At 42.3% G+C, this 285,827-nt stretch overlaps 19 protein-coding genes across 35 annotated transcripts; 12 read left to right on the top strand and 7 right to left on the bottom strand.

The window, feature by feature from the left end:
* Positions 1-18,454: 18,454 nt before the first annotated feature.
* On the top strand, positions 18,455-21,135 carry gchfr (GTP cyclohydrolase I feedback regulator). Its single transcript, XM_058615348.1, has 3 exons — positions 18,455-18,593; positions 19,142-19,236; positions 20,554-21,135. The coding sequence occupies exons 1-3, from the start codon at positions 18,558-18,560 to the stop codon at positions 20,681-20,683; spliced, it is 261 nt and encodes an 86-aa protein (XP_058471331.1). The 5' UTR covers positions 18,455-18,557; the 3' UTR covers positions 20,684-21,135.
* A 2,000-nt stretch (positions 21,136-23,135) lies between these two features.
* On the bottom strand, positions 23,136-51,163 carry dnajc17 (DnaJ (Hsp40) homolog, subfamily C, member 17). Its single transcript, XM_058615346.1, has 11 exons — positions 50,968-51,163; positions 45,619-45,688; positions 44,018-44,076; positions 43,238-43,325; positions 42,857-42,930; positions 42,123-42,234; positions 41,314-41,363; positions 39,359-39,436; positions 37,615-37,695; positions 36,850-36,963; positions 23,136-23,433 (listed from the first exon to the last, which is right to left on the bottom strand). Exons 1-11 carry the CDS (start codon positions 51,046-51,048, stop codon positions 23,305-23,307), a joined length of 936 nt encoding a protein of 311 aa, XP_058471329.1. The 5' UTR covers positions 51,049-51,163; the 3' UTR covers positions 23,136-23,304.
* Positions 29,328-32,164, top strand: LOC131444733 (cdc42 effector protein 3). Its single transcript, XM_058615347.1, has 3 exons — positions 29,328-29,792; positions 29,906-30,061; positions 31,399-32,164. The coding sequence occupies exon 3, from the start codon at positions 31,520-31,522 to the stop codon at positions 32,144-32,146; it is 627 nt and encodes a 208-aa protein (XP_058471330.1). The 5' UTR covers positions 29,328-29,792; positions 29,906-30,061; positions 31,399-31,519; the 3' UTR covers positions 32,147-32,164.
* A 3,165-nt stretch (positions 51,164-54,328) lies between the features above and the next one.
* Positions 54,329-69,274, top strand: inf2 (inverted formin 2). Of its 6 annotated transcripts, XM_058615736.1 has the most exons (23): positions 54,331-54,518; positions 59,131-59,539; positions 60,368-60,483; positions 60,890-61,049; positions 62,178-62,211; positions 62,390-62,531; positions 62,820-62,952; positions 63,094-63,663; positions 64,259-64,404; positions 64,505-64,566; positions 64,642-64,744; positions 64,833-64,918; positions 65,008-65,108; positions 65,177-65,247; positions 65,332-65,439; positions 65,520-65,590; positions 65,682-65,802; positions 65,895-66,059; positions 66,220-66,322; positions 66,422-66,574; positions 66,857-67,669; positions 67,985-68,038; positions 68,816-69,274. In XM_058615736.1, exons 2-22 carry the CDS (start codon positions 59,146-59,148, stop codon positions 68,035-68,037), a joined length of 3,705 nt encoding a protein of 1,234 aa, XP_058471719.1. In that variant the 5' UTR covers positions 54,331-54,518; positions 59,131-59,145; the 3' UTR covers position 68,038; positions 68,816-69,274. The 6 variants fall into 6 exon arrangements, 5 of the variants coding, with proteins under 5 accessions (XP_058471722.1, XP_058471719.1, XP_058471720.1 ...); XR_009233783.1 differs by having other exon boundaries at positions 66,857-68,038; positions 68,816-68,857; XM_058615737.1 differs by lacking the exon at positions 67,985-68,038.
* Positions 69,275-72,198: 2,924 nt separating this feature from the next.
* Positions 72,199-76,301, top strand: adss1 (adenylosuccinate synthase 1). Its single transcript, XM_058615413.1, has 13 exons — positions 72,199-72,500; positions 73,307-73,409; positions 73,499-73,561; positions 74,077-74,127; positions 74,236-74,302; positions 74,378-74,485; positions 74,579-74,660; positions 74,734-74,860; positions 74,938-75,092; positions 75,483-75,607; positions 75,702-75,799; positions 75,888-76,037; positions 76,135-76,301. Exons 1-13 carry the CDS (start codon positions 72,306-72,308, stop codon positions 76,185-76,187), a joined length of 1,377 nt encoding a protein of 458 aa, XP_058471396.1. The 5' UTR covers positions 72,199-72,305; the 3' UTR covers positions 76,188-76,301.
* A 670-nt stretch (positions 76,302-76,971) lies between these two features.
* Positions 76,972-81,561, top strand: siva1 (SIVA1, apoptosis-inducing factor). The gene is made up of 4 exons (XM_058614610.1): positions 76,972-77,165; positions 77,446-77,637; positions 79,062-79,215; positions 81,353-81,561. Exons 1-4 carry the CDS (start codon positions 77,045-77,047, stop codon positions 81,399-81,401), a joined length of 516 nt encoding a protein of 171 aa, XP_058470593.1. The 5' UTR covers positions 76,972-77,044; the 3' UTR covers positions 81,402-81,561.
* A 6,685-nt stretch (positions 81,562-88,246) lies between these two features.
* On the bottom strand, positions 88,247-100,785 carry zbtb42 (zinc finger and BTB domain containing 42). 3 transcript variants are annotated; one of them, XM_058614480.1, is made up of 3 exons: positions 99,238-100,785; positions 91,986-92,317; positions 88,247-90,768 (listed from the first exon to the last, which is right to left on the bottom strand). In XM_058614480.1, exon 3 carries the CDS (start codon positions 90,752-90,754, stop codon positions 89,159-89,161), a length of 1,596 nt encoding a protein of 531 aa, XP_058470463.1. In that variant the 5' UTR covers positions 90,755-90,768; positions 91,986-92,317; positions 99,238-100,785; the 3' UTR covers positions 88,247-89,158. The 3 variants fall into 3 exon arrangements, with proteins under 3 accessions (XP_058470463.1, XP_058470461.1, XP_058470462.1); XM_058614478.1 differs by lacking the exon at positions 91,986-92,317; XM_058614479.1 differs by lacking the exons at positions 91,986-92,317; positions 99,238-100,785 and adding an exon at positions 91,044-91,503.
* akt1 (v-akt murine thymoma viral oncogene homolog 1) lies at positions 98,407-131,657 on the top strand. Of its 2 annotated transcripts, none has more exons than XM_058614483.1 (14): positions 98,407-98,579; positions 103,176-103,361; positions 117,432-117,560; positions 119,927-120,038; positions 120,336-120,462; positions 121,207-121,338; positions 121,469-121,534; positions 121,877-121,945; positions 122,121-122,246; positions 124,036-124,164; positions 127,223-127,437; positions 127,802-127,889; positions 128,104-128,206; positions 129,485-131,657. In XM_058614483.1, exons 2-14 carry the CDS (start codon positions 103,316-103,318, stop codon positions 129,562-129,564), a joined length of 1,422 nt encoding a protein of 473 aa, XP_058470466.1. In that variant the 5' UTR covers positions 98,407-98,579; positions 103,176-103,315; the 3' UTR covers positions 129,565-131,657. The 2 variants fall into 2 exon arrangements, with proteins under 2 accessions (XP_058470466.1, XP_058470465.1); XM_058614482.1 differs by having other exon boundaries at positions 98,407-98,637.
* A 2,208-nt stretch (positions 131,658-133,865) lies between these two features.
* On the top strand, positions 133,866-153,140 carry cep170ba (centrosomal protein 170Ba). 4 transcript variants are annotated; one of them, XM_058614935.1, is made up of 19 exons: positions 133,866-134,074; positions 136,197-136,334; positions 137,709-137,798; positions 138,577-138,657; positions 139,730-139,786; positions 140,504-140,660; positions 142,936-143,064; positions 143,930-144,421; positions 144,514-145,442; positions 145,608-145,766; positions 146,572-146,710; positions 146,831-148,423; positions 149,244-149,385; positions 149,847-149,979; positions 150,494-150,628; positions 150,717-150,805; positions 150,933-151,026; positions 151,125-151,176; positions 151,257-153,140. In XM_058614935.1, the coding sequence occupies exons 2-19, from the start codon at positions 136,230-136,232 to the stop codon at positions 151,478-151,480; spliced, it is 4,800 nt and encodes a 1,599-aa protein (XP_058470918.1). In that variant the 5' UTR covers positions 133,866-134,074; positions 136,197-136,229; the 3' UTR covers positions 151,481-153,140. The 4 variants fall into 4 exon arrangements, with proteins under 4 accessions (XP_058470918.1, XP_058470915.1, XP_058470917.1 ...); XM_058614932.1 differs by having other exon boundaries at positions 149,139-149,385; XM_058614934.1 differs by having other exon boundaries at positions 133,867-134,074; positions 145,608-145,727; positions 149,139-149,385.
* A 102-nt stretch (positions 153,141-153,242) lies between these two features.
* On the top strand, positions 153,243-157,713 carry LOC131444531 (5'-3' exonuclease PLD4). Its single transcript, XM_058614937.1, has 11 exons — positions 153,243-153,356; positions 153,537-153,600; positions 153,691-153,851; positions 154,297-154,480; positions 154,563-154,683; positions 154,787-154,914; positions 155,000-155,200; positions 155,813-155,952; positions 156,039-156,204; positions 156,301-156,397; positions 157,159-157,713. Exons 2-11 carry the CDS (start codon positions 153,550-153,552, stop codon positions 157,359-157,361), a joined length of 1,452 nt encoding a protein of 483 aa, XP_058470920.1. The 5' UTR covers positions 153,243-153,356; positions 153,537-153,549; the 3' UTR covers positions 157,362-157,713.
* A 554-nt stretch (positions 157,714-158,267) lies between these two features.
* srp14 (signal recognition particle 14) lies at positions 158,268-161,049 on the top strand. The gene is made up of 5 exons (XM_058614517.1): positions 158,268-158,404; positions 159,488-159,560; positions 159,648-159,760; positions 159,850-159,882; positions 160,013-161,049. Exons 1-5 carry the CDS (start codon positions 158,381-158,383, stop codon positions 160,100-160,102), a joined length of 333 nt encoding a protein of 110 aa, XP_058470500.1. The 5' UTR covers positions 158,268-158,380; the 3' UTR covers positions 160,103-161,049.
* A 42-nt stretch (positions 161,050-161,091) lies between these two features.
* On the bottom strand, positions 161,092-178,727 carry xgb (x globin). The gene is made up of 5 exons (XM_058614516.1): positions 178,429-178,727; positions 176,023-176,130; positions 162,236-162,356; positions 161,870-161,950; positions 161,092-161,328 (listed from the first exon to the last, which is right to left on the bottom strand). The coding sequence occupies exons 1-5, from the start codon at positions 178,617-178,619 to the stop codon at positions 161,209-161,211; spliced, it is 621 nt and encodes a 206-aa protein (XP_058470499.1). The 5' UTR covers positions 178,620-178,727; the 3' UTR covers positions 161,092-161,208.
* A 925-nt stretch (positions 178,728-179,652) lies between these two features.
* On the bottom strand, positions 179,653-228,850 carry LOC131444460 (pleckstrin homology domain-containing family G member 3). Of its 5 annotated transcripts, none has more exons than XM_058614790.1 (19): positions 228,646-228,850; positions 223,338-223,405; positions 193,259-193,800; positions 190,205-190,305; positions 188,402-188,471; positions 188,273-188,319; positions 188,036-188,186; positions 187,509-187,640; positions 187,019-187,201; positions 186,794-186,886; positions 186,225-186,312; positions 186,099-186,128; positions 185,786-185,887; positions 185,623-185,655; positions 184,908-184,918; positions 184,228-184,599; positions 183,295-183,405; positions 181,140-182,586; positions 179,653-181,032 (listed from the first exon to the last, which is right to left on the bottom strand). In XM_058614790.1, the coding sequence occupies exons 2-19, from the start codon at positions 223,384-223,386 to the stop codon at positions 180,434-180,436; spliced, it is 4,161 nt and encodes a 1,386-aa protein (XP_058470773.1). In that variant the 5' UTR covers positions 223,387-223,405; positions 228,646-228,850; the 3' UTR covers positions 179,653-180,433. The 5 variants fall into 5 exon arrangements, with proteins under 5 accessions (XP_058470773.1, XP_058470769.1, XP_058470771.1 ...); XM_058614786.1 differs by lacking the exon at positions 228,646-228,850 and adding an exon at positions 226,629-226,761; XM_058614788.1 differs by lacking the exon at positions 228,646-228,850 and adding an exon at positions 226,629-226,761 and having other exon boundaries at positions 184,315-184,599.
* Positions 228,851-231,504: 2,654 nt separating this feature from the next.
* On the bottom strand, positions 231,505-239,333 carry spint1a (serine peptidase inhibitor, Kunitz type 1 a). The gene is made up of 10 exons (XM_058616143.1): positions 238,556-239,333; positions 237,142-237,299; positions 236,894-237,035; positions 234,951-235,118; positions 234,453-234,500; positions 233,675-233,806; positions 233,543-233,593; positions 233,251-233,421; positions 232,836-232,895; positions 231,505-232,570 (listed from the first exon to the last, which is right to left on the bottom strand). The coding sequence occupies exons 1-10, from the start codon at positions 238,956-238,958 to the stop codon at positions 232,383-232,385; spliced, it is 1,521 nt and encodes a 506-aa protein (XP_058472126.1). The 5' UTR covers positions 238,959-239,333; the 3' UTR covers positions 231,505-232,382.
* A 3,281-nt stretch (positions 239,334-242,614) lies between these two features.
* ppp1r14d (protein phosphatase 1 regulatory inhibitor subunit 14D) lies at positions 242,615-249,224 on the top strand. The gene is made up of 4 exons (XM_058615509.1): positions 242,615-242,989; positions 248,372-248,452; positions 248,914-248,946; positions 249,038-249,224. The coding sequence occupies exons 1-4, from the start codon at positions 242,696-242,698 to the stop codon at positions 249,104-249,106; spliced, it is 477 nt and encodes a 158-aa protein (XP_058471492.1). The 5' UTR covers positions 242,615-242,695; the 3' UTR covers positions 249,107-249,224.
* Positions 249,225-249,233: 9 nt separating this feature from the next.
* On the bottom strand, positions 249,234-254,431 carry zfyve19 (zinc finger, FYVE domain containing 19). 2 transcript variants are annotated; one of them, XM_058615505.1, is made up of 11 exons: positions 254,239-254,431; positions 253,610-253,731; positions 253,482-253,535; positions 253,228-253,397; positions 252,606-252,748; positions 252,388-252,496; positions 252,054-252,287; positions 251,826-251,902; positions 251,547-251,648; positions 251,287-251,450; positions 249,234-251,056 (listed from the first exon to the last, which is right to left on the bottom strand). In XM_058615505.1, exons 1-11 carry the CDS (start codon positions 254,290-254,292, stop codon positions 250,978-250,980), a joined length of 1,308 nt encoding a protein of 435 aa, XP_058471488.1. In that variant the 5' UTR covers positions 254,293-254,431; the 3' UTR covers positions 249,234-250,977. The 2 variants fall into 2 exon arrangements, with proteins under 2 accessions (XP_058471488.1, XP_058471489.1); XM_058615506.1 differs by having other exon boundaries at positions 252,054-252,272.
* A 55-nt stretch (positions 254,432-254,486) lies between these two features.
* Positions 254,487-258,537, top strand: bub1bb (BUB1 mitotic checkpoint serine/threonine kinase Bb). Its single transcript, XM_058615507.1, has 9 exons — positions 254,487-254,633; positions 255,331-255,501; positions 255,616-255,675; positions 256,272-256,416; positions 256,509-256,705; positions 256,794-256,948; positions 257,092-257,285; positions 257,404-257,504; positions 257,798-258,537. The coding sequence occupies exons 2-9, from the start codon at positions 255,353-255,355 to the stop codon at positions 258,069-258,071; spliced, it is 1,275 nt and encodes a 424-aa protein (XP_058471490.1). The 5' UTR covers positions 254,487-254,633; positions 255,331-255,352; the 3' UTR covers positions 258,072-258,537.
* A 3,945-nt stretch (positions 258,538-262,482) lies between these two features.
* On the top strand, positions 262,483-281,498 carry LOC131444651 (serine/threonine-protein kinase PAK 6). The gene is made up of 9 exons (XM_058615195.1): positions 262,483-263,641; positions 272,757-273,004; positions 274,228-274,884; positions 275,505-276,038; positions 276,556-276,689; positions 277,460-277,586; positions 278,392-278,517; positions 278,601-278,735; positions 280,056-281,498. Exons 2-9 carry the CDS (start codon positions 272,801-272,803, stop codon positions 280,221-280,223), a joined length of 2,085 nt encoding a protein of 694 aa, XP_058471178.1. The 5' UTR covers positions 262,483-263,641; positions 272,757-272,800; the 3' UTR covers positions 280,224-281,498.
* An 83-nt stretch (positions 281,499-281,581) lies between these two features.
* LOC131444653 (inversin-A) lies at positions 281,582-283,510 on the bottom strand. The gene has a single exon (XM_058615196.1). It carries the CDS (start codon positions 283,504-283,506, stop codon positions 281,917-281,919), a length of 1,590 nt encoding a protein of 529 aa, XP_058471179.1. The 5' UTR covers positions 283,507-283,510; the 3' UTR covers positions 281,582-281,916.
* Positions 283,511-285,827: the final 2,317 nt, after the last annotated feature.

The following is a 285,827-nucleotide window of genomic DNA, read 5'->3' as shown; positions in this document are numbered from 1 at the left end:
GATTGTTGTGCACGTTCACACACAGGTGGCTTTGGTTTTGTCCCCCCCCCGCCCCGTTCCTCTCCAAAGACAAGAAGACTCAAAAAGTGAGAGAAACAACCACAGTCTCCTGATCTCACCCCCATCCTCATGCCAGTAAGCAGTAGGCAGATCGGGAGAGTCAGGAGTCGGGGTGTCTGCTCCAATTCTCCAAACTGGGATCACGTAGCAGAGGAGAACCCATAAAGCAAGTCCTGGACTTTGGCTGACTCCCCAGCAGCACTGGCTTCTCATCATACCTCCCCCCCTCCACTCCAATCACCCTTCTCTCTTCCTCATACTCCTCCCACGTGCACTCCCACCCCCCAAAGGCTCGCCTGCCAGGAACTAAGATGTATGGGCCTCTGAAGAGAACCGCCTCCGAGGTAGCACTTCTCTCCTCTGCCAGCAAAAATAAGACATTCTGCTTTCTCTTGCCTTCTTTCTCTCTCTCCCCCCCCATCTCTCGCTTTCTCTCCCACCTTCTCACTCATCTCAGCAGTGCAGGTCCCTCTGCATCACAGTGGTCAGAGAGCTGCCAGGGGCAGCGGCCAACAGCTACACTCTGCTTCCCCCCCCAGTTCTGAGAACATTTGACTTTGCCCGTGAAAACCAACGCGCATTGGCCTGCCAGTTTGAGAGGCAATGTGTATTCTTTGAGAAGGGTTACTATGTACACACCGGAGCAGACCACTCGTGTTTATTGTTGTTGTTAGGTTGGGGAGCGTAAACTGCACGGGCTATAAAGGATCCCGAGGCGGTCATGTTTGCATGAAATAGAATCTCGTCCGTGCTGTAAACCCAGTGAAATGTTCTCAAACTGTTTGTACCAAGCACCACCTGAGGAAACACTGAGCTCTGGAAGAAGCAGCATTATCACAAACGGTAAACTTGGGACTTTTTGTTATTTGCTTCATTTTCAAAACACATTTCTACACATTTTCTATTGCATAGCATGATATATATACAGTACCAATAATGCAGGGGACTCAAACTCATGGCCTGCGGGCCACATGCGGCCCACCAGTCGATGTCCATGCACTTATTTTGAAATGATTAAATTAATTTAATTATATATAAGTTTGTCTAGTGTTTTGATTACAATTGTCTACATGTATATGTTGATTTTATGTTTTAATTCTGTTTTATTTCTGTTAAATGTTTTTGTTGTTGAAATGGTGTGCAATGTCATCCTAAATATTTGTAATTGTCAAGATATCATTTTAATTTATTTTAATTTAATCACTAAACCGTTCATTTTTCCACAATTGTTGGACTTTTGTCACTTGACCCGGCCCCTCCTGACCAGACTAGAAGTTCACTGGCTCCCAGGTCATTTTGAGTTTGAGGCCCCTACACTAGAGGAATCTCACGTACCACTGGTGGTACACACACCACCGTTTGAGAACCATGGCCCTAAGCTATAGCCCAGGGGTGTCAAACATGCCGCCCGCAGGCCAGAACCGGCCCACCAGAGGGTCCAATCCATCCCGCGCGATGAATTTGTGAAAATACAAGTTTTTTCCAGGTCCACATAGTAGTTTCTCAGGAAATATCACTTTATTCATAATATGTTTTGTAGATCAAAGGGTTGTTTAAAGGTTAATATGCTATTATTTTACTGCTCCAGCCCACTTGAGATCAAATTGTGCTATACGTAGCCTATGGCCTAACGTTATTCCAGACTACTTACACCTATAATTCAAACACCAAATGTCCTAGTTTTCCCTGGAATTACTTTCTTTTTGTACGAAATGGATATTAACATATTCGATTGAAAACAAAAGACATTAATGTCATTTTTAGTCTTGAGCAAGTGAACTTGTAAAAAAGAGCCACAGCACTGATGCCTCTAAAATGATCGTAACAACCAGCTCTAGCCTATAATTAGCTCTGCTTCGTGTTGTTTAATATCCGCAGATTTTATAGGTTTCACCGAAACACTGAAGTAAGTCTCTCATAAAAGAGACACTTATATATTTGACAGCTTCCTTGCAGCCAGGACAAACTATAAAGCAAACACGTGTATTTGTGGGGATTCGACATCTGTCTTTGGAGCAGACCAATTTGAACACAGCGAAGTGTGAACGTTCACTGACGTAATGGTTACATCTGTAATTCGGGACCGGTGTGAACATGTGGCCATCTGAATGCAAATGGACACCGGCCGGCCTGCGTCCTTGTGAGTGAACCAGCTAAGAAAACACTCCTGCGTTCACAACAATAAAAAAAAAACACATCCCAGGGCACTCATTTGGTTTGGCCCGGAGCTGACATCACACCTCACCCTTTACTTCACTGCAGACTGCACAGGAAGACTTTAGCACGTAGTACATCACAGGCTGATTTATGACGAGTCATAAAAGGTAGTGCTGATCCCCATGTAGAATATACAGGTTTTTAGGTGAGACCTGGAAGGCCATTGGGACGGCAGGAGTATTTTATGCTGTAGTTTAGTTACAATAGATCCAATCCCATCTTTTGAAGGAAACGACAACGGGTAAATGCAACACATGACACAGAAAACACAACCTATTTGCCCCCAAATAAAGGTTTCACCATTTCACAACTGGATGGCGATTACTGACATATGGAAGAGTATTAGTGCCACATAATACTAAAATAATGGCATGAATTCTGAGATTAAAGTCGGAATTCTGAGGAAAAAAAATTCTGACTTTTTCTTTAATCTCAGAATTATGACTTTTCTCTCAGAATTAGGACTTTTTCTGTTAGACTTCTGAGATTAATGTCAGAAAAAGAAAAAGTCCTAATTCTGAGAAATTCTGACTTTGCCACATGTTTTTTGACATGTGGCCCTAATACTCTTCCGTACTGACTGAAAATTGGCAGATCAGAGTTTTGCTACTCAATACTTTCATATAAATAGAGAAGCAAATGACTATGTAATATGTAAGAGTTCATTCCCTCAGAAAACCATCATCTGTCTCTAATGTTCCCATCAGCTCTATGAAGCATTTTTGAATCTTACAAAGTATTGTTTTGGTTTTACTGCCTGTAATTTGGCTTGTTCGTCCCCTTGCTTCCAACAGCAGCAGCCGTTTTTTGTGAAGAGCTTCAGATAACCTCACTGTTCAGTTTAGAAACCAGCTATTGAACATAGTGGAGCATTTAGGAGCTAACAACCCAGATATTTCCCTCAGGAATAAACGAAGCTTTAAAGGGACAGTGAACGTTTAGCTGTGTTTCCTGTTGTCTGCTTAAGTGGCAGGTAATTTGTGAGGTCACGTTTAAGTAAGAAAACAACCTTTTTTTAAACGATTACTTCATTTGCATGATCACTAAACTTTGCAAAGCTGCCAAGTTATTTAGTTATGTAAAGCAGGACTTCAAAATAAAAGCATTGGTAAAGTTCTGCCCTCCAATCAAAGTATAGCGGCGACTTTACATTGTGACATTTGCATGTCATCAATACCACTTTGTCTTGATGCTGGTATGATTGGGTACGTCTGACATGGACAGAGACGGCGTCTAATCATTAATAAGCAACTTTCAAACAGAATCACTGGCAATCAAGCACTTCCCTTGCTTGCCATCTTTGGGCCCTCGTGTCCCCCACGCAAGTCGGGGAGTGCAGCAGTTCCCTGACCTCACTTTTGAATCCCCAAAATCTTTTGACAGCTTTTCGCCATTTGACTTTTTTGTTTGTCTTGGTCTAGAACATCTTGCCAGTTTCGGGAAATTCGGTGAAACTCAAGTTATAGGGCACTTCCTGTTTTGTGGCGAATAATCAAATAATCGCAGAGGGTTGCCGTGGCCACGCCCTTTTGAATCCGCAAAAACTTTCAACAACTTTTCACCTTTAATGTGTCTAGTACAAATTGGTCCATTTTTTAACGACGGTACGACAAACGCGCTCGGACAAGCTCGCTCATTTACGTAGGGTGCAAATTGCCAAAAAATCCAAATGGCTGACTTCCTGTTGAGTTGTGGCCATGGTTGTGGTCTACTTTTTTGTTCGTCTTGGTATATAACATCTTCCCACCAAGTTTCAGGAAATTCGGTGGAACTCAATTTTGCCTCTGTTTTCTCCTTAGGGAGAACTCAATGCAGAGTTTCAAGAGTTTTTATGCACGTTAAACTGCTCAAAAATTACTGCAAAGCCACAGATATAATAATAATCTGAAGGGTAAGGATAAGGAAGGATTTGGGCCCCTGCCATTCGTGGCTTGGGCCCTAATTAAGGTTCTTTAGATTAGATATGCTCTGTGTCGGCAGTTGTATCACAGAGCTGTCAAAGTCAAAGTTGTGTGATAAAATTATGCGTTATAATCTTCCCACTCGTCTACTTGGAGAGAGGTCAAGTGTGCGGGTACACAGGAGAAACGACAGCTATAAAGATGTAATGTCAGTTCACTCTGAGAGCCATCACTGTTCTTACAGGGCAAAATGACATCTGAGTCAGTATATTACAAGTGAAGCGTATAATGTTAACGTCCCTACGTCTGTTGTCTAATGGCTGTGTTGACTTGTGGATGACCACGTCCCTGCTCATAAAGGCCGTGCGGTCATACCGTGGTTTTAATGGCATGACAGTCATGTTAACCTTGATCTTGTGGATTTATAACAAAATAAATTAACTTTCTTTTTTATTGATTTTATAAAAGAAAACTATGAAACATTCAGTAAATCATAGGAACAAAAGTACTGCAAACACCATAGACCACAGACTCAACAACAAATTAGTTGTTTAAGAAGTATGGCCTCAGTTGCAGGGTGGGGGATTTTCATCACAGTCCCTGTTTATTTTTCTCACTGCTGTGTAATATTTAGACTTGTGTCAACTCCGTTTATTCAGTCTTTGGACTGGTGGATAAATGGGAGTGACGGTGAGCATAAGCCTCCATAGATGGTAATTGGGGCATGAAGAGGACAGTGCTCGATCTTTCGGGGAAACAGTGAATCGATACGATTGGCCGATATCACGACAGGAAAAAAAACATTTTTAGGGACCGGGATTCTTTTTTTAGACCAGCCATCAGAGGTGGAAAGTAATGAATTACATTTACACGCATTACTATTGAGTAGGGGCCACACGGTGGTGTAGTGGTTAGCACTCTCGCCTTGCAGCGAGAAGACCCGGGTTCGAGCCCCGGTTAGAACAAGGGCCTTTCTGCATGGAGTTTGCATGTTCTCCCCGTGTGTGCGTGGGTTCTCTCCGGGTACTCCGGCTTCCTCCCACAGTCCAAGAACATGCAATGTGGGGATAGGTAAATTGGACACTCCAAATTGACCATAGGAGTGAGTGTGAGAGTGAATGGTTGTTTGTCTCTATCTGTGTGTGGCCCTGAGAAGGACTGGCGAACTGTCCAGGGTGTACCCCGCCTATCGCCCGATGTAGCTGAGATTGGCACAGCACCCCCCGCGACCCTGTGGTTGAGGATAAAGCGGTAGATGATGACTGACTGACTGACTATTGAGTAGGTTTTATTTGGAAGTACTGTAAGTCATTTTTATCATTTGTAATTTTACTTTTACTTAAGTGTGGGTTTTTTGTAAGAACTATACTTCACTATGTTTTAAATCACATCTGTTACTGAGTAAAAAAACATGTTATAATTTTTTTTAAGGACAGACAGGTAAACATGTTTGACTTATAATTTTGACTTTTTATCTCATGAGTTTGACTTTTTATCTCATAATTTCGATGACTTTTTACTATCAAGGCTAAGTTTTACCTCTTTTTTAACTCTTCCATACAGAAATCTACATTTTAAGTCCACAATTTAGCAAAGAGAAAGTTTGCTAAAGAAAGACAAAGAGAAAATAAGAGTAAAAACATGACAAATAAAGAGGAGGGAAAAAAATGGCGGAGATAGCCAATGCTATACTTAGTTCAGCACATTTCCAGGAACCCGAACTCTGACTTTATTAGAAAAACAGGAGATACTCATTTAGCAGGAGGAGTGCTGATTTGTCAGAGTGATAATTACATGTAAGCAGATCTGGTCGCGCAGCACGCCAGCTATTACACACACACACACACACACACACGGGAAACGATACACACTGAGGGAACAATTGAACGGCACTGATGGAATTCTTCAGGCCAAGGACATTTATCACTGCGTGTAGTAACAGCTAAACACGAGCGCAGTTTGAAGCCAGAGCAAGAACTCGTGCAGCCAAAACTGATCCATTAAGAGGAGAAGGTCTGTGCAGGAGAACAAGGAAGTAACACTTTTTAAACAGTAAATGGAAGAAGAAGAAAACTTTGGCAGGTCTTCACCCACAGGAGAAACATGCAAAGTTTTGAAGAATCTGGCGACAAGGCCAACAAAGCTTTTGCTGACATTTTATTTGAATTTAGACTGCAATGCAAAAGCCCTTGGATCGCACTCTTAGCCGCTGCATGCCATCTGATGTGGTCCAGAGGCTTGTGGTGCAAATATTGCATGTGGTTACTTGACATTCAGTTGTGTTTCCCGGGGTATTTTTTTGCGACACGACAACACAGAGCCCTATCTTTCATAAACATGACTTATGTTATCTCACTGATGTGGGGGCGAGCGGCGGCTCTTACTCAGTCTTCTGGATAAGCTTTTGACAACTTTCCCTCTGATAAGTGTTGGGAGAAAACAGATAAAGCTTCCTTTGTGGCATGTTCTCTTTTTTTTTTTTTTGACCCATTCCTTTATCAGTCTGCCAGAGACCTCTGTGTAATGAAGTGGTATGGAGCAGACAAGGGGAGGGGGGGGGAGTAAATGGGACGCTGAACATGCATGAAGGAAAACAGCTCTCCCAAACGTCTGCGATGACTGGGGGACAGAATGCGTACTAATCTGGGCGAGTGGCCAAACCAAACAGCCCAAGGGGGCAAAGGGGAAGCAATAACCAGGAAAGGAGGGGGTTCAAATAACATATATGGAGGATGACAAATGCCATTAGAGTGCACGGGGTGGGAGAAAAAAAGGGAACCTGGGAGTTGTAGTGAGTGTTTCCTCTGCGGAGGGGGACCGGGGTCTATTTGCACAGCAACATGGAGCCACCTGTTTAATGGTGCTTAACTAACGTGCACAAATACAAACACGGCGCACACGCACATGCCCTCATGTGAAGTGTGGTACCTCTACCTTTGCCCTTCCCCTCGTTCTCTCTCTCTCTCTCTCTCTCTCACACACACACACACACACATACTCAGTGACCTCCTGGGTGCTGTGTTTTTTGTACATCGGTATGTACTGTACTGCCAAGTCACACAGCTTGAGCAGCAGGGAGGTCCAGAAACCCACCGGGAGATGGTACGTGACAGAGCGCAGGCTGTGTACGAGAGTGTGTGTGTGTGTGCTTGTATTTGCTACCTCTTTAGGACATTTTCTGGCATAAACACTGACCTGGTCCTAATGAGACGGAACCCCATGTTGTGAGGAACTGGTTAAGTTAAGGACTAAGTTAAGCATTAACTGGCTGTGGTTAAGGTTAGAGATAATGTTTGTTTATCAAAATGAAAGGAAGCACAAACTCTGTGTGTGTGTGTGTGTGTGTGTGTGTCAGGTCAGAGGAGCCCGAGTATATATCTCACGAACACTCACAAAGTGTCTGCGCGCCTGCATGACGGTCTAAATACTAATGGCAGTGGCAGCGTGACAATCATGTCCGTGCCCCCATTCTGTTGCAGAGGAAAGGGAGCGGATATAAAACAATGAGACGGAGGACACAACATCTGATAACCATATGGCTGAAACCATTTTAATCAGCTTGTGGCTTTTTTCTGGAGTCTCTGCCAGTAAAATAAAGAATACAACGAGATCAGATCAACATCGGCGCTCTGTCTCTCTGTGTTGGTTTGGTGTGCGTGTGACCGGTTGCATTCACACGTACACCGACTGTGCCCCGGCTCCACCGCAGACCTCGAGGAGAGGAGCGGCGAGGGCATCGGAGCGTCACGCGGCACCCATTCACTTGCTCCAAACTCTGAGAGTGATTTTCTCACCATATCTTTGGAGGAAATGATTCATTAGGCTGTGGCCAAGTTGGGATCGCTGTGACATGGAATAAGAAGCAGCCACTCACCCCGGGCTGGTGCATTTGGAGTGTGCACCGAGACAAAGGGGAAGATGGGAAGCAGCCCATGAAGGCCATGATGGGAGGGGTGGATGGATGCAGGCGGAGGGATGGCAGGCAGAGCAGGAGGAGAGGAAGGATGGAAGGAAGGAAGGAAGAAAAGAGGGGGGAGATGGGGGGAGAGGGGAGTCTCTGTGGCTTTGTTTCAACAGTACAACAGCTCCCAGACAAATCTGTCTTTCCTGGAACACTACGGGGCCACTCAGCACGGAACAGAATAATGCAATGTACTAATCTTCCTAAGGTCATCTTGAACACATCTTTGTCGATTTCTGCAGCATCCTGTCTCGGCACGGGGAAACTTACACCAGCACAGAGCGGCTCAGGCGGGTATATCGTGATTTGGTTTATATTAAAATCAGAAAACACAAAACAGACACCGCAGCCACTGACTGCAGACAGATGACAGTTTTACGGCGCTTCATAACTTTTCTTTGGAGTTTCCTGCCTTGTTTAATCACAACTTATTGTCGGTAATTAATCAGGTTAATCAGCTGCTGGGATGAATCATGTGGTACATGAGGACACTCTGAGGACACTCTGAGGACGTTGATCGGGGGATCTCCCCGAATCTTGTTGTGCACTGGCTATTCTATTCTGCTCTATTTACACTGTGTACGTTGTAAATCGATATTTGATTGTATTCCACACGTTGCAGCCATGGATTGACCCGTTCGATCGCTTTAAGTCCCTTCGCAAAGTCAAACATCCGACGTTTCCTCTCAAAGATTTCTGACCCTTTACCTCCGCAGTCTCGACTCAACTCGTGTCGTTGCACAGCTGCACTTCTTCATAAATGTGTGCTTAAATTTGATAAATAACCGGTTTATGAGCACACATACTTTTGATTATTAAACCACACATTCAACTAAACAATGGATTTAAATAATTTAAAACCACAGTCCTAACAAAGTTAAGATTTTGTGCTCATATGGTTAAAATGTGTTACAGTTTTTTTAAACTAAAGCAGACTATAATACTGTCTTGCTGTTTTTCATGTGAAATTCGATTCTATTTTGAAATGTTATGTATCAGGGTCTGTGTGACATTAGACGACTTCCTATCAGTGACACTGTGGTTGTTGATGATACACAGGAACGGCGCTTCATTTCCCTTTCCTCTGAGAGGCCGGCGTATCTGTCCAAGTTGCTCGAAGCACCGGGTCTTTTTCCAGGAAAATCAAGGAACCTGCAAAAAACAGCTGCTCCAATATTTAACTTATTTACTGCTCTTAATTCAGAAGCTTAATCCAACATCCTGTAGCGTTTTTGGAAAAACTCCAAGCTTGCAACTCTTAATCCTCACCAGGAAAAGTATTTGTGAGTGACACGGTCAACGCAAAAGTGACCAAACCGACATCAGGAGCGTGTGACGTAATGTGTTTTTAACTGAAGACGACGCAGACATCGGTTAGAGCTGTGAGAAAAGGATGAGAGCGAAAACTGAGTCGAGAACATGCAAAGATAAGGAAGGGAGGTCTGGATTTTATGCTAAGCCTCATTACTCAACACAGACAGAGAAACACAACACAAAGAGCACATACACCCATGTAATTGTGTGCGTGTGTGTAACAGAGTGGGTGTCCACGTCTCCCACACGATTCCGTGCATCGGATGGAGCTTGTAATAAAGCAGCAAATTACGAATGCGATAAGTGTCAGTGAGCCGTTGGTCATGGGAAACACGGAAACCATTTCCAACCACACGACATTTAAGAATGTGACTCTCTGCACCCATCTTCATCTATCATCTTGTAAAATCATTACAGTCTGTGAGTTTTCCACTGGGTTCTTCAGCGTTCAGTCGGATCCGTCTCCTCGTAAACCCTCAAAACGCCCCAGAAAACGTGTTCAATGGTCAGATTCCGGATGTGTTCGTGGATTCAGAGCGGAGGCGATAATTGGTAATTTACTTGTTATCTGTCAAAACAAGACAATAAAATCACAGATGGGAATTTATTATCATCCCCGCTCTGAAGTGATGATAACGCTGGCGGTTGTTTGTGACTAATATAAGTTGTTTACAGTTGTGACTGAGGTTTGCCGCATCATGCGTGTCGTGTGTGTGTGTGGGTCACCTAAACATCCAGTCACTCATTCATATCCTTTCAAAATAAAAGTTTTTGTGTTGATACGGAATAGGTAGGTAGGTAGGTAGGTAGGAGGTAGGTAGGTAGGTAGGTAGATAGGTAGGTAGATAGATAGATAGATAGATAGATGGTTAAAAAGGTAATAAAAGATAGATGAAAAATAAAAAATAACATCACACACACACACTAAACACACGTACACCTGTTCAATATACCCCATTTAACGTAGAAATCTACTGTGAAGGATACAGGGCATGAAGCCGAGCGAGGGATGTCTGTGAGACACATGGCCTCGATCACAGCTGCTGGTACGATGACATCACTGTCACGTAATTGACTCTCACTATTCTCTGCTCTCTTTCCTCCTTTGTTGTAAGGTCAAGTGAAGGCCACAAATACTCTTTCGTGTGATCGTAGTGTTGACTGTGGGCTGCAGGATTAAAAGTCACGACACGTCCGGATAATCTAGTTCTTTCCAAACCGGAGGCGTCGCAGACAGTCTGGCTCTTTAATGTTGATAGTCTGTGTATCACTTTGCTTCCTATTGTTATTTTCTATGCTGCTGTACTACTGGAACCTGGATTTCCTGGAGGGAACTTCCCAAAGGTTGTATCTAATCTAATCTATTAATAGCAAATCATTTCAGGCATTGAATAGGACAAATTCAATGCACTTAAATTAGATTCAGCATTCAGCAAAAGCTTAAATCAGGTTCTACTCAGGAGCTGCTGTTTCTTTTTTTTTTAGGTTCACGGCAACAGACGTCACTCTATGCTACAGCAACTGGGATGCGTTTCACTGCAAACCTCAGTGAAACTTCCCTGAGCTCGCTGCAGGATAAAGGGCCATTGCCAACAGGGCATCCATTGCGTTTGTTGTTGTTATGCATTAAATAAAGTCAAGCTGTCCCCGCTTCTGCGCCAAGCCTCATTGTCGTATTTGTTTTTGCGAGAGAGCAGCCATTCGTCTTGCAGTGAAGCTGCAGTGAAACACTGAGCTGATTACCTCTAACAGACTGCTTCATAAACAGCAAACACATGCTGCAACATATAATAACAACATAATAACCACAGGCCTGATGGGAACTGTGATGTGACTCAGTCCTGATGGTACACATTCCTCTCGTTCAGTCACCTTTCCGTCCACCCTCTACGTATGTGCTACTTTCTGGAGATACGATCGTTTTGTATTGGTTAATTAGCAGTTAATCACTATGTTGTATCGTATTGCAGTTGTAAGGCCTATTTACTTGACATGCTTCTTTGTATTTCTACTACACGTAATAGATATCGTATTTATCAATATCACAGCTGCAATAACTTGTCACCTTTCAGACATATTTGAACTTAGAACACAGCGCATTTCGGCTGCTTTCTTCCATTAATATGTTTAAACGTACAGTATATACAGAGGCTATAAGAATGCATGCAAAATAGAGTCTTATATCCTTTTTTCAGCACAACCTACACAATCGGGTGAAAACACACCTGAGCAAAAAGTGCTCAAAATGTTTAAAATTGGATTGTATTTGTGAAATTACAAATACGTCACAGTTCCAGGTTCACTTGGCTCATCTTTCTCCAAAAAAAACAACAATCTCTGAGCAAAAAATGGCCAGTTCTGGGTTGTGCAATGACACAGTTGACATCATGTCTTTTATTCGTATTCTATGGTTGAATAAACCAATTCACTGACAGTCTGCTGCATTATCAAATAAATAACAATATAGATATTTCAGTCTGGAGCCACTCACTCTGATCAGTGTGTATGAAGTGAATAGATTTAGTTTAGTTTACCTGTTTCGCCGTTTTCTTCTTTAATGTTGTCTATAATTACACCGGAAGACTTTCAGATAAATAGCTGGCCATCTGAAAGCAAAGAGAAAGTAAACAAAGCACTTGTTAGTAAACTGAGGACGTATAACTTCATGGATGTTGGTCATACTGGAGTCTAAAATGTAATAGTTAAAAAAAAGCATGTCAGAACTTTAACCCTTAATGTTCACGCGGCACAAAATGCATTTTTTTGTCTTCTTATGTGTTGGTGAGTCAAAGTTATGATTCATTTTATATCGCATTTTTAGTCGTGATATAAAGTGGCAATAATTGTGCAGAAGTCACAAAATAGAGTGTTTTTTCTTTTCTTTTTGATCTTAAAAACTGTGAAATTTCACAAATTCAATCCCACTTTTTGCTGAGGTACGTTTATATAGTTGGTGAAAATGACATTCTTTTTTCATTAGATTGCCTAGGTCGTGCTGAAATAATGAATATAAGACACTCTATATTGCACATTCTTATAGCCTCTGTATATACTGTACGTTTAAACATAGTAATGGGGAAAAAAAGCAGCCGAAATGCTCTGTGTTCTAAGACATTCAGATAAATATGTGAAGGCAAAGAGAAAGTAAACACACACCGTGATTTAGTAAGCAGAGGATGTAGAACTTCATGAACAATGGTCATACTGCAGTCTAAAATGTAATCATTCAAAATACTTGACGTCTGAGCAAGTTCCCAACCAAGATTTCCTAATTCATTATGAGAAAGAGTGAGTTTTGTGTGGGACGTTGACCTTTTTTAAACTGTAATCTTACAGCTGCAAATGTTCTGATAAAGGATTTCGCTGGGATGGAGTGAGATAACCCACGCTGAACACACTGTGTCCATTTCGGATACCTAAGTAGTGACAGTTGAACATAACTCACATCACTGTGGTCACTGATGCACTCGGGCCATAATAAATCTCCTCACTGTTCCTTTATGTTCACTGCGTGCATCATTCTGCCTCCTGTCACTTATAATTCATACCATTCGCTGCACCCATGGGGACACACGACTCGCACAAAAATCAAGCTCTGAATCAAGGTGATGAGAGAGAGGACGCAGCGAAACAGGAACACATTGTTCCAAGTTTCTTCTGATGACATTATTCTTAATCACCCGAAAGAAAGTCTCCCTAAACAAATCCTTCCAGGACGCACGGCCGCAGAAACCGCATCCTGGTGGTTTCTCAGCGACTGGTGAACCTGTTGACAGCGCTTCAAGTGTTTCACAGCGGGCGTATACGTGCAGCTGTGATGAGTTGTGTAATTCCCCAAGTCAGCAGCGACATCCATCAGTGGGTGCAGCGTGACCGAGTAGGAGGCGAGGTGATGTAAGGTGAAAAGAAGAAGCACACAGAGGAGGAGGAGGAGGAGGAGGAGGAGGAAAGGGAAAATGGAACCTTGCTAAAGCCACTGTTTAGTATCAGTGCAGATCTGAGACACTTTACATAAGCCTCTGGGTGTAATCTGGAAACCAGCAAAGGAAAAGAGGTCAGTGATGTATCTTCTTTTAAAAGGAAAGACTGTGAAGCTTCTCAGAGGGGATCAGACACACACACACACACACTCATGGAGAAATACATCACTGATCTCTCACAAGCACAGATGTTCTACTTAGCAACAAAGTAGAACTACTTCACTACTGTACTTAAGTACTAAAATGCTGTATCTGTACTTTACTGGAGTATTTTCAATGAGTTTGATACTTTTACTTCTACAACTACAACTTCAACACCTTCAACTTCTTCCAGTGACCGCGGTGTCGAGGAAGGACACCGCCCCTGGCCCTACTTAGAGTCTATGTTTTCATGTGTGGGCATAAAAGACCGTTCATATCAAATGAAATGCCAAAAGAGTGTGAAATAATGGCCTTCAAAAACTCACCTTTGAATTTGTAGAAACATATCGAGATAAGTTACAAATATAATACACAAATGGCACACTAGCTTGAGCTATCAGTGAGCGCTAGCTAAGTAAGCTAGCTGCCCGCGGTTCCTGACGTGCTGCGGATAACACAATACTTCTACTTTTACTTTCAGTACTTGAGTAGTACATTTTAAAATAAACTAATTGCAATACTGAAGTACAACAAATGTTGAATACTTTATACTGAATGCTTAAAGAACACTTCAACTTCTACTGAAGTCACTTTTTGATAAGAGTACTTGTACTTTTACTCAAGTCTTGGTCTCTAGTACTTTACTTTAGTACACAGCGTGTAAGAATTAGTGACGTAACGGTGAGACTCAGCCCTCTCACTCTAGCATTAGCATGTGAGTGGACCACAGAGGCCTTCTTCACGTACTAAAACAAACGTTCTTCTGTTTACATAGTAAGTCAAATGTGAAACGTACGCTCAGGCTGGTTCTGTCCATCAGGGTTGTTGTAGAAACATGGCAGAATAAGATGGAAGCCTCCTTTGTTATGACTCCATGGTTGAGCTTTCCTTCCTTTCCTTTCCTTTCCTTTCCTTTCCTTTCTGTTTCTCTCTGCTTGTGTGTGTGTGTGTGTGAGAGAGAGAGTGTGTGATGGGCTGCAGGTGTGTATGATTGACTGATTTGAATTGGCTTCCTGTGAGATTCAGGAACTATTTAAAGGTCCTTTTATTGGTTTTAACCCTTTAACACCTAAGCCTCAACATGTCTACCTATGTCTGGCCTTTATTTTGCTTATTGTAGCCAAACATGTCATAAAATGTCCTGTGACACGTGTTTTCCTACTCCGAAAAACATAAAAAACAAAATTTCATTTAGAAACCCCCCCCCCCCCCCCCCACTGCAGTTGTTTGCACATGAATTTTAATTTTGAAATTTGAACAGTATAAAACATTCTTTCCGATCAAAAAACATCACCAAACCTGAGACGAAAGGACCGTCTTCAAGTCATTTTTGGATAAGATTCGCTGCTGCATTTGGAGGGCTAGGGCATCAGTGAAATTACCATAAAAGCCACATTTGAAGTGCAACTTCTTAGCTTTTAGAAACCGTTGGAATTCTTCCGATAGCACAAACTCTTCGCATAATTACGGTAATGTAAAGAGCGCTTGCCCAAACGTGTCGCGGACGATACGCTTGGTGTTAAAGGGTTAACAGTCTTAGGCCTTTTCTGTGTATGACTTGCTCTTACCCTATGGGTCTGGTTCTGGCTTTTTAAATCATCCCCAGAGAACAAATTCAAAATGTTTTTTGTCACCACAGTCCATGTTTGTCAAACAGCCTTCCTAAAGAACTGAGGACAGCACAGAACGGTCATATTTCTAAAACTCAAACTCAAGAGCTACCTTTTAAGTCTGTTGTCTGCGTTTCATCTTATCTTAAGTATTTAATCTCTTTGTTTTTTTTAAGGAGCTTTACTATTCTTTCTTTGCTCTTGTAATCTCTTTTTTTTCCCACCACGGCACAGTTATTTTGCATTTCCACTAGCATAGTACCTGGTACCAGGTAATTTTTTAGTACCTGCTCTGGCAAGATTCGAAGCGAGCAGAGGCGATATTATGCGATATTATGCGTGACGTGGTAAACAAAGCTCAGACTCATAAACGGCCAGGCCAGGGATACATATCTCACATTTGGGTCTAAAAAAAAAAAAAAAAAAAAGCTACAGCATCAACTTTTGTATCCCCATCCATCAATTGCGATATATTATATATATTATATTATACACACTGATGCTGTGACACAATTGAAGCTCCTGATGGATAAACAGTTACTAAAATTGACCTGAATTCAGTTGAATGTTGGTGGAAATGAACGACTCCAGCCTTCCACTGCAGGGCTTCGCCCACACAGACCGTGTTCATGGCAAGTAAATGAGCCAGATATACATTTATCATAGGGAGCCTGATGTTTTGCATGGGATGTCGTGAAATTTGATACCACTTATTATTTTTTGAGTGATCTTCCAAATACCACATGTAAAATAGGTTGGCCTATTTTGAATTCAATCGTACCTTTTAGTTGTTTTTCTTACTACAAAGTATTCGTTTTTAGCTCACGCTGCAGGGTCGTCACATGCATGTATGAGCTGAGAAGGTTAAGGCAAAGGCCGCATCAAAAGAGCCAACGGCTTCCTGCAGACCCACTAGGGACAAGTCTCACTGTCGCCACAGGTCACAGAGGAGGTGACCTTGCACTCTAATAACCAGCAGCAGATGAGTCGGCACAGGAAGACACTGCAGGAGCACAAGGGGTGACTCCGGTGATGTTTGAAGACAGTGTTCTTTTTGGCAAATACTTTGAAGTCTCCGATTTGTTTTCTTTTTTGGGGGGGGGGGGGCCCTCAGCAACCGTCCCGCTGTTTTCCTGTTTTCTTTCCTGAAGCGGGCCTCGGGTTAATGGGGACAGATAAAACATGAGTAAAGAGATGCTCTTCAGTTTGTCAGACTGCAAAGGACTCAGATGGAAGCTCATTCACCTTTGAGGCCAGGGAAAATTAAAACACTTGTTGGTCAGTCATTTTTTATCCACTTAACCCTTAGTGCGCACACAGCACGGATCTGTGCCGGAGGTGCACCCATGAAAACCCATGACCCATGTAAATTGCTGTGGGAATAATACACAACTCCTGATATCAGGGGTGTCAAACTCAATAACAGAGGGGGCCGAAATCATAACCAAAACCTATGAACAAATTATTTTCCATTGTCCATTTGCATCTGTCTTGCCTGATTGCCTCAGCACATAGATATAGAAAGCTAAAAGAAAGGGAGCCAAATATAAAGAAATAACCCCCCCTGGTTCCAGCGCTGTGTTTTCAAAGTCCACATTTAATGGCACTAATCAGTGGGAAAAAATGCTGGAAAGACATATTATCTCGCGGGCCGAATACAATTGCATGGCGGACTGGATGTGGCCCGCGGGCCTTGAGTTTGACACCTGTGACTTATCATCCTTAACATCCTGGGGGTGTGTGTTTTTGTTGCGTGCTCTTATGTGTTGTTGAGTCAAAGTTATGACTCGTTTTATAGCACATTTTTAGTCGCGATATAAAGTAGCAAAAACTTTTTGTTCATAAAAACGAGCCAAGTGAACTTTGTACTGTGACGTATTTCACAGTCGGATTTTAAAACATTTTGAGTACACTCAGGTGTGATTATATACTGTAGTTGGTGAAGATTGCCTTGGTTGTGCTGAAAAAAAGGATATAAGACACTGTATATTGCACATTCTTATAGCCTCTGTATATACTGTGTATGTTTAAACATAGTAATGTAAATAAAGCAGCCAAAATGCTGTGTGTTCTTAGCGTTGAATTTGTGAGGTTTCTCCTGGCTGATGAAAGTGACCTTTGAAGCCAGTAGGTGGCAATCTTCTCAGCAGTCCCCTGCAAGCACCTGTGTCCCCGTCTGTGAATGAAGTGGGTACAGACATCTGCAGGCAATGTAACCGTGTAACCATAACCATAACAGTAACCATGTGATCTCTGCATCTACAGGCAGCCATACGGGCATCTAATGGGAAGGGGGGGGGGAAAAAACGTGTTTGTGGAAAACCACCGCAGCAAGCATTATGTGTCGAGAGCCGACCATTTAATGAGATTACTCAGATCCATGGCTGCTTACTATCACAGCAGGAAGCTGAGACCGGGCTTTTAAATTACCCTTCCAGCTGAGCCTGACATGCAAAAGACTAACCGAACGGGCCATCGGGCTCTTCTGGCATCAGTGAAACATTATTTTCATATTACTGATTTTATCCGACTCCCTGTCATTGTTGTTTGCCTTTGGTCTATTTCTTTCATTTCCCTCCGTGATAAAAGTGGTCCCAAATAAGTGTTATTACTGCACCGGGGAGGAAATTAATAAATGTCTGGGAAGGAAATAGGAGTTCCAGACGTGGGTATATGCAGTGTAATACATGTAACGCATTTATTTTTAAGCTGAAGGCTGAATCCTTGACATCAAATTGAACTCGGTAATAGTTATAATTTTTAAAAAACAAGGAGGATCAGAAGCACAAGACATGATTTTTCGGATGGACATTCTAAAGCAAGTTTTACGGTCGTGGCCTAATGACCCTAACCTGAAATAGCCTTGGCCACCCCAAAGATAAAAGTCTAGCTCCGCCACTGCTTACGGTCAATCTAGAGTGTCCAATTTACCTAATCTCCATATGGACTGTGGGAGGACATGCAAACTGCATGCTGAAAGAAAGACCCTTGTTCCAACAGGGGCTCGCACCTGGGTTTGAGAGTGTACTTTTATGAGATTGTATTGAGTTTGAGTCATTATTGTGAGTGTAAATCTTCTTCTTTTTCGTAATTACACTGGCACAAATGTGATCTATGTGTCTGTTTAATTTAACAAACAGAAATCCAACAATGTCTCATGTCAACAAACGTCTGACGACACTGGTGCAGAGAGAGATGACACGCGCAGATGCTGAGGAGCCCTGTGATTGGTCCATCGCGGTGGGTGTTTCCGCATTCCGTAAAGAGCTGTCAGCAGAGTTCCAGAGAGAGAGAGGGAGAGAGAGGGGACCGTCGCGCCTGATCCTCAGTCACTCCCAGGGGAATAACACCGCTGCACCGCCGGGGACCCGGGATGCCCTTCATACTCATCAGCACGCAGATCCGCCTGGTGTGTATCCCGCGTAATATTATGTGCGTGACTCCTGCCGCGCTTTCAAGACGAGGACGCACACGCACGTGCTCCAATTTAGGACACTGAGGGATTTATTTGTTTGGCTGCGCAACGCTACTCAAAATAATCAATCACTGGTCAGATTACAGTCATGCAGTGACCTGTGATATTCTGCACAGAGGAAGCGAACAGGCTACACGCGGTGAAGAAAACAGAGAGAGCGCGCGAGCATGTGCTCGTGTGTTTTCTTGTCCTTTTTTTTTTTCTTGGCCCGAAATTAAAAACACATGTTGCCCACTTGCCTCCCTCCTTTTGTGCATGTTCACTGTGTTGACTGCAGCGAGCTGCGACTGCTTCTTACAGCCTCCCTGAGTGTTGTGTTGGATAATCTATTTTTAGTCCGTGCCAGAGATTATGGTCTGCAGACACGTGCAGGTGCAGGTAGAATGATGTGCAGCCAAGTGTGTGCTCAAGTGTAACAAGTTGTTGTTGGGACAAATTGGCTGCTCAGTGGCATAATGTGTGTGATTGTGATGTCCTTTCAGGAGAACGGTCCAACAACTGTGGGCGATGAGCTCTCTGACCCGGCTGTCATGACTTACCTGGGAGCCAGGAAAACAACCATGCTGGGAAACAATTTGTGAGTATTTCAAATGGATAAAGGTGGCAGGTAGCAAGTCATCTTCAAAACAAGGGCCTTTCTGTATGGGGTTTGCATGTTCGGGTTCTCCAGCTTCTTCCCACAGTCCAAAAACATGCAATAATGGGGATTAGGTACATTGGTTACTCTTAATTGACCATAGGTGTAAATGTGGGAGTGGATGGTTGTTTGTGTCTGTCCTGTCCAGGGTGTGACCCCACCTATCGCCTATTACCTAATCCCCAAATCTGCGTCTGGAGAAAACACACGTGCACACACACACGGGGAGAACATGCAAACCATGGTCGCGAACCCCGGGTCTTCTCGCTGCAAAGTTCACAAGTGCGAACAACTACACCGAACAGAACAAACGCGGTGGTGCCCTTAGCAAATGAACTAAAGACAAAATACACGGGATGGAAGTCGTGTACCTCACCCAAAACAAGGTGGACGAAGGGAAACCAAACAACACAAGTATATATAAACACATAATCATCTCTGACAGATCAAATCAGATTTGAAAAATTGACGATGCGCGTCAATTTTTCTTGCAACCACGTTTGAAATGTGGATTTGTCCGTGAAAAGACTAAAATAACCCACGCAGATACTGTAGGTTTGTTTCATCTACATTTGATGACGTGCAAGGAACCGCGTCCAGAGTCTGAGTCAGTCTGTCCGAGTCTGGTTCTAGACTGCTTTGATGAAGGGGCATAATGAGACGAGGACTTGTCACCAACTGCCAGACTTGCAATTATTTCGATCGATTTACTATTTTCGACTGTAGGCCCATAATATGCCTTGAGCCAGGCCTGTTTTCATATGATGATTAATTTCTGTCAAGATTTAATTGATTTTGGGAAAGCATCCCTATAACTTTCCTCCTACCAGTAAATTGCGATGGCACATTTCCCAAAATGGACCTCCACGCACACTGACTCTATTCCCAGGTGGACTGAAAATGTGCTCATATCAAGCCCCACTTCCATATTTAGGCACTTAAAACTGGTGTTTCTCTTATTCTGGCAGTTAACACGTACATATTGACAGCAGCTGAGATCAGGTCACGGGGAGGGGGGGGGAAACCTGCTGCTTCGCAGGTTTAGCCTAAACCGCTCGAAGCTGATAGAACGCAGATCTGGGGAGTGTGTTGTCATTGGCAATCTGATTCAAATGTTGCTGGGAAATGAAGCAAGGTGCGAGAGAACAAGCAACGGAACAATTAACAGCGCTCAACCGAGTTTACTTGAGAGACGGAGAAATCCCTTCCACATCTGTGGTCGAAGCAGCCTGACGTTTGTGTTTATGCTTGTTTCAGTTCAGAGTACCACGTGGACGACCCGCCGCGCCTGGTGTTGGACAAGCTGGAGAAGGTGGGCTTCCGCTTGGTGTCGATGACTGGGGTCGGACAGACGCTGGTGTGGTGCCTTCACAAGGAGACGGAGTGAACTGTCGTGGATGTCGAGTCGACTGTGAACACATCAGAGCATTTGAGGTTACACTTGACAGTGTGGTAATAGTTTTGCATTAGGGAGGCAACAGTGCGGTAACGCCGTCTTATATTACAGTGTTGCATCGTCCTTTATGTCCATTATAATCACTACAAAAGTACTTTGTTACAATAAAACACGACGTTACCATATTGTTACTGTACTGTAAGCTTATTTTGTTGTACATGACAGCGATAAATCCGGCCTTAAGCAAGTGAGAATAAGATAATCAAGCTTGAATATGTAAGAAAAATTAAAGATTTTATAATATTTTGTCCATGTTTACGTTCAGGGAGTGAGGACTTTCTTTCAGTGAATAAAAAAAATTACTAGTTCGGTTTATACGGATGAAACTGTGCAAGGATGTTTTTATTTGTGTCATGTGCTTGCAATTAAATGATGTAATGATATGTATTGCTTTGTGTACTTGCTAATACAACAATGTGCAATCCTCCTCAGATTAACCACAGACTAAATGGAACACATGTACACGGCCACGTGACAATCCATTGAAAAAAAATGACGCATGTAAACAATATTTACAACAACAGGAAAAAAAAAAACGCTTTACACACCAGCACTGCAGGCGTCTGCCTTCAAGAGCCAAAAATCACTGGGTGGTTTCACTACAGCCGCAGGTCGGCCAGCATGACTGGGGCCAGCCCTGGATCACTAACCCGCAAACCAGAGACTCTGCCAGCGAGCTCACAGCCAAACTCTTACCAGATCTGCTGCCTCACACACATGACTGCGCTTCCACCTACACACCAAAAGATCAAAAGGTAGCGGCGCTTCCCAGTTCTGCGGCCATGGGGAGTCCGGATACTATTTTCACACACTGATATCAGTTCTGTGCAGTCCATCGACAGAAAAGGACAGGACAAATGGGATACTTTGACTTCCTCTGAAGTTGTTGATATGACGGAGCATCGTCCTCCCATCCTGGCTCGCATGCCACGCAAGCCACTGTGGGCTCAAGGCAGGGTTAGTGGTGAATGTGTTTCCTGTAATTGTATTTCCTCTGTTGTCATTCGAACAGAGTTTGTGTGTTTCGGGTCTTTTTTTCCACATTGTTGAGATATAAAAAAGGCCACGCATAAACTAATCCATGTGATGAGGGGATTTTGCAAGAGGAGAGGAGCAGATGTCTCCCACCGCACCATCGCACAGCTGAACATTGTGTAACAGAGTCACGGCGAGGCAGCGCAGGAGTGGCAGAGAGACGGACGGCTCGGTTGGATGTTGCAAAGCTGCCATGTGTCTCCTAAACAACACAATAACAAGAAATGTGGCGCGGCGCGGCACCCATGCAAGTCAGAAAACACAGACACATCACTAGGCCACAGTCCCACAGGGGACAGGAAAACAAGAGTTTGAATGAATCAATGTTCCACAGGCAAAAGACCTACAAAACCCATGGTGACCACACCAGTCTGGCACTGCAAAGTCTGACTTCATGTGGGTCACATAGCGGTACTTTGTCACTTTGAAGAGCATAAACAAGCAATAAAGTGTATCTTCTGGGAATCGGTTACATTAGTTTATGGTGAAACAGCTCAGTGAAGTAATTAAAGCTACTGTAAGTAACTTTTGATGTTGTTAATGCTATTATTTTGCCTCCGTCTGGTCTCTGTGAACAGGAGCTATGGGACATTATTTGTATGCTGTGTCCTTTGTCTATAGTACCATCAATGCTGAAAAAAAATAACAATTTCCTACGTGTGGCACATGAATGTCACCGGGAAATACAAAGATCTAAACACTGAGGAAAAACTGAAAATCATGTGGTGCTGCTATGCTTAATCAGCACTGTGTGAACTCATGTGACAACAGTTTGAACAGACATTTGTTTATATATAAAATGTACAATTTACACTTTAAACTTCAAGAATGTTTTTAATGTCAGTAACCACAAACATTAACGTTTTCTGAGTTGAGCTTTTCTAAATTTCACCCAGGACAGGGAGGGGAGAAAAAATGTCTCAGAAAGTTTCTTAGTGTGACAAGATAGTTATAATGAGACTGTTTCTTGTTATAATGAAAAAGAACTGACCTCTTTCTAACCCCTGTGGCAATTCTACAGGTTTACAGTAGCTCACATTTTCTGACCGGTCGCTGGACGCCCTCCACGTCTCCTGGTATCTCCTCCATGCCACAGTGTGCATTGATGTGCCATCCTGGATGAGCTTCTGTGGGTTGCAGACACCGTCTCATGCTACCTCTAGTGGTGAGGGGCACTAGCAAAAATTCAGAAGTGACCAAAAAAAAAATCAGCCAGAAAGGATGTGAAACAGTCTGTGGCCACCACCTGTAGACCCATTCCTTAATAGTCCTGCTAAGTGGCTCTCATTTCCACCTGTTGTCACAACCGCAGGTGAAACTGAAGCCAAGAAGTGTGATTGACTTGGAGTGACATTGCAACGATCATGTGTTCTCTTTATTTTTTGGAGCAGTGTATTAAAAACTTAATAATAATAAAATAATAAAACACGCGGAGCTGCAAGATCGATCCCAGAGACGTACAGTATCTTACAACCCGACGACAAGAAACTAAATCAGAGTGGTACCAAGATGGCCCCCTAAGACCCGGCAGCTTCCTCGTTGTCGTCCTCTCTTTGCATCTGCTCGATGATTTTCTGTCGCTCGGCAGCCTGCCGCAACTTCATCAACACCACACTCTCGAAGTCTCGCTCGCTTACCAGGGAGCCCTGCGGAAGAGACACACAAGTCAAAGCAGAGAGGTTGTTAAGACACAAAACCAAAGAGCGCATCTTCATTTTAATCCATCTACTTTGGTAAAATGCTGCCACACGGCCGATATCTTTGCCATGGATGTTAGGGGAGGACTGACTGTAGCCTCAAATGAAAAGCACAAAATTAAGTAAAACCACAGTTCCTTAATCTATCTGTCTCTAGTGGGTTGGGCTAATCCAAAATAGTGAATAGGGGTGTTCTCTGAAGACTCACTGTTACCTGCGAAACAGGGGTGCTCTGAAAACACCCCCATTAGCACTTGGTACTTTCCTCCTGATGAAATTAAAGGAATACTTCACTGATTTGCATGTGGCTTTGTATTGCTAGAATAGCAGTAGTATTTTTAATTTCTAAAATTGTGCTTCCCTCCCTCAGTTTTCCACTGAGTTGTAAAAAATCTGTTTTCCCCCAATTCCCCCAAAGAGTCAAATGACCAATCAGAATTTTAGTCGCAAACAGAACATAGCGACTCCTAGTCTTACAGCCCTATTTGTTTCACTTATTTAATTCTCCTCCAACTTTACCCACAATTTTGGGAATTGACTAATCATTCAGGTCATTTTCACACGAAGATTTAAAAAAAGAAGGATTAACATCCACGCGGTAGAGGCAGAGATCCAGGTAATACTCAAGCTAAACCACAAGCACCTTTCAATAAGTCACTCTGTTCCCTCTAAGTAAACTAAGCATGTTTTACTTTTATTATAAATCTGTAGCCTAAACCCAAAGTCATATTTAACAGTAAAATTAAAGTTCCAGTGTGACTTTCATGAGCACACCTGTGGATACAGAGTGGCAGACACTGTCATCTTATTTACCATCAGCATGGCTGCAGGGTGAACATGCATGAGAAAGCAGACAGCAGTGTGATGGAGTAATTCCACTGCCTGAGACCATTAAATACCAAAATGGGGGGGGCAATCGCCTGGTTTCGCACTGTGTGTGTGTCTGCATGTGTATATGTTTGTGCGATTTCTTTTGAGGGGCTTGGGCTTGGATGCAAAAGGAGAGATTCTCTTACAGTGAAGAGGAAACGTAGAGAAAAGCCACTGGCTAATGGCTAATCAAGCAGGGTGGAACTCAGACCAGACGTCTTACACACACATAAGCCCTAGTCTGTGCGGTCACAAATGCCACACACAAGCCAGATACACTTCTTTTTTTTTTTCTTTTTTTTAAATCTAAACCAAAATAATGCCCAAGTATGAACACAAAATCAAAAAAATAAAAATAAAAATACTCCCAGAGACCACTGAACTATTTTGCAGGGAGGCCCGTGTGTCCACAGCGTAAGCCACTGTTTTATAGGAATATATCCAGGAAGTCTACCGAGCCAAGGAAGTGTCTCTTTAATAAGACAGTGAGCTGCAGGAGAGACCGAGCAAGTGTGCATGAAGGACTGAGAGACAGAGAGAGAGAGAGAGAGACAGAGGTTTGAAGAAGAGGAGAGGTACGGTTTTGTCAGTGCACTGGCCGAGCTGCAGCATCTGGAAAACATCAAGGGGACTCCAGCATCCATGTGCTGAGAGAAAAGGATAAGCATAAAGGAAGAGGAGAGGAGAGGAGAGGGTCTGTGAGGGTAAGTTAGCACACTACCACCCCCCCTCTCCCACCCCTGGATTGAGGAAAGCTGCTATTATCATTCCTGTAATGTGAGCTCAAGCCCCCGACTAACACATAACTATGAAATATCACGCGAACATCATTAGGTAAATAAATGATTATTGCATCTTCACATTAAACAAATCACAGGCTGGTATACAACCAAGCTGGTAGAAGTACTCCCCAGTTCCATTCTGCCCTGCCCTCTACTGGTCAATACAGTGAAGTACACCTGTACACACTAAACTCTGACCTGTTCTCCACCCTGCATGGTTGCAGGTGGACTGGCCGGTGATGTGGGAGAATTCTGAGCATGAACAGGGCAATGTGAAGCTTTTTCTTTTTTTTGTTTCAGGATGAGGGATGTTTCCTTGCCCGGGGTGTTAACTTACAATGTAGATGTTTGACCAATGCATCACTCAGTAACCAAACACTTGGTCTGTAAATATTGTGCATGTGTGTGTTGGAGTAACACCGGGGCTCTAGACTGCGCAGGAAACCGCAAAAAAACAAACAATGGGAGAAAACGAGGCCACCGCAGAGATAGGATAGTAGTAAAACACTCAGGCACGCATACATGCAAACGGGTTCAGGATTAGTTGTGTGACATCAGCACATGGCAAGGCCTCTAAACAGCACATCGCAGCATGACCTCAGGCCAGACATGACATCATGAATACCAACAGTGGTTTGAGTCAGACAAACTAATACGAGCACATACAGAGAGAGAGACTCCTTCCAACAAACAGTGCAGGTGGCCACTGCTGTTTTCAGGTGCATATATTACACCATTTAATGAGTGTGTGTTTGTGTGAGGGTTGGGTGACCATGTGAGCACGAGTGATGAGATACTGATAAGCCTCGGTGCTTCCAGACATACAAACTTAGAGCGGCGTTAAAACCTTTTGTCTCTCGATTATCGATCTTTGTCATTATTATTATTAAATCAACCATTCCACAGGTTACTCCTGCTCTGTAACAGAATATCTGTGTTTATACATACGGTTTGTAGATGATATCGCTGCAACAAGCAAGAAATGGAGCTTGCGACGACATTGTCACTCATTTCTCTATTAAATGGGATCACACAAAGATCATTAATACGTACATAACAACATCCCCAAATATAATTCCTGTATTTAAAGCTTAACATGAGAACATCTGGTTTCTTAATTGAACTGTAGCTTCCCTTAGGGAGCTATCCCTTAGGGATAAGTAGAGGTAACTTCTCTGGGTTCTATAAATAAAGTGTTATCTCTGCCAATACATTTCTCTTTACTTTACTTTACTTTACTTTACTTTACTTTAGACTGTGGGTAGTTTTGACCTGTAGTGCAGCCAGACTAAAGTAACCTATAGTTACTTACAGTATCTCTCCATTAACACACTGCAGAGCCAGGTTCATCAAGACACCAACATGTAGACTCCTCTTCAGAAGAAAACGTTCCCTCCGTTGAACATGTAGAGTTCACGTCTGTGTACTTACGTTATTACATTACTCAAAATATTAGAAATAATATTTCCACTGATAACTTTTACCAATAACTGCAAAACGACTACTTTTTTTCCCTGAACTTTGATTATCTAACTTTCCATAGGGCTACAAGAAGTCTTATTAAACTGACAAAAACCCTGAAAAATAAAACGTCATAAGTTAGTTATCATTAGTGATATAAAAAAAAATGAATGACTTTAACCAAAACTGTGTTTCCAAACTATGTCAACAAAATAAACCTAAAAAAGACAGATAATAGTAGCTGGTATGTGGAATGCACATTCAGCCAGTAACATTCAGAATCAGAATCAGCTTTATTCGGCCAAATTTGTGCACACAAACAAGGAATTTGACTTGGTTTCACTTTGCTCTCTTTGTACACACAATAAATATACAAAAATAGAAAAAGACGTGTAAAAAAAAAAAAGTTTCAAAGTTCAAAGGTTAAGTGAAGGAAACGATGAGGTAGAATATACGAGTGCTATGTCTATGTATGGAAGTGTATGTATGCGCTTATAGGTCAGTCACAGACCAAACAGAAAAGCTGTTGGACAGAGATGGAGTGCTTTTGGAAAGTTTTTAAGTAAAAGGAAATAAACAGTGAGAAAAGAAAAATGGCAGCAAAGGCTTGAACTCCTCGTGCCCTGGCATTTCTCTTTTTGACGGATGAACTCTGGGAGTCGAAAATAAGGAGATGTGGGGGTTTGGCTCCTTCAATATTAAATACTACATTGTTGTTAAAGCTAAATTATGCCTTTCACATCCTAGGCTTCCAGGAAAAGCCCTCTGACTGAATGAGACACGACTGGTAAGAATGTAGTCTGAGCCTTGGCGAGGTCAAAAAGGACCGGGACCATAGTGGAAAAGGGCCATAAACGACCTGATATTCTCTACGTCTGCTTAAGTGTGTATCTTAAGAATAGGTTTGCCACATTAACTTGCTGTTAGACGTGCTTTTCCATTTGAGAGCTGAAGTTTGTAAACCACTCACTTTCCCCACACCAAAGTCCACAGAGAAAAAAATGTTTTACATGCAGGAAACACGGAATCTACTGCTGCCTCCTTTGGTAAGTTTGTGTCAGTTATACAATCCGTATAAAGAATTTCAAACATCAAACACAACAAATGAACACATTTAAATTGTGTTAATTAGGGACTTCTGTAACCTTTTTTTCCCCAGGTGCAGGGTGTGTGCACATGTGGTACTGAATGGCATCACATCTGAATTTCGTGTCAGATCTCAGTCATGTGGCCGTCACACAGACAGAGTTTCAGTTGGATCGTGTTCAAAACACTCATCAGTGAGTCACAACTCTGGAGACAGAGTGATGACAACGGTTAGGAGGATGACAAATCCTAAACTGGATGAGTTCACCAGGATTAAAGAAAGGAAATAACAAATACAGAAAGAGAAGTTGACTGCCAAATCTCAATTGACTAGACTTGTACTATTTAAAGGTGAATTTGTCGAGTACACTATGTCCTAGTTTTGTCGTCACTGAACAATGTTTTTCACATCAAAGAATGAGAGTGTAAATCTTGTCTAATGCTGGCTGTCCAAGGGCCCCAGCAGAGCGGAAGCTGGAGAACACACAACAAAGGGCCAGAAGAATATCCACCAAAGCCTCAGTTTGGGCTTCTAGCGCCAGTCAAAGCAATATCTGGAAACACTTTTTTATCCTGCAATAACAAAAACATGCAACATCCCAGATTTCAGAACCAGCATAGCTGCATCAAACCACACTGCCCACTATGGTCAGGCCTGAGAAATGAGTGTTACACAGAAATCCAGCAACAGCTAAATGTATCATGGCAAACAGCTCAGAGAAAGCCCAGCCTTGGTCAGACAGCAGGGTCTTGTGAGGTCCTTCACATTTGCAGCAGATAACACCAGCTCTTTACCCTAATTGTCCTCTAGCATGAGAGCAGCTTTGCGGTTGTAGGTGGAATTTTTTCTCGGAAGGGTGATGTTCAAAACTCTTCTGATTAAGTCTTGAGTAAATGTTATGTTAATTTCATTTGCGTGAGTAATTGTGTCTGGTCTTGCAGACTATTCTGGCACCGGAGTGTAGAGCGAGAGAACAGGAGGGGATCAGGCGGCATGCCTATTATTTATTGGATCGATTTAAAAGGACTGGAAGGAATAGTGAAAGATATGATTTGTCCATTCCCATCATACTCTGCCTTCTTACTTCTCGAGAACAAGTGGACGCTTTGAGACTCTGGGACAATGGGTTTCCCAGCCATGTCCTCCTGTCTCCAAGAACGACGATTTTTAAGAGGTTGTAGTTTTAAAAGGGATTTTTCTAAAGCATACGCGAATTATTGAAATAAGTGGCAATTGCCATCTGGGAAAGCACAACAAAAATGCTTTAACCCTGCCATTTTTGACACAAACAAATTCCATATAGCAGAAAAAAAAAATGTTTCCATGGCCGTTTTACTACAGCATTCCAAAAGGCAAAGACGACATGCTGGAGGCATGAGAAATGGGAATGTAACAAGTTAGGTTTCTTGTGCAACCCCGGGTTCGTGCCAATACATGTCAGTGTGGGATTGTGTGCGTTGATAGCATTGGCAAACTATAGGCCTCCAGTCAAGCAGAAGGGCCCGTGGAGTGGTGTGAACTGGAAAGGCTTTAGACAAGCCAACAGCAGGCAGGAAAACGGGAAAGCAGCAGAGCAGAGGGACAATGACACAGAGATTAGAGTTTCAGAGACATCCCTCTGGGTGACCGGCATGTTTGCTCACTGTCCATGACTTCCTTTTTTTTTGGTATGTAAGCATATGCCTACACACATGTTGTCTGTGCACTGACACTCTATTCAGTGCTTGAGAAAACACAGGAACTGATTCAGCACCTACTGAACTTCCCCAGGTAATGGGTGCGGCCAACCAAAAAGTAGGAACTAAGTTACCACTTGCGATTAAAGTACAACTCACACCACAGCCAGGATGATGTCATAAAGTAGGACGACTGTGGATTTCAACTAAGAAAAACTTGAAGAAAAGCTTCCGCCTGGAAATGTAAATCCTCTTGTACTCTGACCTCTCACGCCTTATCTCTCAGGCAAAGAAGCTGAGACTTTCATCGGGAACACACCTGAAGGGCTCTGCAATGCAAATGGGAGTTTACAAAGGGAAGGATCAGTGACAGAAAGGGATCAAATGTCCAGCAACTGAAAACACTCATCAGGGAAAGAGGCATCAACAAAGGTAAGAAACAGACCCTTTCAGTTACAATTGAGTGAATTAAGTGTAACAAATTAACTGAGGAATTAAATTAAGATGAAAAGTTTTTTTTGTTTTTTTTCTGTCTCTGTCTAAAGGCTCTAGAACGAGGGCTTTTTCGTAACAGCTCAACAAGTCCCATCATGTCGAGGTAGAGTTTGTCAGGGTGTGCAGGCAGACGCAGCCTAGTTTCCTGACAGAAACGCGTGTGCATACGTGGGATTCAAATATCCAGTATTTGCTCAACAAGACAGGTAAGAATCATCAGTCTTGATCTACTCTGATATTATTTAACTAGAACAATCTTTGAAATCACCCGCTTTTAACTCGTACTAGACAAATTCCTCATGACTCAAAGGTGGATCATTTATGGCACGTCATTTAAAACTCTTTCTTGGCCAATCTATTTTAATAGCTTTCTTTTAATTTTGACTTGGCCATGAAGTGGTTCTTGAGCACGAGAGCCATGGCTCAACTCCTAAGACTCCTCCTTGGCCAAACTGACATGATTCAAAAGGAATGCTGTTGTGTCCGATCTCTCCAATCTCCCGCTGCTACTGAAGTGCCGATAAAACCTTTACAAGCCAACAAAACCTGTTTGCTATAGTGACTTACAAATTTACAGAGTGCATGTTTCAAGTCACGAACACAGTCCTAATGTGGGCAAAGCTTTTTGAGAGACCATAAAATCACAGGCACAGAACAGATTATCTAATCTACTTGCCAACCCTGGTGAACCAAGTTCTGTTTCACTCAATACAATAATTACACGTCACAATGCAATTTTGTTTTCTTTTTGTAATGGAGTTTGACTCGCATTTCAAGAGTTATTGTATAATTTCATGCTAACCAAGACTAATAATTGGTCAAAGTAAAACTGTATAGGAATATAAACCACAAGCTACATAACAAAATTGCATTTTTTTTTTTCAAAATATAATGGCTATGGAATTTAAATATTTTGTTTTATTAACTTCCACATCCAGTGTTACTGCATAATTCTCACACCACAGCAAAGTAAACCGACTGCATCCCAGCTATGTGTTCTACTTGTACCACTCAGATAATCATAAACATGTGTTCATAAGCAAAGTAACCATCGTGATTTCTGACAGAAATAACAGTAAAACCTCCAAACCCCAGAGGATAGCACATCAATTACCATTTGTCAATCTGCATTTTTGTTGCTGGAAGTCTTCAGCGGACTAATCAACTTCCGCTGGAGGATGTGCAGGAGGAGACCACACCAGCATTTACAGGAAAAATTGTGTAAATATTCAGAAATTAAATCTTCAAAGCATTGTCAGAACTCACCTCAACTTGGAAATCATGCTGAACTCCATTAAACTAAAATCAAGAGGAGCAAGTGCAATCTCTTAATAATGGCTGTCGATTCACATCATTATGATACAATGCAATGCTCACATCTGGTGCTGAATTATGTGACGAGCACTGACCTGCTCCATGAGAGGGAAACCTGGATTATCATAAACATCAATATAATCTACTGCTTCATTGATTGCCTTCACTTTGCTATGAGACTTCCATTTGTTCCAAAATAATCTCTCCTTTTTTTGTATTTTTTCCATAGATGGCATCATGATTTTGAGCTTCAAAATAACCTAAGGATTCATTAAAGGAGGACGTACAAAAGGATACAAAGACTTTTCAGGACCAAGCAAGATACGGACTTCTCAACCAGAGCTGCCAAAATGCCACTCAGAACTTCGTTGTACAGAAAGCAAGCCTCTGGTCGTTGGACCAGCAGGAATTCCAAGCGCAGAGAGGTGCTGTCCGTTAACATGATTAGCCTGCCACTGGCTGATTTTCGCCACATCACACATATTGGCAATGATGCCCACACAGACAGCTTTGGAGACCTGTCCTTTTTAAAGATGGGCCAGAGCCTGCTTTTACAAAGTTCCCAGAGTGAACAGAACATCTTCATGGCCTGCGCTCCTCCACCAAAGCCCCCGCGACTAAACCTGGATGGGACGGCAGGATCCGAGAGCCCCGACTGGTCTGTTGGCCACCAGTACAACACCTCCCAAAAGAGAAAGAAATGCAGCTCTATGCCTCTGCTGGACACTGAGGAAGTTGAAGAAGAGATAGAAAAGGTGGATGGCTACCAAAGAGGAAATAATGTTGCTTGCAGTCAGACTCTTGGTGCTGGTCGGGGTAGTGTGAGTTCAACCAAGGATGGAGATTCTACAGAAATGCATGACAAAACTACTGAAAAGCAGAGGGAGGAGGACAGTGGATTTTCCTTTAGCCTTGACCTGGGCCCTTCAATCCTGGATGATGTTCTGCAGGTGATGGACAAACAGCAGAATCTGTAGCCAAGCATTTCTGGAAGGCTTGACTGAGTAAACTGAATGAGGAAAGAAGATCCTACTCAACTTGCTATTGGGGGTAACGGCTCTGATTCTATGGACAAACCAATATCCAAAGATGTTATTTAATTAAACCTTGTGCATTCCTGGGATTCCAATATATTACTCTGTGACTGTGGAGAGAAGTGATCACACCTTAGTTTTAATGGATGTAAGCTAAGACAATGGAGATACTGATAAGGAATTCTGCTTTATTTTTCAAATTTCTCTCAAGAGAACCAGACACTTATTGAAAAGAATTATAAAAGTAACCACACAAAGTTAATGTTCTTCTTCACCTCTTGCAGAGTTAAGTTAATAATTGACCGTCTGATAAAAATGTCAAACTCCAAGTTGGACCTTTTAACCTTCTTTTACTTTCCTCCTTTGCGAGTGTAATTCCCCTAACCACACAGCAAAGCACTACACCGAAAACGGCTGTTAAGACTTAAGACTGTTGTGTTTAAGAAAAGAAAAGCTGTGGCTAGAATCCAAGGTCCTCGAGCTGTGATGTCTTGGCTCTTGGCATGCTTGCCCATCTATTGTGTGCAGAGTGCAATTTTTCCTCCGCACGCATCCCAGAGGCCCCACTCAAAGGTAGACCAAGGTACCCCCCATCTCTCATTCCCAACAATACAGTGAAAACAAACATAAAGCTCTGCTTCCAATAAAAGGCAGCCAGTGGTGGCAGTTTGGGCTGCAGACCAAGCCCGGCCACAGGTCCAAGACCTCAGACGGGGGGGGGGGGGCTGGAGCTAGCTGTTTTCTTAGCTGCAAATCAGAGTCTGGTGCTCTGGTGAGTGGCGCACGAGAAGGAAAGTGGTAAAGGGTAATGTGATACTTCCACATATGCGGGGGGTGTCGAGGGAGGAGGACCAGAGACATCCATTACTGCAGCCTAAGTCCTGATGAAGGTTTAAACACTACCTTCTGACCAAACAGAACCCTGACATGAGAAAAAGGCCTGCTTAAATCCCACATACACTCACACACAATTTAAAAGAAGCACATCACATGTATTTGTGAAAGGATGCGCAGTCAAAATGTGATTTGTGCAAACAATCTAGGTCCATTTTCCTCAGAAATGGACAATAGAGGATCAGGAGAGTCTCTAAGACGAATGGGGGATTGCCAGGAAAGACTATGTGGTAAATGTAGACCCAGACAAATTCCTATGTGCCCAACATGTCATGCTGCAACATAAACAAACCTCAATTGTCCTGTTTATGGCAATAGATTTACAATTCTATCCGTGTCCTCACAGAAACAGCGATGTTTGTGGGTGAATCTGCATTGTATATCTGTCTATTTTAAACTGGATATCATTGTCCCAGTTTCCTGTATATGTATATTTAACAACACATTGTGGAATCTTCTTTTGCATAGAATAATGTCCTCTTTTGTACTTTGAGAAAGTAAAAAAAAAATCTCTTTCACATTGCATGAGTGGTTTTGTGGATAACGGTGCTCATGCTTTTTAACTGTCACAAGTCACTGCTGTGGATATACGTCTCGTCTCCAGCTAATACCTCACAGTTACCTAACACTGATAAATGATAGACCTAAACTATCCAGCGCTGCAGGTAACATAATATTATTTCAAAGTGAAGGGACACATAAGCCTTAATTAGACAGGCATGTCAAGCAAGACTCCATGTAGTGTCAGGGTATCGCAGCAAAGCAGACTTTGACACAACTGCTGGATTGTTCGGCAGCCGGTGCTCTGAAGAATATTTATCATAAAGATAGTCTGACATCCAATGGCTAACTAGTGTGTGTCGGCAATTTGTCAGAACACCTTTAAGAGATAAGACAGAGAACGAGCTGTTGAGTCACACAGAGGCCCTCAATAATCAAAAGGCTCAGACGAACTAACAATTATGAAATGAGAGAAACTATGCATCCATACAGGGTAAAAATGACTGTAACCATTAAAAGATATAGGTTTGAAAATTCTTACAGTATTTCAGTTTGAAGAATCTGATAAAGTTATGTTCAATGAGAGTTCAGTGGCAAGAACAAAGAGCCTGTCATTGAAGACAAATTATCTTGTCTGCACTGCACAAACTGACCAAGCTGTGAAATAGCCCAATCAACATCTGGTCCCACTTCACACCTTCAAAAAAATCTAGATTTGTTGTCATACAAAACACCAATAAAACCCTGTCGTCCCACTGAAGAGTAGCACTTATGACATATACGATTAACACACAAAAGGAGATTCTGTGGCCATGTTTATGCTCTCTGTATCATGTCACAACATCAAGCTCGAGACAGTTAATCCTCCCTCATGAGAGAGAGAGTGAGTGGAATTCTGACCACGCCATTGCCACATATGCTTCATCTATATATCCTTCAATTGTGATAATACCTATCCGGATATACAGAGACAATAAATCAACGATAACAATAATAATAACAATAATAATAATGCCTTTCATTCTGAACATAGTCAAAAAAACAGAGGCCTATAGGGTTTGATATGGTAATAGTATGGCAGTGTATCTCTTCCAGACTTGGGGGGGCTATTTTAGGTGAGAGTGTACTTTTTAAGCACTTGCAAAACGACAGGCTGGAAAAACAATCCCAGAATAGAGGATCTGCTGCATCTGGTCTGTGTCGTGACAGGCTTGAGACGACTCTTTGGCTCTAGATGGAAGGAGCAGGCGCAGAAAGCTCAAATTTAAATCCTGTATGATAGATTCACTTTAAATAATACGGTATGATAAACTACGTAATAAACAGTGAATCAAGACACAGTGATTAATGATGGCATCATATCTCCTGAGACGCAAACATCACGTCTGGCAGGGAGAAAGCAGATGGTTACATAGCTCCTTGTCCGAGACGGTCTGGGAAGTGAGATGTGAAATATTAGTCAGACACTGTGGAATCCATATAGTTGACCAGATGTGAAATGCTACTCCGATACAGCATATGTTTACAAAATCTCAAGAAAAACACAGCACTTGCACAGCTTCTGTACTGTTATGGGACATGCCACAATATAAGCAACATAAATGAACAATGAATAGTGTCTAGTGTGGAGATTAAACTAGATCCTTTCTCTAAAGAGGGAAGGGGGTCTAAATCAAGTCAGGAGTCACGCTGTGGAAGATGTGCCAATCCCCGTTTTTGAAAGGTTTTCATAACCATGGTAAGAAGACGAACATCTAGACAAGCAGAACAAAATTAGAGCCAGCAGTGCAACAGTTCTTGTCAGTGTCTCAGTGAGAGCGGCTCAAATCCCTACACAGTATAGTTAGTCAGTAATGTTGAAGGTCTCTGGAACCTGACATCTGGCCCCCTCTCCATTAGGCCCCTTACACTGGCCCCAGATTTATTTATGAAGCCCACCAATGCTGGAACTGAAGCTGAGGCTAAAGTAATTTGTGTGCGTGTCCCTGAGCTCCCTGCAGTGAGACTCTGACTCTCCAAGCACCATTTAGATTGACAAGGTTAAAGAAGCAAGTCCTCGGCCAAGCTGTTCCTATGTGATTGCAGCTGGATAACATGAGGGAATGATCAAGAGGTAGACAGGAGAAGAAGGATATGATTTTTACATTCTAGTCCAAAGAGATGGACCTCCAAGGCTCGAGCTTCTAATTAGCCCTATCTCTTTTTCTAAAATGCTAATATCTACACTGGCTCACCCATTATGTCATCAGAGCTAAGTTTAGGTAGAAGTATTCTAGCTGAGGGCTAATGTGAAAATTACACAGTCGTAGTAATGTTTTCATTCTTAGGTGCTAGATGAATATCTGAATATCTGCAATGCAACCCGGGTAACCATAATAACATTTGAAGAGATTAGTGAGACAAGTCCCAGTGAGCAGGCTGAGCCTCACATGCTAACACTGACAAAGGGATCTGAGACATCACACCAAACTGAAGGGTGAAATCCAGTTCAGCGGCTTTGGAGGCGCAGACAAACTGAAGGAGTGATTTTACTGATCGGCAAGCTGCCACATGTGCAGATCACAACATTAGAGAGAGAGAGAGAGAGAGAGAGAGAAGAGAGAAGAGAGAGAGGTAAAATGGTTATGACGGAAACAAAACATTCCTTTAAGCTAAAATAATGATGGCAACAAAAAACTGTTGCATTCTGGGACACATCTTTGTAGAAATCATATTTTGCAGTATAGTTTGTTCTGCAAAACATAAATCCATTCCACCAAAAACTCCCACTAAAAGAACAACGATCAAAATGAATGAATGACGTCTAATTTATTAGTCACTAACATCAATTTTACTGAATACACACGGAATTCCTTTCCCTATTGCAACCGTTTAGGTGGTCTCACGTGCCAGTCTACCATTATTCCTTGCTGTTTCTTCTGGGTTGCTATGTAAAGCACAGCATTCCTGGGCTCTCCCAGGTCTGGCCTGTTAATGAGCGGCCAACCAGAGACTGTGGGCTAGCACCAGGCCAGCGCCTCACCACTCCAAAGCAAATAAACCAAAAAACATTGTTCTAGGCAAGATTAGGATGAGTGCAAGCACTGGGGCAAAATGTATGCCACTGATATGAAAGTAAAGCCTTAAAAGGTTTACATAGCTTTCTTTGTGGGGCAGTGTTTAGTCAACTTGATTTATGTTAGAAATGGAGTAATGTGGTAAGATCTTTCTAAAATAGGGGCAATATGCTTAACATCGGTTTATACCAGTACCTGTGAAGACATGTACTGGACAGTTTGAGATACTGGAGCTGTGGGCTGTCCTTCAATCCATGAAATCTTCAGGGGGGTTCCGCTTAGGCCTTTTTCATGCTTCAGCGCCAGCTCCTATAGACATAAAATAATGTGTCAATGGATACAGAGATCATTTTTTTTTCATGATATTTGGGCAAAGGAGAAAAAAAAAAAAAATCTCATTCTGTGTGTCTGTTTCACATTTAATTTGAACTCATCTTACACCTAGGGATTTGTACAAGGACGGTTGGTATAGTATACAGTACATATGAAAAACACATGCAGACATGCACAAATTAACTCTGCCAACTGCCAGAGAAAAAAAACAACTCCGAAATTGGTTAGGAAGAGACCACAGACCCTGTACCCAGGTTCTGGTAGACTGGCAGACATAATCCCTGAAGGGAAACCACACACTGTGGTGAGGAAACCACAACAGAAAAGTACACCATCAAGACAAAGGGCCCGAGGATCCAGACAGTGGGGGAACAATGAGGGAGCTCATGTTCTTCTGTCTGATGGTTTCAATTCTCAACAGTGCAGCGCGACTAAAACATCAGTTTAGGTCTCAGAGATTGTCCCTGGGCGGGTGAAGTCTATGGCAGGTGTCATTCCCAGTAAGAATCAAACTCACCAGGTGTCCTGAACATTAAAACAAGTGACGAGTAACGCAGAAAAGGACAAGATTTCCGTGATTGAGGAAAAAAAACAAAATGAGTACACAGACACGAGTTAGGTACTTACAGCTGCTGCTGCCGATGCAAACTCAACCAGAGCACTTCCCTTCTTCTTACTTGAAATAACCACAGTCAAGACATCCCCATACTGGATGTAAGAAAAGACAAAAAACAGTCAATTAGTATCAGTATTTCCTTCCAAAGCACAACCTATAACCATGAAAATACAAAACATATGCAGACTAAAGAATGAAACAAACTTCTAAGGGAAAGGCTATAGGAATTAATATATGTTTTGTTACTAAAGCTAATTTCTAATGACAGGGTTAATTTCTTTGAGATTGAGACAGTAATACTGCAAAGGGCATTCACTAAACACCATGCACAAATCTGAGACATCTGGGATTTTTTTTTAAAGAAACTAGAGGCAATAATTTATGTAAACGCTTTAGCTACTCCTTGTACACTGACATTTGACAACCATTTTGGAGGCTGGAAGTAGACATGGCTCTCACTGCCATAAATCAGAACAGGGAGGAAAGTTTGGCCAAAAAGGATTTGTGCTAGGAGCATCTCAAGTCATTCCCTGACCTCTGACAAACTTCTTATGAGCTCTGTCTCTGTCCAAAGGAAATGGAAGAGGAGGAGAAGGAAGGTTAGAAACATGTTTTAGCAGGGGAGATAAAAACCTGATCTCTGCTGAGTAGAGTCTTTATATATGTGTGTATATATATATATATATATATATATATATATATATATATATAAAAACTGTTCAATGTTCAATTCCCTCTTTTTGCTTTGGTTATTAACCTCTCTTCTCCCAAGCTTGGCAGTAAGAGGCAGGATGGACATGGCCTTTGACAGTTTTGTTCTGTGAAAATGTAGCTTTCTGGGAAGGGGAAAGTCCAGGAAAGCTGATTCTTGCTTAGGACACTCAGGACCAAGCCAACAGTGACAAAGGAGACTCTCAAAAGGCCTCCGTCTCTTAAAATATAAATATCTTAACATGTTTTTTCCCCACTCAAACGAAGATGTATTATTTTAGGCGGCCAAAGTATACAAGTCCACACACGTACGCATGGAGAAGTATACACATACTTGCTTTCCCACACAGCAGTGGCTATTTCTACTTGCCCAAACCATTAACTGTCACACAGTGGAGCTTGCCATCTCAAACAACTTTTTTTCCTAAAAATTTGCTCCCTTTTGCTCAAAGGAACAACACTTTTTTCCAGCTTTTACTCGGACACAGCCCTCCTGCATGGGACTATATTGATTGAGTGCGTGCGGAGAAGAAATTCAAAAGCCTATTTCTGCATAGCTTGACGTCAGTGACACTTGCCCTATGCACATCTTAGGCAAAACCATGCCCCTCCTCCTTGTGATGGATCATAACATGAAGTGGTCCTAGGTTGCATGAGAAGAGCAAATTTCCTAATGCCTCCCTTGGCACTGCTTAATCACCTGGTAAGAGGGGCACAAACGCTAGCGTGCATGGCTTTAAGAGGGCACTACAACATGGCCCTCAGCACTTTCTCTGCAACAAAACTTAATGGGCCTTGTTTAAAGACGAGAATAAAACTATCTACAGCGCTGATGTCATGCAGACCCAAAATATGGCCGAACTCAGGGAGCGGGTTTGTAGCTGGGAAGTGATGATGCAAGGATAAAATCGTACCATTACATTATATATTATTACCTATAACTGATGTAAGAGTTTATTTTGAAAAAAAAGTGAAGGGTACTACCAAAAAGAAAGTATTTTGCTGTACTAAAATATACTGCAATTCTTTTTATTTGATTGTTACCCTTTGTAGAAGTTTCAAGAGAGAGTCTTGAGAGTAGCCGCCATTTGTTGCATCGTCTTTTGCACACTTCCACTTCAGCTGCAAAGAGAAAGGAGACAGAAAAGAAAACAGCTTGTTATTGCACATTAAGCCTTGTGAAAACTAGAGGTGCATGTCCATTAGCTTGACAGTAAGTGAAACAAGTGGACTCCTGAGCAGCGGTTACTCTCCTGCATAACTGCACCTCCATAGAATACAGCACAACTACAGACACAATAATGACCAAGTAATCCAAAGCAAGTCAGTGCCCAAGGTGCTCACTCAGAAAGGGGCAGTTCTTCCCTTGTGTCTCGTGTCTCACTCTGAACTGTGGTTACCCTATTTGCTTGTGTAACAGCATTTCTGTGATTGTTGCAATGTTGTGCTGTGTAAATGCTGTTTTAGAAATTACTGTGCACATTTTTTCTGCTGAGGAGAAACTTCCAGAAATGCATCCAAGGTAATTTATGTGTTTTTACTTGGTTGGAGTCCTGTCACTAAATGCTGATGCGAGTTCCCGTACTCCTAAAAAAGAGAGATATTGTGCAACGTCTTAGCTCTGTGTACAAAGCACAGTAGAGTCCAGCCAAAATCACACTAACTGCTTAAAGTAAAATGATAAATGACAAGCACTAAATGTTGTTTCAGGGCCAGCATTCTGCTCACGGACAGAAAAAAAACAGGATTTCTGGGAACTTCCATGTCTGCATAATCTCTTACCAACAACTACTTTTGAAAATGTACATTCTTCTGTCAAGAGCAGTCTACTGTCTTAGCTATTCTTTGGAAAATATGATAGTTGAATGAGGAGATGTCTACTGGCACACTGCTGTGTTGTCTTTGTAGAATAAATAAATACACACACAAAAAAAGGGCATTAACAGAAACAAGCCAAGAGGCTTTCTGCTTTTGATATTTACCAATACACATCATATCACATCACAAAACCATACAATTGAACTGTAGACAGGACTAAAAATAAAAAAAAAGCATATGAAGTAATGTGTCTTGTCCAGGAACATGACCTTTGACACCGTCAGTCTCAAGACTCTTGTTTGTTTTTCTAAGTTAACACACAAATGTCAGCTAATACACAGCTGCACTAGATGGCTATCAAGTTTAAAACGAGCTTTGTCTACAAAGTCTAAACACATTAGCTAACATCCCCAGTGTCTGTTAATATCCATAGGCTTGGCCGTTTCCAGGAGTTAATATAATAAGCCCTCTTCTGACATTGTTACAGGTCTCCTGACGACGTCAGGCCTACTCTGTAAGAATATGCTTAAGACCTCTGTTGAGACAGTGTATGTGGTCTCTAAACAGTGAATTTACGAATGTCTCTGTATGAATCAACATCCCAGGTGCCTGGCCAAAAGGGTCATTGCATTAACATGGAAGGAGGTGGACAGGCCGAGGACAGGTAAATGGATTTCTGAGTTATCTACAACTTTGCCCTTGGAAAAGATTACATGTGTTATTAAAGGCAAACAATCAGTTTTTCATGACATCTGGGATGTTCTAGGAAGAATTGATCTATCCCATGTGGAGGCACCTGGACATGACTTATAATGTGACCCTCGCTAGTTCATCTGGACAAGCTGTTTGGTAGTAGACCTAACACAGCCCTTAACCAATAACTCTATGTATATATACACACACATATATACACATATACATATAGACACATACATATATATATATATGCTTTTTTTTTTTAAATGTATGTACAGATATGATTGTTCTACTCAGTGCGTGGAGTGTTAAAATGCTAAAATAAATAAAGAAAATCCCAGCTGAGGCTCTGCCTGCACTTTCACTCAGATGGGGAACTTCCTGCTGAATAACCGCCCCCATCTTCCTACGTTATGCTCCAAGAGAAGCAAACCTCACCCCAAACTCAGCCACTGACTGACATCCCCATAGCCCGAAAGCCTTACCTTCAGTTTAGGGGTCACAATGCTACTGGAACATCCCGCCAAACCCGAGTCTGAAAAAAAGTGAGATGAGACAGTGTGAGGTAAAAAAGACAAAGAAACAATTGTTTTGCTCAAGAAAAAAAAGATGGCACTCAAGACAGCAGTGAAGTGACTCTAACAGATGGACAGCGATGCAAAAGCTGCTGTCACATGGTAAATGTATAGCTATTGCAATGGTCTGAGGATGCACTGAGTTTCTCTGGAGACGGGAGAGCTGGGGAGGTGCTGACGGCGTGCAAATGGAAGATACTCTAAAGACGTGCTGACTACACATGAGTCATGTCCAGCCACAAAAACTCTGTACTTCCCTTAAACAGCTACACATCCAGAGCTAATATTTTCATGTCTCCACAATGGAGATTTCAAGGATTTTATGCAAAAAAAAAAAAAAAACATTAGGAAGAGGTTAAAAGTTTGATGGTTGGGGGCGGTTTGACATTCCTATGTTAACCTGCCAATTTTCATCACAGCCAAAACACTAAAAAAAACAAAAAACTTCAAATTCAAATATACATTCGGCTATTGTTATTGTTTTTTATGTGAAAAAGATCTGCTCGACCACAGGGTGCCTGGTGACGCCGTGGTCAGACTGACACACTGTGATGGTTTGGGAAACATGGGGGTTAATTCAACAGACGTTGAAGGGCATTAAAGAGGTTTCACAAAATCAAACTGGATTTATCCGGTCTTTACGGGGTCTGTGGTGAACTGGTGCGTTAAACCTGGACTGTAGCAGAATGAACTCGGCTAAATCTCGAAAGTGGGCATACCTCTCTGTGTGCGGAATCGTTGCCACTGTTCTTCTCTTTCCCGCTGCTTTTGCTCCCAGCGATGCTGTTCGTCAGCAAGCATCTGCTCTCCTTCCCGTCTTAAACGGGCAATCTGTTGGAAGTAGAAAAATGTAAAAAAATAAAATAAAATAAGTAATACACCATAACAGACATACAGGTTTTAAGTGATCCCAACTTTTCATCAAGTATTGATGTCATTCATCACGAGCACAGCTCCCCTATTCAAAAACTCCCTCTCTGGTATTTGAGGGGAGAATGTGCAGGCTGTGTTGTTTTATCAGTTAAGACACCTTGAGATGAGACAGAGAGTGGAGCAGTGCCATCTACTGGTTACATTCTATGTCCAAGGCAGATGGCCACATATTTATGCATTAAGCACATGAAGCACATGTTATGATTTAACAGGGAAGCATGTGCACCCTTTTTATATATCATAAGCTCAAGTCATGCAATATCATCTAATGAGTTTTTACAGAGCCTTTGGTCCCTGGTCCAAGTATTTGCTTGATTTCAACTCAATCCGACAAAACTATTTGACAAAAACAGGATAAAAGCACCTTGGTGTGCTTCAGAATTTCCTGGATGCACCGAATACCTTGCTCCCAGTGCACAGCTGAGGCCGGCCGCACAATAAAAATTTTATTCTTCATTTTCTCTCTGGGCAAGGTGTGATGCAACCTCAACACTCATATGGTTTCTATAAATTCTCTTACCTCTGCTTCACGTTTTCTATTGTTTTCCTCCTCCTCTTCCTGAGCCTTTGCATCGCGCTCTCTGGTCTCCAACTCTGTTGTAGTAACATGAACACACACACACTGTGAATCTCTGATGCACTAGTAAAACAGATAAACCAAGCTAAATGGCTCCTTTTTTTAAATCAGCTGCAAATATTTAATTTCTTTATTACTAGCCAATCTATGTGTCTCCCCCATCACATTAAAAACCTCAGCCCTTTTTTTTGCTAATCCAGGAATGTGTCTGACAAAAGAATTTAATTCAAAACAACCCTTGACATTACCAATACAAAAGCCACTCACAATAAAATACATCAATGGAAAGCCTGAAGGCACGCTAAGAGTTGGAAAATCACTCACCAAGCTTCAGTTTCTTTCTCTTATCATCTAGTTTTCTGTTTCTTTCTTCTGCTTTTCTCTTGGCAGTGCAAATCTTGTCATACGCGGCCTGAAAACAGAACAGACATCAGGAGGAATTGTATCTTTGTGTGTATCATATTAGAAGAATTCTGTGAAATTGAATTCTCTGTGAATCACTCAATTTGGACCTGAATTGAACAATGTGAATGATTGCTTTTAAAATTGATGAGGACACATCGCTGATGTAAAACAGAGTTCTTTCCATCGGTGTTTGACTAGCTTTGCCTCACCGACATGACAAAAATCGAAGTGGAAGAATTTACATTTATTGAGAAAAGTGAAACTGAACAGTGATGTCAGTTAAACGCGTTATTAAACGGCATTAACGCAAACCCATTTTAACATCAGCAACCCAGCAATTTTTTTATTGCGAGATTAACGTTCTTTTTGGCCTTGGTCTTTTTGGATTAATTGAGAGTTAAGTATGACATTGATGTGATTAATCATGATTAAAAATCTTAATCGTTTGACAGCACTAGTGAAAACAAATTAGGGAGCTGAATCTTACAACCAAATGATATACAATTTCAAATTCATTGCAATTCACTTACAAATCAATTTTAAAAGTCGTTATTCAGATTCTTTTTAAATTTATTCAGAACCTTTTCAAATTTTAAAAGGTTCAAAGTGAATGATTCACGTTCAGAATTAAAGAACTACATTTTTGTACCAAGTGGCACAGAATTCTTCCCAAGAGTTGAGAATCATCTGTGATCTTACCTTGGCAGCGGCATCAGTTAGCACCTCGAGAGCCTCAGCCAACTGGTGGAAGAGATCGGCTAGGACAAAGTGGGACGAGAAAAGTCATGAGAAAGAAAAGTCTCTCACATAAACCCACACAATTTTACAATTACAATTTTACAGTCTTCTACAGGTAATATGTAACATAAGCAATAAAAATAAGCAAGGAAGTTAAGAATTTAGAAATAAATTGGTTTATTTTCATTGAAGGTTTCATTTATACAGGCTCGGGTCAAGTACATAATATAAACCAACGGCATATACCACACCATTTAAAGCTGTGATGTTAACTCAGTATGATGCCCTTATGATACGCACGTCTGAGACAGACTTGGATATAATACGCAAGTCTCACACAACCTGTTTCCTTTAAGACACAGCCATGTATTCACACACAAACTCTTGGCCTCTGCCATCTATCTTCCATTAGAGTTCCCCAAAGGGGCCACCGCTGCAATCACCAATGCCACGCTATATTCTAACCCCCAGTTGTCATCTAAAACACACACAAATGTACACAGGGAGACCACAATCCCTCTCCCCACCATACAACCGCCACACTGCTACATTATACTAGCCAGGCATAATCACTCACTTATGGGAGGCCTGACAAACCGATACTGTTACTCCCTGGAGGGACTGGCAATGCACACTAACAGGAGACTCTAGAGATCATGCTACCAGCAGAGATACTCAGGTTACCTACATGTATGTAATGGGCTGAGATCAAATCCAATTGGTGGGGAACAGCCATGCCAAATAGGCAGCTCAGAGTGTCACAACATGGGGGGTTGAGGAAAATGAAGAACAGCAGGGGTGTCTTCAGTAACTGAGGAATCATGACCCTCAAGTCACCTCTCACATGCGTGCAACCTTCCCTGTAGGGGAAACAAGTCCCCAATCTTGCTCAGCTCTCGTGCGATAGAGATTGGGTCTGTACATGCACGGGTTCAAGTGTTGAGGCCCTCCAAACCACTTCTTTTACATTTCTGGGAAAACGACCCCCTGCTTTTGCATTATCCCCCTCAACCACTCCAATTTCCAAGTTTTTTTCCCCTGATATAATCAAGAATCGTCTTAACCATCCAGTAACCACACAAACCTCACTTAAAAACATGCTTCACGACCAGCCTTTTGTCCAAGGTGCCTTTTTTCCCTCCCAACAAAAAGCTTTATCGAGAATTCCAGGTCCAACTGCTGACATGTCAGCTGGCAGCAGGCCACAGGAGGACTCATAAAGCCAAGCAGAGGGATGGAGTGTGGTAACACTGGTGGCGGTGGTGGTGGAGTTTAGCTGGTCCTGTCTGGCATGAGAGCAGCAGGAGACATCCTACACAGTCCTGTGGCTAGGCTGTCTCGCAGGGTTTAAATTGCTGTGAACGCTTGTCTAATGTCTACAGGATTTCTTTTCCCTGAATCTTCATGGCCATCTGCTCAGTTAGACGATTATCCATAATTCTACAGAAAACAATCCAGATTGCACGAACAAATTACACATTTTGTTGCAGTTCCACAAACATTTAAGAGACTAATGGTGAATGGACGCAAGCACAGAAAAAGACACCGACTAGCTCACTTACCTGCTTTTGGGTTGTCTGGATTCTTGTCTGGATGGCATTGCAAAGCTTTCTTTCGATACGCTTTCTTGATCTAAAAAAGAAACAGAAGAAGCCCTTTTGTTATCTGGAGCGGACGATGTAGATTAGGACAAATCGTTCACTTAAGCAAGTATTTCGGCAGAACAAAAGTTAATTTCTTATTCTCTGTAGCAATCATTTTAATCATGTCACAGTGAAAGCCTAAAATGAAAGCACTGGGAATGAAATGTGGCCTGCATTTAAAAAGAATTGGGACATTATATTGTTTGAATCGAATCAACACCTGAGCTGCTCCTCTGCTTTATGTCCTGATGTATAAATAAATCAAATATCGAGTGAATTACCCACAAGTAGTTCCAAACTATCCTCAGGCCCGTTTGAAAGACAAATGTGGCCTGAGCTGCAGCCTGGTATTGGTCCATCTTTATTCAACCTTTTTCTATTATTATTATTATTATTATTTTTAAAAGCACTACAATAACACAAACAGAGCGGCATTGTCTAGGACACATTTAAGAAGGATGCAATTAATATCTTAGGCCGTTGGCTAAAACCTTTTGGGGGTTAAGAGAAACAAAGTGGAAAAACTAAACAATACTTTGGAGTATTGTAATGTCATATGAGGCTTTAAGTTGTGGCTGTTTTTTAACTCCAGGTCACTGCTTGGAATGTTATATATTCATTTGTCCTTCTAGGGACCAGTTAATGACAAGATGGTTTTCATTAGATCTCTGCTCCTCTGGAGAAAGAGGAGAAGCAGGAAAACTTTCTGTGGAGACCAGAGGGGGCTGCAGAGTGCAGCAATGAAGCTTTTTGCACACAACCTCAAGAACACACACTCAAATATATGCATTGCATGCTAAGGATTTGGCACACGCTTCCCCCACATGTCAAAGCTGAGCCAAAAACACACATGCGTGCGCACACAGGCACACACACACACACACACTGACAGACACACTTTCTCACTAGTCTTAATCAGACATGCCAACAATCTGCGTGTTTTCACATACAACCCCCTTAGTGCAAATCAAACTCCTGCCAGTATGCTACGGGCTATAGAATTAAGGAGTGCCCGTTTGCGAGCCTGGAAAACGTTTTGCATTGGAAGCCTTGTCCGTGTGTGTTGTTTTGTACAATTTTAGCGCTAGACTGCACGTCAAAACATACAGAGCTGACTGTACCGAGGAAAGGGAGGAAGACAAAACTCAACTCCGGGGGAACCAAGCACAATGGAGTAATCCATCAGTGTGACAATCAACATGGACACATTAAGCTAGAAGAGCAAGGAATAGGAAGTCTTCAAAAATGTTTGTAAAAAGCTTTAAGCTTCCATCCAACTCTTGAGAGATTATCACGGCTCAGACAGCTCCTTTCTCACATTATTTTCCCTCTGTAAATGGGAAAGAGGTTTACTGCAGAGAGTAGACATTATTATGGAATATTTAGTCTTGTTGCTTGGCACACACAGCCTAGTCTAGCTTTGCTTTCTCTCTTTTAAAGATGACTCGATACAACTTGTTTGCATCCAGCACTGATAATGAGATCACCATGATAAATTCCTGCCGATACCTATATTAGTCCAATCGAGTCTTAATGTTTTAGCTGTAAATTAGAAATTATGCTGATAACTCTCTTTCCAGCAGGTCACCTGTGTTTAGTGAAGCATTTATATCATACTTAGGGTTTATGGATCGTATTGAATTTTTCTTTGTTTCAATATCAAATTCAGTGTTTTTGACCAGTATCAGACAATATCGATGTTGATAGAAATATATATTTATTAATATATATTTACCATATAGAAATTCAGAAAATAAATCCCATTTAGGTTTGTAAAACCCAAAAAACCCAAGAGTCGCACAGAACACACAAAATCCCTTGCCATCCCTTGATCCCTTGTCTTCGGACTTACTTGAGGACACTGTCCTGAACTCACACTTGCTCTATGCCTCATGGTCTTCATCACCCGCAGCAAGCTGACAAGATAAACATGTCACCACATCTGCTGTGAACACTGCAAATGTTTAACTTTGCCAGGTGTAAAGTCTGGCCCACTGAACTGCTTGACAAGTAAAACCTGTCATCGCTATCTTGGTGGAGAGTAGCCATGTTTAACATCATCATATTTGTCTCGCTGGGTTCAGTCAAGGATTAATTTAACACACATGCTCCTATGTATTTCACTTAACTACCTCACCTCCTGGTCTCATACTTCTCTGTGTATCTTTTCCCCTTTCACTCCCACTAGCATTCTCCACAATATCTTGTCTCCACTGCTCTTACAGTGATGTTCTGTTAAATAATACATGATTACTCCCATCAATGTCGTGACACGCAAGCCTTCCTTGATGCTGGAAGACCCTGAAGTCCTTTGGTCCTAAACTAGAAGTCATAGCAAGCCAACTTTTAAAGAGGTTAGCACATGTGTGGATAAGAGCTCTCAGATCAAGTAGCATCTTCCTACAGGACTTATCCAGTGAATTACTGGAGCAATCATCTTTGTGCAGCTTACCGTGACCTTTTAGAATTGGCTCTTATATCAGTTATGAGTAAGACCAAATAAAGAGAAAACCATTTAAAACTTGGCAAAATTAACTGGCGCTTTTTTGCTAACAGGGGAGCAGAAATATCTTTAATTCTGCTTTATCTTCCTTCTCTTGCAATTCAAATCACACAGCATTGTGACAGGTCCTTTTTTCTTTTCCTCCCTTGAATGGGAGAAACCTTAGCTCTTTATTACACCAACGTTTGCGGAAGAAGGAACAAAAAAATTCAAGAAACGACTTTGATATTGATGCAACAAACCAACAGTAGATTAATGGTTAAACCAGACTTTCAATGCCACCCTGAGTCCTGCCTGCCTAACTGCACAACTACATCTTGTCTTCATTACACCAGCCTTTGGTGCCAATTACTGTTGACAAACTGGTCCTGGTACAGCCTCAGTGAGGCCCCAAGCCTGCGTAGCTGATTAGATGCCTGATCTGCTATAGTCCCATCCTCCTTAATTACAACACTCTGCTATTTGTGGACCATTATCAGCTAAAGGAAAATAATAACAGGCACTAGTGGGAGGCAGAAGAAGATTGGCAAAGACTAGGGCAAGGAGGACAGTAACTGAAAAGAATGAGCTAAAATCAAGACAAGAAACTGGATGTAGTCAGACACTGATAGATTTCCCATGTGTTTGTGAAACCATTCATTCAGTATTGCCCTACATTAACATATTTTACATTACATGAAAGTATTTATATGACGTAATTATTGATTACCATGTAGTATTACACATAAAATAAAAAATGTTCAGACCTATCAAAGCTGTCCGATATTGACATGTAACATCCAATGGCCTCAGAATGCATAATTGTGCAATAATGCAATGACAATCATAACCTACAGACCCTGTACAGGAATAAGTCATTATTAGGTGGGTTTCCATCAGCCTGCTTTTATGTGCAATTGCACATTTTTTAATTCTGCATAAAACCACCTACATGAATTAATGAGCATTACCGGTAAAAGAATATTTCAAAATGGTGTTACAGTTTGATTTATTTTGTTTGAAACCTAGCTATAGAGAGGGTTACAATATAATGCAAAGAAAAACATCCTCCACGTATTTAGTTGTGGCACACACTGCCACACATCATTAATACACACTACACTTAAATGAGCTTAACAAACCACAATAAATTGTGTGTGGTCTTGGCAGCTGACTGTTTCACCAAGTGATCTGTGGAAGGTAAAACACACACACAGGCAATTATTACCCAAGACCTGCTGATATTCATGGGCACAAGTCTTTAAATGGTGGCTAGCCTTCAGCAACATTCCTCCTTAGCACTACATGGATAAACCAAACCCCAGTCATCTATAGTCATTTAATGATAACTAATATGCCAATGTGTACAGTATTTGTAGGACCATTTAGACCAGGGTCAACAGCAGTGATAATAGAAAGAGATGCTAAACAGAACCAGAAGGAGATGTCAAATGCAAATCCTCTATGTCAAGGCAATGTTTTACAAGCTGTGGCTAGGATCACACACACAGGCTTAAGGATGAGCTTCCCCTTACTCTGGGACAAACAACATGTCTGAGAATGGTGGTGGAGCAGCGGCCAAACAACTGGGATAAGTAGCCCATCTGATGACATCTGTCTCCTCACACTTGATTGATTTTTGAGCCCCAACCTCAGCGCTCAGTGCATTACAAACACACACAAAAACCATCACTATCTCTGTCGACCATCAACAGACCTCACAGAACCAGCCTTCTGTATTTTGGAGTCTCATTTCTACTCAAGCCACAACCACTAACTTCCTCCAGCATACGCCTCTGGGGAGTACAGGACTTTGAGATCAAATTAGGAAATTAACTTCCTCCCTTATTTTTGCAGCAAATGTAATTTCCCTTTCGGTGCTGTGGATTTGGCATGCTGGAAACTGTGATGAATTCTGGTGGTAGGGGAAAACAAAGGACTGCAGGACAAGATGAAGATTTCCATGGTCTCCCCTTCATACATTTCAAATCCATACAGGCACGAAACGTAATTCAGGTATTCCGTTTGTAGTGTGCAGGTATAATCAACGCACGTAAACTGCAGTGGCAAACATACACATAATTTAAAAGCCACCGAAGGTCGTTAGCTGTAGGCAGGTTCCTATGGGCTTTTAATTCATCAATCATCAAGGCAAGAAAGTCATGTGAAGGAATTGCACATTTATTTCTACTTGCCGTACATCCAAGTTACATTTCCATCCACATATATCCAAGCTTGTTTCTGATTAACAACGCATAGAAATATTCCATTGATGAGGTTATGATTATGATTATTATTTATTATTATTAATCACGTCCCTGGGTTAAAGACATTTATTGTCAGTGTCGAGTGAGGGAAGACTAAACTGATGCAACATCGCCCCTCAGTGGCGTCTTCAGTGAATTACTTGGACTTCAGCAGATCAGTCTGATACCGTTAACTACCGAACCTGATGCTTTGGAGTCTCGTTCATTTTAAATATTAATTATTCAGTTATACCTTGGGCGATTCATGTAGCCGTATCTTGAGTCGAAATGCATTAATAGACGTTACGGAAGCTACAGAAGCTAAGGCTCCATAGTAGCACGCTATGCTAAGCTTCCAAAAGCCTCCTTCTGTGAGACTAATGTGTCCTCACACAGAACGACGTTATATTTATCAACACTCCGGTAAACGGGCAGACAGAACAACATCGTCAAGCATGTCATTCGCTAACTAACAGCTAATTGTGGCTGTAACTGCCTTGGTTTTATCTGACTAAATTGATAGCGAGCTACTTCACCCACCTGTTTGGTTGTAGCGGTGCTTTCGATGCCAAGTAGACCGTACAGGTCCATTTGTAGTATATCGCTGGCTTTTTTTGACATGTCTGTCTACAAACAGCGCCAATATAGAAGAATTCCAACGACTGTAAACGCAATGTTATCGTTGGATTCGTCTTCTTTTTTTTCTCCCACTAATAACAACTTCCGGCAGGCTTCTTCTTCTACTAATCATTCCCGACAGGCTGTACGCTGAGATGTGTAATGCTGCCCTCTACAAGTCGTAGTTGTGAATCACAGTTCAACTCAAAGCTCTTTATCGTGGATATATTATGAAAATTATTATTGTTATTAACAACTGCTTTTGATTCTTGGACATGGCGCAAAGGAACCTGGGTAACGTAGTGTTTTTCTGTTGTCTTTCTTCAGGTCTTTTATATTTAAAAAGACCATTAACCAGTTTTGGTGCGTCAACCAGTTAAAAATCCATAGCATTCTTTGAATTAACACACAGGATATTGTCATTATATCACTGTTATTACTATTATTCATCTTATTAGTAGTAATAGTATTAAAAGGCATCATTGTAGTAGTAGAAGTAGTAATATGAATAGTAGTAGTAGTATAATATCACACTCATATTTATTTATTATTTTTGGTGCATTAGACTATTAGAATGCATACAGTGTAATTATTATTGAGTGCTACCTGATGCTGAAACATGTTTTTGTCAAAATGTCATAAGAAAAGAATAATTATGTATTGTATGATGAAAATATGTATTCTGTGGATAATGGGGGCGGGACTATATAGAAGCTTTTATTTCTCCCGCTTTCCCTTTCGGTTATGTGTATTGTGTGAACTACACTACGATGATGTGTGATGAGTGATCTAACTGTCATGACCGAAATAAACATATAAATAAATAAATAAATTATAACATATATGACTAGGGTGCCACCTCTGTTTACATTTGAATCACAGTATACCCTGTTTGAGTAGTGTCGGCAACGCCTTTAACACCATTAACTGAAAACACAACAACATGTTCGTGTAATGGCTTGCATTTGTGTGAAGAAAGGATCAGGAATGAGTAGATTCCCCTAACACTGTTATCACACCAAAAAAAATCATTAAATCAAAACAATTAATTGTTGTGGCATGTCCTGTAGAAAGAGAAAGGGAGACACGTCCGGACATGTCCAGGACGTGCTCTCCTGGTGGAATCTAGTGGTTATTATTATTGTAAACTGTTTGGAAATGCAATGATCAGTCTGTTTCCTGTGTCACTGCCTCCTATAGAGGGTGTATTTTCAGCCTATTATAGGCTGCTGCGTGTAATGAATGATTTTTCATTTATTTTAAATTTACTGTAAACACTGGCATAAGACACACGTCCTGTACATGTATGCCACACTTGGTTTTGCAGTAGTACATGGATTAACAGTCTGTTTGGGCCTAGAATCGCGGCTGAAAATCACTTGAGTGTGAATCTATAAACAGAAGGGCAATAAATGGAAATGGGATAAGGGTGTTGACTCTAAAGACCAAATGTTTGCTTTCAGCTGATGGTCTTCGTGATCCTGTTCAACTAGCTCAGCTGGAGGATTGTGGCGTATTTACAGTGAGCTCATATTTGCTCAATTGCCTGTCACACAGTCTTGTGTGAAATCATTATCTGTCAATGTAAACGTCTGCATATTCTCTGTTAACCTAAATGTATATTATTTGGAGGTGTAACATAAGTAACCCCCTGCTACTGGTTCTCAGTGGTCCTCCTGTGAAAGGCCCCATGGTTCTTTTCACACGGAACAAAGCATCTTATGGTGGTGACACTTTGGCACAGGGGACCGAACGCAGCCCAACAATACAATCCCCATATTGTCTCAAGCGAAATAGCACCATGTCACATGGGGGAGATGATAACACAAATGCGAATATTCTGAGAGGAAATGTCACGTGATGGAGAAGCTGGATTAAAAAGTATGCTGATAAGAGACAACAACAAAAAAAGTTAAAACAATTTAAGAAGACACACAATAACTATACATTTCCTGTTTTTGCTTATCTTCAGGGTCCTTAAGGGGAAATGTAAACACAGTTAAGGCAGTAAAGACTTTTATGGTTCTTTCAGAGTTCACAGTATGTGGAACATTTGTTTCACAATTCTGGCACATTCTGACTCCAAAAACACAGCTGAATTGCTATGTCACTCTGTCTTATGTCTTATGACTTATGACCCTTTATTATTTTTTTTAAACTGTCAGCTCATGTGGTTTTTTTGGCATTTGGTCATTTGTTTTTTTTGCAAGATTTTGCAAGAAAAAGTGGAAGTTGAAAATAAAGGTGTGTCAGGAGAAAGATATAGGAGAGTTGAACAGTTAAACAGAACCTGGAGGCATTTGTGTTTAAAGCCAAATTAATTTAAGAGTATGCTGGGATTGTATTCTGTTCTAGTGACGGGCATTTTGTGGTCGATAGACGACAATAATCATAAAAGTTATTTTCCCTCCAGCAGGCTGACTATCTGCCTGAGTCCAGATGCAGTTGTTGTTTGGATGGGGAAGTGAGTGTGGAGGAGGAGGAGTAGGAAGAGGAGGAGGAGTGCCCATCCACTGGCTGCATGCATTCTACAGCATCACAAACCGTGGCAAAATGCACCCCAACAGGCACGTGAAACCGGAAGTTGGGCGGTCCTAACTACAAAATAAAGAAAAAAAACTTGTGATACGTTTAATCATATAAATATAATGTTTTTGATACTTACTGACGCCCCTTACTTATACTATGGTCAAGGTTTTGTCAGTTTTATTATATTTATATATTAGTTTACCAATTGATGTCACAATTTAACTGTCTGATGGAACCCCACAACTGTCAGAGAGAGGTGAGCAGCATATTCTTAATCTTTTGTTCCCACAAGATAAGGTAAGTGCGATTTTAATGCTAATTTAGCTAATTTATTGAGCTAATTTAGCAATTCGAAAGCTAACTTGTTTGGGGCAGTGTTAGCTGGCTTCTGTTGAGCAATTCATGAAGCTTTCACTCTGTGTTTGTGTTGTGTTTTTATGATTATAGTTGTGTTTTTATGATTATTGTTGTGTTTTTAATACTGCATTGACTGTCATTTATTTTCAGGAGTGTTAGCTTTATTACTGGGAGGGTTTTCTCTTAGCTAGTAAGCTGAGTTCCTCATATCTTGCAAATTCGATACGCCAGTTGAATGTAGTCTTATTTTTCTAAATGTAATTTGCGACGACAATTACTGAATACTATGTGTTTTGGCAGCGTTAAGTTTGAGAACCGAACTTGAGCCATAAAAGCTTATGTTTTATTCTGAAACGTGTCACCGGATGTTGCTAGCTCAGTAAAGCTACGTTGACGCTTGTCCGTCTCCTCACAAGTGAGTGGGGAAGCTGTGGGGCCATAGCAAATTAAAGAAAGCCTGCATCATTGACAGACCTGTGAACTGCCACATGTGTCGTCTGTCGGCAGGTTGAGTGTAGATGACTGCAGAGTGTCGGTCCACCTGAAAGACACCAGTGGACGCGTGCACATTTATGGACTAAAACCAGGTGAGGCATCACACTCAGTGTCTTGATAATCTATAACGGTGCGACAGTGCATTTATTCATAGTTGACATGTAGTAACGTGGTTATCAGTGTTGTCATTACGTGTCTTTTCGGTTATGTGAACGGTGGCGTTGGGGGACAACAACCGCAGCTCTAATAAGTCGCGGTATTGCTCCGCTAGTGTCTCGTCCTGTTTCATCACGGTGGGCATATGTCTTATTAAGCAGCCTGATAACAGTTCCCCACTGTCACGGTGTTGTCGATCCATCGTGGAGATATTGGACACAAGCTCTGGACAGAAAGAAGGGAGTAACTCGGCTGTGGTGAGGGGAGAAAAAAACGGTGCTGCAAAAACCACTTGAACTGCAGAGTTGCAGTTTTTATGAAGTCTGTGCTGCGTGGGACCATATGGAGCGTCACCTCTGCTCCAGAATCAGAAGAATCAGAAACCGAAACCTTTAATTGTCATTGCACATGTACAACGAAATTATAGCAGCAACCAAGTGTCAAGTACGTAAAATAGTACAGGTAATAAAAAAAAAGGAACAATGTTCAGTGCAAAGGAACAATGTATAGTGCTTCAACGTCAACGTGCAGCTGGAACAGAACTTATGTCTTATAAGTGAAGACATCCTTACAGATTGTGGGAGTAAACCAAAACTAATACATTCCAAAAATGTGTTTTAGACTTTCCAGGCACTGTACTGTGGTCACTCCCTTACACAGCAATGGAGGGGAGGGTTGGAGGGTGGTAAAATGAGTAGCAGATGTTCTTTATTATATTTATTCTACAAATGCTGTATTAGGTTATTACTCAGGCTAAGCAGTGTATGGTCAGGGTATTGTATGGAGAAGTCGGGAGTGGCAGATAAGTATGTGAAGGTGGTGCAGGATGTGCATGAGGGCAGTTGATGGTAGAATTACATCAGGGATCAGCGCTGAGCTCCTTCTTGTTTGCAATGGCGATAGACAGGTCGACAGATGAGGTCAGGCAAGCGTCACCGTGGATTATGTTGTTTGCAGATGATATTGTAATCTTCAATGAGAGTAGGAGGCACTTGAGCAAGAGAGCCTGGAGAGGTGGAGGTCTGCACAGGAGACAAGAGGAATGAAAGTCAGCAGGAGCAAGACAGAATACCTGTGTGTGAATGACAGGTGGTAGAGACAGTGGATGAGTTAAAATACCTGGGGTCAACCATTCAAAGCAGTGGACAGTGCACACGAGAGGTGAAGCCGAGAGGGAAGACAGGGTGGAGTGGGCGGACAAGATACGATGCAACTTTATTATCAGTTTTCACTGAAATTCATTTTGCCGTTCCGTTACAGAATACAAATACAAGATACAGGCTTGATGTTAATTAACCGTTCACTGATTCTGGTTCAACGACAGGATGGATTGTCAGTGGTCATGTGTGACAGAAGGACAGCAGCAAAAGTGAAAGGGAAGGTCTACAAGACGGCAGTGAGACCTGCTATGACTCCCACATGTGTATTATTGCTGAAAAACAAAAGAAAGTTTGGTTTCTGAGATTTAGAATATGTCATTTGCAGAGGCAGAATAGCCAGTGTGTTTAAGTTTTTTTCATAAGGGATAGCTTACCTACTCGCGTGCTTGGAACCTCGCCAGAGCAGGTACTAAAAAAGCACCTGGTACCAGGTACTATGCTAGTGGAAACACAACTTAACTGTGCCATGCCGAGGCGAGTCGAGCCAGTGGAAACCAGGCAACAGACTTCATGCACTTTGTTCACTATGTTGTGAATAAATAGAGAAATCCTGCACTTTTAACCTTTCACAGATGCTTTGTCTTCTTCAGTTTAGACAGATACCGCGATGTATCGCTATAGGATTGTCTTGCAATATGTTATATCACACATATGACGATCACAGAATCGTTGTATCGTGATATTATTGGTATCGTGGACCATGTATCGTATCGTGAGGTACCCTGTGATTAGCACCGCTAATTATTATCAATCAGAAGGTCCTGGAATAACTGGAAAGATGCAGACTCCCCCTTGTGGCACTTATTTTACCATCTCATCTCGGCTTTGCTGAAAGTGGATTTGTAGACGGAAAAAATCAAATCAATTTCCCTGTGCATATGCTTCGAGAGGAAGTAAATCAGTGGCGATGTTTCTGCTTGCTCATAAGTGTTGACGCTGTACACAATAGGAGTGGGCAGTTGTGTGGGAGGCTCAGCCAAAGGACAGATGAGTAGGCTTGTCCTGTGTGCGGTGAATCAGCCTGTTATTAGCAGTGCATGTGGGAGCTCTGGCAGACCTTGTGCGCCGGTGAAAGTTTGCTTTCATTAAAGGAGGGAACAAAAGAAATAGCAAATCTTTTCACTCTAATGTCGATCTTTGACGGATTTTTAACCGTGAACGCAGTTACCCCTCGACATGAAGACCATACCTTTATGACCATTTCAAAAGAGGAACATGAGCTGCCACAACTGCATGCTTCTCTTAGGCCAAGTTTCCTTTCCCAGGAAATCCTTTTCCTTCCCTCGGAAAATTGAACGCACACTCCCACAAGTGTCTTAGTCATTAGTCTATTTCTTCACAGGAAGTCGAATTCACAGTGCATTTTCATCCCGATAGTTCCATAACTGTTAATCATCGTGAGATTTCTCAAGATCACAAGCGCCGACTTGCAGCGTTTCACCCCTGCTTGCACTGACAATGGCAGCACAATGTGCTCCCACATCAGAAAGTGTTTGAATCATTGTCGAGCATAACTCTTACTCTAGACCGAAAGGGGGCAGGGAGCATCCCATCCTTTCTCTGAATATAGCCCTTTGAAAAGCCTATTGTAAAAAAAAACATCACCATTGTCTGCCTGCTTGCTGCCACGGTAACACACTCATACAGGGAGCAGGATTAGATGTGGCAGTAACAGCTGACAAACACCACCAGAATCTGGGGAAGCAGAAAAGTGTCATTTTACCCTTTAGTCTACTCAGACTGAATAGAAATCCAATTCGTCAGGTTTTTCCACAAATCATCACCTCTGTTCTCTTTGAATTACAGGTTGTAATGTTTTCTTTTCTTTTTTTGTTTACCAAGCTGTAGAACGACATGTAGAACCTATACGTGAAGCAGTGAAGATGCACTATACCCAAACGGGGCCCGTGCACCACGCAGAATGTGATAAATGTTTAGATTCCTTCCAGTCGGTGTCTTTCTGAATGACCTTTTTAATCAAAACATTGTGTTTGCTGTGTACTCATCACTCAATGCCTCGTGTATATCTTATCTTTGCCAAGTATGAAGTCATCACATTCAGCAAGAGACAGGCAAACCACTCACACTGTGTCACTCCCATTTAACGTGCGACCCACCCAACATACGGCATACAGGAAAAAGTAGTGTAGATATAGGAAACTGGACTTCCGGGAGTTGCCCATATCTACACTCAGAACCTTTTACTTGAGATCTGAGTAAAATAATAATAATAGTAAAATAATAACATAATAACCTAACAAGAACTTTCCCCTTGTTTTACATTCAATGAAATATCTTTTTGATATTTCTTGAGGAAAAGTAAGTTCAATTTCAACAATATTATGCCTAAATTTACCATTCACACATGTGCATCACAACCTGACAGATCACAGTGGATCTATGAAAGCACAAACATTTAGTCACAGGTATCTGGAAGTGAAAAATATGGTATTTCACACTATGATTAGATTCTGATCAGTGTGAAATTTTTAACAATTTCATCCTGCGGGCCGGATTGGACCCTCTGGTGGGCCGGTTCTGGCCCGCAGGCCATATGTTTGACACCCCTGGGTTAGAGGAATAGTAGTGCTTGGGAAAAGTGTGGCGCAGACACTTCAGAAAATAAATAGTATAGATAGTATATAATAGTAATAGAGGAAAAAGAGTTGTCGATAGACCATAGAGAACTGGACTTTCTGGAGTTGCCCATATCTACACTAGTGTGTGAATACCACAGTGCATGAATATGCTTGCACTTGTTGGTAACAAGGCAGTGGATGTTTTTTAAGAACATCTGGCATTAGACAGGTTGGTACAGGAGAGTGCTGCACTCTGGGGATTCACCAGCAAAGGGCACTTGTTGGGATCAGCGCGTGCGTCCATTGAGTGTAACATATGCTGTTGTGATCGGGAAAGCGTCCGTGCCTGCTGTGTGTCACACGTGTGTCTCGTGAATGTGCACTTTGTCCAGTGGTGACATCCTAGTAATGACCTTTAAAGTGGATTTAAATTGTGATGCACTCTGTCCATGCAACACTGAGTCTGGCTTTGTGCTGTCGATGACAGCCATTCACTTGTCTTTCAAGCAGGATTTAGTTGGAATGTTTTACAGCGCTGTTGATGACTGCTGACATCCCATTATCCACTAACTGCAGCGCCATCATTTCCCATTCTGTTTTCCTTTCTGATAAGGTCTTGTTTTGGCCTGCTTCCTGTGGTCTGGATAGCAATGTCGACGCTGTATACTGGGCAATAATCCTTAGATGTCGGTGAAAACAGACACCATCTGCTGTCCAATTTAGGCATAATTTTTTTTTGGATGACTGGTGCCTGGAAAATGTCTGTTTTCAGCTTCACCGCTAACATTCTTTCCCTCTTTTCCTCACAGTCCTAACCCACCATCATGTCGGGAAAGTCTGGGAAAAAGAAGTGGGCGGCAGTCAGGGATCGCCTGGGCTCCTCGCAGGACTCTGACACCCCGCAGGAGGCCAATCTGGAAAGTGCCGACCCAGAGTTGTGCATCAGACTGCTGCAAGTTCCCACTGTGGTCAACTACTCAGGGCTGAGGCGTCGCCTGGAAGGCAGTGACCAGACATGGATGGTCCAGTTCCTGGAGCTGAGTGGGCTGGATCTGCTCCTCGAGGCCCTGGATCGCCTCTCGGGGAGAGGATGCTCTCGCATTGCAGACGCCCTGCTGCAGCTCACGTGCGTCAGCTGCGTCCGGGCAGTTATGAACTCCTCTGCCGGGATTCACTTCATTATAGACAATGAGGGATACATTCGGAAGCTCTCACAAGGTCGGCTACCTTTGCGTCAGGAAAAACACTGTCACATTATTTCATCATGTAATTCTTTATCTGATTTAGAGGTTAGACTCATTTTAGTTCAGGGGCCACATACAACAAGAACTCTGAATTTGTTTTCCCTTGTTCTACATTCAATGAAGTATCTTTTTTGACATTTCTTGAGGGAAAAATAAGTGCAATTTCAACAATATTATGTCTAAATTTACCATTCACACATGTGCATCACAACCTGACAGATCACAGGGGCTCTATGAAGGCACAAACATTTAGTTACAGGCATCTGGAAGTGAAAAATATAGTATTTCACACTGTAATTAGATTCTAATCAGTGTGAAATTTTAACTAATTCATCCTGCGGGCTGGATTGGACCCTCTGGTGAGCCGGTTCTGTTTGACACCCCTGGGTTAGAGGAATAGTATTGCTTGGGAAAAGTGTGGCCCAGACACTTCAGAAAATAAATAGTAATTTGCAAATAATTAATTTACCAGAAAATGCATGATATTTAATTGGTCATTTTTGTGTCATTGTTCTCTGTGACTTCTCAATGTGCTCACCCTTTCATAGAGAGGGAGAGAGAGAGAGAGAGAGAGAGAGATGACTCATTTAGGGTTGTTTCGGCACGTCCTTAAAAATGTAGCGTGTTTTATCTAAAACACCACGTCCCAGAGAGCAAAGTTCAAGATGAGTTACTCAAAAACATCTCATCTGGGCCCAGAGAGCAGCAGAGAAGGAGCAAAATGCTTCCCGAGAGAGCAAGAGAGTTTACATGAGTATGAGCATGCGGGACTTTAATGATGCGTGTTCATGGTGCCCCACAGCCTTGGATACTTCCAACACCATGGTGAAGAAGCAGGTGTTTGAGCTCCTCGCAGCCCTGAGCATGTTCTCAGCAGACGGACATCGGCTGGCTCTGGATGCCCTGGACCATTATAAGGCGAGTGGGTGACTCTGCAAAAGTAGAGTCATTTTGTCATTTTTATCATTCAACCTTTGGCTTAAGTCCAGCTCAGTGCTGTCTTTGGCATTCCTCTCCTGCCCGTGTCATCTCATAAAAGCTTTTACTAAAGAAGGGCATTTATTAACTTACAAACCAGAGTTTTCACTCCTGTTGGGATCATAGTTCCTCCCAGTGTCAGAATATCAAATTATTTGACAATTACTTTAAAAACAGAAGTTGCTGTGTGGATTTACCTCATGTATTTTTGACGAATAGAGTGCCCTCTACTGGCGGTTTTGTGTGTAAAAACAAATGATTCACAGAATGACAGTCACACTCATTCTATTCCTAACACTGTCCCTGATTTTTTTGTGTTTTGATGTTTTTTGTGTTTTCCCCACAGGGCGTGAAGACGCAGCAGTATCGCTTCAGTGTGATCATGAACGAGCTGCATTCGACGGACAACGTCCCCTACATGGTCACGCTCCTCAGTGTCATCAACGCCCTCATTTTTGGATCGGACGACCTCAGGCAGAGAGATAAGATGAGAAAGGAGTTTGTCGGTGGGTCCCCCCTTTATTCAGCTGCTCGGCTTCACAGTCGTCGGTCCTTAGCCTGGAATCACACGATTATGAGCACAGGTCACACAGCGGTAAACAGCCCCCCCCCTGTAAGTGAATGCAGGAGGGAAAGCAGGCAATCATTAGGACCTCTACTTCTTACAAACTACTGGGTCTGTCTAAGAATAGGACTAATGACCTCATTCACTTAATTTAATAATTTGCCGGGGAACTAAACAAAGTGTAGAAGACATCATCAGCGGCTATACAACCCTTCAGTTTTAGAGAGAATGCTGTTAACACTGATTAAATCACACTGATTAGTGATATGCCATTGCAAACAACTCTCTAGGCGTCCATCTGCTTCCTCTAGCAGAATATTCCCTGATTCGTACTTCTGTCGAGCAGCGCTTTAAAATGTGTCGCGCGACAGCGACGGACAGAAGAACGTGTCACGCGACGTCGGATTTTCCTGTGTTTCTGACACTGTCGTATTTTCTTTCACACAATTGGCAGTTCCATTCTCTAATCTAATCTTCATCTTAACTGTCGGACCAAGAGATCACCTTTCTTGTCCTCCCTTTGTCCTCTCAGTAAACATTCATTCAAAATCTCCTCCTCTATAGCACCTTTTACACCTTTGGTCGCAGCTCGTTTCCACCACAGAAAAGTACCTACTCAACGTGGGCGGAGTCGTCACTGCACGGCTGCAAGAAACTGCTGTGACTTCTTTTTACACACAGTTTCTGACACAGTCACTGGACTGAAATACAGCGGCAGAGTTTGTTGTAGCAGTGCTGTCGCTAAATAATCCAGACTAGAAGAAAAAAAAAAACAGCCTGAACCTGGACTTGAACTCAGGATCTCTTCCCTGTGAGGTACAGGTGTTACCCACTGAACTACCAACCTGTGTGGAAGTGTGGGCACTCCTGATACATTCCTAAACAAACACAGACCACCTCACGTGCACTAAAATGCTGATTGGTCCACCTTGGACCAATCAGACATCTGATTGGCCACTCCTCCTCTGTGATTGCTCACCTGTGGAAAAAAAGTGATATTTGACACAGGAAAGAGACGTGTGATCCATTTTTGGAGATACTCAGAGCTGTGTTTGTCGTTGTCTTACAGGACTTCAGTTACTTGACATTCTGCCAAAGTTAAGGTGAGGCCTCCCTTCAGTTGTTCAAATGTTGATGCCCTTACACAGTGAATAATTCCAAGTCCATAATCACTGGTGCGTTTAAGAAGAAAATGTCTGCCTGTCAATAATTACAGTCATTTTAGCAAAGACCCTTTTAGATTTTTATTGATTTAAACGTGATGTGATGTGGGGTGCACAGGGAGCAGGAGGATGAAGACTTGATGATTCAATGTGAAGCTTTTGAAGAGGCAATGGCTGAAGATGAGGAGGAGCTGCTGCGGGTGTACGGCGGCATAGACATGAGCAATCACCTGGAGGTCTTTACGACACTCTTCAGCAAGGTGAGAGCCGGCTGTGCGGCTGACTTTATCACTTATCTACTTTGGAATTCAGGTCGCACATTTTTTTTTATGTTTTATTTGTTTAGTTTATCTCTGATGTACAGCTGTTGTTGTTTTTATAAAGTGGTTTATAAATAAAGTAGGATTGGATTGGATTGGAAATGAGATTGTCCCCATATAGAAACTAGAGAAAACATAATCTCCTTTGCAGGGATAAAAAAATGTTTTCTTCCTTTTTCTTGTAACTGTAACTTCTGGATTTGTCCATAAGCATCTGTGTGTATTCAGGTGAGCAGCTCGCCAGCCTCTCTGCAGCTGCTGTCCATCCTGCAGACACTGTTGGTGCTGGGTCCCAGTCGCTCCGATATCTGGCTGGCTCTGGAGGCCATTACCAACAGAGCCTTCCTGCTGGCCCAGGACTGTGAGTCACCACTGATGCAGCAATACTTTTACCATAGATCGATACTAGAGGAAGAGAAGCTAAGTTCTTAATGTGTAAAGTGGGGAGGATTTATCTCAGACAACCGACCACAGCGTTTTGTGTGTTTGATCTGTGCTGCAGCTCAAATGGAGTCGTGTGAGAGGATCATGCAGCGGCTGCTCTTCTCCAAAGACAAGAGCCGTGAGGTGTGTCATGAAGTGGACGGGCGACCCGTCAGACTGGATAAGGCGGTGCAAACTGATCTGGATAAAAGGCAGCCAGACACGTGCACCGCAGCGTCCCCTCAGAAGCCACTCTGTGTCCCACCACCTCCTCCTCCTCCACCCCCACCACCACCTCTACCATCTAACAGGTGTCCGCCCCCACCACCACCACCACCACCGCCGCCGCCGCCACCTCTACCTGGAGGGTTTGGTGGCCCTCCACCACCTCCTCCCTTACCTGGCATGCCACTGCCCTTTGGACCAGGCATACCTCCTCCTCCACCTCCTCCACCGGCGCTACCAGGGATGGGAGGACCACCACCGCCGCCTCCTTTACCCGGCATGCCACCTCCACCTCCTCCTCCCCCGGGCATGATAGTGGCTCAGAGTAGCCAGTTCCTGGGCTGCACTGCACCTGCGAAAACAAACCGATGTCCCACTCTCAGGATGAAAAAGCTCAACTGGCAGAAACTCCGAGCCGTCACTGGTGAGTGGATTAAAAAAACTGCTCTTTTGAATATAAGTTTGTAATTTAAAGTGACAAGATCACTTTGATATGTCTTTTTTTTTTTTACTTTTATTTAACTTTTATGTTGCTAGGAAATCACATTTGGATCTTAAATCTGTCCTCTTCAGGGATTAGAGGCAGAAACATATGGCTGTAGATGTTTGGTCTAAATGCACTTTATTGATTCTATTCAATAACTTGTGATTTTATATATACACTCGCACACAACGTTATTTTTATCCTAACCCTTATGTACTGCTGCCTCGGCCAGGACACTTGCAAAAGAGATTATTAATCTCAGTGAGTTTTTATTCCTGTTAAAAAGGAAGGTTGTTATTTTTATTATTATAATCAGGTGATTTTGTCTTATATTAAGTGTGATGATGATGATGATGATGATGATATTTTGACTAGAAGTTTTTGAGTTTTTGCAGTGTAACTCTCCATCTGAAAGCTAAACCAGTCCAATGTGTCATGAATTGTTGTTATTTATTGCAGCGTGTTTTTAAATGAGTTATGTCGATAGAAACGGACGCATAAGCTAGCGACAGGTAACCCGTCTTCCTCCACACAGATGGTCCCTCCATGTGGGCCTCGGTTCAGAAAGAGCCTCCTCCTCGCGAGCCGGACTACAGCAGCATCGAGCAGCTGTTCTGTCTCCCGGTGACCGAGCACAAAGACAAGGGGGCAGCTGCTCCTGTCAAGAAGGAGCCTAAAGAGGTGTGCTTGGTCAACACTCGACACCACGGCTCCTTCAGGAGCAAAAACACCTGATTTTTTTCAAAGCCGTTTCACCAAACGTTCCCTCTTTTGTCAATAGATCACATTCATTGATCCAAAGAAAAACTTGAACCTGAACATATTTCTAAAGCAGTTCAAATGGTGAGATTTTGCACTTTGATTATTTAGTACAGTGTCGCGATTCCACGTTTTAATGTTTCGTTTTTCACCGTCCAGTACAAATGAGGACTTTGCAGCCATGATTCAGAAAGGGGACAGGACTCGGTTTGATGTGGAGGTGTTGAAACAACTCCTGAAGCTACTGCCAGAGAAGCACGAGGTCGGTCTCCGTTTGTATGAAAAATGATCTACACTTTAAAAAAAAAAATGATCCTGTGTATTGAGTCTTGTTTTGTCTTTAAATGTAGATCGATAATTTGAAGTCCTTCCAAGGAGAAAGAAGCAAGCTTGCTAACGTCGACCGCTTCTACACCACGCTCCTCGACTTGCCGTGGTAACGCGCTGTTGTTTATGTTTGTCGTGATCATGCGGAGTTCATGATGCATACTTCTAGGCTCAGTAGATCCTTTTGCTCCCTTGCAGTTATCAGCTGAGGATTGAATGTATGCTGTTGTGCGAGGAGACGTCATCAGTGCTGGACACACTCATGCCAAAGGTCAAGCTGGTGGAGGAGGCCTGCCAGTGTGAGTACAGCAAAGATCCTCAGCTGTATCTTGTTTAAATAGCGAAAAACTAACCAGATGTTTCTCAGCTCTTAGGGTGAGCACGCTCGTACCCAGTTTCTGCAGGCTCATCCTTGACGTCGGGAATTTTCTCAATTATGTAATTATGCCTCTTTCTTTTTTTTCCCTCATTTGTGTTTTGTGACGTCTGGTAAGAAATGTTTAATCCTGGTTCTACTTGCAGGGAAGTCACACGGGGAATGCAGAGGGTTTCAAGATCAGCTCTCTGCTCAAACTCACAGAGACCAGGGCCAACAAGAGCCGCATTACACTGCTTCATCACATCCTGGAGGTACTGTTCCGCTTGGCAGCTGCCAATACTTTGAATCATTAACCTGATAGTTACCCTATTGTGTGGGTTGTTTTCCAAAGGAAGCAGAGGCGAACCACCCGGAGCTGTTGGCGCTGCCAGACGATATGGAGATCTGTGAAAAAGCAGCAGGGTACAGAAAAACCTCTTAAACCTTCTCCAGCTCGTGGCGTTTGTGATCTGTAGCCGACGCATTATAATAAATGTGCACACTTTGTCCCCAGAGTTAATCTGGAATCCCTGCAGTCTGAAACAAGTACCTTACTCAAACGACTGAGCGACACGGCCAAGAAGGTCTCCAACTCGGTTGAAGAGGTCAAGGAGCAGTATGCGGAAATCCTTGAAGTAGGATTATAGTTTCTGCTTTGTGCGTTGTTTTGTAATGTTTTGGGGCAGCTGAGTTGACGTCCTGACCGCTCTCCCTCCCTCTGTGCCAGGAAAATATGAAGGTGTATCGAGCATTCAGCGAAAGGTTCGCCGAGATTGACAAGAAGAGGAGTGAGCTGGCGGTCTACTTGTGCGAGGATGCGAGTCAGCTGTCGCTCGAGGATCTCTTTGGAACCTTAAGGACTTTCCGGGAGCTTTTCATCAAAGCACTGAAGGTCAGGGGAGGATGCTTTGTCGGATGTCTGTGACTTTGTGCGGCGGTGGCGTTCTCGTTGGATGGAAATGTTAATGTTTCTCTGTCCAAACGATGCACAACAAACTGTTTGTACAGTTTGTACTTGGCAGCGAGTGACGCTCTGTGTCTCATGATCACAGGACAACAAAACCAGGAGGGAGCTGGCAGCCAAGGCTGAGAAGAGAAAGAAGCAGCTGGCAGAGGAAGAGTCCAAGAGACAGAAGGGAGAGAATGGAAAAATAAGTAAGTGGGTGAACACCTTGTCTTTCTCTCGCTGCACAACAACTCTCTCATCATGATATCATTTGATTGGCGCGTGTTTCTTGTCCTTTCTTCCGCCAGTCAAGAAAGGCTTTGTTCCACAGGATGACGGCTGCATCATTGACCACCTGCTGGCAGATATCAGGAAAGGGTTCAGCCTAAGAAAGACCAGGCCAAGGTGCGATTCGGAAAGCCTCCCTTCTAGTGAAATGCGTAGGGATACCTGCCCACCTGGTAAGGACAAGAGACTGTGGTCCTCATCTGCAGCTCCCAGCTCCGCTCCTGAGACACATAACTGCGAGCCACAGCACAGCCCTGCTGCTTTATTGAGGCCGTTTTCTTTGCATGTTAAAGCCACCTCGCTAAATCTCGCTAAGCTTGCCCAATCGCTTTGCTGCTTTTTTTCTTCGCCTTTGTTTATAAGCTGTTTTTCATGTCAAGCATTGCTGCTCGCTCTAAAAATATCATCCCATTTGGAACAGTAATTGTCTTCATGTCTGCCTTCTCCCCGCACAGGAGCAAGTGTCAAGCCTGCAGAAGGAGAAGCCGCAGGATCAGCCACCAGCTCCACTCTCACCACGCCTCAGACAGAGGGTCACCAGGTCAGCGTGGGCGAAATGAACGGTTTCATCAGTCCAACAGGAGAGGTTCCGCCGGTGCCGCCGAGTGCCGTGTCCGACAGTCCAGCTGCTCCTCCCAACACACTCCCAGAAGAGCCAACCCTCACAAGCCAGGCACACCCAGAGAGACCTGCGTCGCTGCAGACAGGACAACCCCCGGAGGAGCCTGCGGCGTCACAACCTCTGCCTCAGGTTGAAGGGGATCCCGCCGCAAATGGTTTTTCCTCCGATTCCGTTGATACCAGCGTCCTCAGCCCATCCTCTCTCTCAGACTCCGACCTGCTGGACGCCACTGCCAGCCTGCTGCCCGAGAAGCCGGTGCACGAGCCGCCACCTCACATCACCGGCGAGGGCGGTCCTTTACCAAATACAGACGTTGCTCAGAGTAGTGAAAGCAATAAAAAAGGACGCGAGACGAGTAATAAACTAAGCCATTTGACCGAGACTGTAGAGAAAGGGGACAATGGAGAAGAGCGGGAGTCCATTATTACCAGAATGTACAGCCAAGAAGAGGCGACGAGTCTCAAGCACTCGCGCCCTAAGAGTAATGTGATCACACTGAGCGAGGGCAACGAAGTGTGCGACGTCCCAGATGGACCGGAAGAACACGACGGGCCGCCGGTGTCTGAAGTGGTGCCTCAGCCCTCGCAGGCCGACGTCAAAACATCGCACAGTTTCTTTAAAAGAAACAAAAAGAAGAATAAACAAGGTAATCGATCAGTTAACCTAAATAAACCGCATGCTTGGAATGCTAGTCTCTTGACTTCTCTTAAAGGGGAATCTATATTTGTTTTGTTTTTATTGCATTTTTTTGTGTTTTTTATTATTATTATCATTATTATAATTATTATTATGCATGGGCTATTTTAGACGTACGTGACTACATGCCTTTTTATTAAAGAGTGCGAGCGCAGTGTCTAGAGCCTGATTTTGCAGATGTTTCAAAAATACTGAATGGATTTTGAAGTCTCTGGTCCGTGTGTTTGAATGCTCTGTTCTCCGTTTTGACTCTCTGACACACAAGGTAACAGTGGGAAAGGACACACTAAACATAAAAAGGGCTGTGTTTTGCAGTGAGGTAGGTCAAATCGATGGGATGGCGAGCAGTAAGCAGGACCACCATCCTGCCGAAAAACCTCGAACCACCGCCGACTCTGTCACAAATAACACGCCATTTGTCGATCTAACTGGAATCTAGACTTCATTTGTCTGTGTTGTCCGGCTTTTAACTCTCACTCTCTCTTTAACGCTTTTCTAACGCAGTGGTTATCAAACCCCAAAAAAAAACAAACCCCGAACCGTATTTGAGCCGATGCACATGTCTTGAGGTGATTCAAATGTCCAACCTGGGGGGGCGGGGGAAACTATTTTTAATCTATACATATATATATGATTAATCTTCTTTTATCCGTGAGCTAACATCAGTGTTCTGACCTCAAGCAGCCTTGCAGTGTGTGGCGTCTCGTGAAGTCATCGTGGACTGAGTTGTTTCATGACAGCTTTCACTTTTGGTGTCTTTTTTTCCTTCCATATTTCCTTGTCCATTCCCTAAATAAGCAACTGGGACTGTTTTGTTTTTTTGTGTTGTTTATTTTATCCTCTAACAACACACACACACCCACACACACACACTCATGTGCTTCCTGTAAAGCGTGCTTTGTTTACATGACTGTAATGAAAGATGCTACATGTGCTGTTAATACATTAAAAAAAACATTTAAATAGTCATATCTGCATGCCAAACAATCATGAATAAATGTCTCTGCCATAAGAGCAGTTTTATGCAGTTTTTAATGATGGCATATTAAAAGTACTTTTTATTCCATGCATTCATTTTAGCCTTTGTTTCCTACAGGTGACTCCAGGAAACGGAGATCGAGAGGCAAAAGAAAATTATAAGTTATGAACTGGAAGAAGGACTACAGTGTGTGTGTATATATATATATATATATTAGTCTGTGAGACTACATATTATACTGTATATTGACTTGCCCTCAAGAGGATGCAGGAGAGAACTTCTGTGCCTGGGGTTCCTCCCAGCGTTGATGTCAACATTTGTCACTTTATGTAAATGTTCAAAAAGTATGAATATTCTTTGTATGTTTTGTATAGTTGTTGTAATAATGCATCAGATTTTCCGTTAGCCTTTTCCAACGCCTTTTGGCGCAAGATCATTTACTCTCTTTACACTTTGAAGCAAAATAGCATAGAAAAATATATTTATTGCTTTGCATATAGGATTCAAGTCTCTGACATCATGTAATGGATTGTACCTTTTAATGTTTAGTATATTTTAATAAAAATGATTGTTCAATTGTGTGTTTGTACCAAATTGTGAACGAAGATAGTGCGGCATCACAGAGCCACCAAAAACAATATTTCACTCCCACTCTGTGGCCTTTCACGAAACCCAAGGTCACTGTACAGTAAACAAAAACACTAACAAACAATCAGAGGGGTATTCCAGAAAGCAGGTTCAACACACTCTGAGTCTATCCCTGAACTCTGAGTTGACTTACTCTGAGTCGGGAAACTCTGAGTATCCGGTTCCAGAACAGCTGATCAGAGTTAGTTCAATCAACTCTGAGTATGTTAACCTCGAGGTACGCGCGTGCACAACCACTATAAAAAGCCATCATCAATGGAGCCCCGATACCACGAGTCACCATGACAACCGAGAAAAAAAAGATCAACATATTTCAGTGCGAAGGAGTTGGAGATCCTTTTGCTGGGCTACGGAGAATATGAGCACATATTTCGCCGCGAATGCAACACAGCTGCAGCAGCGAAGGAGAGAGAGACCGCATGGGAGAAAATTGCTGCCCGAGTCAACGCGTAAGTTTGAATGTACTATTCCATTGACGTAAGATTTAACCGTAAGATCATAGCATAGCCTATAGTTATGAATATAAGTAGGAATGAAATCTGAGTTTTTCATTTAGGTGCAATCCAACAGGAGAAAAGAGGACTTGGAAGCAGCTCAAAATTAAACATAAAAACATCATTCAAAAAGGTAAGGCATATTTTGCTAGGCTATGATTGCACCTCACTTTGATTTATTTTTTTATTTTTAATTGACTAAGGCTATTAAACGTAACGTAAATATTAATTCAGATTGCAAACATTGAGTTCTGCTCAGCCAACAGAAAGATGGCAGAGGCCCGAAAAACGGGTGGAGGGCCACCTCCACCACCTCTGTCAGAGGCTGAGGAGCTGGCTCTCAGCCAATACAGGGGTCGCCCTGTGGCTGAAGGCATCCCCGGGGGAAGCTCATCTGAGCCTGTCACCCCCCAGGACACAAGTGCCTACATCAGATGCAAGTATACACTTGTGTCTTTTTTTTAAATAAAACTTTTATATATATATATATATATATATATATATATATATATATATATATATATATATATATATATATTTATATATATATATATATATATATATATATATATATATATATATATATATATATATATATATATATGAGGAGGAGGAGACGACGCTGTCTGCTGCCACAGGGAGAGATCCGGAGGGGCCTACTGAAGTGTGTCTTAATATTATGTATAGCTACTGGCACTGCTCTATCCATTCATATTCATTTACATTCTTGAGTGTAATTTGGAGTTTGACATGTACACTGAAGTGATGAGCATAGATAATGGACAAACTAGCACATTCTTGTCCTTCAACAGAACATGGTTGGGCATCACCAAGAGGAGGGTCCATCAACTTCTAGAGCACAGCTTGACACAGTGAGATTTTCGGTCACTACCACGTTAAATCTGTATGTAGAACTGCAGGAATTAAATGTCGTCCATATGTTTCCGAGTTGCCGGTAAAAGAGTTGTACAGGGTGCACCTAATGAAAACCATTCAAAAAACCGAGAAAGAAATGGTGTACCTGGACCGGCAAATCAGAAAAACAGACTTGTAAATTCTATTACTTGAACGCCAGTTGAGGTGGGTGCATTGTCATGGTGAAACAGGTGAATATGTGAAATATGTTAATAGTTGGAACTATATTACAAATCCTGACTGTTGCTTTTGTACTTTTAGAGAATAAAGAACCAAATCACATGTGAATTTGTCTTTTATTTTTAATCAAAACGTCTAATCTGGGTCAGAAGATTCTCTCACGACGTAATGCATTTCTAATAAATACGGCTTCGATGTCGATTGGATTTCTAATGAATGGGCAATCCATGTCTAACTGCTTTCTTCGTGTGGGAGAAGACAGGTAGAAACTCTGGGTTTCTTATAGTAAACCTGCCAGCGAGCAGGTTATGTTCACAGAGTAAGTTACCGCAGTAACAGACCCAGAGTTTAAGTTACCTCTCTTTCTGGAACGGATAACTCAGAGTTTCCCTCATCTCAGGGTTAACAAACTCAGAGTTCTCACATAACCCGCTTTCTGGAATACCCCTCAGGTGTGTTGCTTCAGTGTTGGAAGCCAGTTGGGACACAAAATGCCAGAGAGAGAGAGCAAGAGAGAGTGAGAGTGTGTTTCCATTACAATATAGTACCTCCTCAACGTGGGCGGAGTCCTCACAGCACGGCTGCATGAAACTGCCATGACTTTGTTTTACATGCGATAGAAACGAGTGACTAGTGACTAATCAGTTATTCAGTGTTTGTCAAAACAAAACGATTCAGTTTTAATGATTTCTTTGTTACGTGGAGCAAAGAAATGTGAAGAAAATGTAGCACATTTAAGAAGCTGAAGCAATCGGACATCTTGTTTCAATCATGGAAAAAGCTTAAAAAAATAACATGACGATTAAATGTAGTAATTGATTAATAATCGATTCATCGAGTAATTGTTTCAGAGCCACATAATAATATCAACAAAAAGGTTACGTACTGCAGCTTTAAGTGAAGCAATTGTGTTTATCGTTTATTATTATCATTATTATTATTATTATCAAACTGTCACATTTTACAAGATGGAGAGAAAAACAAATATATATATTTATCACCTGATGTGGCCTCTTTGATATCGGCCATAGAAAAACTGGCATCGGTCGATAACTTATCAGTTAAGTACAATAGTGGACGTTTGCTTTTCACGTCGCGTGTACGCTGCAGCTACTCTACGTGTTGTGTGAGGATTATTGAATTATAGTCACAGCCACAACACGCTTTATTGTAAACCCCTCTATCGGTGTCCAATGTCCATCCCAGTGACTGGTCCGCGAGCGCAGCCACACTCCTGCGCGTCTGCCTCTGACATCACCGCCTATGAGCGTACAGATATGGCAATGCCACCACCACCACCAGCAGCAGCGGCAGCAGCAGCACCAGTCCACACGGCGTAGTCTTCCCGGGACGGACAGAGCGGAGACATCATGTCGCACACCTGGTCGGCGAAAGACCACAAAAACACGAGTCAGCCCGCCACGGGTGGACAGGCACAGAAGCGGCCGCGCAATGACGTGGGGAACAAAGCGACGGTGGTGCTCGGTGCGCAGTGGGGAGACGAGGGCAAAGGCAAGGTCGTTGACTTGTTGGCGACTGAGGCGGACGTTGTCTGCAGGTGTCAGGTAAACATCCGCGGGGAGCATGTCGTTGAATGCATAAATGGTGTTTTTTCTTTATTATTCTGGGATGGAAAGTCTGTGGGCACGTTTGCGCGCAACAGGTGCAACACGGTGGAAACTGTGCTGTGACTTCAGGAACACTTGAAAACAAGAGTGTGGGTGTGATTCCTGAGTGTGCACACGCGGGGTGAACTGTCACTGCCACATGACGTGATTCTTTTATTATTCTGTGCAACATGTAGACCTGCATGAGTTCATCACAGCCTCACACCACAACGCAGAGAGATAACAGAAGAGAAGGCTGAGTGTGTGATGCACTCAGTTCATAAACACACACAAAAAAACAACAACAAAACAGGTCAGGTTTTATCCACTGGTTCAGAAATCATAGATCACTCTCACTGAGCCCTGCCAACAAGTGTTGTACTCACTCCACTGACAGCACCAGCAGCACCCAGTGTTCTGGGGAGCCTGCAGAGCCCCACCCTGCCGGGGGCTGGAGAGAGGTCACATTCTCATGGTGGCTTGATATGTGAGAAGGCCAGGTCTTAGCCAGGGGGGAACAGACGGGAGAACCCAGAAACAGCGGCCAAGTCTGTTAAAAGCTCAGTGTGTTGAGAAGAGGCTGGCTTAGCACCGTCTCACAAAAATAAGACCCGGCATGTGCATGTGTCTCAGTTGTCATGCGGGCCTCCATTTGCCTTGGACAGAACTGTTGCAAAATAAGTTCATCAATGCCCGTCGGTGTCTCCCGTCATGTTCACGATGATTGTGTTTTCACTGTGTTCCCCTGCTCCTCTGACTTGCAGGGCGGCAACAACGCAGGACACACGGTGGTGGTGGACGGCAAGGAGTACGACTTCCACCTCCTCCCGAGTGGAATCATCAACACCAAAAGCATATCACTCATTGGTAATTGGTAAACCCCTCTTCCAATCTGCAGCATTTACAGAGAGAACATGTGTTTATCTTAACGGTTGACTCTTCCTTCGCTCCCGTAGGCAACGGAGTAGTCATACATCTACCCGGCCTGTTTGAGGAAGGTGATAAAAATGATAAGAAAGGTATGTCAAGCGACACTTTCACTGAAAGGTCCATTGTGTTTGAGATTATTTGACAGGGTTTATTGGCAGAAATTGAAAATACTATTGATTTATGGACGTTGCAATCAGCACATATTGGATGAGGTTTGGCAGCAGAAATTTACAGAGCAATTAAAGAGGAATGAAGTCTTTTCTTTTATGTGAAGGCTACCGTGGTTCCCTGGGAAAGGGGAAGGAGTGAGTCCTCTGTTGTAGTCTTACCATCATACCCCAATAAACCCATTTTGACCCAAGCATGAACAAGCTTAATTTCTCTCTGTTCAGCCAGAAATTCACCATTTCAGCCGCTTTTATCTCCCAGGCCATTAGGATCATTAGGTTAAAAAAAAAAACATTTTGGGTTATATGTGCCAATTTTAGTGTGAAAAATAGTTGAGATGTCACTCATTCATCCACACTGGACCTTTCACACATGCACTCACGTTAACTGACAGTCGCGTGGTCTCACACGGATGTGATTTCCATCGTCTGACCAGGTCTTAAAGGCTGGGATAAGAGGCTGATCGTCTCAGACAGAGCTCACATCGGTACGTGGAGTTTATGTACTTATTGAATGTGTCTTCTTTTTTTTTTAAGTGTGTGAAAGTTGTGTTATTTATTTACTGTCACCCCTCCCCTCCCCTCCCTTCCCACAGTCTTTGACTTCCACCAGGTTGTCGATGGCTTACAGGAAACTGAGAGACAGGCACAAGATGGAAAGAAGTAAGGGTTCTGTGCTTTTTACACGACTGTATTTTTACAAATATTAAAATTCTCCTTTTTGTTTTACTACGACAGCATTGGAACAACCAAGAAGGGCATTGGACCGGCTTATTCTAGCAAAGCTTCTCGCACTGGTCTACGTGTATGTGACCTCCTGGGTGACTTCAAGGACTTCTCCACCAGGTAGAGAAGAAGGAAGATGTAGGAAAACATTGTTACAACACTTTCCCGCACACGCGTGACGACAGTCGTGATTTTCTTTTCTTTTTTTTCCAGGTTCAAGAACCTTGTCCACCAGTATCAATCCATGTATCCAGCCCTGACAGTTGACGTTGAGGACCAACTGAAAAAACTCAAGGTAGACATTTCACTGCACTGTCTGTTGTCAGCGCGTGCAGGATATAATCTCTAATCTTTGACGTCTCGTGCAGGAATACGCTGAGAGATTGCGGCCGATGGTGAGAGACGGCGTCTACTACATGTACGAAGCTCTTCATGGAGCTCCGAAGAAAATTCTGGTTGAAGGGGCCAACGCTGCTCTGCTAGACATTGACTTTGGTAGATTTTTATTCCTTTTTCTTGGATTTCGCTAGATTTAATATCACGTTTATTTAATTCCTTTTTTAAATCTTTAGGCACCTATCCTTTTGTGACATCATCAAACTGCACCGTGGGCGGCGTGTGCACTGGTCTCGGCATCCCCCCGCTGAATATCGGCGATGTGTACGGCGTGGCAAAGGCCTACACCACCAGGGTGGGAATTGGTGCATTCCCCACAGAACAACTCAACGTAAGCGTCTCTAAAATGACTTGTGACCACGAGCGGAGACACGTGGCCTGTTCTGTAATTCACTGGTACGTGTTTGTGGTCGAGGGGCTGACACACCGAGTGCAGCTGTCAAATTTCGTGAGAGACAGGCTCAACCACATTTTACCTCTTACGCAGGTCACATGTTCACAGGGATAAATTTAGGGTCAGAGTCTGGGTTCGGGATATATTTACTGTGTGTGCAGGGGTAAGATTACTGGTCAAAGACATAGGTCAAGATGTTAAAACTTTCTCTCCCAGCCCATGCCATGTTTTATTGTACTCTTATATATTTTAGGCTCATGTGGGATTGGAAAACGATCTGATATTGAAGTCATGAATGATACTTTTTCTTTTTCTGGTTTACTGCAGGCAGTAGGAGAGCTGCTGCAGACAAGGGGTCATGAAGTGGGTGTGACCACGGGGAGGAAGCGGCGTTGCGGATGGTTGGACCTCGTCATTGTCAGATACGCGCACATGATTAACGGCTTCACAGCGTGAGTGGCTGGAGCGCTTCATCACAGGGTATTTTGTGTTTATTTGTGAAACTCCCTGAAGCACATTAACACATGTTGTGACGTTCACCCGCAGCATTGCTTTGACAAAACTCGACATTCTGGATGTGCTGGATGAAATTAAAGTGGGAGTGGCCTATAAACTCAATGGAAAGAGAATTCCCCATTTTCCAGGTAATCTAACAGACGTATGATAATAATAATAATATGAAGTGCCAGTGTTGATTTATGAATGGTAATGATTGGTTTCTTATCATCACAGCCAACATGGATGTTTTGCACAAAGTAGAGGTCGAGTATGAGACCTTCCCTGGCTGGAAGACTGACACATCTGCAGCCAGGAAGTGGAACGACCTCCCAGCCAAGGCACAAAACTACATACGCTTCATTGAGAACCACATCGGAGTTCCCAGTGAGTTTCACACACAAAAACATCTGACCTTTAGGTCCAAAAGCCTTGATAATAACTGTCAACTGATCTCTCCTCTCTGTTTTTTCTCCATCTTTAGTCAAGTGGGTTGGTGTTGGAAAGTCCAGAGAATGCATGATCCAGATGTTCTAAAGGAAAAACCGTCACCTTCCCTCGATGGAAGCACAGGCAAAGACATCGTTTCATCACCTAAAAGGATCGTCTTCATATGAGTTAATAAACAAAAACATGTTATTTAGCCTTTGAGCAGTGTTGGCTATGTTTGTTTTTTGTTGTTGCTGCCAAACATTCTTGTTCCCACTATTATTATTATTATTATTATGAGTTGATGTAATATACTACAACTGTCAGTCTGTAGCACCAGCACAAAAGTTTTCAAATAAACAACAATAGATTCATGATGCAGCCTTCTGTAGATTATTTTTTATAGTGTGGGCAGGAACAGAAATACTTAAAATTGGGTTAAAAGGCCTTTAATAAAACATGGCCACTTACAAAATGACAGACAGTCATCAAGCAAAACATTTTATAAACTCATTAATGTCAAATATCTGTCTTCATTGTGCGTTCTCATCCCATATTTGCTGTCTTCTATTTATCCGGCTATTATAAATTCTGAAACCCCTTTTGCAAACATGAGTTAAAACATGTGTTTATTGTATTCAAACTGCTTTAAACAACAGTTCATGAGAACATAATTCATGCACATCTACTGATTTAATGTGGAAAAAATAAAAAATTAATAAATACAATGAAATAACAGAAAATACCCACAGTCCATGAACGCAGCACAAGGTGGGCGAAGTTTAATGCGGGGCGCAATTATCACGTGACAGTAACAGCGGTTGTTTTGATTGGCTCTGAGCTTTCACGTGACCATAAAGAACGCGTCTGATTGGCCTCCTTTACATTTTTTCCCCGCGACATTAAGTGAGAAGTTTGTAGGTTGACTTGCCGCGTCAGGACTCTCGTGTTTTCAAGCAGCTAAAATGCCGAAAAGAACGTGTCCTTTTCCGGAAACCTTCTCCTCACAATACAAAATACACATCGGGCAACAGGAATTGAACAATTTCAGCGTGTTTGGGAACAAATACAGACAGGAAATCTACGGTGAGTGCTCGCTAGCTTGCGTGTGTTGGCTGCGTCACGCGCTCTAGTTGTTGAATAATCTCTTAAAACGTACTTGATATTGTTGTATTGGTTAACGTTTAGTATAAGTTTATTTCCCTCAAACAACGAGACGAGTATAATCACAGTTCTTTCGTTTGTTGCACCTGTTATTGATCAGTAAACAACATCTACCGTGTCCCTGAACTCCACTCAATGTTATTTATGTGCTCCTGAGTGACGTCACGTGTGTTTTCACACCACTTTTGTTTATTATCCACAGATAAGACGAAGAACCTGCTTTTTAACGGGGCCAAATCTGTGATGGATAAACTCTGGACCGCGGAGGAGAAATGTGCGGAGCCGCAGACAAGTGGACCCTCGGCAGGAACACCTGCGAGCAGACAGAACCTGCTGAGAGGACAGACACTGATTGGACATGATGGGAGACTGACGAAAACAAACGCTGCTCCAGGTGAGAGCGTGACTACAGTCCAAAATACAAAATGGCAACCATGAATGACCTCATGGAAATAGAAGTTAATACCACTGTCATCTTTGGGAACTTGAGAGACGACTACAACAACTACATTCTTCTCTTTCTCTGTACTTGTGGACAAGCTGTCCCCCTAATTGGATTGTTTTTAAGGACTTAAAACACGTTTTCAGAATAGTTTTTGTTAGTTTGGACAAAACGAAGAAATTTGAGAACATCAACCCTTTCTAGGTTTGAGAAACACTGATCAATGTTTTCTGACATTTTTATGGACCAAACGATTACTCGATTCAGGGACATAATCGTCATATTAATCAATTATGAAAATCAGTGTGAGCCACAGCCATAGACTCAAGTGTGTCCTTTTTCCTGCAGAAACACAACTAGATCTCATTGAGGCCTTGATGGGATGTTTATGGTCTATGAAAGGCCAAAATGTGGTCACTGAAACTGAAATAAATCAGAATAAAGCAGGATTTTCTCATGTGGGAGAGCACATAGAGAAAACACCCCAGTGAATTGATCGATATTGGTTCAATATTAAGTTGGTTGGAAATGATGTTGTTTGGTTTGTGGACAAACCAAAATTATGCAGTTTAACACTTTCTTTCTCATAACGAGCAAAGAAACCAGAAAATATTCACATTTAAGACTGAGAAATTGGGGAAAAAAACACTTAAACAGATTAGTAATCATTTAATCATTGCTGCCTTAACAAGAATAAAATGTTTGAATCTGATATTGAACTACAGCTTGCGTTGTCATACACTATAAAGAATAGTGGAGCAAAATAGTCGTCATTTGAGCTGGAGCTTGAGTACAATGTCAATTTCTTTTTTTTATCCCATGTTTTCTAGCTACTGGTGATCAAAGATCAATATACAGTGTCACTCTGACACATCACCAATAACAATCTCTTACAAAACTGTCAAATTGTCAATTAGCACAAATGGATAATTAATTCTGAGGACTGGCATGTGCACACAAGAGCTGCAACTCGCAATTGTTTTCACAATCGATAAATCTGTCGATTATTTCCCTGATTAACCGAGGAAACGTTTGGTCCATAAAATGTCAGAAAATGTCGATCAGTGTTTCTCAAACCTGGAAAGGATGATGTTCTCAAATGTCTTGTTTTGTCCAAAAACAAAAATTATTCAGTTTGAATTATTTCTTTGGTATATGGAGCAAAGAAACCAGACAATATTCACAATTAAGAAGCTGAAAACTTGCTGTAATTACTTAAAAAATCCACTGTTAATTTCTCCGAATACAAATAATGAAACTTTTTGATCTGAAAGCATAGGTTCAGTTCATATTTTTCACCAGCAGATGTCAGCGTAGTCACAGATCAGGATGGCCAGCGCTTTCAGCTGAGTGTGCGTGTGTTGTGTTGTGTTTAGGTGCACCAGCGGCTCCTGCAGGCTGCTGTGTGTGTCAGAAGAGCCCGGCTTCCAGGACAACGTGCTCCCAGTGCGACCGGCCCGCGTGTTCCTCCTGCACCCGACAGTGTTCCAGCTGCTCCAGCCTCTGCTGCTCTGTCTGCACCATCATAGAGTAAGTTTAAAATCAATTGCCTGTTCCTCTCCGTTCACTCTGTGTTTTAACAACACGGCTGTGAAAAGGAAGTCTTAAGGGTTTCATTAAAAATAAGAAAAACGAGGCTGTCCTCTACACGCCGGCTCTGATATTCTTGCGTTTGTGTTAGGACTCGTTAAAATTAGCAAATAACTATGTTTTTGAAGACACTAGATAGTGTCCAGCCTAATCAGGCAGGAGAATATTGTCATTTTTTGTTTTTGTTTTTAAACATTGGGTGAATTTTTCCTCCAGCTGCAGTGTTTGTTTGTTTTTTTTTTTCCTTCAACATCACAGTTGGGAACTATCATTAGATGCCTCTAAACTGACAGACAGTTCATGCTGAGGTTAATTGGATGTCAGCTGGAAAATAACTACATGTGTTAAAACAACACAAGCTGCTTTTCATCTGTTCTCTTTCCCGTGAACCACAGTCTTGCGCTTGAGCGACGTTGTATTTTGAGAACCCGTCATATCGCGCTTTGTGTCAAATTTGGAAAGTGACTTGTAATTAAAGTTGTTGTTCATATGCCTCAGTGACACTGTGATGCCGCTCAACCCTGAACTTTGTCAGTTCTTTATCAGCTTTGGCTTGAAGTGTGCTGTGAATTTTGAAAATGGAGTTCCAAAAGTGAATTTGTGTATGGTAAAATAATGAAAAAGGCGATGGCAGCTGAAAGAATATGTCTGTTAATGAGTCGCACATCTTTCATGCCTTCAGGTGCTGCGTAAATTATGCTTCTTTTTTTTAAATTATGGAATGAACAAAGGTTCAGTGTATATATCTATGTTTATGCACTGTTTCACTCTCGACAAGTGTCTGTTTTTTGCACATTAAGTTTTAAAACCACAATTAACTGGTTTTTTTTCTACTTTAAAGGTCCAGTATGTAGGTTCTATCTAAAGAAATTGAATATCAGAATTCTGTTTTTGTTTAATCCCCACAAACTTATTGACAGTGTTTCTACAGTAGCTCGTAATGGACAAAGCCAACAAAAACCCAGTCTCCACCCTCACACACTCGCTGACTTTAAGTGTGTGTTCACAGTAGGTCAATGAGGACTCAGGCCTGTCCCACTGTGACATGATAGTGTGAGAGGGGCCCTCTAGTGGCCATTTTGAGCACTTTATGGCAACTTTTCATAAGTTCGCATTTTGCAGACTTTGCTTGAGGGGGAATTACCCACAGTTCATAGCATGTGGGTAACACAACCAATCGGCAACCTGACAGAAAGTTTAAAAAAAATTGTCATTTAGGTGACACTTATTTAGATAAAACACAGAAGAGACTTTTTTTTTTTTGTCGACTCTCGATTTTTATTTCTCGTTAAAGGAGGGAAAAAAAGACAGAGTTTGAACTGAACTGGAAAAGAAAGCTATTAGGTTTTTGGCACTTGATACTTTGATAAGCTAAGTCTGAAAATGTCAGTCTGGACTTTTTTTTTTTTTTTGCTTATTTTAACCTTAAGGGTCAGAAAATGTCCTGTAACTAAGTGCATTTGCCCATTTTTCCAGAATAATTTTCAATATGTGGCAGTTATTTACAATTTACTGCATGTTTTAAAGTTTAAAATGAAGAAAAACAAAGTTTTATTTAGAAACAAAACACTGTAGTTGTACATGAATACCAGATTTTGTGTTAAATTTGAACCATATAAAACATATTTAAAGTAACCTTTGGAGTTTTTTTTTTTTTGTCTCCATGTCCAAAAAGAGGCCAGAGGTGTTTTTCCTACTCTCTCCTCTCTGGTAACAAAGATGCTTTTAAGTGCGAGTGAATAACCGTAATAACCACTTCTCAGCTTTCAGAAACTGTAACCGCAAATGTCCCAATAGCACAAACTGTCGCGTAATTACGATAATGCAGAAGGTTACATATTTTCCATTACCTGAAGGCTGTCATTGGTCCACCTACGTGCTTATTAGGAGATAGCAGGGTCGTTCAGATGGTTGCACCTGTGAAATCTAACCACTAGATGTCGCTAATTCCTGCACGTTTCCCTTAAGTAAGAAACTAATACAGTATTAAGTCTTTGTTTGATGGTAAAAGTGACCTGAAAGTACTCAAATATATCATCTATTCAGCTAATTGTGTTTTATTGTCTTTTTACAACAGTTACAGTGGACAATATGACGAAGTGCTGTGCTGCAGTTGCTCGACATAAAAGAAAAGGCACCAAAGGAGGGGGGCGGGGCCAGTTTACGCTTGAACATAATTGTATATGAATTATTACACATTTTATACTTTTTTTTTCTTCATGTTTTCTTGTGTATATATGTATTGTCTTTCAAAAGTAGCTGAAATAAACTTGAATTAATTTTTTTATGACCACTCTTGACCGTGTTGAAGTGCATATGTCGTACGAAAATGCTTTTATTTTGGAATGATTTTTTAAAAAGTTGATCATGGTGTGGACACATCAGCAGATGGCAGCACACTTCAACCATCACGTCCTTTTAAGAAGTCTCATTCACTCTAACACAAACTGTGATTTCTGTGAATGAATAACACTACTATGCTGCTTTTTCTTTTCATTTTTTTAAGCATTTAGTTGACTTTTACTTTTTTCTTTTTTTTTTTTATTTGTTTTCCGCTTGGCAATGATAATGAAATTCCAAACCAGTGCGTCTGCACTGACCTTGGGCGTCTGCTATCAAGTTTATTAATTAAAAGAAAGTGACCCAGAGGTTGAACAAAACCACGGATCCTCGTCGGTCACAGTCATCATCCCTGTTGGACGTGACCTTGGCGCGTAGTCCTCACTTTCCCTCTTGGCTGCAGCAGCTGATCACCGGTGAGCGCTCACCACGCAGGCTTTTTCTTCTACACTGAGTGCTTTTGTTCTTGGTGGCAGAAGTCTTCACGGAACGAGCAGTCGCATGACGCCGTGTGGTGTTTCTGGACATTAGCTCGGATGAGTGCACTTCCCGGAGCTCGCTGTGTGTGCAGCCTGTGAGCTGTTGAGTCACGTCGTCTCACGCTCAAGCGGGGGTGGGTGGCGGGGGGGAGTTTTGGAGGGCCAGTTGTGGCAGTCTGGTCTTTGGGGGGGAAGAGTTGTGCAGTTGGTGTCCGAAGGCACCGCTAGATTCCTGGCAGCTGCTGGCGAGCGAGGCGTCGAGTTGTCTGCGCGGCTCTTGATAAGACTTTTAAGAAACTCCCTGCGAGTAAACAACTTTGTTTTAAACTCATGTTACAGAATCATTTAATAATCCATCTCAGTTTGGAGTCCCCACGAGAACTAAAAACTAAAGTTCCATCTACAGAAGGGAAACAAATCGTTGTTCCTCTGCACCAATAACCGAAGGAGCGTCCTGTGAGCACTTGTCCAAAGGAGACAAATTTGTTATATCGCGAGTGACGTTGTGAGAAATTGTTAGTTTGCCATCGTTTGTGTCTTTGGGGCAGAATAACCTCGTGAAACAAAAAGCCCTTTCACCCCCCTCCCCCTCCCCCCGTCCTTCAGCTTGATCAATCAATCCAAGGACAAGTGTCCACTGTTCTAACTCCTCCTAAATCTGAAGGATTAGCAAAAGCATTTTCAATTAAGTTCCAGATACAGGACATTACACAGGTGATTGAGGCATGACATTCCTGCGAGTCATCTAAAATGTTTATCGATTGCATGCTTATTAGGGTCCAAGGATGCCGATGCCTCGTCTCACCCACCCCCGTCCTCTCCCTTTTGCTCTTTTGTTAACAACGATGTGACGTATTTATGCACCTTGGAAAAACAAGACAGCTGCAGCTGCCAAGGTTTTCAGTACATCCCCATCCGTGACACCCAGAGGAGAGAGGGAGAGGGAGGAAAAAAAAAGGGTCACGGTGTGTTTTCTTTCTCTCCTCCACCCCACCCCATGAATGGTCCTCCTCATCCCCCCCCCCCCCCCCCCCCCCCCCCTCGCCCTGTACATCTATGGCCACGGTGTCTGCGAGGAGAAGTGGGGCCCACACAATCACCCACGGCGCTCCAGACAGGACCAACTGTGGCCGACCAGCGGGAACACGTGGCTTTGTCTTTCACCCATTCTTTTGGGGGACCAGCTGTGGTCTGAGTGTGTCAGGCCCAGTGATGCTGCTGCTATAAATATGCGTCAACGACTGTGAGTAAGTGACAGCTGTACAGTGGACCAAGGACACGCTGTCTTGACACACACAGCGAGTGTGAGCCGCTCCAAAAAAGGCGAAACCCTTGACACGGGAGCACTGGTTGATATGCGTTTAAGTGGTTCTTATATGATTCACTTTAATTATTGTTCCTTCTTTTGCGACACTGGGCTTTGTCTGAAAGTCAAACGAGCGGCTCCTGAGAAATTAAGTGGATGGTAACGTATGCGTGTGTGTTCATGTGGAGAAAGGAGGGGGAAACAAAACTACCTGTTTGTGTGAGTGTGTGTGTGTGTGCCTTGTCTGTACACAAGCGCACATGTGACTGCGTTTGTGTGCCCTTTTCAAGTGTGACCACCTGTCTTTTGTTAAGAAATAAATAAATAAGCGCCCGGGCCACACCAGCTGTCCCTGGCAGTCCGTCTCTTCAGAGGTCAAGGGCTCCCACCGCTGGCCCTGTCGAGGTGGTGGACGTTTACAACTTTGCTCTCAACTTCTCTCAAGTACCTCGAGACACACACTGTTCACGACATACACACAAAATCACTCAAATGAGCCTCAGAGAGGAATGCTTTATTACACCACCCCAGTTACCCTGCACATATCCCAGCTCGTCACCCGTCGCCCTGCAGCTAAGCCCTGTCACATGGCCCCAACTTTCCATGTGAAGGTTTTGGTCCAGAGTTAACACACACACACACACACACAGATGTGAGATGTTGCTGTGGATGTTTAGCAGTGTGATGTGACCACACCATTGCAGTCGAGCCCTTATTTACCACGAGTGAGCTCGCTGTATTGGCCGCGCAGGTCTATTTGTGAGTGATCTTGGGGAGGGAGGACATTGTTGTCTTTATGTCGGAGCCGCCCGCCCCGGCTCTAGCGCCGCTGTGTCGTCTGTTTGTGCATAAAGTACGTGCAGGGGAGCCGGGCCAGACAATGGCCTGCCTGAACTACTACCCACGCACACAATAGAGCGCTGGGATGAGGCTGAGTTTTTGGGGCCATGGTTTTGGGGGAGCGTTGGGGTGGGGGGTGGTGGAGGTTGCAGTGATGGGGGCAGGGGCAGTTGGATGCGGCCCATGTCTATATCGGGGGGTGGGAACCCAAGCACATCCCCATTGGGATCACGTCGCAGAGCAGCTGGATTTCTTTCATGGTGCAGCGGGGAAATAATTAAAAGTTCTCCCCCCCCTCCCCCTCCCCCCGTTGAAAGTGTCCAGTGAGTTGGCATTAAGTGCCTAAATTAGACTCGCACACTTGGTAAAGGTTCCAGTTTGTGTCAAGTTTGGGTTTTGCCGAGGCTGACGCAAAGTTGACTTTAGGGTAATGATTACAGTAGGAAGTGGGCTTCTCTGTTTATCCCTCAGGTTTATCTCCTTCAGAGTGTATTGGCATCAGGTCAGGGGAACAATGGGAGCCCATCTTGAAATTGCTCCGTCCTTGAGCTCAGTTTATGGTTTCAGAGGGATAGGGCCTGCAAGACCAGCAGTATCATCACATTCTGTTGTCTCTGTACACAGTGCAGTGCTGCCCCCACATACACACACACAGAGAAAAGAGCTCTTAACAATCTTACACTGATGATCGTGTGTGTCTGAAAACGACTCGTGCAAATGAATGAAGTCCACACACGGAGAGAAAGTTGTTCCATTTTAATTTCTATGCATAATCTTAATAAGGACCTAAATCAAGATTGTCACATTTCCACAGCACACGCACACAAGCACACTCCGAAAGCGCAGAAAAACAAAGAAAATGCACGTACAGTTTTATAGATCAACGTAAATCGCCTCAATTTCTAAGCAATAATGTCAACTCTGCATAAAGATTGTCCTCTAATCTCTACACCTCTAACACTGAAGCAATCGATTACTATAAAATATACCTTTCTTATTAAAAAAAATTATATTAAAATCTAATGGCACTTCTACAAATTCTATTTTAAAAAATTTTCATTAGACATTTAGAAGCTTTTTTTTCCTTTCTTTTTTTGTTTTGTTTTTTTAAACCAAATTAAAATGAAGAGACAGTCAAATGTTGCACAAGAAGCCAATGCAGTAATAAATATTTCTCATGAATATACACAATTTCACAGTTGTATCCTGCAGAGGACAGAATTCCAGTAGCCATAAAGTCGTATTTTTCTTTTTCTTTTTTTTAGATCATACAGCATGAGTTAGGAAAACGCAGCCCTCGGTCAAGAGTTCCACTGTTTCCATCAAAAGTCAACAATCAAAATCTCAGTGTTTCACATTCAACAGTGACAATAACTAAAGGAACATCCAGTTAGTTCCCAGTAGCACTGGCTACTAAAACAGCCTAAACACAGAAATGCTTGTCTTCAGTTCCAAAAACAAAAAAACTGACAAAAAAATGGTCAAATAAATCTCAAAAAAACGTCAATGTAATCTCTTGCAGAGCAGCAAAATTAACAGAGTTGACTTCAAACTCTTGGTTCGTCTGTTTTTTTTTTGTTTGTTTTTTTAAATGTTTTCCATAATGGTAGAAAAAACAGGAACAACAGCCGCGGTGAACTTTGAACACCGCAGTCGAGAGCAAGAGAGTACACGATTGGAAAAAGGCCGTCTCCAGATGCAACACCCATCCGTGTGTCTACAAGGCACATGCGGTGATCATCCTGGAGCTATAAATAAAGACAGCGACGAATAAAAAGGGAGAGGAAATAATAATTACATCTCACGTTTCGTTGGTTTGTTTTTGTCTACCCTCTGGATTTTAACTTTAACACCTCGTCAGAAATGGTTCGGGTTTGAAATGGACACTGTGAAAGGCTCGGCGAGTGTTTGTGCAAGTAAACGAGAGAGCCGAGTCACGGTGCGCTTCGTCTGCGCTTTATTTCCAAGATGTTCCATGAGAAACGCTTTGATTTGACTTTTTTCCCCTATTTTAAATCTGCACAAGCCGTCGTAAACGCTGGAAAACCCCAACACGTATGTTTTAAACACCTCAGGGGGTGTCTTCGCTGAAATGGACAGGTCACCGACACCTACGTCCACAACCTCTTTATTATCATCACAGTTGACAGTTTCTAGAAATTTGTTCTAAATCTGGCACTTTTGGAAAAACAACCCCCCGCTCTGCTCATGCTTGCTGTTCTCTGAGGTGTCAAAGTCGAGGGCCTGATGAGGTCAAATCACCATTCCATTTTCCATCCGTCTTTCCCTGATTTTACTCCACTGTGTTCGATTTTTACTCAATGTATAAAGTTAAAAGAGAAAGACAAATACCCCCCCCCCCCCCCCCCCCCGGTTCCGGCTCTGTGTTTTTTGAAAGTCCACATTTAATTTGTTTCATTTATTTTACTGGTAACGAGGTAACTTGGTACGAATCAGTGAGTCAGAAAAAAAAGAGCAGGAAAGACGTAGCATTATTATCTCGCGGGCCAAATGCCTTGAGTTTGACACATGTGATATAGCGGGAACAATGGAGCATATATTAACTGGGCTCTTCTTTGATGCCTACAAACATTACACCTGTTTCAAAGTCTCCTCCCCTCTCTCCTCCCTTTGCTTCATACCTTTCTCACATTCCGGGGGCTCCATTCAATACAGAAAAGTGCAAAGAGAGACTTGTGCTGGCTTTTCTCCCCACAGCTAGAAGGGAGATACACAATGCTCCCTTGAGAACTACCTGGTTCTTGGTGGTGGAGGTGGAGGTGGAGGTGGAGCTGGGGGGGGACGAACGACAATGCCTGTATTGTCTCATTTCTATAGGTAGGCCGATGCTGTATCAGTGTGGCTGTGCTTGAGAACCACTGTTCCCCCCCCCCCCGTGGCAGAACTGCTCTGATTTGTAGTGAGGTGGAGTCCAATCAAGTCAAGAAAAGGAACCGTGAGAACTCGCGGCGGAGACTCTTACGTGCGATGTAACACGGGAAAATAACAAAAAAAAAAACTGTCTGATAAATAGAATATATATATACATTAAATATACACAGAGTAAGAAATAGCAGCCTAGACAATCGTGATGAAACTATAATGCATGCTAACCAAAAAAAACAAAAACAAGTGCTTCTCTATGTTCCATGTGACAAATCTTGAATACTCCATAGAGGTTTCTACACACACGGCATATTAAAATACAATTACAGTAACTTGATTTGCACAGGAGAGAAAATAAAAACAGACAGCAGGCCCCCCCCCCAAAAAAAACAAACAGTTAATGAGTACCAAGATCGCAAGGCAAGACACCGACGACGTCTCTTCAAGCTTAAAGTAGAAATAAGAGCGACACCTACCGACGACGGTAAAAACCCCTGAACCAAGTCAAACTAATAAATAAATTCTGATCAAGTCTTCTCAGGACAGATTAGACATAATATACCCCGAAGAGAATGTGACAACAGGGAGGAAGTCCCATTTCCTGTCCAGTCAGGGACAGCATCACTAAAAGGCTCCAGCTTCATCAGTAGTAACGTACACACGCGTACAATAAGAAGATATGACGTGAAGGAAAAAAAAAAAAAAGGTTTCAAATCACGCGACGAATGACACGGCTTGGACAGATAAACAAAGCACTGGAACATCCACCTGTTCTCCGCGCTTCCTGCTGAGGGTTTTGTCAGCGTGTGCCCTTTAAACGTCCACACCAGGAAATAACAAGGTCACCGTTTGCTTTAAAACCAAACGAGTCGTTAAATGAACGTTTAATTGACTAAACACATTTACGACATCCTTGTGAAGTATTTCAATTACCCTCGTTATGACCTGGCAGGTGGGAGTGTCATTTAAGGCCAGGAAAAAGTCACTCATTTGAGAAGAAGGCGTGGCAAAACGTCCCAGTTTTTTTTTTTTTAGTGAGTTCACTCAGTAAAAGTGTTGAGAACTTCATGAGGCACCAGTGTTACAGGCATCAGCTTAGAGCTACTTCCCCCCCCCCCCCCCATCCCAACTTTTCTTAAGTAGTTATTGCCAGGCTGTTTTCATCGATATGTGCGACTTAAGAGAGAGAGAGAGGGAGACTCTCCTCCTCCCCGAGACCCAGAATGAAAGAAAGAAACAGTGACGTCATGATGATCTGCCTGCCTCGTGTTATATAAACAACAATCAAAAATGTAATCAACTTCATTTCAACCAAACAAAACTTCTACTTCTTGTGAAAAGAATAATCATACTTCCAGTAGTCAGACTTCATTACTTTTGCTGCCTTACGATAAGTTTACTCAAGGACTAAACAAATCCCAAATAAATAATAATAATAATAATAATAATAATAATAATAATGATGTAGGAGTATTAAAAAGAAAATCACATATTGCTACTCACGGACGGTTCTGATCTTCCACGTGCACACATTTTCTAACGATTGTATTAACATATGTTAGCGTTAGTCGTCGCTCGGTCGCCCGGAGGCTACGAAACATTGGATGTTTGTTTTGCTTTGTTTTTTTTTACTCCTCTCCTTCCAGCGTATACTTCATCCTCAAATAAACTCAAAGAAACAGATTGACACAGAAAACAAACAAGTGCATGATCTGATTTGTTCTCCTCACAGCTCACACACACTCACACAGGGATCCAGCTTGAGTTTCACAGCACCCATGTTAATGTTGAACAGCCTGTGCACCTCCAGCACAGACACGACACAACAACAGCTCCAGTCTTACAGCTGCTACGTCTTTAACTTGAGAAAATGCCACATCGGGGTAGAATCCAGGAGATATGTTTCCTGCAAACAGACGTGTTTGTGTGTGTGTGTGTGTTTGTACTAACAGAAAATAATAAAAAAAGTGAATTAATAGTACTCGGTGTGTGGTGAAGACATTTATGCCATGGCACCGGGGCGAGAGCGCTTTTATCCAATGGAGAGAGTCTTGACGAGGCCACAGTGAAACTTCCTGATGTGGCGGTACAGGTCCCCGGACTGAGTGAAGCGCCGCTCGCACCACTTACACGCGTGAGGCTTCTCGCGCGTGTGGACGACGGCGTGCCGACTCAAGTTATGGGAGTACTGGAAGCTCTTGCCGCACTGGCCACAGGTGAACGGCTTCTCGCCCGAGTGTGTGCGCTCGTGCCGCTTCAGCGTGTACATGCAGGAGAAGGTCTTGTTGCACTGCACGCACGTGGGCACCGAGCCGTCGGGGGACAGCTTGGAGCGAGCGCCCTCCTTCTCGCGGAAGTGGGAGCTGAGGTGCAGCTGCAGCACGTGGGGGCTGGGGAAGACTTTGCTGCAGAGTGGGCACACGCACACCTGTTGCCCCGGCGGCAGGAGCACCCCGCTGGAGGTGGAGATGTCCGAGGAGGCCAGGTCGTCCTCCTCCTCCTCCTCGCTGTCCCCCAGCAGCCTGCTCCTCCTCTCCTCCAACTCCCTGCCAGCAGCGCCCTCCCTCCCTCGGCAGGCCTCCCCCTCCTCGTCCATCAGGTCCTCCTCCTGGGAGAGCAGGGCGGCTGTGGAGCCGTTGTTGCCTGGGAAGAGGGCAGCGAACCCTGTCACCACCGAGCCCCTGGCACTATTCCCAAAGCGCTGGCTCTCAGGGCTCGTCGGCTCACTGTCCTCCTGCTCTGACAGCAAGTCGTGTTCCTCTTTAACAAGTGGCTCAATGCCCTGCTGCTGGCTGTCGAGGGCCAGCTGTCCCGCCACGTAGGAGGGGTGTAAGGGATCTCTGCTAGACAGAGGCTTGAAAGACAAATCCAGTGCACAGTCCATGTCATCTGAAGCCCGGGACCTCTGGGACAGTGATACGGTGGAACTACTGACATCAGCTTTTGTTTTTCCAGCTGTTTGGACGCAGGGCTCGGCCTCTGCTGACACATAATTGACACTTACAAGGTCCGGGGACCTGCCAGAGTGACCGTTCGCCTTCTGCCTGCTCCTTGTAGACCTATCACAGTCTGTGACAGCCAGTCCGACTTCGCTGTTGTCCATGTCAAAGTCTTCTGCAGGGAGGGGCCTGTGCAGCCCCGGAGACTGAGTCTGGGGCAGTCGCCGGATGAGCTGCTTACTGTGCAGCTCCCCGTCTGAGGAATTCTCCCTGTCCAGGCAGCCGAGTCCAAAACTCTCGCTCAGCTTTTCATCCAGGGAGGAAAGTTCCTTATCCTTAAGCTTGCCTTTGCACACTTTCACTATATCATACATGTGGAGGTAACTGGCCGCTGCCAGGACATCCTCCACTGGCAGAGTGCTGAATTCCAGCTTCCCCTCATACATAAATTCAAGGAGCAGACTGAAAGCAGGGGCTGTCACAATGTCACTGTTGAGATGCACAACGTCCCTTTTGTCCAGCTGGTCCCTGTAGAAGAGATGGAAGTACATGCTGCAGGAGGCCAGCACGGCTCTGTGCGCTTTGAATCGAGCCTCTCCGACGAGAACAGTGCAGTCACAGAGGAAACCTTGGTGACGCTGCTGACTCAGACACTGCAGCAACTGGCGGCTATGGTCCGGGAACTCCATTCTTCCTTCATAACCTGACGAAAAACAGGAAAAACAGGATACTGGATGAGCAAAGTGGAGAGAGCGAGAGAGAGTGAGAGAGAGAGGGCAAAAGGCGAGTCGCGAAAAACACAACAGAAAATGGGAGAAATAACTTCAGCCAACATTCTTATTTTTAAAGTGTCATCAAGAAAAAAAATCACATGGTTTTTAAAGATCGATTCACACTAACAACTTTATCCAAGTTGAGAACAAACACCGTGCACCGACAGTGATGCAGGACACGCTGCTGCTGCTGCTGCTCACCCACCCATCGTGTGTCCCGGTGTAAACGGATCCGCTGATCCACGTATAGTGCTCGCTTTTGGAACAAGTCAAGTCCGCGTCTTGCGCTCTCTCTCTCTCCTTCCTCCCCCTCTCTCTCTCTCTCCAAAATGTAGCCAAACGCCGTCGACGCACCGGCGCGTTTCCGAGCGCAACACCAACACCAGCAGCGGTGTTTACAGAACAAGCAGGCGATACTAGATATAGCAGCAGCCTGTCCGCTGGAGAGGGGAGGGAGGCCGGCGTGAAAGAAGGAAAAAAAATAAAAAAATAAGAGCCGCGCAGACGGAGTGAGTAAACTGCTGCTCTGTTTGCTAATTACACTGCAAGCTGTGGAGTCAGCTGCTCTGACATCACCGCAATGGAAACGCTACCTCCAGCTGTGCTACCCTTAATGCCATATGTTAACTCGGGTCCAAAAAAGACACCAAAAACGCACACGACCTGTCACTGATAACACCACACGTCCACATGTACGAGAACTTTAAAAATAATAATAAATAAATAAATAAATAAATAATAAAATCAGTTTATCAGTACAGCGACTTTTTACGCACACACAACTGTGTTGGATTAGCTTAAAAGGTGTGAAAAATTAATGTTTAAGTTTGATGCTGTAAAAAAAAAAGATTTAAAAAAAGTGTGTGTCGCTTACTGCGCGAGAAGCATGTTCGATTATTGGACTAAAGAAGAAGAAGAAGAAGAAGAAGAAGAAAAGTGCTTGCTATCAGGAGACAAGGAGGGCCGAGGGCGCAGTAAACCGAGCTCCGTGTCCGTGTTGGGAAACGCATTGCTGGGATCCTTTTAAACAGCGGAGGAACTCGCACAGCAGGGGAAAAAAACTGCGCTGAAACGAAGCGGCGAGGCTTAGTACACTTTAACTTTCGCTTCCCCGGTTTTTTCACATCAAAGAAAACGCGACACTTACATTCACTTCCGCCCGTTATCGTCGTCCGTTTTCTCGGCCCCTTCTCTACAAGCTCGGCTTTCCTTTCATGATGTGCGTCCAGATGTTCGCTTCTCTCCTCGCCGTTTCTTGAGCTCCAGTCCGACCCTGGCAAAGCAGGCTGCACTCAGCGCTGCTGCTGCTGCTGTGTGTCAAGCAGGTTGATAATGGCCCAAGTCTCGCGATAGCGCGCCGCCACAACTTCGGCACTACTGCGTGAACTCACACAGCGGCAGCAAGTAGCAGCAGCAGCAGCAGCAGCAGAGTAGTCGTGCAGGGGACTCACATCAAGAGTGGCTGTAAAACACCTGTCCCTGTGACACGGGGAGCTGTTGTTATTCAAACTTTTAAAGTTTTATTTGTAAGCATTTAAAACAAACTTTGACTCCTATCTAGGCTCAAATCCAGCTTTTAAAATGTGATTAATTTTATTTAAAAAAAAATTGTATTTGCATACATGACGCATATACAACAATGATAAATTAAAGGGCATCTTGATAACATTTTAGAGCTGTTCTTCCTCTCATTCCACCATCCGAATCAACCAGAGCCCCTTTTTTTTGTCCTCATACTCATAAGATTTCTAGTTTGTTTTCATTTCAAAAGACACACATTTGATAACGCGCACATTAGTGGACCTAATGCATTCCCTGTAGCCTCTTACTTCTGCTCAGAAAATGAACGAAGCACTTAAACGGCCCAGCCTTCGATTTTCCTCTGCGATTATGAATCCATCCAGCCCCTCGACAGGTCGGTGACAGTTTGTATCAATCAATAAAGATTTTCAACTGAGACACTGAGGCATACCTTGAATTGTTTGAGTGGTACACGTGTAGTCTTAACCCTCAAAAATGCCCTTAAAGGTTCTGAGCACCTGCAAACATGTCGTCCCAGCAATTGTTTTCAACCTAAATTTGTCCTCAGAAACAAACAGACACACACACACACACACACACACAGAGTTCTGAGAGCTTGTTCTTTAATTGTTAAAGCTAGAGATGGTGGCACAGTGCAGAGAAACAGGGACGGGTTTGCAGCTGCTCATGTCCCCCCCCCCCCTCCACACACACACACACACACACACACACACACTTCCCTCCCCTTGTCCCTCCTTGTGCTTCCCCCAACTGCCTCGGTCACCTTTGCCCTGTGTTCCAGCTGTCGTGTGTTTTGAAAGGGCCATTTGCAGCTCTTCGCAGCCTTCTGACACAGAGGGGGAATGAGCAATGTGACGGGAGGCGGCAGCCACTGGTCAGAGGAGGCCACTGGCTAAATTCTTATCCACTTACTGCTTTATTCCATTTTTAGTCCGGCTGTTACCCTTAGAGAGGGTAGACAGATATTTGCACCCTTATGTCGTGTCCAGATGAGCATGAGTAAGACACAGTGGCATCCTGTTTAAATTTAAAAAAAATCGTCTTTATTTGGTCTAAAAATGTACTTAAAATTGTAGTGCGTAAATTTTAACCCTTAATCACGGCGGTTTGTGCCATCGGTTAAATTCCAGCGGTTTCTGAAAGCTAAGAAGTTGCACGTCAAACGCCAACATGTGGTTATTACGGTAATTTCACTCGCGCTGTTGCAGGAAGCCGGAGAGAAGAGAGTTGGAAAAAAAACGCCTGTACATAAAGAAGTTTCCATTTATGTTTTGCCCTGTTTTTGCACATTGAGACAAAGTAAACCAAATGTTATTTTAAATATGTTTTGGTTTTTGGTTTTTCTGCACTTTAAATTATTAATGCACTACTTTAACATGCAGTAAATTGTAAATAACTGCCAGATATTGAACGTTATTCTGGAAAAATGGGCAAAAGCACTTACGTTACAGGACGTTTTCTTGGTTAAGATAAACCAAAAAAAATTCCAGATGGACATTTTGAGGCTTTAAAGGGTTTAATATAAAATGTCCATTAAATTAATCCATTTCAAATGAGTCCGCACAATGTGTCTTACTAATCATCTTACTGCAGCATTGCGTGCACTTGTGAAGAGAAACAGCTGCACACAGGTTGTAGTACGAGTGAACGCACAGAGAAGTGGCCCTGAAAAGAGTCACAAGAAAATTCTACTTGATAAATAAAAAAATAAAATAAAAAGCATTTTATGGGCTGCCCATGGTCAAGTGGAAAGGGAACGTGGCTTGTAACTGGAGGGTTGCCGGTTTGAGTGCTCCATAGGTGCTGCTTTCTAGTTTAGAGGATGAGTTAAACGCAGAGAAGGAATTTCCCCTTTAGTTTATTTATAATCTAAAGGGCCACTTCACCCAAAAAGTATACTTTTTTTTTTTTACTAATTTCCAGAGATGAATGAGTTATTCGATCACCAGAGGAAGTTGGGATTGAAAAAAACAAATAAAATGGACAAAAAGTCGACGTCAAAGTCACCGTCCTTCAAAGAAAATAAGAGTTTTATGAGTAAAAGTTTGGAATAAAAAATCTAATCAATAAATAAAAAACTGGTCAAATTTAATCAGACACTGGAATAGAATGGGAATGAAACAAACACAGCAGCATCAAGTGGGGGGGGGAAATGGTGAAATCGCCCTTTGTCCGCACCTGTGCTGCAGTTACATACACACAAACACTACCTCAGTCACAGTCTACTCACACAGACCAAACAGAGTCAACTATTATCAAATGCATACATTTATTATAAAGTAAATCTCCATTCAGCAGTGACTCACACACATGCTACCCATGCAGGAGCAGCGGTGTGGATAAGAATAGGACCAGTGGCCCTGTGTCTCACTGGCCCTGGCAAACGTAGGCGCCCAGTAGAGGAGGGGTGTGTGTTCACAGGGCAAGACAAAGCAGTGGTTGTGCCTGGGGACTGAGGCCTCAGAGAGAGGCTCTACACGGTGAAGGTTCTCACACGCAGAAAAAGATAGAGAATGAGAGTGGGGGAGCGGGGAGAGAGAGAGAGAGAGAGAAACACTTCCTGGAGGTTCATTCTTCCTCTCTACAATCATCAATGGCATTCTCCCCCTGACCCACTCCTCTCTCAGACAAACAAAAGACCCCGCATTCCAGTGTAGCCTGACCGGCCAACCAGCCAGCCATCCAACCACAGTCCAACCACATCACTCTCCCTCCACCGGACCAAAAGTCTCACTGTGGGGATGGGCTTGCAAATGTAGACATTTTGTCTAACTTCTAACACATCCTGATGGAATAAAAATCATTATGTCCAAATGTAGATCCAAACAGATGTGGCCAGTGAACGAAATGCACGTGTAGCCCCATGTGTTTCTATCCTTTCCTTTAAAACGTCGAAATGTTGCACAATGTTTGCACAACCAAATTTAAAACCGTTGTAAAAATGTAGCTGGACCGAGTAGCTGATGCTCAGGAGCAGTGGTAACAATGGTATTTTTTTTTTGCGTAATATAAAAGGAAGACAGATGTAGAAATGTAACATATACAAACAAACATTCAGGATTATTTCTCTTTAGCTTCACATATTAAATATATCTTTATCTTTTAGACCCTTTTGTTCATCAGACAGTAACCAAGTAAACGTTAGTGCATATACAGTAGTTAGAACTGGGATTCTTTAGCCGTGCAACAGAACAGATAATTCATCAGGACGAGCCACATTGCGGTGCAGTTGCTGGGCGATGTAGTCCTGGTCAGACCCCCTCACTCACCCCCACCTCCTCCCTATTATGGCTCTTCCAGCCTTCTGTTGTTAATTTCTCCTTCAACTTTTCTCCTATCTGTTCTTTTTAAGTCATATTCTGGTCAGATACTGCACGAGATCGCACGAAAAGCCGTTAAAAACACTTTTGACAGGGCAGGCATTCCCATCACCGGGAGCAGAGGCAGACGAGGGCGAGGAGGAGGAGGAGGAGGAGGAGGGATACCCTCACTCCGCTCTGTTTGTATGAGAGGAACAGCTTGGCAAGACCGATGCATAGTAGACGAGGAAGACGAGGAACACATTACAGTATGTGAGTGACAAAGAGGGGAAATGACAACAGAGGAGGCTGAGAGACAGGGAGCAGAGGCCACAAAGTTTTTTTTCATCCCAGAGGAGAACACTGGCATCTGTCACTGCCGCACCGTGTTTTTCACTTGATGTGGAACTTTTCTCTCACCCTGTTTTTCATTTTTCAACCCACACACAGTAACTGTATATTTATTTGTCGTTCACTGGACAACGCTGAGTGAAATGGACAAAATGAGACCGCGCAGTGCTCACACATGATCATTTATGAACACAATTGATATCAAATATCAGGGTTCTTTACCCATTGATGACCCAGTGATGTGAGCTCTCTGATAAAGTGGATCACTAACTGAAGTGGCCTGTCTGTACTTGTCCTAAACTGGTTTAACTCCTACTTCCCTGGCAACGAGTCTTTGTGGTCGGAGACGACTGTTTATCTAAACACAGCCTGGTAAAACAAGCAGGTTCCCTAATCTGATAGAGTCTAATATAAAGTGTAATGCTTTTACATTTCTCTTGTGTTGCTTAAGCAACCCAGTGATGAATCAGTTGAGAGTAGTATTTCCTCTGATGCCAAAAAAAGGGACTCAGTTACAAAGGTATATTTAGAAAGATTTAGCTTGCATTACTAAGAAACTAATCTTAAGTTTATATGTGTCTTTTATTGGAAATGTAAATGGAAACACAGAGAGAAAGCCTAAATAAAGCACTTGACAAGCAGCATCGTGCCTGATGTTATGTCTTTTATTGACATTTTTTTTTTTAGGTGGATGTTGTGCTATATTAATTTTTAAAAGTGCTCAATCTATAAATAAAGTTTATATTGCCTGTAGATAAGGCTATGTATCAACTCAACTGCCACGTCCTGTGTGAGCATCACTATTTTGAGTTTTTCTCAACTTAAGAGCCAAGACTTTTGCACAGTCCTTAATACTTTGCCACTTTTTTCTTTTACATTAAATTGCACTTTTATCTATAAATGACAACAGTTTGCTGTCACTTTGTTGTCATACAGTCGATGAGTTGATATAAAGTTAATTTTGGCAACAATTCAAGTAAATAGTTCTGGTTTCCTTGGTGGCTATTTGTTATTTTGTTTCTATAATACATTTATTATGAAAATCACATCCAATCATCAACTGCACTTTTTAAATGACACTGTGTCCTTTTGGTATGTGGTCCTACAGTAGATGTACTGTATGTCCAATACATGGATATATTACGTGACATGAGTGAGTATGGTCATATCAGAATCCACACAAACGTTGTGCCTACACATGCTGTACTGTATGTGCTATGAGTGTTGCACCAGCAGTGGCAAAGTCTAACAACACGGGAGGAGAGCAGTGATAGCAGTCAGTGAGAGAGAGAGATGTCGAAATCCAAGATTATAAAATACAAATACAAATGTCACATGTATAAAGCTATGAGTGCGCACGTTCATGCCGTTTCAGAGGAGAAACGGTCACTTTATTATTTCACTCATTCACCTTTTTCGTTTATGAACGATTCTGGGCTCAATGTCTTTTCTTTTTCTTCCATCTGCTCAATTTTTGAAACAGATAATAATGAAATATTCACAAATTTGCTTACTTATGGCTCGTCCGCCAATCGACGTACATGGAACAGGTAATAGACCTGATACACTACAAATACTACAGTATATGCGGCATTTTCTATCCTCCACATTCACATTTAGAATTGAACTCTGACTTTCTGGTTTAAAGACAACTCACTCTATCACCCCCCCCCCCCCCCCACCCCACATCCAATTATTACTACTACTACTACTACTACTAATAATAATAATAGTTATTATTATTATTATTATTATTTTAGAAATAAAACCTCAGATGCTACAGTAATATAATTCAGGGGCCCTATTAAACATATTACATAATTTAATCTTCGTTAATTGACTGACTGGCCCCGTCAAAACATCAGGGGTGGAGTAAAAGTAAAAGTTTTCATATAATAACCACTGTTATTTGGCTGAGGGGCCCATTTCAGATATCAGGGGTAAATAAAACACAAACAAATTGATGGGCCCTATTACGACATATCACATCACATAGTCAGTTTTTTTAAATTTGGCTTCAAGGCACCATTCAAATATCAAGATAGTAGCCCTTGGGCCCCTGGGCCTGGGGCCCATTCAGTAATCCATCCCTGCTACCACTGAACCACAGCTGCTTTTTTAGCTTTAGTGCCATTGAATGAGTACATCTAATAAATTGGACAATTATTATTATGATTATTTTTATTTTGAAAGAAACTGAACATTGTGATTGCAACTTAATCCACTTGTGGTAGAATGAAGGTAATGTGTGAACACAGAGTTCAACGAGGCCACGTTTTTTTTTTTTAATGGGACTACGGCTCATATGAAAGAGTGAGACACACACACACATATACACACATTAACCGGCAAGGCACTAGGACCCGGGAGAGCAGGCTGCCACAGAGGCATTGCAGACTGCGCGTTTGGGAGGTGTAGTGGAAGAAAGGCAAGAGAAACGGAGTAAATGAGAGCACTTTTGTCCAGATTGTTGAAGGACTTATCAACTTAATATACGGCCGAAACTGCTCCTTGTAATGAGACGGACACAGTGTTGAATTCCTGCCCAGGTAAAATGTCCGCGTTTCCTTCGCATGGTTAACTACAAGAGGTCGACAGCTAGACTGGGTAGGTCCCCATTGTACTTACATGGGATGCGGTTATTCTCACCCAAGCTGCCCTGCTAGGCCCCATATCCTTTTTATCGCTAAATGCAAACGTGAAATGAGCTGCTCTGCGCACTCTTCCTCGCGGAGGAAGTTTTCTCTTTAGTCACTGGCGTATAAAAATGTCCTGTAATGAATTACAACGCGCTGCTGTGTGTTTTTCTTCCCCCTTCCTTCAAACAACAGCACGTCTCTCTCTCTCTCCCGCTCCCCCTCTCCCTCTCTCTCCCTCTCCCTCTCACTCTCTGTGTGTAGATGTTAACCATTCATTTTTTGACAATGACCACTTTTGAGACACAGCCCTGAGGCCAAAATATCCGCAGCCCCGTTCACTTTACACGACGAGAAAGTTGTTTTCGCTTGTACTTCGTGGCTCAGGAGGTGAAATGAAAACAAATGAGCTCAGCGAGGGAGTAGTTCATTCATTGTTGTGACCTACCACTGCGTTTGTTTACTTGTTTGAGTAGGAAATAAATTAGCAGACACTCGTTTTACGCTAGCTTTCCTAGCTTGTTGTTGCTGTGGTGCATTCACTGTCTCACACACACACACACATACATACTGTATTTGTTGTTGTTGCTCTCCAAATGGCCTCCTGTGATCATTTTCATGCACAGTTCAGAGATCATAAGATGGTAGTTTCTTCTTTTTCCTCTCCTGTAATGAATGTGGGTCACTGTTTGGCGTCAAGGCTTCACTGTCCTCACTGTTCCCATCCAGTTGTGCATGTGTGTTCACTAAATCATATTAACTACAGTGGTTCTTCAAAAAGTGGCTTCATTTTCCTAGAAATCCTCCGTCGGTGACGCAAAAGTGTGCTCATGTGGTGGGAGTCCAGATGAGCAAGTTTGTCAGCTGGTCATCTCATCCAGCACCGGGCTTCATCGTGGATGTGCAGGATTTAGTGTCTTCTCCACCAGTGTGAAGCCTTGTTATTGTTTGAAGAAGTTACATCCACGCGCGTGCACACACACGCAGACACGGTATGGAGAGAGAACTTTGTCCCCAGGCATGTTGTACCGGTTCCACCTTTAGTTTCAAAGTGATTGTATTGGTCATGAGACTACATCTGTCCTGTGTGTGTGTGTGTGTGTAGGGGGACTTGGCATGTAACCCAGAGAAGACGCAACAAACTGATGTAGTGATGCAGTCAGTGACTGCTTGGCTGTCCCCGCTCTATTTAAAAAAATACCAGCCACCTCCTACCCAATCCACTTGAAGCTCCATTGACGCAAATGTGCCACCAGTTGCATGCAGAATCTGAGGAATGTTTGAAATTTGTACGCAGGCTTATGGCGACTGCCCTCCCTCTGTCTGCCAGTCTGTGCCACAGTCGTTTACGTATATTGTCCACAAAAAAAAGGGGGGATATAACTTCTGACGACGATGTCAACGTCACGTCGCGGTCCTGCTGTCATGTGCCTCCCAAAAGAGAGAAGACGTTCATTCGTCTGAGCTGCTCAACATTTAATAGCCGCGTGATGTCATTATAGGCAGTGACTTTAATGTCTTTGTTGTTTTTTTGAAAAAGGACAAAACAGTCTTTGTGATGCATCTTCAGCCTTGTTCCCCGGCTTGTCTGCAGCATGAAAACAAACACATTTACACAAGGATTCATATTCTGGTTGTGCTTCATGCCACCACAGGATTAAAAGCCAAGCGCTTTCTTGTCTTTCAAGGTTGCAATAGCTGCGGTCTTGTGTATTCACGTACCCACTGATGTGATTTCATAGAACGTGAAAGAGGAACTTGGCACAGTGTGTGTGTAGTAGAGAGCACAGAAGCACTGGTTCTGTCGTTTCATTAAAAACACAAACTTAAAAGTCACTTTAGGGACTGGTTTCAAGTAACAGGTGAAAGCGTGTTGTTCTGTTTTCTCTTTCTTTTAATATTTGAGTGTCATGTTCCAGCTTTGTAGCCACAGCGCAGCTGCTGACTTAGTTGTTTACCCACATGACGGCACAAAATAGAGCAAAAACAGTCTTGTATCTATTGATCTGTGATGAAGGAAGTGCGGGGATGTTGACCTGATTTTCTACTTCCTGCCATAAACTCAATGGGACCGTCTTCTCTGGCCCGGTGACAGGCTCGGTGTGTGGCATCTTTGCTGCATGACACTGATTTGCATTGAATGGTGTGGCCCCTGGAGCAGGAGCCAGAAAGATGAATGATTGAAAGCTGCACTGACAGCAGGGCAGGCAGGCAGGCAGGCGGGCGGGCGGGCGGGCGGGCAGGCAGGCGGTGGCCCAGAGGCCTGAGGACCATGTGACCCGCTGTCAGGGTACTGGGTTCATTCAGTGGCTGCTGGCTGCAGAGCTGGCAGCAGCCCAGCTTTTCCACACAGGCCGCAGTTGCAACAGGTCGCTCCCATTAAAAACAGCAGCGCTCTGTTGTGGCTCCAGAGCTGGTCTTGTGCATGTGTTGCTTTTTTTCGCTGTGGTGTGCGCGCTTAGGTTTGTTTGTGTGATGTATCCTGATGTGTATATAAAGTGTGCATGCCTGTGTCGCAGAGTACACACCAAGATGCCAAACGGATCCAACGGTTTGTGTGATCCCGACTTTGAATTGCACTCTGTGTTTTTTTGTTTTTTTTTCAAACCCTTCTTTCCAAGATCCTTCCAGCAGAAACTGTGTGACACAGGCACCACAACCCCAGTGCAATAAACAAAAACACTGAGCAAAAATAAACTCCACTTTTGCTCATTGATGCCAGAGAGGCAGTAAAATACACGTTGATTCATATTCACAGGCCGTTGTGCTAAAGCCTGGAGCCGCGCTGATATGACTCGCAGTCTTGTCAATAATAGTCACATGCACTTCCTGTCCCCATCAGTAAGCTGGATGGGGTCACTCAAACAGAGCTCTCTTTTGATGACTTAACTCTGACGGCACAGCAGCAGGCAAATTGATTTCCCTCAATGGTCAGCGATTGCCTGCTGCAGTATGTGACATTTATGTGAACAAGCGTGGTAATTGATCACTCTTTTGCCTCTTGCCCCTGCATCCAGAGCTGTATTTATATCGTAAAGAAGAAGTACGGCATGAATGAAAAGGTTGTGTTTTGGTTAGGACAGCCTGCAGGTTTGTGCTGCTTCTGCTGCTGGTTTATCAGTTGCCTCAGTCCAGTTTTATCTTGTGTGTCAGACTGATTAAGATGAGTTTGAACAGGTAAGACAATCTCTGATTTGATCTTTTAGTTTTCGAGCAGCACTATCTCAGTGTATCTCTCCGAGGACACTTTCACACATTAACTCTCTGAATGTGTCGGCAGTTGTTTTCGAGCTTTTTGTTGTTGTGTGTTAGGAGAGGTTTCAGAGTTGTTCCTCTGGACAAACATCTCTGTACCACTTCCACTTTGGGTCAGGTGTGAACACAAACAGCCACACTTGCAACTGCAGTGCACAAAGAAGGGGAAGAGGAAGAGTAAACAAGAGCCTTCTCTTCACAACCGTTTTATTTTTGGACACACAAATCTCACATTAAGCCTAATTTAGTTTCTGCTATGCTTTTCATCCTATCATGTGCTTGTCATCAGCAGATGAAGTTTTCCCCCCACTGTCATTGAAATGCCAGTGTATATTTCCTCAGGTGATAAATAAACACTATTATTTGTGGTTGTACTGCACCATAGAAATCAGGTTTAGGGACCAAATAAGAAACTAATTATTACAGAAGTGAAGTCCATGTCTTTACTACACTTAGTCTCAGAAGCATGGGACCAAACATGGATGGATTTGTATGCTTAAGATTGAAAATGGTCTTCAAAGTAGATATAAGGATAGTAGTTATAAATGTTTGCTGGATAAATACTCAGGGTCATGTTGTTTTCAGGCCGTCTAAGTTTACATACTTGCCAAACCAAAAATCTGTGGGATACTGATCCCTTCAGCCTCCTCAGAAAGTAATTTACCTAGCACAGACATCACATTCATCAAACCTTTCCCAATCCCTCACATTTCAAACTTATCTTGCCACCTACTTACAGGATAAACAGGATAAAAACACAGCCATAAAGGATTCACTTACAGACTCCATGTCATTTAGTATTTTTTCAAATATCAATTTAAATAGGATCCAAAACAAATCTGTGGCCAAACCATAAGCAGTGCAACTGCAAATAAGTTAGAACCTATCATTTAGGTATTGTGTTTGAGAATTATTTTCTTTCTCACTGCTGTTCCCATCATGAAAAAAGGGTCTATGAGGAATGTTTGTGACGTGTGTGAACAGCATGGAATTTTTCAAATATGCAACACTTTATTATAAATGCTAAAAGACACATTGCTGTACACAGGTTATTTCAACATTGCGTTAGTGCGTGTTCTGCTGCACTGTGTTTTTTTTTTTGCATATTCTCTACTAACTGGGCCATAAAGCACAGGGATCCTCTCTATTCCACCACCTCCGCTCTACTGTGTTGACCTGAGGGTTAATATTCAGACAAGTGCAAAGGAAATCACCGCAATCCGAGGCTAATTTTTACTCCTCTTCAACTAATAGGTAACCACCATTGAGAAGGCAGCTGCAAAGCCCAGGACCTTGTCTCCAGGCTCCTGCACAGGGCTGCGTGAAGGACACTTGGGAAACAAAGCTGCGTCTCCTCCAGTGGGAAACCTGGATCCTCAACCCTGCCCACCAACATGACCAATGTGGTGATCGTCAAGGAGGGATGGCTGCTTAAAAGAGGTACGTAGACGCGTTAGCTGCACCGTTTTAGTTTTTGTCTGCAACTGTCTCAGTTGCACTTCTGCTTTGCTCTGCTGGCCACTGATAGGTCAGAGTGCCGTCACAGGAAACGACATCCGACACAAGAATCAAGCCGAACAATGCCGAACTGTAGATCAGTTAAAAAGACTTAACAATCCTAAAAAAACGTGGGTTAATCTCCAACAATTACCAGGGAAACAGAGGAGTCTGGTGTATTTAGCGACAGCTCTGCTGATCGCGAGCGGCATCACAAACCCTACCGCTGTATTTCAGTCTGAGGAAGTACTGAGGAAGTACTGAACAAATATCTTTAATTAACTGATTCTAGGATTCAGTTCCACTGAAAACAACTGCTTTACAAGTCACTAGTCACTTATTTGTGTGTGTGTGTGTTGCATGTAAAACTATGTCACGGCAGTTTATTGCAGCCGTGCAGTGATGACTCCGCCCACGTTGAGTAGGTACTATCTTCATAGTGGAAAACCAACCTAAACTGTAGTGGAAAAGTGCCATTAGAAACCTCAACTCATAAAATCTGCTATCTGCTATCACTCAACAAATGCAATATGAAAAGTTTGTTTTTTTAGTCAAGTTTGAACAAACGTTATGTAACATGTTATTGCTTCAAAGATATTCAGATTCGGTTGTTAATCGAAGCACAGTATAAAAAAATCTAATATTTAACCTTCATTGCTGAGGAATTTGGATTAGTGAGCATTTATTATACACATAATACACATTAGTGAACTAAATGCCACAGAAATGCCTGTGCTTAGTAACATACAGAATGTCGTAGTCAACAGATCACCAGTTAGTCTTATGCGAACACGCATAGATCTAATGTAAGGAGCCATCCAGCTTCAGAGTCCCCAGTGGGCCCCATTTAGCTGCTCTGTCAGTGCAGTGTGGTGTGGCGTGGCTCTGTGTCGGGCGTGAGTCCTGTTGTTTGGACGAAGAGGCATTCCTCACATACCTGCTGGCTTTGAGCAGCTTTATGTGTTCATACTAACTCTGCCTTCAAACTGCGGCTGTCTCACGGAGCCCACTCCACCACCACCACCACCATCGGCGGTAAAATAGGATAAGGAATTTCTCCGAAACCACCGAAGGAGCCCAGGCTCAATGCCAGAGAACGAGGCTTTTACTGGAAGAGTCTGGGGGATAAGGTGATGGGAGAAGGTCACCAGGAGAGTTCCTGGGACTTGAAGGGGGAACAGAGTACTGCTGTTGTGTGTTAGCCATCAACCCCCCCTCCCCTCCTCCTCAAGGTCTGGGCTAAGAGTATAACAGACGGCTGTGTTAGAGAATGATCAGCCTGGTTCGGCTCAAGTCGGTTCTATGCAGACACACCCTGGTCATTCCAGTGAGTGTATGATGGATAGAAATTTGGTTTCCATTTGTGACTTATCATCAAACGTTCTTTTATAGACTAGTATGTAAAAATCACAAGCTTCCAAAAATGATATTTTTGTAGTTAGCTTTTAAAGTTCAGCTGTGATTGGCGCCAGTGCCCCGCGCGACCTTTATGTGGAACTAGTAGATGAGTGAGTGATTGAGTGACTTTTTAAAGTTTGGGTTAGTACAAATAGTACGATGGAGTATTAGGGCCAAACTGAGAAGAAACATTTTTTTAATCTTTGGAGAATAGTCATAATATTATGAGAATAAAGTTGTGATATTTAAAAAGTCATAATATTACCAGAATAAAGTTGTAATATTATGGGAATAAAGTCATCATTAAGCAAGCAAAGGCGATCAGCTTCAACAAGATGAGAAATTAAATTTTAAAATTAAATTAAATAATGATACAAAATCTCGTAATGTCACGACTTTATTCTCATAATACTATGACTTTTATCTCGTTATATTACGACTTTATTCTCGAAAGATTCGATTTTTTTCCCCTTTGTTGTTTGGCCCTAATACCCCTGTCGTAAAATAGAAAGAAGCGTTGAAAATTGTTGCCATTAGAACATTTCTTCTTTGCAAATTAAAAAGTGTCACGCGTACGTGTCTCATACAGTTAGTATCTTTAGGTTCTCCTCCTCCTCCGTGCAGTAACTTAACGTTTTCTTGGTGACTTGTGGTGACATGTGGTAATGCTTCATCACAACTATACACAAAAGAAAGTTATATCATTATTTTGATGCTTGTTCTTAACATCTCTGCCACAAAGATGACATGTTTGCTCCCCCCCCCCCCCCCCCACACCTTCGGACAGGAACTGAAAGTTGCGATAGAAAGCCTGTGTAAAATGTAACTGTAACAGTAGTCAAAGAGTGACTGATTGAAAAACAATAGGGATGTGTGGTGGAACACACACACACAGTGATACCCTTCTAGTTGTGACACACACACACACACACACACACACTAAACAAACAACCCTTCAGGAATAGTGAGTTGGCATGCTGTTGCAGCTCAGCAGCTGTGCCCTGTGAAATGTCACCCAGAGCCTCTCTGTTATGATTGGAGGACGTCCGCCTGCCTCCTTGACAGGAAGACTTTTAGTGTCGCGTCACTGTCACGCAGTCTTTGCCCCAGAGTCGGTGCACAGAAGGTGAACCTGCAGTCCCCTTGTCTCTGTGTCCATCACCTCACCCCTGGCAGCAGCCCCCACTCAAGGGCTATCATCCCATGTTGCACCTTCTGAGTGGAGTTGTGTATAATGTGTGTGTGTGTGTGTGTGTGTGTGGTGGCAGCAGCGGCGCCACCCAAGTGACTCACAGCACCATGTGGGCGTAATAATAAACGGCTTATACCGCTTCCAAGTGTGTTCAGCGTGCTCATTACTCCCATGTGTGCACTCAAAACACTAATTTAGCGTTTTAAAAAAGAGCAGCCCTCCATGTTTCCGTGGACATCGACGTCTTGCGCTTTAAACCATGACTTGACAAAAGAGGGTGCAGTTGCCTCATCCTCTTGTGATGCCTACTTAATGGTTTCTTCGTGGCGAGCTGGAGTCGCGGCGCTTTTGCAGCTCTGCACTTTCAGCTCAACTTGCACTCATTTATGCGATTCCTTGTTGGATTAATAAAGTTCAGCGCGCGCGAGTAAAGACTTCGGAAAGAAACCAGAGCAAGCATTGTTGTGCCTGTTGCCCTGTAAGCCCCCGCCCTCCATCCCCCCAGTGGAGCTAATCTGTCATTAGAGCTGCAGATTCTTGGCCCCTGTGTGCGCTGTACGTTTGTTCCAGACAGACTACACTCAGTGGGATGATCTCATTGTGAAGGACACACCTTGATATTTTCCTCCTTAAGCCTTGTGCTGCAGTAATGTGTCTGGCGTGTGGACACTGTCTGGGATGTGTGATGTTGTTGTGACTGTTATCTTGGTTATCTGCTCTGGAAGGACAGTTTTGGAATGCAAGACAAAGCAGCTCGCTGGCATGGGAGTTCTGTGTTCTTGTATCTTTGTGAGGACCAAAAGTGAAGATATTTTGTCTGGTCCTCACAACTTTAAAGGGCTGTTTATGTGTTAGGGTTAGTTTAGTTGTGATGATGACTATGAATGCTGCATAAAAATGTGTGTGTGTGTGTGTGTGTGTGTGTGTGTGCATGTGCATGTATTGACGGCGTGAATAATATTTACATATATAAGTACAGCCCTGCACAGACACTGTAGCTTTGCTGCTACTGTCACAACCAGTCGTTATGTATCCCCAAATGATACTTCCCTTTTAGGTCCTTCTCCGTGCACCCACACACTTGAAATGTGCCTACGGCCTCTAGTGGCCGTCGAGACTGAGCAGCATGTCATTGCTTTTTGCAAGTGTGTTTTTCCCAAAGTTTTCCGTCAAAGCCAGAGAGCATCATCAGACATCAAAGAGGCAGATTGTGGGTTCCCTAGTTTCCAGAGAAGCGCTGCAGCCAAGAACCCAGTGAAGCTCAACAGAGCAGCGCTCTCTTGTCCTCCCCTTTTTCCCTGGCCCTTGTTTGTTTGACTCATTTGCGCCCTGACAAGTATAAAGAGCCAGCCCCCTCGTTAGGCTAACGAAGGCCACAACAACTGTTGGATTTGGGTAGCACGCTCAGCTGGCTCTGACTCATGTGAGGAGGGGTAGGGCGGGAGAGAGAGAGGGAGGTCGCGGAGAACACAGCAAAAGAGATAGCAGGGGGGAAGATAAAGGGGCAGCCGGAGAGACACAGAAGTTGAGCAGCGGCTTTGTGATGTTCCCAGAACATCGCAGCTCAGTGACCCACTTCGCTGCAGCCCCGAGTAGATGGATGCTGCGTGTGCGACGTGCGACATAAGACCCTCTCGTGGTTTGGTTTGGAGCGCATGAGCTGACTTGCTCCTTCGCTGGTCATGCAACCGAAGGACACCCATGTGCTGCTCCTCCAAGCGAGACCTTGTTGGTGGTCCAGGAAAAGTGCATGAGACACAGAGTGGGAATGAGAGAGAGAGGGGGGTGGGGGGGGGGAGGAGGAGGGACCTGTATGGTTTTTGTGGAACACCAGACACAGTAGTCAGGGTAGATGAAACATTTTTTTCATCGTTTGAATATCTGTGCCTTGTGCATCTGGTAAACAGGCCTTCAACATCTCAGCCAGCGCGTCTTCCATGTTTGTATTAGCTTTCTCTCATGGTGTTTTGTGCTCTTTAAAGAAGCAGACCCACCTGATTAGAAATGTCTCATGATGCGGACGGTCTCAGCACTTTGACTTGATGCCAGCTCTGCTGCCGGGCTTGCCGAGGCTCCTACACGTCCCCTCATTATGGCAGTCATGGGCCACACACTGCTGCAGCACACAAAGACACGCTCTCACATGCTGTAGAACTGGAGCAATAGCTCATCCCCAGTCACTGCAGTGTCGAGCGTTTCACAAACAAGTCTCGAGTGCACATAAAATAACTAAATCCACTTGCATGAATACCAAAAAAAGAAAACACCACCAAACAACCAAAAGTATGTTGCAGTAATTGGAAACAAACTTATCCAAAATTTGTTTTATATATTTCTTCATTTTTCAAAGTCTTCATAGACGATTCTCTGGACAGTAAAACTTGACAATGCCCCGAGGCAGTTATTCAGGGCTAACAAGAGCCGGCTCCCATCGAAGAAAGAGGAGAGAGCCACAACTGGCTCTGGACTGGACCGTGCCTCAAAATAAAGTGTCAGAAAAAACACACTAAACAAACAAAAAAACCTTACAAATCCGCAATGTGGATTGGCTTACATGAGGCAGTGTGTGTGTGTGGGACATTTACATCATAATTCATCATTTTCAGATTATAGTATTGGAAGATTTGGATTTATTTATTTTTAAAAACATGTTTAAGAACTGTGTTCTTTTATGTGGATATGCAATGAAACCTGATATTACTACAGTATTATATATAATATTCATGTAGTTTACAGTCCTGAAAAGACAAAAGCTATAGAAAACACGGGGTGAAAATGTACGAAAGATAAAAGAGGCTTTTGTATTATGCAGTTTGGTGATTACTCGTAATTTAGTAGTTGGGCTGAGATGAACAGATGCATGCACCGACTTTTTGCACATAAGTTTACACCAGATAATCCCAAATTGTCAAACAGCAGTGGAAGTTGCGGTGCCTGACTGACGTGGCAGCGGATTCCCTGTCGGCAGCGTCCAGTAGCAGAGGGTGTCACACCGGGAAGCCAGCGCTCTGGCTGGGCGTCTGGCCGTCAGCGCAGACCCCCTGCTCTGGGTAATGGGAAGCAGTCTTCCTGCTAAATGTGGTGGAGAGAAGTAAATTACTGGGGTGCAGCTGTCGATAGGCAGGCTGGCTTGCAGTGTGGTGGGGACCAGGAGGCTGAGGGAGGTGGCACCTTCACCGCTCGCCTCCTCTCGGAGCAAACCCGCTGTGTGCTTACTTTGCTGTGCAGAGTCCGCCTGTTCGCCACAACTGTGGTGCTCGGCAACACTCTCCGTCTCTGCTACTCTTTGCTTTTTTTCCTCTTTGTTGTTTCCTTGTCATCTGCACCTCTGCCTCTCCTCTCCATTTTTCCTCCTTGTCACTTTGACACCCCCTCTTTCCTTCACCAGCTCACCCTTGCTGGATCCTCCCTCACTTCCAGCGCACACTCCGCACACCCACCACCCTGTTGCTAGGATAATGACCCCGCTGACAACCCAGACCCATGGCGGAAGCGGCAATGGACCAGCGAAAAGCTCCCCGTCTCCGACATCAATCACATCACTGGCACCTCTTGCCAGTTTCGGGGGGGGGGAGACGGAGATGAAGGAGATGCTCAGCTGTCTGCAGACTGAGAGCTGACTGTATCCTCAGATATGCGAATCATCCTCCACGTCTCTCAACATTTTTATTCACAGTCCCCGTAGAAAGTCCGATCATGCTTCTAGAACGGAATTGCTCTTGAGAACAGCTGGAGGTCAACTCGCTCTAGTAATTAAGTAAATAAATAGGATCTCTGGAGGGTTTTATCCCCCCGTTGCCTCTTGTAGGGTGTTGGATCTGACACTGGTTGTTGAGAGTTTATTGGCACTAATGTGCTCTAAATAATGTGTGTTTATTTGTTTGCCATGCAGTAACCCAGTTTACTAATCCATGGACTGCTTGTTTGCCCAGGGAGAAGGGGCAAATCTCAGCCCTACTGTGGCAGGGGGGAACTTCCCACAGTGTCTCTATGGTAATCAGCAGGTGTCACTCACCACAGAGAAGAAGTGAGGGCTTTCTTATGAGCGTGAGAAAGAGGGGCAGCCTCCGTCGTGCCCCCCATCCCCCTTGCTTCTTTTTTTTCCTGTTGGGGCAGCGGCAAGAACTACGGTGACAGAGAGGAAAAGAGGGATAAGGGCAAGATACAGAGAGGGCTGCATTGGAGGCCAGGGTGGCCCTTCCACGCAACCTGTTGATGCTGCTGCCAAAGCCCTGGCGAAGTCTCCCCCATCCAGCTGCATGGTCGAGAGGGGCCAACAAAAAAGAAGGAGGGATTAGGAAGACATAAAGAGAAGAGGGGAAAAAAATAAAGGAGCCCGAAGTCCTGGGCATTTTTCAGATGGCATGTGAGTCTGATGCCGCCTTATATGGTCACAGCCAGATGGGGCAAATGGGTAGATGGTTGCCCCGGATGGCACAGAAAGCCTGGCTCTCAGAGCTCTGCGGCTCAGAGAAGGGGATGAGTGTGAGGCGGAGTTTGTGGTTGCCGGGGATCAGTGGTGACCCCTGCATCAGGGAGCCCCCTCTCCTCTGGAGCGGGTGGACTGCGGCTCATTGAGATGCAGGGCACAGGGTGGCAGGCCACAGCTGCAGCCTACAGGCAGAGCGCGGCAGAAAAGGGCTGATGAGACGGCGGGGGCGGCTGAGGAAAAATCAACAAAAGGCGCAACCCCCTTTCCCCCCCTCCTCCCTCGCTTTGGAGTTCAGATTCCCTAATCCTCAACCTCCGTCTGCCCCCCCTTCTCATCCGATTCTCACCACTCAAACACACACATGCACAGTTCATGCAGTTACCACTGGCTCCCTTCCTCTCATCCCCGAGCTGATGAATGGCCAGACGGGGACAAAACCCAACAGCAGCCTCCACAGGAAGTCCAGCCACTGGGTGTGAGCTCTGAGAGCCGCGTTTTGTCTGACCCTCTCACTGAGTGTGTGCGTGTATTCACTCGGTGTCTCTCTGTGTATGTGTGAGGTTCACATCCAGCCCGTTGACTGAGGTTGAGGTGTCTGTTTCAGATATTATTGTTGTGAAAATGCTATTAAAAAAGACAGGGGAGGGTGGGGGGGGGAGGCAGAGGTGGACGCAAGGCAACAGAGCTGTTATTTGTCGGGGATGCTGCGGCCGCCTCTCTTTTGGGGGCCGCTGTGTGATGAATGCCGGATGATATATGATATTAAAAGCCAACAAACCACAGCAGCTGGGACCTCAACATTCCTGTTGCCGTCACATGGAGACGGATGGAACAGGATGCTCCTCCGAAGCAGCCACTAACCTCTGTCATTCTCCATCTTCTCTCTCTCTCTCTCTCTCTCTCTAACATCCAAAGCATTCCACATTTTCCCTTTTACTTCATGACACCTTAATGAGTCTCCCTTGCCAGCTGTCAATATTAAAAACATCTTAAACCAAGTTGGCTTGCAAATGGCTTCATGCAACTCTTGAGCCATTCAAATGTTGAAGCAGGGACTTTTTTTAATGATTGAAGTGTGTCCACCTCCGTTATACTAGATGGTGACATGTCGCCCTTTCAGCTTGTTAGTATTGGGTGTTATGCCAGCTTGAGTTACATTGTGAATTTGATGAAGTAGAATTTCAGTCAGACTTACGTATATTTAAAAAGTCCAGTTTTAATAATTTTTTTAAACGGCATGAAAATGAAATGTAATCTTCCCTACATTTGTTTTTTCTGACGAAACCTGTGAAAACCTTTATATAAGGCTGGGCAATAACATTATATTGTATATTTTCTTCAATATCAATGTAAAAAAGTGTACATATATATAGATAGATAGATAGATAGATAGATAGATAGATAGATAGATAGATAGATAATGTTTTTGCACAACAAGTACATAATTGCTTTGAAACCTGATACCTTGTTATACCAACTTTCACCCAGGAGCAAAAATCATTTATCGTGATATATATGTAGAGTTGGAAATGTTGTAATGTGATAAAGTTTTGGACTCCAGCCCCAACCTTTACTTTACTTTATGTTTGTAAAGTTCCCCACCCTCGGCTTCACTTGAATTAACTTTCAAAGAAAGACGTGTGGTTTCCATTTCAAATCTCATCGCCGAAGGCTCACCTGAAATTTGCCCATTATTCGTCCCTCTCACTCTCTCTCAAACACATACATGCGTAAATGAGATGATTGCTCTGCTGGTGACAGCTGTGGTTGAACCTGTTTTCTCACCCCGTGCTTCTTTGTGTGTAAAGTGTTTAGGGTATAGAGGGCGTGTCTACACTCGAGCTGTCCACACGCGGGGGCCGTGCAGCAGTTGGCAAATAAAGATGAATTCTGTTGTGTTTGGCAGCGGTTCGACGTTCATTATTTTCCACTTTGCCCAGTGCGCATCCCAGACCTCAGCAGCTGCTTGTCATGTAAAGACACTCTATCAGGCCCTGACAGCTCCTCACACACACACACATAGCATGCATGGCTCATAGACACTTCACTTGCACTCGCACGCGCGCACAAGTCCTACATATGTGGGGAACATATGTAGTGATCTGTCTCACTAGCACTCCACTCAGTGCAACTCTTTGCACAGTGTGTCGCTTTCTTCTTCTTCTTCATCCTCTCATCTCTCATCTGGCGTCGAGTCGGCCTGTTGGTTTGAGTCACACGTGCGGTGTCACACTTTACATTTATTAAAAGGAGCTTGGATTCAGGTCATCGTGCCGTGGATCTCCGTCGTAGTCGGTCCTGACACTCGAAATGGGGTTTTTAATCTTATCTAGGCTGTGGTCAGTCTGTCTGTTGGCTGGTTTCCTGTTTTGGAGAACATGTTGACATCAAAAGGATTAGGTCTGCTGGAACACTGTGATGATGAAGTGACTTAAAAGCAGAAGGCTCTTCTGTGTTGTTATGTGGCCCATTGTCCTATGTCAGCAGTCTGTGCTTGTGTTCTCACTGTACACAGGATGCATTCTGGGTTTTATTCTCTCCCTATGTACAGTATAACCGCTGTAATATTATGTGCAGGTCTTCATTTAATGTTTGAAAAGTGCAGAATGTGACTACGCCTGTTTCACTTTCTCTTCCTTTCAATGTTCTTTCCACCATGTGGAAGATAGAACAGTAGAAAAGGGGGAATTGGTATAAATGGGAAGCTGACAAGGGTCATCTTTGTTGCTTACTCTCTGAAGCGTAGACGGTTAGTGGGAGGTTGCACTGCAGGACACACACACACACACACACACACACACAGAGACAAACACAGACAAGCGGATATAGCTGCTTCCACTCTTGTCATGTGACCCGTTTTGTGGTCACAGACGAGGAAGTCGCAGAGTCCTCCCGTCTAAAAGGAGCATGCCCTAATTAAGGATGTACATCACAGATGTTGGGTAACATCTGTGTGAGACTTTTAATTGCAAAGACGTGTCTCAGTTCAATAAAGCCACATAAACAATGTATCCTTTTCTTTCCAACACAAGTGTGGAAAGTAAGTTTGTGTTGCCGCTACAATATCACATGAGTGCTCACACACACACACACACACATCAGGAGAGTTTGAAACCCCTGTCACATTCCTTCCTGAGCCTGTCTAACTCTCTTTTTATGTGTCCCTATCTAACAACACGGCCTCCTCTACATAATGTATGAGAATGTTGAGCTGACCGCATCGTCTGCATGACTTCTATGCAACAGAGGCTGTCTAAGATTGATTACTTGCACGCCGCACGTCACACCACGTGCCGCTGCGTCACAATTGACCGCCCGTGCTAATTCTGACGAGAGCGGTGCGTCAGCGGAGCCGGCGGGAGAAGCTCGCAACCACATCCACACTGGATGTTGATTTAATCTGTTTTACACACAAATACCTTTTGTGTGCCTGACTCGGCACAGCACACACACACACACACACACACAACACAAGCACATGTATGTGTACACCTGTCTCTGGGAGTCGGGATCTGCTCTGTGATGGTCTTTGCTTCGTCTGGATGAGATTTTTTGCTCGCAAACTTTAACTTAAACTGAAATTCAGACTGTGCGGGGCGAGACAGGCATGGTGTCAGGTAGGGGGCTCATTATGCTGTTCCTGCATTGTGCACATACTGTCCTTAGTGTGGCTGGCATGGACTATAGCTGGGGGATATGGGTCAGCCAAAACCTGACCACAGAGCTAGGCACCAGCTGGGGCCCAGCTGAGGAAAACGAGGCTCAGTGTTGAGAGCTCAGGAGACTTTCTGGCTGCACAGTGAAGAATTTGGGCAACCTATGATTGTGTTGAACAAGCTCTCAGTTTAATACAGCTGTCACACAGTCTGCGCGTGCTCTCAAATGAAATAAAACCCCCTTTTTATGCTTTGATCACTTTGAACATGACGGCGAGCGCCGTTGTGCTGAGGTACGGGAGTCTGGTTTTATTGAAAGCCTGTGATAAATAACACTCGGACAGTTGACGAGCACGCGTGAGTGGCTGATGTGGACGTAGATTGGCGAGGCTTGTAGTTTTAAAGCGGGTAAACAACTCATCGCGATAATTATATTACATCGAAACGGGCATGGGGGAGATCCACCAACCGCATACCTGCCTGTGTGTGTGTGTGTGTGTGTGTGTTTCAATTAGGAAAGCGTATCCAGTGCTGCTGGTGTTGTGAGGTGACAAAATTTCACGACTGAGAAAGTTGAGCTACTTGCTAAATGGGCTCCGTTTGGTGTGAAAACACTTGCTCGGCAGAAAACAAGATGACAAATCCCCTTCACTGACATGATGAAAAATGTAATAATATATTGAACATCTGCTGTGCATTGAGGACTCAAGTATAATGTGCTCTGGGAGTGGTGTCGTAGATGTTTCGCAGCACCTCGCCAGCCGTGGCAAATCAGGTTTTTATACAGTATATAAATAAATATATATATATATATATATATATATATATATATACTTTGATTGAGCTCAGTGGACTAATGCCCTGTTGGAACGTGATATACAAACAAACAGCCTGATTTATCCTGCTCCATGTTGACAACTTTGCTAGTGCAACTGTGCTGCTCTAATGTGTCTTCTTCATTACTTAAATGAATATAAAGCATTTGATGTTAACGTTGGCTGCTTGTAACATTTATCTCTCAGAAAATGCAGATAAAACCATCAAATGTACATAACATTGAAGCCAATGGGGAAGTAAGAATATATTGAATAGCCACCAGTGGGCGACTTGGTTTGAATGATTCCCGGGCTCCGCTAGTCTACATGCCGATGTGTTCTTGTGGTAAGACACTAAAACCCCACGTTCCTCTCTCCTCTCCATACCACCTGCCCGATATTCAGCCGTTCTGCCCCCAAACTCTGGAATACTCATCCGAACAATATCACCACTGTCTGCCTTCAAATCCTAACTTAAAATGTAGCTTTTCAGATTAGTTTACCCATCATGACCATCCCCCCACGATCACCTCAGCGATCTTTTTCGGCATTTTGCATTTTAAAGTCTTGTATTTAATTTTAACCTCCTCCAACTACTGTGTCAATCTTTCATTGTTTTATTTGTCTGTTTTATTTTATCTTAACTTCTGTGTGTTTTTGATGTTTGATGTTTTTATCTTTTTTCCAGAGAAGTTAATTGTCTCAATCACTAGTTTCAGGTCTCGTTGAATAGAACATACACTCATATATCTCTGTGCTTTAGAAAACTTGGATGTCAGTTTGAGTGGACACCAGTGTGATTGACAGCCGGTATAAACCAATAAGATCCTGGTTGCAGGTGATATCTGTGAACGTCTGGTTGCAAAAACAAGACATTCAACAACATCATCATTTCCAGGTTTGACAAACACTGACAATTTCTGACATTTTATGGAGTTTAATCGAGAAAATAATCGATCGTTGGCTTGCAGCTCTAACCTCAACATGGTGCCGGTCAAGACTCAATGTTGCAGTTGAGATTCTCATGTCACAAACACTTGCCGGCACTTGGTTATAAAGCAGGAAGGGGAAGTTGATCATTTTGATGCTGTCGGAAATGACAGATCTTGAAAAGGCTCTGCCAGTGTTCTCGAAATGTGTCAAATATTTTATAAGAGCATCCACTAAACAGTGAAAAACATGTCCAGCTGTTGTTTTTGGTCTGCTCTGCCTCAAACTGATCTGCTATCACTTTCATCAGTCATAAGTGAGTTTATAAGGAGGGTAACAGAAGCTTGCAGTGACACCTCTCTCTCTCTCTCTCTCTCTCTCCCTCCCTCTCTCTCTCTCTCTCCTACACACACGCTCACACACTTCTGTGTTGGAGGAAATGGAGCAATTAAGGACAGCTTGCTACAGCGCTGCATGGGGTTAATCTGCAGCACCGTGATTAAAAATAAATTACACTTTTCCTGTATAAATATTCAAGTCCCTCTACGCTGTGTGCCACTGCCTTGTTATGGTATGTATGCTATTTTTTTTTTTTTTGTCCCCGTCTGCACAACATCTGGCACGATGTTTCCTGAAGCGTCACCGGAATAAATTGAGTTTTGTCTGCCTGTGAGACTTTCATTTGTGTGATGCTTGTGTGTCTGACTGAATGGGATGGACATGCATGGCTTCAGGTTACGGGGTGTTGTCTAGAAAATTGGAATTTTGGAAAGTTTTATTGGAGGGGGGAAAAAAAAAGTAGTGATTGGTTGGAAAACAAGAAAAGTAGTTGCATTTAATACAACAACACACTGCATTTACAGTTATAGCATCTCTATTATATATTGATATGACTGCTGTATACATGGGGGGGAAGGTTGTATAAAGCTTTATGCAACACCAGAGGGAGCTGTGTGAAATTTGGCACATTGCCTTAGGTTTTGTTGGATGTCAACAGAACACTACGATGACAAAGTTTGAGAAGAATAATCGTAATAATAGCAAGAAAATACAGTGGATGGGGATTCAGAAATTAGCAAGTTTTCCAGACTTCACTAGTCTGCAACTGCTCTGTGCTTGAGGCGAACAGCTGCAGGCTACAGTCGCTGCTTCAAGAATAACGCACCTAAGTAGCAGGTGGATCCGTCGATGAGGAGTTGCATTGTGGGTAATGGAGGCACACAAATAATAAGTTGAGTATTTTCTGTCCTTCCCAACTAATTTACCAATAAACTGCTCAAGAAAGGTGTCGGAGGCGGTTTTATGGACCCTTTTTGAATGTTCCCCGAGAGTCTAATCCCAAGACCGAGAGAGAGTGTAACTGCTGGTATGGGAACGGACTGGTCGAGAGTGTCCTGGCTGTCTCCCACTAAAACAACCATTTGTCCTGCAGCTGACCTATACTGAAAGAAAGACGGTGACAAGATGGGAGTGCAGTGAGCGGCACTGGACTAATGCATAATGCATAATGTAAACAAAAAAAAGTAGAAACACAAGAACATGCATGCTTGCTTCACAAGTTATTATATCTGTGTTCCGATGTCGTTTCAGGAGAATACATCAAGACCTGGAGGCCGAGGTATTTTCTCCTGAAGAGCGATGGTACATTCATTGGCTACAAAGAGCGACCACAAGATGTTGACCAGCTGGAAACTCCTCTAAATAACTTCTCCGTAGCACGTGAGTAGCTGCTTGAAGCAGAGTTTTTTTATACCCTTATTTGTTAGCAAATATGTTACGTACATTTTGTATGAATCTCACCTCTAAAAAAGGTCATTATCAAGAGGAAAACAAATCTCATCCCAAATGCCAAATGTTATAAACGTGTGTGTCTCTAATATGACCAATTGTTGTTTGATTTAATTTGATTTTAAATGATTGTGAATGGAAATAAAAGTAAATTGGCTGTAACATCATCTCAAAATGATCACTTTTTCTCTTTGTTTATTAGTAAACAACAAAAAAAGCAGTGCTTTAAAGCATCAGTGTGTAACTTCTGTCACCAAGACATTGCTTAGCAGCCTAAACAGAATATTTTTGTGACTGAAAGTTGCTGCTGTGATGAAAACATGCCTTCTTCTCTATGGAATTAGTTTTGTGTCAATATTCTCAACACTTTTTAAGATGCAAATAAAATAACGATTTAATCATTCAAAAATATTGTGTTTTATTGTTTGAAAATACACTGAATTTTGTCAGTGGACCGGAAGTCGTCACAGGCTTGGAGTCGCTGTCTGGAACTCGCTCCATGTCGGCATACGACAAAATAATTATTAATATCTAACGTTTATAATTTGACAAACGTTAGACACTTACAATTATTTTGTCGAATGTCGATGGGAAAAACTTGGTTTAGCTAACAAGTGCCAGATGGACAGCGACTCCAAGCCTGTGACGACTTCCGGTCCTTTGAGCTGTCGCCAATCAGCAGGTAGCTTCCTAAGGCCCGCCCATAAACAAAAAAACCACAGCGTAAAGAACAAGTGTATTTTAACAATGAAACACTATATTTTTTGAATGATTAAGTTGATATTTCATGAAAAGTGTTGACAGGAGTCACGGAATATCGCTCTACTGAGAAACACACATGGAGTCGTCGTGTGAATATTTCAAATGTAATATTACAATTACAGCGTCTAAGGAAATGCAAACAATGCCACCTAGTGCAAGAGCAAGTCTGCCTGAGTGTTCCCTTCCAAATCTCCGTGTCTTTATGTGATAAGCGATCATCAGCAGCGGCAGAACTGCCCAGAGCAGCCTGCTCCATGTTCACATCACAGAAAGTTGCTGTGATAAGCTGTGCGAGATGACTGAACACAGCAATTAGACAGCACACTGTTTGTTTAACAAAACGCTTCCTCTCCGACACTCTTGAGTTATCGCGGTTATTAGCCGCCTGAGTTCAAGTGTTTATCTGGGCTGCGCTCCGCGGCGCTGTCTCCATCAGCGGTGGCGTTGGGTCCTCATCACCACTGCGACCCCACTGCAGGGGGGGGACACACACATGGTGCGTCGCCACTGATGGAGCTGCTGCAGCTGGATTACATTTTCACCCTGATGGAGCCATGTTGCATCTCAGTGGTGGTCCACTTCCCGGTCCTCCATCGATCAGAACAGAGGCCATTTTGTGTCCCGTTCTGACACATTTGCTGACATGTTTCATTTGGGAACAGATGTTAACACGATGGAGGTGCAGATGGAAATCTCTGCTTTCAAAATTCAGTTATTAAACTGTGTGGTGAATAATTGTTTTAGGAGATGCTTATTTGCAAAGAAAAGTGCAAGGATTGAAGAGGAAATTGTTTTCTTTTCCGTCTTTTTTTTTGACTAATACGTCGATAATAAGAAGCAGTTTCATTTGGGGAAAAAAATGTTTGGATTCAAGGTGATATTTATGATGTTAGTGCGTCGTTTTTTTTAATGTAAATACAGTAAATGCAGTTTACATCCAAGCCATGTCAGATGAGTTCACACAATGCTGAATAGGACTCTCGGGTCCACGCGGTTGAGATCCTGTTTCACCTGGTGCACTGCACACAGGAAGTGATTTGTTTTCCGTGAGGAGAGACGGAGGTAGCGGCAACGGTGCACTTGTAAAGTGAGAGGCTGCAAACACAAAAGACGCGCTCACAAAACAACTTCTGAAGTCGGAAAAAATCTGTTCAAAATCTAAACACACAAATTCAGGTCTGACAGACGCTGTTTTCAGACGAAAGACACAGCAAACTTACTTAAAGTTACATTATTAGAAGTTCATGAAGATATCGGTAACAGCAGCAACTGTAGCTTTATCATTCAAATCTTATTGATACCATTTTAGCAGATGTAGTGTTTGAAAGGTGATGACTATGTGAGGACCCGAGTTGTTTTCCTCCCGCCAAAGTGCACCTGTTCTTTTCCAAATTAGCCGACAGTGTCTGTTACGGTGGCGATAAAGACAAATGGCTTTAACTGTGCTTCTGTCTCTCCCCTGTGCTCTCCTGCACACTGGCCCTTCTCTTCCTTCTCCTTTTTTTTTCCCACCCTCCCTCCATGGCCGTGGTCAGAGTGCCAGCTGATGAAGACAGAACGGCCCAAGTCCAACACATTTATCATCCGCTGCCTGCAGTGGACCACTGTCATCGAGCGCACCTTCCACGTGGACACCCCTGAGGAGAGGCAAGCAAGGAGCGCACACCTCTCAGCTTTCAGAGCAGCCGAAAAACACAAATCATTTACACGCGGGGAATTTGCCCCCCGCCTGTTTAGCAGTTTAAGAGATTCTCTGCTTTTTAAACACGTGCGCAACGTACACATTCAATCATTGTTACGCTCAAGGCCCACTGGCTGTTGGCAGGACTCAAACTTGTAATTACCTTCCTGTTGATAAGAAGACAATTATGCGATTGGGCTGCTGGGCTTACGCGTCGGTTAATGGCTTGATATAATCTTTGCTTGTGCTTGTGTCTCCCTCAGGGAAGAATGGACCAAAGCCATCGAGACGGTGGCAGAAGGTCTGCAGAAACAAGAGGAGGAGATGATGGATTCCTCTCCAGACCCGATGGATATGGAGGTCTACCTTACCAAACCTAGACACAAAGTGGTATGGACCCTTTCACACTGAACTGTGCATCCTCTCTGCCACCCTTTCCGTGACCGCATAGGTTTCCGTTCATTCTCGCGCTCTATTCCGGGTAGTGGTGATTTCTCGCCAGGATTATGTATGTCCGTTATACACGTGTGAATACCGGTGGTCCTGTTTCCATGGTTACCGTCTCCTTTGTCCAAAAAGGACCAACCGGACTTTACGCGAGCACACCTCAAGACACTGACGGACCTCTGCGCAGACATTAATACATCTACTAGGTTTAATTAAAATAAAAAAAAAAAAAAGCCACCTAGATTCCTCCTCCTCCTCCTCCTCCCTCCCCCGTGAGTTGTTTCCACGATGACCATTAATCTTCTCCTTGACCCTCCTCTACCTCATGTGAACTCTCAGCCCATGTGTGTTCTACTTTTCCCGCCGTGGGTGGCTTAGCACCAGATAGCATGTCCGCCCAAGTTTTACACCCCCACGTGTGTCCATGCCATGAAGCGCTGAGGCCGGTGGATTATATGTCCCCCACACAACCATTTTCAACATTCTCCTCCATGCAAGGGTCAGAGGTTAACTGACGCACAACCACATTTAGTCCAACGGATTAGAGGAGCGGGTGAAATAGTGCCCTCAAATGCTTCTTTTGTTGTTCTTCTCTTGTGTGTCCTGGCTGGTTTAGTGCGTGAGTTTGTTCATACTGCTGTTTGTAACCTTTTTTTTTTTATATACTCTCTCACTCTGGCCCTTTAGACTATGCACGACTTTGAATACCTCAAACTCCTGGGAAAGGGCACTTTCGGAAAAGTTATCCTGGTAAAAGAAAAGGCCACAGGACGCTACTACGCCATGAAGATCCTAAAGAAGGAAGTGATCGTAGCAAAAGTGAGTGGATGGCAGTGAGCCAGGAAAACACACTAGAGGGAAGGGCAGCGGGGCTGTGACTGATAGCTAAATGGTTATTCATTGTGAGAGTTGTACACTTACTCTGGCTTGTTTGTTTTTTTTTGTCCAGGATGAAGTGGCGCACACACTCACAGAAAACAGAGTCCTCCAGAATTCAAAGCATCCTTTCTTGACGGTAAGGAAGTCCGTCCGTATACCTAAACCAAGCCTTATTCTAACTCACAGAAATCCTCCAGGGCGTCCTCCATCCAGCCCAGCAGCATGCTTTCAGGAAAAAAAGGGGGCATTTTCACCAGGAATGTTGTGAAGAGCTGTTCTTACAAAAGTCTTTGTATAGCAACACTGGTCGCCCCTTTTCTTTACCTGTTAACCCTTTTCTCTACGAGTCTGTATAAACTGTCAAACTTTTTATAATTCTCTTTTCATCAGTTTGGTGTGATGAAATAGTAGCGATGTTTCACGTCGCAGTTTCCTCTTCAGAGTTCTGCTTTGAGCATTGTTGTTTTGCCGCCTGCAGGGACTGAAATACTCCTTCCAAACACACGACCGCCTGTGCTTTGTCATGGAGTACGCCAACGGCGGCGAGGTAAACCACTTTATCCGTTAACTGCCATCAATTCTGCCCTCGTCGGTCTCGGCTAAACAATTCCGAGTACCTTTGAGCCCGTTTGTCGCTGACTGCACTAACCTATCATGTCTTTATCGCTCCCCTGCTCCCGCGTTGCCAACATACAACCCCCCCCCCCCACGTTTCTCCTCAGCTTTTCTTCCATCTGTCGAGAGACCGCGTGTTCTCCGAGGAGCGGGCTCGGTTCTACGGTGCGGAGATAGTGTCGGCGCTGGACTACCTTCACGCTGAAAGAAATGTGGTCTATCGAGACCTAAAGGTAGGAGTTAAAAGCGCATCTTTGCTCTCTTATATCCTCGCCGTCAGCCACTTTCTCTGCCGCACCCTCCACCTCACCACACACACACTCACACCCTTCCCTTCATTTCTCCCCAGGCAGGATATAAATAGGGTTTGCCTTCATCCAGAGCAGCAGCAGTGGCCAGAGCTTATTGATCTGCCTCCCCCAGATCACTCTCTAGACCTCACTGCAGCTGGAAGAGAGGCTCGGTCCATTCAGCTATAGCTGCAGTCATACAGAAATAAACACCAGTCTCTCGCTTTAAAGTCATCACCGTGTGAGTGAATGACATCATATTATAAGCTGGCAGTACAACAGTTAAAGAGAAAATGACATCAACATCTGCCGACCATCTGAGAATAAAAGGAGGTGCAAGTTTTCAGCTGCTTCTTTTTTTTCTTTTCTTTTTTTCAATACAAATCTCTTTATAGTCTCATATAAAGATGAGATCAGAGATGGATGCTGCAGACTGATAGGACATGATTAGGTTTAGGAGGACTATAGGGGGCTATCAGTGTTGCAGTGGCATCTGTGGGCCCACTACTTCCAGCTGATAAAACTATAGCAGCCAGGTCAGCACAGCTTTCTCCCCCTCCCTCTGTCCCTTGGGTTTATGAGGCAGGCTCCCAGTCTGCTAGGGCTCTGCTGAAAATGCCAGGATAGCAGGAACGGAGGATGTGCTGACTCTGGCCGGGCACTTCTGGCCACGTGTGAGCTACAGCTGCCAGGTGACTTTAACTGAGGGTGGGGGGGGAGAGGGGTAATATTAAAAGACCAGCTTCAAGTCATGACACTGCATGATGAACATGCCCAGCTTATTATCTTGTACATTTGCTCATTAGGTGCAAATACATGTTTGAAAAAAAAAAAAAAAGTAGGGCAAGCAAGTTTTTATGATTTTATGATTCCATGAGACACTTTTTCTAATTAAAAATATTTGATCTGATTGTTGTAAAGAAAAGTGAAGAAGGAAGTGGTGTCTGTGTTTGGATTTTCTTCTCAATCGCTCATCTGTGTGACTTCAAACCTTGCAGGTGTATTGCTAAAGAACCAAAGAAACTGCAGCATGAGCGGTGGATGTGTGTTCATTTTTTCTGATTTACTAAAAGGTGGAAGTGCACCACGAGGGGAATTCAGCACCCAGACCATTAACAGTGCACACAAGCTATTCTTTTCAAGCAAGGTTCACCTACCACCCACAATCAACTCTACTAGCACTTTGAACATTTTCATACAGACTCCATTAGAGCACAAAGGGGGGACACAAGAATGTAGAGCTGCAACTAACGATTATTTTCATAATCGATTAATCTTTCGATTATTTTCTCGATTAATCGATTGATCCATAAAATATCAGAAAACCTTTAAAAATGTTGATCGGTGTTCGTCAAACACGGAAATGGTGATGTTCTCAAATGTCTTGTTTTGTCCACAAACCAAAATGATTAACTTTCAATGATTTCTTTGTTATCCAGAGTAAAGAAATTAAGAAAATACTCACATTTAAGAAGCTTAAACAATCGGAAATCTTGTTTTAATCGTGAAAAAAGCTTCAAAACGATTAATCGATTATCAAAATAGTTGTCGAATAATTTAATAATCAATTCATCGATTGTTTCAGCTCTACGAGAATGTCTGTCAACGACACGTCATCCAGTTAATTCTTGCTTCATTAATTCATTCATTACAAAAAGACCTTTATTTTCTAAGTTCACCTTCCAGAATGTCTTTCTCCTTTACTGACGATCTTTCATCTTCTACTCTTTAGCTGGAAAACCTTATGCTGGACAAAGACGGACACATAAAGATCACCGATTTTGGCTTGTGCAAGGAGGGGATCAAAGACGGCGCCACCATGAAAACGTTCTGCGGGACGCCGGAGTACCTCGCACCTGAGGTAGTTACAGAAGTGATTGTTCTCCTCACATCAAAGCCAGAGTTCTATAATTATGTGCAGAACAGATGAGTGACAAATTAAAAAGAAAAAAACAACCAAATGCCTCCAAAACAGGCTCGGATCGAGTCAAATACAGCAGATTTTAGGTAAAAAAAAATAACCTGGTCGGATGGTGGATCCAGATGAGACTCCCACAAAAGTCAGGGTTAAGTCCTAACAAGTGGTTTTAAGGCACAGTATCTAAATACAGGCTCTTTCTGCCTTATTTCTGTGGACTGAGCACTTTCACACTTTCATGTTATTCGAGGAGTAGATTCCAAACATAAATGCAGCGTATGTTGCTGCCCCCGGACCACAGTCGATGAGAAGCATGTGGAAGAAAAGGGCAGCTGCCCCAAAATGCCTTCCTAATCTCCATCTGAAGTGGAGTTAATGAGTGTGTGCCGTGTGCACAAGGCAAGGCAGCGCTGCTCTCTTGTTGTGTTTGCTGTACGGGGATGGGTGTGGCGACTCCCTGTTGCGTGCAGGTATGACAAGTGCTGCAGCGAGCTGTGTGTGTAACCCGATATTTCATTGTGAGCGTGGAAGGTGTGTGGGTGTGAGACGCTTACGCGAGTTTTTGCGCTATCCCCTCGCCTGTTGCCATAAAAATGTTTTCCGGAAGATGTTGACACAGTTGCCGTATCGTTGTTTTTAGACTCCATTTGGAATTTTCTGTTTCGTAAGGGGAGGAGGAGGAGATGGAGGGGGGTTATGGGTTGCCAGTACTTGAGGAAACGTGAGCTTCCACCCCTGGGGGAAATGAAAACACCACACAAACACCGCTTTGGTTACAGCTGTTGTGTTGTGCACCAGGAGAGCCACGGCTTCCACTGCTGACCAGGGAATGCCTCACCTGACCTGGGGGCAGCACCAGAGTCACATGTTTCATAGCTGACTTATAACACATATCTGTCCTGTTCATCAGTCAGCTTTCAGCACCAGGCCATTATGGCACTGGCCAAGTATCTGGCCAAAGATTAAAAAAAAAAAACAGCAGTTTATTTCTCCTTTTTTTTAAAAGAAAGAAGAAGAAATTCCTGAGAGCTCCACCTGTCCACCCTACGCTTTCACTCGCCCACTCTGCTCCTCCACAGAGAAGCACAGAAGTCTATGACACCTCCAGCCTCGGAAGCAGAGCACAGGGAGACATCAGGGGGTGTTACCATAGCAACAGGGTCGCTGGCGAGCCTCACTATGGAGTGCGGGCCAGGCAGTGTTACAGGTTGTTCTGCAGTAAACAATGACCTTGTTGTGTGTGCTGCACAGGAATGCTGTAACGTCTGGGAATATTCCACCCAGAGCAAGGGGAGAGAGAGAGAGAGAGAGAGAAAGGGAGGGAGAGGGAGGGAGAAGAGACCCAATCTGCAAAAAGCCAGAGCAGTTTGTCTCTGGAGGAAGGAGTGGGACAAATTCACTTTGTCACATTTATTAAGTAGTTACAAGAAGAAAACCATTATTGGCTGAGGGAATTTGCTTTGAGGCAATAAGTACAAAGAAAAATGTGGACAGGTTTAATCTAGCCACTGAAACTGATCTGGATTCACAAGCCTGAAAGATTAATGGCTGTCGGCATTGAGCAAAGAAAGTGCAGTATGTAGAGTCGGGGGGCTCCGGCGCAGCAGCAAGTGTTGGTGCTTTTATCCTCCCCTCGCCTCCCCCCTGTCTGTGCTCCGTTGGGGCAGTGTAATAGTATTTGGGGCTGAGGCCCAAACAGACAGGGAGGCAAGCAGTCCTGGTTACGTATATGAGGGATGAGCTTGGCTCCTGCGCTCCTGGCAGCTTCACAGCTGTGGTGCTCTTCTACATATATGGGGCAGCTGCGGGCCCAGCTGTCGCACGGTGTGAATCACACGACAGCAGCGCTGGAAATAGAGACGGCCCAGTAATCCTAGCCCCACACCGGCTTCACGTTACTCCCACTGCCCTCACAGTCCTCCTCCTTGATGCTCACCACTCACCACAGCGTCAGGCCAAGTACCCGCAGACACACGCACAGCTGCGTGCGCACGCACCAACATAGTAGTTTTGTACCTTTAACGGACACGTCCATCTGTTTTCCAGCACCCTCTCTCTCTCAGCCTGTTCACTGTTGTGTCCATATCTAATTCTATTAATCCGCCCATGTCTTTTTGCCTAAGCGTCTATTTTTAGATCCAAATTGCCTACTAGCATCACGCTGCTGGAGGTTTAAGAGAACAGGCTGTTCTCCTTGTCTTGATTTCACCTTCAACATCCGCCTCGCAAGGTAGAATCCAGTACATGTCCCCGGAGACCTTGGAACAACTCCGCTCAGCAGCACATTAGTCATGCAACAGGTTGCTCTGCTCAGTGAGCACATTAGAAAAAAAGTCATCCTATATGGAAATGATTAGACAAAATATTTTTCTGTCGGCGACCGGTTGTGTGCATTTAGCGGTTTTCTTTCCGAGACCCCGGGTTCTGTGTTTGTTGCCACACATTTTGCTTGTTTAAGTGACTCGCACCTCTGCTGCTTGTTGATCTGTATATGTTTGTGTATGTGTGGAGAGGCCTGTGGTGATTAAATATGCAGGGCTCCAGGGGAAACTCTATCCCCCCAGCTCCTAATGTGAGATGTGAGTCACTGCTGGCTGTGGCTGCCTCAGAAGCCCAGACCAGTGGTGGGGGTGGGGGGGGAGAGAGGCAGGTGATTCTTTGGGGGGGTGGGGGGTGGGGGGTGATGGGGGCAACCCAGTTGCTTTAGGGTTTGTGTATCCAGCCTAAAGGGCTGCTGTCTTCACGGCCTTCTGATGTCCAAACACCGCCTGGAAAACCCTCAGTTTGTTGTGTAAATATGCCGTCACAGCTGCTTTCAAAAGTTAGAATAAGGCTACTGTCTATCCAAAAACACTTAAAACACACTGTATTTCAAGTGACTGGTGTAAACAGGAAACTGATTCTCTTCTCTGCTGTCAGTTTCTTTAGCTGCGTCATATTGAAGTCCCCCTTATTTTTTGCCTTCCTGTGCTTCAGTAAAACCCCTTCCTTTGTCACCTAGGTGCTAGAGGACAACGACTACGGCCGCGCTGTGGATTGGTGGGGTCTGGGAGTCGTGATGTACGAGATGATGTGCGGCAGACTCCCGTTTTACAACAAGGACCACGAGAAGCTGTTTGAGCTCATTCTGATGGAGGAAATCCGCTTCCCTCGGACACTTGGGCCCGAAGCTCGCTCGCTGCTCTCTGGACTTCTCAAGAAGGAGCCAATGCAGAGGTGAGGACCCGCTGTCATGTCTATGTCTATGTGTGTGTGTACACATATATATATATATATATATATATATATATATATATATATATATACATATACACACATATACATAACATTTCATGCAGTCTTCCAGGTTGATAGGATAATTTGTCTATTTGGCACTTCATTCATAACGTCAGTAAACATTTTCCTTTGGTGTCAGTTGCTAATTTCTTTAATAGAGCATGATGTCAATTTTGTAAATGACCTCCCCCGTTTGGAGATGACACATATGAGTGGACCGCAAAGTTTATTTTGCAGCCGGAAGACTACGTCTCTGATAATCCCAACGATAAACCGAGTTATAACTTTTGTCCCGATCTTCCAGGTTAGGTGGAGGTCCTGACGACGCCAAGGAAATAATGCAGCACAAGTTCTTTGCGGGAATTGAATGGCAGGATGTTTATGAAAAGAAGGTCAGTCTCTAAAATGTTTATGTTGTTCCCCCCCCCGTTCACTTGCGGGACAATAAACCCCAGTCGCTGTCGCCCCCACGAGGCTTCAATAAAGTTCTGTCGCATGAAAAAATAACACAGAAATGATACTGATTGTCATCAGAGCGACAACTGTTGCCAAGCTGACGGGCGGCGCAGATGTGCTGATATGTTTGTCTTGTCTCCTTTCCAACAGCTGGTCCCGCCGTTTAAGCCCCAAGTTACCTCGGAGACAGACACGCGATATTTTGACGAGGAGTTCACAGCACAGACCATCACCATTACACCACCTGGACAAGGTAAAACCCAAACACTGGCACATGTGGTGTGACCCTTTCTGACACTGTGTGCTCTAATTGTCATCACATCTCAAAAATGAGAACAAGCACATGCGGTGATGACAGCAGACGCTGTAGTTTATTATTTATAAACTCCCTTAATGTCACCTTTTATATTAAAAACGTCAGGTGTCAGGAAGTTTGGTTATCGTCCTTTGTACAGAATATTTACAAATAAAGACACCATTCTACTGCTTACTCCCTTGAGAGCACTCTGCCCTCTTGTGGAGAACCAGATGAATGTCACCAGATAATGTGGAGAAAGCCTATTTGTGGGTGCAGAGTTTACACAGGCTCATCCTAAGGCAATGAAAACAAAAAGGATTTCTATTTAAAAGCATTTATGCTTAGGAGCGGTATGTTTAGTTTCTGCCAAGTAACTTAAATGTGACAAATTATAACTTCTAAAGGGAGCAACACCAAACTATGGGAATTCAGACACAACCAGAAGTGAAAGTACCACCATTTTGATAACATTTAATTTAAGTACAAGTGAAAGTACTGGTCTAAAAATAAAAATAAAAAGTAACTTGTTTGAGATTTACTCAAAGTAAAAGTTACTTAGTTACTTTTTTAACAAGGTTCTATCTTGTGTCGTGCAAAAAGGACAAGGGGACACAAATGTCACATGAATAGTTTTTAATTAAAGGCAACACTTTACAAATGAAAGTGCTGACAAAATCAAATATGTAAACACATAATGTGTGAGTCAAACTGGGTCAAAGGTCACAGGTGCTTTAACTTTCTCACTCAATCAAGGACCTTAATTAACACCTGTCCTCATTCAGACCTCATTTTGTGTACAAGTACACAAAAAACCCTATTTAATTACAGTAATGCAAGTAAATGTAATTCATTACTTTCCACCTGGACGCTACACTATTGTTTTATGTATACTGTACAGTGGCTTGTTTATCATATAGTTTGGTGTGTCATCTGCTCCTTTATTTAAGAAGATTCATTGGATCAAATATGAAGATGCAGCAGATTATCACTGTTTATGACATCAGTATTTTTTTTTTTAAATATGCACTTTATTCAAGTAAATTGATCTTCATCCTTCTCAGTGTTTCTCTTGCAAACGGAAATTCTTACTGAGTCATTTTTCTCCTTTCTAACCCTACTTTTTTTTATGACATATGTTATTATGGCATATTATTATCAAATAAATCCAATGGACCCATATGCCTTGTTGTAAACGTCGTCTGGAGCTAACTGGTTTCCTCTTCTGCCCTCTAGATGACAGTATGGAGTCCTTCGACAGTGAGCGGAGACCCCACTTCCCCCAGTTCTCCTACTCTGCCAGTGGGACGGCCTAAAGCGACTCTCAAACCTTCCTCTGGTCTCACTATTCCCCCCCCACCCCCCTCCCACCTGACTGCACTCTCAAAAAAAAAAAACACATTAAAAAAAAAAAAGAAAAGTGGCCGGGTCTCTCCCAGCGTTTGTCTGCAGACGCCCGTCGATGGATGCAACATTTACAATCTGAAATAATTGAGTCGTTTAACAGGAGGAGGGAGAGAGAGAGAGAGAGGATGAAACAAAGATATCTGTGGTTGTTCTGTGTGGCCTTTAAAGACTGACCACAGAGAGAGAGAGAGCGAGTTAACACTATACCCTGCATTTCCTGGTTGTTATGTTGTATACAGAGCAGGCATCCATACACCATAATGAGTGGGGAAATGTAGCTATGCTGTGCACAAATTAGGCCTCTGCTATTCATTTTTTTTTTTTTTTTCGAAAAGGGCCATTTTTGTATTGAACATATACAATTAAAAACAGTTTTAAATAGAAATGGGCATACTGTGGACCAAAAACATCATGTGAGCAGAGTATGTGTGTGTGTGTGTGTGTGTGTGCGTGCGTGCGTGCGTGCGTGCGTGTGAGCGAGAACCATATTTTCATTCAAACACCATCAAGACCAACGACATTTCTGACTTCAAACCTGAACGTGAATGTACCGTGTGTTAAATAAAGTCATTTTTTTCTTCTGCACACTTTGCGTGTGTGTGAAACATGGCTGACCCCCCCCCCCCCCCCCCCTCCCTCACCCAGACTGAAATGCCATCTTCCTTCAGAGGATGTTTATCACTCTTCTTCTTCTTCTTCTTCACTCTGCTGACTAACACTTCCACCGGTCGCTCTGTCGGCGTCGCAGCGCCGCACCTCGATGCGTTTTCATAAATCAATTGTGCAATACAGACGGAATTGAGGAATGACAGACATGCATAGAGCGCAGAGTGATTAATCATTAAGGTTAAAAAAAACAAAAAAACCTGGATTCCTTTTATTACAGTTTGCACATTGGAGTCTCTGCCCAGTTTCCTGTTCAGGAACATAACTCGACCCCCACAGCCCTCCTTGAAGAAAGTGCTTATAGTTCCCGATGCCTTTATTCCTCAACATTCTGCTGCAGCCACCACCTGGTTTTCCCTCTGATCGGGGTCATGCAGTGCTGACCCATCAGAAACTCTTCTCTCCTCTGGGTTTTTTTCCTCCTTGTACAGTACAGTATTGGGTGTTTTCCACCTAGTGCATTCACTGCAGCCTCAGTGAGGTCACTTAAACATACTACACTTCTTTCTTCTTTTTTTTTGTTTTAGGAATACTTTGCAAACTGGGCTTTTGGATAAAACACACACACACACATCAGTCATCTTTAAGTTACTTCTTTTGGGGGAGGATTGATGCCCCCCCCCCCCTTCAAGAGCTTCATGAGTTATTTATATGAGACCAGCAATGACTAAAATGAGTTTTACTGTGCCAATGATATGCACTTTGCTGCCCCAAACTGATTGTATTTGAACTCTTATTTGTGCTCTATGGTTGGTTAAAGACTAAATTAGCTTCTTTCTTTTTTTTTTTATAATGTAAATTTAAATGTGGATACAAATAAAACAAGAACTTTGTTTTGTTTGAATGAATTTTCTCCCCTTTTATAGATTACGGCCGAGGCTAAACTGAGACAACTGAGAAGGGTTTTTTTTGTTTTTTTTTGGTTTTTTCTCTTCAAAGTGTTCAGAAAAGTTTCCAAATGTGCTTCAGTATTTTTAAGAAGACGGATAATCATTTTTTTCTTTTTCAAAAGTGCATCGTGCGTTATTGAATGTATTGGTTTTTACGATTTATGTTTTCACTTCAATCATTTTGCAAACATCCTCTGTTTTTTTGTTTCTTTCTTCAATCTGATTGTTACTTATTCCTATGCACACTTACCTTTTTGCTGTCACATTTTGAAAATAGGGAAAAAAATGCATTTTATACTTTTTAATTTCAACTTTTTTTTTGTACCTGCCCTTCCATTTTCCTGAGACTGAGGACACCAGCTTTAGTAAACAAATAATATAAACTTTGTACACTGTTTTTACTTGTCTCGTTCAAAAAATGATGAAATAAAAGGTCTTAACATTAAGCCGTGTACCTGTACATTTCCATGTTTCTGGTCGAAACCAGGGCCTTTCTGTGTGGAGTCTGCATGTTCTCCACGCATGTGTGCGTGCGTAAGTATCAAAAGTTTTTTTTTTATATATAAAGTGTAGTTAAGTTTTAGAATTAAAAGTGTTGTGGGTTGTGGGTTCAATTCCTGGCTCTGCTAAATCTATATGTGTCCTTGAGCAAAGACACTTAACCCCATGTTGCAGCGTGTGAATGGGTGAAAACTGTCGTGTAAAGCAGCTCATCAAAACTAGAAAAGTGCTCTAGAAATACAGACCATAATACCAACTCTTCTTCTGATTTTATTTGGTAGTAATGAGTAACAAAGATAGTTTAGATATGTATACAGATATGTGACTTTTGTACTTACTTTGTACAGTAACAAAGTATTTGTACTTTGTTACATTTACAACACTGATCTAAACCTGACTGTGGTGACAACCTACACGTTGCATGTGTTCCAGGACTCGGTTCAGACTCTGGCTGTGTCAGGGCCATCTTGGCCCCGTTCTCCGCCTCTGCAGGACGACTCAGGTCCACGTCTGGGGCTCTGCAGCTGGTCTGAGACAGGGAGAGATGTCTCCCCCGGGCCCCTCAGGCAGATGGTACAGTCTCTGGAGCAGATGTTGACAGCCACAGCTTACAGTCTGTCTCTGGGCAGGGGCTGTAAATGTGCAGCGCCACACAGCGGGACAGAGGGTTTGGCTTCTGTGTGCTGCCCAACTGACAACCGTCCCTCACCTGAGTCCAGCTGCACTGCCCAACACACACACACACACACACACCACAGAGCTGGAGCTGCTGCAGCTCTGCCACTGGCTTCCCGAGGGTGATGTAGTGTTGTGCTGTGTGGAGGAACTGTCACTCACACATTTACAGCAGTATGCAAGGCAAGAGGTTTTTTTTTGCACTGGATGCACAAATGTGTCCTTATAACAGTTTTACAACAAAATAATAATAGTATACAGTTCTGGAGAAAACTTAGAGACATCAGTGGTTTCTTCTTTCTCTTCATCATTTTAATTTTATTCTGTAAACCACTGACAGCATTTAACCCCCAAAAATAAATTGAAATATCGTCATTTAGGAGAGGATTTCTTTAAAAGAAAATGAAAACTGGTCAAACCATTGAAAGACACAATGAGTTCAGACACCATGAATGCAAAGTAAACAGTTCTTTAACTATAATAACTATTATTATTACTATTATTATCATTATTTCTTATGTTTAATCACAGCTTTAATCTGTCTTGGTATATATATTCTTATGAAATATAAGAAGCACTATAACTGTGATTATTATTATTAGAAGTTATCATTCAGAAAAAAGTAAAAAAGACACTAAATCTGAAACCATCCATATAAAATAAATATATTAAATATCGAAATACAAAAAACATTATGTGTAATGAATGGGTTGATGTGTGTCCTTTTAGCTGTCCGGAATATGACTTTACCTTTTTTTAATGTAACTTGAAGCTGAAAATCATAACGTTCTGAATTTGAACTAGAGCGCCATCCAGTGTTCAGGATTGAGTTAAGAAAGTTTTCCAGTGGTATTTACTGATAATTATAAAAATGCCATATCCAGATATCCACATATATATGTATGTGCACATAAGGGGCAGAGCTTTGGTTTGACGACACATGAAAGCAAATGTGCATTTAATTCACATTATAATATTTCACTGGAGTGTATTTGTTGATGTTATGACGATATGGTCTCCATTAATTACACAGTGTTTGCAATTTCAGTCCACGGCCTCACAGAAGTACCGGTTTTAATTTAGAATATAGCAGATTATGTTGCTCACAGGTGGCGAACAAGGAGTGGAATTCAGGAAAAACAAAGTCCAGGTCGTCAATAATGCTATAGATCGTCGATGAACACGAGGACTCACCTAATAGCGATAAACAAGTTGTAGGTTTTTCCCCCTCTTTTAAATGATGCAATTTACTGACAATTTTGTTGTTTTTCAAAAAGAAATCCTTTTTAATTTCAACTCTTCATTATACTAATGGCGTTGTTTTGTACATTTGTCACATTAAAATATATGATACATTACTTTTTCACAGTAGAATTCCTCAGAGAGTGAGAGCTCTTCTCCCGCCTCTCCTCCACAGTCTCTCTCTGCGCATGCTCGTCATAGGGATTTGTCAGGCTACGTCACCGCCGTGTCGCGAGGAGGAGACAGACCGCTGGAGCAGAGTTTTTTTTCACCTCGCGCTCAGGTTGTCATTCCTACAGGAAGAAGAGGGTGTGACCGACATTTACCTGTCCACTGCTGCGGCTGTTTGCTGCTCTCCTTTCTGTTTGTCTCTCGTTGGATTTAACCTTTTGCTGGACGTTAAACACTGGCTTCACTCAAAAGCAAAGCGGAGAAAGCGCTGAAGGTAAACGTCGCTGTTTGTTTGGCAGCAAATCACAGGGAAAGGGGGGAAAAAAGAGGCTTGTTTCGGGCTAAAACAGAGGCTTGGTGACGTTAGCTAACAACGAGGCTGTCACTGTCAGACTGCCTTGACATTACAACAACTGTCTGACTTTACTGGCCTGTACACAGGTCATAGCTTAAGCTATGACAGCGCTTATGTGGGTAGACATTTAATGTGGTTATAGGGTTTAATAAACAAGGGTTACAGGAAGTAACAACGTGAGCGCTGGAAGTTTGATTACGACAGTGAAACACGTCACTGTGCAGCAGGTGAATCTAAACATGTGTTGTCTTCTCAGCTATCGTGTATTTCTATGTATTTTATTGTTTTATCCATATTATTTGAATAGCTGGGGGGCATCATCTAATTTTACATTTTATTTATGCGTTGTTGTAATATTTATATAAATATGTTGTGGTTTAATTCACGTTTTTTTTAATATGTTGTATAGTTTATCATATGTCTGACACTGTGCTGCTGTAACAAAAGAAATCCTATCTTTATTTTAATCTATCTATCTATGATAATGGTAGTCCGTGGTTTACTATCTGATACATTGATACCAGGAGGCTGTGCTACTCTATGTTGCTGAAACAAACATTGATTTTTAGTGTCAATTATTTACACTTGGAAAACACCATTTGGGAGGGCGTTGTGTTGAAATGTATTGAAATGTTAATTGCATGCACACTCTTTCAATTGAATTACAGCTAAATGTGTATGTTATTTATAAAATAATGTACAATTTAAAGTGCCAATGTCTAAATTCTTCAAGAATCAAAGACATTTGGTGAAAAAGGGCGAAGAATCAAATTTAACTAACAGTCTGATAACAGTGTGACTGACTAAGAAATCTGCATTTTCAAGTTCTCCCTCTTCTGACTTAGTATATAAACCTGTCTCTCCCTAACCTTTTCTGACTCAACATAACAAACAAAAAAAGTTCAGGGCGCCAGATTAATTACATTACCATGACTGAATTGTTTGGATAAACGGGTCTAACTGTGGTGACACGATGACTTCCCCTGTTTAACCTCTAATCTCGCCACTGTTGCAAGAACAAAACCCACAGTGAGGCCTCCTTTCATTCTCTTAGTCCTGGGAATAAAAACCCGAGGGCAGCAGAGAGTATTGATATTTTCAAAAGCAAACACAAGGCCTATCTTTTTAACCTTGCATTTAACTGTGCTCTGTTTACTTATCAATTTATTTGAACCTTTTACATTTTAACTGTTATTAGTCTGCTCATAATTGAATGTATTTATTTGTCATGATTTCCATCACTTACTTTTGAGTCTGTTAATTTTACTCTGTACTTTCTACGTTGACTAACAACTGTAATGTGTAACTTATAAATACAGCAAGTCGGTTAGACTCAAACCATTGTCAAATGAGTGCACACAATGCTGATTGAGTCTATCAGCTGCACATGACTCTCACTGTGTCTCTCAGTAAAGTGGTGTTTAGTCAAACGTAAACACTGGCAACATTGCCCCACTGATGTTAGACGGCTGCAAACCGGTCAAGAGTATGACTGAAAAAACACAAAGACATCCAGTTTCACAAGTGAATTCTTCAACACAAACGTTTCCTCAGTCATGTCTGATTTTCAGATGAAGGATGCTGCATACAAATTTATTAATGTATAAAACAGAGGCAGAGTAACAACAATAATTCACCAAAAATTACACACTGCAGCCTTAACTGGTCTTTTTACCCATATGTCTTGATATATCCTCTTACTGGTTTAATTTATTCACTGTTTGACAATTATTATTTAGTTTTCTTTTCTTGATATCCTGCAGATTTTTCTTTCTCGTTTCTGATTGTTTACTATGTTACGTGTGTTGTAGGGAGTGATGGATGTTTTGTTTTAATACTGCAAAGCTCTTTGTGTTGCATTAATTTATATGAACACTGCTGTATATATATATATATATATATATATATATATATATATATATATATATATATATATACACATATATATATATATATATATATATATATATATATATATAGTCTGATTGATTACAAATCGTTATCATAATCCTTAAATATTTTTGCTGTTATCCTTTTGCAGGATGCTAAGAAGATCCTGACTCGTGGCCCCAACATGAGTGTGACATCATGGTTCCTGGTCAGCAGCTCTGGCACACGCCACAGGTTGCCACGGGAGATGATCTTTGTTGGCCGGGATGATTGTGAGCTAATGCTGCAGGTGTGTGTTAAAGAGACGGCATGTGAAAGTTGTTTATACAGCAAACAGTGGCTGAGTGTCATGAGTCCTTTACTGATCTTCACTGTGATGTGTGAATGGCGGCTTGGGATACGTTGCATTGCTCTGCACTGATGTCAGACAGGAAAGCCAGTTTCATATGTGGAAACACCAGTGGGAGGCTTGTTGCATGCTTCATGCGTGCGTTTCGAAGTGTGTAACCTAGTGACAGTGTCTTCACACAGAGTTGCCCTGACAGCAGTGATTACACAGCTACATTTTTGTTGCACTGTGTTGTGTTTCCATCTGTTGTCTGTTTCTTTGTGGTCTTTTTATAACAGTCAGTCTCATTTTCTCCTCGCAGACCAGTCACAGAAAAATGTTGCCTCAGAAAAGTTGTTTATACTTTCCTGAGTCAGTGTGTTATGTTCAGAAAAGCTCTGCCAACCACAGCGGTCTGTTAGATTGAAAAGTTGCTCATGTCCGCATTTAGGCGTTGCCAGATTCAGGAGAAACCTCAGCTCCCAGTCTGAAAATGGTGCATACTTAATTTCTGTTGCTCAGGACTGCTTTCTGACTTGGCATGCAATCAGTTTCTGCTCCAGATTTCCTTTAGCCTTTTAATCTGTAGGTATTTATTTGCCTATAGCTCCGTGCATTTTTGTCTATTCAAACCACTGTTAAATTATCTGTAATAGGAGAAGCCAGTTTGGCTTAAAAAGCAGAGATTGAGAGTAAGTAAAGTCAGATGAAATATCATAGCTAAAGACCTCGAATTGAATGTTAGGACTTTCCATGACAACTGGAGTCTGATCATCAGTTTCTCTATCTCTACCACTAATATATATATCTTCTTTATTACTAGCGACTGCATTTAATCTGTAGCTCAGTGATGCATTTATTGTTTCCCACAGTGGCAGAGTTTACATTTGTGGGAAAAAGGAGCAATGTGTAATTTTTAAAACCTCTACACAGTCATTGAGATAACCTAATCATGTGGATAACTGATAAAATCACTGCTTTAGGCAGTGCAATAAAAGTCCCCTGTGTTGATGTACAGTGCACGAAAAATGGAAAGATGATGGAGATTTTGTAAAAGAGTTTGGAAATCTCCATAATCTCTAATCTCTAAATCTCTATTTATTTATTTTTTGATGAGGAGCCCGAGGGTGAGTCGTGAGCAAGGCAGTGCACACTCCCATGGCAAATTAAAAAAATTAATAATCTAACGATAAATCACTCGATTTACTGATTTAAGAAAAAAAGTCTCATGCAGTTCATAAAATCAAGCTGACTTTACCTCTTAAGATTGGATTAATTTGTGTCCATTGACTTACTACTCAAACTCTAACGGCTTGTGTTTTACTCCTGTGGCAGTCTCGCAGTGTCGACAAACAGCACGCTGTGATCAACTATGACCAAAACACGGATGAGCACATGGTGAAGGACCTTGGCAGTTTGAATGGGGTGAGTGAGTTCAACTTCCCTCAACCTAGAATGATAAAAAGCCACCGGGCTCCCTGAAGGCTCCAGTGTCCAGTCCCCAAAGACAGCAACGGTTGGTCAAACACTTCTACAGTATACGGGATTAACCTGTCGGCCTGGATTTTTTTTTTTTACCTTAACATTCCTATTTCACTTTGTAGCCCCCACTCTCTCCCTTCACTACTCTGTTACCACCTCATTGCATCATTTATCCCAGTAAAATTCAGAGTTGAGCAGTGGGATAAAACGATTCATTGTTCTCAGCGAGTGTTTCTTTTGGCCTTGGTTACTGCAGCCAAACTAATCAGAGCAGAACAGTGCACGGACCTGTAACTGAAATCCAACATGGCTGTGTTTTCCTCCCCAATTATCTTCATTTTGTCTGGATAAGAGACCTCTGTTCTTTTACTCTCCGCATCCTTTACATTTAATGACTTGAGCAGAGGCACAGGATCCTGTGTGTTAAAAAGTTATTTGTGTGGCCAGGAGTTCAGCGTTGCATGTCTATTTCCTCCTAAAGCTTTAGGCATTCTACAAAAGCAGAGAAAGACATTGCATAACAACATAAAGTCGTCAGAGTTTTAATGTGCTCCCGGATTAACTTTCAATGGGGAAAGGGCCGGTTACAAAGCACCTTACAGTATCTGGGTGTGTGCCACAAGGAATTAGAGATAGGCTGTCACCCGTAAGTAAACACGTCTACTTTTTTAGCAAACAGTGAAAATGATTTCAGCTTCATGTCATTTTGTTTATTTTGCAGACATTTGTGAACGACCTAAGAATCCCAGACCAGACATACATCACCCTGAAGCTCTCAGATGTCATCCGATTTGGATATGATATCCTTTTTTTTTAAATGTTTTAAATTAGATATGGCTCAGATTAGAATGGATTAGTGTGTTTCATGTAAAGCCTTGTTTCCATCGAGCGGAAGAGTGCCGTAAACAAAGAGGAACAACGGAGGACATCAAGTGTTTTGTGTTCTTTCTTCTTGGCACGTGGCTGTTTCTCACACGAAGGCGATTAGCTTTGCTTGAGAGTAAGCTGTAGGGTGCCGGAAAAATGCAACCGTTTTACCTTTTAATTACACGTAAGTGATATTTATCTTTTGACAAATCAGTGTCTTGTTCCGCCCTGTAGGAGCCGGACAACTGGGCTTGGTACTCGAGTGGAAGGTGCCAAAAGCTTGGATGACATGAACCTGTTACTCTTTATGACATATGGCAAATGCAAATAATTGCATACCTTGCTGTACTAAAGTGAACTGGGCCGCGTGGTGGAAATGGGGCTAAATACACTTTGAGCTTAGGTTGGGCCAGTTTAAGTAGGTGATTTGCAGCCCACACTGAAATGAGCCGGTGGTCGGTGACTATTACACTCAGATTTTTTGCATTTTCTTTCCCCCCTGTGGTCTTTCATTCCATCGGCATGTTAATCCCCTGTGGGTTTTCAGTCAGGGGTTTCAGATTATAGTCCATTGTGCACAGAAAGCCTTTGACCCCCACAGAGAAAAAAAATGAATGGTGGAATGTAGTTTTAGATAACTGGGGGGGGGGCTGTTCAAGTAGTTTGGTTGCGATTAGAACTGAACACACTCACACCCAGTGTGTTGTGACACGTGATGCTGCACATGTCAACCAGTGAGTGAGTCGCTGAAGATAATGAGCTTGTGTGAATTGTAGCAGGTCTGTTGCTGCTTATCTTTTTTTCTTTCTTCTCAGGAAAAGGAACCATTGACCTTTAGTAGAAAAAAACATAAACATTAACATTTGAAGTGAGTAAATACTGACTTATTGTGTTGTTCTTCAAGTCCCTGTGCCAAAAGCATTGTCTTTGAGCCATAAATTGGCATATTAACACTTCGTTTTACAGCTCATTATACATTATTATATTCTTTGACTCCTTGTGTACATGCTCATGTATATATTCTGGAGAGGAGTCAACACCAGGTCCCAGAGGAAGCTCTTAAAGTAAGTAACACTGATGATCTGTTCCCTGTTTTTTAGTCTGGGATTATGAGTTAATGCTATAAGGACATGGATCTCTGTTAAATGATAAATTGCAGTGTACTTTTGAATATCAGTTAATTAAAAACATTTTTATGTCATTATTGGCCATAATTGACTGTAGGTGTGAGTGGTTGTTTGTGGAGAATAAAGTTGCAGACAGTGAGTGAGACTGAGTGAAGGATTTTTAAAGTGACCATTTAAGTCATAATATACTTACAGCCAATATAGAGTTCTATACCAGGTTTCAAATGAACAGTAAACAGGAAAGCCAGTTTTGTTTAATGGTTTTAGGCTTTTACACTTATTTAAAACAGCACAAACATTTGTTTATTTCACCGGTGTTGCAATAATATTCATTGGACAGAAAAATGTCCTTCTCATTGTGTTAATCAAAGGTTAACGATGCCTATAGACTATGTTATCTGGATGAAAGCCTACAGGCTGAAACATCATCTAAATTAAAAAAACAAACAAACATGGAGCTGCAGTTGGCAACACTTTTTCCTGTTTCTTTTTTTATTTATTTATTTTATTTATTATATAATATTTGTAAATGTGATGTCTCTGGTAGACGCTCTTTATTATACTGTGTAATGTAAGTTTGAGGACAGTTGTATCTGTACTGATTGTCGTCAGAAGTTCTCTCACATCCTGCTTCCCTCCTGTCTCTGTTTGCAGCATGAGAAATACACCAGCCAGTTGCAGCTCGGTGTAAAATCCCTGGAGGCCAAGACAAAAGAAAAACAGCAGCTCCAGAGCTCAGAGAAGAGCAAAGAATCTCTTGCCAGCATCAAACTGCAGGACAGGGCTGAGCGAAGAGCCCGCTCACTCACAGGTAAACAACTCCTCCAGTTCACGCACATACTCAGTCGTAGCAGATATTATCAGAAAAGGCGTATGTCAGTTGTTGTTGTAGCCTGAGAGGAATTGATTTAACTAAAGTAGATTTGAATAGACTGTTCACACACAAGGAGGAGGAAGTCTTTGAGTTGACATGTCCTGCATGACTTTGACTGTAGATCCCTTGATAACCATGGGCTCTTTAATCAAGAGCTTCCCTGGTGTGACATTAATATGCCACGTGAGCTGAGAGGCTGAAGCCGAAAGCCTACAAAGTCGGTTTACGAAATAGATCTTGACATCTCACACTTGGCAGACTGAGTACACAAAAGTAAGGACTTGTCGGGCAAGCTGAGGGGCGAGAAGTTAGTCAAGTAGTAGTCTTATTTCCTCACGTGTGTAAGTAATAGCTTGTGGATTTGTTGCCGCTTATATTTCCAGTCGATCTCATACTTTCTCTGAACAGTCAGAGAATTGTTACTCTGAGAGAAGCACTTTGTGAATGAAGCTTATTACATCTTCCAGCTGTTGTTGATTTAGCACTTTACATGTTTTCTTCTCCATAATCGCCCCTGTGAGGTTAAAGGGAAAACTACAGCTGGTGCTAAAAATAGGACATTTTTCCTCAGTGTGCCTCACAAATGTTTCATTGACTTGCAGAAAAGAAATTGCCGGACCTTAATGTCGTGAAACATGTCCCATTAGGATACTAGTCTGGTCTCCTGCAGCTCGGAGCTAACCACAGTAAACCTTTGGCTGCAGACTCTTTGCTGAACATGCTGACTTTGTCCTGTGTTACTGTGACCCAGTGCACCACTGAGGTGAGGGCTGTTCACTGTACATAAGATGAACTACTTGCTACAAGTTTAATGTGCAGATAACTAAACACAACAACAGGCTTTGTTGTCCACGTATCGTATTGCAAAGGGATTCTCTTCAGCAGGATTAGTTTGACTTCCTGCTTTTGACTCCGTTTCTCTTGTATGTTTGCATTTTCATATCAAAGTTTTTTTCATTAGCTTAATCTCAACGTTTTCTATTTCACCTATACGCTGCCCTGTAAAATGTTCATGAAAGGAATGATTCTGAAATTGGCAGCGTATTTGCCCTATTTTCACAAACTCTTGTTTACTGAGAGAGAGCCGTGTTTATCTCATTCTGTGTGCTCTTACTTGCAGCTGTACAGGATGTGGATTGTGTCCACTCTTCCAGCTCTCAGCAGGGCAGGACACTTCACTTACAGTGACTCAGTCAGTCCGTTGTATTTCACTCCACCTGGACCTGAGGCTATTCAGTATTTATTTAAGGGACACTGAATTAACGTACAGTACCAAGTGGTTTTGAAATGTCCTAAATTATGAATCCATTTAACCGGTACAAAGCTAAAAGAGGTCCTTTTACCTAGCGCTCCCTTTGGTGACATGTTATCTTTTGATCATTAACAAAACAGTAAATTCAACATAACTGAGTGCTGTCCTCAGTCTTCTTTAGTTGTGTCACTCACCCACGTTTTCTTCTGCTAAAAGCAGATGATTGAGTAAGGGTGAAGGAATTGTTAACATGTCCCTTGGCTTGCTCCGTCTCTGTGTTGACGTCTTATTGTGTGTGTCCAAGGCAACAGTGGTGAAGAGCTGTTGATGCATAGGATTGTGAGGCCTCCCTATTAAACTCCACAGATCTTGTTTAAGATAGCTATCAGCCTGACAAGCAGCATCTAGATGATCTGATAAGAGTCGTAAAGGCTCTCTGGCATATGGCAAGTGACAAACCAGTGGCTAAATACCATTTTAGAAACAGTATCAGGGGAAATACGCTATCATTCCCCAGGATGAACCTGTACAGGAAGTACAATACACACCAAGACCAAGGTCAGTGTGCAACAGTTTTTTATATGCACTGGTTATCCTCTATCCTGTTTTGTATTTTTTTTCCTTCAAAGATTAGGATTAGCTTCATCCTGACTCGCACAAGGAGGATAAACGTTTTGGTGGTTTGCGTGATAAATTTGGTTTTCCCACTTAACCTTCACTTCTCCCTCAGTGTCGTGGGTATAAGTGGGAAATATTAAATGCCCAAATGTGGTTAGTTAGTGTAACACCGTCCTTCTGGGTTCCAATGTTGAGAGATGAGACAACATTGTTTTGTTATGTGATTTGCACACGAGATAGCTGTATAAATTCACCTCTCTAACTGACTCTTCATTTCTTTCACACCTCTGTCCATTTGCCTAATGCTGTATTTATTTGTGTTTGTGTGTTTTGGTCTGTTAGCTACCACAGATTCTCCAATATCCAAGCCCACTCCTTTGTACGGCCAACCCTCATGGTGGGGGGAGGATGAGGACCCAGCCAACAAAAAGCTCAACAGAGGTGGAAGATCACCAGGACAAGAGTCTCCAGGTCGGAAAATAGATCTGATCATCTTACAGCACTGCACACAAGCCCCTGCTTTAATAATGCCTATATATATATAAGTCTGGTAATGTCCTGAATATTTGTTTGAACTATAATTGCATTGGTTATTACCACATCCATGAATTGGATCCTAATTTGTTATGACATGTGTTTCTATGGCTCTGATATCTGATGCCCTTTGTGGCTCACTGTGAGTTGGATGGCGTTAAGCCCATGGCAGGTTTCTGGCTGCCAGTATTGAGTTGTTTGCCAGACCATACCATGCCAAGGCAGTGGACAGTGCCTGCCCGCCTCATGATGGATTACGATCCTCTAAGCTGCAGTGTGCATTTTTGTGTGCGTGTATGTGCCTCATGTTGCCTGATTGGAACAGATTATTCCCGCTCAACTACCCTCCATTGGACTCTGAGCTCCCTAAAGTGTTATTTGGCCGTATCCAAATGGCACCCAAACAGCAACTGGTTGATTTGTTTTCTCAGTCCAATAGCTGTACACTTTGTATTACTTGTGTTTCCCAGTTTCAAGGATTGTTAGATAGTGTTGTCCCTATTGAGCTCTAAACAAGCGACGATTAGAGCTGAATGATTTATTGTTTTTAAATCAGAATCATAATTTGAAACAACGTAATTAGCAAATCACAAACTCTGCCATTGGCAATCATTGTTCTGTGTTCTTTGCCAATTTAAACACGTATCTTGAAGCACATGTTTTCATGCTGAAAACAATCATGTCTTAAATTGTATAGGACGGCAATATTGAAATGCTGCTTGGATTTAAAAATTATATCATAAATCAAATTGTTGTATATCTGCAATTTTTGATGCTAATGTTTTCTCTTTCTTGTCAACAGAATATGGTAAAGATACGTCCAGCTATGAGGTCAATGGCTCTCTGTCCGACAGTCAAGCCCAGTCCATCTTCTCCTACCGCCGGGAACCCAGTTACTTTGAGATCCCAACAAAGGAGTTTCAGCAGCGCTCTCCTAAAAAGCCAGATTCACATGTCCACGAGGTTCCCACAAAAGATACCTCTGATCCCACTGACTGTATTCCCTCCACTCCCACACCTCCAGTGGTCCAGAGTCATGCCTCCTTCACCATAGAGTTTGATGAATGCACACCAGGTAAAATGAAGATCAAGGATCATGTGACCAAGTTTTCTTTTCGCCAGCAGCGAAAGCTGCCCTCCACGGACTTGGTCACCGCACCCACAGAGGTGATGTCAGCAGAAAGCAAAGTTGCTGATTGGCTGGTCCACAGCAATGCTAGCATGATGAGGAGGAAATCACAGACTGATGACATGTACAGCACAAACAGTGACCCATCATTTTTGAAATCCAAGGGTAAGTCACTTAGAATGTTACTCTTTATCCTCACCAAGTCATCCTTTCATTTTACAACTGGCAAACTGACCTATTCTTTTTTCCATTATCAGCAAACCACTGTGACGATGGCACCCACAGTGACTCAGGAAACCCAGAAATCAATGGAAAAGATTTTTTTCAGTCAGAACTTCCGATCCATTCCCGGGTTTCTCCACCATCACAGAGAAGCCCTACCTCACAACGGTTAACCTCCCCCAACTCTGTGGAGCCTTTGTCCAACTCTCCTGCAGAGTCACAGTCTCTCTCTAGTCTTGACAAGGCTGAGCCAAAGCAGGCCTTTGTCATCGAATTTTTTGATGACAACCCCAGGAAGAAGCAGCCTCAGTCCCTCACCAACAACACGGCCCCACCTGAGCCCTCAAGCCTCAGGGTTCAGCTAGAGAGGGCGAAGAAGAGCACAAGCCCAACTAACGAAAGGCGAGTCCATTCTGCAGCCTCCACTCCCCCCCCAACACAAAGATACACTGTCCCACTGAAGGATTCTGCTTCCACAAGTCTACAAAGAGCTGGCTCATTACGAAGAGAGAAGACGGAGGACCAAATCAGCACCAACTTTTCGTCCCGTTCTTCATCTTCTGTCTCTGTAAAGCCCTTTAGTAGTGTGGGCCGGAGATCCAAACTCGCTCAAGAATTTACTGCTGAATTGCTCAGACAGAAAGAGGAGGCATCTTCTTCCATCGGTCAGAAAAATGCATCTAGTTCTCCCAGAGCAGTGAAAACTGAGGAAGTGTTGAGAGCACGGTCAAGTCCTCCTCCATCTAGAGCTCCCTGCCACCCTCAGACTTCCTCTCCCATCCACAAGCCAGTCCCCCTCAAGACTCCCGTGATGCCCCCGGCGTCTTATGACATTGAAGTCAAGAGCCCCCTTTCCAGCCCAAGAAATGAAGAGGAGGACACTCTGAGTGATGCGGGCACCTACACGATAGAAGCAGACATCCAAGACAAAGAGCTGGAAGAGGCACGAACCAAAATTGACCAGGTAAGTAGTTCTATGTTCATTCTTAAACCACATCTTTCTGAGGTTAACAATCAGAGCATGTTCCTTTTTCTGGCACCACATCTCACCACTGTTCCACGGAGAAAGTCCCACTCAGTTTGACACTCACATTCATACACTCTGCTTGTGATGCTTTTTTCCTGACAGGTCTTTGGTGTTGTTGAGCACCCACAGCGAACCAGCCAGAGTGAAGCAGAAACTTCATCAGCATTTAAGCCTGTAATTGTTGAGGGCAGGGAGCAGCATAGGCAGAGTAACAGTGGGCAGGTGAGGCCAGCTCCAGAACAGGGACAGAGTTCGGTGAAGGTAAACCTTCCTGCTCTCAATGGGATCAATAATTGGATGTTATAATTCATAATATTAATGCTCTCAAGACAACAAGTTGTATTTTGGTCACTAAATTATTATTGTTTCAATACACAAATCAGCTAGCACTACTGTCTTGATTTGTCTTCTTTGATTTCTTGATTGTCTTTATCTATTCTTCACAGTTTCTGGGTGCTGTTTGTCTCTCTAACCAAATATTAGGGAAATAACAGTTACATAGTAAACTCACTAATTAAAGAGATTGATTTGTGGTGTCTTCTTCTGTTAGTCGTTGTATCATCCTTGACTACTCGGAAAATGATTTGTTAAAATTGTAGTGCGTAACTTTTAAATCCAAATTAAAACATTCCCAGATGGGTTCACATAATGCTGATAAAGCATTAGTTCTGTAAGACTTTTTCTATTTTTCATTGTATTGGTTGTTTAGATCTTGTGTTGCCCGGCAACATCCCCACAACATTGCATTGCTGATAAAACTGGTCAAACTGACTGGAGAGATACTTTTCGTTTCTGCCCATCCCTGTGGTGCCGGCATATACATACAAACGCTCCCTCAGTCAGGTCTGATAGTATTGCTTGCCAGAACCCGTTTTATTGTCTCAATTCACAAAGACCAAACAAAGGCAGCGTTATAACATCAACAAAAAATCACCAAAAGTTACGCACTGCAGCTTTAAGCTTTCCTCAAAATGTTTCATCTTCTTTTTTTCTTTTCTTTGTGTTTGTGTGAAAAATAAAAAAATAATAAAAAATGTTTGAATAAGTTGAATGTGTTCTCCTGCAGGTTCAGGCAGCAGCTGCTGTGTTACAGGGGGCCCCTAAGTGGATGTCTTGCTGGGCCAGCTTGGCAGACGGCTACACAGAATCTGGCCCTTCATCTGGACTTTCTGACAATTCTTCCAAGATGGAGCTGTCAGGAGTGGGTATGTCACCTGGAAAGATATGATTCTATTTGATATAATAATGAAGATCACTGATAAATATCAGCGATATACTGTTTCTGTGTGTGTAGTTAATATTCATTAAAAACTGTTTCATTTCAGCACGAGATTCAGTCATCAACAAGGTCATGCTCAGCCGAAGCAGTGACAGTACGGACTCGAGGGCACGGCGCATCCTGCCCCAGGTACCAGTGGTGGACAAGAGTGACATTTCAACCCCCAGCATTCATGTTCATTCCGACCCCCATACAACGTTTGAGGTACAGGAGAAAAGCATAGTGGCTTGCACGTCTGAGGATGGCATTCACAGGCTGTCAGTGCAGGATGACGTAGAGCCTGACAGCTTGAGTGATGCCAGCAAGTCAGATGATGGGTCCATCATAGAGCAGAGGAGGAAACCACCGTCTGATACTGAAGAGAAGAGAAAAGAGGAGAAGCACAGACTCGTAACCAAGCCGACATCTTTTTATATTGAGTCAGACGAGGCTCCGGCTAAAACAGAGGGTGGAGATTTTAAAACCGAGAGAAAACAGGCAAACAAAATTTTCTCAACAGCTACCCTGACCAAACAGAAAGGTAATCATGACTTTGGAAAAATCAATCCCAGTGCGTCTGCTCCTATCCTGGGCCAGAGGACAGAGAGTCCAGAATTCAAAGACGGTCCAGTATCTACATTAATCAGACAAGAGAGCTTCACCAAGGAGCGGCCTAGCAATGCCAGATTGCCCAACATCTCTAGCCAGCCTTCCAAGAAGGATCCAGACCTGGATTTATCCTCCACTCAGGACACTCACTCTTACCTGAAGGAGACTGAGGATGTTTTGGCTGTTCTAGAGGCCAAACTCCAAGCAGGACAATCAGCAACCACTCCATCTCCGATAATGGACTCTCTCTCAGCAGAGTCTGATGTGGATACCTCCAGCTCGGTCAGCCAACATAGTAGTAAGACCAAGCCTAACACACTAACAAAAAAGCCCTCTGTTAGTGGCCTCCATAGGGAAATGTCTTCAGCTAGTATAACTAGTCAGGACTCAAATCATCAGCCCATGCTGTCAGAAAAGCGTCGTACTCAGGGAGCGGACAGTGGCAATAAGACTGAGTCTGTCAGGAGGCCAGTTGGACTGAGACGTAGTGTTGGAAAATGTGGTTCCACAGACCTAAGTGATGACCCTCACAGTTTACCTTACTCTGATCAGGAGTCTAATACCTACCAAACCCGCAGGAAATACACAGTGCCCCTTCAGAAGGAGGACAACAAGGCTTCCAGTGCGTCGCAGGCCTTGAATCGTGCCAACAGTTTGTCAGCTCCGAGACCCACCAGGACGTCCATGCTACGCCGTGCTCGTCTGGGAGAGGCCTCAGACAATGAGGGAACAGAGACTGACCGGCTGTCACATGAGCCAACCAACATCCCAGCTAAACAACAGGAATCCAAGAAACTGTCCAGGCTGGACATGCTGGCGATGCCTCGTAAGAGGGCAAGCTCGTTTAACACACCCAGTGACACTGAGTCCTCGTCCACCCCTCAATGCAGGAGCACAGGATTCTCCAGCTTAGAGTCCAGCGGCAGCTCTGCTCGAAGGGGCAATGCCGTGGGAACGAAACCGGTAGAAAGGCCACAGAAAGCAGCGCTCAGCAAGACGCCAGTCACCCGTGGACGTTCAAGCAGTGCAAAATACACCAGCAGCACAGCAAGTGAGTATAATACACACCTACACATACACATGTTTCATTAAATCAATATTTTTATTTAATTTAAATATTGTGACTGCCATAAACATTGACTCGTGTCTAGTAAAACCAGCACCTTGGAAAAGGGACCACTGTTTGCCTGGACTGGGAGCAGAACAAGCTCTGTCACACAGTCACAGTGGTGAAATGGTTACACCCTTCTAAGTTTATGTACTCTTATTTCTCATGAAATCAACCATTTTTAAAAGAACTAATCCTGGGCTAACATCAATTATACTAACATTCATAAATCTCCTCCGTGTTCTCATACAGTTTATGTATGTTTGAACTTTATTGCTAAAGGCTTGCAATGGGGACACTGTGGATATTATGAAAACTAAATCACTGGTTCTGTAAAATAATGTTAAATCATTTGCTGCTACTACTTTAACTGCTTCAGGGCACTAAATTGTACTATGGTCTGTTTGGTACTCAGCTGCTATACTGTTGATGTCTCACATCAGTTTGTAAATTATTTTAAAACATAAAAGTACATCAAACGAGTTAGAATAATTGTTTCCTGGGCGGGCTATTGGTGATAACATCTTAAATACCTAGTGGTGTTTTCTTGCCTGTATTCTTTGATGGTATCTCTCCCTCTCTCTCTCTCTTTTTGCCTGTCCTCTTCTTTCTTATCTCTCCTCCATCCTCTAACTCAAACTAATTCACGGACGGCAAGGCTCGAGGAGGAGACAGAAAGGCTCGGACTATGCCTCTACCTCAGACGAAGAGTACGACCTAAACCAGAGCACACCTAAACACAAACGCTCCCAACCTTCCTCAGCTTCCCAAGGCGCACGCAATCCTCCCAGGCCCCAGCCGATAGTTGCACAGCATCCAAAGCCCCGCGGCAGAGATTCAGAAGAGGAGAACCACGAGGAAGGAACCTTCCAAAACTGGTCCACTCACAGTGCTGAGATTGCACGGTATGATTTAAAAAAAAAAAAAAATGTTACTGATATAAATGGTGATTTTTCCTTTAGGAATATTTCAGTTACTATACCAATTTTACTTGGTAAGAGAGATTTTTGCAGAACTGATGCTGCAAATTGAATACAATTTGAATAACCAACCTGGTGCATCATTGGAAATAATGATGTTCACATTAAAAAAAATTAACCATTACATCAATCAACAAGAATGCAATTTTTATTTAAAACTCCATAGATGGTAATAAAAAAATCTTCAGACTCGGATGTTAGCTCCTGGTCACATGAGACTATCACGGTCAAGTCTCATGTGATTACGACAGTTCAGCAAGGTTTGGGCATCAGAAACATGAAATGGTGTATCTTAAGGATTTTATGATGATAACAAAACAGCCCTAATGAGAACAACTTTTTTTCTCCGTCAGCCATCTTTCTAACACACTTTATTCTCCTGCTAGATTGAGTCAAGACCTGGCTAAAGACCTGGCAATCCTGGCCAGAGAGATTCATGACGTGGCAGGTGATGGCGATCCACAGAATCCTGGTGTGGAGAGCAGCACACCAGTCCCCACAGTGACCACTCATGAACAGGTGCTTCAAAGCAGATATCACATGACTGGTGCAGTTACTGCTTAGTTGAAAAGTATCTTGTATCCACTTATCAGTAAAACAAGTGACTGGTTTAATGTTTTTGACTTAGTCGTGTCAGGAACTCGTGGAGAAGTATTAAAGGCTCAAAATAAGTTTTAATGACATTACAGATTGTTAAGAATTCAATGGGGCGTTGGCATTGACACTGCTCCACCACAACATTTGAATCAAGTGGCAACTGGCAACTGGCCCCTGACCGGTGCCATGTTGAGGTTTTTGCAACCAGAAATTTGCAGAAGTCGTGCACTCGTGTGTGCCTTTCCTCTAAATAGGAACATGATTTTCAAAACAAAAAATGTTTACTGGCATTGTGAATCATTTCCATAAACTTCCATCCAGACTATTCAATACATTCTTACTACCAGAAAACTACTTTTCATATATACACAGTCTTTAATTTTAAGTTGTGTCTCTTTTGTCTTTTATCATACGCCCATTTCTTATCGTGCCCCAGCTTGTTCAGCGAATCCCAGAGGCTGGATTAAACTTCCAGAGAGTCCCACCAAGTTCTGCATCCAGGAGAGAACCCGAGCAGAGCTCAAATGACCAGGAACGGATCGGCAGGCAGCGAGCGCAAAGCAGAGATGAGGTCTGAGAAAATCCACTGCTCTGCCGTCAAGTGATCGTTTGGGAGCTCTGAAGGATCATTCTAAAGTATTTCATTTGATTGTGTGCAGGTCGTTGTGGATCATCTCATGCTGAATCCAGTGAGTCAGATCATCGGGGCCATCAGAGAAAACACGGAGCAACTTGCTGACAAAATTAAGTAAGATGTGAAGTTAATAGTATTTTTAAAATCTGTATCTGAAGCATATTGGACACTAAATTAAATCTAAATTAAAGTGCACTGTCAACCTTCTAACAACTATACTCTGTGTTACACACACACACAGGGTGCTGTTCCAGGGCAAGGTGGATATTTGGGAACAAATGGAGGCAATAATTAATTCTGATAATGACATCCCTGTGATCAAAACTGGCAACAAGGTCGGTGAATTTGTTTTGTGCATTTAATTTTCAAGCTAAATTCATGTTTTATTAAAAATAAAAAATAAAGTGTGCTAAGTCAGACGTTTTTATTTCAGGAAATCACGTCTATCTTAAAAGAACTCAGGAGAGTTCAACGACAGCTTGAAGGTATGTCGCATCATTTATAGTCAATTCATAGCAAAGTGCTTCTCTAAAGTGGCTTCATGTCGTTTATTTTCTCGGTCCAGTTATCAACACAGTCATAGAGCCGAGTGGTCAGTCGGAAACACCCAGGGCCTCTGCGTCTACCGTCCCCTCCTCGTCTGCAGTTCGCCCCTCCAGGGCTCCGTCCTCGCGAGACTGGAGAGCGGCCCACTCTGCTTCCAGGCGCGGCGGCGGACCAAGGCCCGCCGAGGGTGTCAGGAGAGCAGCGATGACACAAGGCGACCGCAGAGACGGATATTTAGTCTGAGGTCTGTTTCCAACTCACTGCGTGGATAAACTTCCGCCGCAATCATGCTCACACAGGTGTCGGACTCCTGTGTGCAAACTGAAACCGAGCGGGAGGAAGTGAGACTGGATTAAAAAGAACTGCACCTTCATACACACAATACTACTGCACTGTGAGCGCTACACACGTACAGCGATGCCTGTGCTATTGTTTTCATGTGCAGGTCTAAACATGAGTTGATGATTTGAGGAAGTGTCACACTACCCCCTTCTCCTCTGAAAGGCCTCAAACCAGTACTTGATTCTCTGTTAGAGATTGTCTACAAATGAAATGGGAGATATTATTACTGATTTTTAAAGCTCATTGTGATTCCTCTGTTTCATTACAAACTAGCCTGACGGGGGCATTTATTCAAAAATCAGATCTTTGTGTTCCGTGACATTCAAGGAATTATTAGTTTGTTGATTGTATTAAGCCCAAATGGACAGAAACACTTTACAGATAATATAGTTTGTTTGTCTTTGTTTCCCTCATTTTGTTTCTTTATGGACCAGATTTATGGTTGAATGTAAAAAGTATTTATTAGGACAATCTCTTGTGAGACACTTGTGTTTTGTTTTGTAACCAAGACAACATAACTTTGGGAGGGAGTTCAGCTCGAGAGCCAGTCCAGCTCGTCTCCCATTACACGTTTTGCTACCAGCCAGTCTATTGTACAGTATATGTATTCTCTTATATCACAGATCTTCGGCTCATTGACGGGTGTCTCGTTTGTTGAGCTGCAGGTGAAAATCTCTCAGGAATGTGTGTCCAAGTTGAAGTCGGTTTAGTAACCTGGCAACCGCAAATCCGAGAGGCTGTAAAACATCGGTAGCCACTGCAACGTGAGTTTTTGTGTTGTCTTTAATGCCTGAGGAGCACATTTAACAACTGAGGGTCTGACATTCATTTAGTAGCAGACGGAAACCAATCAATTTCACCCCTCAGATTGCACCTAAACCTCAGTGTGTTGGTGTTATACACCAAGAGCTTTCACATCACCGCGAGAAGATGAGATATTTCCTCAGTGTCGACTGGAGGAGTCATGCAACTTAAGCATAGAAGGTGGAACTTCAAATCTGTCTGTGGCATCCTGTAAATGTATATATCTAAAAGCTACCTATGTGTTCTTCAAATTACCTCTCAGTCTTGTGTTTTGCACTGCTGTAGTACGACATTATTCCTTCAGCCTGATATGCTGCCAAGCTGAAATCTTTGTGAGCATTCGACGCCGTTAAAAGGTTTGAGCGGGGGAGACGTGCGACTCCGCGACTCTTCTCAGTCCAGCCTGTACATGTGAATGTCATTGGGAAGTTTGTATAAAGTGCCACGGAGCTGTGTGCGCGGATAAATATAGTGGTTGTTTACAAACCAGCGAAACTGAATGTTTTGAGTAGTGCTGCTCTTTGCCCACTGTGGAATAGATTTCTTCTTTTGTTTCACAGGAAAAGTCAGACTGTAAATTTGTCTCCTGATTTTGATATTCACTTTCCGTTTCCCTCCTCCTCCTCCTCCTCCTCCTTTTCCTCCTCCCCTCCCTGAATGTGTAAACAGCTGGTATTTATGTTTGGTTATTTATGTCATTTCTTAGATGGTGATTCCAGGTTTGTGTTTGTTTTGTCAAATAAATTTGAATAGCAAAGCTGTTTTAGCTCAACTTTTTTTTATCACATATTCTCTGCTCTGTTATTTTTTTATGCCTGGGTAATATGAGTCACAGAGCCAGAAATGAAAGTAAAAATGGGAACTGAGCTGGAGTGCATTGTAAAGGAGAGCTATCACTTCTGCTCAGTTTAGAGTGAGCACTGAAGAGGGAGAGAGCGCTTTGTTTTGAGGAAAGCATCTCCATCATCTTTGTGTAAGTTGTGTTTTCTTCTTCTTCTTTTAATTTATATACTTGAAAAATCAAACTCTTTGTAAGAGTTAAACCAGCAGCAACAGCCTGATAATGAGGTCAGTGATTACTGTGATCTGAATTGTCAAATCTCGTGTTTATTATCTTAAACAAACCTTTTTTTCTGATTTTGATTTTTAACAGTGAGGGAAAGAAAATGTCTTCTACGTACAGAAGCCTTCATGATGACTATGATTCCAGCAGCAGGGTGAGGCTACGACAAATAGTGCTCAGCAAAATACTCACTCTTTCATATGACACTTTTCTCACTCTGAATATTCTTCCTGTGGCTTGTTAGAGGTCGACCAGCTGTGTGGTGTTAGTTGTGCTCGTGGTCTTTCTAACTGTCCTGGGGATTTTGCTCGCCATTGCTGTTCTGGAGAGACCCCCGACACCCGAAGAACACGACACGCTTCCTCGGGACGACAGAGGGTGCAATGTCTCTGCAGACCAGTGCAGGTAACAGACCATATTAATGCTGTTCAGTGGCTGTAAACATGGGTGTGCACTAAAAATAGCAATCAGGAACTGATGCACGCTGACTGATTTAAGTCAAGACAACGTTTGATCTCATTTTACTGACGCGCCAACTGATTGAAGGGAAACTATGTTGGTGTTTCATACTTGAAGATGAATAGATTAATAGCTGAAATTGTTTGTATTTCATGTGGCTTTATAAGTACATTTCCTAAATAATATAAAAGAGGAAATAAAACTGAAACGCAAGACTAAAATATGCAGTGAAATACTGGATTTCTATTAAACATCCAATGCAGCATACTGGATAGGACAGTTAAATAAAGGCTATTCAGCTATACAGGATTGTAGTAAAGGTATATTCCTTTGTTCAGGGCTACTATGAACACCTGAAGACTTCACACTTTTGTCCTCGTCTCATCCTCAGCATATCCCTGGTGGAGAGCATTCCCCTGTATATGAAATATAAACCCAACGCAACGCGTGGGATTCCTCTGGAGCAAGTCTGGAAAGATCTTCTCTCCGTGGCAACGGAGGAAGTGGACGTGGTCTCTTTCTACTGGACGTTGACCGGGGAAGACGTCAACGTTAACTCGTCCACGGACGCACCAGTGAGGAAATATAAATAAGAAAGTTACAAAGTTTGTGAGAAATCTGTTTTTTAATAAGGTGAGTCTGTCCTTTATTCGTCAGGGTAAAGACATCCTGAGGAGACTTGAGGAGTTGCCCTCCAGGAACGTGTCTGTCCGAGTGGTAATCAGTGAGCCCACATTCAAGACAAACTCCACAGATTTAAAGATTCTAAAGGAAAAAGGTTGGAACATACTCTCACACGTGAAATCCACCCATATTAGGTGTTCACATACAGTTTGTTGACTCACTTCCTCACTGAACGTTCTCTCTCTGTCTGTCTACAGGAGTTCAGGTGCGGAACGTGAACTTTGGCCGCCTGACGAAAGGCGTCCTCCACAGCAAGTTCTGGATTGTTGATAAGAAACACGTGTTCATTGGAAGTGCCAACATGGACTGGAGGGCTCTCACTCAGGTCGAGCTAAAATCCTCCAGTCGGTATCCGTGACGACGACGACAAGGTTGAAGCATTTCCCTGACTACTGCGTTTCATTGAACAGGTGAAGGAACTCGGTGTGGTCATCTACAACTGCTCCACTATAGCACAGGACCTCACTAAGATCTTTGAGTCCTACTGGGTGATGGGACAAGCCAACAGCTCCCTGCCAAGGCCCTGGCCCTCACAGTATGACACTGACATCAACAAACAGCACCCCCTGCTGGTGGAATCTGAAAATGTCTCCAGTAGTATTTACCTCTCAGTGAGTTTCACTTCCTTTTTACTATTTATTCCCCTCATGAGGTCATGTAGAAATAAGTGCTTATCTTAAACACCCTCATGACAAATTTAGGGAAATGTATCCCTAGCTATTAAAGGTCCAGTGTGTGATATTTAATATACTACACTTTCAAAATGTAAAATTGTACTTATCCTGTACTTGCTATCCTACATGCCGATGTGTCCTTGGGCAAGACAATTAACCCTAACCCTAAACACTTTGAATCTAACCCCGCGTTGCTCCTGACAGCATGTGAATGAGTGACAGAAAAATGCGTGACATAGTGTGAGTGAATGGGTGAATGGCAAAACTGTAGTGTAAAGCAGCTTTGAGGGGTCATCAAGACTAGAACTGCGCTATATGAATACAGAGCAGGATAAAAGCAAGTATAGTAAGATTAAACATCAAATCAATAGCTCAACAATATGTTTCATAAGTGGTGTTTACTCACATTCAAGGCAGCAGGTAACTTTCATGTGTGGTTAGTGACATAATACAGCATGAGAACATAGTGACAGATTCAGGCAAGGACTGTTGACTACATGAATAAAACATATTTTACTTATTTTTTATTCCATATTTTATTCACCCCAGGCATCTCCACCATCATTCTGTCCTTCATCGAGGACTCAGGACCTGCAGGCTATTCTGTCCATCATCTCAGAGGCTCAGCACTATGTTGACGTCGCTGTCATGGAGTACATCCCTGCCACATGCTTTCACAATCCTAAGAGGTAAACCTGGTACACAGAGGGGGGAAAAAAAACTATTTATTTCCATCAGTGATCTTTGTGACATTGGATGCTTTAACTGAACACAGATACTGGCCGTTCATTGACGATGCCATCCGGATGGCTGCGTTTGAGAGCAAGGTCAGGGTCCGGATGCTGATCAGCTGCGGGCGAGACTCTGACCCGACCATGCTGCCATTCCTTCAGTCTCTGGCCTCGATGGACAGCCCCCACCATGGCATCAACATCCAAGTAGTAAGAAACGGCATGAAATAAATGTCTGTTTTGAAGGAGAAGATCTTTTTTTTTCTTTTTTTTTTTTACTTTGAAATATTTCTTTTCTTTCTCCAGAAATTGTACATTGTGCCTGTAGGAAACCAGTCTGATATTCCACACGCCAGAGTCAACCACAATAAATACATGGTGACGGATAAAGTCGCTTACATTGGTGAGTAGAATGATTTCTGTTATTTTACACATTTAAAATGATTGATGTTTGGTCTTTGCGTACAGAACAATGCAACATTAATTGTATGCTGTATCTTTCACCTGTTCACACAAAATAAAGCATTCATTCAGTGATGCCTGAGCGACAGTAGCTCAGTGGTAGAGCGAGTCGTCTTACCATGACTGTGGGTTCAATTCCTGGTAGCTCAGTGGTAGATTCCCGGAGTGTGAATGGGTGAATGGAAAATATTTGAGTGGTCAACAAGACTAGAAAAGTGCCTTATATATCGATATATACAAACCATTTACCATTCAATCATTCAAAATGGACTCTGCCAAGCAATACCACCAGATCTAATTTAGTGAGCGTTTGTGTGTATGTACCAGCATTGCAGGGCCGGGTGGGGGCAAGAAGAATTGATCCTGTCAAACTGCTGAACAACAAAGTTTTTGAGCAGTGGAAATCACTTTGAAAACTTGTCATGGGCACTTCTCTGTGTTTTCTCTCTTAATTGGCAACATAATTTACAGTCAATTTACAATCAAGCCAGATTGAATACAAATTTGCTACCAATCGAGTTGCCCCCTGGTGGCTATTATTATCATAATATATTGTCACTTCTATGTCCACTATGTTTTTATATGGTCTGTGGTCATACTCCAGTGTAGACACTTGAATGAACTCATTTGACAATGGTTTGAATGTAATAGACATTTGTTTATATTAGTTAACTGACCTGAGAACACTGTGTTGTTACCCAGGTACCTCCAACTGGGCTGCGGACTACTTTTTGAACACAGCTGGAGTGGGCGTTGTGGTTTCCCAGCATGCTCCTCGGCCCGTGTGGAAGACCAAGGCCCTGCAGGGGCAGCTGCGTGACGTGTTTGACAGAGACTGGAACTCTGAGTTTGCTGTGAATCTCGCCGACCTGGGAGAACACCCAGACTGTGCACTGTCAACGTGACTTCAGTTCTGCAGGAAGAAAAAAAATACATATTGGTACTGATGTTGTATTAGTGCAAAAGTTGGGATTTTTTTGCTGTTGTCTATATTGTATTATCTGTGTGTAGTATTATATGTCCAAATCATCAGTTTACTTGAAGATTCATGTTTATTTTAAACATTTTTAAACATACTGTTAATAATAATCTTGTTACTGCAAATAATGTTTATTGGCTGAGCACTGTTTTTCTTTGTGATTTTTACATGTTGACTGATTTTCCTATGTATGATTTATACTGTATTATTATGCTTTTTTATTATTGAACATGTTAATATTTATGAACAAATGAAGCATAAATAAAGCTCAGTATAAGCAGTTTTGAGGCTCCTCCATGTTTGACTCAGGCTAATGAATGTGTGTGCGTTTGGAGCAGTATCGTTTTGCCAGAATGTTGCATCAAAAGAAAGAAGAGAATTTTAATTCAAATTCATGAGATATTTCATCTTTTTTTTTTGTTCGTTTTTTCCATCTGTCTGTATTGGTTGAGGAATAATAAAAGGGCATTAAAATTTCCCTCCAAACCACCTTAAGCCAAAAGCCATTTGTCAGGTTTATCTTTTGCTGGAACTTTCAAGAAACAAGGGTGATTTGATTTCAGTCAGCTTTAAGATTTGTTCACGCATTATAAAGTGACTCTTTATTTTTATAGTGCTAGCACAAGGTTGTGCAACATGATAGCTTACTGGTATATAATCACCAATAAACAGGACAAATAACATAAACATGTGAAATGTGAATCATTTGAATATATTTTAATTTAGAATGTTTTTGAGGTTCTTTGTTCTAAAATGACTGGTGGACTAATCAGGAGTTTGGTGCTGTCTTTCCTCTCCCAGGCTTTAGGTGGCGCTGTGATCTAAACTGCACACCTCCAGGGTGCTCGCGCAGGGCGGAGCTCTGCGTTGAGTAGTACGTGTGCTTCCCAGCAGTTAGCTTGCGGGCTAGTGAGCTTCTTCCACAGCTGAACACAAATCAGAAACATGGTACTTCTCGAGAACGACTCGGTAAGAATCAAAAAATACGAACCTGTTCTGTTGTCGTTTTCTGATTATAAAATAGAAATAAAGACGACCCTGTTGTCGCTTTAACTGTCCAACCATCGGCGAGTCAAATTCTGTCAGAGTCGTCAGACTGACTCATTAGCCAGCTTTAGGCTTAGCCTAAGCTAACACCGGGTTTAGATCCAGGCTGCTTTATTAAACCTTACACACGATAATACATTATCGTGTTCTTACACATGTGTATGTAATGTGACGCTTTGTCGAAATTGTGACGTGTTTATGACGTTTTTGTCCAGAGAGTCTCGTTAAGCCAGAGACAGATGTTTTCAATTTCATCTACACATTTACTACCATGCTAACCCTGTTTTATAATTCAAATTTCATATTCATTTACTTATCATTTGTCCTTTTCTTTATTTGGAAAAAATGACACACTTGATAAATAAAATAACTGAATTATTTCAGATTACCAAACATTAATGAAAATAAATTTACTTATTTACTAACTTTCTTTTTCTTGAAAATATTCGCTCGAACCTATCATTTAAACTACATTAATGGGGGCATACGTGGCATAATTCACTTACAAAATGAGCTTTCTAATGAAGTTCATTTATTTAATATGGGTTTCCCACATTTATAACCCGTCCCACAACTTTGAGTAAAACCCTCTACAAATAAATGACCAATACTTGCAGGTGATGAAAATCAACACACCTCAGAGGCAGATTAAATTGTGTTGCCCTGGTAACCTGTGTACAGATCAACTAGTGTGAGCCAGTCAGCAGACACATTCAAAATGTCTCCCGAGAAATGTACACTTAGTTTCTCACTTTCTTGCGTAACTGAGCGTAATGGTTGGTTTCAGCTAAAGCAAAACTCAAGTCACTACTTCCTGAATAGTGTTTGAACAGGATAGAATATTGTTATTTTAATGAGGGAAAAGGTATTTTATTGCAGCATGTCTTTGGAAAGATGAGTCCTCTCTTAGTTATGCGATTACACGGAACGTAAAATGATCAATTATCTATATTTTAAATGCTGTATGACTTGAGATGCTGACATCCTTTACTCTCTGGTCCTCAGTTCCTCACAGAACTCACGCGGCTCTTTCAGAAGTGCAGAACATCTGGCAGTGTTGTCATCACACTAAAGAAGTGTAAGTAGCTTCCTCCTGCTCCACGTCGACCATGATCATTTTTGTTGATCAGCTGCATATTGATTGTGTGATAATGTCAATATTCAGATGATGGAAGGACCAAGCCAGTTCCCAGAAAGGGCCACACAGAGTCATTTGAACCAGCAGACAACAAATGTCTGATCAGAGCGTCTGAAGGCAAGAAGAAAATTAGTACAGTGGTGAGCACTCAAGGGTTTCTAAAGTCTGATCTTTTGCCTTTTAATGCTTTCTAGAAGCTGATGTTTGTTTGTTTTCTTTGTGATTTCAGATCAGCTCCAAAGAAGTAATCAAGTTTCAAATGGTAGGTCAAGCTGGTTTCATGTTGTGATTGTTTAAATGTGATTACCTCTGATTGCTGTTCTCTTGATGTTATTGTAAAAGATCAATCATGTTTTGTCACTTGTGACTTAATCCTAATCTCCTCTGTGCAGGCGTACTCCAACCTCCTTAGAGCTCACATGGACGGACTTAAGAAGAAAGACAAGAAAAGTAAAAGCAAAAAAACTAAAGCCACCCAATGAGCAACAGACTCTCTAACGTAACCTTGGTTACCTACACTGGCCTGAACGATCAGTGGGAAAAACATGGGGAAGACCTCTGTCGCCACACCAGGCTTTAGTTTCTACCCATTCACCCGAGGCCTCAGACTCACCGCTCATCCACCTGGCGACTGCTTTGATATTATGCCATTGTTTGCATGGTAATGTCTCATCCCTGGCTGTTCAGTGCCATCGGTGATTTGGAGCCGGACACCCAGCGGTGTCTCCAAACTCATACGAGATGAAGCGGGTCAACTGCGCTGAATCTCCACTGCAGGTCATTCACAGCCATGTCACATCTGGAGCCAAATCCATCGAGGCGAATGATTAACTGCCTTTCATTTTATTTAATTGTCCTTGATTATTTATGTTATGTTATCAGTGGCTCCACCTTTTTAAGCCGAGTTGGCCTGTGTCCATTTTCTTTCTTTGAATTATAAAACTTTTCGCTCGGGTGCTCAGAAATACAAAAACCAAATGTCATCAGGTCTTCTTTTTTTATTTTGGTGTTTGACATAGCTTGGTGTTTGGAGATGAAACTGTATTTTAAGTTTTTACTTTTTAATTTGTTTCTTGTACAATTATGTGCCCTCTTCTCTTTGAATCACATCCCCATGCCAAGCTTTTAAACTGGACGTCTTAATTTGTATAACACCAATACAATGTACAGTATAGATTCAGTTAATGTTGTTATTTCAAAGATTGTTATGATTGAGTTAAATAGCACAAGAAATATTAGATTTAATGAAAGTCTTTTTTTTTTAGTTAAAGAGACATATTTGGCTGTAATTATATGATTAATTTCTGTTGATAACAAATACAAGGCAGGTTTATCCACAGCTGCTACATGTTATCAGTCAATTGTCCTGTCTCATCATCACATCTGCAGCAGAATTTAAGTTCACAAATAAAGTGCATCGTTTAAAGTCTGCGGTGTCTTTGTCCGTCCTTGATTTACATCACAAACGACTGTCATAAGCATGAGTAATGTAGAAAACAAGACGCTAAAATACATTATATACAGGGACACATTTCTGTGCTGTTCTGGTGGAAACAGTCTTGAGTGGTGAAGTTACAGAAGGAGCGTCTCATAGCGCCGTGTTGCTCTTCTCTGGTCTGTCCTTGGGGGACAGCGTGAGGTGCCGCTGCCGGCTGCTCTCCTCTTGGTATCCCTGCTTCATCAGACTGGTGACGTACTGGAACATGGTCTGGATCAGTGAACGACATCAGGGGAAAAGGGTGTAACTGAGTGTGGGTTCAAGACAATAGATTGAGAAGAAATCTGTCTGACTTAAAATTGAAGTCAAAGGACTGTATCTAATAAGTCTGCGTGTGTTTTTGAAGTCTGTATTAGTAACACAGGAAACCTTGGTGTGACGTGATGTGACAGTTTGCTCATTTATGGTTCAGTGAGATGTAAACGTTTACATCAGTCAAACTTGTGCTGCACTGCTTTTCCTCTTTGACATGTTTCACAGGGCATTTCAATAAATATATATATATATATATATATATGTATATATATATATATATATATATATATATATATATATACATATATGAAAAGGTACGCACATGTTCATGCATTGGTTACACACATCAAGCCTCATTCATGAAGTATTTTCCCAGAATAGTTTGCTGCTCAACGACCACATGAGGAGACACACACAGAGACTTTATATACAGACACACTACATACACACACACAGACTTTATATACAAACATACACTTTACATACACACACTTACCTTCCAAGCCTCCTCGAGCTCAGCTGTCCACCTCTCCTTCAGGATGGGCTGCACTGCACAGATGAATTCTGCTCCAACATACTGGAAAACAATTATGGGAGACACTTGATGACATGTTTGTGTCATGGTAACCAGGGCAGTTAGTGAGTCACCCCACTGCTGATACATTATTATTTATTTATTAGTATTATCATTATTATTTGAAAGAGTGGGTGTGTTTGCGTGTAGCTGCTGTGGCCGTAGGGTCTCGGTATAACGGTGGCTCTATCACAAAGAGCGACAGTGGTCAGTGAAATGATGTCTCCTCTTTAAATCAGTGAACAGACAGTGTTCTGCCACAGCTGTGTGGGATTATCAGGGTCTTACACTGAAGTATTTGGGTGGAGCATTGTAGTGATAATGGCTTTTTCCCAGCTCCCGAGCTAGAGCCTCCAGTCTCTCCAGCTGGTCCAGGCGAGCCACGCTTTTCTCGATAAAGGACATCACTCTGAAAGACAAGAAGGAAGACCAGAAAAGAGGAAGAAGTATTTTTTATGACTAAGTGCATGATGGTATAATAGTAATACTGAACATACAAGAACCGAAACTTTTCACTGGAATGTTTTTTGTTGTTGTATGCACTCTTTGTCACAAGATCTGACAAATGATTTGAATATCTGCCATTAAAAGATAGATAGATAGATACTTTATTCATCTCACAGAGAAATTCACAATGCAAACACAGAGGAAACATTGTCAGCATCGAATAAACCACGATTACCAACTGTATCATACACTGTTGTGAGCAGGTCTGTGTCTCGGAGCACAGTGCTGTTTGTGTGAGCTGCTGCCTGCTCCACCCCACACAAAGAGGGAAATTCTACAACTATGACAAAAGTGTGGTTTTTATATCAAGATATGCACTAGACCTATCCTTCCCAGCTAAGCTAACACCGTATACAAAGGAGTCAACGTAGACCAGCCTACATCGCTGCGCTGTCCGGCCAACAACTCCACACTCCTTAGGGTCCAGTCCCTTAAATGGGACACAGTTATATTTAGTATTGTTTAGTATGTTTAAGTATCCAAAATTTTCGATGACATACTATATACTTTTTTTTTGGGTGAATTTGGACGACATACTATACTATGACTTTTTTGACGGATTTTCGATGACATACTATACTATGACTTTTTTGACCGATTTTGGAAGACATACTATACTATGACGTTTTTAGGTAATTTTCGACGACATACTATACTATGACGTTTTTAACCGATTTTGGACGACATACTTTCCTATGATTTTTTTGACCGATTTTGGACGACATTATACTATGACTTTTTTGACCGATTTTGGACGACATACTATAATATGACTTTTTTAGGTCACTTTGCACGACATACTATACTATGATGTTTTTAACCGATTTTGGACGACATACTATGCTATGATGTTTTTAACAGATTTTGGACGACATACTATCCTATGATTTTTTTGACAGATTTTGGACGACATACTATACTATGACTTTTTTGACCGATTTTGGACGACATACTATAATATGACTTATTTAGGTCACTTTGCACAACATACTATACTATGATGTTTTTAACCGATTTTGGACGACATTCTATCCTATGACTTTTTTGACCAATTTTGGACGACATACTATCCTATGATTTTTTTGACAGATTTTGGACGACATACTATACTGTGACTTTTTTGACCAATTTTCGACGACATACTATACTATGACTTTTTTGGGTCATTCTGCACGACATACTATACTATGACTTTTTTAGGTCATTCTGCACGACATACTATACTATGACTTTTTTTCTGATTTTGGACGACATACTATACTATGACTTTTTTGATGGATTTTCGACGACATACTATACTATGACTTTCTTGACGGATTTTCGATGACATACTATACTATGACGTTTTTGACCGATTTTCGACGACATACTATACTATGACTTTTTGACCGATTTTCGACGACATACTATACCATGACTTTTTTGACCGATTTTGGACGACATACTATACAATGACTTTTTTGACCGATTTTGGACGACATACTATACTATGACTTTTTTAACCGATTTTGGACGACATACTATACTATGACTTTTTTAACCGATTTTGGAGGACATACTATATACAATGACTTTTTTAGGTAATTTTCGACGACATACTATATTATGACTTTTTTGACCGATTTTGGACGACATACTATAATATGACTTTTTTAGGTCACTTTGCACGACATACTATACTATGATGTTTTTAACCGATTTTGGACGACATACTATCCTATGACTTTTTTGACAGATTTTGGACGACATACTATCCTATGATTTTTTTGACCGATTTTGAACGACATACTATACTGTGACTTTTTTTACCGATTTTCGACGACATACTATACTATGACTTTTTTGACCGATTTTGGACGACATACTATCCTATGACTTTTTTGACTGATTTTGGATGAAATACTATACTATGACTTTTTTGACCGATTTTCGACGACACACTATACTATGACTTTTTTGGATGATTTTCGACGACACACTATACTATGACTTTTTTGGATGATTTTCGACGACATACTATACAATGACTTTTTTAGGTAATTTTCGACGACATACTATACTATGACTTTTTTGACCGATTTTGGACGACATACTATAATATGACTTTTTTAGGTCATTTTGCACGACATACTATAATATGACTTTTTTAGGTCACTTTGCACAACATACTATACTATGATGTTTTTAACCGATTTTGGACGACATACTATCCTATGACTTTTTTGACGGATTTTCGATGACATACTATACTATGACGTTTTTGACCGATTTTCGACGACATACTATACTATGACTTTTTTGACCGATTTTGGACGACATACTATCCTATGACTTTTTTGACTGATTTTGGACGACATACTATAATATGACTTTTTTGACCGATTTTGGACGACATACTATACTGTGACTTTTTTTACCGATTTTCGACGACATACTATACTATGACTTTTTTTACCGATTTTCGACGACATACTATACTATGACTTTTTTGACCGATTTTGGACGACATACTATCCTATGACTTTTTTGACTGATTTTGGATGAAATACTATACTATGACTTTTTTGACCGATTTTCGACGACACACTATACTATGACTTTTTTGGATGATTTTCGACGACACACTATACTATGACTTTTTTGGATGATTTTCGACGACATACTATACAATGACTTTTTTAGGTAATTTTCGACGACATACTATACTATGACTTTTTTGACCGATTTTGGACGACATACTATAATATGACTTTTTTAGGTCATTTTGCACGACATACTATAATATGACTTTTTTAGGTCACTTTGCACAACATACTATACTATGATGTTTTTAACCGATTTTGGACGACATACTATCCTATGACTTTTTTGACGGATTTTCGATGACATACTATACTATGACGTTTTTGACCGATTTTCGACGACATACTATACTATGACTTTTTTGACCGATTTTGGACGACATACTATCCTATGACTTTTTTGACTGATTTTGGACGACATACTATAATATGACTTTTTTGACCGATTTTGGACGACATACTATACTGTGACTTTTTTTACCGATTTTCGACGACATACTATACTATGACTTTTTTGACCGATTTTGGACGACATACTATACTATGACTTTTTTGACCGATTTTGGACGACATACTATCCTATGACTTTTTTGACTGATTTTGGATGAAATACTATACTATGACTTTTTTGACCGATTTTCGACGACACACTATACTATGACTTTTTTGGATGATTTTCGACGACACACTATACTATGACTTTTTTGGATGATTTTCGACGACATACTATACAATGACTTTTTTAGGTAATTTTCGACGACATACTATACTATGACTTTTTTGACCGATTTTGGACGACATACTATAATATGACTTTTTTAGGTCATTTTGCACGACATACTATAATATGACTTTTTTAGGTCACTTTGCACAACATACTATACTATGATGTTTTTAACCGATTTTGGACGACATACTATCCTATGACTTTTTTGACGGATTTTCGATGACATACTATACTATGACGTTTTTAGGTCACTTTGCACGACATACTATACTATGATGTTTTTAACCGATTTTGGACGACATACTATACTGTGACTTTTTTTACCGATTTTCGACGACATACTATACTATGACTTTTTTGACCGATTTTGGACGACATACTATCCTATGACTTTTTTGACAGATTTTGGACGACATACTATCCTATGATTTTTTTGACCGATTTTGAACGACATACTATACTGTGACTTTTTTTACCGATTTTCGACGACATACTATACTATGACTTTTTTGACCGATTTTGGACGACATACTATCCTATGACTTTTTTGACTGATTTTGGATGAAATACTATACTATGACTTTTTTGACCGATTTTCGACGACACACTATACTATGACTTTTTTGGATGATTTTCGACGACACACTATACTATGACTTTTTTAGGTCACTTTGCACAACATACTATACTATGATGTTTTTAACCGATTTTGGACGACATACTATCCTATGACTTTTTTGACGGATTTTCGATGACATACTATAATATGACTTTTTTAGGTCACTTTGCACGACATACTATACTATGATGTTTTTAACCGATTTTGGACGACATACTATACTGTGACTTTTTTTACCGATTTTCGACGACATACTATACTATGACTTTTTTGACCGATTTTGGACGACATACTATCCTATGACTTTTTTGACTGATTTTGGATGAAATACTATACTATGACTTTTTTGACCGATTTTCGACGACACACTATACTATGACTTTTTTGGATGATTTTCGACGACACACTATACTATGACTTTTTTGGATGATTTTCGACGACATACTATACAATGACTTTTTTAGGTAATTTTCGACGACATACTATACTATGACTTTTTTGACCGATTTTGGACGACATACTATAATATGACTTTTTTAGGTCATTTTGCACGACATACTATAATATGACTTTTTTAGGTCACTTTGCACAACATACTATACTATGATGTTTTTAACCGATTTTGGACGACATACTATCCTATGACTTTTTTGACGGATTTTCGATGACATACTATACTATGACGTTTTTGACCGATTTTCGACGACATACTATACTATGACTTTTTTGACCGATTTTGGACGACATACTATCCTATGACTTTTTTGACTGATTTTGGACGACATACTATAATATGACTTTTTTAGGTCATTTTGCACGACATACTATATATGACTTTTTTAACTGATTTTCGACGACATACTATACTATGACTTTTTTGACGGATTTTCGATGACATACTATACTATGACGTTTTTGACCGATTTTCGACGACATACTATACTATGACTTTTTTGACCGATTTTCGACGACACACTATACTATGACTTTTTTGGATGATTTTCGACGACACACTATACTATGACTTTTTTGGATGATTTTCGACGACATACTATACAATGACTTTTTTAGGTAATTTTCGACGACATACTATACTATGACTTTTTTGACCGATTTTGGACGACATACTATAATATGACTTTTTTAGGTCATTTTGCACGACATACTATAATATGACTTTTTTAGGTCACTTTGCACAACATACTATACTATGATGTTTTTAACCGATTTTGGACGACATACTTTCCTATGACTTTTTTGACGGATTTTCGATGACATACTATACTATGACGTTTTTGACCGATTTTCGACGACATACTATACTATGACTTTTTTGACGGATTTTCGATGACATACTATACTATGACGTTTTTGACCGATTTTCGACGACATACTATACTATGACTTTTTTGACGGATTTTCGACGACATACTATACTATGACTTTTTTGACCGATTTTGGAAGACATACTATACAATGACTTTTTTAGGTAATTTTCGACGACATACTATACTATGACGTTTTTGACCGATTTTGGACGACATACTATACTATGACTTTTTTAGGTCATTCTGCACGACATACTATGACTTTTTTAACCGATTTTGCACGACATACTATGACTTTTTTAACCGATTTTGCACGACATACTATGACTTTTTTAACCGATTTTGCACGACATACTATGACTTTTTTAACCGATTTTGCACGACATACTATACTATGACTTTTTTGACCGATTTTGGACGACATACTATACTATGACTTTTTTAACCCCTTTTGGACGACATACTATACAATGACTTTTTTAGGTAATTTTCGACGACATACTATACTATGACTTTTTTGACCGATTTTCGACGACATACTATACTATGACTTTTTTGACGGATTTTCGATGACATACTATACTATGACGTCCAAAATCACCCAAAAAAAGTCATAGTATAGTATGTCGTCCAAAATCAGTCAAAAATGTCACATTATAGTATGTCGTCCAAAATGACCTAAAAAAGTGATAGTATAGTATGTCGTCAAAAATCGGTCAAAAAAGTCATATTATAGTATGTCATTGAAAATCGGTCAAAAAAGTCATAGTATAGTATGCCGTCAAAAATCAGTGAAAAAAGTCATAGTATAGTATGCCGTCAAAAATCGGTGAAAAAAGTCATAGTATAGTTTGTCGTCCAAAATCGGCCAAAAAAGTCATAGTATAGTATGTCGTCCAAAATCGGTGAAAAAAGTCATAGTATAGTATGTCGTTCAAAATCGGTCAAAAAAGTCATAGTATAGTATGTCGTGCAAAATAACCTAAAAATGTCATATTATAGTATGTCTTTGAAAATCGGTCAAAATTGTCATAGTATAGTATGTCATCGAAAATCGGTCAAAAACGTCATAGTATAGTATGTCGTCCAAAATCGGTCAAAAAAGTCATAGTATAGTATGTCGTCCAAAATCGGTCAAAAACGTCATAGTATAGTATGTCGTTCAAAATCGGTCGAAAAAGTCATAGTATAGTATGTCGTGCAAAATGACCCAAAAAAGTCATAGTATAGTATGTCGTCCAAAATGGGTCAAAAAAGTCATAGCATAGTATGTCATCGAAAATCATTCCAAAAAGTCATAGTATAGTATGTCGTCCAAAATCGGTCAAAAACGTCATAGTATAGTATGCCGTTAAAAATCGGTCGAAAAAGTCATAGTATAGTATGTCGTGCAAAATGACCAAAAAAAGTCATAGTATAGTATGTCGTGCAAAATGACCCAAAAAAGTCATAGTATAGTATGCCGTCAAAAATCGGTCAAAAAACTTATAGTATAGTATGTCATCCAAAATCACCTAATAAAGTCATAGTATAGTATGTCATCGAAAATCGGCCAAAAAAGTCATAGTATAGTATTTCATCCGAAATCGGCCAAAAAAGTCATAGTATAGTATGTCGTCCAAAATCGGTCGAAAAAGTCATAGTATAGTATGTCGTCCAAAATCGGTCGAAAAAGTCATAGTATAGTATGTCGTCCAAAATCGGTCAAAAACGTCATAGTATAGTATTTCATCCAAAATCGGCCAAAAAAGTCATAGTATAGTATGTCGTCCAAAATCGGTCGAAAAAGTCATAGTATAGTATGTCGTTCTAAATCGGTCAAAAACGTCATAGTATAGTATGTCGTTCTAAATCGGTCAAAAAAGTCATAGTATAAAGTATGTCGTGCAAAATAACCTAAAAATGTCATAGTATAGTATGTCGTCCAAAATCGGTCAAAAAAGTCATAGTATAGCATGTCGTCCAAAATCGGTCAAAAAAGTCATAGTATAGTATGTCGTCCAAAATCGGTCAAAAAAGTCATGGCATAGTATGTCGTTGAAAATCGGTCAAAAAAGTCATAGTATAGTATGTCGTTCAAAATCGGTCAAAATCGTCATAGTATAGTATGTCGTCGAAAATCGGTGAAAAAAGTCATAGTATAGTATGTCGTTCAAAATCGGTCAAAAAAGTCATAGTATAGTATGTCGTCCAAAATCGGTCAAAAAAGTCGTAGTATAGTATGTCCTGCAAAATAACCTAAAAATGTCATATTATAGTATGTCTTTGAAAATCGGTCAAAATTGTCATAGTATAGTATGTCATCGAAAATCGGTCAAAAATGTCATAGTATAGTATGTCGTCCAAAATCGGTCAAAAACGTCATAGTATAGTATGTCGTGCAAAATGACCCAAAAAAATCATAGTATAGTATGTCGTCCAAAATCGGTCAAAAAAGTCATAGCATAGTATGTCATCGAAAATCATTCAAAAAAGTCATAGTATAGTATGTCGTCCAAAATCGGTCAAAAACGTCATAGTATAGTATGCCGTTAAAAATCGGTCGAAAAAGTCATAGTATAGTATGTCGTGCAAAATGACCCAAAAAAGTCATAGTATAGTATGTCGTGCAAAATGACCCAAAAAAGTCATAGTATAGTATGTTGTCCAAAATCGGTCAAAAAAGTCATAGCATAGTATGTCATCGAAAATCATTCAAAAAAGTCATAGTATAGTATGCCGTCAAAAATCGGTCAAAAAACTCATAGTATAGTATGTCATCCAAAATCACCTAATAAAGTCATAGTATAGTATGTCATCGAAAATCGGCCAGAAAAGTCATAGTATAGTATTTCATCCGAAATCGGCCAAAAAAGTCATAGTATAGTATGTCGTCCAAAAACGGTCGAAAAAGTCATAGTATAGTATGTCGTCCAAAATCGGTCAAAAACGTCATAGTATAGTATGTCGTCCAAAATCGGTCGAAAAAGTCATAGTATAGTATGTCGTCCAAAATCGGTCAAAAACGTCATAGTATAGTATGTCGTTCTAAATCGGTCAAAAAAGTCATAGTATAAAGTATGTCGTGCAAAATAACCTAAAAATGTCATAGTATAGTATGTCGTCCAAAATCGGTCAAAAAAGTCATAGTATAGCATGTCGTCCAAAATCGGTCAAAAAAGTCATAGTATAGTATGTCGTCCAAAATCGGTCAAAAAAGTCATGGCATAGTATGTCGTTGAAAATCGGTCAAAAAAGTCATAGTATAGTATGTCGTTCAAAATCGGTCAAAATCGTCATAGTATAGTATGTCGTTAAAAATGGGTCAAAAAAGTCATAGTATAGTATGTCGTCCAAAATCGGTCAAAAAAGTCATAGCATAGTATGTCGTTGACAATCGGTCAAAAAAGTCATAGTATAGTATGTCGTCCAAAATCATCCAAAAAAGTCATAGGTTAGTATGTCGTCGAAAATCGGTCAAAAAAGTCATAGGTTAGTATGTCGTCGAAAATCGGTCAAAAAAGTCATAGTATAGTATGTCGTCGAAAATCGGTCAAAAAAGTCATAGTATAGTATGTCGTCGAAAATCGGTCAAAAACGTCATAGTATAGTATGTCGTCCAAAATCTGTCAAAAAAGTCATAGTATAGTATGTCGTCGAAAATCGGTCAAAAACGTCATAGTATAGTATGTGGTCCAAAATCTGTCAAAAAAGTCATAGGTTAGTATGTCATTGAAAATCGGTCAAAAAAGTCATAGCATAGTATGTCGTCGAAAATCGGTCAAAAAAGTCATAGTATAGTATGTCGTCCAAAATTGGCCAAAAAAGTCATAGTATAGTATGTCGTCCAAAATCTGTGAAAAAAGTCATAGTATAGTATGTCGTGCAAAATAACCTAAAAATGTCATATTATAGTATGTCGTTGAAAATCGGTCAAAAAGTCATAGTTTAGTATGTTGTTGAAAATCGGTCAAAATTGTCATAGTATAGTATGTCGTCGAAAATCGGTCAAAAAAGTCATAGTATAGTATGTCGTCGAAAATCGGTCAAAAAAGTCATAGTATAGTATGTCATCCAAAATTAGTCAAAAAAGTCATAGTATAGTATGTCATCCAAAATCGGTCAAAAACGTCATAGTATAGTATGTCGTCGAAAATCGGTTAAAAAAGTCACAGTATAGTATGTCATCCAAAATCAGTCAAAAAAGTCATAGTATATTATGTCATCCAAAATCGGCCAAAAAAGTCATAGTATAGTATGTCGTGCAAAATAACCTAAAAATGTCATATTATAGTATGTCGTTGAAAATCGGTCAAAAAGTCATAGTATAGTATGTTGTTGAAAATCGGTCAAAATTGTCATAGTATAGTATGTCGTCGAAAATCGGTCAAAAAAGTCATACTATAGTATGTCATCCAAAATCAGTCAAAAAAGTCATAGTATAGTATGTCATCGAAAATCGGTCAAAAACGTCATAGTATAGTATGCCGTCGAAAATCGGTCAAAAAAGTCATAGTATAGTATGTCGTCCAAAATCGGTCAAAAAAGTCATAGGTTAGTACCTCGTCGAAAATCGGTTAAAAAAGTCATAGTATAGTATGTCGTCCAAAATTACATTACATGTCATTTAGCAGACGCTTTTATCCAAAGCGACTTACAATGGAATTGAGTACAATCAGCCAGGGGTGGAATCGAACTTGCGACCATGATGTCTTTCGCACACAGAGTAGGGTCTTAACCACTGAGCCACTCCACCCCCAAAACTGTCAAAAACGTCATAGTAAAGTATGTCGTCGAAAATCGGTCAAAAAAGTCATAGTATAGTATGTCGTCCAAAATCATCCTATAAAGTCATAGGTTAGTATGTCGTCGAAATCGGTAAAAAAAGGTCATAGTATATAGTATGTCATCCAAAATCGGTCAAAAAAGTCATAGTTTAGTATGTCGTCGAAAATCGGTCAAAAAAGTCATAGCATAGTATGTTGTTGAAAATGGGTCAAAAAAGTCATAGTATAGTATGTCGTTGAAAATGGGTCAAAAAAGTCATAGTATAGTATGTCGTCGAAAATGGGTCAAAAAAGTCATAGTATAGTATGTCGTCGAAAATCGGTCAAAAAAGTCATAGTATAGTATGTCGTCGAAAATCGGTCAAAAAAGTCATAGGTTAGTATGTCGTCGAAAATCGGTCAAAAAAGTCATAGTATAGTATGTCGTCGAAAATCGGTCAAAAAAGTCATAGTATAGTATGTCGTCGAAAATCGGTCAAAAACGTCATAGTATAGTATGTCGTCCAAAATCTGTCAAAAAAGTCATAGTATAGTATGTCGTCGAAAATCGGTCAAAAACCGGTCAAAAACGTCATAGTATAGTATGTTGTCCAAAATCTGTCAAAAAAGTCATAGGTTAGTATGTCGTTGAAAATCGGTCAAAAAAGTCGTAGCATAGTATGTCGTCCAAAATCGGTCAAAAAAGTCGTAGCATAGTATGTCGTCGAAAATCGGTCAAAAAAGTCATAGTATAGTATGTCGTCCAAAATTGGCCAAAAAAGTCATAGTATAGTATGTCGTCCAAAATCGGTGAAAAAAGTCATAGTATAGTATGTCGTGCATAATATGTCGTTGAAAATCGGTCAAAATGTCATATTATAGTATGTCGTTGAAAACCGGTCAAAAAGTCATAGTATAGTATGTCGTCGAAAATCGGTCAAAAAAGTCATAGTATAGTATGTCATCCAAAATCGGTCAAAAAAGTCATAGCATAGTATGTTGTTGAAAATCGGTCAAAAAAGTCATAGTATAGTATGTCGTTGAAAATGGGTCAAAAAAGTCATAGTATAGTATGTCGTCCAAAATCGGTCAAAAAAGTCATAGCATAGTATGTCGTTGAAAATCGGTCAAAAAAGTCATAGTATAGTATGTCGTCCAAAATCATCCAAAAAAGTCATAGGTTAGTATGTTGTCGAAAATCGGTCAAAAAAGTCATAGTATAGTATGTCGTCGAAAATCGGTCAAAAACGTCATAGTATAGTATGTCGTCGAAAATCGGTCAAAAAAGTCATAGTATAGTATGTCGTCGAAAATCGGTCAAAAAAGTCATAGTATCGTATGTTGTCCAAAATCTGTCAAAAAAGTCATAGGTTAGTATGTCGTTGAAAATCGGTCAAAAACCGGTCAAAAACGTCATAGTATAGTATGTTGTCCAAAATCTGTCAAAAAAGTCATAGGTTAGTATGTCGTTGAAAATCGGTCAAAAAAGTCGTAGCATAGTATGTCGTCCAAAATCGGTCAAAAAAGTCGTAGCATAGTATGTCGTCGAAAATCGGTCAAAAAAGTCATAGTATAGTATGTCGTCCAAAATTGGCCAAAAAAGTCATAGTATAGTATGTCGTCCAAAATCGGTGAAAAAAGTCATAGTATAGTATGTCGTGCATAATATGTCGTTGAAAATCGGTCAAAATGTCATATTATAGTATGTCGTTGAAAACCGGTCAAAAAGTCATAGTATAGTATGTCGTCGAAAATCGGTCAAAAAAGTCATAGTATAGTATGTCATCCAAAATCGGTCAAAAAAGTCATAGCATAGTATGTTGTTGAAAATCGGTCAAAAAAGTCATAGTATAGTATGTCGTTGAAAATGGGTCAAAAAAGTCATAGTATAGTATGTCGTCCAAAATCATCCAAAAAAGTCATAGGTTAGTATGTTGTCGAAAATCGGTCAAAAAAGTCATAGTATAGTATGTCGTCGAAAATCGGTCAAAAACGTCATAGTATAGTATGTTGTCCAAAATCTGTCAAAAAAGTCATAGGTTAGTATGTCGTTGAAAATCGGTCAAAAAAGTCATAGTATCGTATGTTGTCCAAAATCTGTCAAAAAAGTCATAGGTTAGTATGTCGTTGAAAATCGGTCAAAAAAGTCATAGTATAGTATGTCGTCGAAAATCGGTCAAAAAAGTCATAGTATGTCGTCCAAAATCGGTCAAAAAAGTCATAGTATAGTATGTCGTCCAAAATCGGTCAAAAAAGTCATAGTATAGTATGTCGTCGAAAATCGGTCAAAAAAGTCATAGTATAGTATGTCGTCGAAAATCATCCAAAAAAGTCAAGTCAAAATTCATATGTAAAAATATATCTTTCATCTGATTGCTTATAGGTTGTGCTGAAAAAAAGGATATTAAAGCACTCTATATTGCGCATTTTTTATTTGTATCAGGCTCAGGAACGGACAACGATTATAAGACCAACTTCGATTTGAATAATGTTCCTTCTCTAAATTTAAGCCTTTGTTTTCTCCCAGGATTGTTGAAGGCTTTTCCATAACTTCTGGCTTGGGGTGACCTTCACACGTGACAGCAGTATTCAATACCGATGCCGATTAAAAAAATGCTATATATACCGATATATCAGTCGGTCAACCTCTACTGCATAGTCTAACTTACAGATTCACATTTGGAAAAACATACATGAAATGTCAATCTCACGCACACTTGATGAAAAACTGATAGTGTACAAAACATTTGTCCTCCTGTGTGTGTGTGTGTGTGTGTGTGTGATGAATCATGGAACACAGGGTTAGAGTTGCTTCGCCTCCCTGTGCTCTCTGTGCACTCGTGTCTCTGAGTGTGCAGCTGAAGGGCCATTTGGCCTCGGCGCTGAATTCGAGAGCAGCCGGTTCACACTGGGAGGCGTCGCCGTCGCCGTCGCCACCGCGCTGCCACACTCGCCTCTGATCCCTCAGGTCCTCGGGCTGTAATCGACACAGAGGAGCAACGCGGCGAGGAGTGGTGCACCATGGGAAACGACAGAAGTGCCTGCGATGCGTGCGGCAAAGCTGTGTCTGCGATGACGTGTGAGGCAACGTCAGACTGATATAGTGAGGGGGTTTGATCTGAACCATCTGTAAACATGGCTTTATTCTGTGTTGTTGTTTTTTCCACTGGTTTAAAAGGCAGCAGCAAAACCTATTTGGCTGCTTTTTTCCATTACTATGTTAAAATTTACAGTCTATACTGAGACTATAAAAATGTGCAATATTATCCCTTTTCACTTGACTCGTTTTTATGAACAAAAACAAACGAAAAAAACGCTCTATTTTGTGACTTCGGCACAATTATCGCTACTTTATATCACTAGTGAAAATGCATTATAAAATTAATCATAAATTTGACTCAACAATAGCAATTAAAGCCTGAATATGTGACCTATAAACACCCCCCCCTAGGATGTCCATATAAGGAGTTGTGTTTTATCCCCATGGTAAATTACCATGGGTGCACCTGCGGCACAGATCTGTGCCAGCGACCAGAAGGTGCGTGAAATACAGAGTTAATGACTGACCGTAGACCGTGAGCCCTGAGTTCTCGGCTGGTCCGCAGCTTCTCCAGGTCCTCCACATGTCGGAACAGGAAGAAGACGTCCTTGCACTCGGGGTGCGTCTCAAACAACCTGTTACCGTGGTGACAAGAGCACAGAGCAGCCTGTCACATATCATTCCCACACCAAACAACAACCCCCCCCCCCACACCTGTTTCCCAACCAAGAGTTTCCTTCACAGCCACTGATTCTTGTTAACATTAGTGATCAGAGTCTCACACTGATTCTGATTCTTCTTGTCATCATAACCCTGCTTCCGCAATCAGCGACAGGCTCCACGATGAAGAGCGTGAGTCAGGATTTCCACCTGGAGCTGATGAGCCGCGCTGCCCCGTCACAGCCGGGACACAGTCTCAGTTGAAATGAAGCCACTGCCTCCATGAGTGGGTTTCCTCCTCTGATTCAACCCCAATCAATTCCCTCCGCCGCAGTTTTAAGCGAGCCGCCGTCCAATCAGTCTCCAGCTGGGCTTCTTATGACTAGTTTGTGTTGCAGGAATGAATAAATACTATAGTTAATTACCTCCTCTGGATGTGAGCTCTCCACAAGACGATGAAGAGCTTTATGGTAATTCTGCCTTTTCTGGCAGATGCCAGTGTCGGAGGGAAAAAGTGATTATGGCGGGACATCAAAGGATGTGGTTAGAACGTAATGAGTGTGTAGCTTTGTAATTTGAACTTAATTTGGTTTGAACAGGAACCATTACTGTAATGGACCTGATATTGATATATACTGTATACGTATATAATATCATAATTATTGTGAACAACACTGGACTAATCTCAATCATCCTTTTTACATCTGTCAGGCTGTGAGTCAGACTTTACTATCAATGTATCTACAGACAGACAGACAGAGAGACAGACAGACAGGTGATAGGTCGGTTGTTAGGTAGGTTGGTCAATTGTTAGGTAGCTGGTTGGATAGGTAGGTAGATAGATAGATAGATAGATGGACAGACAGACAGATAGCGTCATTGATTGGATATGTTTTTGTTTGACTTGAATGGAACATCGTTACTCTATTGTGTTTTTACGCCGGTGTGATCGATTGTTCTGTTTTCCCCTTTTGTGACGACTCTGTGTCTGACTATCCCAGCGAAATGACTGCGGGCGAAAATAAGTGTGAAATTTGCTACCTCACTTTTTTTGCTCCCGCTGCTCAAACACCAGCTTGAGGGAAATTGCAAAATCGTCTGCTCTTGTTTTGTTTTTTTAATCCACATCTTTGTCACTGTGAAAACTCTGTAGCAGCAACAACACTACACACACACACACACACAGAGACCATTGTGTGTACCTTTGTGTGCACGCATGCATAACCCATGCAGACAATGTAACACCCTATATAGCTCAAGTGGAATTTTAATTGGCACAGTTGAGAGATTGTATGTGTCCCTCATTAACAGAGTCTATAGACGTATTCTATTACATATTCTATTAACAACAACACAACCCATGGCAAAAAACGAGGCTCTATTAAACGGACAATGAGCAGTTAATGGAAAAAAAGGCCCCACGTTTTCTGGGCTTACAAGGTCAAGTCCTTACATGACTGAGGTCACACATGGGGCACTTTATGGGGGATACAGTACGTATAAAGAGTTAAATCTGAATTCTACACCCAGCGGCAGCAGCAGTAGCAGCCTTGGTGTCTGCCAGCCTTCATCACCACATTGTTTGATTTGTTTTCACAGCCAAAGGGCCAAAGATGTTTACCCAGATGCGAGGTCATCAACTTAATTGATAAAAATGCATTTGCCTGATGGCTTAATGTCTTTAGTGGTATGGTATAATGACAGAGCTGTGTGCAATCATTTAATGCTGTTAGGATGTGATATGAAGTGATAAGACAGGGAGAGCAGGAGGAGGAGGAGGAGGAGGAGGAGGGGTATTCTGCTCTGAGCCTCCAGTGAACAGCTGAGGGTCAGAGGGCAGAGCAGAGGGACGTTGTTGAGGTCAGACACCGTGTTATCATCACTGTGGACCTGCAGGACCTTCACCAGCAGACCTGTTTGTCTTGGGCCAACAGGTCAGGACACAGCGGATTACCAACGTTGCACTGAGACGTCAGTGTTTTGACACTTTTGCTGAATGATGTGATCCAGATTAAACACAGATTATGCCACATTTGCCTTTTTTGTGCCCCTATTTTTGTTTCATTTTCAAATGTCTGCTGCGTTATTGTTTTATCAATGACGTTAAACTGATTTGAACAGTAATGATACTGTATATACATTCAGGATTTTCCATATTTTACACATTAAATTGTATTACACGTCTTCTACATTAATGGGAATATTTTGTCACGACATCAGAGCATCACTGAGTTTTTAGTTTTGTGATATGCAGAAGAAAAAAAACATCTCACCTGACGAACATGATAATCCCAGCTTTAGCTATGTCGTCCCGGATAACTTTCCACGACTCTTTGATCATCAGGATCTGCTCCTCGCTGGGATGAAGAGCAGCAGCATCAGCACCATCGGCAGCAGCATCTTCTCCTTTATTCCTCTCTCCCAAGTCCGTTTTTGCGGCCAGACCTGATATTGCGCAACCCATTCTTCATTAAACAGGAAAGAAATCAAAAAAACAAAAATGGCACAGTGAGGATTTTTTATTCTAATCCAGCGAGGAGAGAATTAAAGAGTGTTGTTGTTGTTGTTTTTTGTCTTTCACACAGAAAAAAGCTCTTCGCATGCGGTTCGACTGCGCGACTCTGACTGCGCGTTATATCCACTTCTCCGCCTGATATTACACATCAGCGTCAAGTCAGCGATCACACAGACACAGACAGGATGGCATGTCTAGTCAGTGGTCCAAAATAAAACCTCTCAGAGTTTAGAGCACGCATGCTTTTATTCTGAAGGGAACTTGACTTCCGCTGCTTACCCACGTGTGTGAGGATGACTTGACAAAACACGAGCACAAGCTCCGTGAAGACACACGAACTAACCCGAGGCTCAAAGGCTGAGCTCGTGTTCAATAAAACGTAGCAAACACTTATTAATCAAGACAAACATAATAACGCTGCCACTTCCTGTTTAAAACCTCTTCCTGATAACAAATGAAAGCGATTTATTCAATCTATCATCAATCAACTTTGGGATCACGTGACAAAAACAGGTTTTATTTGTTCAGTTTTAACTGTATTATAGATTTTAAATGAGTTACAGTGAAATATCATCCAAATATAAACGAAGAACTTGAATGTACTCATTTTTTCTAGCAATTTTGAGACAAAAAATTTGACATTTATGATATTGCATCGCCATTATGTGATGACCACAGAGACAATAATAGCACAGGTGTTACTGATATCAATATTAATGGCTGTGTTTAGTTCACCTAAGTTAGGATAAAGAAACAGCACCCACCCTTAAAAGTGAGGAAGCTAAATGGAACTCAGCCATAATTCATTTGCTTATTTACAGCTGTGATTTTCTGATAAAAGCTGCTATTATATAAATATGAAGTATAATTATTTAACCATTTAGTTGTACATCTAACTACACTGACTCACTTCAGCTACAGTGCAAAAGGATACTAGTATGAGCCGCTATGGCAGGTTAAAAGAAACCCCAAAACACCCATGGACATTTGAACATTTCTGTTTTTATTGAAAATACGGGAAACTTCAAGTATGCAACAATATTTTCTGCAAGTGAAAATAAAAAAAAAAGGTTGATATCTGTCAGTATTTACACGAGGCTGATCTTACCAAAATATACAGGTTCATAAATAATGTTTGAGGAAAAATGTACAACGTGTTGAGGAAAAATAAAGCTCCTGTGATACAGATACAGTATGTGCCGACAGTTTCAGAAGCAGCTACAGTGAATGTGGAGGGGGAGCAGTTACTGCTGTGACCACATGCATTAAAAAGTGTACAAGTGTTAAAAAAAAAAGAAAACTCTTTGGCATTCAGTCAGAGACAAAAGCATTCACATGGATAAATGTCAGCTCCTTTTCACCAGCTGATGGTTTACATGCTTAACAGCTTAACAACAGTAGGGCTATAACAACTATAGCAATAATCACCATCAGTGGGTGGGACCCCCAAAAAAAGATGCATACAATTGAAGAAAAGTAGGACCTGGATCTTTAACTGATACAGGAGAATATGTACAATTTTCTTTTACATTAACCTTTTATCGTACAGTGCAGGCAAATACCCGATGTCCAAACAATGCAATAAACCTTTTTTCTTTTTTAAAGATAATTCACTTCCCTCTCATAAAAGATAAAACTAACCACTGACCATAAAATCCCTTTCAGATTGACAACAACACAAATCATCGATAAATGTCCCCAGTACAAAAAAACATTGTGCAGACAACAAGTTGCATTGTTTTTGGTGAGAGGTCCTGAAATGTTCACGAGCCTGTGCTTAAGCTCTGGAACTTCTCCCGTAAGCTTTTCACTAGATTACTTTCCGACATCTTCCCTGAACTCAGGATGTCACACTTTTCTGCACAGTCCATGTCATCCTGGGTGAGACGGTCCCCTTCGTGGAGGTTGGTCCTCATGGGTTCCTGAAGGTTCTGTACCTCATGGAGAGGAAGAGACCCGAGCATGTGGTCCAAAGAGTTCCACCTGCACAGCAGGGGCTGAAGCGGGGGCCTGCCCTCGACTACAGGACAACTTTCAGAATGTGTCTTCGGAAAGTCCGACAGATCTTTGTGAAGGTCTGAGGAGCTACTGTACTTGTGTGAGCAGCCATTGCACACGTTCCTGCAGGACTCCAACATCCCGTCTGTGCAGCTATGGGTTATTTTTGAGGGCGATGTGTATTTGGAGCGCAGCTCCTGCACGTGGGGCCAGTGGAAAGTGTCTGCTTGTGGGCTTTGTGGGCCGGTGACTGTGCTCGGAGAGCTGGAACAAGAGTTGGGAGTCTGGACTGGACTTGGGGAGCGCACTTCATGGATGACCATCTGATCGCACGCAATCAAGGGCAATCTCAGGTTGTGTTTGCCTGCATTCATAGAGAGAAAACAAAACAAAACACAGAATTCTTTTCAGTTTTATCCATACATGATTACATGTGATAAATAATACAGGGATCAACAGCTGCTTATGTACCTTTCTTCCTCAGCTGCATCCTCTCCTCATGGACAGTAGAAATGTTCTTGAAGCTCTGTTGATTCGCTGTATCTCGGTTCCTTTGCCAGACCATAGGTCTGTTGTTCTTGATGCGCTGGCTGTACTGACGAGCCAGTTGGAACACCTTGTTTTTCATCTTTCCCATGTCTTGCAGGATCTGGTCCTCGTCCATACTCGTCCGGAAGCTAATGCTCTTTGGTAGCTGCTCGTGGCAGACATGGTTATTTTCTTGTGTCACAAAAGTCTTACTTGGTTTAGACTCTTGACCAGATTCCACCTCTGTGGGTCGAGAAGTTGTGGCGGGCGATGAGACTGAGGAGCTGTCTGAGGCAGTGCATAATTCATGCTCTTCTAAATTATGCTGTGGTTGCTCATCAGTTTCATTATCTAGAGAGTCTAGGCTTGTGTCTCTTGCTGCTTCTAATTTCATATCATCGACTTCCTCCTCTTCAGGCTGTTGGACTTCCTGGCTCTCCTCCTCCATTTCCATGTCTTGCCAGACCTTGAGCATGTCTGATGAGGGTCTGAACTCTTCTTCTGTGGCTGAGGCTTCAGAGATGCTCTGAGATCTAGCCTTGACTTCCACTTCTTTCTGTGTTTCACTTTTCCGACAAATTTCAGTGTTTCGACTCTTTTCTAGTCCAGGAAGGTCAAAAACAGACCAGGAAGTGGGTCGGTTCCTAGATAAGACTTTCTTGTGGACTGGAACGGCCTTCTCCTGAGGAACGCTGTTCAGCTGTTGGCTCAGGTGTCTCACCAGACCTGCTGGGATATAGGAGAGGCTTTCCCTGCGCTTGATGCTGAAAGCTGCATCCTGGTCTTCTGCATGCTCGTAGTATCTCCTGATCTTGTGGATGAGGAGGCGATCTTGTTTGGAAAGCGTGGACCTCCGTTCTCCTTCAGTGAAGACGTTCAGTGCAGGACCGTGTGCGGGTGTAGACCGGTGTGCCTCTGAGGTTGCCTGAGAATCTGGAGTGGAGCTGTCAAACATTTGTGTTTGTTTCTCCAAGTCTATGCAGGCAGAGGGACTTTTGAAGACCTCATTGTCTGCCGAGGGTGAGGGGCAGGCGAGGGAACCCAGGTCCTCTGAAACCAGACTGCTCCGTCTGGACAAGCTGCTGATGAAGCGCTCCGCTATCACACTCGCCTGGTCCAACACGGACGACGGTAGGATGCTTTTACAGACCAACACATCCTCCTCCTCCTCTGAGAGCTCCCCATTTGTTATTACACTCGTCTCCTCCACTTGGAGACTAGAAGTGTCGCTCTCTCCTCCTTCTTCCTCCTCTCCAGTTTCTCTCGAAGTATCCTGACGTTCTGTGGCGTCCGAGTCTTGTGAAGCAGGCGAGACGGGAGACTTCGGACTCTGGGAGTAGTGCATCTCCAGATGATCGCTCTTCTTTGCTTGATGCTTCTCCACATTGACCTGAAACATGAAAAGAGTGTTTGCAAACTGGCAGACATTGGTACAGCGGCTGCTTATAATGATTTACCTTTGGATTTTACTGGTTAACACAGTGATGTCTGATCTCAGCGTTAGTGACACGTGTCCTCAACAGAGCACACACACCTGATGTCACCCTTGTCTGACAATTGCCTTAATGTGTTTTCAGGTGCCGTCTGCTCCTCTGGAGTGCCTGTGATGGCTAAAAGTGCAGCGCTGTGTGGCGGCGATAAGGTTAAGAAGAGTAACAACCCACACTCTGCTCAGAAGCAGTCGCTGTTTCATAAAGTCGCCGTGAGAATTGGGTAAGAACAGCAGCCTGACCTCCAAATCAAATAATCTTCCTCTGTGGGAGTGCTGGCCACAGAGCAGGAGCATGTGTGTGTATACTTGTATTTGTTAAGACCTTTTTCTGGCATAAACACTGACCTTGTCAGGACCAGTAGTCATGGACTCAAAACCTCAAAATGAGGCAGAACCTCATTTCAAAAGAGCTGGTTAAGTGTTGGGCCAGGATTTAAATTGTGGTAAGGTTAGATTTAAAGTAAATGCTGTTTAGGTTGTCCGACTGAATGAAGATAGGCATTGTTGGATAAATGAATAAATATAAGTGTCACATGACCTCAGAGATGTGTGGAAAAGATGCTGAAAACGACGCGTGAGCACATTTTACAAGGCGTCATCGACTACCTGTGTGGTTAGTTTTTTTTTCACAGCCACGTCCGCATGTTCTTCCTCCTCCCCGTAAGTCTCAGACTCCTCTCTCAGCGTACTGTCACTCATGTTTCTGTCGTGATCGTCCTGAAAAGGATTAAACATTAAACTCAGACGTTTCACTCGAAACAGGAGGTACGAAGCAGAAGAATCTTTAACGAATACACATTAAACGGCTAACGTTTAATGTGTATTCAGGTCACTCTTCAAAACACCCACTTCAATAGTTACGATGAAAGTCTTTCAATTGAAATGACGTGTGATAATACATATTCAGAATCAGTAGTGGAATGATAAATAACCCTAACAAAGCCGTTTTTTTATTATGATAATTCAGAAGGGGAAAGGATTATCAAAGAGCAAAGCTTTTACTATAGTAATAATCATATAATCAGACGGCTACATTAACCTTTGAAGTCAAATAACATTTAACAGAGCACGGTGAGCCACTTCAACGTTTTAATGCAAATGCAGGCACAGTTCCAACAGCACAAGCTCCAACATCAATCATGTCCCAAAAATAATTACCACACAGAGCATGTGGAACCGTACACATGAGGTAAACAGACGGACACGGGAGCAGAGCACATGCACATGAGGGATGACCTTCAGCTCCAAAGCAAAAACAACACAAGCAAAGACATGCACCATGTTTGCACCAATACTTTTCTTCAGTCCACTGATAATGGGGGGGGGGGGGGGGGGAGAGTCAATGCACTTTCATGCGGTTCAATGACATCAAATCATCAATGAGACATAAAAAAGTGCCCAGTGCAAAAGGGTAGCAGGTGTTAGTTTGTTCTGTTTATGAAGGGTGGGATGAGAGCTTGCATGGGAGGAAAAAAGTGGCAGGGTGAGCCAGTGGAATGAGGAGCAAATAGGAAACCCGTGGGTGGCAGAAACCCTCACCGTTGTGAAGTGAGTAGAAAGCAAAGCCTTGGCTCTATAGTGCCAGCAGGAGATGGCTGCCAGCACTGAACTGGCAAAGTCGGCTACCTGGTCGTCTCCCATCAGTATATCTTCCTTGTAACTGTCCCCCTCTTCCTCATCATTTTCCTCTGCCTTCTCCAGCTCCAGCCCCCCCTCACTGGGCGAAGAACCCAGTTTCGGGCCACTGTCAGTAGAACTTAGCTGCTCCAGAGAGTCCCTCCTAGGAATTAGGTGGTCCACACATGGCGTCTCAGCCTGGGGCTCGCCAAGACTGGAAGCCAGCGTACTGACACTAGTGGCTGGCTGAAGGGAGCATCTATCCCCCAGCAGTGCACCCACACTGTCTGCATGCTGTAAGCGTGAAGTCATGAGAGACATGTGGTTTGTTATAGCAAGCCAGTGCTAGAGCCATGTTGGTGATTACAAGGCTGTAAATGGGATGGATTCACTTTGAAAGCTGCTTTAGCTTTGGGGTGAGATATGATTTGACATGATAAGTATTTGGTGAGCAGATAAGGTTTCTCAATTTTTGGTCACACTTGTTTTGCAATTAGAAATTGAAAGTTTACACTGCCGAGTCAAAACCAGGTAAACCATATCTCACCACGGCACACTGCCCTAAACACACAAAAGACGACATCTGGATTTCAGAGGCTTACCTTCAACACGGCTGCATGGAGAACGAAGATAAAAAAAAATAGGAGAGATAAACAAATGAGAATGTCAATAACTGGAAACAAAGAACATCAAATATTACTGGAGAAAATAACCTGAATGCCGCCATGCATCTTTTACAAATTATGGACAGGACACAATCTCTGCCTCCACAGATGAGACATTAGTTACTCTGGCCCAGACCTAAAGGAGGCCGTGTGATTAGATAAATACCAATTAGAAAGATCTTCCTCTCAAAGTGGACCTGATTCAATTAGCCAGGATGTGCTGACCTACTCCCTCACTGGGAGTAACATTGTTTTTTCATTACACTGGCTCAAAAACTCATCCAGAATCGCAGCAAAGAGAACACAGAGGGTTTTCTCTTTCAAAAATGGACCAGTAAAGAAAACACGAGAACCAAAAGTTGCACAGATCTGAGGGTAAAAACGGTAAAAAGAGCGTGTGTGTGTGACAAAGCCTTGGGCCAATGTGGCATATAATTAACCTCATTATGGGGTGAGGCCGGTGGAGTGGGAGTGGGAGTGAGTACATGTTTGTCTTTTGATCTGTTTTCCAGGTGTCTTTGTGGGAGAACAAAGCAGAAGTGTAATGGAGATATGAAAAGCTCTTATTTGACAGACACAAAACAACCTTGGCTAGCGTTAATAAATCTGCCCTCCGAACATCCTGTGACATAAATTTCTGCCATTTACCAACCTTTTGTGCTCCTCATGATTTGTTTCGCAGGCTCTGAAAGGAGAGAAATTGAAGGTCGAAAAACTTAAGTGTTGAGTGATGACTTACGACGTCTGATTAATGCAAAATACAGGGAGAATTGTTTGTTTGTGACTTGACAAAAACATGACGGGGTCACACATACCTGATCTTCTTCTACCCTTTCGTCCGCCGAGATAGAAATCATCTGCCTGACAGGACTCGGCTCTGCTCAGCCTCTCAGGACTGTACTGGTGCTTCCCTTGATCTGAGCAATAGAGAGATATGCCATTACAGTCAGAGCTGTAATTACAAAAACTATTTTCTCCACATAGATGCATTAAGGGCTATGCCCTTTAAGGTAAATTCAATTTCTCTCTTTTTTCCTTTTTTTTTTTGCAAGCATCATCTTTAGTTACCATGGATACGGTTAAACGTGGTCTTTGCATAAAACACCGTTACAGTTTTGTAACACTCACAGTTTGAATTGTCCAGTATGGCGTCCTTTGAAATAGAGAGAGACAGTGCCATGAAATAAAAATTAAAAAAATCAGTTGTTCAGCGGCCAAGGACATGTGTGTTTGAGTGATGGCTGACTTTGTTTACCTTCTGAGGGATGATGGTGTTGTGGTTCTCAAGAATGAGTCTCTTAATGTGATGGGCCCAGACTCGCTTCTCTTCTATTGACTTGGCCTGGAACAAAAAGCACTTGTCATTTAAAAAAAAAAAAGACTCTTTCAAATAACACAATTACTAAATTGCAAAGGCTACAATTTATAAAAAACATATATATACACATATATACGGTGGAACATTGCAACAGGATACAGAGCTCGGCTCTACACAGCAGGTGTTTTCTCATATTCCTGAACAGCTTATTGAAAAGCATTAGTGTGAGTGTGTGTTCTTGTATTTGTGGCTTTGTGAGGACCAAAAAATGTAAAAACCATATGGAACTATTTAAGTTAAGACCTAGTTTCAGGGTTATGGTTAAATCTGGGTTTAGTTGTGATGGTAAGGTTAGGATAAGGGGCTAGAGAATGCATTATTGTCTATGAGGGTCCTCACTGTGAATGCTGTGCAAACACACGTGTGTGTGAGAGAGAGAGAGAGATCTAACTGTGGCCGTGCTGCAGAAGAAAAAAGGTTAACAGTTACTGGTTTTCACATTTACCTGCACTGTATGGGGTTGCTTGGGATGCTTAAAATGGATGACACTGAAGAGCAGGGGATCCTTGGCACTGTCAAGTAGCATTAGGGTGGAACACTGCAACCACAGTGAATGCAGACATGTAGCTTCACTCAAATTTGTCACAATACTGTCACTCGTTTGACCCTTGTCTACATTTCTAAACCATTAAACCGCTTATTAATTGAATAGAAATATTAAGAACCATACCGAGATGTCAACCTTGTAGACATAGTGCTCCCCTCTTTTCTTGGTAATGAGGAGCATCCTTTCGAAGAGGAAGAGCGTCCGGGTGTTCTTTGCCCTCAGGACATGAAAGGTGCCCTCCAGCACCAGCTCTCCATAGGTGGTCAGGTCAGGACCCTTCCAGTTGATCAGAAGAGACTGTATCTCCTGTGGGCGCACATGAAAAACACATAGCTCCATACAAATCCTCTCAGCTGCATTTCTTCATCATGAAAGACTATAAATGTCAGCGCAGGGTCAGCATTGATCTGCAAACCTTATAAAACATCAGTAAAAATGGAATGGCTGCTCAACGTCTCATCATTAAAAAAAAAATGGTGTAGAGATCAAATCCAAATTCTCAAAAAACGTGGATCTTTGGAGAGAAAAGTCCTCATACATCTTTTAATTCACTGTACGAAAAGTATATCAGCACAAAAATGACACGGATGAATGTGTGGTAATTCCGTCTGACCTGCACTCTCACAGCATGTTCATGTTTCCGCTTCATATCGTTGATGTACCAGGCCACTCCTGTCATGGTGTCTATGGCCTCCTGCACCACGTCATAGCCTTCCTCATCTGGGTCAAAGTGCTTTGCGATTTCCTTTAATAGACATCAGAGACAGTTAGAACCACTTTAATCAGTCGTCTGATTACAATTTACCTCTAAGTCATTAAGCATTTTGACGAGTTTGTCGAAATTCATTGTGGTTGAGCATGACACCGACTCCTTTATATGACATAGGGCTGGGCAATATAGCTTATAAATAATCTCCCAAATAGATACTCTAATATACTCTAAAATAAAAGAAAAGCCTTTGCAAAGGATACAATGATATCCAAAATGAAAGGGCCTTATATCTTGCCTCATGTCACATATTTAAAAAATACCAATATATTGCCCACTCCTTATACAACATTAATAAAAGAATCAAATCTCAGGCCCTGCGGGCATACATTTCAAAGGAAGTCCATGGGACCGCGGAGGACATGCTGTACCTGCAGTAGCAGATGATATTTCAGGATCCTCTGAACTGGTTTGAGCAGGAACGAGCCCAAAGGGAGGGAGCGTTTCAGGGCAGCCTGTCGATCCCTGAAGAACTTGGCTAAAGTCTTATTCCTCATGGAGTCGGTCAGCGCAGCCACTGAACTACAAGTCGTACAAGTAGACAATGAAAGGAATCAGCTCATCCGGCGTCACACACCCAATATCTCTAATAATCTCAAGCTACTTACTTTGGATAGTTGGTGCAGTACTGAGTGTAAATTTCAAAGTATTCACTCTGAGGAGACACAAAGCAGACAAACACATCAGTGGGGTTTCATTCCCTCGGGTATTGCTGCGATACGGATAGTTTAACTCACCTTATCTACAAAGCATCTGGCTATGGCCACGGGGTCGTACTCACACATGTCCAAAGACTGCAGTAGTTCGCTGAAAATGCAGAACAAAACACAAGATAAGGAACTTGCTAATCTAATATCCAAATCTGGAAAAAATATCCTGAACCACAAGGGAGGGAAGAAAAGAAAGAATGAAGTCAGATTTGGACATCATAATGATACCACTAGAGGGCAGCACACACTGCTGCATACAACACTTGTATTTCAACACTTCACACTTGTGTAAGACTTCACATTCTTCATACAGAAAGTCAAATAAAGAACATGATTTATTAAGAGCCTGGATACAACATCACCTGACCGTTGAATGGCTCTTAAAAGCTTCATGTATTGTGACACCACTGAAATAAAAATATGCATGACTAAGTGAGGACATGTGAAGGGAGGGTCACTGTGAAATAATACCACTGCACACATGAAACCACTTCAGTTGACATGAATTAAAATAGGAGAATCAAACGCAAAAAATGCTGCATTCACTCTGAAACGGACTTATATAATACCGTGTGACGACTTTGTCAACAATATTCAACATCGAGAGGCATCATTTACAAAGAAGCAGGCAGATAAGTAGACATTAAGAGTATTGCAAGTGCTTGGGCACTGCGGTTTACATAACCCCTGCTGAATGTTGAGTAAATTAGACGACTGCTGAAGTGAAACTTATATATAGCACTGTCGCCTCACAGCAAGAAAATCGCCGGTGTGCGTCCTGTTTCCGCCGATGTTCTCCCAGTGTGTGAGCGGGTTTTCTACACGTATTCTGTTTTCCTCCCACAGTCCAAAAACATACAGAGGTTATTTCCACACTCTAAATTGACCAAAGGTGTGAATGAGAGAGAGAATGGTTCTCCATGTGTAAAATTAATATACTACGGTCAACTCTCTACTATTAAAGGTCCAGTGTGTAAGAATTGGTGAAATTTAACGGTGAGACTGCAGATTATAACTCACGGAGGATTCCTCTGCTCATTCCTCCCTTTCCCACACATATCAGGCACCTACAGTGGCCTTTGCATACCAGAAAGGATGCCGTTTGTCTTTGATGGAGTGCTAACTTCCACCTCTACATGCTGAACTGTCATGTTACTGTAGAAACATGATGATGCAACATCTGTGAAGCAAGGCCCTTGCCTAAAGTACATTCTTCTAAGACTACAAAAAAGTATTTTTACATACATATTTATGGGTAGTGGACCCTAAATCAACACTTCCCGACCAAATCTTTTATGTAATTTAAGTAATATTGGCACAGCCATGGAAAAGCATCATCACTCTGAAAATTACATTTTAGAATCCCCAAATAATAGAATTCAAATAATCTTTGTTTGTGGTTCAGAGCTGTACAATAGCCTTGACATTTCCTCTTCACTGTGGGAGGGAAGAGGAATCTTAATCAGCGTTTGGTCACCACTGAGCAGCTGCTGCCACCACAGATGATTCACTATTAAACTATCTATACCATACATTTGTAAGTGTGTTTACTGTCGAGTGCGTTGCTCCATTGCTCCTCCCTGTATCTGCTTTGAGTCACAGAATGCAGCAAGTCAAAGTCATGAATTCTTAACATTCCTTATGTTATCTACACTCAAACAGCAGAATAACAGAGAGCATATAAATCATAATGCGTGAAACTAGTTCTTGCTCAGAGGAAAAGTACTAGGATAACTGAGCCCAGCCTCCTCTGCTTGTGAACAAAACCCTCAGAGACAAAATTAGGTAATAAAATTAATGATTCTGTTGACGTTTTGGCTGATGAAGTACCTGTTAAACTCGTAGATGTCCTCTATGTTTCCAAACAGGGCACACACTTGTTCTGGTCGTATGGGAAGATTGCTCATGTCAATAATGTGAGCCAAATAGTCCTGGAAAAAACAGCAAATGCAGCTCATTTCAGTATTTGTTGACATTCTTACAGTCGTCATTTGGGCACTTGCACAATCCTACCTGTAGAGGGGGCATGCACATAGAGACAATTCTGTGCCTGCAACCTTCCTACAGTGTAACCTCTATGATGAATGGTCCATTTTCTCATGACATTTGGTTAAAATAAGGGATTCAACATTTGTGTAACGGGGTCAGGGCTGATCTAACGTTCATGAACAGACAATTCCAGGCTTTTCTGTATGTTAAACATACATGTCAATATTTTACAAGGTAGCGACATTTACGCGAGGTTCAAAGTATCCTTTTAAGGATTTGTTCCATTGAGAAAGCAGCCTGTGCAAGAGGCTTCTGTTGTACCAGACCATAAACCTTCGGCACGGCATGTTTGCCTCCCTGGACACAAATCCCTCTGGATCTATTCAAAGGTGGATAAAAATAAATAAAACCAGAGCAACAAAATATTCCAACATCTGGAGGATTGCCTTCTCTCTCGGTCAACTGTGCACTTTTGCAGCTGCAAACAACTTCAAACCAGCGGGGGAGTAAATGACAAGAGACAAACCCACATCCACTCGGTGATTGTATGAAGAATCTACCAGTAAACAGCTTATGCACACACAAACACCCTGCCTTCCAAACAATGCACTTCTAACACACACATGGAGCCGGGCCAGATGAGGGGTAGATTCATCACACTGCACCGACTGAATGACCTGCAGGGCAGCTGGTCATGGATGAAGAACTTCAGTTGCAGTGAGATCAACGCTGACTTGCAGTCCTGCAGGGGCGCCTGCTCGTCGCCGATGGAAAAAAGTTGCCGCTGTTGTTGCACCAAACACCTGTGACCTTTAGCATAGCATGAGAGATTTAATGCCACGTGTGGCGTCTCACAGCTTACACTGCAAATAGCTTTGTTGTTATAAACAGTGTTTGCTGCGGCAGATAGAGACCGCCATGTCGGCTACTGTACATAAATAGCATGACATCATGTTAGTATGAAGCAGTGCAGCCCATAGGTCATGTTACTGTGCACTGATGTAATAAATGTGGCACATTTTGTTCCCGTTCCATTCCAAATGACTGTTCTCGACCAATCAGCAGACAGCAGTGTGTCTAGCTCCACCTTTTACGTGGACTACTGTGCAACAAAAATGGGACTATATGGATCAGTTCTGCCGGTACATTTCACAACTTCTGACTGTCCAAAAACAAACGAGACAGAGCTACTGAACAAGCCAGCAACGTTTTACCTTAAAAGGCACCAAATGATGGAATCATAAATTCTTACCTAGAATTAAAACAAATGTCGGACATAAGCTTGACTATGAATCCCGATTCTTTCACTATCAACAACAATTCTTGTTTCATTCTTCTGGGTGTGTTCAGATCAGGTGTTGGTTGTTGAGGGTTTTATTTAGACATGCGAGACCAGCTGGGTCAAACAGCTGTTCTCAAAACATTCCTCCATGGATAAACTCCAGCAAAGAGTCAAAAGATATGAGAGCAAGTTATTCACTAGAACTAAAAAGCAGAGAGAGGACGCGGCTTCAAACAGCTGCTCCAGACGAGAGTCAATATCAAGGGGAAGCTTTGAATTACTGTAGTTTGCTGAAATAACAATTCGCAGATGAAGGAAAGAACTTTCACAAGTCTTTGTAGAATTCTAAGCTTGGTGTGAAATCAAAATGAACTGCATGGGATCGATTTGACCGACGACATATTGTAATCATATAAGGCCACGTTTGTTCTGGACTGTGTTCCCACACTGCAGTCAATGGAAAATACAATTGCTCTCCTTTCACTGTTGTTATTCTCCAGTTGGTGCAAAGTTGGAGGTGTTTGTGTTGGCATGGAGGCCCTGAAAGCTCAGGCTGGGCTGAAGCTCGCTGCAGGGGCTGTGTGAGAGGGGCCAGGCGAGGCTGCTGCTGCTGCTGCTGCTGCTGCTGCTTCTCCTTCAACTGAAACTGTTTTAAAGTCGTGGAAGTGTTCCTCCGTAGCAATTCATTATTCAAGCCGCAGTGAGGGAAGCACCCCCTTCCACAACAACTGCCAGACGCCAGCACGGTTGGAGACAAGGTGTGGAGAGGTGCTTGTTGGTTTACTGCCAGTCAGTCTGTGAAATGCTTCACATGTTAAAGACATTACCAGCAGTGCAGCAGAGACTGTTTGACAGCAGATTGCTTCTGCAAAAGCAGACCATTAAAAGCCAGGGAGGCTTCTTAGTCTGGGAGTCGTTTCCAGACTACGAAAGCAGAAAAAGTGATAAGCGAAAAGTGGTCTGTTAAATAAGTAAAAGCATCCCTCCTGGTCCAGTTTCCATTGATTCACATCTCCGAGTTCATGTTTTTTCTATCTTCGAATAAAATTGGAGATCCCAGGTTTCTTGCCATCAAAGACCAGCACCGTGTCCCAGTTTTAACTGTATTTGAACTCCAGATATGAGCACAGCCCACAATGGGCTGCACAAGCTGTAAAGTTTCACTGCAGTATAAATATACAGAAAACACAATGACCAACCCATAAACACCAAAGCCTATTTCTATAAACTAGAAATCTCCAAACAAGGCACAGAATTTGTTATGCTAAAAAAAAAGGTGGAGAATCTACTTGATGTTTTTTTTATATATTAGACTCATTTGTGCAAACAAACAGCTCCTTAGAACCCAGTACACATTTTTTTTATCTTATCACCTGTTAAACTCAGTTCCCCTATTCCGGCTCCTGCCAGACCAAAAGTCAGTAATTTATCTTGAAAGTGTGCTGCAGACATTGAGTCATAGCTGCACATTAATCCAAGTAAAACATGTGCTTTAAATCCACTGAATACTTAATGTTAACTCTACAATATCAACTGGCTTACAGTGAATACTTGGCGGCAAGTGAAGGAAAATTCAGTGTGGACACAGTTGGCGTACGCTGACATCCACTCACCTCTACAATGCTGCGCAGGTCCTTCACATACATGCGCTCCGTCTCAATTATCTCCATGACAACACGGTCTACATAGGTCAACTTCGGGTTGGGCGCCATAGTGTCTGTGACGACTGGCGAATCAGGGATGTGAGGAATGTCAGGACTTGCTTTCCTGTTGGAGGCGGCGTTGTTGTTATTCCACTGGTTGCCGATCGCCCTGGACTCCAGCCGCTCCTGCCAGCGGCTCCTGGTACTTGCAAGGGTGGGACTCTGGTCTCCAGTCTGCTCCCTGCTACCTTCGGCTGGGCTCAGCTCCAAGTCTATGTCCTCCCCGCACGGTAAGGGCGGCGTGGTAGAGGAAGGAAGAGCAATGGTGCTGCCAAAAAGGCTGCGACTATCGCGAGACGAGTCAGAGGACAGGGTGGACACCAGGCTCACTGGACGTTCACCCTCTCCGTCCAGTGGCTCCGCACATAGCCGGCTGAAACAGTCTGAGCCCAGGTCAATATTTGTCTGGTCATGTTCACTTGTGCAGAGGGGCGAGGACAACTGAAGAGATTCTGGGACAGGAAAAAGAAACACAGGTGCAAGGGTTAGAATTTGAGAAATAAACTATTCAAATGATGAGTGTTTCATAATACAAAAAAATACATTTTTATTATAACAAAAGCTACTATGCCTGCTCTTTTCAATCAGTGTCATCATATTGTCATCCTCACATTTGCAGAACAGCTGGCTTACGCTGATAATGACTAAAGGGTGGGAGTTAATCTCATTTTTTTTTATGTTTCTGCCTTGCATTATGGGGCATAAAACTTGGGGGCACTGGGAGTTCACATACAAAGCTGTTTTGGTTCTCAGATGTATTTCATCCTGTAAAAAAAAAAATTGTTTAAAATGTCGTTGCACAAAACTGTATGAGAGTGTCTGGGCACAACTTCAGATAAATGTAATTTTGGAAAAATAGAAGAAAAGATTCAAGCTACACTGAACAGAGTTGTGCCCATGAATCAATAAAGAAAGCCCTGAGCTTTGTGTTTATACTCTCAGGCTGAGACACAGAGCGGTGGTTTACAGTAAAAGCCTTAGCTCAAATCATTACTGACGTGGCCTAATTGCAATACAGCATATTCTATGGAAAACCCGGTCATTTCCTCTTGTTCTACTGAATGCCCAAGGCTGAGCCTTGGAAAAACAGAGAGAGGGAAAACTGATGGAAAGAAAAAAAAAAAACAGGGAAAGGCACTCAGGGGTTTGTTTATATGTCTTCATTGAGCTACGTTTGAATTTAAGAGAAATAGAATTCATATTCAGTTTCACATCCTTCCTGGCCAGATGGGGAATTTTTCCTCACAAATGTTTCCTACATATACGAAGTCATGGCAGTTTGTTAGAATGGGGCACCGAGTGGCCACTCAGCAGAGAGCTCCATTTCCTTAAATATTTGCAGGGCAAAGAGGTCAAAACCATTTTGCTCAGCAAAAAGAAATAGACCATTGTGATGTGATTTACACCAGGCTCATAAATACAAATGGACAGGGCACCAAGCACCATTAAGCCAAATATGACGTTACACCTTTCAAGTGAATGCAATTGCTAAGTGGGGACAAGAAGTATAATTTGGTGTTGATAGCCAACAGATGTAGCTGATGTCAGTGTTGACAAGCTTAATGTGTGTTCATTCTTACATGTGCGCTCATTTTCAGCAGCAGATAACACACACACCTGATGTTGTAGAGAGTACTTACTTGATGTAAAGTATCTTAAATATTCAATGTCACAAAGAAAAGAGATAAGTGTTACACACAGCTGGCTTCACGTGAAGAATCAAGCTGTATTGTTTTGTTCAGACACATACACACACACAGACACACACACACGCCCTCTTTGGCTTCTTCAAACTTTCCATTAGTCAGTGCTGAGCTCACAGGAGTCTTGTTCGCACTGAAACTGGGCTAAACCCAACGACACAGTTCTCACGCAAAAACCTCACAAGGAGAAACGGATGAAGAGGCGAGCAGGAGCCGTGACCGCCGGGTAAACCGCCGGGTAAACCGCCGATTATGCTCCATGACAAATCATAGGGTTGATTGCGAGCGTAATGGGAAGCCATTACACTCGCAACGCCACTACGAATCCGAGGGAGGCATCCACTTCCTCTGTCAATTCTGTCATTACTTTTCGGTTTTGAGTTTTCCCGTCTCTGGCATGTGGAACTCCCTTCCTCCTCTCTCCTCTTCCTCCCACCAAATATGCCTCTACAATAAATCTGTCTTGCTACAGACAGAGTGCATCAATTCCGTGTAAAAAAAAAAAGGAGGATGAGATGCAGCACAACACCATGTCGGCACTACTTCCACACGCTCCTAATCAATGGTCAGAATTAGGGATGTGATGGCATTGTCAATTTTGCAATAGCGTGGTAACAAAAGTGCTTTGATGCTGTCGTGAATCTGTGACCGTATCAATCAATGACTCTTCTGAGCAAAAACAGTAGTTTTGTTCCATGCGTACCAAACATCCTTTGTGCTCTGCTCTGCTCTATGGTTCAACTCTTATATAATTGTGGCAGTGAACTGTGAATGTGTGTAAAAGGCAAGCTTAGCAGAGAGCAGAGAGGAAGTTAAGACTACTGCATGTGTCACTTGATTCAAGCCGTTGGTCATGGTGTTTTATGCTGATTGGCTGTAGGTTATCTCTAACAATAACACCACAGGGGGTAGGTCGCTGGTTGTGTGAATATAAATGAGCAAGTGATGCAAAAATGTAGCTCTCTACAAACAGACAAAAACTAAAATTCCACAAATTCAAAGTGAGGGAACAACACAGGTACAAATGAGCTCTTCTGAAGACAATCTCCAGACTTAAGCATGCACTTGAGTCCAGCACTAGCTCCTAACACAGCTCTGATAGACTACTTCAGATAGAGGCACTGCAGGCATTATCAGAGGCTGATACCACTTACGCCAAATGTTTCAGGAGAAAACGACGACGGTGTACCACTCACCGACTTTGGTAAAAATGGCTGTGCTTAGGAATGCAAATGACCTGGTCGAGATAAGCCACGCAGCAATGTTTTTGCATTCTGCCAGTCATCGCAGACAATGGCGACTTGTGATCTGCAGACTGTATTCTCTGTGACTCATATACACCCTTCATGAGTTCTGATGCTCCTCTCCTCTCACTAGTGCACAACCATTATCATACAGACAGATTCTGGTCTTGCTCGGTGCCACGGAGTCTCTGCGGCATCTGCGAACATTTATCGTGGATCTTTGAGGGATCTGTAGCCACCATGCCAAGGCCATGCCCATTACTGTGCCACCCAGCTGTCACATCAGAAGGACTGTTAAGTGTCTGGCATTTGATTTATCCTTTCTAACATATACAGTCCGTAGTGCATATTTAACTTTAAATATAGCACAATTAGGCTGTATTTCACCTTCTATGCGTTATTTAACTCGTGTTCATTCTATGTTACATTTTAATGTGACCAAATTACAATAATACAATAGCATGTCTGTGTTTTACCTGTCATTACCATTTATTTGCCATGCTGCTGCTGGTGCAGTGCTGCTTTCGCTGCATTAACAGCCATTGTCGTAATGGTTAATAATGGGAAAATAAGCTTTCAGCTTCTTTAGCACAATTTGCTATGATTAACTTTATAGGAAGGGAAAATGGTTAATGGGATTTATCCGTTAAAGCCCAAATGCCAGTGCTGTTTTGGCAGGGATAGGTCTATAAACTGAGAGTATTTGTAACAAGAGCTTAAACCATATGTTTTCTACAAAACTACCATTTGGCAGAAGATGTCAGATATGAACCTGTGTTTTTTTTTCATTTATTCACTGCATCTGCCAAGTTGGCAAAAAGAAGAAAAGCCACATATGCGAGGGAAGCCTTTATTCACATTTATGTATTTTCAAACCCAGTTTGATGATGTGATTTTAAATTAGCCCTACTTTACAGACTACGTCTTGTGGCTTTTTCTTCTGCACGGCTCGGTGGACTGACCTGTTAAGTCATATCTTTGAAGAATAAAGAATCAGAGAATAGTTGTGGTGACGACTTTGTAAGGTTAAAACATATAATCCAGCGAAAAAACATTCCATCTCAGCCCAGCCATTGATTTTTGCATTCAGACACCACCATCTTCCAACTTAAGTATACGACCACAACAAAACACAGCACTCTCCTTTGTTTCACAACTGCATCAATACAGTCGTTAACTCACACACATAACCATTAACCAAGTCGAGGCTGGAGAGACAGTATAGTATTTCGACTACATTTTAGTCGGCCTCTAAACCTCAATAACGCAGCATTTGTTCAAATGAGTCCTTTTCACCTCAAGAAGAACAAAGAACGTTGCCGTTTACGGAGTGTAGAGATCTGTGCGATCTGAAATAGATTACAAAAAGCTCACATTCTTGCGAGGCATGTTGTGAACAGATAACTGATGTTGTTGCTAAAAGAAAAAAAAAAATGGTTGGAATTCCCGAAAGAAACTCCCAACACCTCGTTGCAATTCTCTGAATTCCAGTTTCCGGTCTGTTAAGCCGAGGTTAACATTTACAAAATGGTACAAGTGTGACCTTTCCTTTGCTTTTGTTTTGTCTGAAAACAAAAGCCAGACAGGCAGCGCATACAACCAAAGATAACCAAATAACTGTGCTAAGTTAATGAATGGATGTCCAAATAAAATACCATATTACTGATCCTACGTGTAGCATGAATGTGAGGGTGAGGGTACGACAGGTGATTTGAGGCAATGTTCTCAGTCTGATTTGTTGCTGAAAGCAGACATGATACTCGCTCACTGATGACTAATCAGTTACAGCCAATATCGTGAAGGCTTCACTGGTTTTCATGTCAGTGTGAGCTTATGAGACAGCATGAGCCAACAATGCAGACACTTCATAAACTCGTCTGCCTCTGACATCACACTAACCTAATAAAGTGGTACAAGAGCTTCACAGAAACTCCGAAATTAATACTACAGCACCTGGTTATTAGCTTCTCTAAAAGGCTACCTTCTCATGTATGACAGAGGTGGTGTCTGTGTGACGTTCTTGGTGTATGGGACAAAAAGGATTCCTTGTGTAATAATTTTTTCATGCTTGAACAATGACAGACACATATAACAAACAGTCTTTTACACAGTCTTTGTCAGAAAGCCAAATAGAAACTGTACAACCTGGCACACAGTACACCGACGTATCATTCATAGCAACATTTCGCCACCTTATCTGAGAACATGATAAGACACAGCGCGCAGCTCTGACGTTAGTTGTTGGTCGCAGTTTAAAGCCTGTGATGACACGACTTGCATTCTCACATCACTTCATGCAAACCTCCAGCCTCCATGCAGATAACCTTGCAAATTATACACGGGACAAAGGTATAGCTTTCACTGAGATAACATCAAAAAAAAAAAAAAAAAAACTAAACCAAGTGCCAGGCTTTTTGCTGGGATTTCACCGTGAAATCAGTCTGTCACTTCACAGCACTTTACACTCACCTCAACAGGACGGAAGAACTAAGGTCCTGGCTTTAAGTACATCAACTACTTCAAGTATCTACTTTAGATTATTAGGAAACAAATACATCTTACAGTGCGAGTTTTACACAGAATTATGGGTAATGTTACTTCAAGTTGGCTTAATTATACAGTGAGGATCAAAAGTGTAAGACCACTTTTCCCGTTGACTTGAATAGAAAGGTACGCTCAGACTTTTGAAGCCAACTTTTCAGTATAATAAAAAGCAAACAAACATATAAATGCTCTTATTACCGTAATTCATGCATGTTCTAATGGCTCAGTCCTTCCATACCTTTAAGATGCTAGTGATGAGATCCATCCACCAAAGCACGAAGGCTGAAACACGACAATTAAATTCCAGGAGTATTACTCAATAACATTTTCTGAGCTTCCTCTCCAATCCCTCTATTTTTTGTAACCTCACTTCAATAAAACCATAATAAGATTAAAAGCTTAAAAGAAGCTGTGTGCACAACAAGAACATCCGTATGATTATTTTTTTATCCAAACTTGATAGGAATATGAAAATAAATTTTACCTGTGTTTATTCCTGTCTGGCTTGTGTCCATCTGTATCCTAACCAAAACACGGGTGTATAAACGGGAACAACACAGCCTAGACCTATGTTCAGCATGCAAATAATTCTCTGTGCAGACAAACTCGGTGTCAGACTCTCTCAGCAGCCACTGAAAGGAACCTCAGCTCCTCTATGGGCTGCCTCTGCCATTTGCATCCGTAGTTAAGTTACAAGCATTAAACAAACAGTGAGAGTCAGAATGACAGCACTCTGACACAGCAACATCCCACGGATGAAACATGCCCTTGCCTGCTCAGGTACTAACCTCCACAGAGCCGCTCCTACTTGAACTTACACTGATTCATGTATCAAATAATAATAAATATATAGCCAGTGGACCGTGAATCACACCGTGAATCACATCTTAAGAGTGAGATATTTCTCCAGACACTGGCTTGATTGTACTTGTACGATCAATGGTAATAAAACTGTGAAAATATCAGTAATTTTCATGTGTAGTTGAATCATGATGATTCATTTCTTGTCTTGGAATCCAAAAGTTCTATGAGGAAGAATACGTCTACACCACATGAAGTCTCCTCGGTACATTATGCAACTCTTTTTGCAACACACCCATATCTTCCTTGATAACGTTCATATGTGCAAAGTACATTCTTGCCGTCTTTTCACCTATTTTTCATAGCTTTTGCTTGAAAAGAGTGGGTGGTTTTGGAGATTCCCATTGGCTAGTGAGAGAACTTCAACCTCCCACATGATTGCCTGTAACAAGGTGGAAATTCCTAGCTCCTAATTGGCTGACAAAAGAAAACCTCCAACTGGCTCTTGAGGTAACTAATAGGCTAATTTATGTTTCAGAACTAAAGACACGGTGACCCCCGCTTCCCTTGGGAAATGAAGAGCAAATCATGTTTGGCTCCTTAATCTTAATAAAGCCCTTCCGCCCCTCAACATCCACTCCTAACTTCCTTGTATAGCCCTCCATCCACAGCCTCTGGCACTCATCTCCTCCCGTTGGGGCAGTTGGGAGACAGTGGGAGGTAGCCTCGTGCTGTTCTCCTCCCTACCTGGTCCATGGTGAATGAATGGCTGCCCCTCCGGAGGGCAGGAAGAACAAGCAAAAAAAAAAGGTGCCTCCAAGGATTAAGCTCCGAGTCTTCACAGACCATTATCAAACAGCATGAGCCAGAACACTAGTGATTAAACGCTGGCCTAGATTTATTTCTTATTTGTTGATGGAAGGAAGAATTTAGGTCACTTCAAGGTTTTCTTATTTGGTACAAATAGCTCAATTTACACTTCTGTTTGGCCTCACAACAGGTCTTTAATCCTGTGTTAATAATTGGCCTGAGAGTTGGTAAATATACCACACAGGACAACGTAGGCTGAGTACACACACACACACACACACACACACACACACACACACACAACTGAACCTGCATTCCACACTGACAGTCAAGGTCAAAATGTGCTGGGAAGTTTTGGGGGGAAGTCTGTTGTGAGTGTGTGTGTGTTTTCCATGACTTTTGATAAAACTGTAGTACATAACTTTATAAATATCACCAACTGTCTGTTACATTCAAACCATTTCCAAATGAATTCACACGCTGCGGATTAAACCGATCGACTCCAAACGATCCTCTCAGTGTTTCTCAGAATAGCGGACTTTAGATTGGGACTGCAGCTAACTATTATTTTCATAATCAATGAATCTGTCAGTTATGTTCAGTCATCTTTTGGGCCATAAAAAATGATGATATTCTCAAATGTTTGCCCACACACCAAAATGATTCAGTTTTAATGAATTATTTGTTAATACAAAGCAAAAAAAAACAAAAAAAAGTTCACTTTTTAAGAAGCTGAAAAATCATACAAAACTGAACAAAAAACCCTGATTAATAAATGAATTAGTTGACAAATAAATGACAATTCATTTAATTGTCAAGACAGAGGCGACAGATGATCAACTTAAGCGAGTCACTGAGTAATTTGAATAATTCTTGCTGTTGTCAGCCCCTATGATGGCACTGTATAAACACAAACGCTCTGACAGGCCTGACAGGATTGTTAGGCAAACCCCCCTTTTTTTTAGCATAGAAATAATGTTATATAATTTTGGTTCACGGAAACCAAACAGAGGTTAGGGTTAACAACATGAATCACCACAAGTTTTGTACCGCAGCTTCATTTCTAAACAAAATGTAAATTTGTGGTTCCAAATTTTTTTTTTTTTAGATTTCTGAGGATGACTGAAAAATAATATGACATATAATCATTCTGTGATGCACAAATGGGAAATAACAAAGGACAAACCCCCTTCTTGAGATAAGGATTAGGAGAAAGGGATTAGCAATGTAACAAAGGTACAAAACTCCCCCCAAATAAGGTCAAATTTAATCCTGTAAACCTCCCCTGTGCCTGACCGTGGTTCCTAAAGGATCCAGACTTGCCAAATGACCTCAGTGCATTGGCATGTGATGATCCACTTAGAATACTCCTCCGTTAACAAGCTCCCCCTCCACGAACCCTTCAGGCACCGGCAACACTGCTTGCCCTGGATCTTTTCAAAACCCACATTTCCTATAGACAAACACACGCCATCTGGGCCCTGAGGTGTGAGCTCATTGTGAACTTTATCACCAGTCTGACAGTCTACAACCAAACTGCTGTCCTGTTAGTGCCTCTCTGCTGAGTACACACAGGATGGTGGCAGCACAGCTGTGTGGAGAGTGTGGAGCTGAGGAGGTCAGCAGGAACACTTCATTTACTTCACATCAAGCTGTTTATGACACGCAGTGTTATAAAAGGTGTGATGCTGTTTTCCCTGTACTTAAGACCTTATTAACACGTATTATATACAAATCTGCCTGTTTGCTTTGGCACTTAACTAAACAGAATATGTTTATGTCATTATAATAAATTTACATTACTAGCGTCATACAGTATCTGAAATATCTGGATGCACGGCGTACTTACTTGCAAAACATCAACTGAATATTAAGTGTTATAGAGGAAGATGATTAAGAGTTTTATGGGTTCAAACGAGTTCCTAGAGGCCACCTAACAGGAACACCCCAAGTAGAGAGCCTGCAGTTAATGTGGGTAATCCACCAGAAGAGCTCCATAAGGAGGAATGCCATTGTAGGAGCTGTAAAATAATTAGGGTTCGAGCAACAAGGTTGCAAGAAACCTATTGAAACTGGAAGGATTATTAGGGTTCGAGCAACAAGGTTGCAAGAAACCTATTGAAACTGGAAGGATTATTATTATTATTATTATTATTATTCTTATTATTCCTTAAAGTAAATCGCCTTTTTGAGGCCTTTCCCATACCCCAAAACTCACAGATTTTTGTGACCGCATCAATCGTGGTGTAAATTTACGTCTGAAAAAGGTTCGGGGAATGTGCGTCGAAAATTGAATGTGGGAGGGGCCAATAAGTGCGGCGCCACCTGTCCAAATTCACCATGACCAACACAATTATCGCACATGCCCGAAATTCGGTACACATGTGTAGTGGGTCAGGATGAAGAAAAAATTACATTATGACCATGATCCAAACCCAACAGGAAATCCGCCATCTTGGGTTGATTGGCGATTTTTTGGCGATTTTGGCGAATTCGCAGCAATGGTATTTGAACTAACTCCTCCTAGAGTTTTCGTGCGATCACCTTCAAACTTGGTGAGGTCCCTGTGGACCAGTTGAGGAGCTCACGGTATCAAAAGTTTTTTCAAATGTCGCATGGCGCACGAGATAGGGGGCGGCAAAGTTCGTGATGATTCTGATGTTTCGCATCAGAAAAAAAAAACTCTTATAACTTTGCGATGGAAGGTCCGATCCGAACCAAACTTGCTATGATTGATGATGGGCCATGGCTGAAGACGTCTATGAAAAAACGGTGAAGTTTGAAAACGGCGCCTCCTTGTGGTGAAAGAAAATACACAAAAAAAAAGTTTTTTTACGATTTTGGGAATAACTTTTTCACAGATAATCGTACCGCACCCAAAATTGGTGACAACAGTCAAAACACATGGTAGATGATGCGTGATCAATATGACGACAAATCGTTTAACGGTGTTGCCATGGCAACGACGCAAAGTCGGATTTTTGGGACAAAAAATCAAACTGCTACAACTTCGTGAATCCTGGTCCGATCTGAACCAAACTTGCTAGGATTGATGATAGTCCGGCCCTAAAGACGTCTATATGAAAATATTAAATTTCGAAAACAGCGCCCCCTGGTGACAGTAGACAATATGACAGCTTGTATTTCAATTATCTCCTCCTAGAGCTTTTGTGCGATCACCTTCAAACTTGGTGAGATCAATGTGGACGAGTTGAGCATCAAAAGTTATCGAAAGCTTTTTAAAATATTGTATGGCGTACGAGATAGGGGGCGCCAAAATTGGAGATAATAATAATTTTTCATAACAGACAATGAAACTCTTATAACTTCGCGATGGAAGGTCTGATCCCAACCAAACTTGCTATAGTTGATGATGGTTAGTTGCTGAAGACGACTATGTTGCTGAAACGGTACATTTTGAAAACAGCGCCTCCTGGTGGTGCTAGAAAATTCTAAAAAAACAAACTGTTACAACTTCGCCAATCCTGGTCCGATCTGAACCAAACTTGCAAGGATTGATGACAGTCCGGCCCTGAACACGTCTATATGAAAATATTCATTTTCAAATACAGCGCCCCCTGGTGACAGCACACAGAATTACATTTATAGTTTTTGATGCTGCTCCAACAGGGATTGTTGTATCCACTTGAAACTTAGTATGTGGGACCCCAGACCCTTCCTCAACATGTCCGTAAAAGGTCACCTCCCTACAGGAAGTGGAACGCCCGAAACAGGAAGTAAAGTCTTACATTGTCCGATTGACACGAAACTAGATATGTGAGTTACTGGACCTTCCCTGAACATGTTTACGGAGACGCCGTTGACCGAACAGGAAGTCGGCCATTTTAAACAGGAAGTGCCCTCTAACTTTGCCGTACATTGTCCGATCTGCACAAAACCTTATATGTGACACCAGGGACCTGTCCTGAGCATGTCCGTAAAAGGTCACCTCCCTACAGGAAGTGGAACGCCCGAAACAGGAAGTAAAGTCTTACATTGTCCGATTTGAACAAAACTTGATATGTAAGACAAGGGAACTTCCCTGAACACGTTTACGGAGATGAACAGGAAGTTGGCGATTTTAAACAGGAAGTGCCCTCTAACTTTGCCGTACATTGTCCGATTTGCACGAAACCTTTTATGTGACACCAGGGACCTGTCCTGAGCATGTCTGCAAGAGATGACCTCCCAACAGGAAGTGGAATGCCCGAAACAGGAAGTCAACTCTAAGATTGTCCGATCTGCACAAAACTTAATATGTAAGACAAGGGAAGTTCCCTGAACACGTTTACGGACACGCACTTGACCGAACAGGAAGTCTGCCATTTTAAACAGGAAGTGCCCTATAACTTTGCCATACGTTGCCCGATCCCCCTCGAAATTTGGAACGACATGCGCAGGGACGCCGCTGAAAATAACTAGTACTGAAAATAACTAGTACTGAAAATAACTAGTACCGCGCGCGGTGAATGAACGGGTGAGAGCGCGAGGCACGCGGGGAGCCGTGGCACACGGCGACCCGCGTGGGTCGGCTCGAACCCGTTCAGAACCGCGCGCGGTACTAGTTATTTTCAGTACTAGTTATTTTCATTATTCTTATTATTCCTTAAAGTAAATCGCCTTTTTGAGGCCTTTCCCATACCCCAAAACTCACAGATTTTTGTGACCGCATCAATCGTGGTGTAAATTTACGTCTGAAAAAGGTTTGGGGAATGTGCGTCGAAAATTGAATGTGGGAGGGGCCAATAAGTGCGGCGCCACCTGTCCAAATTCACCATGACCAACACAATTATCGCACATGCCCGAAATTCGGTACACATGTGTAGTGGGTCGGGATGAAGAAAAAATTACATTATGACCATGATCCAAACCCAACAGGAAATCCGCCATCTTGGGTTGATTGGCGATTTTTTGGCGATTTTGGCGAATTTGCAGCAATGGTATTTGAACTAACTCCTCCTAGAGTTTTCGTGCGATCACCTTCAAACTTGGTGAGGTCCCTGTGGACCAGTTGAGGAGCTCACGGTATCAAAAGTTTTTTCAAATGTCGCATGGCGCACGAGATAGGGGGCGGCAAAGTTCGTGATGATTCTGATGTTTCGCATCAGAAAAACAAAACTCTTATAACTTTGCGATGGAAGGTCCGATCCGAACCAAACTTGCTATGATTGATGATGGGCCATGGCTGAAGACGTCTATGAAAAAACGGTGAAGTTTGAAAACAGCGCCTCCTTGTGGTGAAAGAAAATACACAAAAAAAAAGTTTTTTTACGATTTCGGGAATAACTTTTACACAGATAATCGTACCGCACTCAAAATTGGTGACAACAGTCAAAACACATGGTAGATGATGCGTGATCAATATGACGACAAATCGTTTAACGGTGTTGCCATGGCAACGACGCAAAGTCGGATTTTTGGGACAAAAAATCAAACTGCTACAACTTCGTGAATCCTGGTCCGATCTGAACCAAACTTGCTAGGATTGATGATAGTCCGGCCCTAAAGACGTCTATATGAAAATATTCAATTTCGAAAACAGCGCCCCCTGGTGACAGTAGACAATATGACGGCTTGTATTTCAATTATCTCCTCCTAGAGCTTTTGTGCGATCATCTTCAAACTTGGTGAGATCAATGTGGACAAGTTGAGCATCAAAAGTTATCAAAAGCTTTTTAAAATATTGTATGGCGTACGAGATAGGGGGCGCCAAAATTGGAGATAATAATTATTTTTCATAACAGACAATGAAACTCTTATAACTTCGCGATGGAAGGTCTGATCCCAACCAAACTTGCTATAGTTGATGATGGTTAGTTGCTGAAGACGACTGTGTTGCTGAAACGGTACATTTTGAAAACAGCGCCTCCTGGTGGTGGTAGAAAATTCTAAAAAAACAAACTGTTACAACTTTGCCAATCCTGGTCCGATCTGAACCAAACTTGCAAGGATTGATGACAGTCCGGCCCTGAACACGTCTATATGAAAATATTCATTTTCAAATACAGCGCCCCCTGGTTACAGCAGACAGAATTACATTTATAGTTTTTGATGCTGCTCCAACAGGGATTGTTGTATCCACTTGAAACTTAGTATGTGGGACCCCAGACCCTTCCTCAACATGTCCGTAAAAGGTCACCTCCCTACAGGAAGTGGAACGCCCGAAACAGGAAGTAAAGTCTTACATTGTCCGATTGACACGAAACTAGATATGTGAGTTACTGGACCTTCCCTGAACATGTTTACGGAGACGCCGTTGACCGAACAGGAAGTCGGCCATTTTAAACAGGAAGAGCCCTCTAACTTTGCCGTACATTGTCCGATCTGCACAAAACCTTATATGTGACACCAGGGACCTGTCCTGAGCATGTCCGTAAAAGGTCACCTCCCTACAGGAAGTGGAACGCCCGAAACAGGAAGTAAAGTCTTACATTGTCCGATTGACACAAAACTAGATATGTGAGTTATGGGACCTTCCCTGAACATGTTTCCAGAGACTAACAGGAAGTTGGCCATTTTAAACAGGAAGTGCCCTCTAACTTTGCCGTACGTTGTCCGATTTGCACGAAACCTTATATGTGACACCAGGGACCTGTCCTGAGCATGTCTGCAAAAGATGACCTCCCAACAGGAAGTGGAATGCCCGAAACAGGAAGTAAACTCTAAGATTGTCCGATCTGCACAAAACTTGATATGTAAGACAAGGGAAGTTCCCTGAACACGTTTACGGACACGCACTTGACCGAACAGGAAGTCTGCCATTTTAAACAGGAAGTGCCCTATAACTTTGCCATACATTGCCCGATCCCCCTCGAAATTTGGAACGACATGCGCGGGGACGCCGCTGAAAATAACTAGTACTGAAAATAACTAGTACTGAAAATAACTAGTACCGCGCGCGGTGAATGAACGGGTGAGAGCGCGAGGCACGCGGGGAGCCGTGGCACACGGCGACCCGCGTGGGTCGGCTCGAACCCGTTCAGAACCGCGCGCGGTACTAGTTATTTTTATTATTAGGGTTCGAGCAACAAGGTTGCAAGAAACCTATTGAAACTGGAAGGATTATTAGGGTTCGAGCAACAAGGTTGCAAGAACCCTATTGAAACTGGAAGGATTATTATTATTAGGGTTCGAGCAACAAGGTTGCAAGAAACCTATTGAAACTGAAAGGATTATTATTATTCTTATTATTCCCCCAAATGAATTGCCTTTTTGAGGCCTTTCCCATACCCCAAAACTCAACAATTTTTGTGACCGCATCAATCCTGGTGTAAATTTACGTCTGAAAAAGGTTCGGGGAATGTGCGTCGAAAATTGAATGTGGGAGGGGCCAATAAGTGCGGCGCCACCTGTCCAAATTCACCATGACCAACACAAATATCGCACATGCACGAAATTCGGTACACATGTGTAGTGGGTCAGGATGAAGAAAAAATTACATTATGACCATGATCCAAACCCAACAGGAAATCCGCCATCTTGGGTTGATTGGCCATTTTTTGGCGATTTTGGCGAATTCGCAGCAATGGTATTTGAACTAACTCCTCCTAGAGTTTTCGTGCGATCACCTTCAAACTTGGTGAGGTCCCTGTGGACCAGTTGAGGAGCTCACGGTATCAAAAGTTTTTTCAAATGTCGCAAGGCGCACGAGATAGGGGGCGGCAAAGTTCGTGATGATTCTGATGTTTCGCATCAGAAAAACAAAACTCTTATAACTTTGCGATGGAAGGTCCGATCTGAACCAAACTTGCTACCATTGGTGATGGGCCATGGCTGAAGACGTCTATGAAAAAACGGTGAAGTTTGAAAACAGCGCCTTCTTGTGGTGAAAGAAAATACACAAAAAAAAAGTTTTTTTACGATTTCGGGAATAACTTTTACACAGATAATCGTACCGCACTCAAAATTGGTGACAACAGTCAAAACACATGGTAGATGATGCGTGATCAATATGACGACAAATCGTTTAACGGTGTTGCCATGGCAACGACGCAAAGTCGGATTTTTGGGACAAAAAATCAAACTGCTACAACTTCGTGAATCCTGGTCCGATCTGAACCAAACTTGCTAGGATTGATGATAGTCCGGCCCTAAAGACGTCTATATGAAAATATTAAATTTCGAAAACAGCGCCCCCTGGTGACAGCAGACAATATGACAGCTTGTATTTCAATTATCTCCTCCTAGAGCTTTTGTGCGATCACCTTCAAACTTGGTGAGATCAATGTGGACGAGTTGAGCATCAAAAGTTATCAAAAGCTTTTTAAAATATTGTATGGCGTACGAGATAGGGGGCGCCAAAATTGGAGATAATAATAATTTTTCATAACAGACAATGAAACTCTTATAACTTCACGATGGAAGGTCTGATCCCAACCAAACTTGCTATAGTTGATGATGGTTAGTTGCTGAAGACGACTATGTTGCTGAAACGGTACATTTTGAAAACAGCGCCTCCTGGTGGTGGTAGAAAATTCTAAAAAAAACAAACTGTTACAACTTTGCCAATCCTGGTCCGATCTGAACCAAACTTGCAAGGATTGATGACAGTCCGGCCCTGAACACGTCTATATGAAAATATTCATTTTCAAATACAGCGCCCCCTGGTGACAGCAGACAGAATTACATTTATAGTTTTTGATGCTGCTCCAACAGGGATTGTTGTATCCACTTGAAACTTAGTATGTGGGACCCCAGACCCTTCCTCAACATGTCCGTAAAAGGTCACCTCCCTACAGGAAGTGGAACGCCCGAAACAGGAAGTAAAGTCTTACATTGTCCGATTGACACGAAACTAGATATGTGAGTTACGGGACCTTCCCTGAATATGTTTACGGAGACGCCGTTGACCGAACAGGAAGTGGGCCATTTTAAACAGGAAGTGCCTTCTAACTTTGCCGTACATTGTCCGATCTGCACAAAACCTTATATGTGACACCAGGGACCTGTCCTGAGCATGTCCGTATAAGGTCACCTCCCTACAGGAAGTGGAACGCCCGAAACAGGAAGTAAAGTCTTACATTGTCCGATTGACACGAAACTAGATATGTGAGTTACGGGACCTTCCCTGAAAATGTTGCCGGAGACAAACAGGAAGTCGGCCATTTTAAACAGGAAGTGCCCTCTAACTTTGCCGTACGTTGTCCGATTTGCACGAAACCTTTTATGTGACACCAGGGACCTGTCCTGAGCATGTCTGCAAGAGATGACCTCCTAACAGGAAGTGGAATGTCCGAAACAGGAAGTAAACTCTAAGATTATCCGATCTGCACAAAACTTGATATGTAAGACAAGGGAAGTTCCCTGAACACGTTTACGGACACGCACTTGACCGAACAGGAAGTCTGCCATTTTAAACAGGAAGTGCCCTATAACTTTGCCATACGTTGCCCGATCCCCCCCGAAATTTGGATCGACATGCGTGGGGACGCCGCTGAAAATAACTAGTACTGAAAATAACTAGTACTGAAAATAACTAGTACCGCGCGCGGTGAATGAACGGGTGAGAGCGCGAGGCACGCGGGGAGCCGTGGCACACGGCGACCCGCGTGGGTCGGCTCGAACCCGTTCAGAACCGCGCGCGGTACTAGTTATTATTATTATTCTTATTATTCCTTAAAGTAAATCGCGTTTTTGAGGCCTTTCCCATACCCCAAAACTCACAGATTTTTGTGACCGCATCAATCGTGGTGTAAATTTACGTCTGAAAAAGGTTCGGGGAATGTGCGTCGAAAATTGAATGTGGGAGGGGCCAATAAGTGCGGCGCCACCTGTCCAAATTCACCATGACCAACACAAATATCGCACATGCACGAAATTCGGTACACATGTGTAGTGGGTCAGGATGAAGAAAAAATTACATTATGACCATGATCCAAACCCAACAGGAAATCCGCCATCTTGCGTTGATTGGCCATTTTTTGGCGATTTTGGCGAATTCGCAGCAATGGTATTTGAACTAACTCCTCCTAGAGTTTTCGTGCGATCACCTTCAAACTTGGTGAGGTCCCTGTGGACCAGTTGAGGAGCTCACGGTATCAAAATTTTTTTCAAATGTCGCACGGCGCACGAGATAGGGGGCGGCAAAGTTCGTGATGATTCTGATGTTTCGCATCAGAAAAACAAAACTCTTATAACTTTGCGATGGAAGGTCCGATCCGAACCAAACTTGCTACCATTGATGATGGGCCATGGCTGAAGACGTCTATGAAAAAACGGTGAAGTTTGAAAACAGCGCCTCCTTGTGGTGAAAGAAAATACACAAAAAAAAAGTTTTTTTACAATTTCGGGAATAACTTTTACACAGATAATCGTACCGCACTGAAAATTGGTGACAACAGTCAAAACACATGGTAGATGATGCGTGATCAATATGACAACAAATCGTTTAACGGTGTTGCCATGGCAACGACGCAAAGTCGGATTTTTGGGACAAAAAATCAAACTGCTACAACTTCGTGAATCCTGGTCCGATCTGAACCAAACTTGCTAGGATTGATGATAGTCCGGCCCTAAAGACGTCTATATGAAAATATTAAATTTCGAAAACAGCGCCCCCTGGTGACAGCAGACAATATGACAGCTTGTATTTCAATTATCTCCTCCTAGAGCTTTTGTGCGATCACCTTCAAACTTGGTGAGATCAATGTGGACGAGTTGAGCATCAAAAGTTATCGAAAGCTTTTTAAAATATTGTATGGCGTACGAGATAGGGGGCGCCAAAATTGGAGATAATAATAATTTTTCATAACAGACAATGAAACTCTTATAACTTCGCGATGGAAGGTCTGATCCCAACCAAACTTGCTATAGTTGATGCTGGTTAGTTGCTGAAGACGACTATGTTGCTGAAACGGTACATTTTGAAAACAGCACCTCCTGGTGGTGGTAGAAAATTCTAAAAAAACAAACTGTTACAACTTTGCCAATCCTGGTCCGATCTGAACCAAACTTGCAAGGATTGATGACAGTCCGGCCCTGAACACGTCTATATGAAAATATTCATTTTCAAATACAGCGCCCCCTGGTGACAGCAGACAGAATTACATTTATAGTTTTTGATGCTGCTCCAACAGGGATTGTTGTATCCACTTGAAACTTAGTATGTGGGACCCCAGACCCTTCCTCAACATGTCCGTAAAAGGTCACCTCCCTACAGGAAGTGGAACGCCCGAAACAGGAAGTAAAATCTTACATTGACCGATTGACACGAAACTAGATATGTGAGTTACTGGACCTTCCCTGAACATGTTTCCGGAGACGCCGTTGACCGAACAGGAAGTCGGCCATTTTAAACAGGAAGTGCCCTCTAACTTTGCCGTACGTTGTCCGATCTGCACAAAACCTTATATGTGACACCAGGGACCTGTCCTGAGCATGTCCGTAAAAGGTCACCTCCCTACAGGAAGTGGAACGCCCGAAACAGGAAGTAAAGTCTTACATTGTCCGATTTGAACAAAACTTGATATGTAAGACAAGGGAACTTCCCTGAACACGTTTATGGAGACGAACAGGAAGTTGGCGATTTTAAACAGGAAGTGCCCTCTAACTTTGCCGTACGTTGTCCGATTTGCACGAAACCTTTTATGTGACACCAGGGACCTGTCCTGAGCATGTCTGCAAGAGATGACCTCCCAACAGGAAGTGGAATGCCCGAAACAGGAAGTAAACTCTAAGATTATCCGATCTGCACAAAACTTGATATGTAAGACAAGGGAAGTTCCCTGAACACGTTTACGTACACGCACTTGACCGAACAGGAAGTCTGCCATTTTAAACAGGAAGTGCCCTATAACTTTGTCATACGTTGCCCGATCCCCCTCGAAATTTGGAACGACATGCGCAGGGACGCCGCTGAAAATAACTAGTACTGAAAATAACTAGTACTGAAAATAACTAGTACCGCGCGCGGTGAATGAACGGGTGAGAGCGCGAGGCACGCGGGAGCCGTGGCACACGGCGACCTGCGTGGGTCGGCTCGAACCCGTTCAGAACCGCGCGCGGTACTAGTTATTTTTATTATTATTAGGGTTCGAGCAACAAGGTTGCAAGAACCCTATTGAAACTGGAAGGATTATTATTATTATTATTATTATTATTATTCTTATTATTCCCCCAAATGAATTGCCTTTTTGAGGCCTTTCCCATACCCCAAAACTCACCAATTTTTGTGACCGCATCAATCCTGGTGTAAATTTACGTCTGAAAAAGGTTCGGGGAATGTGCGTCGAAAATTGAATGTGGGAGGGGCCAATAAGTGCGGCGCCACCTGTCCAAATTCACCATGACCAACACAAATATCGCACATGCACGAAATTCGGTACACATGTGTAGTGGGTCAGGATGAAGAAAAAATTACATTATGACCATGATCCAAACCCAACAGGAAATCCGCCATCTTGGGTTGATTGGCCATTTTTTGGCGATTTTGGCGAATTCGCAGCAATGGTATTTGAACTAACTCCTCCTAGAGTTTTCGTGCGATCACCTTCAAACTTGGTGAGGTCCCTGTGGACCAGTTGAGGAGCTTACAGTATCAAAAGTTTTTTCAAATGTCGCACGGCGCACGAGATAGGGGGCGGCAAAGTTCGTGATGATTCTGATGTTTCGCATCAGAAAAAAAAAACTCTTATAACTTTGCGATGGAAGGTCCGATCCGAACCAAACTTGCTATGATTGATGATGGGCCATGGCTGAAGACGTCTATGAAAAAACGGTGAAGTTTGAAAACAGCGCCTCCTTGTGGTGAAAGAAAATACACAAAAAAAAAGTTTTTTTACAATTTCGGGAATAACTTTTACACAGATAATGGTACCGCACTCAAAATTGGTGACAACAGTCAAAACACATGGTAGATGATGCGTGATCAATATGACGACAAATCGTTTAACGGTGTTGCCATGGCAACGACGCAAAGTCGGATTTTTGGGACAAAAAATCAAACTGCTACAACTTCGTGAATCCTGGTCCGATCTGAACCAAACTTGCTAGGATTGATGATAGTCCGGCCCTAAAGACGTCTATATGAAAATATTCAATTTCGAAAACAGCGCCCCCTGGTGACAGTAGACAATATGACAGCTTGTATTTCAATTATCTCCTCCTAGAGCTTTTGTGCGATCACCTTCAAACTTGGTGAGATCAATGTGGACGAGTTGCGCATCAAAAGTTATCAAAAGCTTTTTAAAATATTGTATGGCGTACGAGATAGGGGGCGCCAAAATTGGAGATAATAATAATTTTTCATAACAGACAATGAAACTCTTATAACTTCGCGATGGAAGGTCTGATCCCAACCAAACTTGCTATAGTTGAGGATGGTTAGTTGCTGAAGACGACTATGTTGCTGAAACGGTACATTTTGAAAACAGCGCCTCCTGGTGGTGGTAGAAAATTCTAAAAAAACAAACTGTTACAACTTTGCCAATCCTGGTCCGATCTGAACCAAACTTGCGAGGATTGATGACAGTCCGGCCCTGAACACGTCTATATGAAAATATTCATTTTCAAATACAGCGCCCCCTGGTGACAGCAGACAGAATTACATTTATAGTTTTTGATGCTGCTCCAACAGGGATTGTTGTATCCACTTGAAACTTAGTATGTGGGACCCCAGACCCTTCCTCAACATGTCCGTAAAAGGTCACCTCCCTACAGGAAGTGGAACGGCCGAAACAGGAAGTAAAGTCTTACATTGTCCGATTGACACGAAACTAGATATGTGAGTTACGGGACCTTCCCTGAACATGTTTACGGAGACGCCGTTGACCGAACAGGAAGTCGGCCATTTTAAACAGGAAGTGCCCTCTAACTTTGCCGTACGTTGTCCGATCTGCACAAAACCTTATATGTGACACCAGGGACCTGTCCTGAGCATGTCCGTAAAAGGTCACCTCCCTACAGGAAGTGGAACGCCCGAAACAGGAAGTAAAGTCTTACATTGTCCGATTTGAACAAAACTTGATATGTAAGACAAGGGAACTTCCCTGAACACGTTTACGGAGACGAACAGGAAGTTGGCGATTTTAAACAGGAAGTGCCCTCTAACTTTGCTGTACGTTGTCCGATTTGCACGAAACCTTTTATGTGACACCAGGGACCTGTCCTGAGCATGTCTGCAAGAGATGACCTCCCAACAGGAAGTGGAATGCCCGAAACAGGAAGTAAACTCTAAGATTATCCGATCTGCACAAAACTTGATATGTAAGACAAGGGAAGTTCCCTGAACACGTTTACGTACACGCACTTGACCGAACAGGAAGTCTGCCATTTTAAACAGGAAGTGCCCTATAACTTTGTCATACTTTGCCCGATCCCCCTCGAAATTTGGAACGATATGCGCAGGGACGCCGCTGAAAATAACTAGTACTGAAAATAACTAGTACTGAAAATAACTAGTACTGAAAATAACTAGTACTGAAAATAACTAGTACCGCGCGCGGTGAATGAACGGGTGAGAGCGCGAGGCACGCGGGGAGCCGTGGCACACGGCGACCCGCGTGGGTCGGCTCGAACCCGTTCAGAACCGCGCGCGGTACTAGTTATTTTTATTCTTATTATTCCTTAAAGTAAATCGCCTTTTTGAGGCCTTTCCCATACCCCAAAACTCACAGATTTTTGTGACCGCATCAATCGTGGTGTAAATTTACGTCTGAAAAAGGTTCGGGGAATGTGCGTCAAAAATTGAATGTGGGAGGGGCCAATAAGTGCGGCGCCACCTGTCCAAATTCACCATGACCAACACAAATATCGCACATGCACGAAATTCGGTACACATGTGTAGTGGGTCAGGATGAAGAAAAAATTACATTATGACCATGATCCAAACCCAACAGGAAATCCGCCATCTTGGGTTGATTGGCGATTTTTTGGCGATTTTGGCGAATTCGCAGCAATGGTATTTGAACCAACTCCTCCTAGAGTTTTCTTGCGATCACCTTCAAACTTGGTGAGGTCCCTGTGGACCAGTTGAGGAGCTCACGGTATCAAAAGTTTTTTCAAATGTCGCACGGCGCACGAGATAGGGGGCGGCAAAGTTCGTGATGATTCTGATGTTTCGCATCAGAAAAAAAAAACTCTTATAACTTTGCGATGGAAGGTCCGATCCGAACCAAACTTGCTATGATTGATGATGGGCCATGGCTGAAGACGTCTATGAAAAAACGGTGAAGTTTGAAAACAGCGCCTCCTTGTGGTGAAAGAAAATACACAAAAAAAAAGTTTTTTTACGATTTCGGGAATAACTTTTACACAGGTAATCGTACCGCACTCAAAATTGGTGACAACAGTCAAAACACATGGTAGATGATGCGTGATCAATATGACGACAAATCGTTTAACGGTGTTGCCATGGCAACGACGCAAAGTCGGATTTTTGGGACAAAAAATCAAACTGCTACAACTTCGTGAATCCTGGTCCGATCTGAACCAAACTTGCTAGGATTGATGATAGTCCGGCCCTAAAGACGTCTATATGAAAATATTCAATTTCGAAAACAGCGCCCCCTGGTGACAGTAGACAATATGACAGCTTGTATTTCAATTATCTCCTCCTAGAGCTTTTGTGCGATCACCTTCAAACTTGGTGAGATCAATGTGGACGAGTTGAGCATCAAAAGTTATCAAAAGCTTTTTAAAATATTGTATGGCGTACGAGATAGGGGGCGCCAAAATTGGAGATAATAATAATTTTTCATAACAGACAATGAAACTCTTATAACTTCGCGATGGAAGGTCTGATCCCAACCAAACTTGCTATAGTTGATGATGGTTAGTTGCTGAAGACGACTATGTTGCTGAAACGGTACATTTTGAAAACAGCGCCTCCTGGTGGTGCTAGTAAATTCTAAAAAAACAAACTGTTACAACTTTGCCAATCCTGCTCCGATCTGAACCAAACTTGCAAGGATTGATGACAGTCCGGCCCTGAACACGTCTATATGAAAATATTCATTTTCAAATACAGCGCCCCCTGGTGACAGCAGACAGAATTACATTTACAGTTTTTGATGCTGCTCCAACAGGGATTGTTGTATCCACTTGAAACTTAGTATGTGGGACCCCAGACCCTTCCTCAACATGTCCGTAAAAGGTCACCTCCCTACAGGAAGTGGAACGCCCGAAACAGGAAGTAAAGTCTTACATTGTCCGATTGACACGAAACTAGATATGTGAGTTACTGGACCTTCCCTGAACATGTTTACGGAGACGCCGTTGACGGAACAGGAAGTCGGCCATTTTAAACAGGAAGTGCCCTCTAACTTTGCCGTACGTTGTCCGATTTGCACAAAACCTTATATGTGACACCAGGGACCTGTCCTGAGCATGTCCGTAAAAGGTCACCTCCCTACAGGAAGTGGAACACCCGAAACAGGAAGTAAAGTCTTACATTGTCCGATTGACACAAAACTAGATATGTGAGTTACGGGACCTTCCCTGAACATGTTTCCAGAGACGAACAGGAAGTTGGCCATTTTAAACAGGAAGTGCCCTCTAACTTTGCCGTACGTTGTCCGATTTGCACGAAACCTTTTATGTGACACCAGGGACCTGTCCTGAGCATGTCTGCAAGAGATGACCTCCCAACAGGAAGTGGAATGCCCGAAACAGGAAGTAAACTCTAAGATTATCCGATCTGCACAAAACTTGATATGTAAGACAAGGGAAGTTCCCTGAACACGTTTACGTACACGCACTTAACCGAACAGGAAGTCTGCCATTTTAAACAGGAAGTGCCCTATAACTTTGTCATACGTTGCCCAATCCCCCTCGAAATTTGGAACGACATGCGCAGGGACGCCGCTGAAAATAACTAGTACTGAAAATAACTAGTACTGAAAATAACTAGTACTGAAAATAACTAGTACCGCGCGCGGTGAATGAACGGGTGAGAGCGCGAGGCACGCGGGGAGCCGTGGCACACGGCGACCCGCGTGGGTCGGCTCGAACCCGTTCAGAACCGCGCGCGGTACTAGTTATTTTTATTCTTATTATTCCTTAAAGTAAATCGCGTTTTTGAGGCCTTTCCCATACCCCAAAACTCACAGATTTTTGTGACCGCATCAATCCTGGTGTAAATTTACGTCTGAAAAAGGTTCGGGGAATGTGCGTCGAAAATTGAATGTGGGAGGGGCCAAAACGTGCGAAGCGACCTGTCAAAATTCACCATGACCAACACAATTATCGCACATGCACGAAAATCGGTACACATGTGTAGTGGGTCAGGATGAAGAAAAAATTACATTATGACCATGATCCAAACCCAACAGGAAATCCGCCATCTTGGGTTGATTGGCCATTTTTTGGCGATTTTGGCGAATTCGCAGCAATGGTATTTGAACTAACTCCTCCTAGAGTTTTCGTGCGATCACCTTCAAACTTGGTGAGGTCCCTGTGGACCAGTTGAGGAGCTCCCGGTATCAAAAGTTTTTTCAAATGTCGCACGGCGCACGAGATAGGGGGCGGCAAAGTTCGTGATGATTCTGATGTTTCGCATCAGAAAAACAAAACTCTTATAACTTTGCGATGGAAGGTCCGATCCGAACCAAACTTGCTACCATTGATGATGGGCCATGGCTGAAGACGTCTATGAAAAAACGGTGAAGTTTGAAAACAGCGCCTCCTTGTGGTGAAAGAAAATACACAAAAAAAAAGTTTTTTTACGATTTCGGGAATAACTTTTACACAGATAATCGTACCGCACTCAAAATTGGTGACAACAGTCAAAACACATGGTAGATGATGCGTGATCAATATGACGACAAATCGTTTAACGGTGTTGCCATGGCAACGACGCAAAGTCGGATTTTTGGGACAAAAAATCAAACTGCTACAACTTCGCGAATCCTGGTCCGATCTGAACCAAACTTGCTAGGATTGATGATAGTCCGGCCCTAAAGACGTCTATATGAAAATATTCAATTTCGAAAACAGCGCCCCCTGGTGACAGCAGACAATATGACAGCTGGTATTTCAATTATCTCCTCCTAGAGCTTTTGTGCGATCACCTTCAAACTTGGTGAGATCAATGTGGACGAGTTGAGCATCAAAAGTTATCAAAAGCTTTTTAAAATATTGTATGGCGTACGAGATAGGGGGCGCCAAAATTGGAGATAATAATAATTTTTCACAACAGACAGTAAAACTCTTATAACTTCGCGATGGAAGGTCTGATCCCAACCAAACTTGCTATAGTTGATGATGGTTAGTTGCTGAAGACGACTATGTTGCTGAAACGGTACATTTTGAAAACAGCGCCTCCTGGTGGTGCTAGAAAATTCTAAAAAAAGGAACTGTTACAACTTTGCCAATCCTGGTCCAATCTGAACCAAACTTGCAAGGATTGATGACAGTCCTGCCCTGAACACGTCTATATGAAAATATTCATTTTCAAATACAGCGCCCCCTGGTGACAGCAGACAGAATTACATTTATAGTTTTTGATGCTGCTCCAACAGGGATTGTTGTATCCACTTGAAACTTAGTATGTGGGACCCTAGACCCTTCCTCAACATGTCCGTAAAAGGTCACCTCCCTACAGGAAGTGGAACGCCCAAAACAGGAAGTAAAGTCTTACATTGTCCGATTGACACAAAACTGGATATGTGAGTTACGGGACCTTCCCTGAACATGTTTACGGAGACGCCGTTGACCGAACAGGAAGTCGGCCATTTTAAACAGGAAGTGCCCTCTAACTTTGCCGTACGTTGTCCGATTTGCACGAAACCTTTTAAGTGACACCAGGGACCTGTCCTGAGCATGTCCGTAAAAGGTCACCTCCCTACAGGAAGTGGAACGCCCGAAACAGGAAGTAAAGTCTTACATTGTCCGATTGACACAAAACTAGATATGTGAGTTACGGGACCTTCCCTGAACATGTTTCCAGAGACGAACAGGAAGTTGGCCATTTTAAACAGGAAGTGCCCTCTAACTTTGCCGTACGTTGTCCGATTTGCACGAAACCTTATATGTGACACCAGGGACCTGTCCTGAGCATGTCTGCAAAAGATGACCTCCCAACAGGAAGTGGAATGCCCGAAACAGGAAGTAAATTTAAGATTGTCCGATCTGAACAAAACTTGATATGTAAGACAAGGGAACTTCCCTGAACACGTTTACGGACGCGCATTTTACCGTACAGGAAGTCGGCCATTTTAAACAGGAAGCGCCCTATAACTTTGCCATACTTTGCCCGATCCCCCTCGAAATTTGGATCGACATGCGCGGGGACGCCGCTGAAAATAACTAGTACTGAAAATAACTAGTACTGAAAATAACTAGTACTGAAAATAACTAGTACCGCGCGCGGTGAATGAACGGGTGAGAGCGCGAGGCACGCGGGGAGCCGTGGCACACGGCGACCCGCGTGGGTCGGCTCGAACCCGTTCAGAACCGCGCGCGGTACTAGTTTCCATTGAGATTGTCTTTTGTGAGGGTACGGGAGCCTGAGCCCAACAATGAAGCCACATTCACAAGCAGTGGACACAGACCTGTTTTAAGTCCTGTTACAATAGCAGCTATGATGTATAATGACTTAAACAAACCTAATGCAAAACCTTTTGCAACAAAACACAAACAAGGTTGATAAAGGGAGTTTCTACTGTTTCAGCAGGTGTCAGAGCATGACACAAACTTTACTGGAGATGATTCAGGTCCACCTGAGGCTGCTGGGAATTATTGCTACAGGCAATTTAGCCGAGAGTGTGTTCCAGTCCAGGACTCTCCATTAACAAGCCCGCTCTGAGATGCAGCCATCCCTGCCACCATCATTTGTCTATGTCCACAGCCCTTTGCCCACTGATCTGGAAAAGCTGCAGTGAATGGCGATGATCCACCCGTACCCTCCAGAACCCCTTTAAAGCCTTTTACATTCTGCACGCGCAGCTACATTCCTACATGAGGTGAAGTAGGTCAGCAGGAGCCCTTATCTTTCAGAGAGCTGCTTCATGCTGCCTTAGGTCTACTGATTCCTCGCTGTGTCACTGTCACACAGTATACTGTATGCCCTTGTGTGATACATGGATAATAATCATGCAAGTTCCCATTAATCACGCTGATAACAGTTTGACTTTGATGGAAATCAGGAGGGATCATCTTATACAGCGCTTCTCCCGTCATCCAGATTGCCCTGGAAATGTATTCAAAGTACAGAACAATGAAAATAATACTAACTTCCAACAGCTGAAAAGAAAATCTGAGTAGATCTTGGAGCACAGCCCAAATATTTTCCTTTTGTCTGATCATGCCTGGCACCAACCAAATCCTGGTGGTGGCAAAACAATCGAAACAGCTTCTTATAACTTTTAACTGAAAAAACCTTTGACTCTTGAGAGAAATTGGAGCTAGACCACAACCTTTTTATTGTTTGCCTTGACCAGACAAGGGGCTTCCTTCTACCATGTGCATTCCTCATGCCTGTTGACCGCATACAATCATCACCTAACATAGATAGTGCACTGCCAACAGCCCTGCCCCCTAATTACCATCCATCCATCCACAGCAGGAGACCCAGGTCAGTCACACATTAACTTCAACGGGTTCCAAAACGAACAAAACTTGACGTTGCGGTGGGAGTTCTGTCAAGTCGATGCGATTTCGTACGAGCCCTCTGAGCTGCAAAATAAGCTGTGAGAGCATGATGTCAGTGCAGAGTGGCCTTTTGAGCAAACAGACAAATTTTCATGAGGGCGGCACACGTCTGCCTGAGCCAAAGGCCTCCTCTGGCCAAAGCCGAACCAAAGGGACAGGCATGGAGGAAAAAGAGAACCATTGACACACTGGTATTCTTCAGCCAAAGTCGAAGTCCCGAGCCAAATGTGTTCAGTGGAGAGAAGAGGAGGGGTGGGAGCGGGTGGGGGTTGAGGGACAGGGCAAGCAAGCAGATACAAAGAGTCTCTGTGTCAATGCAGTGGCTCCACAACTGAAGATAACATTAAAATAATATGTAATTTAAGTGGCCCCTCAACATCCAAGGTCAGCACCGCTGGCTAGGCCAACCTCCTTCACGAACTGTGATTGTGATACAATCCGGTTTGATGGTTTCAGTTGTATGAAGGGGTTGGCCGAGCTCCACGGATACACAAAGAGCCTCTCTGCCAGCTGGGACTGTAGGAGGGGAGTACATAGCTCTCTCTCAGCTCTGCCTCGCAAAGCCTCTACATTTCCTCTATTCTTTCATTTCAAGGCTTTTTTCTATTTGCCTCTGGTGTACTTGTACTGCACTCATGTTAGCATACTGTACCGGGACACCGCACAAACCATCTTTACATTACAACTGACGCCATTGATCAAAAATTACATTCAATAGGAATATTCATAGACCTGAAAAAGGCATTTGACACCATCAACCATGATATTTTGATAGCTAAACTGGAGAGATACGGTATAAGAGGCATAGCACTGGAATGGGTCAAGAGTTATCTTCACAACAGATCTCAATATGTTAAGATGGGAGATTGCACATCGACTTGCTTGGACATAATTTGTGGGGTTCCACAAGGATCAGTGCTCGGCCCTAAACTGTTTATACTATACATTAATGACATATGCAAGGTATCCAATATTCTGAAATTAACATTATTTGCAGATGATACTAATATTTTCTGTTCGGGGGAAGACCTAAACCAATTAGTGGAAACAGTCAATAATGAAATGGCCAAGCTACATGTGTGGTTTAATATAAATAAACTATCTCTAAATCTAGAGAAAACTAAATATATGCTGTATGGGAAAAAAGGATGTAAGACTAGTATTAACATACAAGTTAATGGAGTGGACATCGAAAGGGTTAAAGAGTACAAAGTGCTGGGAGTGATTATTGATGACATGTTAAGTTGGAAGCCACACACCAAACAGTTAAAAGGCAAGCTGGCCAGGAGTGTGTCCATACTTTGGAGGGCACAAAAACTATTAAACCAAAAGGCACTGTACTTGTTGTACTGCGCACTAGTCTCTCCACACCTGCAATACTGCGCAGAGGTCTGGGGACACACTTACAAAACCACTACTTATCCCCTGTTTATACTCCAAAAAAGAGCCTTGAGAATCCTACATCATGCCAGTTACAGAGAACATACAAATCAACTATTTACCAAATCAAAAATACTCAAATTCTATGACTTAATAAAATACCGCACAGTACAGATGATTTATAGGGCTGCCAACAAAAACCTCCCTCACAATCTACAGACATTATTCCTGAACAGAGGGGAGGGACACAATCTAAGAGGGAACATGAGGTTTAGGCAGAGAAGGGTAAGAACTACATTAAAATCCTTTACTGTATCGGTCACGGGGGTCAGACAGTGGAACAATCTGGATGAGGAGATGAAAAAATCAGCAAAACTGAGTGTATTTAAAAAGAAGTATGTAGAGATGACTATTAATCGATACAGACTGACACAGAAAGAAAATATGACAAAGGTCAGAGACAGAAATTTGTAGACACTGGGGGAAACGGTGCAACGGCGCGATGGAACACCATGGACACATGTACATACACACATGGAGTCTGAGTTGACTGTCTAGAGCTAGACTATATCTCTGAGTGCTACCGGATGCTGAAACATGTTTTCTTTGTCAAAATGTCATTAAAAAAATAAAAAATAAAAAAAAAATAAAAAGCAAAATAAAAAAAAAAAAAAAAAAAAAGGAAATGAAATGTATGATGATAATGGGGCGGGACTAGTTAAGCTTTGCTTCTCCCGCTTTCCCTTTCGGTTATGTATATTGTGTGAACTGCAATGTTATGTGATGAGTGATCTAAATGTCATGACCGAAATAAATAAATAAATAAATAAATAATAAATAAATAAACTCCCACTCATTAAGACTGCACATTATCAGAGTGGTCAAGGCAGTTCAAACACAAAATAACGGCATTGATCTTACCTTCCCCCATTGGGCTCTGGTGGAGAGCAGAATGAGACCCCTCTGGCATGGCACTCAGGCCTCTGGAGCTGACAAAACAAAACATGGATGGTCAAACAGATCCCTGTACTTTACGACAAGACATACAGTACAGACAGCATGGCAATGTCTATGCTTTTTCATCAGTTTGACTTAAAAAACACCATTGGTTTCTACATTGTGTGACACTTTTCTTGACTGGTCTGGGTAACAGAGAGCATCGACTAGCCAGGCTAATCAGGTCTTACATAAAAGGGGAAATTCTTCCCATTCCCTTGTTTGCTGCTCTGGATTAGCTCATGTCAGCCACTTGGTAGTGTAACCAGGGCTAAGATATGTAAGGGAAGATTCAAAAACAACAAAGTAAACATCTGTAAACATCTGCCATTTAAGTCATATACATATTAATATTTTTAAAAAAAAAACAATAAAACACAATTTCAAGCAGCATCAATGATGCCAAATATTTCAACTTACTAAAGAATGACAAACAAAAAATTCACAAGTTCTAAAATAAATCCATACCCAATCAAAAACAAGTCTCTCATTATGAGTGAGACTGCCCAGAGTCTGGTAGCATGTCTTTTTCTAATCCCTCATGCCAGACTTCAGTACTGTTAATGATGAGGTGCGTCTCCTCAGAGTCGCTGTGATGCCATTTTCTCACGACAGTTGTTCTCTGTCTCCTTGCAGCAAATTAAGATTGAGGGCTGTGCATGAGAACTCGCCCCAGTATAATTCCTGGTGTGCCTCCAGCTTTTAAACATTACATTCTTGGGCCAGCACGATCAGAGGAGCAGAAATTCTTCGGGGATTAGGATGGGCATTCTTCATAGTGTGTTTGCTGGCCACTGTGCCAAACTAACAGCCAGGCCAGCCGAGGCCAAACTGAGCTCCCTGCCAAGAGGTCTGGCAATTAAGATGTGCAGGCATGCAAGAGGAGAAGTCACAGAGCTGCTTCTGAACATCAAATCACTGCTTCACTGTAGGGTTCCTGTAGCTGAAGCCTGGGCGAAAGTATCTCTTATTTACTGGTAGACAATAATCCCTGTAGCCACACTTTTGCTTTTGGTGGTTTATGTAATGTCAGAATCCTTTTTATTGCATGGTCTCCATCACTATGCAACATATACGTAATGTAGGAAATATGAAAATGTCTGGAATATCTAGAATCTAATATAATATTTTGTCTGTAAATTATAAGCAAAGGTTCTAGGTTTTAGGGTTTCTGAAATAAATGCTGCAAGACTGATTTGTCCTCAGTTAATGTATTACTGTGATACAATGACAAAGAATAAAGTGTCCTCCAACAGTTTTTGATCAAGCCTGGCTCTTTAATTGGTTTTCAAGTGGTGGGTTAGTTAGGCTTTGAACTGGTCTCAATGAACAGCAAAATAATAAAACAATCTGATAATCCTGCCCACTTTAACCCTGCAAATTGATGAGACCAAAACTATGCTAATCTCTCTTTGGTCAATAATGGGCTCAAACCAAACATGCCCTGTAGACGTAAATGTTTTTCCACGTCTTATCAAAGGCTGTAGGCTGAAAGATGTTCTGAGCAAGGAAATGGGTTCAGTGGTAAAACCAACAACCTTAACATTTCTGGACAGAATTGCAAGTAATTAACGTTCACCTCCTGTTTTGCTGACATAAAATAATACATAGTCTTTGTTTTTCTAGGGAGGGAAGAAATGTGTAAATTCTGGCGTACAGACCGACATTCATACCAAGCTTGCCACCTGTGCTTGAACTCACTGCCATTTCACACAAATGGACAGCATTTGGTTCCCACAGCTGACGCCCGTGTTACCCACAGCATGAACCCCACCACATGAGAATCAGCAACTTGCCCCTTAATTGAAGACAGATGCTGCAAAAGTGAATGGGATGGTTATTAAAAGAAAAGAGCGGCAATGGATCACTTCTTCAGATGGGCAGATAAACGTCCTTGTTCCTCTAATCACCGAGCTTTACACTGATCCCCCACAGTCAAAGCCTGAATTCCTTTCTTTAAAACACAACAAACAGATGATTAAGGGGGGTTGGGGGTGCTGACCGGAATACTGCACATGTGCAAACAAAGTGAAAAAGTTTTTGTGAGTCATCACAAATGTGTTAAAACACACACAGACAAACATATACCATGAACCAAGACTTTAAGCCTGAATCACTGTAGGTTTTTTTTACCACCGACAGACTATTCAAGGTGATGAGAGAAGTGAAACAACTGAAATACAGTATGTCTAGAGAGGAAGCGAGAGGGGAAAAGAAGACTTCTGCTATTAGGGAGACGAGTCACTTTCTCTGTCTCTCCAGGAAAGGGGTTTGAGAGGATGTGACATAATATATAACAACAAACGGCTCACAAATGGATTCTATTAACATCTAAGTCCTGATAAATCCTGTTATTCAATCAGTCTCCAAAAGGAAATACCCATCCACCAGCTGTCTTTTTGCCAAGTGATTTATCATGACACAGATTAGCTTCACGATCTAAAGTCAAAAAGGAACGCAACCTTGCTTCACTGCAACAATTAATGACCCAAACTCATTTTTACCTCAGGCAGAAGCTAAAAATAATCCACACAACTCCCTGGAGGACTTTTCTGTCACAATCGCAGACCTACCGCATTAAATTGCATTCCCCGTCTGGCCCGACATGGCCCACAGGAATCTAAAAGCATGAAATAAGTCCTTTGGGATGTCTCTAGTCAAACACAGTGGAGCAGTGACATCACCAACCGGGACAGATGTTTAAGTTTAGAAGGAATGAAAGTCAAGTCTGGCTTAGATCCAGAGTCCTATGGACTAACTACAAACAAGGAGTCTATATTATTTCAGCATCGGCCATGTTTATTTTGCATGACCTCTCTCTTACCCTGTCAACCCTGACAGAAAATACCCCTTGACAAACAGCTTTGCTTTTTTTTTAAGTGCCCTCTTTCCCACATCACGCCTTCAGTTTGTCCCCCCAACACACACAGGCCTTAAGAGAATAACTGCTTTTCATTCACTGGGCAAAACAATAAATCCTGACAGTCTCTCTTCATCTCAATTAAATCCACAGCTTCTACAAAAGACGCTGCCTGAACCCGTGACTTCCCACAGACACACAGCATATGACCCTCTTATTTTAGTCCACTGTGAGGAGTTTTGCTCATACGCACCGTGGCCAAAATAGCACTTAATGAGAAAATAGTAATTCCCCACTGTGTTGAAATGGCTATTTTCAACTTCCCCACCAATGACCAATTACCACAGAATGTTTACCTGACAAGTGGCGTTGGTATGTGCCATCGTATTTGAGAAAGGAAACATAAAGATTTCCAGCTCTTAAAAATCAGAAGTGTTGAAAAACTCGGGGGCAAGTAGTCCTCCATGGTGTCTGTCCTGCTCTGTTCTGTTTAGAAGGGAAAGCAGACACCGAAACTTGAAATAGAAATTTCAGCGAGCCCATTTAAAGGTGCATTACACTACATCTGCAGACAAACAGCTCCCCCCGTGCTTTTGTGGGACGTGTCAACTTTACATCAATGACAAAAATGTTTGACCTCCCTTGGGGTTCTGGAATGCTAAATCGCTTATGGCACACACGCACACACACACCTCCACTGTCAAACAAACACTCCTCAGTGTTGTAAGGTCAGGTTAAAAGTTGACCTTCAACTCTCACAGTGAAACTCAAGCCGCAGCTGGCAAACGCTGTAACTTTACAGTCTCATAAGATCCAGATATATCCTTAGCAGCATCAAAATAAGCGTCGAACCACTGAATAAAACCTCTCACATTCTGCAGCTCTGGTAATTTTATCATGGCTTCAGCATACCAAGACTCGGGAAGAAGAACTTGCGTGCCAACTGTGTGATCCAAGACTCACTCAAGGCAGTTTCCTGTCTGGACCACCTGGAGGAAAGTGTTATTCTTGACAATGAAGCAACATTTATCTCAAATGAAGTTCAGGGGTTATTGTCTAACAGGTCAAGTGAGGTCAAAAAGAGTAGAAGATGGAACTTTTCACTGGTAACTGATTGATTTTTGTCCTATTCTTCTTTGGCAGCTGGTGGGGAGAGTCACTGACCAATAAATAGGCTGCATTTAAAACCTCAGTGTGTCCCACTGGGGTGCTCATTAGAAAGAACAATTCTGTTTTCTGGGGCCAGGCACAGGCACCATAGGGGGGAGGCATTGGATGCAGAGAAAGAGGAAATGGCAAATGATTCAGCTGCAGCACAAGGATTAGTTTTATTCACAAGACATGTGTGACATAAATGCTTAGGTCGGAAAATGTCCTTCCTTTGGAAAAAATTTAGAAAAAAAAAACTGATCCCAGCAGCTGATCAAAGTTCACTCAACTGAGAGTGTGTATTGTCAAAGACAAACACTACTTATCTGACTGAAACTCCTGCTATCTGCACATCCCACTGCCTGGATGTTGTGAAATTACATGTAGTGTAAATGCATCAAAAGTCTGTATGTGATATATGAGAATAATATGACACAGCAGAGTTCACAATGAGGAATACATTCAGGAAAGTGTTCTTAATGTACCATAACAATGTACATGTGAGATATCAACAACGACATTCTTGCTGGGACAAGTGATGTCGCTTTTTCATTCGTGTCTGTGTGTAGTTAAATATCTTTAAAACTAATCATAGATACATGTATGTACACAATGCGATATTGTGGATATCAGCAACTGGATTATGACTATTTAATTTTGACTGGTCATGACTCCTCACATTTAGTTTGTAACACATATCAAAAGGGAATTATGGATGCAAATTGTGTTGCAGATATCCACATTTCACATTGTGGATATCTGAAGATAACTGAAAAGACAAACCCCATACACATGAATGGGGGACAGTGACGTCATGTGTGCTAATAAGAATGAAGTTGTGGATATCTGTAATGACAATAGTGGATAGAGGAATGTCACGGTGGATAACTGATTCAGTGAAGAATAGGATTACACATCCACACAAAAACGGTATGTATGGTTCACTAGTATCTAATAAATAAATTAACCCACTATGAACTATGAAGTAGTTCAATTCACAGTTGTATGGTGCAGTTTTACTCAGGTAGATTTCACTCCATTGTTTTTCCATTGACAGCTGAATCTGCGCATGAACAATGCAATTAAAACGTCCAGAATTTCAGAACAGAGCAAACAAACCCCGAACTTTAATCACACCGGAAGAAAACAGAAAACATGTAGCCACGCAGTTAATGTTAGCTAACTGTTCTAAGTTTTTTTTAAAAAAAATAACACTTCACATACCGAACTCGCCAACGTCTTTCCTTCAAGCGACTCCGTGGAAGAAAAATGAAGTTTATCTGCTGTGTCAGTATCGTTGAAACTTCACATTACTCCACTCGTTTCTTCATTTTACATGATAAAAGCCGCTCACACACACACACACACGCTTGGCCCGTTCAGCGTCCACACACACAAACAGCAGCAGCGACCAAACACTGCTGATGCATCTTTGAACAACTGTGAAGACCTAATGCTGCGTTCATGTGCTGTCGGAAATATAGCAACCTCTAATTGGTGGCCCGCTAGCCACTTTGGGCCCAGTGAAAGACTATATTATAATACTAATAAAACAATAAAACTGTGTCGTTTAATTCACAACTGTCAGTTCCGAGCAATACAGGTGATTAGGTACACCGTAGCTGTATTTTTTGGACACTCGTCGGGACAAATTTTCCTTTACGAGGGGCAAGTGAACGCATCACAGGACCGCCTGTTTTTGACAGGCCAGTGTTGTGAAAGCCTGAGATTTCCCCCCCATCCCCGTGCGTCCTCACATCTGGCTACAACAACCTCATCCTTTCTTTCAGTAAATAATGGTTTAATAATAATCTGTGTGTGTGTGTTTATTTATTTAGTGTTTCATGAATGCATCTTTAATTCCATGTGTATACAAGACAAAAGTCATGGAAGTGCATTGCTTAGGAATGCAAAGCTTGTTCGATTAATCGATGATTCAATTAATCGACAACTATTTTGATAATCATTTAATCCGTTTTAATGGTTTTTATATTTTTAAATAATTCTCTTGGACTTTTCTGGTTGCACAAAGAAATCATTAAAACGTCAGTGCTTTTGGTTTGTGGACAAAACAAAACATTTGAGAACATCATCATTTCCAGGTTTGAGAAACACATTTTTTTGACATTTTACAGACCAAACAAATACTCGATTAATCGAGAAAATTATTAATTGATTATCGATTATGAAAATAATGTCTATTAATGTATGTATGGTAAGTACAATATGTGTTTAAATATCTGTTTCAACCTTATCTTCTTGTTCACGTTGATTGTTTGTGTTACACCAAAACACCACAGCACAGCATTCCTTGTGTGTTACTAACTATTTGGCAGTAAGGCAACTTCTTATTCTGAAACCAGCGACAGGCCTGTGAAAGAACATAACAAATAGTCACCCTGCCAATTACATTTATGAGGGTCAGCTCAGCAGAATGGTTGAACTCACAAAGGGTGGCTTCTGTGAGACAATTGGGTGGATGATAATTTATGTGTCTGATTAAATGGAGAGGGGCCCTCTCTTGGCCCGCCTCCTGGAGATTATTTAAAGATCCACATAGGGGTGGTGCAGAAAAGCAATATGCACAGTGAAAACTGTAATCAACTAACAAAAGAAAATCTGCAAAAAACACTGTGCTTAGGATGTCATATAGTAATAAGACAAATATTTTTTAATCAACAGGGTGGAGGTTTTGTGTTGTCAGTGCTGCCAACGCAGCAGAGTTGAACAAATGTCGCCCCCTGCTGGTCAAAAGACAGCAGTGTCTCTGTACAGTGTGTGGGTGGCGCCCAAGTGGAATTTAAGAAGGAAATGACCAAATATCTGTAGCCCACTCAGGAAAATCATCCAAAAAGAACAGGACTACTTGTTATTGAAGAATAAAAGTCTATTTGTTATATTATTCAGGCCAAATATGTTGTATTGTTGCTTAAAGAAGATGTTATTAAAGCTTTCAAATGGGTTTTTTCCTAACTTTTGTCTGGAACAAATTGCTAATATCACTTTTTATTTTTTTGCTGTGACATGTTGTGAGTTTGACTTACATGTGTGTTTTTTGGTCTAAGTCGTTGACTATATGAAAGCTATCACAATAGTAGATAATAGATTAACTCTTTAAGGCAGCTGAACAGATACAAAAAACAGTTCACTACATGCTGTGGTATATTAAGTTATGATATTATGGTTGGTTTTAAATGTTATGTATGTAGAGAAACAGTTAGTCACAGTGGTTGTTGACACGTGTATTTTGTGTGTATGCTCTTTGTTGGATGTGTGGGGCTTAAAAGAAAGGCTACACCTCCTGAAATTCCTGACATGCCCAATGACAACCTGTACTTAAATGTCCTATAGGAGTTAAGATAATACCTATGTGTTCCAGGCTGTGTCGTATATGCCGTCCCTGTTGTGTACTGCATGTGTTGCCATGGATGTAACAACGTTAACAGACAGACTCGGCCTGGTTTCGCCTTATCTGAGTCCCAGTCGCACACAAATTACAACATCAGATGTTCAAAACGGAACATGTTGATCACAGGTCGAGAGATAAGTGCGTGCGTCAAATACATCTGTGTTTAATCTTAAACCATAGAACAAACAACAATAACATCAACCCAAAAGGTCACTGGAGAAGAAACAGCCTGTACAGAATTCAGTGAGTCTGACATATTTGCAAACTCATCACTATGCATTTTATTTGAATATTATATTTGAATACAGGCGACGCACTTTCTTAAAAGCATGACAAAGCCTTATCGATGCATCAAGAACATGCTGTGTGAATGACATAGATAAGGTGGAAAATCTCCAAAAAGAAAACAATCTGTTACCGTGAAGCAAGAAATAAGTCAGTAAAGTTTATATTAAAAACAAAAAAATTAACAGAATTGTTCCTGTAGAGAATATATGGATGAAATCTTGTGACTCACGTTTACTTATAAACACATTACAACGCAAGATACTCACACTGCTTCATATAAAAATGAAATAAAAACACAATAAAAGTAGAAATGTACAGAGGAAAAGTGTGTGTGTTTAAATGTGTAGTCAATGACTTCTGCCAAAAAATAAAGACTCCACGTAACATTTAGTTTATATTTTTTATTTTGTATAAACATCACAGAACTGCTACAAACAGTTAGATCAGGTCATATATGTACAATCATTAGATCACTAGAATGTTGAATATTCAACAACACTGCTGCTTTTATACGGCATAATAGGTTTTGTTTAAGTCTAAAAACACTTTTTTGAGAAATCAAACAAATAATCTCCTCAAGTAAAATAATTCTTTCAACATTCTAAAATTATGTACAACATTATGAATGTGTGTGTGCGTGCGTGTGTGTCAGTGTAACAACATTGTATAAAACAGGGGAGAAAAAAAACTAAACTGCCAGAGTGAAGAAGCTGGTGTAGCAGGATGTGGTATTACAAATCCACAAAGGCAGAATAATCTTACTTTACATCAACAAGCACCACTGAGAGTTTAGGTTCTGGCATCAATGGAGGACTGCTTTTTAAAAAAGAGGTAAATCCTGGTTACTATGAGATCTTGTAATGGAAGCAAAAAAGAAAAAAACATTTATTCTTCCTACCTGTTTCAATGGGAACAACCTGTAGGATATCAAGTGATAAACTATCTACAAACTAATCAAATTTCTCCCCATTTAACCTGAGTACATGCACAGCCGACAGCTTATTTTAACAAGGTCACTGCATTAAATACAAGCTAAAAGTCAGATCATTAGACACTCATTCATAAATGACAACACTTTGCCTTCTGTGTACAGCAAACCTTTAAAAAAACAATCCATATATGGACAAAATAAAAAAAAAAATCCCTTCCAGCATTCAAATTTAAGTCAACGGATATTGTCTCGTCTGTCATTCATCTGACAAAGCTCCGGCAACTGGCGTCGTTCACCACCTTGGCAGGGGGTCAAAGGTGAGGACAGGGAGGGTCAGATGGGCTTGGTGGTGCTATTGTAGACCAGACGCTCTCTGTCCTCCAACGTGGTGACCGGGATGGTGTTGACTGGCACGCGGTGGTGCTGTGCACTCTTCTTCTTTCCTTTAAAGACGCAGTAGAGCAGGACGGCGAGCAGGATGACAATAGCCACGCCCAGGACGGCAGCTATTGCTATAATACCTGTGAAAGTGAAAGACAAGATATTTTAACATGTGGTTTCCACCAAGGGGAACGGTTCCGTATAGTACATGTTTCATTTCCACTAATGGATAAACTAAATATCTTACAACTGACCGCCAACATAGGTTTATCCTACAGGCTTGAAACAGAAGGGTGGGGTGAGCGATATTCATCTGCCCCATGAAACTTGGACCATTTGCTGATGGGGAAATTCTGAAAATAACTATTCAAGGTGTCGAATTATGAAAGTGAAGCGAGGCAATACCTGTCTGGCTCCCAGAGACCTGCTTGTCAAACTCCTCCTTTCTTGCAAATACGTCCTTTTCTAAAAAAGGGGGGGAGAGAGAGAGAGAGAGGCATAATACAGTTTTAGAGATTTTGTGTTGTACACAACATGAGACATTCAAAGCCGTAGCAGTTTATAGGCATTGATTTGAATATAAGGCCAGTATTTTTGATTAGAAAAGGTCATCAAAACAAACACGAGTATACTAACAACTGCTCCATGGACATATTTGGGTGCCAACAAAAGACAAAATGTCATGTGTAGAAAATGGAGGATGGGGGATGTGATAGTTAAAGAGATCCAAGGCGTGTTTTATTCTGTTTTTCCATACAATTCACAGTAGAAATTGTATGTTAATTTAGCAGAATATAAACACAGTGTTTACATAACGCACCTGACACCCCGCGGCAAACTCTCATGCAGGAATCTTTGTTCTCAAATCTGTTCTCATTTCCCTGGCAGCCGCCGTAGTTGAAGCGATAGCAGTTCTTCTGGATGGGGTTGTAGTACCACTTAGTGAGACTGTCCCTGCAGCTTCCTGTGTTGGGAGGTTCTGTGCAGCGCACTGTGGAAGACAATGAATGACAAGGTAGCGTTAGATCGTAGCACTGGGTGTGTGAGTGTGTCTTCCGTTTATTTGGGTTTTCCCAAAAAGAAAATGACAAATCTAGAAAAGTTCAAATCACCCTTTTGCTCATCGAATGGAATCCGCAGCAGAATCCGAAACTTGTCGTTCACTAAAAGCAAAAGGCAAAGTTTAATTGAACGCGTCTTTTAATGGACTCATGCGAGAATTCTGTACAGTGAACACTGCTCACAGTCATCGCACTTCTGCTCATCCGAGCCGTCGTTGCACTGTGCGGTGGAGTCGCACTCGAGGCCCGGATCCAAACAGCAACCGTCGTCACAGGCAAACTGCTCGGTGGTACAGGGAGCGCCGCATTTCTTCCCTGTGGCACACAAACACACCCAAGAATATTCACACTGGTCACATTAGCAATGCAACCGTTTTTGCTTCATTTAAGAATGAACGGGTTGTTAACGTAGAAGGCCTTTACCATGACGTCCAATCTGAAAGTGACTCACTAAAATTGCTAAAAAATGGTGTTGAATGGTTAATAAAAGAGTTCTATTCCTACTTATAATACCTGTTTAGTTATATGAAAGACAAAGTCTGGTTAATTGCATTTCCTTTTGATAAATCTGGCTCTCTATTTGATATATTTTACATTTCTGTATTAGTACACTTGAAATAAGTTCACTTGGCGTACTTAGTTGAGTTCACTGGTGTCGTCAGTGTTAATATTTGCATTACCATGAGGGAACTTGTGTAGCATTTTTGTAACTTTCGTAAAGTTTTGTAACTTCATTTTTGATTCGTGATTTGATATATTATTCAGTTGTTCATTTTAAGTGTTAATTAAGTGTATTAAAATCAATCATTTTTATTTGAATCACTTATGTTGTGCAAACCGTTTCATTCAGGTTCAATTCAGTGTGGTTATAAGTCACCCTTCCTCCTTCCGTCTTGACTTCCACATCCAAACAATATACAATATGATTGAGAGTATTGGTAGAATATCAAGAATCACTTACCTCCCGGTGTACCAATTGGCAGACCTCTACCACTTATACTGGTTTTTTCTGAAAGGAAAAAGAAAAAAAAAATGTTAAAACCAATCTCAACAGTATGAAATTAATATAAATCTGTCATTTGTTCAAATGTATTCATTTCTACGCTTCTGTCTAAACGGGGCCTACAGTATCCTACAGTAAACATCTGGCTGTAACATTACATTGGCTTTACATGACGTGAGGTTGGTCGATTTCACAACTTCACATCTAACTCTCGGCAGGAAAGCATTCTGCTGACAAGATTGCCAATAATTGCTGATAGGACAAAATGTTGATTAGAACGACGTGTTTACAATGACTGATGCAGAAAAGATGCATTTATGTTGACATTCTTAAAAATGTTTATGTACTCGTGTTTCCTTTTTTTTAAATCACATTTACTCAGAGAGTATAAGGAAATAATGTAAAGTTTATGGATAATATTGTCATGTGTGTACAGTACAAGCATCGCACAGATACCTGAGCCAGAGCAGGCTTTGGTGCACTCGTCCTTGGACAGATAGTTGTTGAGATTCTCCTTGCAGCCTCCGAAGGTGAATTCCTCACACTTCTCCGAGGCGGCGTTGTAATGCCATCGAGGGAAAGCGCCGCGGCACGGCCCGATCTTCTTGGGAGCCATACAGTGATCTGGCGGACGGAGAACAAAGCGTTACTCACTTGACTCTTAATGCACCCCTTCTTTGACTTACCGCAGACATGTTGCTCTCACTTCCCCTTCTTTGCGGCTGCGTCATAAATAGCAGACGTATAATTACAAAGGCTGGTGTCCTGCACACAGACATTTAACTGTCTGTATCAATGAAAAAGAGGCCTGTATGTACTGTAGGGTTGTCGCCGGGTGGCTGTTGAGTCATATCGTGCACTAATGCAAAGTGCAAATGTTTCAGTACATTAAAAAAAGAAAGAAAGAAAGAAAGAAGCGCTCCGACTGCGAAGTGACGCAGATGTAAGCTACACTTTTCATTAGCGAGCGCTCACATTACTAGGAGTGATTGTCATTCACGAGTGAGCTGTGTTGTTATTCAAACCGTCCATTATCAAGGGTTTAATTTGGCAGTATTGACATGTAGAGTCACTGCCATGCCCATGCATTTCACACTTAAGAACATTCCTAGGACACATGCTGTTAATGGGTAACTGAGCCACCGACCGCTTTCGTGTCTTTTCTTGTCCCTCGGTTTACAATGAACGAGCAACAAAAAAAATCTACGTGAAAGACAACACTTTCAGAGGATTTAATGCAAAGACTTTTAATCAATACTGTGGTGGTGGTGACTGGAGCTTTCTTGTTTGTGTAACACAAGCTGAAACCAGACTGACAGGTTTGGTTGAGTCGGGGGTGGAGAGAGTGGGGTGGCAGCAGGGGAAGAAGTAAAAACCTCACTAACCACTCTGCTGCGCTTGTTTTCCGTAGAAACTCTAAACAAAAACATGTGCAGTTCCGAGAAGGTCTTCGCAATCTGACGGCGGCTTCTAGCTTTGCGCAACAGAAGGGAAGTTATATCACTTAGCAGAGAGCGTCTGACACGTCGTTGCTCAAATGAATGATCTAGTGAGCTTTCTGCCGCCAAACAAAAGTGGGATCAGGTTTATCCGTCTCATAATGACCTTCTATCTCTGTATCTTTGCTTTGTTTTGTCAGGAATTTGGCGAACAAGTCTTGACAGGTTCGATAACAATCAACATGGAAGTGCTCACGTGACGAAGGCCAAACAATCGAAGGGAAACTGAGGAGATTTTGTTTACTTTTTAAACAAATCCTTTTCTGGTTATGTTTAAAACAAAAAGGAGACTAATTAAAATGTCCTACCTTTTTTGCTAAATTCCCCGTCTCTGTTTTATGTTTAGTATGTGTTAATCTGTGTTTGTTGTTGGGATGGTTAATGAGTGAGGGGTTGGGCTGACAAGAGGGTGTGGTGGGGGCTTGTTCTTGGTTGTGTTTTTATCCCTTAATATATAGACAAGATCTGACTGATTGATCAATAAACTACGACTATACACTCGTCGTAGTTTAATCAGTTGTGACTATTTGGAGTTTTAAAAAGGAAGAGGAAGAGTTTTTCTTTCGAAAATCTTTCAGGACCGCAGGGCATTATCATGGCTTACACGTTGCCCAACTGTAAATATAAGGTGGTTGACTGTGAATAAGCCAAGAGACGTGTCAACAAATACAGTGGGATAATGACTCCTGTTTACGACTGAAACGCAAACCATTTTTGTTTTTTTTCATTAAATGCAAGGGAAAAAATACGGCAACCAATTTAATTTGATGATCTGTGTCATATTATTTACGTCATGTTTGTTCCGGGCGACAGAATTTAAGTTTCTCGTGCGTTCAAATAAAGCAGGTATGCTTCATAAATAATGAATTATGTTCACATCACGGTTGGCTGAATACTCACGCTCAGACTGCTCAGGAGTGAGGACCAGGACGGTGACCTTGGTCGAGTCTGACTGGCCTATGCTGTCCGTGACGGTCAGCTGGAACTTGTACACTCCAGACGTCAGATTGGACACAATAATCTGGTCTTCGAAGCTGGTTTGCTACAAGGGATAAAAAAAAAAAAAGCCAGTGTTGCAAGATTATTAAAACTGGATCATGAGAAAGAACTGTGGAAAGAATGGGCTTGCGTCGCCTCACTTCACTCACCTCAATGACGGCATGAGGATATCCAGTTAGCATCTGCCACTGGTAGGTCACGATCTTTTTGTCGTCTTTGCTCTGGATGCCATTCAGTGTCAAGCTGTCCTGAGGTTGCACCACTTGGTCCGGTCCTCCATTGGCCGTTGGTGGACGGTCATTTTCATCTGCACGTGACACGATGAGGTCAATGTACGTCACATTAAAAAACAAACAAGCTCTGCCATAACTCGATCATCACAATGCAACTATTTCCAGTTACAACATTGCAACACATGAGAGTCAGAGGCGGAAACAGAAACCTGAACCTGTACACCAGAGGCCATTACAGCCTGGCATGTGTGAACATGCTGAAATGAACACTTCTGCCGTAAAACTGCTGGAAAGACGAGGAAACTTGTTTGGAGGACGGTCACAATGTGGAGTGTGGGTCAGTTTTGCGTCGTTACTGAGGGACTGAGCCAGTGAGACTAAATTAAGTGGTGCGTTCCAACTGTAGGAACGGGACTATATGAACAGTCCCTGTCGTAATTACACTGAAATAAATATTTGCAATACAAAATAATGTTTATATTTTTAAATCTAATACTTAAACATAAATGAATGGAGAAGTCCTTTCCGAATCTATCTCCATTTGGTTTACATACAACCTTAAAGAGGAAAGTTAATACTGGTCGAAAAACAAGAAAATCTGAAATAATCCATACACGGGTGATAACATCTTCCCTCAACAGGTGACATGCTGTGAAGAAAGATGTGCACTACCCCAGGAGATGCACATGGCTGTCATGGTGAGTATTTATATATCGGATTATAGTCGTGTAGTAAACGCATCAGCACAAAATGTCTTATTGACAGCCGAGTTGTTTAAAAAAGGAGATAAGAGACTGTACTGGATTGACATCAGTAATGGCAGATACTCAAGTTTGAGAAAATAACATTAGACTACCAATTGAAATCAAAAGTACACAGCACTTGGGGTATGAGCTGCTTACGTCACTGGATATGTTTTAGTATCTATGAATGACCTAAATTCAAAATCACCACATCCTTTGTTCCATTTCAGCACCACAGTGACGAGCATCTCACCAATAATTGTGTTGTCCTCGGTGGGTTCGTTGCACAACTGCCATTTTGTTTTAACATGTTTTGACAGGAAAAGCACCAGTGTTTAAGTGAACACATTAATGACTGTGGATCAGTTCAGCTCATGTAAGTCAGGGCAAGCGTGACACTGAACCAGCAATTCATCCCTTTAACAGATGTGATTCAGTAATCATGAATTTGATTGTTTAAACCTGTTATTTTCATGTCACAATTGCTGATGTGCAAAAGGGGGCCCTGAATTTACGCCCCCACCAACCCCCCTCTTTGGCTCCGGACCTGCTACAGGTAACATTACATCAATATGGGTTATTCTTACTTGGAGGAACGTCCACCTCGAGGTAGCTTTCATACACGGAGTCCAGGATGTAATTAATGTATCCCTTCTTCCTGACGAAGCGGCAGGCGTACTTCTTCTTGTACAGGCAGTCAAAGAGAAAGCAGGACTTGATGGAGTTCTCCTCGGGCCCGCGCTCCATGAAGGCCACATTACACATGGGCTCCTTGCAGCAGGCGGCCACGCAGTCCCTGACGCGGTCCAACTTGGGCGACGAGACGAACTTCGCGCCGTCTTTCACCGACTCGTCCGCGTCGAGGACAAAGTCCTCACTTCCGCTCTTGAATTTAGAAAAGCACTCATCCCCGGAGTCCTGACCTCCACTGGAGCCGAGGAGCAACATGAGGAGCGAGACAAGCACACACGCTCCAAACTCTCCTTTCATTGTGGAAAAAGTCCCCACACCTATAATAATAATAAAAAACACACACCTGTAGCGACAGTGGGTGGAATAAACACCACTTCTTCGTGATATTAGACTCCTGTGCGAAGTATTTAGGCCGCAGAAATGGCAAAAACACAACACTCCCACTCCAGAGAGCAGCCTTCAGTCAAATGGCGTTTCAATAAAAAGTGTCCCTGAAGAGGTGTCGACGGTTCCCCGCGGACACACAAACACACACGGACACACAGCGCTGCTCTTTAACAACTCCGAAACTCTTCTACACGGACGCGACGATTCACTTCGTTTGATGTCGACAGAAAGAGCAGCGAAGACACAGGGGCCACAGGTGACTCACCTGAGAGCAGATACAGGAAGTGAAATTCCACTCCTGACAACGCCACTCCCTAACTTCTGACGCCCGAGTAATGTAGTGAAACTGCGACATCAAGTACAAAGAAAAAAAAGTGTTAAAGTGTTAAAACTGTGCTTTTTGTTTGTTTGTTTGTTTGTTTGTCCGCGTGTAAGTATGACATAAATCCTTAGTTTATTTCATAATACGTTTTAATTGCGACACAACGTCACAATTCCAGGGAAATTAACTAGAACTATGTCTACGTAATCTCACACTGGAGATTATGATTCCAGGTGTTGATACTGTTGACAAATGCCAAACACATGAGTGAGTTCATGTCAGTGGAAGACAGTGGAAATATCTGAAAATCACAATTGTGGATCGGAATAATGTCTCGTAAGTACATAAAAGTATTAGGGCCACATGTAAAAACAAATGGAAAGAAAGAAAGATATAATAAAACAGCATCTCAGAATCTCATCATCAATTCTGACTTTTTTCTTTAATCTCGGAATTCTGACTTTAATTTCAGAATTAATTGTTTTCTTTAATATCAGAACTTTGACTTTAATCTCAGAATTCTGTTTTTATTCCTCAAGATTCTGACTTTTTTTCTTTAATTTCACAATTCTGACTTTATTCTAACTTTAATCTCAGAATTCATGTGACCCATAATACTCTTCTGTACTTTTGATATCTGATCTGAAATGTTCATTTTGACGAAGAAGCATGGCTGGGCTATGGATTAAATAAATAATAATAAAGGTTTCAAATCTGTCTGATAAGGCAGCAAATGATGTGATTGTGGGTGGTTCTCAAACTGTGGTTTGTGTACCACCGGTGGTTCGTGAGTGTCCTTTGATGGTACTTAGATAAAAATGCTGTATAAACCAGGGATATGTGATCTTAGAGTCACCCTATCTCTCACTCCATCTTAATCCAATTTCACTGCACCAGTGTGTGAAGTGCATGTGAGGAAGAGGAGGAGGATGAGAGAGCAAATGATCTTATTGGGAATAAATGTGCCTCCTGTGAAAAGTATGTAGCTAACTGTATTTTAACATATTTAAAAAGTCTGAGAAGCACTGTACTGTACTAAGCTGCAGTGTGGAATAAAGCCAGTGGGTGGCAGCAGAGGTCAGTTGATTAAGGTGATAAAAGCAGATGTTAAAATTTTGTGTAGGACGTGGTCGTCACTCAAAATAACCGTGTATCACAACATGTATTGTAACATGGTCTCTGTATCGTGTACCCAGTCTATAAGGTCAATAATGATATTTATTACGATAAAGGTTTGACTCCCAAGTGAAAGTTGAAGGAAACCAGTTCATTGTGGGTTTTTAAATGAATTACTGAAATTATCACATGTTAAACAGAGAAACATTTTACATACAAATGTGTGCATTGAAGCTTTTGTTATTGATATTAATATTGTTATTGAATTATTGCCCGTTCCTGTGAGGAGGAACTGGATTATATCTTTAATATGTAGTCATGTATGACTGTGTACAGAGGCTATAAGAATGTGTAATATAGAGTGTCTTATATCTTTTTTCAGCACAACCTAGACAATCTGATGAAAAAATAGTCATTTTCACCATTAAATAAACACACCTGAGCAAAAAGTACTCAAAATGTTTAAAATCATATTGTGAATTTGTGCAGTTCAAAGTTCACTTGGTAAGAAAAAATGCTCTAGTTTGTGACTTCTGCTCAATTATTGCTACTTTATATCACGACTAAAAATGCGATATAAAATGAATCATAACTTTGACTCAACAACACATAAGAAGACTGAATATGTGACCTATAAACACACACACCCCCAGGATGTCCATATAAGGAGTTGTGTATTATTCCCACACCAAATTATCATCTACAGTCATCATATACTGGCTTTAATCCAGAAGGTGGCAGTGTCATCACACTAACAGCTGAAGAAGAAGAAGAAGAAGCTTCAGGGTGGTGAACACAACTCATTTTCCCCCCCTTTGGTATTGGTGCAATAATCCATGTCAATCATCATCTATAGTCACTGAGCCACACTCATCTCATAAAGATGGCGTTACTGAGCCGATACATTAACTGAGTCATGGCTTTACAGTATGTGGCAAATCATGACGACACAGGTCAACAACGGGAGAGGCAGGAAGTGGTTGCTCAGATTATGAAATATCTAATTCCAACTAAATTTAAGCAGTTTCGCAAAAAGAACAGTAACAGCTTCCTGCTATTAAACTTAATAAACTGTGCCTCTGTTTTTCTTTTTTTTTTGTATACCCTGCTAGAATGAGCCTCTCAGTCAATCCTGAGGTGACAAGGGCCTGCACAGGTCTCCAGAACCACGGAAGTCTTCGGGGCAGCACCAAGTAGCCCAAGACAAGATGAATGAATATTTGTTTGCCTGGAAAGGTGAGCCTGCTCGAGCCACTCAATAATTCAGTGTTTGTAACAGACGGTGCATCAGTGGGTGAACACGCGCAGCAGCTACGGCTGATTGATCGTTCCTGCCAAAACAAAAAAAAAGCTTGTCGCCATCGCTCATATCGTAATTGGATCCGTGGAAACTCTGCAGCCTGTTGACTCTTTTGTGTCACATGTAAAAAAAAACAAACTTGAATTTCAACTATGGATGTCTGATGATATATTGATGATATATTGATATTTTGATAGTTTCAAGACTCTCAAACCAGCCAAAACAAACTTGTGCTCCGCTGCCCATCTATTATGCATGTGAGCGTAACTGAGGATGCCAGTTTGACTTCAAGGCTTATTAAACGTACACCTGATAATGGCATTTATAAAGGACGGGGGGCAGCTATCACACTAGAGGAAGCCTGGCTCACCTGTCAGGGAGGACGCAGCTATTGTTGGAAGGGTTTGTTCACAAGAGGAGAGCTTTAAACCAGATAAATACTTCACATGCTCTCACTCTCGCTAAAGAAAATCCCTGATGAGTTTGTGAAAGAAGACGATAAATAATAGTATTTCTCTTTTGTGTTGAGTTTGAGTCAGAGTAACAACCTTTTCACGATAGCAGCACTTGCTCTATTACCCTTTTCCCACTTGACCTCTGCTCTCCCACCTGCTGTAACAAGGAGGAAAAGAGCAAAAAGCAAACACACCCTATGAGGTGCACGTGCACACGCACACACACAAATGTGTGCACGCAGAGGCATATCTCATTACCATCCTCCTGATAGTGCAGCCAGTGGGTGTTGCAAGACAAGGAGAGCAAGGGAGTGAGCTTTAGAGAGAGAGAGAGAGAGAGAGAGAGAGAGAGAGAGAGAGAGAGAGAGAGAGGGGGGAGAGGGAGAGGCAGAGAACTAGAGGCATCATTACAGAGGAGAACACTAAAGACTCAACAAGATAACAGGAGATACGCATGGACACAGCAGCTCACTGGAACACAAGCAGAGACACAGTAAGACAAAAGCTAGTGTGTGAGTGTGTGAGTGTGTGTGAGTGTTTCCACGGTTCTCCTGAGGCCGTGGCAGCCATGGCGTCAGAGCCCAGCACCCAGTCCAGGGTGATGTTCCAGGCGGGAGACAAGCCAGAGGAACCGGCTCACCGCAAGCTGGGCAAGCTGACGGTGAAGTACAACCGCAAGGACCTGCAGAGGAGGCTGGACATCGAGGAGTGGATCGACGGGCAGCTGCACCTGCTGTTTGACTGTGAGGTAGGGAGGGAGGGCAGGGTAGGGCTGGCTCTCACTGACACACACTCAGACAGACACTGTGTCGGTCGGGTGCTTGGTGGAGGAGAGGGAAGGGGAGCGAGGGCGGCAGTGGACTGCTCATAGGTGCCTGTGGTGATGGGCTCATCCATCATGCTGGCTCACAGTGACCTAAGAGAGGAGTGAGTGAGAGGCAGAGCCCCTATGTGTCATCAACCCACCAACATATACATTTAGTCTATTTTAGGCTGTTATAAATATAAATATATATAAATATAAATATATATAAATCATTTAAAAGCCTGTTGCAACCCATGACGAAACAACACGTAACATCATTTGAAGCACAAGGTTGACAAATGGCTTGTACTTACAACTTGGATGATGTGTTCAGGTACGGTTCTAGGATCGGTCACATCTGACGTGAAGCAGTACTGAGGAGAAAAGGAAACGTGAGAGCACCAGGGAGATTGTGATAATAATTTATCATAATTTTTTACAACCATAATAAATGAAAGCTGATGACAGGACAGGAGACATTGTCGTTTTTTGTTGTTGTGCTGATATGGGGACAATATGTAGATATTTAGTTGTGCAGACACTTGTTATATTAATGATTATACATTAGACAAACCAAAGAAAACACGCTAAACCAAAGGTGTTTATATGAACACAGCACACGTATTAAAGCAAAAGTTACAACACAAAAAATGTAGTATATCCTCACTATTTATAAATATATATATAAACTCCTGTGTGGTCGGATCCAATCCGGTTATGTCATAGGCTCCTTATAATGACATTCTGGATAAAGGAGGTGAAACCATGGCAACAGATGTCTCTTTGCCCACATGAGGCAGCGTGGCACACGCGGATGAATTAGGGATGTCTGCCGAGCAGTAGCACGAGCTTCCTGATTACGTTGCAGATCGGATGACGGCGACGGCAGAGTCGAATGTGGCTGCACATGTCTGACTTCACCGCTTATCATGAAGTGGCTCTGGTTTTGAATAAACCAGCTGATGCTACAGAGACTCCTCTCACTGTAGTCATATAATATGTCCATCTATAGTATTGTGCATTAATAAGCATACAGTGTCCGTATTCCTCACTCGATTTATTGGAAAACATCCAGAAAATACAAGTATTTAGTGTGACGTACACTTACACTTGAACAATAACATGAATATTATTAGTAAACTCAGGTTTTGTCCAGGCTAACATACCAGCTCAGCTGTTTTATGAGTTTATATTATGTATATTTGGTATTTTGTTAGCATGTTATTTAGCGCTTAACAGAATGTGACACAGGTGTAAATATTTCTATTGAATATAATTCTTCTCTTTTATACCCTAGTTTGTGATGTAAATCTACTTTACCCGCCCTAAAGTATTATAAATATAATATGTGTTTATCCTACAATTTTGCCTGGTCGCCAAGTTTTTTCATGACATGCGTGAGCATTACACGCACACATCTCTTTTACTTTCAGTCTGGCAGAGATAAAACAACAACACAAGCTGCCAGTGCCCTGAGACTTTTACAACACTTCGTCACAGCGTGAGAGCTAGGGATCGGTAATATTGTGCACAATGCTTATTTTATGGGCTTCACTCGCCAAAGCCTTCTTCCTCCCTGTGGTGTTGTATGGTAATATGTTTGTGAGGCAGAGGCAGGAATAGATAACATGAGTGGGGGAAAATACCCGGACGTGCAGATAAGAAAAGCTCCCTGTTTACTCAGTTCATCTTGTCCCAGAAACGTACGTGACATATTCTGATGTTTGCAGACTTCCATGTTCCGCTTATCATGTATTAATACACAGCACAGATAGTGAGTGACAGTGTTTGACTAGGAAGGATATGACTGATTACCTGACCTTACTAAGTTACAATCTTAATCGAATAGACTTAGATATTTGCGTTTGTCACTTTTGCAAAAAATTGGGCATGACTTGTGTCCTGGCCAGCGCGATGAATTTTGCATAGGCTCAGGGCAAGAATACTCTGTTGGTCTTCCGCGTGGAAGCGTTTACCATCAGTCCCCTGTGTCACCGTCTGAATTATTTAGCCACATCTCGGATTCATACAAGTGCTTGCCTCAGTTTTGGAGCGACTGCCTTCTTTTGAGAACTTCACACCTTCTGAGAGGAGGTAAACTGGCTCAAGCTGATGGAGCACATTTGCACACACAGTGTGTCTTTTCACTTTTATTGAGCCTTCAGACAAACTACAATAAAAAGGTTTTCAAAAAACTAACCTCAGTACACGTGACAATGATGAGTATTTGCAGTGAAGGCCTGTTTTAGAGCCTGTTCTGTAACCTCTTTAGACTTGGCAATGAGTTACTGATTGGATATCATGATGTGTGGGCAGCTTGTTGCTCTGACAGGAAAAGGGAAGGATCTGATCTGATAAGTTCAACAAAGCAAAAACCCAACGTCTTGAAACAAAACAACAAATGTCTTGGGCTTGGGTTTCCTTTACATTAACATAACAAACACACACGCAGCCACACTGAGTCTGATGTCGGCGTTTCATTGTAATATTTGGACTTTAATCAACGTGGAAGAATTAGCAGTTAACACATCCATGCACATCCTGTAGTGGATCAGTTTTAAATGGAAATAATAAGTCTCTGCGTTTCTCCGTATAGCAGTGATTTGATGTCAGTACGGACAAAAATACAGCAACAGTGTGCTAGTGACACAAGGAGGCTGAGGACACAAAGACGTGTCCACGTTAAGTTACTACTCGTTCAGAAGTGTGACGGTTTAATTAAACTCTTCTTGTCCCTGCTCTACCCGTGTATACAAACAGATGCTCCCTCAGTCAGGTCTGATAGTATTGTTTGACAGAACTTGTTGTCAGACAACAAAAATCACCGAATTTGAAGGACACTCAGGCCTTACAAAAATTCAATAGCCTGAGTTTTTGCCAATGTGACAAGAGTCAGAAGAGGAAGTATACACTTCACTGGGTAATAAATATCAATACTCAGGTTCATAATGTCACTACAAACAATAGTAAACTTAATAGTGCTCCCCTAAACAAAGTGTTTCTCCAGTGCAACAAGTACAAATGTTCATAAAAATTATTTGGACAAAACATTCCTGATTTTAAAATAAAAAATATCAGTGGTCGCAAATATTCAACTGCTTGTTTAGACTTCCTCTGGAAACCACTCCGATATTCATGAATTCTGCCGTTATACTGCCAACATTCATTTTAGCCTCAGTCCGTTCGCTTTTAACTTCAAAAAGTGCCGGCGAGACATTTACCGCCCCGAGGCCTCATTAAAAAGCTCTTTTCTGTCCGACAATGAAGGTAATTATCAACAAGCCGCGCACTATGTGAACTATAATACTGACAGTAACTGGAAGCGTGGAATCGGTGAAAAAGTCTCTAATTGATATTCGGCGGTGGACCTGCACTCAGACGAGAGCATAAATAAAAGATCAGTGGAGAGCAGACCATGTCATTTTTACATTTGTTTCTTTTTTACATTTATAGCTCACACCGAGAACACGTGTCACATTTATTATTTCTATTCTATAAAGCTGTATTTAAAGGAATTCTTTATTGAAATTAGCGTTAGCGTAACTGTTAGCAAAGATGGCAGACACTGTTTACATTCTGGGGACCTGTCCCCCTCCGAGAGGGTCTAAAGAGTGCGGAATTAGCACGCAACAAAAAAAAGAATGAAGATATTTCTCAACTCAGGGGAAACTGAGGTTGGGAACATTTTTTTTTTTTTTTAAATACCCCTATTCTAGTAATACAAAGCTAAATGCCAATCGGTGAAGTATTCGTTTAAGGTTAGCCAAAGCTAAGCAAACAACCGCAATCATATAGCTGCTTTTATACTAACTAGTAATGTTTTTTTTTCCAGTGAACTATAAAGTAAAGGTTTGTGATGCATTATCAGGACAAAGAAAACTATGCTTTACTACTTTAATGGCCCCTGTATTTGATAATAGTAGCAGTTAGCACTCTTGCCCTTGCAGCAAGAAGACCCGGATTTCGAGGATAAAGCGGTATTTTCCACTGCACAGAACACATAAAAGGCCAGACTACACCCAGTCAAGCTCAACACGTCACAGCTGGTAAAGCAAATCCCACACAGCACAGAAATGTACAGCATGGATTGAAAAGAAAAAACAAAGAGGGCCTTTATGCGTCCCACTGGCATCAGCAGATTCACATGAGTTCCAAACTGGCGGCATGTATCACATGGAGAGGACATTGGGGACTCTGAAGGTGGGCCCATCTTATTCCGCCACTCAGCACTTCCACATTGATTAGTTCTCCCCTCATCCAGAAAGCTGTGCGAGCGTCGTCCTCCACCAGCCGTGAAAACTCCCCAACCGGAAAATATTCCTCTTAAAAAGAAAGGGAGAGGCCCCATTCGTCAAAATATGGGAGAACTTCTGCTGACTCCAGATATCTTAGTGTTCAGGATTCCTTTAGAGAGCACAACTTATTCCCTATACTGACAGGTGTGGGTGAGCGCGAGCGAGCGACGTCGCCTGATTACTTTGCTATATTTGTGTTTTTATGCCCTTTTATAAAAAAACAATTATCACACAATCACATAGAAAGAAAGAGCACTGTGTCACAGTAGATGCAGCGCTCGGCTTTGTTTCTGAGTGCGAAACGTGGCACAATTCAAACAAGAAATACACGCTCACTTGTGTCTAAATGCCAACATCGTAAACCATCCGTGAAATACGATGGTAGCGTGTCGCAAGTATGACATCCTGGAGCCCTATTTTTCCCCTTCATGCCTCAGTGCTCTTCAGCTCGAGTTCAGAGCTTTTATTCTGAAAAAACATGACCTGATTCAAATAGATTCTGTTGCCAGAACTGACAGTTAAGTTAAACTAAAGGTTTGGTGTGAAAAATAAAAATAAAAACACTGCTCTTGTCATGCACACTGCCACGTTTGGGGAGTAGAGTAAATGTCTTCTTAAAATTTGAACCATGCACAATAAATATCAACAGTACGAGGACGTGTCTCACACACGTGTCTTCATAACAAGCATTAAACGTGGGTTTTTGTTTCTGACTGAAGACGTTTTTAGGGAACTTTGCCTGATGAAGATATCTCACAAAATTGGCCCTCGGCCACATTTACTCGCTGATCCCTGCTCTAAAGTGTAGAGAGTATTGAAAACAACCCTCACATCACATCGTTCAGTGACTCTGCTCACTGGTCTCAATGCCATGGCTGAATGGACATGACGTGATGAAGCCCACATTTTTCAAAGCATTTTCAGCAGGCTTGGCTGTACAAGTGCAGAAGCACTACTGTGAAGAATATAGAATAAAGGAATATTTTGGGTCTAATTTGCTTCTCTCTTTTTTCTTTTCTTGCTCTCACAGGAGGACGAAATCCCCGAGTTAGAGATTGACATAGATGAGCTGCTGGAGCTGACAGACGAGGGACAGAGAACCCGGCTGAAGGTAAACACAAATGTTTGGTTCATGTATTCACATTATATACTTACTTACACATCTACCTGAAATGTGCAATATTTCTCTCGCCATCGTTCATTGTATATAATGTCCGTAACTTTTTTCTGTACATAATGCACACATACTATTGTCCTTTTTTCTGTAACTGTTTTTACTGCTCTAACTCGGGAATTTCCTCTTTGAGGGATAAATAAAGTTTTATCTTATCTTATCTTACAGTACAGTAATCGTTTTGTTTTAGGAGAGCAATATAATGGTAACACCAGCTTACTTATAAAATAATCACCAAGTATTCATAATGGACATCAGGAAGGAAGAATTTAAACTTTACAACATAAAGTACTCTCCTGTTATGGAAAGCGTTATCAGCGTCACAAGAACTCCTGGAATCCAATGTTTGTGGTAAAAAATACAGCATCCAGATTTATTATGTTTGTTTTCTTTGTTAGGAGCTCTTGCAGGAATGTGGGAAGCCAAAAGAGGTAAAGAAAACTCAACAACTTATAGATATATCGGAAATTAAACGTTTGTGACTGTTCAGTTACAACTCTATTCCTTCTCCTCCCCCCACAGGAATTTATCAATGGGCTGCTCTATAGGATAAAGGGTCTACGTAAAATGTCCGGTTCCTTGAAGAAATGAATTCTAGGTCAAATCAAGTTGAGAAAATGTGGGGGCTTCATCTTCATCTTCCCATCTCCCAGACATTCAACTGTCGGTCAATGGGATTTTCTTCCTGCGTCAGAATCAGTTTAACACCAGAGCAATGGGGGTTTTCAATGTTGTTTTTTATTATTATTATTATTGCTATTATTTCACTTTAATTTATGGACTGCTATAACATAAACCAATGATGCACACGAGATAAAAGCCGTAATGTGACGGACAGTTGTTTTTTTTTTTCTGTGTAAGACACTGTACATTTTCAGTTGCCTATTTATGTACATAAATATTTTTTTGTTCTGATAACAGTGTTGTAAGTTGAAATAAAACTGAACATTTTCAAGACAAGGCTGTTGAATGTGATTCCCCCAAGCACGGCATATCAGGTGACTGAAACAACGGGTATCAGAAATCATTCATCTCCCGTTATACAACATCAAGATTGACATGTCCATAACATATATAGCATATTATATAGTCCCCGACTGGAATACAGCGTACCATTTCTTAATGTTTCTATTACTACTGCTCTAAAGCACACATTTTGCTTTTGCTTGTTTGCCGTTGACTCTGCTGCAGCTGACAGTATAACATTCCCGAGATACACGTTTCTGCTTTTATCTATAGTGGTGAAGACAAAGGGAGACATTGACATGACACATCCAGGAGTAAACACAGCAAAAATCAGGAGCAGGAAGGGTCCATTAAGTATGCATCCATTATCCTCATCCATTTCCTGTCTGCGGTGTGTGTGTGTGTGTGTGTGTGTGTATGACAAGGCCAGAAAAAGGCAAACACAGTAACGGCCTCCATACGAACCTTAATGGAGCAAGACCCTAGAGGAGAGTGTAATTATGGTTTCTCCTCAGTTAGCGAGACAGTAATGCACACTGATGAAACTGCACTCTGGCCATCTCTCTGACACACACACGCAGAGAGGGTCTTCCGGCTGAGGGCTCCATTATAGTAATTTGCTCGGTTCAACCCCCATTTTCTCTTGTGCTTCTCCTCCGACACGGAGGCCGTCTACACTAACAAGATGTTAGACTTAGACGATTTTGTCCAGCAATAACTTTGATCCAAAATCCAAGGCTCTAGTGTTAAAAAATAAAACTTAAAAAAACTGATGTGACATAGCACCGTAACGCGTTCAATTCTTTTATAATGACATTACAACACGAGGACACGACAGGCAACAATCATGTCAGACTCACAGCCAAACATAGATTACAAGAGTGAAAACAAATCCATCAGTAATCCTTTTATACTGACTGCACGACAGTTGTCTGGGACTATACATCATCCCAGACGAGCTCATGACATGTCTGTCTTCTATTTAAAGAGTCTGAGATGAGCCTTTGTTGCATTTAAGCAAGTGACAGAAATAAAACTTAATCTTGAATTGTGCCTTTACTTCATGCAGAAGCTACAAAGATTTACTAAAATAGAAACACTTTTGAGCAGCCCTCTCACTTATTTTTTTATACATTATGGGGAAAATAAGAGAACATCTTCCACATATTTAATTTGTTGAACTACATCTTACACATACGTACTTTAGTTATTCAGTTCATCTACATTAGTGTTTTTTAAATTACAGGACACAAATGCTAGCCTTTCTGTTGTCTATGTGATGACAGATCATTTTGAAAGATTGAATGAGAGGTTAAAATGAGGTGTTATGGGTCGCTGTAAATAACAGGTGGCAGGCAGATATTTTGAGAAACATCTTCTTTCTTTTTTTTTTTTCAAAACTATGTATGTTAAGTCACTTAAGGCCAAAGCACAAGTCTAAGGATAATAACTGTCAACAGCCTGATATGGCAAACATGTACGACACAGCTTAGCTATCATGTCTTCCTCTTCTTCTTTGGCGCAGTGTAGTTTGTAGTGCGATGCTCCATCCTGTCATATTTATCATGGCCTTCCCTGGGGAGATAATGGAGAGTGGGTTGATAATTCATCACACTAAATACTTTATCTTCCTGCTGCTGAACAGTATGGCAGCAGCCTGTCTACTAAGTATCTGGGTCATGGTACACATTCCAAATCACAAGAATGTGTCTTGGGCATTGGGTTTAAGATTTCTGTGTGAAGCTGAGTGGGAGACTGGGATTGTTGCTGTGCCTTTGCGATCTCTTTGTAATGTGCTCGCATACCTGAAGCAGCGGTTGCAGTAAAGGTCCCCGTCACAGGTGTGGCAGCGAACTGTGGCATCATGATTACAGATGCAACACCACGGGAGTTCGTCTTCATCACTGTCTGAGGGCTGATGTGTTACGGCAGCTGGTGAAATCCTGCTCTTGGGTCCCGGAGCCTGTGTCTACAAAATACATCGGCACAATGAGGGATTAAAGGTGAGCTAACAAGCTAATTAATATTCTGAATTGATACTTGTTTGATGCTGTTTTTCCCGTACCAGTTTCTTTGAGGTTTTCTTCTTTTCTGTGTTCCTTGGTCCACATTGTTCAAAAGGTATGTTATAGCCACTGGCCTCATCAAGAGCAGCCTCTTCTGAGAGCTGGAAAAAAACAAATGTCACAAATAATTAAAATGGCAAAATAGCAACCCCTTGTGGCCTTTCTGACTGCTCTGAGTCGGCACACTGTGAACATTAAAGGTGTGATATGTCCTTTGTGACACATGTGTTATGTATAATTCATTACATAAAAATGTCAAGTTTATTTTGAATGGACACCTGCTTTAACACTCTCGTTACAGCTTCCTCTTCAGTCTCCTCCTCACTGTCAGGATGCTGGAAATTCTCCATGGTAACTGGAAGTGACATGGAATAAAAACGACGCAAGCTGCTGAAACATTTGCACAATAACACGTGCTGCAGTAAAACCTCTTATCATATTTTCCTAAAACTAATGCTATAAATGACAGATATAATAAAATATGCCAATAAAAATGTGCTGTGTACTTTTATCTGGGTCCTGCCCCTTCAACTGGGCCAACCTCTTGGCCATGTGCAGGATCTGATCCTGCGAATGCTGCTCCTTCCTCAGCTCCTCCATGGCCTCCTCCAGAAGACGTGCCTTTTCAGACTCCAGCTGCTGTTGGGCATCCTGGTTCTCCTCCAGATTCTCGTCTAGTATTCCTTCTTCCCCCCTGTTAAGATCGTTCATGCGGCCTGCAACATCTGCAGGGAGAGCATCTGAGCATATTTGTGAGATCCACACGCTCTATTCAACAGCTAGGTGATCACATTGTAAATGAATGTGGGTGAAAAACAGGTGGACGTAATCAGATCTTACTGAAATCAGGATTTGCTTGCTGGTCATCAATGGCAACCTCGTCCGTCACCTGTCTAAGGAGATCATTGGCTTGTTCAGTCTGTGTCCTTTTATCCGGAGGTTGGTGCACCTGCACAGATGAGCAGACGAGCATATTTACAATTATTCATGATGCATCAAGTACATTAATAAAAAAAAGCCTAAGAAGTTTCAAACAAGCACAAAGGGGTTTATCTCACAGGTGGAGGGGCTTGAGATGGTGGAGGTTGGCCACGTAAAGCTGCCAAACGGTCTTCCATCTCCTCTGCAGAAGGCACCGTCTGACTCGGAGCTTTTAGAGCAGCGAGGCGAGATTCAATCTCTTTTTCAGAGGGGATAGACTCTGAGGAGGAGGAGTTGCAACCCTTTCAGTGACTTGTAAATTGCAAGTATTATTACAACAGCTACACAGTACTGTACAAGTCTTACATAGCCACCATTAAATATGTTGCTTAAGCAACATCCATATGGTATAAAATATAGTTATAATATAGTTTCAAAATAACTAATAATAATATTTTACAGGAAGAAATAAAACAGCTTCCACAGTTAGTGTGACCTACCTTTACACTCATGATTGGAGTTTAACCCTAATTAATGTTACCGGTAAAAACCTGTTTACCCTACTATTTTAATGTCAACAGATATCTGCTGTGAAAAGTGTCTGTTATGCCAGGATTATTTAAGACAATCCAAATGCTAATGATCACAGAATTTGATAGACATAAAAACAACAACAACAACAACAACAACGCTGATGGTTCCCTGAGAAATTTGCACGATACTGTATAGAGTAAACCAAAGAAGTAGCTGCAAACTTACTTGGTGCAGTTTCCTCTTTGAGCTTCTGAAGTCTTTCAGCAATAGCCTGATCTTCTTTACTCAGGCCCTTGGCTGGCAGATGTCCTACTTTGCTCGGTCTACTAGTACCTCCATGTGCAAGAGACTGTGTTGATGGTCCTGGCTGTCTGGCCTCAAAAGCAGCGACTCGCCTACGGAAGAAACATTTACATTAGATTTTCAGATATCATGACACTATGTAAACAAAAATGTCTCACAACCGATCAATGACTGACTTTTTGTAGTTTTCGGGAGGAGACCATCTTCCGGCACTGTTTTGAGGCTGTCCACTGGAAATGAAGACGGAAAGTTTGAAGGCATATACTGTGTATATCGTATTTACTGATAACTGCAGTTATCTTACCTTGTCAGACTGCCATGGCACTGTTTACACACCTTCTGTTGGGCGGTGCCCCAGCGAGGGACCACAGCACTGAAAGTCAGACAGCTGGAGCAGAAGGAGCGGCCACAATTCTTACAGCCCAGCTATGTTTAAATGACAGCATACACATCACATTTGGCTTTCTGTTCAACTTCTGTATACATATCACTACATTAAACCACATTTAAATAGTGTGGCATTTCACGATATATATCTTCCCTTCAGATATTTGTTTCGCAGTAAATTCATGATTGATTTAGGTTATTTGTATCTACGATTTCAAATTCATATTTAATTTTTAGTAATTTTCTACACAGCTTATTGCACAAGCACAGCAAGAGACAACACACATCTAACAGCATTGATTACATGTTTATTTACACGCATGTATATCACATTTGTATTCTTAAGTCTGAACTCCATTTAATTCAACAAAAACTAATAGGATTTTGTAAAAAAATGCGTTTGCCTTTTGACTGTGTGTATATAAGTTACTAGGTAAAAACAAAACCGGACCGTTTTATCCATGCATTTAATATGTACAACCACAACATCAAAACAAATCACTGCTTAACGATCAGTGTATGTGACATGAGTCAGCTGAACATTACCTCCTTCTTGAAGAGGCTGAACTTTGACGTACAACAAAAACAACGGTTGTCCATGCCGGTTCGTGTACACAGTCATGTGACAGGCAATTCTGCTGCAACTGCCAGCGCTGCTTTTTGACGAATGTGTGACAAAATTCCACCCTGTAAACAATAAATATCAAGATATTTGTGTCTGTTTTCAATCTGTCAGTGTTGCCACTATCAAATCCGGAAGCGTTCCAAACACAGGAAGTGATGTCATTATGCGTTTTCCGGTTTCTGGTTCCTCCAATCAGCGTGCGCCAAATTCTCTCGCGGTCGTCGTTCGAATGAAAACAGAGGTGACAACTTAACAGCAGTTGAGTCTTGGAGCTGTTGGATTGTTACGAAAAAGAGACGAGGGAGACTTGGACGCGGTATGAGAAATGACCACTTTATGCGACTACAGATGTATTGTATAAGTATGACATATAGATGTCGGTGAAATTTTGAACGACAATGAAAACCGATCGGACAAGGGCGGACGTTAGCTAGCTGGTGCGTTAGCTCTGCACGTAATGTCGTCAGTTTAGCACCTCCTTTGTAGATGACTACATTTTTCATTGGTGTATAAAAAATTTATAAATGGGCTGATTTCTGCCCAATTTCAGTCACTGACATTGGATACTATTTTTTAGAATCATTTGATTCATCAATTATTTCATTAAATTATATAAAATACAGGTTGGAGGGAAAGACTACTACTGTTCTATTACGGATTATTATTATATTACGGAAACTGACAAGGACATTGCACATCGATAAATACAGATATACAAAAATCTAAACTAACTGAGAAAGACACAGACATATTGTGATTAAAAGAGATGTAAATATATGGCCTAGATCAAAATATCTTGTCTAGCAGCATTTAAACAGGTTATGGCAGATGGATAGAAACTGTTTCTGAGTCTGTTTGTCTTCATGGATCTAAAGCGCCTATCCTCAAATCAGTCAGTCTCTATCATAATATGTGAAAATGTATCACAATATGATTTGTAAAAGTCAAACAACAGCATTAAAACACAGCTTTAATAAGTGCTGAACCATAACTTTAATGTGTTTTTTGTCTAGGTTTCTGCTCTAAATTTCCACAATGGCAGAAGGGGGAGATGTGGATTGGGAACTGAGCAAAGAAAACATTCAGCCTCTGCGGAGGGGCAGAGCCATATCAGTCTTACACCAAGCCCTCAGTCAACAACAGGACGGACCCAGCTCTGCCAACAACATCAGCCAACAGAGACAGTAAGTATGAAGTACATTGCTACCAGGTTGAGTGATTGCAATCTGTGACAAACTGTATTTCTCGTAGGTTTTTTTTTATATAAAAATGATTTTTTTCTGTTTTTGTTTACCCAGGGCCTTTGAGTCTGAACTGCGAGTGTACGAAGGTGATGATCCCCTGGATGTTTGGGATCGGTAAGTGAGATATGGAACTAATTACGTGTAGTCATATGAGTTCTTTAAACCAGGCATTAAAATCCGTTTTCTGTAATCTGATCGCAATCGGATAGCGCCTAACCACTTATAAGTACAGGTGTAAATACTGTACACCTGAGGACAGGTTGTTATGCGATTTGTCTGACTCCTTCAGGAGGTGGTTGGAGACGCATTGTGACCAGATTGAACAGATGTGTGAGTACAACTAACGTGACAGTGGCAACAAAACTGCACAGTCTCCTCTGCTTTTGTTGGTTTTCCACTAGTCAAAGACGACTTTTCTCCTGCTTCCAAAAGAGGAGTTTATACAATAGTTTGACTTCACGTGCGGTAAACATAGTTTTTTTTGTTGATATGGCAGCGCACAGAGGGGGAGGTGACTGATCGGATAGCAATCAGATCTTGATGAGGACGCCGGAGATGCATGTTAATACCAGGTGTAAATGCATGTGGTGAAGAGCTATCCGATCGCTATCTGATCACAGAAAACCCATTTTAATGCCAGGTCTAAAGGTAGCCCTTGTTAAATCCGATAGATTTTCAGTTTAATACCCACATGGTTCTGTCTTTCACAGGTATATTAAGTGGACAGAGCAAACCTTCCCTCAAGGCGGAAAGGAGAGCAACATTGCCATACTGTTGGAACGGGCTGTGACCAGATTCACTGATGAAAAGAAATATTATGCAGACCCTCGCTATATTGACTTCTGGATCAAATTTGTATGTTATGTTGAACCTCTGCGAATGACTGTACTTTTACTTAAATAATAGAGCAGTAATAACTTTTCCCACACATATATATGTGTCATCAGGCAAAGACCTGCCCGGAGCCACTGGACACCTACAGGTACATGCAGGCACAGGCAATCGGAATAACTCAGACGTCCTTCTATATCGCTTGGTCTGAGGAGCATGAAAATAAAGGCAACTGTCTCAAAGCAGACCAAGTCTATCAAGAGGGATTGAGGATGAGTGCGGAGCCACGTGACAAGCTGCTACAGTTTCACAAGTATGAGTCAATGCTGTATATATGGAATTAAATGAATGTCTTACATGGAAAAGCAACTTATTTTCCATGTTTGCATCATTGTTTATAGGGCTCTGCAGGCACGTGTTTCCCGACAGGTGATGATGCAGGTTGAAGAGGACAGTGATGACGAGTCCAAACAACCAGAGAGAGTCTCTCTGATTGACCTCAAATCTAGAGGGAAGAAAAAGGCCTTTGTCAACAGAACAGGACATGCAATCAAAAGTAAGCACACACACATCTAAATTACACCTTTTGTACACACTTGGCAGATATTTTAAAATGTTAGAGCCCCTTCCTCTTTAAATTGAAACAAAAAAATATCTTAAATATCTTTAATATCAGTTTTTGGTGTTTTTCATGGACAGATGTTTCTGGAGGCATTCAGTCACGAGGTGCCCCTGTTCCCGCCAGTACTTCAAACAGTCGATTGATAGTCTTCGATGAAAACCACACTCAAAGTGCTGTTCCATCAGAGCCTAAAGTGGAGCCATGGAGGGCTCCACCGCAGTCTAGGGCAAAGGAGAACGAGAGGAATCCAGAGAGATGGTGTGATGTCAAGGTATGAGATGAGGTGTTCCATTACAAAAAATAAAAATAGGTGGAATACAATCTGGTTTCCATGTGTGTAACGTTTTTTTTTAAATTATTATTATTTTCTTTTTTTTGGTCCATCATAGCTTCCCACAAAATCCAAATATGGACATACTGTTATGGCTCCACCACCTCCCAAACCCACCTTCCAACCATTTGTTGAGGAATCAGAAATACCTCCAACAATGTGAGTGACGATTTATTCTTCTTATTATTTGCATTTTTGATTTATTGTGCATCACTGTTTTAATGTAATGTCACTTGTGAACATTTCGTTAAAACAGATATGTCAATGATACTCAGACATGAATCATTTTAGCCCTAACCTATACCGCTGTTTTCATGTGATGTTTTGGTCTTTTTAACCAATAATTTAATTAGTAATAATAGAATTTAAATATTGAATAGCCTATTACCCCTTTTCGACTCTGGTCTAAGTTATGCCTTTCATTTTCATGAGTCTCTTCTTTCCTTCCTCAGGACGCCGTGTAAGATCAACCCGGTGGTTAACAAGGTTTTATCGGCACGTCGGCCGTGCAGAGAAGAAACTCCTCTGAAGAGACTACAGGAGCACCAGCAGCAGAGAGAGGCGGAGTCGTCAAAGCCACAGGAGCAGAGCATGTACTGTAAAGAGCTGCTGCTCAGTGGCGCCGCCGAATTCTCCTTTGAAGAACTGCGCGCTGAACGCTACTTCAAAAAGACGGCACAGGAATCACAGGGGGACGATCGAGCCACAGTCGGTACTGCAACCTGATCTATTGAGACTTTTATCGTCTGTTTTTAAAGAGGATTTCCCCACGTTTTATTTGCAAGTATCGTGTAATTACTGTTTTGCATTGTGTTTTATATTGTAAATATTTGGTTGAAGGAGATCCAGTTACATAGAAAACACAACATGACTTCACACCAACCATTAGTCCACTTGTACAAACTAAACACTGCTCAGTCCTTTTGCTGCAGAAGTTCAACTCACTTATCTCCAATTTTAGTCATTTGTCCATTTTTTTTCAGTTGCATTGTTCTTGAGAACAGTGCTTCTTATGTGTACCCTTTTTTTCTTACGTTGTTTTGTCTTGAGCATATTTTTGTTTTTGTAAAAAATTACACCAGTCGACAAAAGGCCTCAGCGAGGTGATCGAACCGGGCTTAAAGTTTCAGACTGAGGACATTTTTTCCTTCATTGATGTTCAATAAACCTGTTAAAATGTCCAGCTGGTAAATAGTGGTGTTGTGATTTTTTTTTTGTCCTTTGGGGAATTAAAGTAATGCATTGTCAGGATTACTAATGGGCTGTGAGAACAGTTAGTGTAATCTGTGGCAGTGTACAGAGTCAGCACTCTTTCCCAAGAGTGGAAATAAACTGCATTTAAATAGTCAAAAATGCCACTATTAATGCTGCTGTCTCACTGCAGGCCGGGGGCTCTTGAATCTTTTAAGGAATCCCAACATTGGCCTAACGTGGATGCACAAATCTTGCTTATGGATCAATAATCACACAGGCCAGTCCCTGATGAAGGGCTGGGACATAGGTGTTTGCTCATTAGCAAGTGAAATCCACTCTTCCCAGCCAGGAGACCACTATCCTGATGATGCACGGGGGACGCCGAGTTGCTGCTGTAGTTTTACATGCACACGGGGCAAGAGAGGAACATACTTTCATCTCATACTGGAAATATGAAACTGTCAGCCAAGATTGGTCTCGGTTTTTTGTTCCCCCCAAACTGTCTACTTTAATTTTTGGCCTACCACTTAGAGGAGCTGAAATCCAGTGATAAATGATGGGCAACACGATGCACCCCCGCCATAATAACACACCATAATGTAATGTATCCTCTATAGCTCGCTATTTGGCAGGACTTAAAAAAAAAAAAAAAAGACTCCTGCCAAAATTAAAAGCTCATCCCATGAATGCAAGAAGCCAGTGTCTCCGGCAGTGCCTCAGACAGAAAATCCATAGCTCTGTGTTACTACAGCAGAGAGACGGTACCTTTCCTTGATGTGCTGTAGACAGGCCCTCAGAGAAGAGCTTTTGTTGTTGCTCTGAGAGACGGGAACACTCCGGCTCTATATGGGCCACATTTTACAGTCAGCGCTCATTACTATTTGCTCGACTTGTGTTTACATGCACCAGTTAACAGAAAGTTCCCCGGCCTCTACTTCACTTACAAGTCACTCGCAGGAAATGTGGTTTTGTCCCAGTATTTCACAGTTCTGTGGTTTATCTCATAATTAAAATGTTCCATGTTTTTGTGTTTTATCATGAATAACTTTTCACTTTTTTCTGGGATGATGATGACGTGGGCTTCCATATACTACACTATCGCTGACCAAACAGGAGAACGACACAGTTTTTGTCTTTATTTCCGACATGATTGTCTCTAAATTGGATTTACAGGTCATCGGGAAATGTCATTGGATTTTTCAAAGGAAAGAAAACGAAAATGCATTTGCATCAGCTGTGTAGGCTGAGCCCCTAAACAATAGAGTGGATTGACATGCAAATAATTAAGGCAGTTCACTTAATTCTCTCCACAGGCTTTCCTATAAATGACACTGTGCTTTAAAATTAGTATTGTCATTGTAAAGTTCCAGTACTTAAGAAACCGGAGCGGGGGGAGCTGATGAATAAACCCTGCAGAGCTAAGAGAACATTTTTAGTTTCCACGTCTCACTCAAAGTGCAAAGACAGCATTAAAACTACCAGCCTAATATTATGTAACTCAAGACCTCTGCTGGTATCCTGTGGAATCATACAACACCACAGTGTTGGCATCAGAGCCATGAAGTCCTATAAAATGTACACAGTGAGACCTGCATGGATTACTTCAGCTTTTCCAGCACATCCCACTGACACTCGATTGACTGACAACCATGCTTAGTCACACAGATCAATACAGTTTCCCCCCATTCTTCCCTTCAATGATACAGCGGAGCACTGCATGTCACATTTCTCCACAGAAAATGAAATAAACCTGATGGTCAGCTGTAACAAAATATAGAAAATAATGTGCACAAATGGACTACTTTCTAAAAGTAAAACCTCCCCACAGCCACTCACTAATTCAGATGAACAAACACAAAACTAAAGATACGTTAAGGAGACTTAAAAAGGCAGGTTTTCCCACTCCAAACGCAACCAAATCATCTCTGCTCGCCAACCTGCTTTTATAACCTCCCATTCCAGGCTGATTGCCCTTAGCTGTGGGAGAACACAGGTGCGACCAGTAACTCCTGATTATTAACAAAGAAATCTCTGGAAATAACACACTCTTTTTATTTAAAAAAAACAGAGAAATAATAATAATGTAATTGACACAATTATATATATATCACACAATAATAGAAGTGGTCCAAGCAACAAAAAATTAATGCAGGGAGAAGTGTTTGTGCAATTGACCTTTTGACCTTCAAACTGGCCAGTTACAGATAAGTGTAAGTGCGCTGATTGCTCAGGTGAGCTGAACAAACAGCACTGAGATAACCACCACTCCTATCACAGGACAGTTTTATCAGGAAAATATGGAAAATAATTAATGTGTGGCAGTATTATATATATATATATATATATATATATATATATATATATATATACATAGAGAGAGAGAGCACAAAATATTCCTGACAATAATACTGACAGTAAGAGTAAAAGAGGAGGACAGATCGAGTCTGCCATACCACTAACTGGAGTTTATTTCCACTTCAGTTTGTTTAATGTGTAAGAAGGAAAATCATTAATGTGCCCCTGCAAGCGTCTCTTTCATACGAAGTCCCCACGTACTAAAGGTTTTCCCCAAATCTGACTCACTCTTAACTTTTTTTTTTTTTTTCCCCTGCCTGCATGTCTTGACCCTAATACATTTTCCTGCTTTGTATCTTGGTCTTAGCTGCTGTATAAATTATTCAGGAAATGATTGTGGTGAAAAAAGAGGAGGGAGGGAACGTTGGAGTCTAAAGCTGTGGACGCTGGACTGGCTGTAATGTCAGTGTCTTATGCTTTTTTTATTCCCAAAGACGATTGGGTCACAACACGATGCTTTCTCCCAGAATATACCCCATTACACACACACACACACACACAGACACACAGCCATCTGTCATGCCTGACCCTGTCGGTGCATGGATAATGCATTTGACTGAACAGCAGCACAGCACCAGCATGTTTTCATGTCACCCACCATGATGTGTAAAGGAGATGGAGGGAGGGAGGTGAAAGGTATCCCATGTGATGAGGTGTGGAGGAGCTCCTCTTTCAAAAGAGTCACCGGAAACCACACACACACACACACACACACACACACACATTCTGCATTGGCCTCTGTTCATTTGGACAAACCATCAAAAAAACCCAAACTTAACCATAACCACTAATGTCTAACCCTCATTCTAACCTTTGAACGGCAGCCATGTTGACATGTTTCAGCAGGGAAAGCACAGGTGTTACGGATCACAGTTCATGCAAGTCAGGACAGTGTGACAGTGAGCAAGCTAAGTGGAACTCAGCCAAATTGAATTATTTTAATATTTAAACCTCTGATTTTTCAACTGTGACCTGCCGTGCTCTTCGTTTTCTAGCCTCAGAAATGAGATTATTGGTCCCCACGAGGACGACCTGTCCTTACACGGTTAGCAGTGTTTATACCAGAAACTTGTCCTGAGATGATAAAAGTCCTTAGACTTCAAACAAACGTGTTAAAGTTGTGAGGACCAACCAAACACGTCCTCACAAGTTCAAAATGTTTTACAATCCAAATTTGACCTCAGAGCCTCCAGACATGTACTTACAAATACTTACACCCACGTGCATACTGTATACTGTATGCACTGTAAACACACCCATCTTGTACCTAAAGGGGATACTTGAGTAAAAGTATTTTACCAAAAAATTACTTTTTGTAGATTTTCAGGTCATTTTTTTTTTATAATATTACTTAAGTAAAAGTCTCAAGAGTCATTTTCTGATATAAAATGTACTTAAGTTGTAGAAGTAAAAGTTGGAGTGGTAATTGTCTTTCAACTGGTTGTGGGTTCAAATCCATGTGTGCTTGAGCTGGACACTTAACTTCATGTTGCAGCATGTAAAGCAGCTCATTGAGATTAGAAAAGCTCTTCTTCTTCTGAGTTTATTTGTTAGTAACGAGTAACAAAGACAGTCAGAGGAAATGTAGTGGCGTAAAAGTAAACGTTGCTAGAATTATAATAAAGTACTTAAGTACAGTAAATTAAGTATTTGTACTTTGTACAACACTGTAAACACACATGCACTTGTCTTGGTGTCAAACGCAATAACAGTGGGGGGCCGAAATTAAAAACTGTATCCAAGTCGAGGGCCAGATGAACTAAAAGTTCAGAACAAATGATTTTCCAATGGCCATTTCCATCTGATTATCTTATCTGCATCTAAAAAAAGATTTATTTTACTAACCCAAAGCCAGGTAACTTGATAAGTGTGGCAACAAAATCAGTGGGCAATGGGAAAAAAGCAGAGGGAAGACATCACATGTTATCTCTCGCGGGCCGAATAAAACTGCATGGCGGGCCAGATGTGGACCACGGGCCTCGAGTTTGACACCTGTGCTTCACACTCACTGACAATGTCATTTTACCCAAACCACAGTCATAAGAAATAAACAAATACATAAATAAATAACCTATAACCTGAAATCACACACACTATCAATTCTTTAGCAGCCCAATGAGGGAGTGGGAGGAGGCAGTGAACAGGGAAGTGATAAAGAGAGGGAGAGAGAGAGAGAGAGGTGGGAGGGAGTATGAGTATGTGCGTGTATGAGAGAGAGAGAGAGGTTGATGAAAGGAGCTGTACATGGAGCCCTGAGATTTCCTCCTTCTGGATGCTGCCTCCCCTCTTCATGGCTTTGTCCCTCCGTTGCTCCGTCACCCTGCGCGTGTCCCCGGGAGCGGGCACCGGTGCACAGACAGCAGAGGATGAATCAGCCCCGACAAAGAGGCTTCTTTGAGACAGCGACGACGATGATGATGATGATGTTGGCGATGATGATGAAGGTGGCGGTGGTGGTGGTGGTGGCGGCAGAGCGCGCTTCCGCTCCTGCCTGGAGGGAGGAACGCGTCAGGCTTTCCCAGGCAAGCGGCAGCCTGCACTGCGCGCTTGCATGAGAGCCAGCTCTCCTCCTCCTCCTCCTCCTCCTCATCGCTGTGTGTGTGTCAGAGGAGCAGCGTGTATGTACGTGAGTGAGTGTGTGGATGTGTGTGAGTGTTGTATAATAGTGTGTGTGAGTGTGTATGTGCGCACCCTCGCTTCCAATCCCTCCTGGAGGAGAGAGGTTCTCCTCTTCGCTGGTTCGCAAGGTAAGAGGACTGACTGGTTTTTTCTTCTTCTTCTAAGGATAATGTGTCCATGAGAGAGAGAACCCCGTTCCCCAATTTCCCTCTCCCCATGATAAGGAGAGTGGGGTAAAGAGGAGGTGGGGGTCGGAGGCTTAACGTCATTGATAAAGAGCGTACTGGAGTCTATGTACCGTCGGTGGGCATCTGCTGTGGTGAAGGAGGAGGAGGAGGAGGAGAAGGAGGAGGTGGAGAGGCTGAGAGCAGGATGCAGTATACGTGCGTCCTGGTGCTGATGTGATGTACGGGTTTGAAAGAAAGGAAAGGAAATAGTGAATACTCGTTTTCAGTGATGGACTGCATCTGAAACGAGGAGTCTTCACCTTCTGTTCACCTCCTGTCCTCAAAATCCCCACATCCTCTCTCTCTCCCTCTCTCCCTCTCTCCCTCTTTCTCTCGCTCCTTCACCCACCTCTGTCCTCACCCTTTATTTCACAATGAAGCATTCAGTGATCACTGAGACGTTTACTCTCTCTCAAAATGGCTCACATTGTTTTTTACAAATACAGACTGTCTCACTGCTGTGGGCACAGAGGGTGCCCGTGCCATTGTGTATGCTAGTATGTGTGTGTGTGTGTGTGTCTTTATGAGGTTGTGAAGACACACTTTGGCTCACATCCATCGCTGTGAGGACATTTTTAGCAGGTCATCACAACTTCAAAGCCCTTTTTGAGGGTTGAGGTCGAATTAGGATTAGGGTAAAACGGTCTAATGGTTCAGGGTATGGTAACGATGCATTATATCTGAGTGTATTTACAGTCCTGGTCTAACTAGTGTGAGGATCCCTCTGGTTCTCATGAGGTTCATGTCAGAAAAAGGAAAGTGACGTGACAAAGTGCTGCACAGCTGGGACATTTACTTTCATGGGTAAATGTCACCGTCTGAAAACCTGTCTTACAAGAGCTTGGATTAACACGGGAGGAGATCTCTGAAGTGTTTGAGACCTTGTGACACAAAGAGTTTGCTCACCACTGTAGAAAATGGCGTTGGGAAAGTGTTTCTATGAGTCTAGGAGACCCTGAGGAGAATGTAGTACCCATTGGATTGATTTATAGCTTCACATGAGTCAGGCAACAAATGCAGGACGCCGTGTTTGAGTCAGAGACGTTGAAGATGTTTCCCCTCTCGTCCAAGATGCTTCTCCACTTCTGGGTTAGTTACAAACCTTCTGAACTGAAGGAACCTCTTGGATGAGAGGTACAAAGAAATACTTCAAGTCCAGGTGCTACTGACTTTGGATAACTTGTGACTTGGATGAATCAAAATCTACGCATACATCGGTGTTTGTGTCTCAGGTTACTGATATTCAAGGAGGACGAGGAGGGAAAAAGGTTAGGGGAAGTGACAGAGGAGGTCTCACTGGTGTCACACACTCACACACATTCTCGTATTTCTATTCAATTGAAGACTTGCATTGACCTTCTTTCATTTGGACAGCCTACCCAAGGCCGTCTCCCTACCCTTAACCATAACTCATAACCACAATTCAAATGTTTGTCCTAAACTCAACCAGTTCCCTAGAGTGAGGTTAGGACAAGGTTTTCGTCTCCATAAGGACCACTGGTCCTGACAAGGTCAGTGTTTGTGCCAGAAAAGGTCTTAAATAGGTAACTAATGCAAGAACACACACACACACACACACACGGCTGGACTTCTTCACCGAGGGTGACGTGAACACCCTGGCGTCTTCGGAAGGTCTATTTTGGAGGCTGTGAAATGGCGCCCATCTTGCCTCCAAGCTTCTTCAGGTCCACAGAGCATCTCAAAGTGGCAGCACAGACCTGGGGGCATTTTCTGGGTGACATGACAGGAAGGTACAGGAATCTGTGACGTGACCAGGAACACTGCGCACACACACACACACACACGCCCCACTGCATTTGCAACTCTTTTTTCAGGAACACTTTGGTCATGTTCTTGTCAGCGAGAGGAGGAGACAGTGTGCAATAGCAGCTTAGCATCTCCACTGGCCATGAGACATGAAGCACTAAGGATTAAATCAGGCTCTGAGCCCAAATTAGGGCACCGTGCCATCCCCTCCTCTCGTGGGTGAGACAGCACCAGTGCTGGGTGACAGAGGAGGACAGCACAGTCGGTGCAGATTGATACTGTGAAGTATTGGGAGGTCGAAGATGGTTGATTTGTCCCTGGGAGTGACACGCTGAGGCTTGGGCTAAAAAAACATAAATCAAAGCTTTCATAAGCACATGCGCGTACAGTAATGCTTGCACCACGGCCTGGAGCATCAATAAATTAGACCCAAGAGAGATGAATTAGGCTCATACCATTGGTCCAGGCTGATCATATGTCTCTATCAGCACAGCATCAAATTGTTCAAAGCACTTGTGAGAGCCAAGAGGATCTTTAATTAAACAGAGTGTTGGCCAGCCCTGCATCTCCTTATTCTCCTGACTCTAGCCTTTAGGATACATTTTGTTACATTGCATGGAGAAATCTGAGTTAAGAGTGTTTGTATAGTGATGTGTCAGCATCGGTAGAACATCCCATATAAAAGCCCCGGGATACGAGACGTGCTTCTTTTACAATGTCATTACGTGAAGGTGTTTGGAGTAGATAGAGACTCTGGCTTTTACCGTGTATTAATGTCCGAGCCTCTCACCACAGGGAGGAACAAAGTAGTTTCCTTGTCCGTCTTTTTTTTTTTCTTCCCTTGCCTGGGAGAATCGGTGCCAGTATGTAAGGTGACAGAATGATGCATGCGCTCCGTTGATGCAACTCTCGTGTCCTCAAATCGCCTTTTCCCGAGGCGTGTTTACTGCAGACAAAGCTGCCAAAGATGATTGAGAAGAGAGCTTACATCTTCGGAACACAGAGAGAGCAGACGACCCGAGGAAACAAAGCTTGTGGTTCATTAGGAGAGTTTTTGTGTCACTTTACTTTTTCTGCCATTTAATCCCAATCGAGACAAAGTGAAAACATGCAAGGCGTCTCATCGCTGCATGCTCTAGACTTTTCCTCCCCTCCTTTTCTTTCCAGCACTACATCCGAGTGTCCAGTCTCATTTCCTCCCCCACTCTGCCTCCCTCTCCTGTCTTGACCTCTCATTTCTTGTTTCCAATACGAACACAGATCTGATCCAGACTCCTGCCCTCGATAACACTTTACAATAAGGTACACGACAATGGTTATTAACGTTAACTGCTGACCTAGTTAGGAATTCATCACCACCCAACGATGACTTGACGATTAGTTGTTACCCAGCACAGACATCAAATCTTACAACACGCTTTCATCATTTCTCTTTCTCTCAGTTCAGACCACATGAAAAGCAACAGACAAGCTCTTTGTTTGTGTACTTTCTCAGAACCACAGTGCTCACAGTGTGAGGGGTGGTGAAGTGGTGATGTACTGTACTCCGTACAGAGGTTTGAGTGAGAGCCCACTAATGAAGCATCTCTTGCGAGGTCTGTTTACTTCAGATTCAGATATTTAAACGTCCACACAGCTGAAACTTGTGGAATTTCTTCTTTTCGGTACATGTTATCATACATCACACACACAACACTCATCACTCACTCATCTTATACCACTTTTATCCACCAGGGTTGCCGATCCCAGCTGACATGGGGCAAAAGGCGTGGTACCAGATCACCAGTCCTTCACAGGGACAGTGTCCAATATGCCTAACCCAGAGAAACCCCTGATGCACACCAGGAGAACATGCAAACTTGTTCAGACCCAGGTCGAGAACCTGGGTCTGAACCATGTGGCCCCGAAACACAACACACAATACAAATTTGATGCCGAGTGGGTCCACGATTTTTGAAGATTTGGCGATGTCTTCTTTTGTGCTTAATATACACTGAAACTAGTCCTTAACACTGACTTCACATGCCCTTGGGTATGCTCTACATTCTGTCCTTTTATCAGAGGTACAGATACACAGAGGACTCATTTGTTTTTGACCACTGACACACATACGTCTTTTCCACTATACTATTCTCTTAGTAGCTCCTTTAATTTTATGAGCACTGAATTAAATACTATCAGTGAATAACCTCTGCAATGTGCGATCGATATCAAACTAAGAGTCCACAGCTGCGCTTACACAGCAAAAAGCTAAATATTAATGTCACGCTACCGTAACTGCATTAACTTAGTGATGCTATACAAGTACGTTGTTTTAGCATAACGTGCAGATATTTGTTCCACAGAACAAGGGAACACCTCGTGTATCCCAGCGAGGCCTTTTGCTGATGTAGCCCATCTGTTTCAAGGTTTTTATTTTCAGAGATAGTCGTCTGCATAACGTGGTTTGAACAGTTAGTTATTTGAGTTCTGGTCGTTCTCCTCTGACCTCGGGCACCAAAAAAAAGGAACAGGAAACTGCAGCTCACTGGATATTTTTCTCGTTTTCAGACCGTTTCCAGGAGATCAGCAGTTTTTGAAATACTGAGACCGGCCTGTCTGTCGCCAAACAACCGTGCTACATTTACAGTCACTTAAATCCCATTTCTTCCCCGTTCTAGTGCTTGCTTTCAACTTCAGAGGCTCATCTTGACCATGTCTTCATGTCTTAAGTTAAGTTTGCTGCCATGTGATTTAGTTTGTACAATTGTGAACCAAATTTCATCGCACGGACAGACAAACCCACATATTCATCCATCCTGCGACTAATCTCATGCTACTTATTCCAAGTGCTTTGGTGTGCGTGGTATATCTGAGCGCCAGCATGGAATATGCATGGCAGCAGCATGTTATTCACTTTATTACATCACTTGTCGTCTCCTGTCGACAATCCTTTCGACGTCTGCAGACGTTGACGTGAAAGAGAGAACAACGTCAATCATTAACACGTGTGCCGTCGCTCTGTCCAGCAACAGACGACGCTCGGATACCCTTCTCTTCACACCCTCGAATGCTGCGTGGGACCAAAATCAGACCCCCACCATTTATCTCATTATACTCAAAGGGTAAAACGGTCATCATAATGAAGCGGCGCGATCTCTAAGCTATCCACACTGCACTGCGTGGTCCAAGCAGTTAAGACCTGGATATTATCTGTCTCTCCGTGCCACTATGAAATAAACGTAACCCCCCCCCCCCCCCCCATATTACACAATAGCCTAGATTATGCCTATGCTCACACACAGAAAGGGGATTAGCTCATCTCCATCATCTCCCACCCTCTCCCACATCTCACTTTTTTTGACATCAATCCTGTGCAGAATAAACCTGTGTCACGGTGCTACAGAGGAGGTGGTGGAGGATGATGATGTGTCCTAAAATTAGATCAGTGAAGGACTGAACAGCACACTAATCCTGTGAGCACAGTCACCTGCACACACACCCTACATTTCCTGCATACATGTCACGCCAACAAAAAGATAGAAGCGGAAATTGGGGCAAATGGGGGGAGAAAAATAATCATTCAAATCCAATATCTCTCTTATCTCCTCCCATTCATCCAGTAGGCCCTCTCTTCTTCTTCTTCTTCTTCTTCTTCTATCATGTTGTATCTGGAGAACATATGGATTGCCCGGTTGCATTTCTGTCTGGCATGAGAGGTCTAGTTGCTCTGTCTGGTGGGGGTAAGGCTGCGATTGGGTCCTCATTCCAGCCCGAGGGTGGGATTGATTGAAGACTCTGCAGAGAAACGGCATCTATTGGCTCATTTTTCACAATTTGTAAGCTTCATTGTCTTCATTCATCATCAAAGTCGGTGTTTAGTCACACCTCGTGTTGTTTTTTCATTTTTTCTTTTTGGATCTTCTTCATTAATCAGCTGCTGGAAACAGTTTTTTTTTGTTTTGTTTTTTACAGTTACCTCATCCTCTTTTGCTTTTCGTACCCCTGACAGCAGCCAGCTGAGTTCTGCCTCGGCACTTTGATAGATTCAAGACAAGCCTCTGAAGCTTAGGGGTCAAGTCCCTGCAGTTTTGACGGATGTGACCAGAAAGTGTAATGACTCACTGGGCAAGTTCAGCTCTGAGCATATATATTATACCAGCCCCAGAAATCAATAACATATTGTTATCAAGACAGTTATAAGCTTGGCAGAGTCGGGAGGGGTCAATACGCGGCCACTTGCATGTGATTAAAGCTTGTAAATCAATAACTGCATTAACTTTTCAACTCTGTGTGCACTTGCGTGTGCTCTAACTTAGAGTTTGTTAGAGTTCTAGTTTTATTCTCCACTGTTTTGAGCCGATGAGGCCTGATAAAGTATTTCGCAGAGCAACTGTCCTTTTCGAGCTGGTATCAGCCCATTAATGTTGGCAGTGTGGGACTGCATGAGTGTGCATTTCACTGATGAGTAAATATTGATGGATCTACTTGTAAAAGGATACATAAGCACTAAGTGTAAATATTTGCTCAGGAGATGCCAACTTGTGCACGGTGACCAGCTATCTAAGCAGTGAGTCTCTGGTGCAGCGGAAAAACAAAAAAAAGAGCGATCCTGTTGGACAGCTTGTTTTCTCAGGCATGAATTTGTTATTTTTTTTAAATGCCGCTTCAATGAAGGTTCAACCCTTAGAACACAGAGCATTTCGACTGCTTTTTTTCCCATGTCTATGTTTAAATAGAGCGTCTTATATCCTTTTTTTCAGCACAACACAGATTTCATTTTCATCAACTGTATAAACACACCTGAGCAAAAAGTACTCAAAATGTCTCAAAAATCGGATTGAATTAGTGAAATTTGCGTTGGCTCGTTTTTATGAACAAAAACTAAAATGTTGTGACTTTTGCACAATTATTGCTACTTTATATCACTACTAAAAATGCCATATAAAATAAAATCATAACTTTGACTCAACAACACATAAGAAGATGCAATAAAAACTAATTATTTAAAGCCTGAATGTGTGACCTGAAAACACCCCCCCCCAGAATGTCCATATAAGGAGTTATGTGTTATATAATACGTTTATGTCTGATTGTAATCTTGACCCCAGCATGCTTATCAAATAAAATTAAAGACCAACCCAGCACCAAATTATGTATATATAAGCAGAGAGTGATGCGCTTATGTGACACTTAGCATATTAGTCTTGTGAGTGAATTATCCTTGGAGGGTGACATCTCTACAAGCAGTAATCCCGCCCACACCATCCCAGTTCCGCCCCTTTCTGTCACTTCATCCCCGCCTCCGTGTAATGAGCCAGGGTTAGCCGATGTGACCAGCGGGGCCTGACCTCCTTTCATCCTCCGGTGATGTGGCGCGGCAAGTAAGCAACGGGTTAGTCACTGAAACGCCTCACAACAGGCACCGCTGATGCTGATTAGAGTCCTGCTGGTGTGAGGGCAGAGGCGGAGACAGGAGAGGTCAGCAGTTTGACCCCCCCGCTGATGACAACGCCTGCAAAACTCATTTCCTCCAACTCCCACCATTTCACACAGTGCATGATGGGAGATTGTATGGGATATTGACAGGCCATATTGTTGGCCACATACATCAGGGCCTTCGGGTGAAGCTGTTTTTAGATAGAGGCTCGAGGTCAGTGGTGTTAGCATCGTGCTAACGTGCTCAAAATAAAGGGTACATCGTGTTAGTATACTGTAATGCTATCTTCTGTGAGCCTCCTGATGCATCTGCTGGTAATCAAAAGAGCCATGAAACGGAGGGAGCGATGCTTAAAAAAACAAGGGCATCACCATAACGCGCACCAGCTTTTCTGCAAAGTTCTGACTAATCAGACACAGTTGCAGATTGAAAAATGGTGTAATCAGCAAATCACAAAAGCTGCACTTCATTTATTCTAATTTTGATTGCTCTTTGAAGCTTTTAATTTTTGCAAGAAATTGAAATGCACATTTTATTATCTCCTTAAGTGACGTAATCCAAGGTCAAAGTTCACGTTTTGCAACAGAAAATATGGTAATCATCCATTTTTGATGAAGTATTAGCAGTTCTCAGTGGACTCAGTACATCTTGTACCTCATACACAAGTCATTTATACTTTTATATTTATATCAGAGCCATGTTCGCTCTACATATCATAGGTCGCCATTTTGCACAGTGAATATTGAACTGGAGCTCGACTTAGAAGTCAAATCACTTTTACAGCACCTGTCGAATAGAGGCAGTTTATGTGGGTGTGTGACTGCTTTTTATTTGTTCTTCTCTCTGATGTTGATGGATGGAAGTTTGTCTTCTCTTACGTCAATATTTACTGTGCATGGCTGACAAGGATGTCATTAGTTTTCCCGGCACTGGTCACAAACCATAGTGAGTGCTGAGGCCTAATAACGATCACCTAAGTCATGAGGATGTATCGTCTTAATATCTGTAGAAGTCGTTTCATGGGAATCCAAACTCTCCACCACAAATAAGATCCTCATAAGTGCAGCTATAAAAAAAAAAAAGTCAGGGGGATTTTCTAATTCATTAGGATTCGTCATCTGGGATCAATGAACGCTGATATAAAACTTTGTGCCAATCCGTCCAATTTAAATGGAACAATTTCAACCTTGAGCCAAAGTGGCGGACCCACCGACAGACACGGATGTCCCTGCTGGGAGCTACATGAATCAGTATTAATACCAATCATGAGACTTAAATTTGAGTGATTATCTCTCCGTACAGCTGTGTAGCCCAGGAAATGAGATGTAATGTATTTAATTATTTCCCCCACTCTTGAATGGAAAATAAATCTGTGGACGCCGTAAACACGAGCGAGTGGCTTTGCCAAACGCACAAACATCCATCCAGGGATTAAGTGGTCACCCTGCCTGCCATCAAGGCCACACGAGCTAATAATTAGAATAGCACAAGGTAGGGTTATTAAGAGGTTCTGAAGGATAGTCTAGTTTATTTACATATTTATACAGGACGAGACACTGTGTGTGTTTAAAAGTGACGGTGTCTGTGTGTTGTACTTGTCCTGCTAGTGCACTGAAAGCCTGTAGGCGCCAGCCGACCTGGCCACGTGCTCAGTGAACGAATGAGCCCTAATTGACCAGATATCCTTCATTACACGTGTGCAGAGTAGCACGGGACGTGCATTTCCAATGCCAGGGATGTCGCATTTGAATATTTTTTTAGAACATCTGTTGTCAGAGTTTTGATACTTGCTCGGGGTATCATTCGGTAAATTATTTCTTTCTTCCACAGGGACATTTTGAAGTGGGCGGGGTGCCGTCCCCGTGGACGTGAGGATGTTTCGCAAGAAGAAAAAGAAGAGGCCCGAGATATCGGCGCCCAAGAACTTCGAGCACCGCGTCCACACGTCGTTTGACGCCAAGCACGGCTGCTTTGTGGGCCTTCCGATGCAATGGCAGAGCCTGATAGAGAACCTGCGCAGGCCCAAACCCATGGTGGACCCCTCCAGGATCACAGAGGTGGAGCTGAGGCCAAAGAAGGTACAGCACACCACACCAACCCACAACCTCCACTCATTAAGCAGCTTTAACTTAAATCTGTGATGGGAATGCGACGGGTATCTTTAAGTCTCAGAGAGATCCTGCTGTCTCAGAAAGAAGCCATAATCCTCAGATGACAGTGTGGAAGGAAGGCCCGCTCTCCTCCCCATCACTTTTATTTTCCTTTCTATCATGGGGCCGGGCTAACGACCCTGCTGTGTACACTGACTGTACGACGTTGAATGCTCAGAGGAGCCACAAGATTTATTACTGCACGCAGGCAATTAATAACAGTCCGTGGCTCCTTTCCACGGATGTCGAGCAGAAAAGATAAAAAAAAAAAGTGCAGGTACAGCAAAGGAAAACGCCAATGAGTGATAAAGCCTGCAAATCTCGGGATTTCTACACTTCTACTGTCGATGCCGTTTATGAGCCTCCAGGAGGAAAAACACCATCATTCCATTAATGTCATGATGTGATTTGAGCCGTGCAATACGAGAACCATCGCATCAGCGTTTTTGGTCAGATTTATGGTTTTAATAGTTTGGTATTACCCACAAGATCCTCACAATACTAAAATGTTATGTAGTCATTTTAAATAATTTTCTCATCCATTTCCTTTTAATTATCATCGATCTACTAGATATTAACAGGACATCTCAACAAGGCCATTATCACTTGCCGTTCTCTGCTCTCAGAGAGGTGCTACTGAAGGTTAGATGTCACCTGACCTCCCCCCACTGTGCTGATATGTCATGGCAGCGACCCAGAGAAATAGGAGAAGTTGTTGACTGGCTGCGAACTGAACATGACTCTACCCTGAGACTGAGTAATGAGCCACCATGATCTTTCTCTCATAGTTGCTACACAAACACAAGGTCTAAAGGTTTCTCTCATCAGAACAAACCAAATGCCCTTTGCCTTTGCTTGCCCGCTAACGACGCACGTCACCCGAAATATCACAGGCGCAGTCGTCTATCATATCTGGATTTTTGTAGAAAGCATCTGTCGAAACATCTGCTCGCTATATTTGCCAGTGTATTGTCAGAGTTCCAGCCACCGACAAAAGTATTTGAAGACTTTGTGGAATGACCTATACGTCTAAATTTAACTCGGAGCGACGATAGTGCTCGACTCATTATTCCTGCCCGGTCGGAGATCTTCCTATAATGTGATCACAGGCATGTGTAGTGCGATAAAGATAAACTCCTCTGCTCTTTCAGACTATCGTGCGCGGGAGCATGATCGGTCACGGCGACTACATCGCGGCTATGATCAGCGACATGAGCCGTCTGTCTGTGACCAGCTCCAACTCTCTGAGGAAGAGCAGTCCCTCGGCCAGGAAGAGGGCACAGTCTCTGGGGAGACTGGGGGAGGTGAACGAGGCGGACGTCTATCAGTACGAGAGCTTGACACAGGACGGCGAGGACGACGAGGACGACGAGCAGGATGAGTGGAGGGGCAAGGCCAGGAACATCCACAGTGAGACCAACACGCCTTACCTGGGCATGAAGAAGAGCATCACTCTGCAGCCCAATGGCATCTTACCAAAGGCCAAGTCTACTTATGAAGTCGGCTCCCAGGAAGGAGCTCTGCATCTCCCTCCGCCACAGAACATCCCAGTGCCAAGTTACGGGGCTTACATGAACACTGAGGTGGGCAGTCCTCAGGAGAGAGTCATATGGAAGAGGGAGTTCCAGCTGCCAAGGGGAATGCCGCCCAATCAGAGGCCCATAGCGTGTTTCTACAGTCCAGCTATGACTGTACAGCAGCCACGCGGAGATCAGGGGACAATAACAACGGAGCTGCGACCAAATGTACCCATGTACATGCACCCACAGAACAGCCCCGGGAGGCCGTTCTCTTCCTATGACTTGAAGGTAAGCCTGATAATCAAATGACTGAAAAGAATACACAATGATATGTACATTACTACAACAAAAAGGTTTCAAGTCAGCTGATATGTATTCATTATTAGGATAAAAGGATAAGTCAAAGTTGAAGAAACTATGTTTTTGCAGTGCATAAACCTTATATCAATATATATTGGACCTCTGTTATGTTGATATTGAAGAAAATGATATTGCTCTACTTCATATTTGTACTTTTTTCACTGAATAAATACTTTTTTTTGCCAAGAAATGATCAGGAATAGTTTTCTTGCTTTAGCCTGTGGAAACTTTATTTAAAAAGAAGAGTGCTGACTGTGATTACAAGTATTTTTTTTATTGAACTCTATTGTTAAAATATGAAATGTAGGTTTAAGGTGACAGTGAAGTTGTAAAAGTTTAAAAGATGTTTGGCAACGTTTCAGCCGGACGCTTCCGTGCGTGAGGCAACAGCTTTACATACTGTAGGTCATATCAGGCGACAGATGCAGAGTGAAGGACTTTATTTATATTCCGTTTTAAAGGAGGTCATGAACCACAGGCAGGTGGCCAACTTCCTCTCAGCTCCAGCTCTTAATGTGCCTCACATTTCTTTTTCTTTTATCGTACAGGCAGAGTCGACCGTGAGGTACCACTCCAGCTTTCTGCCCACTGGCACCAGCAGTCCACTCGTGGGCGGCATCAGACCCCAGCGGACGGTGCGCTCCTCAGCCAGCTACACCCTGGGCTTGTCTCCTAACATGGGACTGAGACCCAGCGTTCCAGAGCCATACCTCAGACACTCTGGATGCCCCAACCCTCCTTACCCCAGGCAGGACAGTCCCTCCCAACCCCGACCCTCTCCTACAGGCTCACTAGCGACCAGCCCGCCCGGCACCTGCTCTCCTGCCTTCAGACCCCCGCATCACCTTTCCCCCCGGCCGCCTCCCGACCCACCAAAGGTGACCCACGAACAGTTCAAAGCCGCCCTGCAGATGGTGGTGGACAAGGGCGATCCACGATCGTACCTTGAGAACTTTGTGAAGATTGGCGAGGGCTCGACGGGGGTGGTGTGCATCGCCACGGAGAAGCACAGCGGCAGGGAGGTAGCGGTGAAGATGATGGACCTGCGGCGGCAGCAAAGAAGAGAGTTGCTTTTTAACGAGGTACACTACCCAGCTCGGGAACAGAGTGATAAAACACAACGCATACAGTACCGTGATGTACTCTCACTTACACAAACACATTTAAAAAGGAAGGCTGGGTGCTGGCTCTGGGCTCGTGTTTAATACTCGCTTAAAGCAGCACCTTATTTTATGTCTGTCTGGATTCGCGAGTCTGTTTACTTCTCATGAGGAACATCTGTGCTTGTGGAAGGGAGGCGTATGGAGGAGAATGGCCCAGATGATGTCATTTAGGTTTTTCAGATCTCAGACTTGGACGCCACAGATTTTTTTAATCCAAGATCTGTGTCGTTCGTACGGGGTGTGGTGTTTGATACAAGTCGAGGGGAAATCAATTCAAAATGTGTTTCCAACAACAGGAAACAAACCTCCATAAACATAAACAAAAACAGACATTAACTTAGACTAATACACTTTATCAGCTACAGAGAAATCTGTTGGTGTCACAATAAGACTTCTATCTAGTTTGTGGTTTTAATGAAAATGTCTCGTGCTGCAGGTGGTAATCATGAGGGACTATCAGCACAGAAATGTGGTGGAGATGTTCAAGTCTGCACTGGTGGAGGAGGAGCTGTGGGTAATCATGGAGTATCTGCAGGGGGGAGCACTCACAAACATCGTGTCTGAGACCAGGTATGAGCACCAGCAACATCGTGTGTCCATCTCCTTCCCATCTCTCCCCACTCTCATTTCCTCCTTTGTAAAACAGCATTTTGGTGCATTCTGACGAGTTATGATATCATCTTTAATGGCCAAATCGACCACAAGGGGGTAGTGTGGTATCGGCTGGTGTGGAGAGTTGGGGCCCAAATGCTCACAATTACAAAGTCTTTCTGGCTCGCTGCTTCTCTCCGGGGGGAAATAATAACGACATAATAGAATGTGCGCATGTTTGGAAAGCATGTGGAAAGTCAGTCAATTTGTCGGGGTGTAACTGTTTGGAGCACTGATGTGTCTTAATATGATTAACAGATGGCAGACTCCCTTCTCCGTGAGATGACCTCAGGGTTAGATCACTTGAGTCAAAGGGAGAAATAAAAAATTCTGACATTAAATGAGCCAGCTGTCAAAGCCACTCCTTACCGAGTGGCTAAGAAAGTCCCTATATTGACAGAACAATCACGAGTAAGACTCATTTGCTTCTGTGCTTTTCTTTTTCTAGTCAGGGAAATAGCATTTATTGCAATATAGGAAATGATGTGTCCATCATGTGTGGGAGTACTCGTCTCAGTGGACACCTGATGTTACACAGGTTTTATTACTCATTCTACCGAGTGGGAGATGTCATTGTTTGAACCCATTGTTTTTCACTTTCTGAGTTGATTACTTGTCACACATAATGGAAAAGTGTAAAATGTTAATGTAAAATCTGTGTGTGTGTGTGTGTGTGTGTTGTCCTGCAGGCTGAATGAAGAGCAGATTGCCACCGTGTGTGAAGCTGTTCTCCAGGCACTGGCATATCTCCATTCACAGGGAGTCATCCACAGAGACATCAAGAGTGACTCCATATTACTCACGTTAGACGGAAGAGTATGACATGCATTTAAATTCATTCATTCACTCATTTTTACTTCTTTCTTACATAGTAATTAAGCGATGGAAGCTTTCATTTTTAAAGCGAGCTTACGATTTACACGATCCAACGACTGTTCTAAGTTAACCTTGCAGAGTAACAGGATGAAAACTTGATGGAAAAACATGATAAAAAAAAGTATTTTTACCTCTTTCACACAAGGACCAATTGCACGACTCGGGAGACAAAGTGAAAAATAAACTATTATTTTCAACAAAAAACACTCCAAAAACGACTCAAGCTTACAAAATCACTCTTAGAGGAAAGCAAAAACACATTCTTTCAAGGGAAAAACTACTAGAAAAAAACAAGAGCTTGACAAAGTAGCAAACAAAAGTACAAAAACCTGAACCTAATTCCGGACAAAACAAAGGCACAGGAGTTACACTAGTTCTCTGCTTCACAAGACAAGAGCAACTGGCAACAGGCACAGGGCAAAGAGAGATGCAGACCATAATATACACACAAGGTAATGGGGAACAGGTGGAAACAATCAGGGCGGGGCAGACAATCAGACTGGCAGGAAAACACAAGGGGAAGGGGCAAGTTACCTGAAACTAGAGGAGAGATACATTTCAAAATAAAACAGGAACCACGAGACAACATTGACACAAGATAACTAAACACCACCAACTTTCAAACTTTCTAGACAGAGATCGACTCCTAATCAACTTCATTTGGACCCTTAAAATAAACCTAATTATATTCAAACTATTTCATGTTAACGTCTACAGCACGCGGTCTTTGTCTTGTCCCTCACAGGTCAAGCTTTCAGATTTCGGCTTCTGTGCCCAAATCAGTAAGGACATCCCAAAGAGGAAGTCTTTAGTGGGGACGCCGTATTGGATGGCACCTGAGGTCATCTCCAAATCACCCTATGGCACTGAGGTGAGGAGGCACGCGGCGCTTAACTCTCTGAGTGATGTCAGTCGCGTTACATGATTTTTCTTTACTGTGTGATTGTGCACCAGGTGGATGTTTGGTCCATGGGAGTCATGGTGGTGGAGATGGTTGACGGAGAGCCGCCGTACTTCAGTGAGACCCCTGTAGCAGCTATGAAGAGGCTGAGGGACGAACCGGCTCCTACTGTACGGAACGTCAGCCAGGTACGAGAAAAGAGAAAATGTTTGTGGTATCACTTTTACAAATGATGTGCTTATTTAAAGCTGCAGTGTGTAGTTTCTTCATTTAAGTTGCAACTCGACTACACCGTTTAACCCTTTAACACCGAGCGCATCGCGGACGCTCGGTGACACTTTGCGTGACCATAATTATGCGACAGTTTGTGCTGTCGGAAAAATTCCAACGTTTTCTGAAAAGCCGAGAAGTTGCACGCCAAAGCCAACGTGTGGTTATTACGGTAGTTTCACTCGCGCTGCCACAGGAAGCCGGCAAAACGCCCGCACATAGTTTTTGGCCTGTTTTTACACATATTTAAATGTTACTTTAAATATGTTTTGTATTATTTAAATTTCAAATTTACCATGGTGTTTGTTTTTTAAAAAAAAATCATTTTAAATTGTTAATGCACTGTTTTAAATTGCAAATAATTGCCAGGTATTGAAAGTTATTCTGGAAAAATGGGCAAAAGCACTTTTTCTGGCCCTTTTTATGATTAAAATAAGCAACAAAAAAAGGCTTAGGTGAGGCTTAGGTGTTAAAGGGTTAATTCAATTACTGTCCTCGTCCCAGTAGAGAAGCACTAGAGGAGAATCAATTTACTGAATAAAGTGTCTGCCTCTGCTACACTAGGTGGCGATATGACCCGTTCAGCTTACATATTACTGTATGTCACAGATGGCAGGTAGCTGTTAGCATGTCGAGTGGCATGCTGTGCATTTCTACCGTCCATTAACCTTTAAAATATGTAATTGTTAACCCTTAGAACACAGAGCATTTCGGCTGCTTTTTTCCCATTACTATTTTTAAACATACAGTAAATACAGAGGCTGTAAAAATGTGCAATGTAGAGTGTCTTTTATCCGTTTTTTTGTGTGTTTTTTTAAAAACCTGAGCAAAAAGTACACAAAATGTTTAAAATCGTATTGAATTTGTGAAAAAAGAAAGAAAAAAACACTCTATTTTGTGACTTCTGCACAATTATTGCTACTTTATATCACGACTAAAAATGTGATATAAAATGAATCATAACTTCGACTCAATAACACATAAGAAAACACATGTTTAAAGCCTGACTATGTGACCTATAAACACACACGCCCAGCATGTCCATATAAGGAGTTGTGTAGCATGGGTGCACCTGCGGCACAGATCTGTTGTATCATACTTGATAATACTCAATCACAGACATTCATTGGTTTAATTATTCATTTTTAAAAATGCACTGCAGCTTTAATAAACAACATTTTTTTGGAACGATTTATTGGAATGAAAGCGACTTTTGTGCACGTTGGTTTGCGGTCCAGATCTCCCCGGTCCTGAAAGACTTCCTGGATCGTATGCTGACCCGGGACCCGCTGGAGCGGGCGAGTGCCACCGACCTGCTGGAGCACCCTTTCCTGCTGCAGAGCGGCTCACCTCAGTGCCTGGTCCCGCTGGTGGAGCAGTACCGCAAGCGCATGTCTCGCTGCTGACCCTCGTGGGGCTCCCAGGCCCCGCCCTGCCCCCCACTCCCCCAACGCCCCCACCTTCAGTCTGACCTGTCCAGGTCCAGGCTCCAGAGAAGCAGACCCAGACTGCGTGACGGTGGCAAGCGGCAAAGGAAGGTTGACAGATAACCGCATGGTCTCAGGCATGAGAGAAGCACTTTAGGAGTCAGTAAAAAAAAGGCAGCATGCAAATTCCTCACCTCTCGATTCGGGGTTCAAACCCCGAGTATTGATCGGCTTCCTGTAACTTTTCAGTGGGATTCAACGACGCGACGCTGTGCATATCAGCTGATAGCAAAAATCAATGTTCCACGTAACTCTGCAAGTATATAACGAACACGCACTTCTTTCAAGTTCCTTTATGAAGCTGAAACTTGAGTAGCTCTGTGTGACATTGTTACGGAAAGGAAGTCACTTCTGCACACTTTCTGCTGTGGGAACTGGACAATAACATTTTTCCGTACGATCCACAAACACTGAGAGGAGACTCTTTGCATGGCCAAATGGAGGCAACACCTGGCCTGATGTGAATGCTTGAATATGAACCAAACTGGGACGTGAGAGAGACGATGATTCTCCTTTATTAGCATAATAAATGGGCAGGTGAAAGCCCAGCTGCTACTAATGGGCTATTGGAAGAATACCAGGACCGTTTTTTCTCCTTTTTCATATTTATTATTCTTTATTTCTATAAACTTTGTCGTGGGTCGTTTGTATGACGTGAAGTTGCAAATAAGGTTTCTTTGTTAACTCTGGACTTCAGATATAAGCCGACGAACTAATAATGTAAATACTGAACATTAGGTCCTTATTTTACCTCCCGATTCACTGCAGTAAATTATTTGAGTTGAATTCTGATTTCCTTTACAGAAATGTGAGCGTATAGTTAAATATGTTTGTGTGCATGAGTTTACATGGGTGTGTGTGTGTGTGTGTGGGTGATTCTGGAACAACCACTCTTTGTAATGTGACAGACTTTTTAAAAAAAAACACCACAAGGTGTGTGTGTGTGTGTGTGTGTGTGTGTTGTGTACGAGTGTGTTTGCATTTGTTTGTCTAGATAAAGCACACAGGCCTGGCATGTGATGCTGCAGGGACGTCCACCTGCTGAGAAACACTTTGCACATCGTCTTTGTATTCTGACACGGATACATGTTGACATGGTTCATGTATTTCTATCTCTGTGCGTGGGCTCATTCATGGAAAGAAGAGAATTACATATTTTAATTTTGTACAAATCAATAAATGATGCATATTGAAGCCGAGTCTTCATTCAAATACGAGCTGGAATCCACTGGTCTTATAAAGTATTTATTTATTTTATCAGGCATGACTCATACAGTGCAGTCGCTGAATATGTTTAAGCAAAAATACAAACAAGGTCTCCTATAAACACAGAAGCGATATCAAATACACTGATTTCCATCTAATATAAATGTTTTATATTTTCCGTAGCTCACACACTGACATGTTCATTTATCTCATAGATAGAATAGTAAAACTGAACAATTTCTTTTTCATTTTTATTTAGAAATATAGGAAAAAATAACAAACTGCAACATTTGCAAAGGAGTATTATTCACCCCCCGGTAAACAGAACATAATCACCAAAGAAAGCAACCAAAGATGCATCATCAGGATTTGTGTTTTCTCCGTCACTCGACACCTCGTCCTCGCTCTAATCGAGGGTCGACTGAGACGAGAAGCTCTCAAACTCACACCTGACTCCGCTGATGCTGTCCACGCTCGGCTGGCTGTTGACCTGCTGGTGCGTGTGCGACAGCGGGAAGGTTTCCGAGCGAGACATCTGGCCTCTGCCTTTGGAGGAGCCCGACGAGCAGTCAATCACCATCCTCATGAACTCCGGTGCTGTGAATCGACGCATCAGCCTGGTGCCCAGGCCCATGAAGCCCGGCGTGCGTCCGGGGATTTTCTCTGACTCCATCTCTCCTCTGGCAGTCAGCAGTTTGCTTTGCCTGCCGCTCAGGCCGAAGCTCCCCCTCTTCTGCTGCTCCCTCCTGCCTGATGACGCTCCGTCATTAGCCTCTTCTTTCTGTGGTTTCACAGTCTCCTCGACCGCTCTCGCAGGCTGGCACTTGCCGCCTAAAAGAGGCTTTGGCACTGACGCCGTTTTGTCAGCGTTGCCCCGAGTGTTTCCCTGACAGTCCGCCTTGTTTATGAGGCATCTCTCGTCCTGCAGCGAGGCTCTCTTTAATTTGCTGGCTGGCAGGCTCACGTCGCACACGTCCCCCTGATAGGACTGCTTTCTACTGTTCAGTAGGTCCACGTTAAACGACTTTGCTTTTCCCCAAAGGAGAAAACTCACTGGCGTTTGCTGTGGACGTCCTTGGCTGACGTCCTTCTGGCTTGGCTCAGTCAGTGTTTTAGCTCCTCGTAGCTCTCTAAGTTGGCAGTTTTGCTGCTGTTTGGCGCTGAAGAGGACACCATGATCACCCTCAGTTGGGCTTTTCTCTACCTGAGGAGGAAGAGCCCTGAGGCGGTGGTTTTCTTCCGGAGATTGGCTCTTGGGGGAAATGAATCGGCTCCACAGCGCGTTGCTGTCTCCTATCTTCAGCTGCCTCTTAAAAACCCCTGGCAGATGGTCCTCACTAGTCAGCTGCTTGGTGAACCGCTCCAGAACGTGCTTAGGGAGCCTGTTGGGCTGCCGTCTCTCTCCTTCGTCAGCGGCGGGAGCCACATCAGCAGCAAGGGCATCGTCGGTGCCAACACCTCTCCGAGAGGAAAAGTTCAGAATCTGGACACACTGGTTGTGACCAAAGAAGTTGGCCACCTCGCTGGCCGTGTGGCCGGCATTATTGATCTTGTCCAGCCTTAGTCCCAGTCTTTTGAAAGCCCGCACCAGGAACTCCAGAATTTGGCTGTGTCCGGAAAAGGCCGAGTACATGAGAGCATTGTTACCCCACACGTCGCAGATGTCCGGGTCTGCGTTGAACTGCACCAGAACCTTGACTACGTCCAGGTGACCCAACTCACAGGCATGACTCAGGGCAGTGCGTCCGTCCTCGTCCTGGCAGTTGACCTCGGCACCTCGCTCCAGCAGCAGCCGGGTGAACTTGACCCTCGGTCCGGGGTCTTGCAGGCAGATGGCGTACATGAGCGGGGTCCGGCTGTTCTCCGTCTTTGAGTTGATGATGCGTCCGTCCAGAGCGTCCAGGATGAAGCGCGCGAGGTGAACTTTACCACTGTGCATGGCCTCCAGGAAGGTCTTGGTGCCAGAGCCCTGGCGTAGATCTTTCGGTCGCATCATTCTTGAGCAGCTGCTCGTGGAGCCAATAGAGAAGGGGACAAATAAGTGGAGAAAGTGTGCGAGGCCGTCTGTGTTGACAGCGAGTGCCTTTATCCAAGACTAAGACTCAGAGAGGAGCTGCCAGTGTTTTTATACCTCCCTCTTCACATGCCCTCCCCACGTTTCCTAGGAAACAAATGTCTGAGGACCATTATGCAGTGGCAGCATCCATTCAGCCCAAGCACTCCCTGCCTGGAGAGAAAAATATGCTATTTGAACAGAATAATCACCCAAGGAGAAAAACATGAAGAGTATTTTTATGCAGGGTCTGTGAGCTTAACTTAAATACACATTTTTTATACATATATATATATATATTTTTTTTTTAATGCATATTAACTCTCCGGCTGTTGGTAACAAAACATTGTTATCTGGACACTAATTAAAGGTTTATAAGCAGACTGAGAGCAGGCTTTGTGCACTCTCTTCAAAGAGAGGGAGAGGAAAATGCTTTTTTTTCTTTTATTCGCCTTTAAAATGCTGCATCCATCATCCACACATTATAACACTGTGTGCAACAAGTGGAGATTATTCCACTCCAGCGTGTTTTGACTTTCTCAAGGTTTTATAATAATGACTCTGCCTGAAGGTCTTTCTGCCACAGAATATAATACATTTAAAGAAGTCCATTAGGGAAAAGCAGACGGCTGTTTTATTTTCTCTTATTTTATTCCTTATTACACCACCTACAACAGGCATTAAAATATCCCTGTCCTTGGCGACTAGATAAGGTTAGACCACATGAGTGCAGGTGTACATACACACCTGAGATGCACAGAGGTGATCTGATCACGCTCGTCTCGCTTTAGGAGCAAGAGCTCAGCCGAACATTGCTGTTTACATGAGTTGTGGATAGAATATTCCACATCTGATTACGAGTCGCCTCCACATCAGTCCACCGCTGTGCAAATAGGTCGTTATAATCAGATTGAAATGTACACATGCCTTAATATGTATTAATATGATCACTGATTATTTTGTATTGGGACGTTATTTGAGTTAAGATTTAAAAAAATAATACAATAAAGCAAATAAAGCCGTTTGACTAATCACTCCCCAAGACTTTTAAAAGACTGTTTGTATTTATTTATTAATATATAGTGATTAGGATTAGTGAGAGTTGGTGTGAACACTTATTTAAAGTGTGTTTTTTTCATGCACACAGAAGTGGTGGCTGATGTTGGGAATGTGTGAGTAAGGAAAGGAGTAAGAAGAGAAGGGAAGAAGTTCAGTGAGAGACATGTTTTACTCCTCTTCTTCTTCTTCTTCTTCTTCTTTATCTCGTTGATTAGTTCATCTTCACTCCTCCACCGTCTTAAGCCTTCGCTCTTCATCTTCTCTTCTTCCCTTCATTTTGAATCTTGTGTTCCTCTTCAGTCATGTCCTCCTCTTCCTCCTCCTTCTCCTTCTCCACCCGTTCTTTTTGTTCTCTCAGAGACTCTCTTTCGGGGAGTGAACAGGCACAGGACGTCTTCAATTTCAATTTCAAGATGGTTTTCCATCTACTGGTTTCCATTTTCCAGCAGGGAAACTTTCTCCTCTAAAGACTTATTTCTTCTTAAAGACTTTGATCTGCAACACTAAACTGACGCACTGTAAATAGAGTTAATGCTTGAAACTCTAGTCCCAAACTCAGCCTCACACATATTTGTAGACTTTAATCTACTTTTGCAACTCCATACAACCCTTATCTTATCGTATCTTATCTTATCTTATCTTATCTTATCATATCTCAAACTCAAACTATGTTCTGCTGCAATAAACATAAACAAACATGAGTCTGACTGAACTGCATGTCCTTGTGAGTGCAATGTAAAGCTGAATCTAAATCATAAATTATCCTATTACATCAAAATGAAAATGTTCGCTCATGTAATTTCAGTTTAAACTCATTATTTGCAAATGTCACATTTTCCCATTTGAATCTAGAGAGTAAGGGAAAGTATAGGCTTAGGTAGAGAAGCGCGATAAAATGATATCTACTTATTATTAATTTATTTGACATGTACTAAATTAACTAAAAAAATATCACCATATTTCATAACACTTTCCTCTTTCATGTCGTATAAAGGCTTGGGTCTAAAAAAGCAACGGGGGGGACACTTTCATGCAGCTGTCTCTCAAAATTCAATTTTAATTGCTAATAAAAATCGCAGCGTGACCAAAGCTGTGACAAAACAGCGGAGGTGAGACAAAAGAAAATATTGCCAGGGTTCATCGAGCCCACAGCCTGTCAGCACACACACACACACACACACACACACTCTCTGCTGTCATTTGCA

Source organism: Solea solea, chromosome 18 (assembly GCF_958295425.1).
Source record: "Solea solea chromosome 18, fSolSol10.1, whole genome shotgun sequence".
Classification (NCBI taxonomy): domain Eukaryota; kingdom Metazoa; phylum Chordata; class Actinopteri; order Pleuronectiformes; family Soleidae; genus Solea; species Solea solea.
The sequence above is the reverse complement of the archived record's forward strand: the minus strand, read 5'-3'. Positions and strand labels throughout refer to the sequence as shown.

Bases quoted from the DNA above. Each gene is read 5' to 3' on its own strand.
- gchfr (XM_058615348.1), top strand. From the start codon at position 18,558: ATGCCCTTCATACTCATCAGCACGCAGATCCGCCTG. The intron at 18,594-19,141 runs GTGTGTATCCCG...ATGTCCTTTCAG, and splicing joins TCAGCACGCAGATCCGCCTG to GAGAACGGTCCAACAACTGT. The intron at 19,237-20,553 runs GTGAGTATTTCA...TGCTTGTTTCAG, and splicing joins ACCATGCTGGGAAACAATTT to TTCAGAGTACCACGTGGACG.
- LOC131444733 (XM_058615347.1), top strand. From the start codon at position 31,520: ATGCCACTCAGAACTTCGTTGTACAGAAAGCAAGCCTCTGGTCGTTGG.
- dnajc17 (XM_058615346.1), bottom strand. From the start codon at position 51,048: ATGTCAAAAAAAGCCAGCGATATACTACAAATGGACCTGTACGGTCTA. The intron at 45,689-50,967 runs GTGGGTGAAGTA...TTTCTTTTTTAG, and splicing joins GCACCGCTACAACCAAACAG to ATCAAGAAAGCGTATCGAAA. The intron at 39,437-41,313 runs GTAAGGCTTTCG...TTCTCTTTGCAG, and splicing joins TTGTGACCCCTAAACTGAAG to CTGAAGTGGAAGTGTGCAAA.
- inf2 (XM_058615735.1), top strand. From the start codon at position 59,146: ATGTCGGGAAAGTCTGGGAAAAAGAAGTGGGCGGCAGTCAGGGATCGC. The intron at 64,405-64,504 runs GTGTGCTTGGTC...TTTTGTCAATAG, and splicing joins TCAAGAAGGAGCCTAAAGAG to ATCACATTCATTGATCCAAA. The intron at 65,803-65,894 runs GTAGGATTATAG...CCTCTGTGCCAG, and splicing joins AGTATGCGGAAATCCTTGAA to GAAAATATGAAGGTGTATCG.
- adss1 (XM_058615413.1), top strand. From the start codon at position 72,306: ATGTCGCACACCTGGTCGGCGAAAGACCACAAAAACACGAGTCAGCCC. The intron at 74,486-74,578 runs GTAGAGAAGAAG...TTTTTTTTCCAG, and splicing joins TTCAAGGACTTCTCCACCAG to GTTCAAGAACCTTGTCCACC. The intron at 75,800-75,887 runs GTAATCTAACAG...TTATCATCACAG, and splicing joins GAGAATTCCCCATTTTCCAG to CCAACATGGATGTTTTGCAC.
- siva1 (XM_058614610.1), top strand. From the start codon at position 77,045: ATGCCGAAAAGAACGTGTCCTTTTCCGGAAACCTTCTCCTCACAATAC. The intron at 77,166-77,445 runs GTGAGTGCTCGC...TATTATCCACAG, and splicing joins ATACAGACAGGAAATCTACG to ATAAGACGAAGAACCTGCTT. The intron at 77,638-79,061 runs GTGAGAGCGTGA...TGTTGTGTTTAG, and splicing joins GAAAACAAACGCTGCTCCAG to GTGCACCAGCGGCTCCTGCA.
- zbtb42 (XM_058614478.1), bottom strand. From the start codon at position 99,304: ATGATCTCTGAACTGTGCATGAAAATGATCACAGGAGGCCATTTGGAG. The intron at 90,769-99,237 runs GTATGTATGTGT...GTTTTTCGTCAG, and splicing joins GAGCAACAACAACAAATACA to GTTATGAAGGAAGAATGGAG.
- akt1 (XM_058614483.1), top strand. From the start codon at position 103,316: ATGACCAATGTGGTGATCGTCAAGGAGGGATGGCTGCTTAAAAGAG. The intron at 121,339-121,468 runs GTGAGTGGATGG...TTTTTTGTCCAG, and splicing joins AGGAAGTGATCGTAGCAAAA to GATGAAGTGGCGCACACACT. The intron at 128,207-129,484 runs GTAAAACCCAAA...TCTGCCCTCTAG, and splicing joins CATTACACCACCTGGACAAG to ATGACAGTATGGAGTCCTTC.
- cep170ba (XM_058614932.1), top strand. From the start codon at position 136,230: ATGAGTGTGACATCATGGTTCCTGGTCAGCAGCTCTGGCACACGCCAC. The intron at 138,658-139,729 runs ATCCTTTTTTTT...CCTTGTGTACAT, and splicing joins TCATCCGATTTGGATATGAT to GCTCATGTATATATTCTGGA. The intron at 145,443-145,607 runs GTAAGTAGTTCT...TTTTCCTGACAG, and splicing joins CACGAACCAAAATTGACCAG to GTCTTTGGTGTTGTTGAGCA.
- LOC131444531 (XM_058614937.1), top strand. From the start codon at position 153,550: ATGTCTTCTACGTACAGAAGCCTTCATGATGACTATGATTCCAGCAGC. The intron at 153,601-153,690 runs GTGAGGCTACGA...GTGGCTTGTTAG, and splicing joins ACTATGATTCCAGCAGCAGG to AGGTCGACCAGCTGTGTGGT. The intron at 154,915-154,999 runs GTCGAGCTAAAA...TTCATTGAACAG, and splicing joins ACTGGAGGGCTCTCACTCAG to GTGAAGGAACTCGGTGTGGT.
- srp14 (XM_058614517.1), top strand. From the start codon at position 158,381: ATGGTACTTCTCGAGAACGACTCG. The intron at 158,405-159,487 runs GTAAGAATCAAA...TCTGGTCCTCAG, and splicing joins TACTTCTCGAGAACGACTCG to TTCCTCACAGAACTCACGCG. The intron at 159,561-159,647 runs GTAAGTAGCTTC...GTCAATATTCAG, and splicing joins TGTCATCACACTAAAGAAGT to ATGATGGAAGGACCAAGCCA.
- xgb (XM_058614516.1), bottom strand. From the start codon at position 178,619: ATGGGTTGCGCAATATCAGGTCTGGCCGCAAAAACGGACTTGGGAGAG. The intron at 176,131-178,428 runs GTGAGATGTTTT...CCACGGTAACAG, and splicing joins GGGATTATCATGTTCGTCAG to GTTGTTTGAGACGCACCCCG. The intron at 162,357-176,022 runs GTCAGTCATTAA...CTTGTCTTTCAG, and splicing joins CTCAGGGCTCACGGTCTACG to AGTGATGTCCTTTATCGAGA.
- LOC131444460 (XM_058614786.1), bottom strand. From the start codon at position 226,738: ATGGAGGACTACTTGCCCCCGAGTTTTTCAACACTTCTGATTTTTAAG. The intron at 193,801-223,337 runs GTAAGATCAATG...TTCCTGTCCCAG, and splicing joins CCAGAGCCCAATGGGGGAAG to AATCTCTTCAGTTGTCCTCG. The intron at 183,406-184,227 runs GTGAGGGTTTCT...AATCCTTTTCAG, and splicing joins TTTCTACTCACTTCACAACG to GACGATCACGACAGAAACAT.
- spint1a (XM_058616143.1), bottom strand. From the start codon at position 238,958: ATGAAAGGAGAGTTTGGAGCGTGTGTGCTTGTCTCGCTCCTCATGTTG. The intron at 234,501-234,950 runs GTATCTGTGCGA...TTTTCCTTTCAG, and splicing joins CAAAGCCTGCTCTGGCTCAG to AAAAAACCAGTATAAGTGGT. The intron at 232,896-233,250 runs GTGCGTTATGTA...CCCCTTTTTTAG, and splicing joins AGTTTGCCGCGGGGTGTCAG to AAAAGGACGTATTTGCAAGA.
- ppp1r14d (XM_058615509.1), top strand. From the start codon at position 242,696: ATGGACACAGCAGCTCACTGGAACACAAGCAGAGACACAGTAAGACAA. The intron at 242,990-248,371 runs GTAGGGAGGGAG...TTGCTCTCACAG, and splicing joins ACCTGCTGTTTGACTGTGAG to GAGGACGAAATCCCCGAGTT. The intron at 248,947-249,037 runs GTAAAGAAAACT...CTCCCCCCACAG, and splicing joins AATGTGGGAAGCCAAAAGAG to GAATTTATCAATGGGCTGCT.
- zfyve19 (XM_058615505.1), bottom strand. From the start codon at position 254,292: ATGGACAACCGTTGTTTTTGTTGTACGTCAAAGTTCAGCCTCTTCAAG. The intron at 252,288-252,387 runs GTAAGATCTGAT...AAATATGCTCAG, and splicing joins GCAAGCAAATCCTGATTTCA to ATGCTCTCCCTGCAGATGTT. The intron at 251,451-251,546 runs GTACGGGAAAAA...TGTATTTTGTAG, and splicing joins AGAAAACCTCAAAGAAACTG to ACACAGGCTCCGGGACCCAA.
- bub1bb (XM_058615507.1), top strand. From the start codon at position 255,353: ATGGCAGAAGGGGGAGATGTGGATTGGGAACTGAGCAAAGAAAACATT. The intron at 255,502-255,615 runs GTAAGTATGAAG...TTGTTTACCCAG, and splicing joins AACATCAGCCAACAGAGACA to GGCCTTTGAGTCTGAACTGC. The intron at 257,505-257,797 runs GTGAGTGACGAT...TTCCTTCCTCAG, and splicing joins TCAGAAATACCTCCAACAAT to GACGCCGTGTAAGATCAACC.
- LOC131444651 (XM_058615195.1), top strand. From the start codon at position 272,801: ATGTTTCGCAAGAAGAAAAAGAAGAGGCCCGAGATATCGGCGCCCAAG. The intron at 276,690-277,459 runs GTATGAGCACCA...GTTGTCCTGCAG, and splicing joins AACATCGTGTCTGAGACCAG to GCTGAATGAAGAGCAGATTG. The intron at 278,518-278,600 runs GTGAGGAGGCAC...ATTGTGCACCAG, and splicing joins AATCACCCTATGGCACTGAG to GTGGATGTTTGGTCCATGGG.
- LOC131444653 (XM_058615196.1), bottom strand. From the start codon at position 283,506: ATGATGCGACCGAAAGATCTACGCCAGGGCTCTGGCACCAAGACCTTC.